The sequence below is a fragment of the Macaca fascicularis genome, chromosome 17 (genome assembly GCF_037993035.2).
Source record: "Macaca fascicularis isolate 582-1 chromosome 17, T2T-MFA8v1.1".
Taxonomy (NCBI): Eukaryota; Metazoa; Chordata; class Mammalia; order Primates; family Cercopithecidae; genus Macaca; species Macaca fascicularis.
Window position 1 is genome coordinate 61,028,530 of NC_088391.1, and position 288,358 is coordinate 61,316,887.

The following is a 288,358-nucleotide window of genomic DNA, read 5'->3' on the forward strand; positions in this document are numbered from 1 at the left end:
AGAAAAAAAAAAGGGTGTTTTTTTTGTTGTTGTTTTTTTTTTTTTTGAGGCGGAGTCTCACTCTGTCGCCCAGGCTGGAGTGCAGTGGCAGGATCTCAGCTCACTGCAAGCTCCGCCTCCCGGGTTCACGCCATTCTCCTGCCTCAGTCTCCCGAGTAGCTGGGATTACAGGCGCCCGCCACCGCGCCCGGCTAATTTTTTTGTATTTTTAGTAGAGACGGGGTTTCCCGGTGTTAGCCAGGACAGTCTCGATCTCCTGACCTCGTGATCCGCCCGCCTCGGTCTCCCGAAGTGTAGGGATTACAGGCGTGAGCCACTGCGCCCGGCCTAAAATGTTAAAGAAAGAGAAATAAGTTTTCCTGTATTAGGCTGACTTGTCTCAAAGGCAGCAATAGGCATAGCCCAGACCCAGGAAAGGTCTTGATAATATTATCCAATGTGCTCTGGAGACTCTCCCAGCACTCCCTCAACATAGAGAAGAAAAACAAATTTGTCTTTATTTTATGAAATGAGTTTATAGATTCCCGTTCTCTGTAACTAGTGACTTCAAGTATTCTGTTTTATTTAAGAAGTACAACGAAGGTCATGAGCCGCCTGAGTAGGCCAGAACTACGCTGTCTGGGCACCATAGTGAAGATTATAGGATGAGCCTGTGCCCAGGCAAACCTAGATAATGGACATCTGGGTTTCTTGGCAATGGACATGTGCAATTCTGTCTTTGTCTTGCCTCTGCATCCCTGCTTTCTTGCCACTGTAAGCTTGCTTCAAGCTAGCCCACCCCCTTTTGTGAAGTGTGTATAAAAGTCAGGTGCTGTCGTTGTTCCCAGCCCAGGCTTTTGGACATAAGTCAGCTGGGCCTGAGTGAACTCAGTAAAGATTCTCCTGTTTCAACCCGAGGTCTCTCTGGTCCTCCTGAATCCCGCAACAGTACCCTACGTGGTAATCGTGCAATTGATGGGTCTTGCTCTCTAATTTCTGATCCAATCACAGTTTCCTTGATACAAACGTATTCCTTGTGGTGGACAGTTTCTGCTATCTTCTCAGTCCTCAAGTTTCCAGAAATCTGCCCCTCTTTAAACCTCTAGGCATTTTTTGAGGCGAGATCTTTTTTAGAATCACCCTAGATAGATTACCCAATTCTTAATTTGGTCCGTAAGAAACATACCCAATATATAGGACATAGAAATACACCATCCTTGTGCTGCCGGTTTACATTCCATTGTCATATTAAGAGTTCTCTGTTCCAGAATCAACTAGTATTCCAGTGTCTCTTGAACTTCAGGGAACACATAAAAGCCTCTTAAGTGGTTATCTTAAAGCTTCTCTATATTTGTTTTAAGAAAAGGGAGAAACACCCTTCTCTATTCCCAAAAAGAAGATCAAAGCCAGAATTCTGAAATTGTCTCTCCTAACAGGATATTTCAATCTTCAATTTTTATGCAAACCAAAGATACAGAACCCATTTCATAGTCATAATATACTTCTCATAGTTGGGTCACTTCTTCAGTTTAGGATCTGAGGATACTTTACAATATTCCAATTTTTCTTTCTTTTTTTTTTTTTTTGGCCAAAACTGAGACAAAAAAAAAAAAAAAAGAAAAAAATGAAAAGAAAAAAAGAATTCCATTTTAACTTTCTCTCATATAGTGTACCACCAGAAAAAAAGTTTTAATTTCTTGCTACTCCTCATTTTTCTGCTTCTTTCTCTTATATAAATGCTTACACATGCTATTTTAAAAATTCTATTTGTGTTTTGCTATATGCGTTTTTGTTTTATGCTTGTTTATCCCTGTCAATGCAATATACAAGTTATCAAATGAGATTGCCATATTTTAACTAACAATAAAAAAAAAGAAGCTGGTTTTCCCAACTTTATGAACAGAAAGAAAATTTTGATATTTATTTGAGTCCAGGCTCATAAATAGCCTGGACTATGCAATAATATGAAAAAAATGATTTTTTTCAGCATCCATAACTGGCAATTTTTTCCTACTCTTTCGATTTTCTTTCAAGAGCAGACTTGAGTGAGCACAGGTGGATATGAGTGTGTGTGTGTGTGTGTGTGTGTGTGTGTTTATATTGGCTAAATTAATTTTCCAAGTAAATTACTCTGTTCTGTGTTTCAAATTCTAGCAGATCTGAGAAGTGATTTGGAAATTAGCTGCATAATTTTATAGAAATCTACCACTAAAATGTTTCATATACTAAAATTATTTTACTTTTATTCCATATTGTTTATGCTTAAAAATTTCTGAAGATTAAAACTATAAAAAATAATATTGTATTTTATGATAATTTCTGCATATAAAGAAAATAAGCTCCTAATGTATTTATGTATTTCCTGAGAAGATAAATTCCTAAGTATATAAAGTAAAATTGAAGTGTATTAATCATTCACAACACGTTACTCTTTTTTAAAAACACTCGAGCCAGTGCAATAAATATTATTAGTATTCTGAAGAAGTGACAAATTCAAGTTTTGTTATAATGTTTTCTATGAGAAGCATGAGTTTTCATAAACTATCCTAATAAGTAAAGCATTATTGAAAAAGAACATACCACACTATCAAATGAGCTTCAAATTTTTATTTCCAAGGTCTTCAACATTTTTTTATTGGATATACCAATAAGCTATCTCCGTTTTCACTTTCAGCTACCTACTTAAGCCCAAAGACATTTCCATCAGTACTCATGGAAGACACGAAATCAGGTGACTAACAGCATGATATTGTGATGCCCTTTGTGTGATACATTTTTCTAGTTACCAGTAAATGAAACAAAGTGTCAAAACACACTTTAAAATTAGGAAATATCATACCATAGATATAAATATAATAATAAATTGGAGACAAAAGAATTGTCACTTTAATAAACCAATGAAAATGCTAATGCAATCCGATGAATTGTTCTACTTTTCTAAGTTTTCATACAGATTTTGTGATTAAAGGCTCATAACAACATTATTTTAAAATTTAGAAATTGGATCAGATATATATTTTACTATATCATAAATGAGGATTAAAAAAACAAAGGAAAGCCTTTACATGAACTATATCTGTTATTAAAATAGAATGTTGTGTCTCAAGAAACAGTTTTGACAAACTGATAGGAGGAGTTCTTTCTGTTTAAAAATAAAGAGCATATTTTTTTTCATATTCATTAAATCATAAAAGGAGAAAATCCTGAAAAAGTAAATACAAATCCAGAATGTGACTCTTTCAGCAAGGATACATTGTTTAAAATAATTAAACCACAAATTGCAACTAGATGATCCTAAGGAAAGAAGGCAGCCAATTAACTGGACTCACGTGACTAAGATATCCAGAGATTCGCTTGTTTCCTGCACTTCTTGTACCAGCGGTTTAAAAAAAAAAAAGAAAAAGAAAAAAGAAAAGAAAAGAAAGAAAGTAAAGAAAGAATGCTCTTAGATCTCTCTCTCTTTTTTTTCTGACTTTCAGCATTTCGGAGTGTGGAGCTCATTCTCTCTTATTGAACGCAGCTTAACACATAGTTGGGGAATACTGGTACACAGAGAACCTTAGATTGTGCTCAGAAGTCAAGATCCTAAACAGACTTAAAAAAGAAAAATTCCACCTGACAACAGACAGTTGACTCCAACTGGCCTAACTTAATTGTTGATCTTCTGCATGGAATAGCGGAAGCATGGATCCCTAAAGAAAGCCTACAGGGAAGACAAAAATATATATATTTGCATTAAATTAATAAAATGGAGTATGGATGCAAACTATCCATGATTTAAAATTTCCAATTAGTACATGCATGAAATAAGCTTGCAAAAAATCATTTGAGCCATGAGAATCCCATTTAGTAAGCAAAATGTGCATTAATCACAGATTCATTCATTCAGTAAGAGAGTTAATCCATATGATACTACCAGATTCTCTAAAGAAGAGATTGTGTGTAAAGTTGCTGTGAAAAGCCTCAAGATAGGCTTATTCCACATTTATTTAAGATAGAAAAGCAGAGGCTGGTGTGGTGGCTCACACCTATAATCCTAGCACTTTGGGAGGCTGAGGGGGGCAGATCATGAGGTCAGGAGTTTAAGACCAGCCAGGCCAATATGGTGAAAGCCCATCTCTACTAAAAATGTAAAAATTAGCCAGACGTGGTGGCGCTTGCCTGTAATCTCAGCTACTCGGGAGGGAGGCTGAGGCAGGAGAATCGCTTGAACCTGGGAGGCGGAGCTTGCAGTGAGCCGAGATTGCTCCACTGCCCTCCAGCCTGGGCAACAGAGTAAAAAACAAATGTATAAATATAATATTAAAATCTTAATATAAAAATATAATATAATATTAAATATTAAATATAATATTAAAATATAATATTAACACATCTTACATTTCAAACAAACAACAAAAATAACAAGAGCAGAAATATGTAATAGGACAGTACAAAATATTAGAATCCTTCAGCTGCCTCCATCAATCTCTTTCAACTATATGCCTGCATGGCAATGTTATCTTCTCTCAGTGCACTATGTGCTAAATCACAGGTCAGAAAACTTTTTCTGTACAGGGTCAGATAGTAAATATTTTGGGTATTGCATTCCGTATATAGTCTCTGTCTCAAACATTCAACACTACAGTTTAGCAGGAAAAAAGCCATAGACAATATATAAACATATGAGCATGGTTGTGTTCCGGTATAACATTATTTATGGGCACTGGATTTTGAATATCATATACTTTTCATATATCATGCATATCTTTTGATTTTTGCACTGACCATTTAAAAACATTAAAACCAGTCTTGACTATGGACTGTAAAATAGGCAGAGGGCCAGATTTAGTTCATGGGCCATAGTTTGTTAACCTCTGTGTTACAGGACAGCTCTTAAGAGCTCAAGCTTTGAATTTATGAAAGGAGGAAATTAGTTCAAATATAAATTCAAATATTTTACTTTGTAATTATTATTATGAATTTCCATATATTTATCATATATATCATATATGTGTGTATACATATATATGTGTATAATTTTTGATTTTTTGAGTCTGAGTCTCGCTCTGTCAGTGAGGCTGGAGTGCAATGGCGCAATCTTGGCTCACTGCAAACTCTGCCTCCCAGGTCAAGTGATTCTCCTGCCTCAGCCTCCCAAGTAGCTGGGACTACAGGCACCTGCCACCACGCCTAGCCAATTTTTTAGTAGAGACAGAGTTTCACCATGTTGGTCAGGCTGGCCTCAAACTCCTGACCTCAAGTGATCCGCCCGCCTCGGCCTCCCAAAGTGCTGAGATTACTCTCATGAACCACTGCGCCCAGGCTTATATTTATATATTTATATCTGGGTAGCATTTTATTGCTAAAAAGCATTTGTTTGTATATTTTCATGTATTTATCTGTATAAGTATTGTTATTAAATGTTGCCAGGCGTATATTAAAGATCAAAAAAATTTTTGACTGAAAGTCAGACTTTTAAATAAGAAAATCAGGAGAAAGCTGATATTTCCTCTTAATACATCATATTTCATAGTGTTGTGATTTTAATGAAAAAAAGATAAAGCATAGAGCTAGATTTACAGAATTTAAAAATTATATTAATACATTCGTCTAAGCTCTGTCAATAATTGCAGTTAAACATACTTATACACATTTATTTACCTTAAATTTTTTTTCTCTTATTTCTAACTTTTTCTCTTCTATGCTTTGAGTTTTAGACAGGATGCTTTTTGTAAATCAGTCTCTGCCTTGAACAACTTTTCAGTTGTGTACTCTAACAGTGATAGCTTTTTTCCATATGTATACATGTGCAAAAAATACAAAAAAAAAAAAAAGAAAAAAGAAAAAAAAGAGTGATAGTTTTGCTCTTAGATCTGGCACTTGGAATTCATTTTATTTCAGTGACTTTTATAAATGACTTTTTTTCTGTAGTTCATTCAAATCTCTGTGCATTTAACATAGGCTTTAGCTTAATGAAATAGAAAGTAAACTATGAATATTATGAACAAAAATGTAATCCTTCATTTGTTGCATTTTCCCTCAATGAGAAAATTTCTATTTCTTCTACCTTTATGCTTTATCCTGGATAATGATTCATTTCTTTTTCTCAAGACTAAAATATCCTCGTTACTAGATAATACTATATTTCAACATATTTTAGATCTCCCTACAAATTACTGATTATTTTATTTTCTCTCCTTCCCTCCACCACTTCCTTCCTCTCCCTCTGTCTTTCTCTCTATCTTATGTTTTATTAAACATATAGAATAATTAAATTATATTCATATATGAGAGGTAATAGTTATTCAGTAGTTATTCTAGATTCTCTATGTACAAAATCATGTCACCAGCAATAATAAAAGTTTTATTTATTTATTTACAATTTTTATACTGATGAGGACTTTTAGTATAATGCTTTACAGAAGTAGTACTACTAGACACTCTTGGCTCATTGGCAGGGGAAGTTTTTGTGAATTGTCTATTGAATATGATATTCTACTTTTTGGTTTTCTTTATCAAATTATTTTTTTATTCCTAGTTTATCATGAACTTTATGATTATTATGGATTCCCGTTTGCATACCATACAATTTACTTTACTGGTGTACAGTTCCAGGGACATTCGCATATGTGTACATTTGTATAACCACCACCACAATCAGAATACAGAGCAATTCTATAATTCCAAGATATTCCATGGAGCTGTCTTTGTTGTAGTCAAAACTTTCCCTGATCCCAATTCCTGGCAACAACCAACCTGTTCTTCTTTCCTACAGTTTTATCTTTTCCAGAATATCACATGGAATCATACAGTATATAACCTAACATTGGCTTCTTTCAGCCAGAATAATGCAATTGAAATTCATTCACAACATTGCATGTATAATCAATTTATTCCTTTTTAGTAGTAATAAATTGAATGTGTATGTACGGTGTGTTTGTTTATCCATTGATCTATTGATGTGTATTTGGGTTGTTTCTAACTTTAGTCAATTATAAATAGACCTGCTATAAACTCACATGTACAGATTATTGCGTGAACATAAGATGTTATTTATCTAAGGTGGATACCTAGCAGTGGGATTGCTGGGTCTTACGGTTAATTGCATATTTAACTTAAAATAGAATATGCCAGAATGGCTGCACCATTTTGCATTTCCACCAGCTATGAATGAAGGTATCATTTTTGTTGACTTTTTATGAGTACTTGGTCTGTTGACTTATTGGATTTTCATATATTTTATTTGTATATTATATATTTTTCTAATTATAATAAGTATGTATTTTTATCTCATTGTAGCTTTACTTTATGTTATTCTCATGTTTCATGATATTGACCATTATTTTATCAATTTTGGTTTATCATTATAACATGTAGAATCTAATATATGAGTAGCTTATATCAACAGAAATATTTTTCTCACAGCTCCGGAAGCTAGGCAGTCCAAGATGAAATTGTCCACAGATGCAGTGTCTGGTGACAACACTTTTCCTGGCTGAAGTTAATTTGGCATCAAGTTAGCATATTTCTTTCTATGGACATTAATTTGGAAAAAGTTTCTTAGTGTTTTAAATACTGTTCCAGCCTTAATAAATAGTCATAATTATATTTTCAATATGAAAATGCAGTTTTACACATAGTTGTGCATGTTTATAGTCTTAATTGGTAAGTATCATAATAAAATCAGAGAAGTTTATAAAAAACAAAATATTCTTGGTAGAGATTATATAAATATATATTTATTTATATTTTATTATACATGTCTTTTTATATAAAATATACCTATTAAGTGAATTCAATATAAAATAATTATAACGCATACAGAAATAATCTTAATTTTCAGGCAGACCGATATAATTTAAAGCAGCTTAGATGTGTTTAGGATGTTATTATGACATATCAAGACAAATCTACAGTTGAGATTTCTATATATAACTGTTACTAGAAAATTTCTGAGCTTACTTGCTATGAACTTCAATTATCTTAAAATTGGATTCTTCTAAAGTAAGCTAGTAAACTAAATATTGCAAGATTTAAATTTTTTTAATGATTGAATTGAAAAAAAAATCTAAGGTTAAACGGAAAAAATACCCACTATCATACAGAGTGTTCCCATATAGCATCATTTAAAGTAGTATAGTTAGAAAACAAATATACTAAATAGTAAAACACCAACTATTCTACTATTTTGCCTCATTTACTGTGTTTCCAGGGAGCATTCTGATTTTTGTAATTCATCAGATTAGCATAAATTTTTTTCACCTTAACTACAAAGGCAGAAAAGGAAGCATCTATTTTTGTTAGTAGATGTCAAGACTTGCTTTTTTGTTTTTCTCTTTGGAATGCCCTTCTCCTAGGCAATCTAGAAGATCCACAGTTCCTCACTTAGCTCTACACCTTCTTTCTGTACTTAAGCATCATTTTTTTCAGAACAACTCTTTCTGACTACTTTCTAAAATAGCCCAACCCACTAATTTGTTCCTTAACCCTGCTTTATTTTCCTCCAAAGTAAATATCATTGCCTAACACACTAAATAATTATTTGATTATTTTCTGTATTCTTGCATAAATTTAAGCTCCATGAAACCAGAGGCGGTCTCTGTTTCATTTTCTGCCTTTTGAATACACAACATCTTGTAGTTATGGTGTAAGTATTTGTTGAATGAAAAAATAAATCACAGGATGTACAATGCAAATAATGAATACTAATGTAGGTTATAGAATGTAGTTAATAATAGTGTTTCAATATTGACATCAATTTTTAAAAATGCACCATGCAAATGAGAGCTTTTAATAATAAGGAGAACTAGGGGGATGGAAGATAAGGAAATACAGAAATTCTGTAAATTCAACTTACTCTTTCTGTAAAACTAAAGTTTCTCTAAAAACATCTATAAATTAAAAGATAGAAGAAGTGGAGTAAGGGAAGGAAAAGAAAAAAGAGGAAAAGAAGAAAGGTAGATGGTGAGAGAATAAAGGAGAGGAAGGAAGAGATGGAGGGTGCACATTGAGTTAAAATTGTGTTTGTTTATGAGTATAACCTCTAATAAGCACATACACTAGCCTGACATTTGAAGACGTTGCATTTCTTAGGGTCTTACAGGAATCAGCTGGCACAATGAGATTGAAACTAAAGACAGTTAAAAATAAACAGACAATGTGTAGGAAACCTAAGAGCAGAGATCAGCACCTCAGGGCCAGTAACAGTAGGGCTCTCTCACTCTCTCATCATTCCTAGGACTGAAGAACCTTTAGAAGCAGCTGAACAAACCCCCTAGAGGGATACAGACAGCCTGAACCAATCCCACAGGGAGAAATCCAAGTGAGTGAATAAGCACACTTGATCTTTTTCTTCAATATTCTTCTGATGCTCTTCTGTTTGTGCAACCCAAGCAGAAGCCAGAGAAGCAGGGAGGTGTTGTGCAGGCTAGTTTCCTGGTGAAAAAATGGAGGAGGAGAGAGATAAGATCTGCTGGGGCAGACAGATTCATTCATACTCACAGAACCGTCTTTGCAAATTCTGTACCCTAAATTCAGTTCGATATAAGAAACTGTGGAAGCCTTAGGCAAAATACTAGACCTCACAATCTCAAGTGAGATTTTCTTTTAGTTTCTTCTGATGTTTTGTCACTATAATTAGGTTTTAGAAAGTCTTTTTCTACCTACCACTTAAGTCTTATTTTGATTAACTGAATTTAAGTTATTATTTCTCTTCCATGAATCTTTGAATCAGTAGCCCGCAAATTACACCAATTTTTTTAGATCTCGCAAACCAATTTTCTTTTCTGTTTAGTTTTCCATGAACTAGAGTGAACTTTACCCAAACCTCTATCTTGTAGGTCTGAGCCCAATATTTTGAATCATAGTAAGTTGAGGTTGGCCACAGGCCTTCAAGACTCAGTGACACTACTGTCTTCACAACTTTCTGCTATTCTCTCCCTATTTTTTTCCCATTTTTAAAATTATTTTTCTTCTTACAACTTTGATTGTAAATTACTAGTGCTATTAATAATTACAATAACAATAATAGTAATTATGACAAACCCTGATAGTAATTACAATGTAAATGTTATGGTTCTAAATAACGTTAAGAGTTAGCTCATTTAATAATCCACCTGGCCCCAAGCAGTAATTACCATTATCATCTATTTGCAGATGAGAAAAATGAGACAGAACATTTATGTACCTTGTTGATCTCACTGCTGGTGTGGGAAAGAAAAGATTCTAATCACACTGGCTGGCATCTAAGTCCAGGATCTTAATTATTACACAAAATCATCTCCCTTGAACAGCATTTTCTTTCACTGCCCATTTGTTCACTCCATGAGACTGTCACCATGTCATGCTTAGTGGGTATTGTAACTTTATTAACATTAAGGTTTCCCTGCTGGTCTTTTCCTTCCTCTACCCTTGATAGACTGACATCACATTCTAACAAATTACAAAATATTAAAATTAATTGATACTAATTTCAAAGAAACTTGAAAAATGAAGATGTAAATTGCTTGCTATTATTCTTGAAAATAAATCAAAGCAAATGGAGTTGCTCCAAAAGTCATTAAAACCTAGAGCTTTCACCCAATTATCTCAATTTGTAGAGATTTGATTGAGACTATTTTTTACAAAATGTATCATTAGGTTAAAATTTATATAAATTTCAAAAATGTTTGACTTTTTAAATGAAATATCTTTGAATAGTTTAACTTTTGGCTTTATGTTTCTTGCAGCAACTACTCTTCTTGTTTGAGCACTTTAACATTCAAGGGAAATCATGGTTCTTTTTTAATGTTTTGCCTGATAGAATAAATATATGACATATTTTTTTCCCCACTTAGTGGTATTTTACACACGTCACTAAGAATGTGCTCAATGTGGATGTGTATGGTGCTTGAATCAGTTTTATTTTTTTTTCTCCTAGAATTTGTAAGCTGGAAGTTTTTATTATTATTATTATATTGTTTCCAAAACCTGGGAACAGGATAATAGTGATAATAATAACCAAAGCACTGTTCTGTCACTTATTTCTTGATTATCATTATCATTTTTTCCCATTCTAACTCTAGTTGGAAATTTAGATTTCCCAAGGTTAACTTTTTTGAAATATATAAAAAATGATATTAAAATATAATTTCAAATAAAGTAATCCTCTCTTTCACTCTTTTTATCCCTCTCCCCTCTTGACATCTTCCTTCTCCTCCTCTTTTGCTTTACAAGGCAGGCAAAGCAAAGAGTTCTACCAAGCAGGTAAGACACCGTGAAGATCAAAATAAAAACATTGTATTTGCAACAAACAAATTTGGATGTGTATTCTCCACGTGAAATTGAACCTGTCTTCTGAAAGTTAAAAAATTAAGATATTTCAACTTTGTACAAAAATATATAAATATAAGGCAGGATAGAAGGAGAATATAAGGGAAAGACACATGCAGCAACCTATCTTTGTCATCTGAGCATAAGTGAAGGATAAAATGTTACAAATACAAATAATTTATCACAAATATGCTTTGGAATTTTTTCAGTGTGTCAGGATTAATATTAACCTGCACAAGAATGCCTAAAAGCAAGATTGGGAATGAAAAATTGGCAAGACATTATAATGAAACACCCGTTTCCTGTGCTCAAGTTGCCTGGAGCCCTTTATCCATCTTCTGGCCTTACCTCCTCACTGTATTTCTAGAAAATGATTGCTCCATGATGAGCTTCCTATATTCAACTATGCACAATAACTGAAAAAAAAGAAACAATTATGAAAAGTACCTAAAAATGTTGCACAGAAAATAGGAAAAAAGGAAGATAATAACAAGAATAAGAAATCATAGAAATATTACCAAATCAGAAAAGTGACATTCTAAAGGACTCTAAAAGACAAATATTCTGATAAAAAATATTTCCCATGAAATCTAAGAATATATTTACAATGTGGCCTCTGAATTTAAAGGCTTCAAGAAAGATCTACAGTGGCTTAAGAAAGAAATTACACAAAACTAGTAAAATCAATTTTGAGCTTTCAAAGCTTAGAAAATCAATTCAAGGAAAAAGAAAAGTTATCCGGAAAATGAAAGCATATTGTTAATTTAAGAGGAAGAGTGGAAATAAGAGCATAGAAGAGTAAAAAAAGAAAAGAAAGAGAACTCCATTAATGAGAACTTAAATGTAGTTACAGATATGTTACACTAGGAGAGCAAATAGTGATGAAAATGAAAGAGACAAGAGCATATAATTCACATTAAAGAGATAAAGGTTATTCCTGCTAAGTTGTATAATCAGTATTTTTGATGCAGAGAAAAGAACAAATAAAAATAAATATAGAAAAATATTTTTAAAAAACATTGAATACTATATTTTCAATAAAACTTGAATGTAAATATTAGAAGCAGGCAACCGGACTTCTGGCAAACATGACTCAAATATATTTATAGCAAGACCAATTTTTAAAATTTGTTAGGATTTATCAGTGAATAATTATCTGAGTATCCAAACCAGAAATCACATATATGAGGAAAAAAACTAAAAATAGAAGTATCAGGCTAGATTAAGCTCTATCCATAGCAGCGATCACTGATAGAACACAGGGAAGCAAATTCTAATAATTTCAGAAAATTTTCATAAATTGTTTTTCTAACCTAAACCTCATTCAACTTGGAAGATAACAGAAGATATGTGGAAATATTTACATACAAATGGATTGTAGTCCTCATGAGTCCTTGAGAAAAATAACAAGGAAAATATTTAAACAACAAAATAATAATACAATGAATGATGGTGTCTGCAGTAACAGCACAGAAAGTAAAATAATAATAGCACATCAATTAGTTTAGAGCACAATGAGAAATGAGAATACTTCCTTAACACCTTTTCCTTTGATTGTTGATATATTTCATTCTCTATTTCATCTTTATGTCTTTACATAAATAGAAAAGAATAAGAGTGAGATAGAGGAAAATCTCTCATCATAATTAATGATGAAGCACATGAATATCTCATTAAGGATCAGGATAAGATGCTGACTATTGTAAACCAATTCCTTTCAACTAAATTTAAAATAATATAAAAATTCAAAAGGAGTAAAAATACTATCACAACATACGTAACTTATTTTTTTTTTTAGATGGAGTCTCGCTCTGTCACCCAGGCTGGAGTTCTGTGGCCCTATCTCGGCTCACCGCAAGCTCCGCCTCCTGGTTTCACGCCATTCTCCCCCTCCTCAGTCTCCCGAGTAGCTGGGACTACAGGCGTCCACCGCCAGGACCGTCTAATTTTTTGTACTTTTAATAGAGATGGGGTTTCACCGTGTTAGCCAGGATGATCTCGATCTCTTGACCTTGTGATCCGCCCTCCTCGGCCTCCCAGAGTGCTGGGATTACAGGCGTGAGCCACTGCACTCGGCCAACATATGTAACTTCTAATATGCCCACTTGGCTTATAAGCATTTGACATTACAGATAATTACGTTCCATATACATTTTTTTTTGTTTTTTGCTGGGAGGCACTTCTTTGCATGATTGAATTGATTTGGATTTCCCAAGGTTTGAGAACAAGAAAAGGAAAGCAGTCAGCAGTTACCTTCTTTAAAAATAAAAGGACACCGGGGCCTATCATGGGGAGAGGGTGGGGGGAGGGATTGCATTGGGAGTTATACCTGATGTAAATGACGAGTTGATGGGTGCAGCACAGCAACATGGCACAAGTATACATATGTAACAAACCTGCACGTTATGCACATGTACCCTACAACTTAAAGTATAATAATAATAAATAAATTAAAAAAAAAATAAAAAAAAAAAAATAAAAGGACACATAATGAAATTGACTCATAATGTTTCTACATTTTTATGGGGTACGTCTTATTTTGTTACATGCACAGAATATGTAATGATCAAATCAGGGGGTTTAGGGTATCTACCACCTGGAGCATTTATCATTTATATAATAAATGTGTTGGGAGCATTTCAAATCATTTCTTCTAGCTATTTTGAAATATACAATACAGTGTTGTTAACTATAGTTATCCTACTCTGCTAGCAAACATTAGAAGTTATTCTTTCTATCTTTCTGTATGTTTGTACCATTAACCAACTTCTCTTTATCCCCTACCACTGCCACCGCCCCCGCCCCACACATATACACCCTTCCCATCCTCTAGTAACTATCATTCTACTCTCTATCTCCATGAGATCAATTTTTTTAGCTCCCAATAGGAGGGAGAACATGTGACATTTGTCTTTCTGTTTCTGACTTATTTCACTTAGCAACCTTTAGTTCTATTCATGTCTCTACAAATGACAAGCTTTTATTCCTTTTCATGTCCCAGTAATATCCCATTGTATATATCGTATTTTCTTTCACCATTCATGCAGGTGAGTTGTTGGCACCATAGTGTTAAGGTCTTCCTTCAGAAGACTCATGTTTTGTGAATGTACAGTAGTCCATGCATCATTTGCTTTGTTAGTATTGATTTATTTTGTCTGCACTGTTCTTTTGTATGTTTTTGCATTATAGTTTCAATTAAATTGACTATCACATTGTTGTTTTGTTTGTTAACTATAGAAGAAATTGTTAACCAACAATGACACTGATGCTTATTGTTCTAATGATGAGAATAGATCTAATTTTGTTTTTCCAGGAATAGATTGCTATTTTAAGTCAGGGATAGACTAGATAATGTAGATGGATTATCATATACATAAGATAATAAAATAGAATTTAAATTCAGTAAATGGCTTTTTACATAATTAATAGACAAAAATCATAAGTTTTCCTACATTAAAAATGTTTTATAAAGTGTAAGGAAATAAATAATTGCATTATTGTAGCAATGAAAGAATAGCATCCTAGAAATAAACCTCACAAGAAATAGAAGAAAACATTTAATCTTTTTGTATGTTTTTTGAGACGGAGTCTTGCCCTGTCACCCAGGCTGGAGTGCAATGGCACGATCTCGGCTCACTACAACCTCCACCTCCTGGGTTCAAACAATTCTCCTTCCTCAACCTCCCGAAGTAGCTGGGATTATGGACACCTGCCTCGATGCCCAGCTAATTTTTGTATTTTTTGTAGAGACGGGGTTTCACCACATTGGCCAGGCTGGTCTCAAACCCCTGACCTTGTGATCCACCCTGGTCAGCCTCCCAAAGTGTTGTGATTACAGGAGTGAGCCACCGCGCCCGGCCAGAAAACGTTTAATCTTTGAAAGAGTATTGTCATAAGTAAACTGGTGATTTGTCTAAAGCTCTCTTTAAGGGGCTACACATCCATCCCTCTCCTAAGAAATATATCATCTGTTGATATATTTGCATACTCCTGTGGCTTTCACTAAAACTTGCCTTCAGTGATAGGACAAAGTCTTCCCAAGTTTACACCACCTTCCAGGGGTCTGCTTATAGTCATCGGCTGGCTGATGTGAGAAGATTAAGTCCTGGTCCTTGCCTCTATTTGGGACAAATATGAAGAACCATCCCAGCTCCACACCAGCTCCTAGAATCAATTCATCCTTACTTGTAAATGCATTGTGAGCCAGCTTCTTCTGCCCAAATTGACTTTCTTTCATGCCTTTACTGCTACTCTCTTAGGTGTACTTGGGATTGGTATTTCCTTGTTCTGTTGGCTAAAACTGTGGTTGTGAATAGCCAGAGAAAGCATCGACTACACTCACAAAGTAATTTTTACAGGTGTCTTGCCTTAGTTCCATTACAGTTTGCTGGAACATTCCTGTATTTAGAGCTATCACATGCTTGTCTAGATTAATAGGTATTTTGTTTTTTCTGTTTGACCATTTATCCTTCAGTAAGAAGACCCAAATTAGAGGGTCTAGGATCTCAGATGCCATTCTGAATTCCTAACATATGAATGAGTTTATATAGAGAAATGTAACCTAAGTGTCTTCAAAACCTTAAAGGTTTAAGGTCTTTCTCCCTTTAATATCCAATAAAATAACTTCAACGTATGTCTGAGAAGATCTGGAAAGTGTTTATATGCAATACATTTTCTAAGGCAGAATTAAGAATTTCGCTGCTGGAGCACAGATGAGTAGTCAATGCAGTCTGCTTTGGGAGCAGGGAATCACAAAAGGAAACACATAAATTAGATCCTGAAGGAATGTCAAAGAATAATCAAAGTTTTACATTGGCTTTTATACTTGGAAACTTTAGACAACCTAACCATCTCAAGGGAAAACAGCAAACTAAGCTTTTGTTTAAAATTTCAGAAAACTGCAGTTTTTTGTGGTATGTGAATAAATAATGTAATTTAAGTGTGAAAACAATTTTTAAAATTCAACGTTTAAATTTATTTACATATAAAATGATTACAGTACAGTCACGCATCATTTAACGACAATGATATGTTCCGAGAAATGCATTATTAGGTGATTATGTCATTGTAGGAACATCATATAATCTACTTACAAGTAACAGCCTACTGCACACCTATGCTTTGTGGTGTAGCCTATCACTTCCAGGCTACAAACACGTATAACGTGTTACTGTGCTTAATACTGCAGGACGTTAACACAATGGTGACTGTATGTGTATCTACACATAGTGAAAGTACAGTAAAAGTATGATACAAAATACAAAAAATGGTACACCTGCATAGGGCACTGTTAAAAGAAGAGCCTTACACAAATTAAATTTAACAGAGTTTAATTGAGCAAAGAACAATTCAGCCTCTGGACCAGAATAGCTTTAGAGAGGCATGGCCTGCCTTATGGTCAATTTATGGACAGAAAAAGGAAAGTGACATGGAGAAAATCAAAGTGAGGTACAGAAGCTGCTGATTAGGTTACAATTTAGCATTTGCCTTTTTTCAACACAGTCTGAAGAGTTGGCTGGCGGAAGCCAGATGGGCACAAGAATAGACTACAGTCTATTTACACATCCAGTTAGGTTACAGTTCACTATGTACTGAGAAACCTTTGGGCATAATTTAGTATATGCAAGGAGGCAACTTTAGGCTAAACTTTAACACTACTTAGCATGAATAGAGCTAGCAGGACTGGAAATTGCTCTGGGTGAGTCACTGAGTGAGTGAGTGGTGAATGGATGTGAAGGCCTAGGATAATTGTGTACATTTTAATATGATTCACGATGCAGTACCTTTGTTTATGTCGGCATCACCACAACACACCACAATGCATTGTGCTACGACATTACCATGACTGTATCACTAATTTTTCAGCTCCGTTATAATCTTAGGGAACTAACCTAGTATATGTAGTTTATAGTTGACTGAAACATTGTCATGTGTAGGATGACTGTATATAAATGATACTATTTACTTTCATTGACTTTATTTTTCTTACTTGTAAAATAGACATAATATGCAAATGTTCTACATCTTAGCAGTGAAGCACAGATGAAAATAAGAAATAGAAAAGTGTATGTAACAGCATTTCAAAAAAATACCATCTTATGGAAATTCAAAGTATTATTATGGTTGTTATTCCTTTAAATATCATCATCATCACTCCCCATCAGAGAAATGCAAATCAAAACCACAATGAGATACTATCTCACACCAGTTAGATTGGTGATCATTAAAAAGTCAGGAAACAAAAGGTGCTGGAGAGGATGTGGAGAAATAGGAACACTTTTACACTGTTGGTGGGACTGTAAACTAGTTCAACCATTGTGGAAGACAGTGTGGCAATTCCTCAAGGATCTAGAACTAGAAATATCATTTGAACCAGCCATCCCATCACTGGGTATATACCCAGAGGATTATAAATCATGCTGCTATAAAGACACATGCACACATATGTTTATTGCGGCACTATTCACAAAAACAAAGACTTGGAACCAACCCAAATGTCCATCAATGACAGACTGGACTAAGAAAATGTGGCACATATACACCATGGAATACTACGCAGCCACAAAAAAGGATGAGTTCATGTCCTTTGTAGGGACATGGATGCAGCCGGCAACCATCATTCTCAGCAAACTATCGCAAGAACAGAAAACCAAACACCACATGTTCTCACTCATAAGTGGGAATTGAACAATGAGAACACTTGGACATAGGAAGGGGAACATCACACACCAGGGCCTGTCGTGGGGTGTGGGGAGGGAGGAGGGATAGCATTAGGAGATATACCTAATATAAATGATAAGTTAATGGGTGCAGCACACCAACATGGCACATGTATACATATGTTACAAACCTACACGTTGTGCACATGTACCCTAGAACTTAAAGTATAATAAACAAATATTGATTACTATTATTAACATTCCACTGTGTAAGAATATATTTGTAACATGCTGTAAAAGACTGAGAGGTCTATGACTTAAAAATAAAAATTAAAAACAGCAAGCTCCTTGAGGATAAATACTGTCTTGTCTTTGTGTTCACCATATATTATACCATGAGTACACTGTAGTTAGCCCTTAGTAAATATTGGTTACAATACAACCAAATCAGATAGATATATATTTATATGAAATATATAAGTGATATAAACAATAAAACATAAATTATAATATATAGAAGATAGCATATCTTACAGTATATTTATTATATAGTTTAAATGTTTATCAATATAAGCAATTACAAAATATTTTATGTAAATAGATTTTCCAAGCTAATATGACTATATGTAATATGTATGTGTATATATATGCATTTACATATATATATGCATTTTATGCATATATGCAAGTATGTACACATATGTTTTTATTTTCCATGCTACATCTCAGGTGGATACTTTTGAAGAGTAGTTTCAACCTTCCACACACTGTGCTCCATTTGACCACAGAGAGGATTGTATTTATAACACATTTTAAGTGTATTTTAAGAGAAACTGAATGATTGAAAGAAACAGATCAGCCCGCAGCTTTTATTCTCCTTAATGAAAATACAGAAACTTAAAAATACCAGGCTTTTTAATCAACATTAAATCACATGTATTGAATTCACATTGTATAATTAGGCATTAAATAAAATGTGCCTGTCTCGTGAAGTCAGAGACTCAGAAGGCGTACGTTTCTGCATGATAGCTAGAAACTTTAGAAATAAGTTTAACACTTTCTAGTCACTGGCATTTTGAAAATTTTTTTCTGATGTTCTAGTCACTGAAATTAGTAAATAAATCTGTCAAGGTGAGATTTTAAAAAATAAATGGCGCCGGGCGCGGTGGCTCACGCCTGTAATCCCAGCACTTTGGGAGGCCGAGACAGGCGGATCACGAGGTCAGGAGATCAAGACCATCCTGGCTAATATGGTGAAACCCCGTCTCTACTAAAAATACAAAAAAATTAGCCGGGCGTGATGGCGGGCGCCTGTAGTCCCAGCTACTTGGGAGGCTGAGGCAGGAGAATCGTTTGAACCCAGGAAGCGGAGGTTACAGTGAGCAGAGATCATACCACTGCACTCCAGCCTGGGCAACAGAGTGAGACTCCATCTCAAAAAAAATAAATGAACAAAAAATAAAAATAAATAAATAAATAAATAAATAAATAAAAATGGCATCTATGTAGTCAACAAAAATATACTGAGGGCCCACTGCATGACTGGCACTGTGTTAGACATTGTGGGCAGGTCAATTGCAGGTAAGTGCAGTTCTAGCACATGTACTCATGCAGCTTTTATCATAGGGCACAAGTGTACTCATCTAAGTCATGAAATTCATCTGGTTAGGTATTTGTCCACATACAGAGGAATGTGGTGATGAATATCAGCATGGGAATAATTTAATTCATAATTGATTTAGTCTGAAGTATTCTGTGAAACATTTAGGCCAGTTTTATCTCTTTGAAAGAGGGAAAACAAAATAGGGAAAATTATTTATTGCTTACCAATGAAAATATTCCAAAGAATTTGCCTTTGCATCTCTGAGTGACAAATAATTGACCAGGAATAAGAATCAGTCATATTTGTTATTAATACCTGTAGATTGACAGCACTGCAGACACTGCTCACATCACAGAATGAAACCTGTGTTAAGGGGACCTAATCATGTTTGAAATTTAAATTTAACTGTCACTTGATATGCTCATCAGGCCATCAAATTAGTGGTAGAGGCCTCTAAAAGTTTTTTGTGTTGGATATTCAGCTTTTGTCTCTCAGCTCCAAACCCCTGCTTTCAGCCTCCACTTTACTGCACTGGGACTGAGATTTTGCAAACCACATTTCTCCTTTGGTAGATCATTCCCTGTGGGATTTTGGCCAAATATATGTCACCAGAGAGAGCCTGGAAGTGAAGAAGAGAGAGAAAGAATTCATTACTTTTGTATTTATTAACTGTTCTGACAGTGTCATTGTAATGAAAATTATTTACCCCACCACAAGCAGCTAGCCTATTCTCTAATGTATTTTCTGCTCTCTTGGAACCAGCTTCATGGGTGTCATCAGAGACAACATCAAGGCACTGTCCCCTTCTCCAATGTTAAAATTCCATATCAGTAGTCCTGCTTTGAATTCCTAACACACATGTCCTACGTAGGTAATGTCTTATTAACAGAAGTCTGAGCCCCCTTCTACAGGCCCTTTTCTAAACTTCTGGGTTCTTACACACACTAACCTCTGCTCTTTCATCACAAAACCCTAGATGCAGTAGCTGCTTCCCATAAATATCATTTCTATTATGCCTCTGTTTTACCCTCTGCCTTTCTGTCCTTTAATTATTGTTTAATTTCTTTATATTAATTTTTCAGTTAAAATATTTGGCATAGTTTCTAATTTCCTGTCTGAATCTCAACTGCTATGAATTATCTGTGTATTACTTAGTAGAATCCAGCAGACTATGTTGAGGCGAGTGTTAGAATACAGTAGGGCACTCTATTGTGTAGCGGAGGGAATGACTGAGGACTTTTTTTCAAAATCGTAGTGGAGGAAATCTATTAAAGACGTTTTCTGCCTAGAAATCACTCATTTCCTATGTTGCTCAACAGTGAAAGCAATTGTACAGGTAATTTTTAAAGCATGTATTGGTTATAAGATGCATACCTAAAATTTTAAATTGCCAATGTATCCGAGCAGTACTGAATTGGAAAACAATAATCGACAGAACTAGAGAAATTTGGCTGATGACATTTCTGCATTTTAATATGTGAACTGTGGATACTGAGAAGTCTCTTAATCCTTAATACAAGAAGACAATATGGGTCAAACCACATGAGAAAAATACTGTCCTCAGAGTTGGACACAAGCCACATGACAAAAGTAGATGCTCTAGAACAGGAGCAAACAAGTTTAGGGTCAGAGATTGTTCAATGATTTTAAAAGAGGCCTTTAAATAGTCGTCTACGTTAGTTTCACTCAGCTATTGCTAGATTTGATTTACAAAGAATTTACTTCTACTTAAATTCTATTGCTAGTGTAAGGCACTAGATTTACAAAAGTAAACAATCCACAATTCTTTACCTCAAAAAACTAGTCTAAAAAAGACAAAGTTGCATTCTAAGAGTATTACTCAGTATAAATGAAGTATTTAAACTATATATATAATGTTCACATATATTGCAGAGAAGTTGGTGATTAATTGTGTCTGCTTGGAGAAAAGGTGTTGGTCTTAGAGAAGGTGAAACTCCCAACAGAGTAAATGGAGTCAGTTTAATTCAGTCCCTTTGTTTTGAGCCTTAGAACTTCAATAAATTGAAAAAAATAAATAAATAAGTTTGTCAGGTAGACACAGGAAAAAAAAGCATACTGGGAAGAGAAAGTTTTAAACATGGCAGGTATAAAAACTGAAAATTATTTTGACATTACTGTTAGATGTGGTGTCCTAGACAGAGATAGGAGAATTGAATCTAGTTTGGAAGTAGGCAACCTAGAAAGTTTAAAATTATCATAAAGATATTGAGAAATCATTGAAGGACGAAAGTACAGAAACGATGAAAGTATAGGAGTATAGGACAAAATAATCACATATAGGTATCACATATATGGATGTACAATAACAATAATAGCTTATGAAAAACAAAGATGGAGACAGAAGAATAAGTTATACAATTAGTTCAAGAGTCCATGTGAAAGATTAAGAAAACTGAAGTTAAGGAGATATTATCATAGATGGTGACATGAGGGCAATTTAGAGAAGTCTTTATGTTCACCCATGGAAATGACTTTGTAAAAATGAAATCAGAGAAAGACAAGTGTCTTGGAGGTGTGGCAGTTCTCTGATTTAGATTAATGAGTGTCATCAACTGAAATAGAAATTTAATAGAAGATTTTATTTTGGAGAAATGGAATGAGAAAGAAAATTTTAGTATTCAATATGCAGGAACACTGTGAGTACTTGTGAACTATAATTTATATAGGGGTATGAAGATTTGCAGCTTGGAAAATAGACTAGGGATATACATTTAATTGGATACTAAACCAGGCAACTAAATGGAGATTACTAGGAACACATATAAAGCTAGGAAAGAAGAGGATTGAGGAGACAACTCTAGGGAATCCCGAAGTTTATTAACTACCCGGAGCACTCATCCAGGCTATGAATCTAGTTGAGCAACTTTTTAAGACATTTATGCAAATCTTAGTTGGAAAAAATACCTTGATTGAGTAAATTTTGATGTACCTCTGTAAAAAATATTTATATAGCATTGAAAAATTTATGTAAAAATAATGCCATAATCTTATGTGTACAGTAAAAGAGTGAAAATATAAGTAAAAACAGGTTCCCAAACTACATAAATAGTAGCCTTTCGATTAAAATACATAAATATCTATAGAAGAAATGACACTAAGATCAAACAATACATTGCGATCTTTACTGGTAGGATTTGTGTTGTTTCTTTCTGGTATATTTAGCAATTTATGAAAGTATCTTTATTCAATGTGTATACATAAAATTTAAAATAGTGTTTAATATCAAAAATGTAAGTGACACGGTTTGGCTGAGTCCTGAATCAAATCTCCTCTTGAATTGTAGCTCACATAACTCCCGCATGTTGTGGGATGGACCTGGTGGCAGATAATTGAATCACAGGGGCAGTTTCCCTCATACTGTTCTCATAGTAGTGAATGAGTCTCATGAGAGCTAATGGTTTTATAAGGGGTTTCCCCTTTCACTTGGCTCTCATTCTCTTTTTACCTGATGCCATATAAGATATACCTTTGCTTCTCCTTTGCCTACCGCCATGATTGTGAGACCTCTCAAGACATGTGGAACTCCAAGTCCAATAAACCTCTTTCCTTTATAAATGACCCAGACTTTGGTATGTCTTCATTGAAGTGTGAAAACAGACTAATGCAGTTAGAATTTTTTAAACTTTATTTCAAACATTGCTGTTTAGATTTCCTAAAAGTGTAACTCAAATAGCACGGACATCCAAGCCTTTAATGTCTGTAGAAGGTACCTAATAAAAGAACATAACAATTTTTATGACCTTTACTTGAATCACTCCAGTCTAAGCCACCAGTATATCTGTCCTGGTCTTTTGCCACCACTGTCTAATTAGTCTCCTTTTTTTTTTTTTTTTCTGTACTGTTAATGTTTAGAGTTTTATTTTCTACACAGCAAAACATTTTAAAATTATAATTCAGGATGTGTTACTCCTTAGTATAAAATCTTAAGTCCTTACCTTGCTTTTAAATATCAAATAGACACAATAAAAAACGATAAAGGGGATATCACCACTGACCCTACAGAAATACAAACTACCATCAGAGAATACTATAAACACCTCTATGCAAATAAACTAGAAAATCTAGAAGAAATGGATAAATTCCTGGACACATACACTCTCCCAAGGCTAAACCAGGAAGAAAATGAATCCCTGAATAGTCCAATAACAGGCTCTGAAATTGAGACAATAATTAATAGCCTACCAACGAAAAAAAGTCCAGGGCCAGATGGATTCACAGCCGAATTCTACCAGAGGTACAAGGAGGAGATGGTACCATTCCTTCTGAAACTATCCCACTCAATAGAAAAAGAGGAAATCCTCCCTTACTCATTTTATGAGGCCAACATCATCCTGATACCAAAGCCTGGCAGAGACACAACAAAAAAAAGAATTTTAGACCAATATCCCTGATGAACATCAATGCAAAAATCCTCAATAAAATACTGGCAAATTGAATCCAGCAGCACATCAAAAAGCTTATCTACCATGATCAAGTGGGCTTCATCCCTGGGATGCAAAGCTGGTTCAACATATGCAAATCAATAAACATAATCCAGCATATAAACAGAACCAAAGACAAGAACCACATGATTATCTCAATAGATGCAGAAAAGGCCTTTGATGAAATTCAACAGCCCTTCATGGTAAAAACTCTCAATAAATTTCAGTATTGATGGAACGTACCTCAAAATAATAAGAGCTATTTATGACAAACCTACAGCCAATATCATACTGAATGGGCAAAAACTGGAAAAATTCCCTTTGAAAACTGGCACAAGACAGGGATGCCCTCTCTCACTACTCCTATTCAACATAGTGTTGGAAGTGCTGGCCAGGGCAATCAGGCAGGAGAAAGAAATAAATGGCATTCAATTAGGAAAAGAGGAAGTCAAATTGTCCCTGTTTGCAGATGGCATGATTGTATATTTAGAAAACCCCATTGTCTCAGCCCCAAATCTCCTTAAGCTGATAAGAAACTTCAGCAAAGTCTCAGGATACAAATCAATGTGCAAAAATCACAAGCATTCTTATACACGAATAAGAGACAAACAGAGAGCCAAATCACGAGTGAACTCCCATTCACAATAGCTTCAAAGAGAATAAAATACCTAGGAATCCAACTTCCAAGGGATGTGAAGGACCTCTTCAAGGAGAACTACAAACCACTGCTCAAAGAAATAAAAGAGGACACAAACAAACGGAAGAACATTCCATGTTCATGGATAGGAAGAATCAATATCGTGAAAATGGCCATACTGCCCAAGGTAATTTATAGATTCAATACCATCCCCGTTAAGCTACCAATGACTTTCTTCACAGAATTGGAAAAAACTACTTTAAAGTTCATATGGAACCAAAAAAGAGACCGCATTGCCCAGACAATCCTAAGCCAAAAGAACAAAGCTGGAAGCATCACGCTACCTGACTTCAAACTATACTACAAGGCTACAGTAACCAAAACAGTATGCTACTGGTACCAAAACAGAGATATAGACCAATGGAACAGAATAGTGCCCTCAGAAATAATACCATACATCTACAACCATCTGATCTTTGACAAACCTGACAAAAACAAGAAATGGGGAAAGGATTCCCTATTTAATAAATGGTGCTGGGAAAACTGGCTGACCATGTGTAGAAAGCTGAAACTGGATCACTTCCTTACACCTTATACGAAAATTAATTCAAGATGGATTAGAGAGTTAAATATTAGACCTAAAACCATAAAAACCCTAGAAGAAAACCTAGGCAATACCCTTCAGTACATAGGCATGGGCAAGGACTTCATATCTAAAATAACAAAAACAATGGCAACAAAAGCCATAATTGACAAATGGGATCTAATTAAACTAAAGAGCTTCTGAACAGCAAAAGAAACTATCATCAGAGCGAACAGCCAACCTACAGAATGGGAGAAAATTTTGCAATCTACTCATCTGACAAAGGGCTAATATCCAGAACCTGCAAAGAACTCAAACAAATTTACAATAATAATAATTAAAAAAAAAAAAAAAAACATCAAAAAGTGGGCAAGGCTATGAACAGACACTTCTCAAAAGAAGACATTTATGTCGTCAACGGAATGCTCATTATCACTTGCCATCAGACAAATGCAAATCAAAACCACAATGAGATACCATCTCACACCAGTTAGAATGGAGATCATTAAAAAGTCAGGAAACAACAGGTGCTGGAGAGGATGTGGAGAAATAGGAACAATTTTACACTGTTGGTGGGACTGTAAACTAGTTCAACCATTGTGGAAGACAATGTGGTGATTCCTCAAGGATCTAGAACTAGAAATACCATTTGACCCAGCCATCCCATCACTGGGTATATACCCAAAGAATTATATATCATGCTGCTATAAAGACACATGCACACGTATGTTTATTGCGGCACTATCCACAATAGCAAAGACTTGGAACCAACCCAAATGTCCAACAATGACAGACTGGATTAAGAAAATGTGGCACATATACACCATGGAATACTATGCAGCCATAAAAAGGTATGAGTCCATGTCCTTTGTAGGGACATGGATGTAGCTGGAAACCATCATTCTCAGCAAACTATCACAAGAACAGAAAACCAAACACTGCATGTTCTCATTCATAGGTGGGGGAATTGAACAATGAGATAGTTGGACACATGAAGGGGAACATCACAAACCGGGGCCTGTTGTGGGCTGGGTGAAAGGGAGAGGGATAGCATTAGGAGATATACCTAATGTAAATGACGAGTTAATGGGTGCAGCACACCAACATGGCACATGTATACATATGTGACAAACCTGTACATTGTGCACATGTACCCTAGAACTTAAAGTATAATAAAAAATTAATTAATTAATAAGACGTTAAAGGTCTTTTACAAAGAAAAAAATAAAAAATAATAATAAATAAATCAATAAAATAATTCTTTTTAGGCCGGGCATGGTGGCTTACGCCAGTAATCCCAGCACTTTGGGAGGCAGAGGTGGGCAGGTCACCTGAGGTCAGTAGTTCGAGACCAGCTAGATTAGTTGGGTGTGGTGGCGCATGCCTGCAATCCCATCTACTCATGGCAGGAGAATTGCTTGATCCTGAGAGGCAGAGTTGTGGTAAGCAGAGATCACGCCATTTCACTCCAGCCTGGGCAACAAGAACGAAATCTTGTCTCAAAATAAATAATTAAATATTAATTGATAATTATTATTTTTATAATTTGGCCCTCAATCTCCTCTCTGAAATTGACCTATACAACCTTCTCCCATGTTGAGTCTCGCACACAGATATTACTTATCTTCCTGGTCTGTGAATATTCTAAGCCCACTTTTATCCAGGTCCTTTGCTCTTAATCCTTTTTTTTTTTTTTTCCTTGAAATGTTCTTCCCCTATATATCTGTTAGTACTTGTAGCAGAACCCTCAATTTATTTAAATTTCAGTATGGTACCACCTCCTCACAGATTACTTCCCTGACAGTCCCATGTTAAATGTTAGTTCCTTCCATTATGTATCTATCATGTTTGCTTTAACTTCATTACCTTTACTAGCTGGAATATTATGTACAAATAAATGTATATGTGTCTGCATTTGTTGTTTCCTTCCCTAACAGAATGTGAACTCTGAGAGATGGACCTTTTCTGTCTGGTTCACTGTTGAATTATCAATCCTAGTAAAACAGGCTCTCTAATAAATATTTGCTGATCAAGTAAACATGTACCTATAGAAATACCTAAAGAAGACATAGTCCTTTTTGTTTATATAAGTACTTGATATTTTAAAAAATGCTAAGAAATTTAAAATAGAAATTGCTATAAATGCCAAAGAAAAAAGGTTACTTACATGCAAGTTATCTGTGAATCTGCAAAAAGTACCCTCATGCAGTTGTTTCCCACATCCCTGAAGACTTATGTTCACAAAGACTGTGTTGGGTAGATTTGTTTTGTTATGCTACTGTTGTTGTTGTGTTTGTGTGTGTTTAATGTTCCACAGGTGAATAGTGGTGGTTCATCTTAGACACTCTTCATGGGATAATACTTTCTGGCATGAAAGAACACTTTATTTATCTATCTATTTATTTATTTATTTATTTATTTATTTATTTATTTTAGTAATTAATTCTAGCATTTTGGGAAGACAATTAATGTGCAAATACATGCAATTAATTTTGAATTATAAGTACCATTATAGATATGAGACTTTACAAAGTATTTATAACTATGAACTCTAGTGTCATATTGGAAAAATGTTTCTGAAGATTTAACATCATGTACATTGATTTTCATTTCATATTCATGGAAATTCATGACACAGCATAATCATAGCATCTAACAATGAATTTTAATGAATAATTAGAAATATGAATTCACAAACATTCATTAAAAATTCACGACTATGTGGAGTGTTATGAAAGGCTGCAACTGTCCAGGATTAACAACACATTTTTTTTTTTTCATATTTTGGTTCTCTGACCACTTCTAAAGTTATCTTATTCACATAACACACAAAAAATTATTAAGATATTAAGATTATGTTCCAATTGCTTAAGATAAATTTCAAAACCACCGCATTAAATCCAAAGTATATTTTATGTGACAAAATATCAACAAAAACAAAATCTATTTCATAAGTAAAGTATTTGAGGAGGATAGGCAAATATAAACACATACTTCTGTTAGTTATTTCATGTGAAAGAAAAATTCATAACACTGGACTATAATCTGTGGAAAACAGGCTTCCATTATGGGACAACTTAACCTCTGAAATGGTTTATGTTGCTTTTAGTTCTCATGAATGGAGACACACTATAGAGTGAGGTGTCCACTTTCTAGGTAATGAGATAATATTGATAAATCCCTACTGAGACACAAAAAGGTGGGATTTCACAATGCAAGAACTGAACTCATGGACAACCAATACCAATTTGTGAATGATTTGACATTAGAGAGCAGGTGGGGTTATTTGGTTTGGGGTTCAGGGCTTGACCTCCATAGCCTTTGATTCATAATAGTCTGAAAAGATAGAAAATCCCATGACCCTTCATGGCTTTATGTCAGTATTCCCATAACTGAAAATCTCAGAAAGAGACTGAAAATCTAACAAAGAATAATTGGTTAGAAAATAGGTGAAAGACTACTTTCTATAGTCTCCTTATGTTTAGTCAGGGTTAAGGAGAGGAAAAAGTCTAATCAGGATATAGGTTTGTTATTGGTTTAAAGAGATATTCTAAATTGCTTTTGTTAAGCAAAGTATTCAAACTTGTGTATAGGGCAAGAGGATGGACTAAATATTTTCCCAATATCATTCTAGAGCATTATGCAGGGAATATTTAATTATCTGAGAAAAGCACTCTTTTTTTTGTACTTGTTATTTACTATTGATAAGAGCCTAGATTCTGTATTGTTATACTTTTACTTGTCTATTTTTTCACAATAAAAATTAAACTAAAATGATTTCTGTTTGGCAGACAATATACCTCCAAAGCTACAGGATATTAAGTGTTGTCTCCAATTTATCAGACTTATTATAGCATGCCTTTTCTGACTGATTATTAATCTCTCTCAAATCTTCTTTCAACCAGATTTACTATCCTGCTGATTTTCTCATTAAATAAATCTTTAACATGTATTCATTATATATTTATAAATCATACTTTGACTCTATCATAGTGGTGAAAGGAAGATCCTATCCAAGTAGGGTGAAGATTCTCTAGGTTTCTGCTATAAATGAGCATGTGAACTAGTTGTTGCATGCTCAACTTTCTCTTTGTTTGAAGATACACTCCTATCTAGATTTTCCTACTGTTATTAACTAAATGTTTGTGTTCACATCCCCAATTCTTTTTTTTTTTTTTTTTTTTTTTTTTTTTTTTTTTTTTTTTTTTTTTGAGACGGAGTCTTACGCTGTTGCCCAGGCTGGAGTGCAGTGGCGCGATCTCGGCTCACTGCAAGCTCCGCCTCCCGGGTTCCCGCCATTCTCCTGCCTCAGCCTCCTGAGTAGCTGGGACTACAGGCGCCCGCCACCGCGCCCGGCTAATTTTTCGTATTTTTAGTAGAGACGGGGTTTCACTGTGGTCTCGATCTCCTGACCTTGTGATCCGCCCGCCTCGGCCTCCCAAAGTGCTGGGATTACAGGCTTGAGCCACCGCGCCCGGCCCCACATCCCCAATTCTTATGTTGAAATCTAATCACCAATGTGATGGTATTTGGGGCCTTTGGGAGGTAATTAGGTCATGAGGGTGTGATAAGGGAGCCCTAGTGAATGAGAATAGCACACTTAGAAAAGAGACCCCAAGGAGTGCCCTAGCTCTCTTTCCACAATGGGAAGACACAAAAGTTGGCAATCTCAAACCTAGGAGAGAGCTCTCACTAAAATTGACCACACTAGCACCCCAATCTCAGACTTCCAATCTATGGAGTGTTGAGAAATAAATGTGTGTTGTTTGTAAGCCACCAAGTCTATGGTACATTTTTTTGCTCTAGTAGTTTTACCTGACTAATCTGCCTGTCTATACAGTTTGGTTTCCAATGCTTTTATCTAAAAACAAAACAAACAAACAAAAAACCTTACAAAGCCCTTCAACTTTCCTGTCTTTCTTCTTTTAGCATTGAAATTAAACTGGAATCCGAGTTGAACCTAACCATCTGACCTTTTCATATCTGTAGATGTAGCTGCATTCTGCCCTATATCATAAGGATAATTGGTAGACTGGCACCAATACACACTGAGGGCTACCTAGACAAGTGGATAGAAATCCTTTTATGCTTCTTCATTCTGCTCCCTATATGCAAATAATCTTGTCTCTTAGTTCTCAGAGAAAGTAGAAGCAAAGGGATAGGAATGTTCACTACTTCTTGATATACAAACTTATAAATGTATAAATCTGCCTGAACTGGCTTGAAATTGCATCCATCCTATTGGTTAATGTTCAGTGACAGGGAAATACTTAAAAATAAGTTTCGATGAAATGTATAGAGTTAAGAATATGTAATGAGAAATATATATGTTTAATAATTAAAGCAGAATATAAAATATATAGTAGTAGTTGATTTTTTAAAAAACAAGTCATGTAGGAATATTAAGTAAGAAATGAGAATGAAGTACAAAAATGAGTTAGAATGGTATTCTATCTGCTGTGGGGGTTTTATTATTTTAATTTTCTTCTTTTTATTTCATGCACTTCAAGTTCTAGTTCTCCGAATTTCTTGAAAGGTAAATGTTAGGGCTTCCCAGTTCAATTCATGATGTGCTTTCTTAAAAGGATGCTATCATCCTTCTGCATACTATTGGTTCTATGTGAAATATTTCATTTCCTCAGGCTAAACCTACTTTTTCTTCAGTTCAATGTATTGTGTGTATATGTGTTGTTTTGTTATTTCATTTCTGTTTTTGTTTTATTTTTACTGAAAGATGAAACATTTTTACTGATCTTTCCACATAGCAGTTTCTAACCTAGTGATGAAATTGATTTCTAATAAGAAACAAGCTTCTTTCCGAGGAATATTAAGCTGAATGCATGTCAAATTTTTTCTTTTGTCAAATATCTTAACTCAATGATCCTATGACACACAAATTTTGTTCAAATTCACATAATAGATAAGTCAGACCGCCAACTGAGAGAAGTTTACCTTTACATTCAAGCTAACTTTCTCCCAAAGAAGCATTCTTACCTGGTTACCTCTGAATTTAACATACAATTTGATATTAGGGGCAAATGTTATATAAATATACTAATTTATGAATACTCCTCTGTATTTTGTATTGGGCATGAGAAAGATTTTTACAAAGCAAAATAAAGTTAGTAGATAGGGTTTTAAATAATTCACATCCTTGAGTTAATAGATTTCATAGCAACTTATCTTTCTACTGTGTCTATTTGAACATTAGTTATACAAAGAGCACATGGCAGGGTTTTTTATTTTAGAGCATGATGTTTAAACACTAGCAATAAATATTTTAGTAGCTGATGAATGCTTCAAAAATCAAAACATTCATTTCAGTCTGAAATATAACTACTCTTTCTAATGCCTTCATTTAAATAATGCCACATAACAAGAAATAAGGCTAAATGGGTTAACAATATTTTAAAACAACCAGAATTAATGGAGTAGAAACAATCTAAGATGAAGAAAATGGTTTGGAGAAGCAGCCAAAGAAAAATCTCCAGGCTTCTAGAGATTATCATGAATTGGGAAGCTATTGAATTTAAATAATATATTCCTTTGCATGTACTGAACTTAAGGATGTGCTACAAAACAGAATTTTAAAATAATAGCAAGTTTTATAAAATACGATTCATGAAATTTTCAGATGCTTGATTTCTGTTTGGAATTTCATATGCTTTGAAATTCTTTTCCTCTTGAGATTAAAGGGGGACAAAAGAATGAACTTTTATTAGTCGATTCAGCCAGCCTATATTAAACACCTTATATGCGTACACTGTTACATATTCCAAAGATTTCCTGTACAGTAATACAGAAAAGGCACAATAATATATTGAAAATGCCAAATATCCTTTTGAAAAAAGAAAAATAATTTCATAATCTATAAATAAGAACTTTTCTAGGACATTTTTTTAAATTATTGGATGAGTCCAGATATAATTGCCTGATTAGGTAAAAAATTATATGATGTTAATCTAGCAAGCTCATAATCATAAATTCAAAGTCATAATTTGCTATATATTATTATGCTACATTCAAAATCAGAGCACTATCCTACAACAGAAAAAAATAAATTTATCCTTTATAGATTTATTATTTCATGTGTAAGCTTTATGCAGTCCATCTTTAATGTATCCAAAAAGTTAGATTTTTAGAATCATCAGTATTTTTAAAAATGTTTTAAGTTTGAAATACATTTAGATTTACAGGAAGCTGCAAAATAGTACAGAGAGCTTCAATATACACTTCAACTAGTTTCTACAAATGTTAAAATAATCAGGGTACATTTATCAAAATCAAGAAGTTTTCAATGGCACATGACTATTAAGTAAAATCAAGATTTTATTTGGATTTTACTAGTTCTTATATTATATTAATGCCCTTTTTATGGTTCAGGATCCCATCCTGGATTCATGTTGTGTCTCGGTTTTATTTATCTCCTTATTCTCCTCTGGTTTTTGACAGTTGCTCAGTATTTGTTTTTCACTGGCTTGACAGTTTTGAAGACTGCTGGTCAGGCATTTTGTAAAATGGCTCCCATTTGAGATTTCATTAGATGTTTTCCTCATGACTGGAAAAGGGTTATTAGTCTGGGGAAAGAACACTACAGAGGGCAAATGCCCTTCTCATCTCATCATGTCAGAGGTATGTGATATCCACATGACATCCTTGGTGATGTTAACTTTGATCACTTGGTTAAGGTTATGTGTTTCAGGCTTCCCTTTTAAAGTTGCCATTTTTCACTTTTCATACTTTATTGTTTGGAAGTGAATTACTGTCCAGTCCACACTTCACAGGAGAGAAAATTAAGCTCTATCTCTTGGAGCTTGGAGTATTTAGAGATATTTAGAAGTTTTCTGACAGTAAGACGCCTAGTTGTCATTATCTAACATTAATTTCTTAACTGTAAACCTTTCTATCTTTGTAAATAGGTATTTTTAGAATTGCTAACCTATATGTCCATAAATTTACCAAGTAGAGTACCATTTTTATGTGCAATGTTCTTTTTGTTGTGAACAACGTTTTCAGTTAAAATAATACTAAAAATATTACTAATAGTAGGCCAGGCGCAGTGCTTCACGCTTGTAATTCCAGTACTTTGGGAGGCCGAGGTGGGCAGATCACGAGGTCAGGAGATCGAGATCATTCTGGCTAACAGGGTGGAATCCCATCTCTACTAAAAATATAAAAAATTAGCCAGGTGTGGTGGCGGGGGCCTGTAGTCCCAGCTACTCGGGAGGCTGAGGCAGGAGAATGGCGTGAACCTGGGTGGCGGAGCTTGCAGTGAGCCGACTTCGCGCCACTGCACTCCAGCTTGGGGGACAGAGCAAGATGCTGCCTCAAAAAACAAAAAAAAAGAATATTGCTAATAGTATTAGGCACCTCCTTATTGTTTATTACATAATAACCACCTTGTTCAATTCTGAGAATACAAGAATGTAAAATATAATTGGACAAATTACATGGATTATGTAATTTGTGTGCAAAACAACATGAATAGTAAATATTTTCTTAATTATGGTTATTAGACAAATTTTGCAGATAAACTATATGGGGCATAGAGAGGTTAAGCAACTTGTCCACCATCACAGAAGTAATACATTGTGGAATCAGAATTTAATTAGATTTTTACAAATAACAAATCATCTTTTATCAGCTTAGCCCAAAGACTATCTTTGAAATGTCTTATTTTATTGTATCTTCACAAATTATTGAATAATTTTTGTGTCCACCAGATTTAGAACAACAGTAGAGGACACAGTAGTTAAGACAGTGGTTAAAGAAAAAATTAATAAAGTAAAATAAAATAATTAAAAACACATCTAGTGTTTTTTTGGCTCTGGACTTACAAAATGTGTAAAGTTGTACATTTTAAGAACTACCTTAATTTTATCATCTGGAAATAGAATTAAATAGAATATTTGTTTTATAAGGCATGTAGAACAATACCAAAATGTGGTAGCACGTAATAAACTTCACCTCTTAACATTAGAATTTGTTAAAAATTGTTTATTTTATATTATAAAGGCGAAGTGTGGGTAATATTTTGATAGTGTATTTTAAAATATTATTACTAAGTGATTATCTGGACATTATCAAAATAAGGCAGAAACCTAGAAACTGTTAAAGTATTTTTCTCTCTTACATTTCATCCTTAAAAGAAAATAATATTTTCCAGTTAAAGCATGAAAGTTGCCCTTTCAAAAATTGTCCCTTTTTGAGACACAATATTCATGAGGTTCACAACTTAATACCTACATTGAAAGATGAAAGGTCAAAAGGTACCTTATTAAAGGTAAGCATATTATTGATTTTTATGAATGTTGTTGCAATTGGTTAATTGTAATTTATGTACTTTCTATAAGTTTCATACAATGTTGGAGAGTAGAGAAGATTGATGCATATGGAACTGTCTTGTTTTGAAATATTAAACTTTCTTTTGAGTTTAATTCACATTCGAATCATTTGTTTAACATGTAGAATCCTTGTTAAATTCATAAACAGCTATAATTTAAATACAAATTACTAACATATACATACAACTAACACATACATACAAGTTCAGGAGTCTATGATATGCAGGCAGGAGAAATTCCATTTAGCATAGTCCTAATGTTATTAAACTTATAAATCATATTTTAAGATAATACTGTGATATATTTGATCTTGTAATAGAGGTTTCAGTGATGTTCATGTACATAACAAAATATTTGTATATAAAATAAATATAAACTTGCAAGTGTTACTATGAAATCCATTACACATATTGAAAAATATGATATCTAAACTGATCTAAAGTATTTTGTAAGTATATCTTAGAAAATAGGTACCTGGAAAAACATATCTTAAAGGTTAACTTAAAATTAAAAAATGATGTCGCACTCCAGATACCTTCATCTTCAGGTCGTCACTCATTTATAGAAGGTGTGATGAATTTTTAGAATCTATAATATAGTCATCCCTAGGCACACTTGAGAATCTGCTCTTTACTTGAGGTTGGATTCTCATACTGTGAATTAGCTAAGCTGCTGAAGATGCAGTTCTTCGTACCTCATTAATTTTAACTAGATTTTGTTCAATTGTGGAAAATAGTCATAGTACAGAGGTTACAAATAACACTGGTGATGAAGTTATACCATAGACAGTCAAGCCTTCCATTCCCGGGATTTTACCAATCATGTTCCCCTTCAGTCAAAGTCAATTACCTGTCAGTTTAAAGAACTATTTGCAAAGACTTCTGTGTTCCAATTGAATATACATTCTTATGATCAATGTAGAAAAAAATTTATTCCTGTGACATACAGGTTTTTTAAAGTCTTCCACTGTATTTTTTTCTCAGACAACTTTCCAAGCGTACCCCTGGAGGTGATGCAAAAAAAAAATGCATGATATTTTTAAGTACTCAATTTTATTTATTTATCTTAAAAGTACAATTCTGGGTATAAAATGAGTTACGAGTTGAACCAGACAGAGGCATTTTATGCCTTTTCCAGTGCTTTAGCCTATGCTATCTTCTAGAAAGGGAGAGTCGATAGGCAATTTAATTCTAATTTATCTCTCTGCCTCTAGCTTCACTCTGATATACTCTCCAATATTTTACATTAATTCAAATGTGTTTCTTCCAAGATAATAAATTTGAAAAAAATATAGGTAGTACCATGGCATGTCACAATTAAAATAATTTCTTGTCAACCATGAATAAGCTTACCATGAAGCCATTACAGAACTTCTGACAGTGTCCATAATTAACTCCATGGGCATATATAAATCTTTTACTCGTATACTCATGCTGAATTTAAGATACTGATTTTAAAAATAAACAACTTCTAAAATTTTTTATTCCTGAATATTTTTCTGTCAATAGCCTAGACCAATGACGACTAACTTTAGGCTTTCTAAATTACAGTATAGGGCTAAGATCTATGCTCTATACATTTTTTCACACTTGTTTGCTTCACAGCAAGTTAAATTACTGCTAAACTTTGAGGTGGTGTTTTATATGTTTTCTCCTGTGTTTTCAGCACAAAGAGTAATGAAGTGAGCATAGAATATATTTTATATTTTATACATTTTTTATGGACAGCATGTAATCAGAAATAAATATCAATAAAGTATAAAACTTAAGTTTCAAATGCAGAAGAGTGTAATCAAAATATGCACAATTCTCAATCTGATACAAATAAATATGGATTTTCCTGATTCAAATCCAGACTTATTCATGGGCCCTCAGCTGACAGACTTATTCCTAAAGATTTCTTTTAAAGTTTATTTTTGCTAAGGGATAAATAGTTTTTAATAGAAATGCAAAAATAATTATGCTGGTTGGTTTCCCATGCTATAGTTTAGGTCAGAAAAGTTTTTTAATAGGCTTTCATCATTTGCTCATAGTGGTTTTTGTGGGTATTCAGATTTTGAAAATATACAGCTCCATTTTTTTCCCTCTCCTCTGCCCCAAATTCTGTGCACCACTGCTTCAATCCCAAAGTAACCCTATGGAATAGCAAGTACACACACACACACACACACACACACACACACATTCTTTCTTAGGATACTGTAGCTAGGATTGGACTTCGGACAATCCTTTACTAAATATATTAAACTGGGTTCTTCAAAGAAACACAACCAACAGTGTGTGTGTGTAGAGAGAAAGAGAGATTGATTATAGGAAACTGACTCAGATAATTATGAAGGCTTAGTGAGTCTAAAATCTTCAGGGTAGGCTGGCAGACTGGAAATATACAGAAAATTTGCTGCTCAGGTCTAAGGGCAATCTGCTGGTTGAATTCTTCTTGCTCAGGAAGGTCAGTATTTTTCTAAGGCCTTCGACTGATTGGATGAGGCTCACATCATGGAGGGTAATCTGCTTTACTCAAAGTCCGCCAATTTAAATCTTAATCTCAACCGAAGAAAACACCCTGATAGAAACAGCCAGAAGAACGTTTGGCCATGGGCACCATGGCCCTGCGAAGTTGATTCATAAAATTAATCATTATACTTACCATTATTTAAAACTGGAATTTGGTAATGCTTATACCTATGATGTGAAGCATACCTACAGACAGCGACCAAGAGATCTACTAGTTGATCTTAATTAACCAAGTTAGAATTAGATAATTTTAAAAATCCGTTTTAATACTAACACTGTGAGAACCCTAATTTCTTCTTTCGAATAAATTTTACCATGAGAGAAATGAGAGCCTGCATAATGAAGTGAGGATTTAAAGAGATGGTCAACAACTTTGCTGTAAAATATTGCTGCAATAATTGTTAGCAAGCCTTACCTTGAAAAGACATAAAAATTGCGTGTGTGTGTGTGTCCACGTAAAGTTAGTTTACAGTAATATGATATTTATGTTATAAATACCTTAACTATTACTATAATAAATTGTTCCCCATTAACTGATAATAATCTTAACAAAGGGTAGAAAGTTCATCAACTGTTCCATTATAGTGATAGCATTATTATTTTGAAAAACAAAATAATGGTACAAACAAAATAAAGAGTATTAAATATAAGGGATTGACACAGGATTCTAAAATTCTGTTTTCTCTGGAGTACTATCCTCCAATTCAAGTTTTGATTTTATTATCTAATGCTATAATCTGACTATACATACACATATAGTTTTCATCTGCAATAGTCACATTCCCAAGATATCATTTGACTTCAAAAATGAGATCTGAACATTAATATATAGATACAGTATCAGTTAAGGCATTGAGTTGTTTGGTTAAATATGAATTAACTGTACTATACAATATTTAAATGTATTTAAGTTGAATATAGATAAGATCAATCTAGGTGAAATTCAGAAGTAATAAAATATTTTATTAGTTATTTTAATCATTCCTTTGTATTTCTTTCCCTTCTTAACTCCTACTTTTTGAGACCTACAAATGTGTTCAGTCTCTCTCTTCTACTAAAAATCATTTTCTAAGTAAAGCTTCTTTGGAGGATAAGATTCCTAAGCAAAATCATGAACTGCGAATTGGAAGTTAGCCAGGTGCAGATGGAGAGAAGGCATTGAAGCCTAAGAGCAGCATGTGCAAAGGCACAGAGGTGTGAGAAAGCATGACCTCACCAGGAAAGTGCCATTAGTCATGCTGTCACTACTTGAAAGTGAAGAAATTGGCAGTATTTTCGTGGGAGAGTTAATGATTATGTAAAATTATCAAAGAAGGCAACCACAGAAGTATGCCCTGAGAGTTGAAATTCTACCAGTACTATTTCTTCTGCTGCAGTTATTGTTATTTTGTTTAGGGATACATAATTTTAAAGCAGTGTATGTGTGTGTATGTGTATGTGTATACATATATAAATAATACATACATATATAAATAATATATATATATATACACACACGCATACACACACACACACACACACACACATATGTATATAGCCACAAGTTTGTGGTGGATGTGTTTCTAAACTCATATTTCAAGCCAGCCATAAAATAATGAATTTCTCTGTTTTCTTTGAAACAAAACAAATATTAGGATATTCATCTGACAGTTCAACAAGTCCTGAACCCTACCTCCAGTCTAGTTGTCAAAAGTTCTGGAAATCTAATCATTTATTCATTTATTGACTAAACATTTATCTAATGTCTACTAGAAGCAATGGTGGAGAGCATTTTGCTATTGTGCATATTAAGTCAAGGCTCTAACCTAGAGGGTGACAAGAGGGATTTGAAGCATTTGGGATTGAGTTTACCAATAGCTTATAGAGAAAATAGTGATGAGCAGGATTTCAATATGATATGAACAAGTCTTTAGGCATTCTAATGTTTACTTGTGAAGAGAAAAATTGATGAAATAATAATAGCTAAGATTTTCACAGCATTACTGTGTACTAATTTGCGTGTACTAATTTGTTTAACCTTCACAGTAATTTTCTGAGAGAGCTATTGTTATTATGTCCAATTTTTAGTTGAAGGAGATAAAGTACAGATTAGCAATATAAGTATTCATTAATAAGGTGACTAAAGGACAAGTTTAGTATTCAAACAAACCCAGCAGTATGATTCAAGAATATGTATACTTTTTACTACTGTCCTATGCTATTGGAAGGAGAGAATGCTTAAGATTCACAGCCTGCTAGTGAAAAGAGAAAAATATTCACTGAAACTAATATCTGGTCTTGTACTCTCAGCTCGACTATGGTGTTCATCTGTTAAACATAGCATTTCACAAAATATTAACATCAGATAATATCACTATGTGACCAGGATGAATTCAAATAAAACAAGGCCACTCCATAATCCTGTCCAAAGAGATAAAACATCAGCAATATCTAAGCAACAAAAATAACCCAACTTCATCAACCATGGCTAATTGGAGTGACTGTTGCATCTTTAATGCCTTTGTCCAACCTCCTCCTAGATAAAGTTGATAAAGAATCAAATACCCTTGCTTCTTGAAAGCATCTAATTACAGAAAAGTGCAACTTCTTTAACTCATTGAAACATGATCTAAGCCCAAGTCCTATAATCCATCTCTTTCAACAATCTCTTTTTGAGGCATCCATTGGATTGTCTTCTCCCTCTTGCCACAAACAATTAACCTAAGTCATTCAACCACACATGTGTTCCTGATGGTCTCTGTCTGGAGTAACTAAATTGTCATTTGAGCATTGGAAATGGAGTTCATTGTGATACTAAGTAGTGAAGTGGAATGAAGTGAGTACACACACCAAAATAAATAAATAAATAAATAAATAAATAAAGAATAAGTAAATAAATAGAGAAGGACAAATGTAAAGATGAGAGAGGGATGGAATGAGAGAGAGAGAGAGAGAGAGAGAGAGACAGAGAGAGACAGAGAGAGAGGGAGAGAAAATAATTCCTCAGGCTACATTTAGTGCTAGGGACTGGAGGGCAATTATGTTGTTAATTATTATACACTTTTTAAACCATTGCTTCTCCAACCTTAGTATCCATAACTACATGTTATATGACCTGACTCTAAGGCAGGTGCTTTTTCAGTGACATACTTTAACATTTCTTCCTCATTGGAGAAACAATGACACTCTACCAGTAGAGAAATATATCATATTTCTGCGTAAGAAGTCTTTTCTGGAACCAACAGATTGTCACACAAACACCATCATCTCCACAAATACATGAAATACATGAAACAAGACTTAATCAGTAAAATTCAGATACTAAATAAAACACATTCCAAAAATATACATCTGTTATATATTGTATGGAAAAAATCAGAATTGGCTTAAATAATACAAAAGTTTAGAACCTCCCTTTCAAGTTGTATATGCCTATTTCTCAGTAAAATTATGTTGAACTATTTCAGTTATAGTTCAAGGTTAAAGCATAAAAAGCTAATCATTATTAAAATATGCATAGAGCATATTTATATTATTATTCACTTTAATAATTATGTCATATTGTGAGGCTGGAAAGGATAGTCCAAAAGTTCACAGTTGCCCATTTTTCTCCTTAAGAAAACACTGTTAATAAATACACAGCTCTTGCTCAAGAGAAAGGACTCTAAGGTCCTTTGTTAACCTAGCTTTCTCCAGTGATGAGCTCACCAGGTCAGTTCATTGTCATCTTAAATAAAAGTCAAACTGAAACATCTGATGTAATTAGATCCACTGTAATTTTCATCAAGAATCTTTAGTAAATCTTTCTTCAACATATTTATTTTAAGAGGTGAAATGTACGGTGTATTTTGCCCTTTGCTCCTCCAGTTCAATACATCAGAGAAAGCAAATTGAACTGATCTGAAAATTTATGAATATCTTACTTGTGTTACCCGACTCAACATAAGACTCAATTATATTTTAGCCTTTGAATGTGCAGTCTACAAGAAACAGCCCACTTGAGTTGATAAACAAAACAAACTTTGGGCAGCAGCTCCTCCTTCCTCCATAATATTTGAGAGAAACAAATTCCACAGAAACCAAATCAGACACTTCCCTACTGATTTCATGTAGAGATTTAACGGCAAAATGAGAAATATATCTTTGTTCTTCTAATACTCAATTCAATGACTCTTCTGCCACGTGTGTGTGTATGTGTATACATGCATGCATATGGGGATACATGCATACATTTTGGCTGGATTTTTAAGCACAGTAATTTAATATGATTGAGTTATATGTAATTATATACTTTCTATGGAATATAATGCATACTATAACATAAATTTGCAAATAAGTCATCAATTACATTCATTTAATAATTAAGAATACTCTCATGTACACCTAGAAACATAGATTCAATTATAATCCCATCTATAATGACAGAAAACATCAAGTATTATCTGGAATTTAGCCTTCGGGCAATGATGTACTCTGGATAAATGAAAAAGTGGGGTTGCACAAATGTGGGCATTTCATTGGGAAAAAGAAAACAATAAGATTTGACATACATTTTTATTTTACCTAATGTACATCTTCTCTGGCTTTATGATCAGTGTGATACCAAAAAGCACATTATCAATGACATTTAAATACAGATTGGGTTTTTTTGCATTTCAGCAAAGATGGTATAAAATTTAAATTTAATGTCAAGCTGGATTTTATAGAAAACTATGGAGAAGTCGGTTGAGAGTCTATTTTATTTCTTTTAAAGGTACATACATTATTTTTCTCTGATATAAGAATTGTTTTTCATATCTGCTTTTTCTCATTATTTTTGATTGCCAAATAATTGTATACATTTATGACATGCAATGTGATATTTTCATATATGTATACCATATGCATGATTAAATCAAGTTAATTATTATATTCATCACTCATTTCCCTTTCATTTTTTATGGAGAGACATTTGAAATGTACTCTCTTGGTTATTTTGTACATTATTATTAACTATAGTCACCCTGCTGTGCCATATATCTCAAAAACCATTCCTCCTGTCTGAAACTGTGTACTCATTGATCAACTCCCCATTCCCTCCCAAATCTAGCTTTAAGTGTTCTTTATGAACTTAATGAATTTGTTGTGTACTTCACAATATTAAAAGATTTTATATGTTCTTTATATATATATTTATCCCACAAAAATTAAACAGAATCCTTTCAATTATGTAGGTTGAAGTCTTTGACCAGTTTGGAAATTATCAGCAAATATCTGCAGATATTTCTTTTGGTCTATTCTTTTTTGTCTCTCACCTGTGACATTATCTGAAATTACAAATTTATATTTTTATTGTTTCTTATGTCGTTTTTGTTCTTGTTTAGTTTCTTCTATTCCTTTCTGTCGACATGCTTAAGTTTTTATATTCTCTGAAAACATGTTCTTCAAAGTCACTAGTCACGTCTCTTACTCTTCTGAATTTATTAAAACAAACTAATGAATTCTTAATTTTTCATATCAAGTTTTATAATATATAATTTCCATTTGAGTTTTAGTAGATTAAGTTATCTCATCATCTCCACATATTGTCATCTATTTTCCCACCTTTTAATTGTTTTCTAATATAAGTTTGTTATGTTATAGTGTCTTTCAGGTAACTCCAATAGCTGAATCAACTGTAGTTTTTCTCTCTATCATTCTCTCTTTGTCTCTTATATTTAGGCCATGTAGATTCATTTCCTTGGTACACCTAATATATATTTCTATTGTTTAATACTGAAAATTGTGTCTTAAAGTCTTGTAGGTTCCCGATACTATCATCTTTCTCCAGTGAGGGTTGATCTATCTCTCTGCTAGGCAGAGATTGTAATGACTGCTCACCTTGATCAGGAACAGAGCTGACTCAAGAGTGAGGTATAGCTCTGGTGAATTTCAGTGTACCTCTGGTGACTGAATGACCATCCATGTCTTTCAAATGAGAATCTCTTGTATACCCCACAGCCTATCCTGCTAACATTTGTCTTAAGAAGTAACTCTGATTTTCAGATAATTTCCATCTTTAAAAAACAAACAAACAAACAAAAAAACTGGAATACAGAGGAACTATGTGTTCTATGACAGAACTGAAGTAAATGTATAACAAAAGTAAACTATTTTTGGTAAAGAAGAAATAAAGGGCTGTGCAGACAAGTATAGATAATTTATTTTCTGAAAATCTGAACTAAAAATAGCTATTTATTATTATTATTATTATTACTACACTGTAAGTTATGGAATACATGTGCAGAATGTGTAGGTTTGTTACATAGATATGCATGTGCCATGGTGGTGGTTTCCTGCACCCATCAACCTGTCATCTACATTAGGTATATCTCCTAAGGCTATCCCTCCCTTTGCCCCCCATACCCCCAACAGGCCCCAGTGTGTGATGTTCCCCTCCCTGTGTCCATATGTTCTCATTGTTCAACTCCAACTTATGAGTGAGAACATGAGGTGTTTGGTTTTCTGTCCCTACGTTAGTTTGCTGAGAATGATGGCTTCCAGCTTCATCCACGTCCCTGCAAAGGACATGAACTCATTCTTTTTATGGCTGCATAGTATTCCATGGTGTATATGGGCCACATTTTCTTTATCCAGTCTATCATTGATGGGCATTTGGGTTGGTTCCAAGTCTTTGCTATTGTGAACAGTGCTGCAATAAACATAACATGTGCATGTGTCTTTATAGTAGAATGATTTATAATCCTTTGGGTAGATACCTAGTAGGGGGGTCACTGGGTCAAATCGTATTTCTGGTTATAGATCCCTGAGGAATTGCCACATTGCCTTCCACAATGGTTGAACTAATTTACACTCCTACCAACAGTGTAAAAGTGTTCCTATTTCTCCACATCCTGTCCAGCGTCTGTTGCTTCCTGACTTTTTAATGATCACCATTCTAACTGGTGTGAGATGGTATCTTATTGTGGTTTTGATTTGCATTTCTCTAATGACCAGTAATGATGAGCTTTTTTTCATATTTTTTGCTGCATAAAGGTCTTTTTTTTTTTTTTTTTTTTTTTTTTTTTTTTTTTTTTTTTTTTTTAGCAGTGTCTGTTTACATCCTTTGCCCACTTTTTGATGGGGTTGTTTTTTTCTTGTAAATTTGTTTACGTTCCCTATAGATTCTGGATATTAGCGCTTTGTCAGATGGATAGATTGCAAAAATTTTCTCCCATTCTGTAGGTTGCCTGTTCATTCTGATGATAGTTTCTTTTGCTGGGCAGAAGTGTTTTAGTTTAATTAGATCCCATTTGTCAATTTTGTCTTTTGTTGCAATTGCTTTTGGTGTTTTACTCATGAAGTCTTTGCCAATGCCTATGTCCTGAATAATATTGCCTAGGTTATCTTCTAGGGTCTGTATGGTTTTAGGTCTTACATTTAAGTCTTCATTCCATCTTGAGTTAATTTTTGTATAAGGTCTAAGGAAGGGGTCCAGATTCAGTTTTCTGCATATGGTTAGCCAGTGTTCCCAACAGCCTTTAATAAATATTGAATCCTTTTTCCATTGCTCGTTTTTGTCAGTTTGGTCAAAGATCAGATGTTTGTAGATGGGTGGTGTTATTTCTGAGATCTCTGCTCTGTTCCATTGGTCTATATGTCTGTTTTGGTACCAGTACCCTGCTGTTTTAGTTACTGTAGCCTTGTAGTATAGTTTGAAGTCAGGTAGTGTGCTGCCTCCAGTTTTGTTCTTTTTGCTTAGGATTGTCTTGGCTATACATGCTATTTTTTGGTTCCATATTAAATTTAAAGTAGGTTTTTTTTTTTTTTTTTTTTTTTTTTTTTTTTTCCCGAATTCTATGAAGAAAGTCAATGGTAGCTTGATGGGAATAGCATTGAATCTATAAATTACTTTGACTAGTATGACTGTTTTCCCAATACAGCTTCACACTATCCATGAACATGGAATGTTTTTCCTTTTGTTTTTTCCTCTTTTATTTCTTTAAGATGTGATTTGTAGTTCTCCTTGAAGAGGTCCTTCACATCGCTTGAAAGTTGTATTCCTAGGTATTTTATTCTCTTGGTAGCAATTCTGAATGAAAGTTCACTCATGATTTGGCTCTCTGTTTGTCTGTAATTGATGTATAGGAATGCTTGTGATTTTTGCACATTGATTTTGTATCCTGAGACTTTGCTGAAGTTGCTTATCAGCTTAAGGAGTTTTTGGGCTGAGATGATGGGGTTGTCTAAATATACCATCATGTCATCTGCCAACAGAGACAATTTGTCTTCCTCTCTCCCTATTTTAATACCCTTTCTTTCTTTCTCTTGCCTGATTGCCCAGAACAGAACTTCCAATATTATGTTGAATAGGGGTGGTGAGAGTGTATTCTTGTTTTGTGCCTGTTTTCAAAGGAATGCTTCCAGTTTTTGCCCTTTCAGTATGATACTGGCTGTGTGTTTGTCATAAATAACTCTCATTATTTTGAGATATGTTGCATCGGTACCTAGTTTATTGAGTGTTTTTAGCATGAAGGGGTGTTGAATTTTATCCAAAGCATTTTCTGCATCTATTGAGATAATCATGTGATTTTTGTCATTGGCTCTGTCTATGTGATGGATTATGTTTATTAATTTGCGTATGTTGAAGCAGCCTTGCATCCTACAGATGAAGCCAACTTGATCATGGTGGATAAGCTTTTTGATGTGCTGCTGGATTCGGCTTGCCAGTATTTTATTGAGGATTGTCTCATCATTGTTCATCAGGGATATTGACCTGAAAGTTTCTTGTTTTCTTCTGTCTCTGCCAGGTTTTGGTATCAGGATGATGCTGGCCTCATAAAATTAGTTAGAAAGGAGTCCCTCTTTCTCTATTGTTTGGAATAGTTTCAGAAGGAATGGTACCTGCTCCTCTTTGTACCTCTGGTAGAATTCAGATGTGAATCCATCTGTTCCTGGGCTTTTTTTGATTGATATGCTATTAATTATTGCCTCAATATCAGAACTTCTTATTTGTCTATTCAGGGATTCAACTTCTTCCTGCTTTAGTCTTGGGAGGGTGTATGTGTCCTGGAATTTATCCATTTCTTCTAGATATTCCAGTTTATTTGCGCAGAGGTGTTCATAATATTCTCTGATATTAGTTTGTATTTCTGTGGGATCAGTGGTGATATCCTGCTTTCTCATGCAGGCATTTAGTGCAATAAATTTCTCTCTAAACACTGCTTTAGCTGTGCCCCAGAGATTCTGGTGCATTATGTCTTTGTTCTCATTGGTTTCAAAGAGCTTATTTATTTCTGCCTTAATTTTGTTATTTACCCAGTAATCATTCAGGAGCAGATTTTTCAGTTTCCATGTAGTTGTATGGTTTTGAGTGAGTTTCTTAATCCTGAGTTCTAATTTGATTGCACTGTGGTCTAAGAGACTGTTATACTTTCCATTCTTTTGCATTTGCTGAGGACTGTTTTACTTCCAATTATGCTGTCAATTTTAAAATAAGTGCTATGTGGTGCTGAGAAGAATGTACATTTTGTTGATTTGGTGTGGAGAGTTCTGTAGATATCTATTAGGTCCGCTTGGTCCAGAGCTGAGTTCAAGTCCTGGATATCCTTGTTAATTTTGTGTCTCATTGATCTGTGTAATATTGACAGTGGGGTTTTAAAGTCTTCCACCATTATTGTGTGGGAGTCTAAGTCTCTTTGTAAGTCTCTAAGAACTTGCTTTATGAATCTGGGTGCTCCTGCATTGGGTGCATATATATTTAGGATAGTTAGCTTTTCTTGTTGCATTGATCCCTTTATCATTATAAAATGCCCTTCTTTGTCTTTTTTGATTTTGTTGGTTTAAAGTCTGTTTTTTCAGAGACTAGAATTGCAACCCCTGCTTTTCTTTTCTTTTTTCTTTTTTTTTTTTTCTTTCCATTTGCTTGGTAAATGTTCCTCCATCCTTTTATTTTGAGCCTATATGTGTCTTAGCATGTGAGATGGGTCTCCTGAATACAGCACACTGATGGGTCTTGACTCTATCCAATTTGCCAGTCTGTGTCTTTTAATTGGGGCATTTAGCCCATTTACATTTAAGGTTAATATTGTTATATGTGAATTCTTGGTCAAGTAAAAATCAATATGTAATGTACCAATGTACTAGTGGATTACAGCTAAATACATTTTTAGAGGGACATTTATAACTTAAAACGTATAGATTAGAAAAGAAGAAATCATGAATAATGCATGTCAGTAATTGAAAACATAGTCATTTATTTGGAATCATCAATAATCAAGCAATTATACACATAAAAATTAAGTGTATAATCAAGAAATTATACAGACAAAAATAAGAGTATGCAGTTGCTAATATTTGGCGCAAAAGAGACATAATTATAGAATGAACATATAATAAATGAGAATATATGATGAATTACTATATGTACATAATTTGGAATATTTTGAGGAAAAACATAAATTCTTTAAAAAACACAACTTACCAAAATTAATACCAGAAAAAGTAGTTCCAAGCCTTCTGTATGTATTTGAGAAAATTAACCTACATGTACATTATTCCCACAAACAAATAAATATTCAGGTTAACTTGCTTCTCTAATAAATTATTTCTAATTGTGAAAGAAAGAACAACAATTTTACATGAACTTTTTCAGAAAAGGAAGGAAGTGTTCTCAAGTCAGAGGCCAGCATAACTGGCAATAATATAACAAGGGAAAAAATACACATAATCCTTCTCATGCAAATAGTTGTAAATTCTTAAAAAAAACCCAAAAAATTGAAAAGTAGGTTCAATAATATATTTAAAAAGATTAAAAATAAATGAATAAATATATTCATTTATTCTATGAATGCAAGTTAAATATAAAGAAAAAATCAGTTTAATCTACCATATAAAGAGAAATAAGTTTAATCTACCATATAAAGAGAAATATTGCATCATCATCACAATATATGAAGAATAAACTTTTTACAGTATTTCAGATCCATTGATAGTTAAAATAAATGTTTGACTTAAAAGGAATAGAAAGAAAATCCCTTACTCTGATATATAGTATCCTCGACAGGACTTAAACTAGTATGATTAACACTCAATTAACACTTTTACTTTAGTTCAGGAAGAATTAATATGCACACAGTCACAAATATAATACATGAAATGGATGGTTCTCATTCACATAAAGTTGAGCAAAAGGACACAAAGGCAAAATTGTGTGTACTGTGTGACTTCATTGATATGACTCTTAAAAACTGACAAAATGAATCTTTGGTAAAGAAGTTATAAAAGTAAGTACATTTGAGTGCTCAGTGACTGAATGGGTCCTGGGAGCTGGGAGTCTTCTGGGATGCTGCAGTGTTCTATATTTTGATCAGCGTGCTGGTTACATGGATGTGTTCCCTGTAAAAATCATGACTTGTATACTTTTCTATATGTATGTTATTATTCAATACAACATAAGCAGTAAAGGAAGAAGTATGTTTACTTCAAAAGAATAATTGTTACAAATGAAATAAAAGTGTTGTTCCCCCTGTGTACACTCTGAATTTTTCAGCAGGTAACAGCTTGCTTACAAAAGAGATGATGAATCTTTTTGAAGAATTAAAGTTGTAGAAGTTTAAGTCTGTGACCTATGTCTTACTATCAGTAGGGAATATAATATTGAGTGCTAATAGAGTACTAATAATATCTATTTCAAGAAAGTAAAAATTATTGCTTATAGAGAATTAAACAGAAAATAATATTGAGATATATGACAATGGTATGCTAATTATTATATTATTTTCCTTTTCTTCTTTGTTGTTATTGATAAATGGCTCAAGATTTTTCTTCAATCTTCAACTTGTTTCCAGTTTTCATAGATATAGCCATATGTCTATCAAAATTCAGTAGGGCTAAGTGCCTTGTTCTTAAAGTTTATTCTGTGGGCTGTTTGAAAAGTAAAATTTACAATACAGTCTTTCACACTTTTCCATTAATGAAACCGCTGGACAATACCTAGGATATACGCAATATGTATTAAATGCTTGTTATCATTAATTATATTTTGGGAAATGTGAAAGTGTGAGTTTGTGTGTATAAGTATGTATGTGTTGGAAAGAGAAGAGAGTTACAATAAGAAAGCAGTGAAGCAAAAGAGTGACAGAATAAGTAACTGAGTAGAATATAGTACTCCATTTAAAAATTTCAGTTCCTTCCATATGGAGGTAATTGATTTCTTCCCTTTAGTTTTACTGTTGGACCACTTAACAGAAATGAAATTCCAACTGTTTTGGATAAAACCTAGCCAACATTTTTTTTTAATGTATGAGAAAGACTTATATTAAGAGTATTATATTAATAATTATTATTCTTTCTTAAACATAAGAAAATGTCATTCATTTGGTATTTTTTTAAATTATACTTTATGTTCTAGGGTACATGTGCACAATGCACAGGTTTGTTACATACATATACATATTCCATGTTGGTATTTTTAAGTTTTTGATCCACTTAGATTTACAGGACTATAATTTATATAATTATTAAATATTTATATAGTTGCATGGTCATTAAAATAAATCCCCTTGGCATACAAGTGTTATGAAATCTCAACCAATGTCCTCTGCCATTAATAATGGATATCAATGGTGGTGCATGCCTGTAGTCCCAACTACTCGGGAGGCTGAGGCAGGAGAATCGCTTGAACTCAGGAGTTGGAAGTTGCAGTGAGCCAAGATCATGCTACTGCACTCCAGTCTGGGGACACAGCAAGACTCCATCTCAAAAAATAAATAAATTAATAATAATAATAATAATAATAGATATCAATAAACTTTTCTGAGTTACAAAAAATAAGTAGATAGACTTCTCTGAATTTTATTTTTCCTAAAATACATTATTTATTAACATTTTATTTCCTAAGGTATGCTAGAATATTTTAGTAGAGACGGTTTTTCACCGTGTTGCCCAGGCTGGTCTCAACCGCCTATGCTCAAGAGATCCACCTGCCTCGGCCTTTCAAAGTGATGGGATTACAGGTATGAGCTACTGCGCGTGGCCAGCATTCATTGTTTCTCGTTTTGCCTCATTTATTTGAACATTTCAGTTTCTGTGTTTAAAATGTTATTATTTTTATGATTTCTCCATATATTATTCTAAATACCTTGACCTTTCCACCGTCAGGTACATTGCAATATGAAATTGAGAAATAAAGCATTTTTAATTCATATAAAAAGTATTCAATATTGATTTCTTAAATTTAATTGAATACAATTTTCATTTTTGAAGTATGATAAAATAATTTTTAAATAAAATTTTAAACAGCATTTCTCAATGTGCACCTTTTAAAACATAGAATGAGTGTTAGTACTGAAATAATAATCATCTTTACTTATGGGAAAGTCAAAGTTTAAAGGTTACCTATATTTTAAAAAGGAGAAGTGAAGAAAAGTAGGCAACTAAAGTGGAGGTTAGAGTTAATTCTCCCTTTTATAGCACAAATTTTCTATACACGATTATTTACTTACTCTTGTATCAGTTTGAATTCTCCAGATATGTTTTCAAAAGTTCGTATTATTTCCCATTAAAATTCAGGCAAAAATGTTGTCATTTTTTGAAGCCCAGATGGTATACTAAATGATCTGTAAAGTATTAACTTTTATTCAGTAGAGTATCATATTGCATAACATAAACATAACAAGGTGCATAATACAGAGAAAGTGGTTTTTTCAATAGTTTTTATGAACACATCAAAGTTTCATAATAATTAAATAGCAAAAACTCTTTCCATAACACAGATATAAAAAACTAATTAATGCATGAAGTATATGGAGGTGAAGCCATATTTGTGAGAGTTTTCTTTCAACAACTTACTGTTAACAATTTTATTTCTCTAATTCCTCTTATACTACAGCAGTTACGTCCCTTGGATTTTTCTTTTCCATGTCCAATATGCTGCTGATGATATGAAAAGAAGTCCTGATTTGATTATTTTAACTCTTAGCCTCTCCTTGTAAGGTCTTCACCTCTAGTAATCAGCCAATACTTGTTAGCAAGTTAAATCAGTTTATCATCATCTACCCCACATGCCTATTATGTTTTCATTTCAGAAGAATTGCATATGAGAGAATCCTGAGTATACTTCTTTATATCTTACTCCTTTGCACACAGTATCACAAGTGAGGGGGAGAATAAGATCTATTTACTTTAGGCTGTTAAAATGCTCTGCATTAAATCACAGGTTTTTTTTTTTTTTCAAATTACAATTATAAAGATAGTTCTTACATTTGGAAAATACATTTCAAGTTTAAATGTTTATTGCTTATATAAGGTTGACTTAGCTCTCATCCATTGAGTTCTTAGCATGGGCCAGACACCGTGCTCTATATTTTGCTATGTAATAAATATAGTGCCTTTGATGAGGCAAGTATGATTATCCTCATTTTACATACAGTATACTAGGCTCCTGAATGCTATTTTAAGTTATCAAAGTAATGAGACTCAGAGTCAGCATTTAAACTCAAGGGCTTTAAAAGATATGCTGTACTGGTATGAGCTTGTGCAGATTTGGGTTAACCTGAATTTTTTCTACACAGTTAAGTTCAAATAATACAGGTATGTGTCATATACCGTGATCTCTCAATTCTCAGAAAAAATGAACAAGATATTTTTACGATGATATTATATTCTGTATAGTTTCTTAAAGAACTACAAATTTCCATTTTCATGCCTACCATACTATCTTTTATGATAATAAAGATAGAAACAATTCAATTAATATATCATGCCACAATTCACACAATTTGTAAAACTATTCTTACACATCTAATATATCACAATAAAATGAAACTTAATGGAGTGTTCTATGATGATGGCAGTGTAACCCACTCAAGGCCTCTGGTTCAAGTCACCAATTCCAGTACATTAATACGATATGGAGAGAGTCACCTAGGTTGTTGTTATTTGTCTAGCTTTACTCTATATAAAACAAGAGCCTTGCACTCAGCCTGGGGCATTTCCAAGACAAGTATAATAACATGACTTAGAGCACACCTGTCTCACACAGATCCCTGGTCTGAAAAAAGAAGATAAGTAGAAAAATGAAGGGTATGGCAAGTCTCCTTAGTCTCAAAAATCAGAATGAATGACCTCAGCCCATCCCAAACCAAGATAAGGAGAAATTCAGGAGACTGGAGAGTAAAGAGACCTTCTCCAGGTACTGTCATAAAAAACTGAAAAACTTCCTGCTGCAATACTTTACAAATACATCTTACACTGTGTCTGGATTTTTTTCTGAGGCCCCCTGGCAGGCAATCCTGAACTCCTGTGAATTTACATTCACAAGAATAGACTCTTGATCTTCAGAGTTCAGAGAATTTAAACATTTAAAAAATTCTTATTAAAAATACATACTATAAAAGATAAAACATGATAAATATTTTAAATAAACAATTGAATTTCGTTTAAAAAATTGTAATTATCAAGAGCTGGAAGGTCTGGTAGCAAAAATGGAAATAAAAGCCACTGTTGTAAAATGAGCAGGATTGGCCATGATTTAATCTAGGGGATCCAAAGTTGTAAGTATGAAGAGTAAAGGAGTAATATAACATTACTCACAGCAATATGTTAAAATATCAATTTTCATAGTGTATAAACATCGTTTATAAGGGGAAGATTCAAAAAAGAAAGTCATGGATTTTAAAAGCATTGAAGAAAACTAAGGCAAAAACTAATAAAAAGCTAATAATATAACAGAGATATATATTCACACACACACAAGACATATATGTGTATGTGTATATATCCATATATATTCATTAGGCGTATATGTATCAATGTATGTGTATATGCATAAATTAGTCTGGAAACAAGGAGAGCTGGCAGTGAAGTGGAACAGTAGGCATTCTCATACATTGCTGGTTGATGTGTAGTTTGATAGCATTACTTTAGAGAGAAATTTGCCTGGCGATATCTAGTAAAGATTTTATGTACGAAATCGGTAATCCAACAACTGCCCTTCTAGATACAACACACTGGAGAAACTCTCATAGATGCACTCAAAGAAACGTATAGAAAATGTTCATTACAAAACTGTATTATCAAAACATTTGAAGCAGTCTACATTTGTTGGATATTGTGGTGAAGACTGGTGAAAGCATTAAAATTGTTGTAAGTAGAATTATATGCATCAATGTGTATACATCTCAACTTCCAAAAATAAAGTTGACAATGATATGTGTACATTATAATACATACACTAATGCAAGAACACATCAACACACATGTATGTGATGAAAAAACAGGCAAAATTAGAACACATACTGTTTGTGGGTAACTATTTAATAAAATGATCTAATGATGCATGCAAATGATAAACAACAAATTTAGGAGTGTTGTTACCTGTGTTTGGGACAAGAGATGACAGGGTTGAGACTAGGAACTGTAGAGAAAATGGCTGTGTTTCAGTCAGGAGTAGGCTGAGTCAGACATCTGGTACACCATGACACAGCGGGTTCGGAGTGCAGGTGCACAACTTGGTGCATTTTGTAGCCATTTAATGTAACCTGTTTGTGAGAGCTCATACCTGGCTTTGAGCCACTATTGTCTGTAATATAACTGCACTGCTGACTCTGTAGAGGGGAGATAGAAGAAAAGAGCCATGTCTCACCTGCCTGCAGTCCCTCAAGTGATCTTTCAGCTACCTGCCACCTGTCCACCAAATCCTTTTGGACCCCAGTTTGGTTTGGAACGTGAAAGGAACAAATATACATGCTACATTAATTTTACCTAATACATTTATTTCTATAAAGAAAAATCAAGATCAGAAACAAACATGACAAAAAAAAGTATGACCAAAAAAATAAGTAAACAACAGAAGAGAATCCTGCAATCAAAGACAAGAATTCAGGATAATTAGCTTCCTCTAAGTGATAACTTGAATAAATAAATTAAAAACATTCATAAGTTTTAAAGTTCATAAAGTTTCACTAGAATTTTTTTTAAAAAGCGTCTCCATCCTAAAAGGAAAATAGTATCTAACAAGACTCAAATTAGCAGACTGAAAAAACAAGTGGTAAAAATATTTAAATTCATAGAAAAAGAGAAAAAATATAAAAATATAAGAACCGTGAGGCTTGAAGAAGTAAGTGATAAACCCAAGGACTTGGCATGAACTTGATAAAAATTATATCAGGAGACAAGAAAACAGATAAAAGGAGAGGGATATGTTAAGGAAATAACAGATGAAATTCCTCAGAGCTCATGAAATACCTAAGTCTGTGTGTTGAAGTGGTCATCTAATTCCAGACAGGACTAATGAGAGAAAATACAAATCTTGGCAGATCCTAGAAAAATTCATGACATAAGAAAATTAAAGTAAAAATTTCCTGTTCCTAATGGCACATCAGATGCAAGTGAACTCTCATACATTGCTAGTGGATAGGTGAACTGCTGTTGCATTTCTGGAAAGCAATCTGTCAATGTCGCTTAAAATAAAATGCACATCCCCGTCCTTCTTCCCTGTAGTCCTATCCCTGGGAATCTATCACAAAGAACTTCAAAAAATACAAATGGCTGAGAATATAATTATGTTTATCACTTTATCACAGCACTGTATCTGTCGTATTCCAGTAAATCCATTGATAAAGAAATGATCAGAGAATAATGGTACATCCACACATTCGGATATTATGAAACTAAAAGAAAAGTAGTATAAAATATACCAGTTGACTTCAAGGGTTATTCATGAGATATTAACTTAGAAAAAAATTATATAAAACAATTTTGTATATTGTATATTTTTAAAAGGCAAATAACAATAAATTAGTATGTGTATATTAACATATTTGTTCCTATATGTTTATAGATATGTCAAAAATATATGCCTACAAAATACTCATATGAGAGCATGAATAACAGTGAAGGAAGGTACACTTAAACTGATAATGTTGTTTGTGAGTTGTAATGGAATTTGAAAAGCATGGAAAACGTTCAATGAATTGTGATTACGGAAGAAAAAAGATGCCCCTTGGAAAGGAAACATGCATAATATAATACCTTTGGTATATACTTTCATACATGTGTATAGATCAAGAAATAGTATATTAATATATAAATAATCGTTAATATTTATAGATATATGTCTAAATAAAATAATCTGATAAAAATAAATTTAGATCTAAATCTATTAATTCTTAAGGGTAACCATGTTAGATGACGTAAGCAGATTGCATATATTATGTTTGTTTTTTTTTAGCAAAACAGAAACAAATAATCTATGAGAGTCAGAGTTTTTTTTTTTTGTTTGTTTGTTTGTTTGTTTTGAGATGGAGTCTCGCTCTGTCGCCCAGGCTGGAGTGCAGTGGCCGGATCTCGGCTCACTGCAAGCTCCGCCTCCCGGGTTTACGCCATTCTCCTGCCTCAGCCTCCGAGTAGCTGGGACTACAGGCGCCCGCCACCTCGCCCCGCTAGTTTTTTGTATTTTTTAGTAGAGACGGGGTTTCACCAGGTTAGCCAGGATGGTCTCAATCTCCTGACCTTGTGATCCACCCGTCTCGGCCTCCCGAAGTGCTGGGATTACAGGCTTCAGCCACCGCGCCCGGCCGAGAGTCAGAGTTGTATTTATTTGCATTGGCAAGGATATGCTCAATGTTATAAATGTGTGTTACTTCCAGACCAACATAAAGTGGGTCAGAAATGATTAGTTAGCTCTGCCAGTATTCATTTTGTTATTTGAGTTTTAGGTACTGAAACGATAATTTATAAACTTTTTAACTTGAAAATCCTTATATTAAAAAAACTAAAATTACCCCAAAATTTTTCAAAATAGTTTAATCTTAAATGTTATCCAATTCCACTTTAAAAAATTTGTTCATACTTAACTTGATAAAAATAAAGCCATTGTATTACAGGTGAAAAATCCTGAGAGGCACTATGGCACAATGATTCTGTGTTCAAGTTGTAGAATCAGAGAGGCTGGGATTAAATCATATTTTTGTCACACACTACCTGTTTCTGGTCCATACTATCTGTGTAATCTTGCAAAACTACCCAATTGCTTTGTGGACCACTTTCCTTCTGTGTAGAATGAAAATAATAATATGAAACATGAGGATAATAACAGATGACTAATGTAAGATACATGAAACTCTCAGACTAACACACATTAAATGCCAAATATAGATTTGTTGTTATAATTAAGAAGAAATCTGCAGTACAAATAAGGAAGAGGGACCACTAACATTGGCTCAGGGCACATCACATGTGTATTAAAAACTTCAGCCGACTCACAAATGCTCTCTATGATGTGTTCATTAGCAAAGGTGTTTTGGCATCTCAACTGTATGTGTCATTAATATCATTTCATAAGAAAAATATTCAGATAGGCTAAGTGACTTACCATTGTCACTCAGATTGTCTACCTCCAAATATGGATTATCCAATTTTTGGTCTAATGATCACATACCTGAGACGTTTTTAAAATCCTTGGTTCAATGATCACACACCTGAGACATTTTTTAAAACTCACATTACAGATGTTTATGAATATACATTACGATGTGTCTTTTGAATGTTTGAATAAGGCAGTTTGAAAATATTTGGCCCTTGATTTCAAACATTTGTAATATTGTTATTTATTGATTACATGTTTATATATAGTTTATCCTTTGCTTACAGTAGGCAGATGTCAATTTCCAATTGTTCAGTTATTACTAATATTTTATTAACTTTTATAGTTATAGTCCTCAAAAATATAAATTATCTTCAAAAATATAAATTATCTTCAAATGTTTGTTGTAATAGTAACCAGGGCTTGTCAATGCAGTTAAGTGTTGGGAAAAGTAACTGTACATCTGGCTGTGCTCATGGTGGCACCTTATCTAGAGAGAGACAAACAGAGCTGATTTAACATTTAATCCTGTGTAAATCTACTTTGGTTATACAGAAGTAGTCAAGGTCATGTCCCTTGCCCTCAGCTAGCATTGACTTCCGAGATTGCTCTCATTCTCTTGCCTCTTATTTCCTATTGCCCTTAAGCCTCTGATATGTCATGTTACAATTTAATTATAAACAGTCTTCTCATTTTTAAAATTATATATAAAGTATTTTACCTTCTCAATTACATAGTAAAATCATTTAAATCAGGAACCATTCCTTTTACTTCCTTTATATCTCCCAAGTTTAGAACTGCTTAGAACTGCATTGATTATAACATAATCAAATAGTTTTTATTATATGACTTAAAGGAAATAAATCATCCTTCAACAGCATATATCATTAAAATCAAAACAAGTATTGCTATTGCTACTACATGTATCAGATGTTCCATCTTTTTTGTATTTAGACAAAAAAACACTAAATATTTAGGAAATGATTCTAAAATGTTTTAATAAAAGTAGGTTAACATAAAGATATTGGAAAAATTTTCAGTTCACCATATGCCCCAGTTTCAAAAATACTAGGCCAAAAATAAGAGTTATTCTTAGACTTATAATTAAATACTTATGTACTTTGGGGATATGTTACAGTTTTCTATTAGGTTCAGTCATTTTTTTTTGAAAAAAAAAAACTGTTTTGTCAAAGAAAGGCTACTGCTCTGCCACCTCTTTCCACTCTTCATTATTCCATTGAGAGGCATAATTAAGTTCAAAGTTGGCAGCTAACAGTTGAAACTGACTTTATCACCGATCTCTGTGCTAGCATTATGATGCCATAGTTTACAAATCTTGTTTAGTTTCTAAATTGACTTTTCAGAAAACTTTTACTATATATGCAAGAATAGAAAACACACAGAATCTGGATTCCCATGTCCAGGTTTGGCACTTCTGCTTTGTCACTTACTAACTGTGCAGACTTGCGTACTCACTCTTTTTGCTGCTGCTTCTTGTCATCTGTAAAATGGGTACAAGAAACAAATAATCCAAAGTTTCTGAAAGCATCGAATAAACTAGTTTATGTTCGAAACATTTTTAAATTTTCAAATGACAAACATATCAGTTATTCTTATTGTTGTTTTCTGTTCCCCCGACTAGGAAAAACCAAAAGTTGGTTGGAAAACTGTTAGTGTTTAATAAATTGTTTATGCCCATGTTGAGGAAAATGTAAATGCATTAATAATATAATATGAAGATTCTGGTATATTAGTTACATGCAGTTTATTTACTAAAACTAGATACAACATATACATATATTTAAAGTTTTCAAATATATAATTTTTTAAATCTTAAAAGCAATAATTTAATTACATTTTATTCTAGAGTTCTCAGTATTTATGTATAAATATCTGAACTCCCTTCAATTAGCATAAAATTTACTTCGAACTTTCATTTTTTCATTAAGAACCTGCAAATGCTCTATTTATTTTTTGACATAGTATTATTTTATAAGAGAAAGGCATCTTAAGATATCAGTTAATCCAACTTTCTGCCACTCTCTCACTGTACTGGGAATCCTACATGTATATCAACAGAGAGTATTTGAGTGGCAAATTTCCTGTTCTTGTTCTAAAGATGCACACGTATTACTTAATTAAACATGAGATTGAAAAGTATCCACCATCAAATTCCTTATTATTTAGGAATCAAATCTACTACTATTGTGGCTGCTGTTATCACTACTTTTGCTACTATTAGACTGAACTTTTCTTGGTTAATTATATTACAATAATGATAATTCAATGAACATTCAATCTTAATCTTGAAAGTGAATATAGTATAGAAATAGTAGCTTACAAAGTTTTTATTTGCCATTTTAAAAATAATTCATATGTATTAAATGATCTCTTCCTATCTTTCTACTGTCTAGAATATCTTTAAGTCATATCATTCTCTTCTGTCTCTATATAAACAGTCTTTCTCTCTCTAATACGTCATCAAAGGAGAATACATGTTACTTCTGTCTTCAAAATTATTGTTCTCTTGAGCGCATCCCCCTATACTTATTGATAAATTCTTCTGCTATCCTTTAAAACACAATGCCTTAACAGAATACACATGGGCACATGTACACTCACACACACACACAAACTGGTCAACAAAAATTGTGAGTAAAAAACACACACATGAATAATTGACTACAATTTTTCCCTTTGTGTTTATGCAAAAATATTTCATCATGATCATAAATGACTTTCATTTTATTTTTTTAAAAGAATAAATGTTTTCTTCTAATTAAACATTCATCACAATTTCACATATTTGATCACATTCTTATTCTTGATGGACATTTTTCAGTTGGCTTCTGGGTCACCATCCTCTGCTGATTTCCCTCATACCTATCTGTTTGCTTCTTCTTGGTATCTTTTGCCAGTTCCTTCTTATCTTCCAGTTCAATAAATTTGACAGACCTAAAGGCTCTTCTCTTTCTACACTCAGTCTTTCATTATTTAGCCCTCTCTCCCAGTCTTGTGGCTTTAAATAACACATATATGCTCCTAATATAGTATTTCTGTATCAGAGGCCTTTCACAAAATCTGGGCTGGCTCTATATGGATTTGGTGACCATCAACATAAAGATAGAATTGAAGGTATGCCAATGCAATAGTGAATAAAATTGTAGCATAAATCCCTGCTAGTCTCTATAATCCCCATCTCGTCATTATTCCCCTTGTCCATCATTTTCCAGATACACTTAAAAAACACAATTTAGGACCTTTACAAAGTCTGTGCTTTCCCATGACATGCTGTCTGTCCTCACCACTATTAACCTATAGCTGGGTCTTTCAAATCTGTTTCATCAGATTTGAAAGAATTGCCTGAAAAATATTGCCCTGACAGTCACAAATATGTTCTCTATTATTATAACAATTCTGTTTCCATCATTGTATCACAATTATATTTATATATTTATTTACTTCCTTATTTGATTTTGTTATTTTCTTCAGTAAAGTGTAAGCTCCATGGGAGCAGAATCCATGACTGCTCTACTCACAAAATGCACCAAGTGCTTCGATATAGTAAATAGTCAGCAAATACGTGTTTAATGTTTGAATGAACATAAACTCAGAAAATAAATAACAGCTTTTTAACAAAAAACCTATATGAAGTTTTATTTAAGTCTTTAGTTTTTAACAGGCTTAAGAAAATACTTTTCAGGAATGTTGGTTATTAATAATATCTAGTTTTAACACTAATCTAGAGAAATTACAGTATAATCTCTGTTTATCTTTGAACAATATCCAATAAGAAATGTCCTAGGATACATGACCTTTTTATTTCATTTCTTATGTAGTCCGGATGTCGTATATTCTTATCTATCTTTTTTATGGTGGTACTGATGAAAAAATAAAAAAAAAAAAAAAAAAACTATTGGTCAATTAAGAGGTGGCCAAAAAATAGTACTCTTTAGCCTTTTCTTGCTGAAGGAACAAAAGAGAACAAAAGGATTTATCAAGAAATAAATTCTATATTTTCCTTAAATACATAAAAACATATGCCTATGATTGTTATATTGCCAGGAACTTCTCAAACAGATATTTTTTGTCTAGAGGGTAGACAGGGTGTTTATCGGTCAGCTCATTAGGAGATATAAGGAAAAATCTGATTTCCGTATGAGTTTTTATTTTGACTTCTTGTGAGGCTTAAAAGAAAAAAAAGCAAAACAAAACAGTATTATCCTAAGATTGACATTCTTTCCCTAGCTGACCAGTACTGGTTTTTGTTTCTCTTTTTTATGTTTTCTTTTTCAAAAGTCAGTTAGAAAATCTCATTCTCTTAATAGTGAAGTAAGAAAAACGCTGAAGTACATCAACTAAAGTAAATTTGCTTAAGAAAAGAAGTAATTTATTAAATAATGACTATTATGATATGCTAATTATATTGTAAACAAATCATGAATATTTCGTTGAGCCATAGCCTCTGTGTTTAATACATTTGTATTTATTTTAATTATCTGTACTCCTTTCATTACCTTTTGCTTTATCTCTGTGGCAAAAATCTTGGAATGACTTCCACACAGTCTCATTCTAGACATCCAGAATAAATAAAATTCTCTTTAATCACAGATATAATAAAATATTTAGGCATTTTAGTTCTTTTATAAGAAGTTTCTGAATTTGAGACAAGAAAACCTTTCAAACTGTATTTATTTAAAGATCTTTGTCCCTTTGAATGTTTTGGTAGAAATGAAACCAAGGATTCTTACAATTAGAATAGATGTGTGAACTGCATTGCTCACAGTAACCTAACAATCTTTTATTTTCATGCACAAGATATCTCAGGGAGATTAAAAATAAAAGTATGTTTTAACTCTCAAAAACTTTAAAAGTAATCATAAAACTCTCAATCTGTGTGTATTTTTATAATAGTTTTTATTGCAACTTTTTTTCTTACTCTTGCATTTTTCCAAATGTCTTGGCCACCTTCTAACAGGTAGTAGATTCTGAACTTCCTTGTCCTAGGGAGACTTTTTTTTGACAGGAAGTATGTCTTACGGTGTTGAAAAGAATATGTGAAAAAAATACAAAAAAGAGTATTTCTAGATTAGGCAGACTGCTTTGAGGGGAGAAAGATTGCCTCTCACAGTTTAAAAGAAATTTTTCCGGGTTAGGGTACTGAGAGGAAAAAACAAACAAGTGAAAAAACAAACAAGCGAAAATGGCGGACCGGAAGGCGGGAGAGGGGAAGGCGGGAGAGGAGAAGCCTGAAAAGCCGCAGCGAGCTGGAGCTGCCGGAGGACCTGAAGAAGAAGCAAAAAAACCTGTGAAAACTAAGACTGTTTCTTCCAGTAATGGAGGGGAAAGTTCCAGTCGCAGCGCTGAGAAGCAATCAGCTGAAGAAGCAGCTGCCAACTTCCCAACAAAGCCTACAAAGATCTCCAAGTTTGGATTTGCCATAGTAGCAGCAGCTTTTAATGAAGATGAAGATAGTGAACCAGAGGAAATCCCTCCAGAAGCAAAGATGAGGATGAAGAATATTGGAAGGGATACACCAACATCAGCTGGACCAAACTCCTTCAATAAAGGAAAACATGGGTTTTCTGATAACCAGAAGCTGTGGGAGCGAAATATAAAATCTCATCTTGGAAATGTCCATGACCGAGACAATTAAATGATGTTTTGAAATTGGGGTGTGGGGTGCATGTAAAGTTAAAAGGAACAGTTTCCTTTTTTAAAGAATGGTATAAGACTATCTTGGAGCCGCTTTTTTTTTTTTCTTTTTCATTTTTTTTAAAGATTGAGTGGTACACTAATAAATGAGAGTTTGAAATTAGAGGTAATTTGTGTTTTATATACAGATTTCAAGACATTTGCTAATTTTGTAGTTTCATGTGATTAGTTTCCAAAGGTTACAGATAATAAAGAAATCAGAAATGGTACCTTTTTAAGAATTGCATATATTTTTAGACACAACTATTAGCACATTAAGAGGGAAGCAAAAAGTTATTGTCTATTTAAAACTTCAAGCGGTTACTCTCTTAACTCACTTATTACCTAAACTTGTCTGGCTCCCAGGAACACCCTTAAAGAGAGAGGGAGTATTGTATTGGGAGGAAGATGTTACTGAACTATTCACTGAAAGTAAATTTAGATAAAATACAGCTTTTTTCCTTGTGGGTATTTGTTTTGTTTCAAGTCATCATAAACTAGGTATTGCATTGCTATCAGTGGATACAGATGCTTAGTACTTAAAAGAATTTTTTTTTAAATGTAAACTGTTGAATATTTGAAATAGCCCACTTCACCTTAATGGGTCTTGTCTATCTTCATTAGTCTTCAAAGAAAAACCATTTGCTACCAAAGTAAATCAGTATTTTGAATGTGCTTCTCTTGTTTTTTGTTTATTAGCTAGTTCCTGTAAGCATTTCCACCAGAACTTGACAAATCATAAGGAAGCTGTTTCTTTTAAAACACAAACCACCACCAAAAATTTAAATGTACATATTGCTTAACTATTTGGCTGTTTTTAGTTTTTAAAAGGTATAAACACCAAAAAAATAATAATAATAACATTGTATGAAGATGGAAAACAAGAAGATGCACTTTCCGTAACCTTGTCTAAGGATTTAAATTACTAACCTGTGAACTCCAATTTGAATTGAACTTAACTATCGGCTTTCTTACTAGTAAAATTGTATAGTTTATTTTAAATGTGTATATATTGACCAATGGCCTCTGAAAAAGCACATTTTAGATACTGAAATTGAAGGAAAGAAAATGCATCTTCAACATTTTTCGGAATCTCACCACATGTACTTTGCTAGATTTCTGTATTGTAGCATGTTTGTTTTGTATTTTTGTGTTGTATATGAACTTTATTTTAAATGTAACAGTTAAACACATCTTTAATAGCATAGTCACAGACAAAAGAAGCATACAGTATAAAAATTTCCTTGAAAACTCCTACAATATTATATTTGGAGGCAGCTTCAGATTGTTTTATTGGTGGTAACTGCTTGCTGAGGTCTTTTAGTTGGTAATAACTCCAGAGAAGCAGCCTGTGTATATTACTAACATTTTGTTCACTAGCATTTAAGATTAGAATAAGCCCAAGTAAAACGATGGAAATGTATATAGAACTCTTTGTTCTTACATGATTTAATTATATCAAGATACATGAATTTCACTTACTTTAATGTAGGCAAACTATCCATTTTTTGTCCATTTTCCTGTTTGTTAAAATAACATACCTCTCCTACATATTATTTTCTTGACCCAAATGAAATATTAACCTAAGGTCAAGCTGGGAGAGAGCAATGACTGAGATGAATGTCTTTACTAAAGTACCAATAAATTTGTCAAACTCAAAAACAAGCAAACAAACAAGCGAAAAACAAGATGTCTCTGGATCAACAAAGGAGAGGGCATCAGTATTCTGATTCCATGTATTACTGCCTGAAAATAACTAGACAAAGTTGCAGCATGATTGACTGCTTAGTGAACTACACAATAAAGAACCACAGAGCTTCCAGGCATGAATGGAGTATGTGGACTTGGGCATTGGTCAATGTTTCACATAAGCTATATGCATGAATGGATAAGCAAGAACTGAATCTAACACCTACCCATCACTCACAACCCATATGGTTTAAAGCCTCATAAAATCCTAAAACTCAAACCCAATTTTAAAGAAGAGGCAATAACACATAACTATTATTACAATGCTCCAATCCATGAATGTGGTATAACCTTTCCTTTACTTAAAGTTTCTAAGTTGTATCTTAATAATTTTCCCTGTGTAACAGAAATAAGCACTTTTTTCAGATTTATTCCAAAGTATTTGATGTTTTATTTATATGTTTTTAAAGTTTTGATTTTTGTATTTTAACTTTGTATCCAGCAACTTTACTGATACGTGAATACGCATTAATTCTTATAGTGAGATTGCAGATCATTTTGGATTTTTATGCACAAACTCATGAACATTGTGAATATTGATGTTTTATTTATTTAGTTTTAATATTTCTAAATAGCTCAGGGACTAATGAAGATACAGAACCTGCACCGCTTATTTGAACAAAGAAAACTTAATACATTTTAAGTACATATAAAGTTGTTACATAAGTAACTGAAAAGAAAACTAAGGTATGATATAGGTAGCCAATGAGAAGCAGCAGCTACCCTCACCCTACTGCACCTACAGCCAGGGGAGTAAAGTGGAATTTATAAAACTTAGAAGACAGGCTGCATGGAACTGTTTCTGCAGAGTGGGCCCAGCTCAGCTGGTTCTAGTATCTCTAAGTTCATAGGAGTGCTCTATTGGGCTGAGATCGATCTAGATATCTGAAAAGCAGAACTTGCTGCATTTGCTGTTTATGTCTCTGATGTGGGGCACAATTAGTCTGGGACTTAAAGTTGTAAATGAGTTGTATACTGGAATCAGTAATAAATGTTGTTCCTGGAATGAAGAATCATTTAAAGTCTGATACTTAGAGTAAGAAAAGCAGTCAAGAAGCTTGTAGAAAGCAACTGAATATAAGTTCCTGTGCATTCCTTCAGTCTTGCATTGTCTTTATAGGTTCTCTTACTGGCACAACCTATAGGAAGCTGACTGGCAAGTTAGAAATGTGGTTTTCCTACTCCCAAACCCAGAATCACAGAATGAAGTATAGATAAAGGGTTACTACTTAAAGAAAAAAAAAAAAGAAGAAGAAGAAGAAGAGCTTAATAACTGGCAGATTTTCATCTTTGTTTTTCTTATCCTGTTGCACCAATTACAAACTCCAGCACAATATTGAATACAAAAGATCATTGCCAATTTGTTCCTGAATTGAGTGGCATATTTTTCACTATTTCACAACTTTTTTGGCAGTTGAAGAACATTTTATTTCATGGTTGTACCTTTATATTCAGAGCTGCTTAATAGATATCAATAGTAAAAAACCCAATTTGTACATTTTTATACTTGAAAAAATTTTTCTTTTTTCTTTTTTTTGAGATAGAGTCTCGCTCTGTCGCCCAGGCTGGAGTGCAGTGGCGTGGCGCGATCTCAGCTCACTGCAAGTTCTGCCTCCTTGATTCACGCCATACTCCTGCCTCAGCCTCCCGAGTAGCTGGGACTATAGGCGCACACCGCTACGCCCGGCTAATTTTTTTGTATTTTTAGTAGAGACGGGGTTTCACTGTGTTAGCCAGGATGGTCTTGATCTTCTGACCTCGTGATCCAACAGCTTCGGCCTCCCAAATTGCTGGGATTACAGGCGTGAGCCACTGGGCCTGGCCGAAAAATTTTTTAAACAGTGCAGTTTTTCCTCCTTTTTTTTTTTTTTTTTTGTCTTGATAGTCTCTTCAGTAGTTTGTCAATTGTGTTTCTTCCTTTCTAAGAACCAACTATGATTTTCTGGATTCTATTTTATGTTTGCAATCTGTTATTTAATTCTTGCCTCTATTATCATCATTTATTTGTTTTTTAGTTTAATTTTTCATTGTTGTGATTTTGAGATGTACACTTAGATTATTGTATTTTTCAACCATTCTGATGTTCTACCATGTGTTGAAAGCTATAGATTGTACTCTAAGCACTTTCTTATTAGCATTCCATGAATTTTGACAGACCATATGTTGACTATCACTTAGTCCCAACTATTTTCCAGTTTCTTTTTTTTTTTTTAATTTATTTATTATTATTATACTTTAAGTTGTAGGGTACATGTGCATAACGTGCAGGTTTGTTACATATGTATACTTGTTTCCAGTTTCTATTGTAATTACTTATTTAAAAAATGTTTAGCGATATTAAATATTTTTTAATGTTTCTAGTAGTTTTTATTATCTATTTTTACCTTAACTCCTCACAGTTAATAGTTTGGAGCTGATTTGATGCTGGTTTTTATTCCATGTGAGAGTCATTCTATCTGAATTTTATTCCAATTGTGTAGTCCTTCAGAGTCTCAGTTGAAAACCTAGGGCCTATTCCTAGTTACCTCTCCTTTTATGAGTCCTGAGCTACAAATTTCTGTGCCTTCAGCCCATGAAACTATAAAATGCTCTGCTCAGCTTCTTCTCGACTTTCAAACTCATGACTGACTCAATGAAACAGAAATGCTAAATATCAAATACTTTTTTACTGTTTTTTTTTTTTTTTTCTCCTGTCTGAGATCTTGGTATTCAAGTCTTCTCTACCATCTAAGGATTTGTTATTGGTGTTGTTGCTTTTTTATTGTTGTTAATCTTTCACAGATTTTTTTAATTGTGCTCATAAATAGGCCTGATTCAAAGCAACCTACTATGCTGTTGTCAAAAATATGGTAATCAATAAATATTAATTTTTAAACACTGTTCTCCATTTTATGTATTTCTTCTCCATTACATTAAAACAAAAAATTGAACTGATTCTGTTCAATAAACATGGGATTTACCTTAAAGTTAGTGCTTTTTTGTTCAAAATTTGCATTAATTGTTATGTATTATCTGCTACATTTCACTCCTTTAGATGAGATTACAAGGGCAACATATGGCGTTACCAAGACAGGAAAATTGTTACTGTATGTGCAGAGATGTTGACATTGCTGGAATGGACCATTATGTAATCATGTGACTCTTATGTCATCGGCTTACATAGGACAAAATTAATTTTCCTAGGGAGAAATCTGTATGATGCTATTAGTAAATAACATAAAATTTTAGTATATGAGGTCAGAGCTTCTTATGTCATTGATTATTTTAACTTTTATTCTATATTGCCATGTACATGCTGTTTAATTCTCTTATCATTTAGTATTAAAGAAACAAAGGAGCCAATATGAGGTCAGAGCTTCTTATGTCATTGATTATTTTAACTTTTATACTATATTTCCATGTGTATGCTATTTAATTCTCTTATCGTTCAGTATTAAAGAAACAAAAGAGTCAACATGATATGTACTGTATAATAGGGAAGAGATTTTTGTTTGTGTGTATATGTTATGCAAAACTTTCTAAATAGTCATCAAAACTATACTAAATCAAATAAATTGTAGCAGGAATATTAATTTGAAAATCTCCAGATAGATTTAATCTTAACCAGAAAAGAATGACATAACTTGATACACAGTCCTACTAAGACATATATTTGAAGTCTTTCAGGCTCATTTATACAAAGGATATTAGAACTTCCATACACAAAATTCAGGGATTATTTTCACATGTCATTTCAAAGGTTAAAATTTAATTAACTATCTCAAAAATAAACTATATTGATTTATAGTATTATCATAATTATCCTTAAAAATGAGAAATACATTATATGTGCATTATAGAGCTAGGTATGCTAACATACTTTAGGAAATAAGTAAATAAATAAATATAATGTATGTTAAGAACCTATTATATGCTGGGCAATGTCGTAAGAACTTTACATTTTAATATGATTAGATTCATGGTACCTTGATTTTGTTCTCCTAGAACTCAGAATAGTTATTGTATACATTGAGTACTTTTTACCCACACCAGGTATGATCCCTGGCTTATTCCTGTAAAGGAAATGTTTAAAATATAAAAGGGAAGGAAAAGGAAGAGATTATCAGCTATTTTTTCTACCAGTGTTTATTGTATCCCTTCTTTAATATTTATGAAAAAAAATTACAAGCCAGCTAATAGCAAGAAAACTTCTGATAATATCCTGTCATCTATTTATAAATCCAAACATGTCCAATGCATACCTGCACTGGAAAAGGAAAATTGTGTACCTGATCTGGAAGAGATTACGATCTGCCAGATAAAAGAGGATTTAAATAAGTGAACATATACACAATATAGATAACGGAAACACTGGAAAAAATGCCTTAGTCTGTATCAGTCTAGTTTAATGTAGCTAACAATGTGGGTAGTTTGGAAATAGGCAAAATTTGTCTTGCTTTAATTCTTACAAAGTGAGACTCAAAATCATGTTGCAAATGCACTATGTCAAATGGAGTATTCTTTAGTCAGTCAGAAATTTATGTTCAATTTCTTTGTAACCTTATTGTAAGTTTTATCTCCGATGACTACCGTACATTTTATGCCTCTCTAAAACTTGAAAGTGTGTGTGTGTGTGTGTGTGTCTACTAATATAAAGAGAGTAGAAGAAACACATTTCTGTTCAATGGCTTAAACAACTTACACTTATGAATGTTTAGAAGACATACCTTTGAAATTATTACAATTAAAATGCTACATTTATTTGTGGCACAAAAACTGAGATATATATTGATGGCTTCACATTTTTATCAGTCAAAACTCCACCAAGAGACAAGGAAACATTTTTTTCTATTAGAAATGGTTGATGCTAATTTCCACATATTGTAATTACCCTGGGCATAACACACCAAAAACAAGTGTGATTTGTTCAGCCAATGAATGTTTATAAGCACTAAGCCTATACTAGTTACTGTTCTTAGTCCCCATAGTACCAACATGGCCTCCTTTTATACAATGCTCTGTTTAGTTGTTAGGCTCTAACTGCATAGGACTATTAAGCACTTGATAAATGGCTTGTATGACCAAGGTGCATATTTTTTGAGACACAAGAAGAGACAAGTGGAGAGTCATAAGAGATGAGGTGGGCCACATCATTCAGGGACTTGAAAGCTCTACTAGAATTATTGACTTTTATAGTAGATAAAATAAAGAGTATTTTAAGCAGAGGGATGGCAGATATTACCTGAATAATATACTGCAAAAACACAAAATTCATAACAGATAATTGCATAAATCATAGAAATGGAAATTTCTATGTTGAGCATGGTGCAAAGTAGCTTCCAGATACAAGAGAACATTTCTTTGTATGATACATAGTAAGTTTCCATTTGTCCTTAATCAGTACAACTAGGTTCTTCCTCTTTTGCTGCACCAATATTGTCCACACATAGCAGCGATACTTTTAACTTATATAACTATTTATTCTTACTTTTTATGGCAGGACACTGGGAAACAAATGCTACAGAAATTTGGAAATTCTAAACTTCTTGAGAAAAGAAGCAATGCTTTTTTATTTTTCTATTTCCCATTAGCAGTCACTGATAAAATGACTCCTCTAAAACTGTTTAATTCCAAGTCACTAATGACTTTCTAGTCAAATCCGAAAGACACATTTGTTTCCTTATTTTACTTGATCTCTTGGCATCATTTGGAACTGTCAGCCCCAGTGTTCCTCTTATAAAGCACTTTTTTGGCTTCTGAGATAAAACCCCATCAGAATTTCCACCAAAAAGCTTTGACTGCTCACTTGCTGTCTCCAATATGGAATGCTCCTCCCCTGCTCATGTCTTCAAAACTAAAATTCCTTGGGGCCTTGCATTACGTTTCTTATTCTCCTCAGTCTACACAGTTTCCCTGGAATGCTGCATTCCATAGCATCAGCTGATACTTCTGTGCCAAACACTTACAAACTGAAATTTCACATACACTCATATGCCTTGGTATTGCCTAAAATACATCCTACCCCCAAAAAGATACACTTTCATTCTCCTCAGTTTTATCTAATAACACCAACATATGTCCAATTGTTTAAGTTAAAACTTAAGTGCAGTTCCTGAGCCCTGAGTACCTTCCTAATTACTAATTAGGTCTGAATTATATGTTCCACACATCATATGTCAGAGTAATTGCTATAATTCTAGAAAATATAAATCACCGACCTCAAAACCAGGTATCCAAGAAACTAAATATTTTACACGGTGGTTTAAATGTTAACTTCAGTTACTTTAGACAGCATGGGGGAGTATTTCACTGAGTCTGCCTTCCTCCTTCCACTGAAGTTTAGACTATTTTGTTGGGAAGGGTTGACTTCTGTACTACCATGAGAATTGCAGGGTACATCAGGCCTTCATGGGAGGAGCTGAGATGGTCAACCACCTGCTGGGTACTGGTCATAGTGTGTGGTAATTCTTTGCTTCTCATTATGCCAGACTTGAGAACAGAAACTCTGTAAAGACAGAATAGACCCATCTCCACATATATATTTATATATTTTATATGTATGCATACAATTATTTACATTTTTATTTTGTCTGTCTGTTTATTTATTTATTTATTTATTTATTTATTTAGAGAAGGAGTCTTGCTCTGTCACCAGGCTGGAGTACAGTGGCTCAATCTCAGCTCACAGGAAATTCCGCCTCCTGGGTTCAAGTGATTCTCCTGCCTCAGCCTCCCAAGTAGCTAGGACTACAGTCGCGAGCCACCATGCCCAGCTAATTTTTGTATTTTTAGTAGAGACAGGGTTTCACCATGTTGGCCAGGATGATCTCGATCTCCTGACCTTATGATGTGCCTGCCTCAGCCTCCCAAAGTGCTGGGATTACAGGTGTGATCCACTGTGCCTGACTTTATTACATATTTATATGTATAATATAAATTTATATTTATATATTTATATACTTATTTTTTTCTCAAGGCTCTTGAACTCTCCTAGAAAATTTTGGTAGTCTAAGAGAACCCCATGTTTTTCACTTTTCTCTTCCTCATTATTCTCCGAGTAGTACCTTCTGATAATAGGGCATGTGGTATCACATTCATAAAATGTTTATGCAAATAACTGTAGTCATGTGACTGGAATCATCTTTCTTAAACCCATGCCACAAAAACACTAAACTTCCCTAAGGGCTTAGACTTTTAAAATGAAAAACCAAAGAGATACTAAGGCTATTTCTGTATTCTTTCTTTTTCACTCTCTTTTCTCAAAGGCAAGGAAATCTGAGGATGATTGAATAGGAAGACAAAAAATTAAGATGTGTGTGTGCGCGTGTATATGTGTGTGTGTACATATATATATATATATATATATATATGCAAACTTAGACAAGCATCTCAAAATAATATCTCATCATGCCATATATTGTAATTTTCCATATATGTTCTGGATTTTCTATTAACTCAAAACTCTATGAATGCAGAAATCACACATCTCCCTTGCCTTTAAATTCCTAATGGTGTTGATGTGAGGGATATTGGAGATAAACATGTATTTGTCTATGATATAAATAGATAACTATTATAGGAAAACCTTCTCTATGTTCCTCATATGTATACACATTTTTCATGAGTTTCTGTTACAAAATTGCTTATTTCTGGGTTCAGATAGAAAGTAGAATTCAGAATAAAGATAAAGAAAGTCATTACTCTAATTCCAAAATCTTCTTAACAATGATTTTAAAAAACTTAGGGTTACATTTCAAAATAAAACCTTATTCAGAGATCACATTTAGAGCCAAATGAGAATTTTTAGGAAACTAACAATCAAAAGCAAAGTAGGCAGCTAGCTTAACATCATTTTGAAGCCTTTGGCTTGTTTTATTGGAGATCTAATCTTTTGGATGTGCTACTGGTCGTAAACCAAAGCCAAACATATTTAACTAGCAAAGCTTTACAGTTATTTCAGAATTGCTCAATGGAATGTGTTATTGCAGTTACGAAGTGATGTTTTAAATCTGCTAAAATGAGTGAATTTTTCTTAGAAACCGTAAATGTATTTAGAATAATAGAGGACGATATTTATTTGAAAAAGAAAACTACGTTGCTAGACCTATTTAATTCGAACATCCGTTCACAGTTCACATGGATCAGATAGTTCACGGTTATAGCACACCTGAAATATAAACTAATGAATTCATATTTTTAGTTGGATGTATTCTGAGTTACTTCAACTGAAGATTTACTGATTTCTCATTTTAAATACCAAGTATATACTTTTAAGACTGATACGATGTTTCCAGTCATGGGTGATGAGCTTTCCCTTCATTTACTTAATAAATAGTTATTGGATACCTAGTGTTTTCTACGAACACTTAGGAATATGGTGTTGAACAAAATTAAAAGCATGACTGTGTTCACTTACAACATCTGTTTTTATTATTTAGCCTATTTCTCACGTGGTTTTTTTTTGTGTGTGTGTTGAAGACTTAAGAAAGCTAATTAAAGTAAGTAAGTTGATACCAGTTGAGATATTTTTTGTCTCTTTTTGGCTTGCTCCTCATTATAGTAAACTTCATGTTTATAATACATGGATTATGATACTGCAACTCAAAGGCAATATAAGCACCTTATTTATTTGTTTTTAAAAAATATGATTGGAACACAGTCACACCTCCTTCTTCATATATTGTCTATGGCAGCTTTTGTGTTACAATTGTAGAGTTGAATAGTTATGACAGAGACGATATGGCCCATGAGCCTAAAATATTCACTAACTGGTTCTTTACAAAGTTTGCCAAACCCTGCTCTACAAAAATAATTTATTTTAAAAAATGCAAATCCATATGTTCCTGTGTAACAATTTTTCTTACTGTAAGAAGACCAAGAAATGTATACTGTCACACATTTTTTAAAACAGGACAGGGAAAGACTGCAGGCTTGAAAGGAAGATGGGGTGGAAAGAGGGATACTGCCAAGAGGCAGTTTCAGAAGGAAGAATCTTCAAGACAAAATAGCGGTACAAATATAGGCAAGGGATGCACACAGGAGAAGCGAGCAGGAGGAGGGCTTTATTCGTAGAGATTGGGAAGGAACAGTTTTATGAAAATACATTGAAACTTAGATCTATGTCTTTTTTGTAGCCATTTTGCAAAGGTGAAATATACTCTTGCACACACCCAAAAGGTGATTGAACGCAGAGACTGATGACACCACACATGAAAATGTTTATTACTCACATAATGAGGATTCAAGGTAAAAGCAGGGCAGTCTCTAAAGTTGGTCCAAAATTGACTTGAGGAGAGAAGGGAAAGGAGACTGGCTTGGGTTTTGTTGTGACTTTGATGTGGGGCTTGGGTAAGGCATAGTTTGAACTTCCCTCCACTAGCGCCCAAGGATAGAGCACTGGGGATTCCAGTTAGCTTGCCTTGGAGCGGGGCAGAAGGGAAGGAGGGATGGTGGGACTTCAAAGCTGTCAGCAAACAGCAAAAGTGGAGTTATTAGATACTTTTGTGTTTTTAGGGAAATCTTACTAGAATATAAATGTGGAAATTTAAGATTCAGTTTTGTTTAAATAATAGATATTTAGTCAAAGCTTTTAGCATCGAGTTCATACATGAGTAAAATGGTCACAATAATACTAGGTTCCCCTACCTCATAAAAGAATTGTGAAGTTCAGAAGAAATATTTGTGAAAGAACACTGATAAGTAAAAAGTACAGAGGAAAAAAGTGTGCTGTTGTATGTTAGTATCTTATATTGTGTAACTGAGAGCTGCTTGTTTTTAATATTCTTGTGTTTGAGCGCAAAAAAACAGATTCTTGTTATTTGTAGTGTTTTTTGTTTTTGTCTTTTTGAAGATGAGGTCTTGCTCTGTCACCCAGGATGGAGCACAGAGGTGCAATCACAGCTCACTGCAGCCTTCACCTCCTGGGCTCAAGTGATCCCCCACCTCAGTCTCTGAGTAGCTGGGACCACAGGCGTGTGCCACCATGCCTGGCTAATTTCTGCATTTTTTTTTGTACAGACAGGGTCTCGCCATGTTTCCCAGGCTGCTCTCAAACTCTTGGGCTCAAGTGATATGCCCACTTCAGCCTTTCAAAGTGCTGGGGTTACAGGCCTGAGCCACCGCACCTGGACGATTCTGGTTATTCGAATGAATTTCTGTAGATGGATCTAAATGTTTTTGAAAGTATTTGCAAGCCGCTTTTTCTTTAATTTCAGTTACATTTTTCTGTCAAAAAATGTTATTTTGAATTTACTTGTGTAGTCACATCACCAGAAAGAAAGGCCAGTGTCATAGCCTTCTGTTTATATTTTGACATTGTTATATCATAAATTACAGGATAAAAATCTTAAACAGCATTAAAGAAGTAAATATGCACTGTATCAGTTACACAACTAAAATAGACACTGAAAAATTTTTCACACAGATGCCTTGTTATTTGCAGGTGGATAGATGATAAATATCTTCTAATTGAAACATTTTATAAGCATTTCTTGAGTTTAATATATGGCTGAAAACATGCTATCTAACAGCAGCCCACTTGACATTTACAAGCTGAGAAAGATCATGCCTTGCTTATTGCTAGTGGTTATAAAAATGATAATAATAAGAGTGACTAGAAACTCTGAAAAACTGTGTTAACCTCCAGGCTTACAAAAATGAAGCTTAAAAGATTCTCAACAGTAAATCACTACAGAGAATTTTCTAGCACATGTTAAAAATAAACAACAGCAGCAACATAAAATTACGTACCTAGATGTAAAAGCAAGATATACTAAATTGGAAACACTTAAAAATTTCTACAGAGGTCTTATAGATAGTCTTTTACTAGATATTTACTCTATTTCCTCTAATTTTAATTTTACATTATCATATAATTGACTAATAGCAATGCTATTTCAAGGGATACGTTTTATATTTAATGTTACTATTTAATTACACCAGTAGAAGCAAAACATGATAATGGTATGAACAGATTAATTATTCATTTTAATTGTCAGTAAAATTAGTACTGCCAGACTATATTATCTCAATAATAAAAATATTTTAAATACTCTGTCCACTAAATTATCTAATTGAGCTCACACGTTATATTCTTTTTTATCAATTAGAAATTATATTTGATTTTATATTCTTGATAATTGTACCTTCATTATAGATAGATAGCTACCTTTTTTGTGAATTAAAGTAATGTCAAAAATTGGAAAATATATAAAATATTTTTTAAAATGTAGTCACTCAAAGAAAACTAAAGATCAGCATTTTTTCAAAATGTATCTGTTTTTTAGCTTTACCATCATTCCTTTTATTCTACATATCCTAATGTAGCATAAGCTGTAAAAGCACTGATAGGAAATATATTCTAATATGCAATCTTCTTTTTCTCAGTATCAATAGTTGTGAATAATTTTATTACTTAGCATTTTATCAGAAAAGTCAAATACATTCATAGCTATTTCTTCTGGTCATATTGCAGACAAAACAAAAGTCATGGATTTGTCTTAAGTCTCTGGAAAAAGAAATAAATTAATCCTAATGTTAAAACTAATACCTTAATGTTGTGGTTAACATACTGAAATAAATAAATGAAATGTCACTGACTGTGGTATTATATATTTATTCCAGATACAGAAATTCGATATTTACTTTTCTCTGTCTCCATTTACTCTGTGATATAGATGTCTGCATTTGTGTGGGATGGAAGTTTTTTCTCTTTTCTCCCATAAAAAGGTAGCATATTCCTAAAACAAGGTAAGATTCTCCGATGATTCTGTCTTAATACTTCACAGACACACATAGTATCTGTTCAGGTTACAGGATTCATCTCCATGCTTTTGTGTAAATTCATGAATCAACCAATAGATGGTTAAAAAAGAAAAAAAAAAAAAAAAAAAAAAACTATCCCAGAGAGAGTACTACATGACTAGAATGTATTAGAAAGGAAGGTGGAGTTCTAGATCATTTCCATTACAATCTGTGCAACATGAATATTCATTACCTCATATACTTTACAAGCCATTGGCTTTATAACTGTTGCAGCAATAATGAGATTATATAGGACTATTGCTACAATGGATGTTAAAAGATTTGGTGTTGGAAACTTTCACTTGCCATTTTACATCCCAATTTAAATTACGGTAAGGATACTAGCAATTCACAGATGACCTTTGAGAACATTGTACTGTCACAATAATTTAAACGTGGCTATGTGTATTGTTCATTAATAAGGTTCTATTTGTTCACAAGTGATTTCAAAGTAAGCTATGCATTTTATTATTTCTTATTTTACAATTTATGTAGTATGGATAAACTGGACACCCTGAGTGCAAAAGTAACTTAGATGGATAGAATTACTTTTTCATAACATTTACAGTTTTGTGGGGAATATAAGTGAAAAAAATTAATTTAGTGCACTAAATTCTAGGTTGTGAGAATTACATGATTGATTGAAAGATATGAATACAGAAAATGGGGTGTTATAGAGTTGCTAAATACAACACACTGCCACTCATCCTTGGTGTCCTTGGCAGGCATTGTTAATTGATCACAGCATTATGCTAAGATCCTAGGCATGACCTTGTGACTTTCAGCACAACAATCCATGTAGTTTCTTCAAGTACAAATGGGGTGAAGAATAGTACCCACACCATAGAGTTTTTGTGAGGAATAAATGAAATAAAATCTGGTTCATATAAGTGCATTCTATCAGAGGCATGTTTAAAAATATACAAATATGTTTAGCTTAAAAAATGAACAGTTGGATAGATACAGAAATAATCATAGGCATATGTATATAAATGTGTTAGTATATACATACAATTTTACCTAGTCCTATTTTCTAGGAGACCAAGAAGCAATGATACTGCAAGACTATTAAGCACACTCAGTGCCTAGACTTGGGTTCTAAAGATAAGTTTCAACTAAAAAGAATAAGGGCAATTAGAGAAATGGTTGATTATAGGCATTGGGAAAACAAATACAAAATAAGAGTGAGATATCTTGTAGTGTCACAAAGTAGACAAGTAATGGCCAATGCTGAAGCAGTCCCAGCAATAAAGACATAGTACTGGATTATAACTCACCATTATGAGTTCAGTGAACATGAATCCATATTGATAAAATAAATAGTGGAAAAAAAGAAATCTTTCTTTCAAATGGATGTCAAATAATTTACATAGATATTCTCCCCCTCCCCATGAAGTGAAACTTAATCTTCTCCATTCCATCTTGAGGGTGAGCTGGATTTAGTGAATCACTCACAAAGAACAGAATATAGGATGTGAAAAATAGTAAATTCACAGTGGAGAAATCGAGCTAAACCTATCTTAACCAAATGATCAAAGTTAACTTCACCATTGTTTTCATGGTGGATATCATATATCCACCCTGCTATAGTTTGGGCATTTGTCTCCCCAAACCTCATGTTGCTATTTGATCCCAAGGTAGGCGGTGGAGGCCTAACGAGGGTGTTCGGGTTATGGGAATGTGTACCTCTTAGATAAATGCCTTGCCTGGTAGGTGTGGGGGTGAGTAACTTATTGCATTACTTCCTGGGATAGTTGGTTGTTAAAAAGAGCCTGGCACCTCCTCACTGTCTCCCTTCCTTCCTTTTTCAACATGTGGTCTCTGCACATGCTGGCTCACCTTATCTTTCCACCATGAGTGGAAGCAGCTTGAGGCCCTCACCAAAAGCAGATTCCTGCATCATGCTTCTTGTAGAGACTGCAGAACTATGATCTTTATAAATCTCTCAGCCTCAAGTATTCCTTTATAGCAGTACAAATGGACTGAGACACATAGTAATCTGATGTGAAGAGAAGAGCACTTAACCACTGTGATATTCAACCCTAAAACTGTAATAACAGCCTACTGGGGGAAAAACTCAACTAAAATGAAATCTAGAGATCTGAAAAATCTGCCCACTATACCCCAAAACTGTAAACTTCACAGGAAAGAAAGAAATGACTGAGTAACTGTCAGATATCATAGGAGGTTTAAAACACAACAGTTCAATGCAACATGATACCCCGAATTGGATAATGAAGCAGAAAAAATATATTAATGAGAAATGAGAAATACAAATAAGAGCAATGTTTCAAAAGTTGGTTTCCTAGTTTTAAAATATATACCATAGTAATATAAGCTGCTAATGGAGAAAACTGGGTGAGTGGTGTATGAAACCTTTGGTACTGTATTTGTAAATTAACTATAATACAAAAATTATTTTAAAATAAAAAGTTTGTTAGAAATAAGACACATAAGCCAGAGAAAAATAAATGCATGTTTTCTAATTCTATTTATATAAAGTTTTAGAAAATGTCAACTACCCTACAGTGATAGAAAGTAGATCGTGGTTAACCGGGGTCAGGGTGGAGGGAGGAATGGATTGTGAAGTGGCACAAGAAATCTTTCCTGAGTTTTGGAGTTACACCTTGATTGTGAAGGTAGTTGATGGTGTCTAAAATTTTCTGGACCCATTGCATCTACACTTTAAGTGAATGGAGAATACTGTATATAAATAATACCTTAGCACATTTTATTTAAAATTTAAACACATAAATGTTTCTATTTTTTCTAATTGTTTCATAGTAGTAAATATTTAATAAGAAATCATTTTAAAGAAAAATCTCTTTTATAGATTATACATGACTTACCCATTATTCAAAAATATATAAAAAATAAAAAATATAAAATAGATAATATAATCATTTTGAAACTGAAGACACAATATCAAAGAATATACAGTGTCAAAGAATAAATTTTGAAAGTTATGACTGAGATTAAACTTGAGCAGTTCAGATGCAAACTGAACTTTTAATTCCTATGTATGTTGTCTTTTAAATCTTAAGTGAAATTGTAGTTCTAAATAAAACCTATGTGTGTTTATATGTGTGTGGATGTGTCCATTGTACTAATTAATGTTTTATATATATAGAAAGCTAATCAGTCATAAATATTATAACCTTATTTATTTTTTGCTAGCCATACAGACTAACACAGTATACAACATATTGAGTAAATATTTTGTTGGACATTTCTTTAGTATATTTATTGGTTATCACAAATTGTACCATTTCTTAGTTCTTACCATTTTTATTGAGTTGTTCATGCTTTTCTATTAGATCTCTTCATATTGAAGGTATAAAATTTTTGTCTCCTGCATCATTGCAAATACTTTTCTACTTTACTATTTAATTTATCTTCCAAGTCTACTTACAGCTTTTGTTTCTGGTAGTAAATAAATACCTTCCTTCTCTCTACTTCTGCTTATCAGATTTCTACCTGATATTTAAGCCTCAGTTCAAAATTTAATTGCCTATGAAGTTTTTTAGTCCCCTTTTCAAAATGTATTCTCATTCTACATTCCAATTCTACAATTTATTACATCTTATGCTATTATATTTTAAGATCCTTTATATGCTTTGGAAAGAATTCAGTTTTCCTCAAATTCCTTCAAAACAGGGACAATCAGTTAACATTTTTCTGTGTAGTCTGTTTTGCTTTCAAGATGCTGTAAAGTAGTTAGTAATCAAACTGTATTATAATATCAACTCAATAACAAAGTAAAAATATTAAGTAACAAGTAAGGTGTAATTTATCAAAAATAATCATTATTATTGCATTATTCAAAATAAATTGAATCAATTAACACTGAGATGAACAAATGAAGAGAATTATTTTTAATGTCAGAAAAAAATAGTAGAAAATTTACAGAGACTGGGACAGTGGAAAAAGAGAATAAACTGTTGAGCCAGGAACATCCCTCAAAAATAAGACTCATCAAGAAAGAGACCTTAAATCTAAATGATATCAACCAGTAGACAATTTTCCCCAACACAGCAAAGGTAATGCAGTTTCTAAAACTAACAAAGTGTTATTAGACACAATATCTTTGTATGTTTTATGGAACTGACATGTTAACTCTTCCCATAAAGTATAAATTTGGGGAATGTCCATTAATGGATAAATACAAATAAATACTTGTTTGCCTACCAGGAAAGACAATCTGGTAAAATCACAAATGTATGGCAAATATAAATTAAACATTGAAAAGAAAAAATACGTATGATGATCATGTGGAAGTTATTTTCTAATAGTATACTTTTCTCAGACTCCTCACTCTGAAAATTATATCAGATGTTGATGATGACAATACTGGTCTTAATGTTTACTTTTTTCTATAGAAGAGATTGTAATCATATAACAAAACATATAAGCAAATAAAATTAAATGTGTAAGTGAATTCTCAATATATGCTAACAGATTATTTATTGTCATATATGTCTTAGCATAATTAGTTCCAGGAGCTCACAGAAGAGATAACTTTACACTTTGGATTCTAGAGGCAGAGGGGCTGAGATGACTACTATGTTGAGGAGAGGGCCAATGGTTAATGATTGAGCAACATCATTTGTGCAAAGTAATGTGAGGGGAAAGTTTCCTGGCCCCCAACGCAGGGTGGGTGTGCTACAGGGGTTTGGCTCTCTGTTCAGCCACTGTGAGCTCAAACTCCTTGCTGGAGGGGGAGCACACAGATGGTCAGGTGCAGGAGTCAACATGAGCACTTTGGGCTCTGGCCCCATGGTAGTGCCTAGGGGCGTATGTCTGAAACTCAGGAAGCCCAAGTGGGTGTGTGTTACAATGCGATCTTTCAGTTTTCCAGTCCACAGAGGGCTCAATTGTTAATCAGCTTAGTGTCCTCTCAGTACCCAGGTCCTTAACCAGCATCCAGGAAGAATCAGGTTACACATGGACTTGAAGTGATAAATGTGAGGGTGTTATCAAGTGGTGGAGGTGGCTCTCAGTGGGATGGATGGGGAGTTAGAAGGGGAATAGAGTGGGGAGATGATCTTCCCCTGGAGTTTGGCCATGGAGCAGCCAATCTCCTCTCCAATCATCACCAGCTGAACTCCTCTTCATGTTCAGACGCTCCTTCTCATATCCTGTCATGCCATTCTGCCATTTATCTGTTCATCTTCCTCTGGAGCCTGGGGTTCAGAGTTTATATGGGTACAGGATAGGGGTATGATGGACCGAAAGGCAACTTTTTGCACACGAAAACAGGAATGTCTGTTCTCATTTAGGGCTGTGGGTTTCCAGACTTAAGGGTGGGGCCTCTGCCGGGATACCACCCTCTTCTACTCAGTATTTTCCGTCTCCCGTCCATACCAGTAACAGAATGTGGAAAGTTAATGGATATAAGAATATATTTCTTTGAATATAGAAAATTATTTAAATAAGGTAACTGTGGAAAAACTACACTGAAAAAAGTTATTCCTCCTTCTCTTCCTATTACCAGTACTACTACATCTGTGTTTTTGCTTTAAAATATATAACATGCTTTTGTGGTTATAAAATTATTTCAAACTTGCAAAAATCTATAAGAATGCTTAATAATATTTATTTTAGGAAAAATTACATGAGCGAAATTAAATAAATTGGGCCAAAGCATATAATTTATAAAATTTTAGATAGTACTCATCCTTAAGTCATCAATCTTACTGTTTCTATCAGCCAGAAAACCAGATGCATGTCAGGTTTGAAAAAGAGTTTAACACTAGATTTAGTCATGTATATTTTACTTCATGGGAAGTTAGAAGCCATTGTTTTAGAGCTATTAGTCTGTGTTGTGTGACAGTATCTGGAGAGACACTGGAAGTATAGAGACACAAAAAGCATTATATCTGTACTCCCATGTTCATTGCCACATTATTAACAACCACCAAGATATGGAAGCGACCTAAATTTCTATCAAAGATGAATGGATAAAAAAGTGTTCAATATATACCATGGAATATTTTTCAGCCTTAAAAAGAAAATTCTGCTCTTTGTCACAATATTAATAAATATGAAGAACATTATGTTAAGTGAAATAAGGCAGATACAGAAAGACAAATATGATATTATCCCACTTATATGTGAAATCTAAAGTAGGCCAACTTGTAGAATCAGGGAGAATATGGTTGCCAAGGTGGGTGAAGGGGGAAATGAGAGATGTTGATTGAGGAGCACAAGAGCTTTAGTTACATACATTCTGGAAATCTAATGTACAGCATGGTAACTACAGTAAAAATATTCTATGAAATTTGCTATGAGGGTAGATATTAAGTGTTCCTTGAAAGATAGAGAAGGAAGGCAGGCAGGCAGGAAGGAATGAGAGAGAGAGAAAGAAAAGAAAAGAAAAAAGAAAAAGAGAGGGAGAGAGAAAGAGAAAGAAAGAAAGAAGGAAAGAGAGAAAGAAAGAAAAGAAAGAAAAGAAAGAAAAGAAAGAAAGAAAGAAAGAAAGAAAGAAAGAAAGAAAGAAAGAAAGAAAGAAAGAAAGAAAGAGAGAAAGAAAGAGAAAGAAAGAAGAGAGAGAGGGAGAGAGGGAGGAGAGATGGAGGGAGGGAGTAAAAAGAGAGGGAGGGATGGAGAAAGGAAGGAAGGAAGGAAAGAAGGGAAAGGAAGGAGGGAGGAAGGAAGGAAAGAAGGAAGGAAAGAAGGAAGGAAAAAATAAATCGTATGTGAGGGGATGGATAAGTTAATTAGTTCCATTATGGTGATCCTTTCACTATGTATACATATATCAAAATATTATATTTTACACCTTAAATATATACAAATCCTGTTTGTCCTTGTAATTTCGTAAAGCAAAATGGGGGATGTTCTAGATAAGAGTAGTTGGGAAGAAATAAAAAGGAAAGTTGTCAGAATGTTGGATGCAAGTAATGACTGGGAAATAATTTTTGATTGAAAGAGAGGATCAAAAGTAATATAACACTTTTGTCATGGATACATGTGTCCATTGTGACATGGAGAATTGCAATTAACAGAAATGGATCTGTCAAGAAAAGAAAAGGATTTAAAAACAGTCAGACATATTTTTAGAGGTTTGAATGAGATCTGCAGATCGTTCCCGGTAAGCACAATTATTTCCTATGGGACATAATAGTGTACTTTGAGAATGAATCCAGACATGGAAGAAAACAGTTAAAAATATCCTAGTAGATCATTATGAACCTAAATTTAGAAACTTACTTATAGTTGACAAAGTAGCAGCAGCTGTATGAAGAGATAAGGTGAAAAAAATTAAAGTAGAGCAGATAGAAAAAAAAAGTGCATTGATAACATACGAAAGCAAGATTTCAAACACAGGGTTTCCTCGTGAGCACCTTGGCACTGGGTCTTAACATAATTAAACTAAAGAGCTTCTGCACAGCAAAAGAAACTGCCATCAGAGTGAACAGGCAACCTACACAATGGGAGAAAATTTTTGCAATCTACTCATCTGACAAAGGGCTAATATCCAGAACCTACAAAGAACTCAAACAAATTTACAAGAAAAAAACAAATCCCATTAAAAATGGACAAAGAATATGAACAGACATTTCTCAAAAGAAGACATTCATACAGCCAACAGACACATGAAAAAATGCTCATCATCACTGGCCATCAGAGAAATGCAAATCGAAACCACAGTGAGATACCATCTCACACCAGTTAGAATGGCAATCATTAAAAAGTCAGGAAACAACAGGTGCTGGAGAGGATGTGGAGAAATAGGAACACTTTTATGCTGTTGGTGGGATTGTAAACTAGTTCAACCATTGTGGAAAACAGTATGGCGATTCCTCAAGGATCTAGAACTAGAAATACCATATGACCCAGCCATTGCATTACTGGGTATATACCCAAAGGATTATAAATCATGCTGCTATAAAGACATATGCACATGTACGTTTATTGCGGCACTATTCACAATAGCAAAGACTTGGAATCAACCCAAATGTCCATCAGTGACAGACTGGATTAAGAAAATGTGGCACATATACACCATGGAATACTATGCAACTATAAAAAAGGATGAGTTCGTGTTCTTTGCAGGGACATGGATGCAGCTAGAAACCATCATTCTCAGCAAACTTTCACAAGAACAGAAAACCAAACACCGCATGTTCTCACTCATAGGTGGGATTGAACAGTGAGATCACTTGGACATGGGAAGGGGAACATCACACACTGTGGCCTAGTATGGGAAGGGGGGAGAGGGGTGGGATTGCATTGGGAGTTATAACTGATGTAAATGACGAGTTGATGGGTGCTGACAAGTTGATGGGTGCAGCACACCAACATGGCACATGTATACATATGTAACAAACCTGCATGTTATGCACATGTACCCTAGAACTTAAAGTATAAAAAAAAAAAAAAAAAAAAAAAGAGATGGACCACATGCTGTGCCCCAAAGGAAACTGTCACTAACTGTGCTGCTTTATTCACTTTTACATATAATATCCTTTAATTTCATCTACCTCTGTGGGATTTGTTTTGTTTTCGCAAAACAAGCCTGAAGTCTCAGGCACACAAATCTAGTTTTTCTAAGCATTTATGTATTATTTTGTATCTTCTGATTAGCCATTATTTGTTGGTCAAGAATATTTAGAATTGAATATACACATGAGCAGATTTTTCAAATATTAAAAATTAACTGAATATACTTTTTCAAGTAGTTTTTTAAAATATCAAATCTATTTAAGAAGGAATCGTTGCCTGTTATCCCAGCACTTTGGAAGACCAAGGCGGGTAGATCACGAGGTCAGGAGTTCGAGACCAGCCTGGTTAAGATGGTGAAACCACGTAAAAATACAAAAATTAGACGGGCACAGTGATGGGCACCTGTAATTCCTGCTACTTGGGAAGCTGAGGCAGGAGAATCATTTGAACCCAGGAGGCAGACGTTGCAGTAAGCCAAGATCACACCACTGCACTCTAGCCTGGGCGACAGAGCAAACACCGTCTCAAAACAAAACAAAACAAAACAAAACAAAAGAAGGAATTGTTTCCATAGCATACGTTAGGTTTTTCTGCTTTCTTCAGCACAAAATAGTAAACACACAAGAAATGTTTATTGGTGACTCAATATTATCAACATGTTATTGTCCTGACAAACATACTAAGCTGTAACTCCTACCTTCTTCATCAGTGTCATCCTGCCAATGACAACCTGTCACTTTCTTGGCTGCCAGTGGCCTTGGCTCTAAATTTCCTACCATATTCTAATTTACTATTTTTTCTTCTCTAAGAAAATAGGCAGGGAATAATGATAAAAATATTCATTAAATTGTTAATAATACTTACCAGAATAAAGGAGTGAAGAGTAAGTTACAGTAGCCAATTATAATATGCTTTTTTTTTATTTTCGAAGGAGAATAAAATTGCTGTACAAAGAAAAGGTTTCTGTCAACAAGAAAGATACAGTTTAAAATTAAAATATTTTAAACATTTGAGCATAAAAATGTTTAGGCTAAAAAGCATTAAATAGTAAAAATGCAGTAATCTATGTTCTATGTTTTTATGTGTTTTATCTTCCTCCTAATGTTCATTACATACATCATAAATATGGAGACAGACAGAGAAATAATTTACTTTAAATTTCACTATGAACCAAATAATTGATCCTTAATATACTTATCCTTAATAAATTTTTGCAGTTTTTAAAAGGGGTGTATTTATTTAAAGTATTATTAATTAGCTCAGAAGACATGTTACCATTTGTTATTAGCTAAGCTATAAAAATCATGATGCCCTTCTTCATCTGGTGGCCTTTTATTAGGGATACAAGCAAGAAAGATAATATCAAATAGCTTCTTGATCCCTAATATTATAAATCCACATCTACTAATAGGCAGTATAACAACCACCACAACAAAAAATATAGTCATCATTAATGAATCTGAATTTATCTTTTTTTTTTTTAAACTATACAAAGTTCTTTTTTTTTTTGGACATAGATATATCTTTTTTTATTATTATTATACTTTAAGTTGTAGGGTACATGTGCATAATGTGCAGGTTTGTTACATATGTATACTTGTGCCATGTTGGTGTGCTGCAGCCATCAACTCTTCAGCACCCATCAACTTGTCATTTACATAAGGTATAACTCCCAATGCAATCCCTCCCCGCTTCCCCTTTCCCATGATAGGCCCCAGTGTGTGATGTTCCCCTTCCCGAGTCCAAGTGATCTCCTTGTTCAGTTCCCACCTATGAGTGAGAACATACGGTGTTTCATTTTCTGTTCTTGCAATAGTTTGCTGAGAATGATGGATTCCAGCTGCATCCATGTCCCTACAAAGGACACAAACTCATCCTTTTTTATGGCTGCATAGTATTCCATGGTGTATATGTGCCATATTTTCTTAATCCAGTCTGTCACTGATGGACATTTGGGTTGATTCCACGTCTTTGTTATTGTGAATAGTGCCACAATAAACGTGTATGTGCATGTGTCTTTATAGCAGCATGATTTATAATCCTTTGGGTATATACCCAGTAATGGGATGGATGGGTCATATGGTACATCTAGTTCTAGATCCTTGAGGAATCGCCATACTGTTTTCCACAATGGTTGAACTAGTTTACAATCCCACCAACAGTGTAAAAGTGTTCCTATTTCTCCGCATCCTCTCCAGCACCTGTTGTTTCCTGACTTTTTAATGATCGCCATTCTAACTGGTGTGAGATGGTATCTCATTGTGGTTTTGATTTGCATTTCTCTGATGGCCAGTGATGATGAGCATTTTTTCACGTGTCTGTTGGCTGTATGAATGTCTTCTTTTGAGAAATGTCTGTTCATATCCTTTGCCCACTTTTTGATGAGGTTGTTTGTTTTTTTTTCTTGTAAATTTGTTTGAGTTCTTTGTAGGTTCTGGATATTAGCCCTTTGTCAGATGAGTAGATTGCAAAAATTTTCTCCCATTCCGTAGGTTGCCTGTTCACTCTGATGGTAGTTTCTTTTGCTGTGCAGAAGCTCTTTAGTTTAATTAGATCCCATTTGTCAATTTTGGCTTTTGTTGCCATTGTTTTTGGTGTTTTAGACATGAAGTCCTTGCCCATGCCTATGTCCTGAATGGTACTACCTAGGTTTTCTTCTAGGGTTTTTATGGTATTAGGTCTAACATTTAAGTCTCTAATCCATCTTGAATTAATTTTCGTATAAGGAGTAAGGAAAGGATCCAGTTTCAGCTTTCTACTTATGGCCAGCCAATTTTCCCAGCACCATTTATTAAATAGGGAATCCTTTCCCCACTTCTTGTTTCTCTCAGGTTTGTCAAAGATCAGATGGCTGTAGATGTGTGGTATTATTTCTGAGGACTCTATTCTGTTCCATTGGTCTAGATCTCTGTTTTGGTACCAGTACCATGCTGTTTTGGTTACTGTAGCCTTGTAGTATAGTTTGAAGTCAGGTAGCGTGATGCCTCCAGCTTTGTTCTTTTGACTTAGGATTGTCTTGGAGATGCGGGCTCTTGTTTGGTTCCATATGAACCTTAAAGCAGTTTTTTTCCAATTTTGTGAAGAAACTCATTGGTAGCTTGATGGGGATGGCATTGAATCTATAAATTACCTTGGGCAGTGTGGCCATTTTCACGAAATTGATTCTTCCTATCCATGAGCATGGTATGTTCTTGCATCAGTTGGTGTCCTCTTTTATTTCACTGAGCAGTGGTTTGTAGTTCTCCTTGAAGAGGTCCTTTACATCCCTTGGAAGTTGGATTCCTAGGTATTTTATTCTCTTTGAAGCATTTGTGAATGGAAGTTCATTCATGACTTGGCTCTCTGTTTCTCTGTTACTGGTGTATACGAATGCTTGTGATTTTTGCACATTAATTTTGTATCCTGAGACTTTACTGAAGTTGCTTATCAGCTTAAGGAGATTTGGGGCTGAGACAATGGGGTTTTCTAAATATAAAATCATGTCATTTGCAAGGAGGGACAATTTGACTTCTTCTTTTCCTAACTGAATACCCTTGATTTCTTTCTCTTGCCTGATTGCCCTAGCCAGAACTTCCAACACTATGTTGAATAGGATTGGTGAGAGAGGGCATCCCTGTCTTGTGCCAGTTTTCAAAGGGAATTTTTCCAGTTTTTGCCCATTCAGTATGATATTGGCTGTGGGTTTGTCATAAATAGCTCTTATTATTTTGAGATACGTTCCATCAATACTGAAATTTATTGAGAGTTTTTAGCATGAAGGGCTGTTGAATTTTGTCAAAGGCCTTTTCTGCATCTATTGAGATACTCATGTGGTTTTCTCTGCTTGCTGCAGAGATGAGTTCAATTCCTGGATATCCTTGTTAACTTTCTGTCTCGTTGATCTGTCTAATGTTGACAGTGGAGTGTTGAAGTCTCCCATTATTATTGTATGGGAGTCTAAGTCTCTTTGTAAGTCTCTAAGGACTTGCTTTGTGAATCTGGGTGCTCCTGTGTTGAGTGCATATATATTTAAGATCGTTAGCTCTTCCTGTTGTAATGATCCCTTTACCATTTTGTAATGGCCCTCTTTGTCTCTTTTGATCTTTGATGGTTTAAAGTCTGTTTTATCAGAGACTAGGATTGCAACCCCTGCTTTTTTTGTTCTCCATTTGCTTCGTAGATCTTCCTCCATCCCTTTATTTTGAGCCTATGTATTTCTCTGCATGTGAGATGGTTCTAATGAATACAGCAAACTGATGAGTCTTGACTCTTTATCCAGTTTGCCAGTCTGTGCCTTTTAATTGTAGTATTTAGTCCATTTACATTTAAGGTTAATACTGTTATGTGTGAACTTGATCCTGCCATTATGATATTAACTGGTTATTTTGCTCATTAGTTGATGCAGTTTCTTCCTAGCCTCAATGGTCTTTACATTTCTTTTTTTTTTTTTTTTTTTTTTTTTTTTTTTTTTTGAGACGGAGTCTTGCTCTGTCGCCCAAGCTGGAGTGCAGTGGCGCAATCTCGGCTCACTGCAAGCTCCGCCTCCCGGGTTCACGCCATTCTCCTGCCTCAGCCTCCCGTGTAGCTGGGACTACAGGCGCCCGCCACTGCGCCCGGCTAATTTTTTCTATTTTTAGTAGAGACGGGGTTTCACCATGGTCTCGATCTCCTGACCTTGTGATCCGCCCGCCTCGGCCTTCCAAAGTGCTGGGATTACAGGCGTGAGCCACCGTGCCCGGCCGATGGTCTTTACATTTTGGCATGTTTTTGCAATGGCTGGTACCAGTTTTTCCTTTCCATGTTTAGTGCTTCCTTCAGGGTCTCTTGTAAGGCAGGCCTGGTGGTGAGAAAATCTCTAAGCATTTGCTTATCTGTAAAGGATCTTATTTCTCCTTCACTTATGAAACTTAGTTTGGCTGGATATGAAATTCTGGTTTTCAAATTCTTTTCTTTCGGAATGTTGAATATCGGCCCCCACTCTCCTCTGGCTTGTAGAGTTTCTACCAAGAGATCTGCTATTAGTCTGATGGGCTTCCCTTTGTGAGTAACCTGATCTTTCTCTCTGTCTGCCTTTAAGATTTTTTCCTTCATTTCAACTTTGGTGATTCTGGAAATTATGTGTCTTGGCGTTGCTCTTCTCGAGGATTGAATGTTGGCCTGCCCTACTAGGTTGGGGAAGTTCTCCTGGATTATATCCTGAAGAGTGTTTTCCAACTTGGTTCCATTTTCCCCCTCACTTTCAGGTACCCCAATCAGACGTAGATTTGGTCTTTTTTACATAATCCCATACTTCTTGCAGGTTTTGTTTATTCCTTTTTCTTCTTTTTTCTTTAGATTTCTTTTCTTGCTTCATTTCATTCATTTGATCCTCAATCGCTGATACTCTTTCTTCCAGTTGATAGAGTTGGGTACTGAATCTTGTGCATTTGTCACATATTTCTCGTGTCATGCTTTTCGTCTCTGTCAGTTCGTTTATGGCCTTCTCTGTATTAATTATTCTAGTTATCAATTCTTCCACTCTTTTTTCAAGATTTTTAGTTTTTTTGCACTGGGTACATAATTTCTCCTTTAGCTCTGAGAATTTTGATGGACTGAAGCCTTCTTCTCTCATCTCGTCAAAGTCATTCTCCGTCCAGCTTTGATCCGTTGCTGGCAATGAGCTGCGTTCCTTTGGAGGGGGAGATGCACTCTTATTTTCTGAATTTCCAGCTTGTCTGCCCTGCTTTTTCCCCATCTTTGTGGTTTTATCTGCCTCTGGTCTTTGATGATGGTGACGTACTGAAGGGGTTTTGGTGTGGGTGTCCTTCCTGTTTGTTAGTTTTCCTTCTAACAGTCAGGACTCTCAGCTGTAGGTCTGTTGGAGATAGCTTGAGGTCCACTCCAGACCCCGTTTGCCTGGGTATCAGGAGCTGAGGCTGCAGAAGATAGAATATTGCTGAACAGCAGTGTACTTGTCTGATTCTTGCTTTGGAAGCTTCCTCTCAGGGCTGTACTCCACCGTGTGAGGTGTGGAGTGTCGGTCTGCCCCTAGTGGGGCATGTCTCCCAGTTAGGCTACTCAGGGGTCAGGGACCCACTTGAGCAGGCAGTCTGTCCATTCTCAGATCTCAACCTCCGTGTTGGGAGATCCACTGCTCTCTTCAAAGCTGTCAGACAGCGTTGTTTCTTTCTGCAGAGGTTTCTGCTGCTGCTGTTGTTGTTGCTGTTGTTGTTGTTGTTGTTGTTGTTGTTGTTGTTGTTTAGCTGTGCCCTGTCCCCAGAGGTGGAGTCTACAGAGACAGACGGGCCTCCTTGAGCTCTGAATTTATCTTTAAACATAGTGAATAAGCATTTGGATTCAATTATACATAATAAAAAATGCACTCACTATTTGAAAAATACTTTTGTACAATACTGTGTATGAAATATGCATTAAACATAGTTCCTCATACAAAATAGGAGAGATGATTGAAGACACAGCTTACTAAAATGTGACATGAATATGATATGTGCTGAAAGAGAGAAGTTCTGTACGAATAAAGTATCATAAGAGTGTGAAGAGTGATTGAGACAGTGCTCTACTAAGACAGTGGTTCTCAACCAGGAGAAATTTTGCAGACAATAGACAAACACCCTCCCCCTTTCTCACACACACACAAACACAAAATGAACATTTGAAAACGTCTGTAGACATTTTAGGTTTTCATAACTAGGGGGGCTGTGGAATACAGCAAGTAGGAGCCAGGGATGCTATTAAACATCTTATAATGCACAAGACAGCCATTACAACAAGAAACTATTTGGGTCAAATACTAAGTAGTTCTAAGCTTGATAACCCCTGTGGGAATTATGAAAATCATCCTGATAGAGGTCACATTTGAGTTTACCATAGAGAAGCACAGTAGTGCTCCCTTAACCAACATTGCACTTTTCACAGTTTCAGTTACCCATGGTCAACCATGGTGGGAAAATATTAACTAAAAGTTTCTAGAAATAAACAATTTATATGTTTTTAATTTTGTGCAGTTCTGAGTAATGTGATGAATTCTTGAACCAAGCTAGCCTGGGCCATTGATTATCTCTTTGTCCAATATATCCACTCATGAGTCACTTAGTAGCCATTTCAGTTATCAGATCTCTGGCTGTGGTATGCAGTGCTTATGTTGAAGTAACCTTTATTTTTACTTACTGATTTATTATTACTTATTGTTTTTGATCTCTTACTCCACCTAATTTATAACTTAAACTTCATCATATGTAGGTATGTGTAGAAAAACTATATAGTATATGTAGGATCTGTCACTATTTATGGGTTCAGGTTGGAAAGTATCAGTCACGGATAAGAGGGGATTATGCTTCCAGGATTTCAAAAGGCAGACTTGGGGTAAAATACGATAAATTTGTTATATTTATTGAACAGATCCCCACCAAAAATGAAAAAAGAAATCCATTATTTTTATAGTAAAAGTCGTACTTAAGGAATGGTTAGTAGCTGTAATGTATAGTACATCCCAGGTATACAGGTAGAAAAGAGAGAGTGTTGAAAATTTAAGTGGAGGGACAGTGGATGACATGCTATGCATATGTATAAGACAGGCAAAATACATTTATGTATAACACAATGTGTTGCATTTTATAAAAATTTGGATTATTCTGTATTCTGTAATTTTATTTTGCAATGAGTTCTTCAGATAGTTATTTTGTTTCACTTTGCTTGGATTTCCATGCTAATTACCAGATTTTTATCTAATGGTTGAAATGTAGCCTATTTCATTAATGTATCAGGATATGCAGAACTGGTCTACCACCAATGGAAAGTTATATTGATTTATCATATTTTTATTACAGAAAATGCTGCAATTAACACATCTGCACTTACTTGCTAACGTTTTCCAACTAAATTTTCTAAGAAATGTTTGAGTAACATGAAGAATTTTATGTAGAATCCTTTAGACACAGACATTTTTGCAAAAGCTGAAACGGTTTGTAGGGACAGTAAACAGAAAAGAGGCAGTGGGGATGCAAATAAGTATACCTAGTCATATAGTATCTAGCTGTAATGATACGGACTGGAGGCAGGGAACTACTGGGTAGAAGAGGGCAGTTCCTTGGCAAAAACCCCACCCTCAAGCCGGAAACTCACAACCCTAAATGGGAACAGGCATTCCCGTGTTTCCACCCAAATGTTGACTTTTGGCACACTACACCCCCCTATCCTGTACCCATATAAACCCCAAACTACAGGCTCCACTAGTGAGAGCAGAAGAGCAGCAGAGCAGCGTGGCATAGAAGAGGAGAAGAAAAGGGGTATCTGAACATTGAGAGGAATTCGGCTAAGGATGGTTGGAGAGGAAGTCAGCCGTTGGATGGCTGAACTCCAGGGGAGGAAGTCTTCCCACTCTATCCTCTTTCCGGCTCCTCATCTATCCCACTGAGAGCCACCTCTACCACACAAGAAAATCCCTGAATTTACCATCTGTCAAGTTCAAGTGACCTGATTCTTCCTGTATGCCAGACAAAGACTCAGGTACCAAGAGGGCAGGGTGTAAAAGGCTGTCACCCTGACTCTCTATTGAGCTGGTTTAACACTTAGCCATCTACTGATGGCAACTGCTAAAAAAGCATTAACTATAACACAACCTTAGATGTTACCATGGGGTCAGAGCCCTGGCTCCTGCACCTGCGTGTCTGCAGGCCCCCCTCCCATAAGGGGTTTGAACCTATGGCAGCTAAACAAACAAGCCACACCCCTGTTGCAAGTCCTATCACGGGATCAGGGAACTCCTTTCTTTCAGTAATATCAGTAATATTTTACCATCATTGTAGCAAATATAGGTAAGAATTTATTTATTTTTGGTTTTAAATAACTCTCTGGGATGATGATAGTTTCCATCTTTTCTCTGTCTTTGAAATGTTTTGACAATTAATGCATTCCTATTTTCTGATAAATTTTCAACTTTCGTTCCCATTATGGGTGAGACCCTCTGCTTTTGCTGTAGAATATACTGAAGTTACAAAGTCATTAGTGCTGTGTGAGTGATCACTGTGCTATTTCTACCAATTTTCTCTGTTTACAAATATTTTTCTGCCTATTTTCATTGAAACTATGTAGAACATGAACTCTCTTTATCTTGGGAGATAAAAATATTTTTTACTTGAATTGAAAATCATTTTATTGATACCCACTTGAAGAAATCTATATTCTCACAAGATAGAAGAAATATCTATTGAAAATAAAAATGTCAATGAGAATACTATTGCTTATTTTGGGCTATTAAAATATTAATATCATATTTTTTAGAAAAAGTAATATGTAGATTTCCAATTTTATCTCTTATAGTTGTAATTGTGATTGGAAATATTATATACTTATTTACATAGCTTGTGGATCTAAGATCATGGTTCTGAAACTCAATATGCAGGAATGACTTGGGAATAGGTGAACATTTTCATTTAATGCAAAAATTATTATTGCATGCCCAGCTTTGCAGTCACTATGGATACCATTATGAGGGCAACAAAGTCTAGCTGTTTTTGACTCAGGTAACAAAGACTCCCAGAGAAGCTTTACTACCTGTTTAGGATGGGCCATTGCTCTTTTTTTTTTTTTGCATGATTTAACTTCACCTCTACACCCACCCCAATGATGAAAGAGGATTTCGGGTATCAGAAAAATCTGAAGTTAAAGTATGTTTACAACTTTCTACCTCTGTTTTTTTGGATGATACTTAAACTTTATAGAATTAAATTTCTCCATCTGTGAAATGCATTTAGTAATAATTACATTGCCAGGCGAGGTGGCTCATGCCTATAATCTCAGCACTTTGGGAGGCCAAGGCGGGTGATCACAAGGTCAGGAGTTCGAGATCAGCCTGGAAAATATGGTGAAACTAAAAATACAAAAATTAGCTGGGTGTGGTGGCGCACCTGTAGTCCCAGCTGCTGGGGAGGCTGAGGCAGGAGAATCGCTTCAACCCAGGAGGCAGAGGTTGCAGTGAGCTGAGATTGTGCCACTTGCACTCCAGCCTGGGTGATGGAGTAAGACTCAAAATAAATAAATTAATTAATTACTTTTAAAAAATAATTATAGGAATTTGATAAAGTTTCAAGAGACAGTGTAAATAAAGTAGTTGGAAAACACTAAATATTAGCTATAATTATAATTGCTGAGGCCTAATGAATGCATACGCTTGAATTATATAAATGATTAAAACATATTTTGTGAGAAACTGGGATCTAGTCTTTAATTATAATTATTTTCTTAGTAGTAAAATGTTTTTCACTCTGATTTATTACTTTAAAAATATATACACATCTTACTACTTGTTTATACATTAGGAATTCCAATTTTCTTTATCCTCTATGGGAGTTCTTGCCTGTATTTTACAAAGTAATAAACAATAATGTTTTAGATCTAGCATATATTCAACCATAAATTGGTTCTGAAGTATGTATAACATCTTGTTATGACCTCTTCATGATAAGAAGAACAGAAGTTTTAAGATAATGGCTAGCATTAAAATATAGTCTAAAATTTCAGAAGAGAGGATTCCCTGAATGCAGACCTCCTTTTCTAACGTGGGATACAAGCTTACACCATAGACATCTTATTATTGTCTTATGTTCAAAGTGCCGAAAACTATGCAGATTAACGTAAGCATTAAGTAAATATATAATGAATTAGAATGGTAGCTACTATGTAATAAAACAATCAAACCCTATTAGTAATGTATATACTTGTCTACATGGATTTCTAAGTTTTTAATTTTTTTTTCAATAAATAACAAATTCATACATTTCTCAAGCAGTGTATTGCCACTTATTACCTTCAAAATACCTAGGAAGTGAATGAAATGATTGTTGTCATTAGGAGGTTGATATTCAAGTAATATTTAAAGTATAAACACAAACAAAAACATCAATATACATGATTCATTTTGGTACACTAACACCTGTAAATGAAACCTAAGTAATAGAACAAATTAAACCATTATTCTTAGAGGGAAAAACTTTTCTCACATTTACAAACTACAGATTTACTGATGTTATTATGTTGTCACTGTAAAGTGAATACACACACACACATATCTATCTATCTTCGGAAATAGAGTGTAATGCAAATTTAGATAACTGGAATAGAGGCAATAGAAACTCACAAGACACATTCTTCAATTAGCTCACACATTTTTAACACAGGCTCGTCTATAACACGTGGTTTGTGAGTCTTGCTTGTTTTTCTCTGCCTTTCTCAGTACCCACTCTCTCATTGACTTAGGTAAAAAAAGATGTCACTGTCTAATTAAGTTACTTTTCTTATGACTTCTTGGTTTCCTCTATCAAGGAAAAAAAACGATAAATCTGCAGGGTGCCTTTGTGAAGCTCTTTAGTGTTTATTATCACATCAATTTCCCCTCCATTCCCAGTGTTTCAGGGATGCATTAATGATTCATTTAGCAGATAAATGCATGCTCTTTGCTAACCTCATAACCACCTGGAGATTCTTCATTGTTAGTCTTACTAACAACTTCTGAGAGCAAATTTTTCAAATCTATTTCTACTAAATATTCCTTGATATAATGAAATGTTTACTGAAAGGCAAATGATCTAGGTTTCTTGAGGGCATATACAGTATGCTATGGGTAATTCTCTCCAGTCTCACCCCATTATCAACTTCATTACATGGGCCACAGAATTCTTGAGAAATTATCTCTATGCTAGACCACTTTCTTCTCTTTGACACATGGACAACAGCAAAAACACTGTTAGTTTTAACCACTTTCTTTGTATATACCATCTGGCATTTACCCTGCACAACACATAGCCAAGTTTAGAGATGTATCTTCTCTGCCCACCTTTGACTCCCACAAGTAAAATGATTTAGCATTTTTGAAGGTGCGTGATGACATGGTCCATAATTATGAAAGATATGCTTGGTAAAGAAGTGTAAAAATTATCTTTTGTGTAATTTTTTCCTCTTTTTATCCAGTCATTTACATTTATTAAAATGGATCTCTGTTGACATTCTTGAAGATTCACATTTCTTCACCTGTCACCAAGGGATTAAAATCGTTAAGAAGAAATTGTAGAAATAGATTACATTAAACTAATCACGATATCTCCCAAAAGGGTACACTCTAATAATATTATGGTATTTTAGCATCTTTTTCAAAGTTAAAGTTACTGATTTTAATTAACAAATATTTCTTGAAAATACATATTTTCTTTTATTTGTTTCTTTTTTTTTTTGGTCTGTCTGTTACTATGACAAATTCCTAAGAATGCTACTACATGAAATTTTACTGAGTAGACTAGAGGGAAAATTTTAGAACAGTAGTGTTAGTAACTAGGATGCACCTTTGGAAGTGAATCAGGATTTTATGAACATAGATAATCTTTCCTAGAGTTTTGAAGCCTACTTTCTTGGATGTTTCATAAAGAGTGACAGATTGTAGTCTTAAGATATTTCTTTTTGTGTGTGTTTTTTTTTTTTTTCTTTTTAAAATTTTCTCACCAGGATAGCCTTTGAAATAAAGTGGAATTAACACTGGTGGGTTCTGCCAAAGCCTTTCACTCAGGGTTGTTGTGGTTCAGAAGCTTTTTCCTTCCTCAAGACATGTACTGTATTCTATTCAAAGATAACAGCTGAAGGTTCACGCAGTGAAATGAACACTTTAAAGACCTCATTCCGGCATGCCAGATGTGAACTTTGGGATTGTTTAAAATAGCAACTTGTAAAACAAGAAACAACAAAAAAATCCAAAATACTACTCCTTTGGCCTACTGAGTTTTACAGATTGGGAGTGAATGCCTGAGTTTCTGAGCTCTTGTTCTAACTACCAACTGAAGCCAATATGTAACATTTTCAGCTTTATTTTTCCCATCTGTCACAATGGGATAATTTTTACTCTCAGCAGTATGATGAAATCTCTAAATAGTGGCAATATGGGAAATATTAGTGAAGGAGAGAAAAGTGCCATTCCTCACATTTAAGTTGCTGTGGCAAGAGCTAATTATGCAGTAGGGAAGTGTTAAAATATTTAGAATTCAGGTCTAGTTGAAGGTAGAAATTAATAGAAATAAGGAGAAAAGAAACTGCCTATATTTACATTACTACAAATAGTGTTGTCTATTGCAGGAGATAGTGACTGCATACTACACTGGTTTTTCACTGTGTTTTCTTTTGGTGACTCTAGCACTGGGCGAGCATTGTGGAATAGACCTTGAAATTTCACTAGCATTAACACAAAGAACAATGTTTCCTGAAGTTAGACACACGTCTTCTTTTGTGTTATTGTCTTCCTCTTCCATTGAATAGTTGCTTACCACATACAGCCAAAATGAATACAAAGAATAGTCAAGGATCCCATTCAAACCATAAAAGCAGCATTTTGATGATAAATAGGGGTCTCTTAGAAATGACCTGCTGTATTGTAAAGTCAAAAGGTGAAGTCTTCACCTTTCAACTTTATAAAGATCTTGCTAGATATAAGCAGTCATTGCAAGAGATAAAGAGCAAAGCAATGTTTGAGATAAAATTAATAAAGCCAACATTTTAAAGTTTGCTTACTGGTAAAAGAGGCAAGTAATATTCCTCAGACACTCAAACAAGTTCTTTTTGTAGCATGCAAGAACGTACAGAGGCACTCTCTCTCTCACACATACACATATATGAGAAAAGATGAAAAAGAAGTGTTGTGAATTATATGTCCTTTCCTGGCATAGTTGTACAGTACACAACACCTTTGTTTATAATTTTACTCAAAATATTAAATCTGTTTACCTACCTATGCAACACACTTTGAAAGCTCAACCTCATCTGTCATAATTATAGAACACTCTTTTCTCAAACACAGAAATGTTAATAAAATATTTTAATTGCAATATCTTATGGAAGGGTTCACTTTGACTTAACTTAATATGTAGCCAATCCCATTCACTTCTGTAGTATTAATGCTGTCACAATACCCATGGTGATTTTTAGTAATGACAATATTTGCATATGTCTTATTTCCATTGTAGTGAATTTCAAGGCTGGTGATATATTTTAATGTACATTACTGTACTATAATTATTTAGACATTAGTTTTATATTCACTTTCATTCAATGTCACATGTAATCCTAAATAAAATATTTACATATATTTTCAATTTCAAGGTATTCCATATTTTTGATTACATATTATCACAGACTGTATCTATATATGTAAAGCCTAGCAGATAGTAAGCTAAGAGGTTCCCAATCAGGAAAGGAACAATGCAAACAGAAAATGAACACATTCTCAAAGGACAAAGATTGATACAAAGACTGTATCTATTAAATCTGAGAAATAACATGCTAATACAATTCCTACATAAAGAATGGTCAACAGTACACAATAATCAAATTTATAAGTGCCTATAGTATTTGCTGAACTAATATCATATATATTAAAAATTAATATTTTAATGTTATTATGATAGAAGATCATACTGAAAAAATAAATGCATGTTTTAAATAAAAATATAAAAGTATTTATTATGCAAGTTATAGGAAAACTTGGCATTTTGGAAATGGTTTTAAAAGGTTGATATTTCCTGAAATAGCAAAGATACGACCACGAAGACTCAAACCCTCAATCTCCTGATCCAGAATCATACACTTTATCCGATAGGCCATGCGACTGCAATGCTACCTGACTTCAAACTATACTACAAGGCTACAGTAACCAAAACAGCATGGTACTGGTACCAAAACAGAGATATAGACCAGTAGAACAGAACAGAGCCCTCAGAAAAAATACTACCCATCTACAACTATCTGATCTTTGACAAAACTGACAAAAACAAGAAATGGGGAAAGGATTCCCTATTTAATAAATGGTGCTGGGAAAACTGGCTAGCCATATGTTGAAAGCTGAAACTGGATCCTTTCCTTACACCTGATACAAAAATTAATTCAAGATTGATTAAAGACTTAAATATTAGACCTAAAACCATAAAAACCCTAGAAGAAAACCTAGGCAATACCATTCAGGACATAGGCATGGGTAAGGACTTCATGTCTAAAACACCAAAAGCAACGGCAACAAAAGCCAAAATTGGCAAATGGTATCTAATTAAACTAAAGAGCTTCTGCACAACAAAAGAAACTACCATCAGGGTGAACAGGCAACCTACAGAATGGATGAAAATTTTTGCAATCTACTCATCTGACAAAGGGCTAATATCCAGAATCTACAAAGAACTCAAACAAATTTACAAGAAAAAAACCAAACAACCCCATCAAAAAGTGGGCAAAGTATATGAACAGACAGTTCTCAAAAGAGGACATTTATGCAGCCAACAGACACATGAAAAAATGCTCATCATCACTGGCCATCAGAGAAATGCAAATCAAAACCACAATGAGATACTGTCTCACACAAGTTAGAAAGGCGATCATTAAAAAGTCAGGAAACAACAGGTGCTGGAGAGGATGTGAGGAAATAGGAACACTTTTACACTGTTGGTGGGACTGTAAACTAGTTCAACCATTGTGGAAGACAGTGTGGTGATTCATCAGGGATGTAGAACTAGAAATACCATTTGACCCAGCCATCCCATTACTGGGTATATATCCAAAGGATTATAAATCATGCTGCTGTAAAGACACATGCTCATGTATGTTTATTGTGGCACTATTCACAACAGCAAAGACTTGGAACCAACCCAAATGTCTAACAATGATAGACTGGATTAAGAAAATGTGGCACATATACACCATGGAATACTATGCAGCCATAAAAATGATGAGTTCATGTCCTTTGTGGGGACATGGATGCAGCTGGAAACCATCATTCTCAGCAAACTATCACAAGAACAGAAAACCAAATACCGCATGTTCTCACTCATAGGTGGGAATTTAACAATGAGAACACTTGAACACAGAAAGGGGAACATCACTCACCAGGTGCCTGTTGCGGGGAGGAGGGAGGGGGGAGGGATAGCATTAGGAGATATACCTGATGTAAATGACGAGTTAATGGGTGCAGCACACCAACATGGCACATGTATACATATGTAACAAACCTGCACGTTGTGCACATGTACCCTAGAACTTAAAGTATAATAAAATAATTAAAAAACAAAAAGAATAAAAAGGTACAAAGTTAAAGAAAGCTTGATATTAATAAATACTTCATATATGATTATTATTTTATTATGTTCTCAAGTGAAAAAAATAAATTCTCAAAGAAAAGTAAGTCTCTAAAGCATCCTGCTGCATATAATTTTAAAAAGTATATGACATTTACAATCACAACTAAGATGCATTATTGCATTTTAACCCTTCGATATATTTCTTATTATCCTTCCACACGCATAATGGATTTTGTATAAAATATTATTTTAAAGTATATATTATACTTAACATTACTAGAATATAATACAAAATGATATGTGTTGTAAAAACTTATTTGTCTATTTTTGTCAAGTTTCTTAAAAGTGGAGTAAGTTGACTCAGTATTAGAAAAAATTTTATAAAAATGAATTTTAGAATCAAATATTTTTGTTTGGTTTGGTTGGTTTTTAGACAGGGTTTCTCTCTGTTGCCCAGGCTAGTTTTTGTATTTTTTTGGAGAGACAAAGATTCACCATTTTTCCCAGGCTGGTCTTAAACTCCTAGACTCAGGCAATCTGCCCAGCTCAGCCTCCCAAAGCGCTGGGATTACAGGCATAAGCCATCCAAATATCACTTTCAAACCAAAACATGGCCATGCCTCCAATTTCTGATGACATTCATGAAGTGAATTATTATGATAATTTATTGTATTGTTGAATTGTTGATTAAGGACTATAGATTAAATACCAAGATTTTTAAAGAGTTATAGAATAAGATGCCCTAATTCTCTCTCATGATTTTTGAGAATTCTTAGCGGTAAGTTGTAATTTCTTCCCCTAATGTACATATACTGTATAGTTCTTGAGCATAGATAGTTACCTTACTTTTCTTTGCATTCTGTTGTCATGCACATAGGACTTAGAATATAATAGTGTGTGTGTGCGTGTGTGTGTGTGTGTGTGTGTATATATACACACACAGATGAGCACCACCACGCCTGGCTACTTTTGAAATTTTTTTAGTGGAGATGGAATCTCATTATGTTGTTCAGGCTGCTCTCAAACACTTGGGCTCAAGTGACCCTCCCCCGCTCAGTCTCCCGAAGTGCTAGGATTACAGGCATTAGCCACAGTGCCTGGCCTAATAAATAGGATTTTAAATAAACTAATGAATAACTCAAGTTGGAGGTGAGCATCACCTTTGGAGAAAATTAGGCCATTGCAGTAAAATATGTGTACAAATAACCCCTTTACTCTCCACTCATCTGTCTTTGTTTGCCATTAATTAAAAAAAAAAAAAAAGGTGATTAAAAATCTAAAATATAACCTCAGGAGAAATAATGTGATGTGTCCTCATACATCAACGAGATATATGTGAAGCTTTCACAACAGTTAAGAAAATTAGGAGATGAGATAAATAAAAGGGTATATGGCATAAGGAAAACAATAAATCACAGTTTATTCTCAATATTAGAAGCTGTATCTATCAAGGGGATACATCTTAGAAAGATAATCAAAAGCACCTTTAGAATATAACAAGAGGGAAATATACCATCCTTTAAGAGCAGCCTTTTGGCATGTTTATAGTGCTTAAGAAAAACACACAGTGAGACGGCACTATGCCTATAGGCCTCCAGTCCATAACACAGTGTGATTTTGTTCAAAGAACTCATCACAATCCTTTGCTTTGCAGTCCATTTATTTGAATAGATTTCAACTGAAATTAGTTTGGAAAATTTCCATGATCTCAGGATTTGTGGTTTGCCATACACTAAGTCTGTGGTACTCTATTTATATATATCTTAAGTATATATATCTTAAGTATATATAGTTAAATATAGTCATATATAATTATTTATATATAGTAATATATATTTATATAAAAGTATTATAAAGAATTATATATAAAAATTTCCAAATATCATACACACACACACACACACACACACACAGTCTCACTCTGTTGCCCAAGCAGGAATGCAGTGATATAATCACAGCTTACTACAGGCTTGGCCTCCCAGGCTCAAACAATTCTCCCATCTCAGCCTTCAGATTAGCTGGGATCATAGGCAAGCATCACCACCCTCAGCTAATATATATTTTTTTTATTTTTTTCAAGAGACAGGGTCTCCCTATGTTGCTCAGGCTTATTTCTATATATTTTAGAGATGCAGTCTTGCTATGATGCGCAGGCTAAAGTGCAGTGGCTATTCACAAGCACCACGACAGCCTCAGTCCCCTGAGTAGCTGGGACTACAGGCACACACCACTGTGCCTGGCTCAGAAAGCTTATATTTTTAACAATTTCCCAAGTTTCCAATAATCTTACAAGTACAAAAATCACTGATTTTGGAGAACTTTTTATTACCATTGTTTTACTATAAAAACCCACACTATAGGAGACAAGTATTAGACTACCTCTTATGTATAAGACAGAAAATGAATTTTATATGGAAAATGCTGTAATGTGTAGACACGAGTTCCATCATTTTATTCAGTAATAGATTGTTTCGACAAAGGTTTTCATCAACGTGTTTCATTTTCCTTATCTCCACGAAGAGTCATCCCCCTTTCATTCATAAGCAAATTCTTCTACCCAGGTATGGCCTAATCTTGCTTTTGCTTCAATAATCATTTTGGATTCATCATTCCTTTTCTAGTGTTTATTACATTAAAATCCCAGCTTTTTTCTCATAGCATATTAAACTCTTTTAAAATCGGTCTGACCATTTGTCTCACTATAGTTTCCCTTCTTTTATTATTCAAGCCTTTAGAATAAATGATCCACTTTCTCTTCACTCTACTATTATCTGGTTAATTTTTAAAACATTGGATTATTCCACATGGATTATTCTCCAGAACTGCTCTGGAAAAAGGCATCAAGCCCATCTTAGTTGTAAAACTCAACCCGATCAGACATAATGAGTTGTTGTGTGTGTGTGTGTGTGTGTGTGTGTGCATGCGTGTGTGTGTGTGTGTGTGTGTGTCTGGAGACAGAGTCTCACTCAGTCGCCCAGGCTGGAGTGCAGTGGTGAGGTCTTGGCTCACTGCAACATACGCCTCCTGGGTTCAAGCAATTCTCCTGCCTTAGCCTCTTGAGTAGCTGGGATTACAGGCACATGTCACCACGCCCAGCTAATTTTTGTATTTTTAGTAGAGAAGGGATTTCATTATGTTAGTCAGGCTCGTCTTGAACTCCTGACCTTACTATCTGCCTGCTTTGGCCTCCCAAAATGCTGGCATGATGAGTTTTTATCATTTACTCAAAATTGCCACATTTTCCCCACTATCAGGACTTAAATGGATTCTTGTACCCGAAATCTATGTGAAATCTTACCACTGCTTCCTCTCCTTAAACCCCCCTTCCCTTTTTTGGCTTTGCACTTAACAGAAAAAAAAGAAAAGAAAAGAAAAGAAAATTTTAATTGATCTGCTAAAATTATTTCCTCCAAAAAGTTTCCCCTTCCCCTTACAGACTTGGTACTACAGCACAATATAATTCTCTTGGCAAAGACTTTCCATGGTGGCAATTATTTGCTTAGATGTTAATCTTTCCCATCATTGCCAGCTACTGTAGTGTAGGGTCCAGGTATTTCTTGCTAGGAAGCATTCAATAAATATTGCTTGAAAGAATTAACTGCTTCCCCTAATGTTTTACTTTGATAGCAAGCTCCTTTGTATTGCAATTTTAAAACTTGTTTCCACTCTCCTCATTTTTCCTCTAGGGGTTCTCAAACACTATTCAAATACTCTTCCCAATTGTGCTAATAGTTCAGTTTATAAAGCCTGCCATTCCAGTGTAGAAATCAGAGATTTCACTTTCCCTGCCTGCGGTACATACAGATGTTATCTTGCTACTTGGGCTCCACTAATTAGATACACTTAAGTGAAATTTAGATGTAACAATCAACAATGTGAAGAAATGGGCACCACATGGAATCCATTCTTCATATAAGACTTAGGGCAGCAATGCCAAGGATCTATTATACAATTCCCATTGTAAGCAGTGTCTTCTGGACTGTTTGTGCCCAGTTGTGGAATTTCCACTGGAGAACCACCACAGTGTGTGGTGAGTACTATGCAGTTTCTAATTCTGAGACTAAAAATCTGGTCTTCTGGGAGATCCTTTGAGTTACCAGATGTCCTTAAATAAATTACTTTCTGTTTAAACAAGTTAAAGTGGGTGTTCATTTGTGCAGCTATGAGCTCCGATAGATTTATCTCCTTATCTTGAGTTGTACCTTTCCAGCTGCTTTTGCAGAATCTTCTCCCTATGCTTGGAACTTAATTATATTTGTTCATTTAGTCACTCAAGAAATATCAATTTAGTACCTATAAATGTCAGATACCAGGAACTCTTCAAAGGACTAAACAGAAACACTGCCTTCATGTGTTGATCATATTGTGGGCTGAGAGAGAAAATAATATTTCCTGCGTGATCATTGTACAGAGGAAAATATAAGTAGAGCACATGAGTACTCAGGAACTGGTGGCATAAGGATGCTATTTAAGGTATGATATGCATGGAAGACTTCTCTTATTTGGGACATTTGATGAGAAACCTAAGGCTCCAAAATATTCTGTGACCTTCTGGAGGAGGCACACTGTAGACAGTGTAAACAGTAAGTAAAAAGGCTCTGACGTGTCAGTGTGAGTCATGTGCTTAGAAAACACAACAGCGTGAGATAGGGAGGAACTGCCTGAAACAGCCCAAGCTTTGTTCCTGTCCATGTTAAGGAATGTACCATTTTGAGTCAGGAAGGAACTGCCCAGATCAGTTAAGGTTTTGTTTCTCTCTCCCCTGGAAGCAGGATGTACTTGAAAGTCTTGCACAGCAAGTCATATGGCCCATAAGGCATATAACCAAGATTGGGTAGGCTGCCTTTCAGAGTCCTTCAGCTGTAGTGTAAGTGGAGGCACATGCACTGTCTGTGCTAGTCAGCTTTCTTGAGCCTTGGGGGAATGGCTCACCAACAAATCATCTTACCTTTTCCCTTGCAGCCACGTGCACACAGTAAACTTGCCTCATACAACCTATGGCATGTAAGTGTGTTCTGTCTCACCAGACTCAGGTATTAGCAACGTTGCAGAGGAGGATGGTGTAGGTGGAAGCGCTCGACTCCTATTCCTGGTAGTTCGCCTAGTGATGATCTCTGTGCTTTATGCAGTGAGAGTATTTTCTTGTGACTGGTTATTAGTGAACCTGTTTTGGGAGGGCAGATAACACAGAGCCTCATAGGGCAATGTAAGTACTTACATTGCCCTATGAATGTGTTTGAAAGCCACTGGAGATTTTAAGCAGAGGAATAATATCTGGATTATATTTAAAACTATCACCGACTACTCTATGATAAATAGATTGAGAGGGCATGTGTCGGGTAAAGACATTGTTTAGTAAATAGCTTTAGAAGAAAAGAGATCAGAACACTGAGCGTTAGGCTCTTTCAGTCACAGAGAAAGAGAATGTAGAAAAGGAGACTGTACACGAGATAGGAGAAAACAAGAAAAAAAGGTATCACAGAGGCGAAGGCATATGAAGATAAAATTTCAAGGAAGGAGAAGTCAACTATAGCAACTGACATGTCGAGAAGATGGGACAGAGAGGTGGGAATCTGGAAGTTATTGATAGCATAAACTTTAAATTCTCTTATTTTACTAACTTGAATCTATTATTTTCTACTACTTGATAATGTCTACTTTACATGTCTTTTTCTGCTACCCATATTTGATAATTAGATGCTTCCAATTCAGATTGCTTTAGTGAAATGCAGACTCTTTCCCCAAATCGTACTGGATATTTCCACTTGAAGTTCAACATATTCCTCTCAAAAAATCATATCATGTAATCTCACCTAGATTCTATTACCTTAAGTGTTCTTTTCAGTTTGGAAGACAATTTAGAGTCAATGAAGCTGTTACAGGTAGTTAGGCATAAGCAGAGCAGGAGAGGGCTATCCCCCACCCGCTAGAAATGTCGGTTGGTGGTTCAGCAATTATCGCATTGTTTCTCTAAAAATGATAAATCGGCCACCAGGGAGAGACAATCTATTTTTTTTTTTTTTTGAGACGGAGTCTCACTCTTGTCACCTAGACTGGAGTGCAATGGTGCAATCTCAGCTCACCGGCAACCTCCGCCGCCTGGATTCAAGTGATACTCTTGTCTCAGCCTCCTGAGTAGCTGGAATTACAGGCATGCACCACCTTGCCCCACTAATTTTGTATTTTGAGTAGAGATGGGGTTTCTCCATGTTGGTCAGGCTGGTCTTGAACTCCCAACCTTAGGTGATCCGCCCACCTCGGCCTCCCAGAGTGCTGGGGTTACAGGCATGAGACACTGTGCCCGGCCGAGATACCATCTCCTGATGGCCCACACCTGTTAGTATTAAAAGGGTTCATTGAATGCAAGCCCCAGGCAGCAGCAGCTTCTTGGGCATGAGTGTTAAGAGCCAAATAGTGAAGTATGACGTTCTGGGGCACATGGCACTGGAAAATGGAAAAAGGCCTCAGATGGGCATGCGTATAACTTTCTTAGGACACTGCGCCTGCTCAATCTGAAGGGTAAGGAAAGCACTGCTCCTGAGGAAAGCCAACGCTAGGGGAAGAATCATGGGAAAGAGAGGAGCGTTTCCCATGATTCCAGAATCAGATTACAGGGGCTCCTTTTTCTCTCTTTGACCTTCAGGTGCCCACTTAGATCTCTTCCAAGGGTTCTTTCCTTTCTTTCCTATTCTAAAGTGTTTTTAATAAACTTCCACTCCTGCTCTGAAACTTGCCTTGGTCTCTTTTTCCACTTGATGACCCTCAGTCGAATTCTTTCTTCTGAGGAGGCAAGGACTGAAGTTGCTACGGACCCATACAGATGGGCAGACAGTAACAGGGTAACTCAGATCTCTGCCACAAGTAACAAAACTACCATGATATCTAAGTCATATTAACTTTAGATCTTAAAAATCTGTCAACTTTTTTTAACACTCCATAATTCATGACCTTGCCATCTCTTGCTTGGGTTATTAATATATCCATATTTTCCATATCCATATTTCAGTCTTAAGCTTCATTTCTTTTTTCATATTTTCAAATCTCTTGTCATAGTAATTATTCTAAATAGAAAATTTGTAATATGATATCCCTGTTCACAATAATTTATTGGCTTCCCATTATATCAGGATGAAAATTAACATGACAGGGCCTGGTATTCTTAATCTGCTCTTGCCCATTGCTTAAGTTTAATCTTCTGTCTGTGTATCCCTGAAACTTTGTTTCTTGAATTCTCATCTACTTCCATTTCCCTGAAAAGAAGCATGCCTTCTCTCATTTTCATTGCTTTTCCTCATTCAGCTTTCTCTAACTGGACTATTTTTATGTATTTGCCCAAATGGCACAGGGGCAATATACTGCTTCTCTTAATATGTTTGGAAGTATAACAAATTGAGACAAATCTTAACTAATTTCTAAAACATCAGACTAAATTTTGGCTAACATATTGGGCTATAACAGTGGTTCCAACATGCAGGCCCTTAAATGTGCATTTCTCTGCATGATTGAATGTTGAACAAAAGGTGTTTATGTTGCCTTTATTCATTTCACAGAAAGGATTTAATTGATTTTAATTCTCTGTGGGAATCACAATTAAGCTTACTAAATTCTTAGTTCTGAAAACAACAAAGACATTGGGAAATGGATTTGTATATGCAGAACATAAAAATTTTCGTCTTTCAATCATGTGGTAGCACATAAATATATGTGCCTTTATATGAAAATTATTGTAGCACAACTCTCAGAATCTTAGCGGTTTATTTTATAGAAAACACATACTAGTAAATTCCTCTTGAATATCACAAAGAAAGTATTGTTTAACAGTCTTTGTGGCAAGTCAACATTTAGAAATACAATTGAGCAGAAAAGTATTACATAGATTTTTTTCAGAGTGCCCTTTAATCCTGAGAATATGAACACTGAGTAACAAATTATTTTACATAATTGAGATATGAAAATGTTCAAAAATTGTATGAACTCTTGACAGGTTACCTAATTTAGGAATCAAAGTATATTATTATACGTAATTATCTCAAATAGTTATGATTCCAAAAATATGCATCAGGTAAATTTTACACATTCGATAAGCAAACTTTTTCATAGAATTTCTATGCTCTAGCATAAGAGTAAACATTAACATTTAGAAAAACATAGCATATAGGAAAATCCCAGTTTGTCTTTTTTAGCTAAGTACACCAAGTATTAAAAGCAAAGTGGCAGTTGCTTTTTCAGGAAAGGAAGCTTGCAAAATTATTTTTCTTAATAAGATAATGAAATTGCTTTAGAAAGGTTTTCTCCGTATGTCTCTAAAAATTAGCTTTGATAGATATCAATGTACTGATTTCATATGACACCTGTGATCTATGAACGTTATCTTTTTGTAAAATTTTGATAGGTTTTATAAAAATTGCCAAATGAAAATATCAAATTGCTTAAAAATGACATACATATTAACTAATTTGATAAATTTTATGTAGGAGAGATATGTCTTCTTCAGAACTGTGGATTGACTGTCTTCATATATCCCTTGATATATGAAGGATATAAATTTAACTTTAGATCCGGCGCATGTCAGAAATTTAATTTTAGGCCCGCCGTGGTGGCTCACGCCTGTAATCCCAGCACTTTGGGAGGCCGAGGTGGGCGGATCACAAGGTCAGAAGATCAAGACCATTCTGGCTAACATGATGAAACCCCATCTCTACTAAAAATACAAAAAAAGATTAGCAGGGCACGGTGGTGGGCGCCTGTGGTCCCAGCTACTCGGGACGCGGAGGCAGGAGAATGGTGTGAACCCGGAAGGCGGAACAGGAGGCAGAGCTTGCAGTGAGCCGCGATCCCACCACTGCACTCCAACCTGGGTGACAGAGACAGACTCTGTCTCAAAAAAAAACAAAAAGAATCGGGCGGAGCAAGATGGCCGAATAGGAACAGCTCCAGTCTCCAACTCCCAGCGTGAGCGACACAGAAGACCGGTGATTTCTGCATTTTCAACTGAGGTACTGGGGTCATCTCGCTAGGGAGTGCTGGACAATCAGTGCTGGTCAGCTGCTGCAGCCCGACCAGCAAGAGCTAAAGCAGGGCGAGGCATTGCCTCACCTGGGAAGCGCAAGGGGGAAGGGAATCCCTTTTCCTAGCCAGAGGAACTGAGACACACAACACCTGGAAAATCGGGTAACCCCCACACCAATACTGCGCTTTAAGCTAACGGGCACACCAGGAGATTATATCCCACACCTGGCCGGGAGGGTCCCACACCCACGGAGCCTCCCTCATTGCTAGCACAGCAGTCTGCGATCTAACCTCAAGGCAGCAGGGAGGCTGGGGGAGGGGTGCCCATCATTGCTGAGGCTTAAGTAGGTAAACAAAGCCACTGGGAAGATTGAACTGGGTGGAGCTCATAGCAGCTCAAGGGAAGCTGCCTGTCTCTGTAGACTCCACCTCTGGGGACAGGGCACAGCTAAACAACAACAAAAGCAGCAGAAACCTTTGCAGACGCAAACGACTCTGTCTGACAGCTTTGAAGAGAGCAGTGGATCTCCCAACACGGAGGTTGAGATCTGAGAAGGGACAGACTGCCTGCTCAAGTGGGTCCCTGACCCCTGAGTAGCCTAACTGGGAGACATTCCCCACTAGGGGCAGTATGACACCCCACACCTCACAGGGTGGAGTACACCCCTGAGAGGAAGCTTCCAAAGCAAGAATCAGACAGCTACACTCGCTGTTCAGCAGTATTCTATCTTCTGCAGCCTCTGCTGCTGATACCCAGGCAAAAAGGGACTGGAGTGGACATCAAGCAATCTCCAACAGACCTACAGCTGAGGGTCCTGACTGTTAAAAGGAAAACTATCAAACAGGAAGGACACCTACACCAAAACTGCATCAGTACAGTCACCATCATCAAAGACCAGAGGCAGATAAAACCACAAAGATGGGGAAAAAGCAGGGCAGAAAAGCTGGAAATTCAAAAAGTAAGAGCACAACTCCCCCGGCAAAGGAGCGCAGCTCATCGCCAACAACGGATCAAAGCTGAACGGAGAATGAATTTGACAAGATGAGAGAAGAAGGCTTCAGTCCATCAAACTTCTCAGAGCTAAAGGAGGAATTACGTACCCAGCGTAAAGTAACTAAAAATCTTGAAAAAAAAAGTGGAAGAATTGATGGCTAGAGTAATTAATGCAGAGAAGGTCATAAACGAAATGAAAGTGATGAAAACCATGACACGAGAAACACGTGACAAATGCACAAGCTTCAGTAACCGATTCGATCAACTGGAAGAAAGAGTATCAGCGATTGAGGATCAAATAAACGAAATGAAGCGAGAAGAGAAACCAAAAGAAAAAAGAAGAAAAAGAAATGAACAAAGCCTGCAAGAAGTATGGGATTATGTAAAAAGACCAAATCTACGTCTGATTGGGGTGCCTGAAAGTGAGGGGGAAAATGGAACCAAGTTGGAAAACACTCTTCAGGATATCATCCAGGAGAACTTCCCCAACCTAGTAGGGCAGGCCAACATTCAAATCCAGGAAATACAGAGAACGCCACAAAGATACTCCTCGAGAAGAGCAACTCCAAGACACATAATTGCCAGATTCCCCAAAGTTGAAATGAAGGAAAAAATTTTAAGGGCAGCCACAGAGAAAGGTCGGGTTACCCACAAAAGGAAGCCCATCAGACTAACAGCAGATCTCTCGGCAGAAACTCTACAAGCCAGAAGAGAGTGGGGGCCAATATTCAACATTCTTAAAGAAAAGAATTTTCAACCCAGAATTTCATATCCAGCCAAACTAAGTTTCATAAGTGAAAGAGAAATAAAATCCTTTACAGATAAGCAAATGCTTAGAGATTTTGTCACCACCAGGCCTGCCTTACAAGACACCCTGAAGGAAGCACTAAACATGGAAAGGAACAACCGGTACCAGCCATTGCAAAAACATGCCAAAATGTAAATACCATCGAGGATAGGAAGAAACTGCATCAACTAACGAGCAAAATAAGCAGTTAATATCATAATGGCAGGATCAAGTTCACACATAACAATATTAACATTAAATGTACATGGATTAAATGCTCCAATTAAAAGACACAGACTGGCAAACTGGATGAAGGGTCAAGACCCATCAGTCTGCTGTATTCAGGAGACCCATCTCACATGCAGAGACATACATAGGCTCAAAATAAAGGGATGGAGGAAGATCTACCAAGCAAATGGAGAACAAAAAAAAGCAGGGGTTGCAATCCTAGTCTCTGATAAAACAGACTTTAAACCATCAAAGATCAAAAGAGACAAAGAAGGCCATTACATAATGGTAAAGGGATGAATTCAACAAGAAGAGATAACTATCCTAAATATATATGCACTCAATACAGGAGCACCCACATTCATAAAGCAAGTCCTTAGAGACTTACAAAGACACTTAGACTCCCATACAATAATAATGGGAGACTTCAACACTCCACTGTCAACATTAGACAGATCAACGAGACAGAAAGTTAACAAGGATATCCAGGAATTGAACTCATCTCTGCAGCAAGCAGGCCTAATAGACATCCACAGAACTCTCCACCCCAAATCAACAGAATATACATTCTTCTCAGCACCACATCACACTTATTCCAAAATTGACCACACAATTGGAAGTAAAGCACTCCTCAGCAAATGTACAAGAACAGAAATTATAACAAACTGTCTCTCAGACCACAGTGCAATCAAACTAGAACTCAGGACTAAGACATTCAATCAAAACCACTCAACTATGGAAACTGAACAACCTGCTCCTGAATGACTACTGGGTACATAAAAAAATGAAGGCAGAAATAGGGATGTTCTTTGAAACCAATGAGAACAAAGATACAACATACCACAATCTCTGGAACACATTTAAAGCAGTGTGTAGAGGGAAATTTAGAGCATTAAATGCCCACAAGAGAAAGTGGGAAAGATCTAAAATTGACACTTTACCATCACAATTAAAAGAACTAGAGAAGCAAGAGCAAAGACATTCGAAAGCTAGCAGAAGGCAAGAAATAACTAAGATCAGAGCAGAACTGAAGGAGATAGAGACACAAAAAACCCTCCAAAAAATCAATGAATCCAGGAGTTGCTTTTTGAAAAGATCAACAAAATTGACAGACCGCTAGCAAGACTAATAAAGAAGAAAAGAGAGAAGAATCAAATAGACGCAATAAAAAATGATAAAGGGGATATCGCCACCCACCCCACAGAAATACAAACTACCATCAGAGAATACTATAAACACCTCTACCCAAAAAAACTACAAAATCTAGAAGAAATGGATAATTTCCTGGACACTTACACTCTTCCAAGACTAAGCCCGGAAGAAGTTGAATCCCTGAATAGACCAATAGCAGGCTCTGAAATTGAGGCAATAATTAATAGCCTACCAACCAAAAAAAGTCCAGGACCAGATGGATTCACAGCTGAATTCTACCAGAGGTACAAGGAGGAGCTGGTACCATTCCTTCTGAAACTATTCCAATCAATAGAAAAAGAGGGAATCCTCCCTAACTCATTTTATGAGGCCAACATCATCCTGATACCAAAGCCTGGCAGAGACACAACAAAAAAAGAGAATTTTAGACCAATATCCCTGATGAACATCGATGCAAAAATCCTCAATAAAATACTGGCAAACCGGATTCAGCAACACATCAAAAAGCTTATTCACCATGATCAAGTGGGCTTCATCCCTGGGATGCAAGGCTGGTTCAACATTCGCAAATCAATAAACATAATCCAGCATATAAACAGAACCAAAGACAAGAACCACATGATTATCTCAATAGATGCATAAAAGGCTTTTGAGAAAATTCAACAGCCCTTCATGCTAAAAACTCTCAATAAATTCGGTATTGATGAAACATACCTCAAAATAATAAGAGCTATTTATGACAAACCCACAGCCAATATCATACTGAATGGGCAAAAACTGGAAAAATTCCCTTTGAAAACTGGCACAAGACAGGGATGCCCTCTCTCACCACTCCTAGTCAACATAGTGTTGGAAGTTCTGGCTAGGGCAATCAGGCAAGAGAAAGAAATCAAGGGTATTCAGTTAGGACAAGAAGAAGTCAAATTGCCCCTGTTTGCAGACGACATGATTGTATATTTAGAAAACCCCATTGTCTCAGCCCAAAATCTCCTTAAGCTGATAAGCAACTTCAGCAAAGTCTCAGGATACAAAATTAATGTGGAAAAATCACAAGCATTCTTATACACCAGTAACAGACAAACAGAGAGCCAAGTCATGAATGAACTTCCATTCACAAATGCTTCAAAGAGAATAAAATACCTAGGAATCCAACTTACAAGGGATGTAAAGGACCTCTTCAAGGAGAACTACAAACCACTGCTCAGTGAAATAAAAGAGCACACAAACAAATGCAAGAACATACCAGGCTCATGGATAGGAAGAATCAATATCGTGAAAATGGCCATACTGCCCAAGGTTATTTATAGATTCAATGCCATCCCCATCAAGCTACCAATGAGTTTCTTCACAGAATTGGAAAAAACTGCTTTAAAGTTCATATGGAACCAAACAAGAGCCTGCATCTCCAAGACAATCCTAAGTCAAAAGAACAAAGCTGGAGGCATCACGCTACCTGACTTCAAACTATACTACAAGGCTACAGTAACCAAAACAGCATGGTACTGGTACCAAAACAGAGATATAGACCAATGGAACAGAATAGAGTCCTCAGAAATAATACCACACATCTACAGCCATCTGATCTTTGACAAACCTGAGAGAAACAAGAAATGGGGAAATGATTCACTATTTAATAAATGGTGCTGGGAAAACTGACTAGCCATAAGTAGAAAGCCGAAACTGGATCCTTTCCTTACTCCTTATACGAAAATTAATTCAAGATGGATTAGGGACTTAAATGTTAGACCTAATACCATAAAAACCCTAGAAGAAAACCTAGGTAGTACCATTCAGGACATAGGCACGGGCAAAGACTTCATGTCTAAAACACCAAAAGCAATGGCAACAAAAGCCAAAATTGACAAATGGGATCTCATTAAACTAAAGAGCTTCTGCACAGCAAAAGAAACTACCATCAGAGTGAACAGGCAACCTACGGAATGGGAGAAAATTTTTGCAATCTACTCATCTGACAAAGGGCTAATATCCAGAATCTACAAAGAACTCAAACAAATTTACATGAAAAAACAAACAACCCCATCAAAAAGTGGGCAAAGGATATGATCAGACATTTCTCAAAAGAAGACATTCATACAGCCAACAGACACATGAAAAAATACTCATCATCACTGGCCATCAGAGAAATGCAAATCAAAACCACAATGAGATACCATCTCACACCAGTTAGAATGGCGATCATTAAAAAGTCAGGAAACAACAGGTGCTGGAGAGGATGTGGAGAAATGGGAACACTTTTACACTGTTGGTGGGATTGTAAAGTAGTTCAACCATTATGGAAAACAGTATGGCGATTCCTCAAGGATCTAGAACTAGATGTGCCATATGACCCAGCCATCCCATTACTGGGTATATACCCAAAGGATTATAAATCATGCTGCTATAAAGACACATGCACACATATGTTTATTGTGGCACTGTTCACAATAGCAAAGACTTGGAATCAACCCAAATGTCCATCAGTGACAGACTGGATTAAGAAAATGTGGCACATATACCCCATGGAATAATATGCAGCCATAAAAAAGGATGAGTTTGTGTCCTTTGTAGGGACATGGATGCAGCTGGAAACCATCATTCTTAGCAAACTATCAAAAGAACAGAAAACCAAACACCGCATATTCTCACTCATAGGTGGGAACTGAACAATGAGATCACTTGGACTTGGGAAGGGGAACATCACACACCGGGGCCTATCATGGGGAGGGGGGAAGGGGGAGGGGGGAGGGATTGCATTGGGAGTTATACCTTATGTAAATGACGAGTTGATGGGTGCTGACGAGTTGATGGGTGCAGCACACCAACATGGCACAAATATACATATGTAACAAACCTGCATGTTATGCACTTGTACCCTAGAACTTAAAGTATAATAATAAATAAATAAATAAATAAATAAGTAAAAAAAAAAAAGAAATTTAATTTTAGTGTTTTGAAAAATTTAGCATATTTGTAAGCATGATAAAGGAGTGATAAATAGAACTTCAGAAATGGCTTATTTTCAACTTTAATGGGTTTATTGAGATGTGATTCATATAGCCTAGAATTCATCTATTAAAGTGTACAATGTCTTACCTATAGTCACAAGGTTGTGCAATCATCATCACAGTCTCATTTTAGAACACTGTCATATCTCCAAAAGGAAATCTTATAAACATTAGTAAGTAGTCACTCTCTATCCTGCTTCCACTTCCCAGCAGCTACTAATTTACATCCTGACTTTATGTATTTGCCTATTTGATGTTTCAAATAAATGGAATTATGCCATATGTTTCCTTTTGTATCTGACTTCTTTCATTTAGCTTAAGGCTTTTGTTAATCCATGTTTTTGCAAATATTGGTAGGATACTCCTTTTTTATATTTAAATGATATTTCATTGTATGGACATACAACATTTGTTTACTTATTGATTAATGAACATTTGAGTTATGACAGTTTTGGCCATTATAATTTATGCTGCCATAAACATTTATGTACAGGTTTTGTGTGGACATGTGCAAATGTCTCTTGATTATATAGTTAGAAGTGAAATTGCTGGGTAATATGATACCTCTGTGTTTAATCATTTGGGGACCTGTCAGACTGTTTTCCAAAGTTACTGTACCACTTCACATTCCCACCAGAAAAGGGTGAGGATTGCCCATACTTGTTATAAATTGTCTTTTTGCTTATAGCAATTCTAGTGTTTGGGAAGTGGTATGTCATTTTAGTTTTGATTTGAATTTACCTGATGAGCAATGCAGTTGAGCAACTTAATTTCTACAAATGCACGAATTCATCAAATCTCTTTCTGGTATTGATTTATTTGGCTTTCACTGTTGACTATGATGTGTCTGGGTGTGAATGTCCTTGAGTTTATTCTACCTGGAGATTCTATTACCTGTTTTTTTGGTTGTTGTTTGCTTGTTTTTTCTGTGCGTGGGTTACACTTTGTTTCTTTACATGTCCTCAGTTTTTCTTGCTGCTAAAAATTGGATATATTAGATAAAATATTGCAATAATACTCGATAACGCTGTCTTCCTATAAGTTGCTGTTTATGTTCTTTGTTTGGTTTTCTATTTGTCTGGAGGCTTGGCTATACAAATTCTGTAGTGTACATCCCCTGCAGTGTTCCGCCTCTCATATACCTGCTCTGTTTCCTTTTCTCTCCCTCTGTCATTTATTCCAGCTACCTAGAAATTGCCCCTGGGTTGACATAAGCATTTACTGGTCAAAAGTTGTTGTTAAGCTACTTTACCTCATTAGATTTTTACTCTTCACTAGTGGATGTTTGTGTGGCTTGAGGGCCACACAAACAGCTCTGGTAGTTGATTTTTGCCCCACATTTCCCTATAAATAGAGGTTTGGATGTTTGCTCTATGATCACTTCTAAACTTGCAAAGTCTTGGGCATGCACACAGTCTTCCAGACTGTAGGGGATAGGTGTAATTTAATTTTTATTCTCACTTAATAGAATTCCTCCTGCTGATAGCAGCAGAAGGAAGACAAATCGCCAGGCAGAAAGAGGCAGGTGCCCAGTGAAACCCGACTTTCAAGCCAAAGACAGTCTGAAATCTGAAAACTGGGCTGCTAGTTCTGGTTGCAGTCTGTGACCCAGAGTGAGAACTTCCCTGATGCCTTTTAGCCAACTGAATGGTGCTTTTTCCAGGCCTGCCCATGGACCAGTCAGCGTGCACACCCCCATTCTGAACCCATAGAAACCCCAGACTCAGTCACACTTAGGGACTTTCTGGCTTCACCCTGGGGTAGGGGCAACCCATCTTGGGTCCCCTCTCCTGTAGAGAGCTGTTCTGTGGCTCAGTAAGACTCTTTTCTACTTTGCTCACTCTCCAGTTGTCATGTAACACCATTCTTCTTGGATGCAGGACAAGAACCCGGAACCATAGGTGCGAACACAGCTGTAACACTGTAGCCCTTCCACATGACAGGAAGCAGCGGTAAGGCCGGTAAAGCACAGAAGCCATGAGCCTGAGTGGGGCAGTGGGACCAAATGAGCTGTGACGCAAACCAGCTAAAACACATTCCTGGCCTGCCTGCCTGGCTGCTGGCCGTGACACGCTCCTATTTGCCAGACTTGGAGAGAAGAGCTGTGACCCTTCTGGGCGCCCAGATCTTGGGACTCCCCGAGCCAGAGATATGAAACGGTGTAACGCCTCTTGGGTCTCCACCATTGCTGGTCTCTCTGAATCTTCGGACACCACTGCATTCCCCTAGTCCAGACAGCGGCACCCAAGGCAGAAGACACTGGAGGCACAGTTGGTCCAGCTACAGTCTCGCTTGGAGCTTATGCCTGTGCCAGTGCCTGGAGCTGCCCGTCCCACTGCAGAAGACAGTGCGTCTGGCTTCGCGTAGTGGCCGGACCCTGTGCTCCCTCGCTTACACATCCCTCATGGCTACATGCCGGGCTCACCCGCGGGGAAGTGTGGGATCTGGGCTGGTAGCACGAACCAAGCACAGCCTGCCAGGCTGAGTGAGTGGAGCCAGCCCAGCTGTCGTGAGCAAAACTCAAACAGAGGAGCCAGTGGCCAAAGAGGCTTCCAGCTGGTGAAGCGGCACTGAAACAGTCCTATGTAGCTAGGTTAGTGCAGCTTATTTTTCACTCAGTGTTTTGTCAAAGGTTGCATTTAAGTGCCTTGTATTACTAGATTTCCACCTTATGTTGATGGGTCTGTGTATAGCTTCGTGAATGCTTTCAACACTGTCCCATGTCTTTTTCTACTTACTCCTGAGTGGGTGCAACCTAGAGCATGTCAATGGTCTTTCTGAAACACAGAGTCAATCTGGTTCTCAGGAAGCCTCTTTTAGGCTGTCTTTTTTTCCTGGTTCCATTAAATATCTGACTGTTTTGCCATTTTGCATGTATGTTGGAGCTACTAGCCTCCTCTTAAACACTCTCCACCAAGATCTTAATCATTTTTGACATTTCTTTTGGCATGTGGTTCCATACTCTGTTCCAAATAAAATCAGTCTCCATGGGCAAAACTACTAACTTTTCCATTGTTCATTTCGTTTGATTTGTAAATTGAGACTTGGGAACATTGAAATTAAAGACAATAATGATTTCTAAGTAGAGATTAATCCCTTTACTACCAGAAACCTTTCCCCAAATACATGTCCTGGAGCACATGTAAGGAAAGTTCCCTAGTACAGACTAACCAGTAAGGATTGTCTTATATTAATAATTAAAGATAATTATTTAATATTATAGATTCAAATTTATTTAATTGTGGTTCACTTACACAAGTGTTGCTTCAGAAACATTGGACTTTAATTATCAGTTTTCTGATGTTTCTCGTTTGAATTTGAAACTGACCCAATAGTACCATAGATTGGTCTTTTGGATAAACATAGAAAGTGACCTTTCTGTTCTTAAAGCTTGAAATTTATATTTGTTTTATCTGAGTTCCTTCCTCAAGAAAGAACCTTCAGGCCTCTTAAAAAAAAAAAAATGTATCAAAGAATTGAAACTCACCAGATCACCACATCCAGATAATGAGACTTCAGACCCCTCATTCATCATGATTGCTTCTTTGTCCCTTCCTAATTCCCGTTTTCTTATAGTGTTGCATTTCTCCCCTGATATATAAACTCCTGGTTTTAGTGGTTCAGGGAGATGGATTTGAGATTGCGCTCCCATCTCTACAGCTGTAGCACCCGATTAAGGCCTTCTTACTTAGCAATACTTGATTGAATTCCTGTGTGGTGAGTAGCAGGGCCTAGACTAAACCCCTAGTGTTTTGATAACAAATTGTTATATAGTAAATTATCTATTAGAAATTAATATTCTTAACACACATTTCTCTGGGATGAAGTTTTATCAGAATGCATTTCTTTAATTCAAACTTTATAAATATTTTTTCAGCTAAAAAATCCACAAATTACAAAGTGGTCAAATAGGTGACAATCTTCAGAAGAGATAAACATGCTCATTGGTACATATCTTAATAAATAATTAGAGATTGATCCTTGGAATATTATACTTACATGTATCTCTCCCATTTAATCTATTAGCAAATTCTGTCCATGCCAAATATGGCTCAAATAAATCTACTTTCCTTCATCCCAATTGCCACCACCTAATTCTAAGCCAATGTCAGTTCTATCCTTGAAACGAGTCTCCTTCCACCCTTATTTAGCACCAATAAAACCTTCACTCAGTAGTCAGAGGGAACTTTTAAAAATAAAAATATAATGCAAAGAAATTGAAATCAATATAATCACAGTGATACCTGCATGTCCATGGTCACTGCAGCATTATTTACAATAGTCAAAATATGAAATCAAAATGCATGCTCTACAACAGACAAATGGATAAAGAAAATGTGTTTTATAAACCTGATGGAATGTTATTCAGCCTTTAAAAATAAAGGAATTATGTTATTTTTGACAACGTGGATGAATCTGGAGAACATCAAGTGAAATAAGTCAGACATAGAAAGACAAATACCACATGATCTTACTTACATACGGAGCCTTAAACAATCAAACTCATAGAAGTAGAGTAAAATGTTGGTTATGAGAGGGTGGAGGCAGGAGAAGAAATGGGAAAATGTTTGTCAAAGGGTACAAAGTTTCAGTTAGTCAGGAAGAATATGTTTTTAAGATCTATTGCACAACATGGTTGACTATATTAATGATGCATTGTATATTCAAAATTGCTAAGAGATTAAATGTCAAATATCTCACCACAAAAAAATAAGTGAAGTGATGTATATGCTAATTAGATTTAATCATTCCAGGTTGTATCACATTGTATCCCATAAATACATGCAATTATTCTGTGTCAATTAAATGTAATAAAACAAAATAAAAATGTTTTGTTATTTTTTCTATTGAGTGTTTTGTATTGTTTTCCTTTATTTTACTAATGTGTTCAATAGTCATATGATAAAAATAAAGTCAGGTCTCATCAGATAAAGAAACATTTTCAGGTGGATTAGTTATCTAAATTTATACATGAAAACCTGTATTTAAAAGTATAAAATATAGAAACATACACAAATATAGATATACAAATGTATTACATGTATTTAGGTATACACACACACACATATACACATTCAATTCTGTATTTTGTTACATCGCATGTTTAGGAAGTAACACCTTTCTAGTACTAAAACATTTTTGTCATAAGCAACTAGAACTTCATATTATCAAAACATGTAATGTTTCCCCTTGGTCCACCGCCACTCCCAATTTTATTACCTTACCTACAGATAATTATATTATGTGTACATATTTATATAAATTTTTTTGTGCATTGAATATATTGTTTTACAATTTACTGTTTAGCCCTCAATGATTTGATTTTCTTTATTTTTTATAAAAGTTTACACAACTACCTTATCTCTTATAATTGATAATTTAATCCCCATATTAATGGCTACTTTATCATTATATTTTCTATTTCATGCAATAATAAAATGACGTATGTCAGATAGATTGCAAATTGCTTAATGCATTGTCTGATCTTCTTAATCTTTAGTAAGAGAACTTCATTTTTTCGGGGTAGCAATTGACCCAAGTAAAAGACAAAATTTTATACTTTGCTGCTAGTTTGGACCATTTATTTAACTGGTAAATAAATATGCCAATTTTATAGTACTTTCAGGAATCATTCTTAAGGAAATAGTGTTTCATCTTCCTTCTTTCCTTCTATTACCTGCTGGCTGTAATACATATGCAATCACATACAAAAGCAGTAATATGAAGGAACTTGGACCCTCGTTAATTGTGGAAATGCAATGCAAGCAAAGACCCAGATGCTGAGTAATAGCTTTAAAAGCTACCTGCCTAGACCTTTGTTTTGCATTGGCCAACAATTTTGGCAAACTGTTGTATTTTATGCTTTGGAAGGCAAACTGCAGGCTGGCTAAGGTGGTGTTATTACATGGAATTGTAAAGGGAGTCACAGGATCACTTCATGATTGCTGCTTGTTGCTTTTGGTAAAATACTGCAAAATGGTTATGGACTCAACGTAAGAGAAGCCTATCTTTAAGCAGAAATAAGACTCCCTTAGACTGCAGATTTCTAGGTTAAAAAGTCAACAGCTTCTGTCCTAGATGTGATGTGTATTTATGCATGGTAGAAAGATAGATGGGTGTATAGATAGATGATAGATAGATAGATAGACAAATTTTCTAGGGCTGATATAATAAATTACGACAAACTTGGTGGCTTGAAACAAAAAGTAATAATTATCTCATAGTTATGGAAGCTAGCAGTTTAAAATAAAAGTGTTAGGGTGAGTACTTGATGGAGACATTGAGGGAGTATCTGTTCCATGTTTCTCTTCTGATTTCTGGTAGCTACTGGCAATCCATGGCATTTATTGGCTTGTAGCTGAAATCATACCACTCTACTTCCATTATCACATAAACTTTTTTTCCTTGTGTTTCTCTCTGTCTTCATACGGGCTTCTTAAAAAGATGCCATCATTAGATTTAAGACTCACCCTAATCCAGTATGACCACATCTTAACAAATAATATCTGCTAGATATCCTCTATTTCCAAATAAGAGTATTTTCTGAGATTTCCTATGATCATGAATTTTGGAAGGATGCTGCTAAGCACAGTAAAGATAGATGATAGATAGCAGGGCCACAGATTTAATAGTAATAGTTTACTGAAATACTATTACTCTGCTACAAAGAGGCAATTTAGGGTGTTTTTCTATCCAAGCTCATTATTTCAGATGGCCTCAATTTTCAGAGAGGTGCAGATGGGAAATGCACAGATACAGGAAACATAAAATACTTTAATCTTAAATAATCTGTTTACATAAGCTCTTTGCCTATGGTTGCTTGCATTTGGGACTGGAAGCAAATAAATCAGAAGTCTACTATATGCACATACCTGTCTTGAAAAAATAGCCAGTGGCAGTTATATCCCTAAAGAAAGTCTAGGTCCTTAAAACTACACCACCAGAAAGCAGTGGTGCTTTCATAATTGAGCAATCACCAAGAAGGAGAAAGTCTTCATTACTCATCTCACTAATGCCAATGGAGGACAGGGGAAACAAATTTAGAGAAGACACAGATACAGAACATGGAGGTCTATGAAGAAAGCTGGGTTTATCCTGGCATACAAACTTCCCAAGGAGCAGAGCTGTAGATATTTATTCCATTTGTTATTTCCAGATCATGGCATTTTGGAATAGAGGTGCATACCTGCAGGGGACAGTCAGGCTCCAATTCCAAAGATAACTTCTGTTTGTCTACTACTTGAGCAGACTTATTCAAAATATAAAACAAGGCAACAAGTAATGTCATGCATGGTTGATGGATGCATTTTAGTAGATTTCTTGTATCAGATTAAGGAGGGAAGATATTCAGTGTTACACAAGTTCCCTCATAAGCATAAAACACCTCTAGCTTCCAAAATAGCTAATAATCACAAGCATGGTTATTTTCTATGTTAATGATGATGTCCTTAGTATTATCTGTTTACTCAATAAACACACACATTAAACAACCCTGTCAAAGTAGCTGTTAAAAATAAAGATTGCCATTTTCCATGTGAATAATCACGACCTTAGTTTTATATATACCCCATTATTTCTGATAATTTTACATCCTAATGTTTAGAGTTATTAAACTACGACAGATTATTTGGGGCTAGAATACTACATGCTATAAACTACATAACAGGTGAGTCCTGCCAGGGCTAATTACAGGAAGTCCTGGTGTCATCGGCTAATGTTTCTCTTGGAAAAAAAAAAAAAAAAAAGAAAAAACTGATTTTTATATTGTCCATCAATGTTCACTGTTTTATCTTATACTTATTATAAGCAAGTATTAAATATAATATTCTGAATCACATTTATTTCATTCTCAATAGGCTTTTTAAATTAAAACTATATAAGGGATTATGGGAAGAAAAACCTAGAAATAACTTAAAAAACTAATTATGTGACAAATATATAACACTTTGCACACTTAAGAGTGTACAACTTACAGTGTATAACTGCATTATAACACTTAGAGTGTATAACTGTATTAAACTGATGATATGTATGATTTTTCTCAAAATGTAACTTTGAAGCAGAATGTACTACATTTTAGTAAAACACCGAGAAAAAAAAGCTAGAATATATAATTTTGATAAATTCTAAAAAATTAATTTCTTAAATAATGGATCTGTTATTGTTATAAAATATATAAAATAACTAGTTTGTTAAGATTTTATATTACTTGTGCAGAATGCAAGGTTAGATACAGTTGCTTTATAGAGGTCACCACAACCACCACAATGGAAATAGAAACTTACTCACAAATAAGTACTGAAGAGGTCAGGACGGCAGGATGTATCATAGAAGAAAGATATAAATATATTAAGTTTCATATAAAGAAAAAGGAAAATAAGGAATGTATTGATCAAAGAGGTTATAAAAAGCTTTATTTTAAGAGTTGTCCATGGTCACCTTTCAGTCCCATCTTGTGGAACCGGTTACCTATAATCCACCAAGGACAGCTTCAATTACATTAAAATAAATGTATAAAAAATTAACGACAATTTTCATTAAACTTAAGTAGATTATAGAAAAATATTTTCTCACTTTATCTCCTACATTATTAAAGGAAACCTATATTAATAAGTTAATATAAGCCTATATTGATAAATTTGAAATCGTCAGAAAACTTTAAGGAATACAAACATAATTTATGAACATTAAAGATCAAAGTACATTTACATGTTGATTTAGAAATGAGCCTCCTGGCTGGGCATGGTGGCTCACGCCTGTAACCTCAACACTTTGGAAGGCCAAGTCAAGTAGATTGCTTGAGGACAGGAGTTCAAGACTAGCCTGGGAAAAATGGTGAAACCCTTTGTCTACAAAAAATGCAAAAATTAGCCAGGTATGGTTGTGTGTGCCTATAGCTACTCGGGAGGCTAAGGTGGGAGGATGGCTTGAGCCTGCGAGACAGAGGTTGCAATGAGTGGAGATGGTGCCACTGCACTGCAACCTGGGTGACAGAGTGAGACTTTGTCTCAAAAAAGAAAAGAAACATGAGCCTCCTCCAAATGCGCCAAGTTCATTCACCTGAAGTTCCCTTAGAATTGTAAAAGAATTACTATAACATTGAGAGGCGACAATCTGCTAGCAACCCTCACTCTCAGTGCCTCCTCGGCCTCCGCTACACTCTGGCGGCGCTTGAGGAGCCCTTCAGCTCGCCATGGCACCGTGGGAGCCCCTCTATGGGCTGGCAGAGGCCGGAGTCGCCTACCTCTGCTTGCGGAGAGATGTGGAGGGAGAGGCGCGGGCGGGAACCAGGGCTGCCAGCGGTGCTGGCTGGCCAGTGCAAGTTCCGGCGGGAGCGGGCTCGGGCTCAGCGGCCCCGCACATGGAGCGGGCGGCCGGGGCTGCCAGCTGAGGGCAGTGAGGGGTTTAGCACCAGGGCCAGCTGCGGAGGTTGCGCTGGGTCCCCCTGCAGTGCCCACCCGCTGGCACTACACTCAAATTCTTAGCTGCCTCCCCACTGGGCAGGGCTTGGGACCTGCAGCCCACCATATGTGAGCTCCCCGCCTGCGGTGGGCTCCGGCGCTGCCCCAACCTCCCCAACAGGCGCTCCCCCCTGCTCCGTGTTGCCTGGTCCCATGGACAGCCCTAGGGCTGATGAGTGCGGGCGCGGCTAAGGACTGGCGGGCAGCTGGGCCTGCAGCCCCTGTGCAGAATCCACTACGTGAAGCCAGCTGGGCTCCTGAGCCAGGTGGGGACTTGGAGGACTTTTATATCTAGCCAGAGGATTGTATGTGCACCAATCAGCACTCTGTGTCTAGCTCAAGGTTTGTAAACACACCAATCAGTACTCTGTGTCTAGCTCAAGCTTTGTAAATACACCAATCAGTACTCTATCTAGCTAACTCTGTGTCTACCTAACCTAGTGGCGACTTGGAGAACTTTTCTGTCTAGCACTGTGTCTAGCAAAAGGGTTGTAAACGCACCAATCAGCACTCTGTCGAAATGGACCAATCAGCTCTCTGTAAAATAGAGCAATCAGCTCTCTGTAAAATGAACCAATCAGCAGGATGTGGGTGGGGTCCGATGAGGGAATAAAAGCAGGCTGCCAGAGCCAACAGTGGCAACGTGTTCCGGTCCCCTTTGGCGGGGTTTGTTCTTTTGCTCTTTGCAATAAATTTTGCTGCTGCTGAGTGTTGGGGTGGAGGCTGCCTCTGTGAGCTGTAACACTCACCAGGAAGGTCTGTAACTTCACTCCCGAAGTTAAGGAGACCACAAACCCACCGGGAAAAATGAATAACTCCAGACACGCTGTCTCTTAAGAGTTGAAACACCCACCATGAAGGTCTGCAGCTTCACTTCTGACAGGGAGACCATGAACCTACTGGAAGGAAGAAGCTCCAGACACATCTGAATGTGTAAGGGAACAGACTTCTGACATACCATCTTTAAGAACTGTAACACTGGGAGGGTCCGCGGCTTCATTCTTGAAATCTGTGAGGTCAAGCACCTATCAATTCTGGACACAACATCACTCAATAAATTTCCCCAGATTTTATATCCTGGTATTATTTCTGTTGACACTAATATAAATAAGTTATTCTTAGAGTGAGAGTTCACTTCTTGTTTCCAGATTCTGAAATAGAACAAAACTAAATCTTGAATGTGATAGGGAGTGCAAAATGAAGTACCTGACTTTGAATAACAAAGTTCTGAAAGTATAGGAAACAAGTTTTTATTGCTGTTGTTCTGTTTTGTTTTGTTTTGTTTTGCGACAGAGTCTTGTTCTGTTTATCAGGCAGGAGTGCAAGGGTGCCAGGTCTCACTGCAATCTCCGCCTCCCGGGTTCAAGCGAATCTTCACCCCTCAGCCTCCCGAGTAGCTGGGATTAGAGGCATGCACCACCAAGCTTGGTTAATTTTTGTATTTTTAGTACTGACAGGTTTTTGCCATGTTGGCCAGGCTGGTCTGCAATTGCTGACTCCAGGTGATCCGCCCACATCCGCCTCCCAAAGTGCTGGGATTATAGACTTGAGCCACGGTGCCTGGCCTAATTTTTTTTTTCTTAAATTGAAAACAAACCTGAATTATCATGGTTTTATGAATTAAGTTGGTACTCATATTTCTCAATTGTATTTTCAGTTTTTGAATACCATCCATAAATATAAATTAGGTAATACTATTCTATTATAGTAAGTTATAGTGCATCTATATGAGACCTACAGTGTTTAGGATCATAAACTCTAAGCAAATTTTTAAAATCTTTTATTGTATCACTAATTTTATAATTACAAAAGCAGTAATTATAGAGTATACAAATAGAGTATATACCACTATATACTGTAGTTAATTTAATATTATTTAACTAATAGTTAACTTACATATTAATATGTATCATTAAAAGTTATCTGAAAATAATTTGCATCTTAAAATAATTCAGTAGATCTTGATCTTACAGTAACTTGAAAGAATTTGTATCAAACAATACACTTCAGTAAATGTTTCAAAAGTCGTGCGATCTCGTAGTGAAAAATTATTCAAGGTAATGCATATATATCTTTTTCACCCAAATGTGCAAAGTTATTCAATATAAATACGTGAATTACAGCATTTGAAAAATATAAGGATATGCGAAGCTATTACATATGTAGATGATACTTCGTAGTCTCGTGTGGAGTATTTCAGAGAGTTGCTAATATATTTAAAACTTTAATTTTACGATTCTGAAAAGAAAAATGAAATCTATTTTTGAAGCCAATTAAGTTCATTCAGTTTTATTTTGTCGAAAACTATAGTTTCTAATGATTTTGAATTGTTCTGAGTAACTTTTAAAAAAAATTTATTAACACAGGCATGTCCATATATGATGTAAGTAATATGGACGTGTGTATTTTCACAGATATATTATCTCATTGAAAATTTATATATAGGCATAACACTGACTTATTGTGTACCCCTTAAAATTTAAAAATTCTCTTTGCTTTTTTCTTATAATTTTTAAATATATTGTGCCTACAAAATGTCTTATTTATAAACTAATGGCATAATTATAAAATAAACTCTTGACCCATTATCCAACTTAAGTGCTAGAAAACCAAGAATACTTTTCATCTACCCCTATGCTCCTACTTTATGTTAAAGTAAGTATGTTATGTTAAAGTAGGAGCATACTTCCTCTCGCCTCCCCTGACAGGTAAGCTTTATTTTAAAATTCATTGTATCAGTCAGCTTTCCTTGAGCAAGAAATCAGCACAACATTTAAATGGCAAATATTAAGCATTTATTTCTTACTCATAATTCCGTGGAGGGGATGGTATGGCTCTGATTTAATCTAAAATCTAGGTCTCTCCCATACTTGTCATTTCTAGGGCTTTTGGAAAATGTCAGAAGGAAAAAATGCAAAATAGCACACTGGCATTCCTGCCCACAATCCCATTGGCCAAAAAAGTTTTGTGGCCAAAGCCAATGTCACAGGCATATGCCATGGAGATAGTGTTTGAGGGGAGGTGAATATTTGTTGAACAATAATCTAATCTATTACAACTGTGCTTATCGTTTATTTTGATTTTCTTTTTCCAAATTGTGAGCATTTACTTATGGCCTTAAATTTCAAAAGGAGAGAAGAGAAAACCTCACAGTTTTTTTGGTATGTGAAGCCAGAGGAGTCAGTTGTACCTTTCTAATTATTAATTTATTTAATATTTATTAAGTAGCACATATGTTCCAGGTATACGTCCATTTTTCTCCTCCCAAGAAGTTTCATAATTTAAGATTTCATTTTATTGCTTTCAGACTTCCATTCTGAATATAAAATACTTAAAGGAAATTACTATTTCTATGTGCCATAGCTGGTTGAAATTTGTATGTTTACTTGATAACAACAGTCATGAACATGTTAAAATATACAGTCAGTAAAGATGATGTTCTGTGAATTGTAACACATTTAAAATATTTCAATGAAATTTAGGTTGCAATAATTTGCAAAGAAAAACTCCATTAAACTGACTGAACTAATTTGTCAGAAGGTTTATTTCCCCAAGAGAGCTTTCAAACATCAGCAATATAATTTTTTTACCACTTTATTTTGTAAAATGAAGTTTCAAGATTGTAGACTTTTTCTTACTTTGTGCTATTTAAAATGGAATATATTTTGTTTTGCTTTGTTTTGAGAAAAGCATGAGAGTAAGCAGGGCTCCTCTTTTTGTACAGAACTTTTAAGTTTTCTAGAGATAAATTTCTCATGGTATCAGATATCTTAACAATGTGTCCAAATTTAGACATTTTTACTAATTACACAATAAAATCTGAGAAATCTAATTCTAACTGCTCTTTTTGTCTAACAAAGAATACTCAACAAGATTTATAAAGAATCACCTATGTGTTATTGTGTATCAGTTCCATATCTAATAGAAAAGGATTTTTAAATTTCACATTGAAATGCCATGAAACAATTTTAAGCATGTTTCTTTTATCAGCCTAGATCTCAGAATAATCTATGTAACTTATTTGAAAAACATAGACCAGTTAGTCTCCCTGACATCATCATTATAAACATCTAAAATAGAAAATGAAGTGAGAAACTTGAGTTTTTGCAAAGCAGTAAAGCATATCATTAAACATATACCTTTAATTTATGACTGTCTAAGAAAGGACAATGATAGGACCAGAGGCATAATGGCATAATGCACACATCTTTTTTATCCATGTAACTTTCAAAGCTTCTTTTGGGATGCTACTGTCACAAAATCTTTGACATAAAGACAGGGAAAACAAAACTGGCTTAATAACTTCTATAATATTTAGGTTGTATCACTATTCCTTGTTGGCAATATTTGGTATTGGGCAACACTTTTAGTTAAGCATTTAGTTAGGAGTCTTTTAAATCTCTCTCCACTCTATTCCCTGACCATTGGGCCAGAGAAGCAAACTTTAACACTCTAATAAAAGAAAGAGGACAGATGAGACAGAAAGAAGACAGAAAGTATTCCCAAAGCCTAGCTAACAAAAATGTGCTATAGCACTTATGATATTATTAATGAAAGAGATTTTTTTAAATCAACAATGGTGAGAAAATAAACATATGAAGTTGGAATCATCTTTGCAATTCTTATAAAACACTTTTTCATTGTTTAGGTTGTGGATGATAGATCCAGAGCAAATAAACTGCATTGTTACATATTGCCATTGGAATATTCAATGTTTTTCTAAGATGAAATTAAAACTTCCAATTATAAAAGGACCTTCAGAGACTCTGCATAATTACATGTTCTTTAAAGCCAGACACAGGAGGATCAGCTAGAGAAAAACCTATGCAGTCTTTAAAACATACTTATTTCCAACAAAAGGTAAAATTTGAAGAATGTGTAGAGGAAAGAACAGATATAATTTCCATGTATTTCTGAATCCCCGGTTTTAAAAAAATATTTTAATAATCAAATTCACTCCTGTGGAAAAATTAAACAAATATCAATATAAGTCATTTGAATTCTTTGCTATATTAGATTGATACACTTCCTATTGAGATAATCAATGACTTGTCATGGAATTAATTATATCAAGTTAATTAGAAAAATGCAAGTGAGCTGAATCAAAAATTAATTACTACTTATTGAATTTGTAAAACCAGTATGATGTGGTGCAGTCACATGCTCATAGCCTAAAGCCAGATATGCTCAATTATATTGTCATTAACAAGTCAAAGTCACTTAACTTCATATTCTGTTAATTTTTTGTATGTTGATAACATATGATCATATGATTTAAATCAAACAACAAATAATAATGCAATTAACATTGTAAAATTAGTACACAATTACCATTATTAGCATACTTAAATGAATTATGGTTAAAAAATAATTGGAGTTGTAGTCAATTTTAGATTGTATATTATGCCTGAAAATTTTGTTTGTATCATGGCAGGCTTTAAAAAAAAAAAGGTGTATAGAAATATCCAGACAGGTTATATCTTTAATGCATTGCCTCTGAAAAATTTCCACAGAAAAACCTACTCCTAGAGGTGGAAGATTCTCTATTTTTAGAACTTCGGAGGACAAAAAATGGTTCCTCTATTTTAGTGCTGTTTCTGTTGTCAGAAATGTCTTCTCAGAACTCTGCTCAATTCAACTGCAGAAGAAAAGGTCAGAAAGGAATTCCCCAGTAACTCACTTCCACTGCTGCCTTTCCAATAACAATGAAACATAAATAGCAACAGGTAGAAGGGGTTTAACATGGAGACTGATAGAGGCAACATTTAATAAGTAAATTATGCTGAAACAAAATTCAGAAGAACTCTACAATTATGTTCAATCTGGTGCCCATATATTTCACTGTTCAGATAGCAGATTGTCGTTTTGAAAAACGGAATGGGAGGAATCTAAGCTTCTAGGCATTTTGCCTAATTTTTCTTCGGCTCTCCCTCATTTCCTTTAAGCCTTAGACACATGACCACAGAGTCCAGACATGGGGTATATTGAGCTGTAATTTACAATATTTGGAATGTGAGGAGCTGGAGATAACTTGAAAAATCTTAATACTAAGCAGCTGCTAGAGGCTATTAGAAGCATATTGGTAATGATCCAGCTATAAATGAGTTTAATAAAAAAGATCGTGGAGTACAAAATGCCAACCAGTTTCCCAGAGCACCGCACTGAAAAATGATGGACATAGAGAAACATTTGGTTAAGTCCCCAGTAGCAAAAAAAGGCTTCTGAAAAAACTGGACGTTTTAAAAGACCATAGATGATGAATCCATCACATAAAAGTCAAAGACTCTAAGAGTACTTAGGAAATAGTGAATGTGCTATCTCTGATGGATTATGTAATGATTTTAAAAAATATACAAAGGTAAAGTAGGCATGCTGAAATAATGACCAGAATGCATATCGAAGATAAAAGAAAGGTTGGGGCTAGCTGTGGAAAAGTGGAACCCTTCTCAAAGAAAAGTGAGATTTCTTTTTTAATTTGGGTGGCTACAATATAAGAATAACTTAGCTTAAGAAATGATAATGTCTTAATGATAAGCTTAGCTTTTTAATGAAAAAAGTTAATGTGCTGCTATTATTTTAATAATATATTAAATTATATCATATAATCATAATACAATAATGTAATTATGTTAATATTTTAAAATATATTTATACATATAAAATATAATTTCATCATATCTATTTATAAATATATTTTATTAAATATTAATCAACTATATTTATATATTTATATATTGATGATATATATTCATTTTATTAAATGTTAATCAACAATCATATTGATAATTATTATACTCAGTTATTTTAAAGCCTCAATTACAAATGAGATTATTATATTGGACTCCAGAAAATATATTTATTTCTAAACACAGTAGGATCTATATGTTATTTCTAAACAGACTAGTGTATATGTATACGTGTATATGTATATATATATATATACACCTAATAAATGCTGCTTGATTTTTGTTTCAATTTTTTTGAAAATAATATTTCACATTGCTATTTTAAATATTTAAATAAATAAATATATGCTGAATTATTTTAAAGAATACCTCAAATAACTTTTTAAAGCTATAACATTGTATACACAACTTAAATTTGACTAAAATTCAGTGAGATAAATGGGTTGATCCAATAAATCAGACTTTGAGTTTGAATTACTACTTTCCCACCCCTTACCTCCATCTAACCTTGAGCATCTTATTTAATCTGTCATATCTCCTGAATACATGTGGATAATCATAGTACTTACATGATAGATTGGCGAGCATTTTTAGCACAATACCTGGCACTGGGTAGGGTTTCAATATTTTATAATAATTTCCATACAGGAACTGTAGCTATAGTACTAAATTATGAAGAAAATGTATAGAAAACCATTAAGTAGTAAATAGTTCTTCAGACCACATGTAAAACCAGACGATTCACTGTGATAATTCATTGCAAAGGCAACTTGTCATTTCAGACAAAGTGATTGGTATGAAACTGAATTAAAAATTCTAAAATTTGAGATAGTCACACTGTAAAAGTGAACTCTGCACAGTATGGTTACCTTTCAGGACAATCAGATTATTTTCCCACAACCTTTTTTTAAAACTATTTATTTATTTTACCAGCTTTATAAGATGTAATAAACAAAAAGTGTATATATTTAAGGTATGCAATGTAATGTTTAGAAATGTACACATTATAGAATGAGTGTCACTCAAATTTATTCTAAATTGTACTCTTCATTAATTTAAAATTTTTAATGTTACAAATAATTTCATGATGTTTCTCCTGGATAAATTGATGTTTCTCATTGTAAAAGCAGAAATATCTGTCTTTAAATGTTAAACAATAAATACAAATTAAGTATTAATTTACTTTTTCTCAAAAAGGAACTTAATGAACTTGTTGATGAGAGAAATTATCTATTTGGTTAAAATCATTGTAAAATAGGGGAGGTTTTTGATACCAAAGTATTCATTTCTTATGTATACTCTAAATATAAAACTGGTACCAGCAGTAATTATGAAAAGAGAATTAAATTGCAGGGTGCCATATGTAGTGACTTTTATAGTTGCATTCATATTGATTACATGTAATTTTTATAGCAGACCTCTTTTAACTTTACAAAAGAATATGGCAATTAGATGCTTTTACTTTACTACATGATATATGATCCAATAGAATTGCTATAGAAAAGCTGTCTGAATTTAAATGTGTATTTTCACTACATTTAAAAATATCATTCTTGGTATTTTAAGTATTGTAGATACTTAAATCTACAGAAAGTGTAACATTGCTATTAGTTTTCATAATCACATCTTATTTTGTAGAAAAAAACCAATGATTTACAAACTTAAAGTTATGTTATTAAGGAATGCTTTCCATAGAACATCTGATATACTTATTATTAATATTGAATTTTAAAAATGACATCTGTATTGATGAAGATTGGCATTAGAAGTTTTGTAATAAAAGATCTTTGTACCTGTATAAATCACATGTATTTCTTTCTCTTTACTGCTTACTCTCTTGACATTTTATTATGTGAAAGTCATAGATACATACAATATCCTAGTTGAGAGAGTCCATTTTTAACTAAAAAATGTATATGTAAAAGATGCTTTTAAATAACAAATTTAAAGTTTTCGTTCTAATTTCTATGAAATTTTCAAGTTACTTTATATGTAAAATCATATCATAGATGATGATTTTATTTTATTCTGCATAAAAATCACATATGTCAATCATGAAGAATAAAATAAACATTCCCACTCTGATGTTCACATTTGAAAATGAAGATTTTAGTTTTTTCATTCATGTTCCATTGGCTAACATGCATTCCAGAAATTTGATGGTACAAACTTAAAAGATGGCAGAAATACCTCTTAAATCTGCACGACTAACTTCACAAATTATAATGGTTCAACATTTAAAATACTTCAATTCTCCTTCAGTCACTGCATAATACATCTCCATGGTATTTCTTTAATATAAAAACAATTTATTCTAAACATAATTTCTTTTTGGAGCCTGAAACTTGCTATAAGAGAGATTTTGAAAATCAAGTGTCTCTATAAAGGTATCATCCTAAAAAAAATTAAATGAACTGCACCACTGGCAACTATGGAACAACACACAGCTAATTGGGTTACATAAGAATCAAACCTCTGATGCTGGCCACAGCAACACATAGACAAAGAACAAAGATTCCCTCAGATGCTTGAACTCAGGGCATGCTGATGGTGAGCTATACTTACTGCCTTCCCCTGTTAAGGCAACACTAGTCTGTGTCTTTCACAGATTTAATAGAAAATGTTGGCATGTGATACAGAATTGGACAGAGTACTTTTAATTCTTATCCCACTAAAAATAGGAAGTGGCATCATAGTGCTGCCAAAGATGAACACAGGAACTTGCAAAAAGATGCCATAGGAGGCAAGATTATGTTTGTAGAATACTGGAAAGAATAAATTGAGTATCTGTGTCTTATTCCCACTTTGCTACCATCTAACTATATAATTCATGGACCATGATTATTCCCTAAAATTATATTGTTTACACAATCATTAATATTTCTCCAAAATTTTCCATTCTCTAACCTTTATCCAAATCATGTATTAATATATTATCAACTACATGCATGTAAAAACCTCATTTCTTAAGTACAAGCAATCATTAAATATGGGTACAACTGACAATTGTGGAGAATTATTCCAAATATAGAATATTTGTATCGACAAAACATATAAATACCTGAACATATTCATAGGTTGGTAATCAAAACTAAATATTCACAGATTTAAATATTGTTTAGTAAGTTAAAGGGGATAATGATATCTATACTATAAGATTTATTGTGAGATTAAAATGAGCTAAGGTAAAAACTGTTGCACAAACTTAAACCACAATTTAATAATATCATAAGGATGATCATTTCTTATTGAAGTAGCCTTTAAACTCTCTGCATTTATGTTTTTCCAAAAATATTGCTTCTACTCTAGTTTCAGTTTATGATGTCAGTAACGAAGAACACAGTAACAGCAGCAGCAAGAACAACAATAAACGTTTACTTTGCGTGTGAATAACCCAAGGAATAAGTAGAACACATCTAAGGGGCAGACTGTTATTAGAACTTCTTCTTCCAGGTTGATTTATCCATTTAACAAATGCTTGTATATCACCTGCACCATAATAGCTTCAAAGGAAAAAGTATGAATAAGACGGAGAACCTACTTCATTCTTGAAATTTAAGGCCAATTAAGAAGACAGACATTGAATAAGTAATTTTAAGCATGAAGATGCACAGCCTCCACTGATAGCTAATTGTAGGATCACAGGAAACTGTTGTACAATCAGAAATTGGTGTAAATATGTTTTAGTACTGACAGACATCATTGGCTAGCTAAGGACAAGAATATTAGTTGACAATAAAGGTTAATTGTAAATAGAGAAGACACAGATTAGGATAGGTTGCTGCTTCACAAATAATAGAAGTCAGAATTACTAAAGAAGTAATAAAGAAGTAATTGCAGGAAATATTTATGAGAATTTGTTCCACATATTCAGAGGAGCCCCTGAAAATATTCTGGAAGAACCCCAGAAGATCAGTTGTTCTAAAGTATCCTAGGCATATAACCTTGGTGGGATGCAAAGTTGTTAAGTACTACAACATATGTATTCCCTAGAGTGTTGGTTTGTGCTGCTATAACATAATAGCACAGACTGGGTCATTCAAAAAGAAAAGACATTTATTTCTCCCAGTTCTGGAGGTTGGGAAGTCCAAGATGAGGTGCTGGCTGGCAAGTTGATTGGTGAAGACGAGGTCTCTGCTTCTAAGATGACACTTTGAAGACTGCATTCTCAAGAAGGAAGGAATGCTATGGCCTCATGGAACAGAAGGTGGAAGAACAAAACAGTGTGAACTCCCCTCATCAAGTCTTTTTATAAGGGTATCTAATCCCACCAATTACCTTGAGTCCACTCCTCCCAATACCATTGCATTGGGAATTAAATTTTAAAACGGATTTTGGAGGGGACAAAAACATTCAAACCTTTTCACCTGGGAATGAAGGGATCACATTTATAATTAGGGTAAGGCCTAAAAGGCTTCAATCAGGTGAAAAAAATAATGTCTGGTTTCTAATGGAGCTCCACTTGTGATTTTTCTATTCTCAAAAAACAGAAAAGATTGTCTGCAGGAGAGGCGGGTGGAATCATTATTTTTCTTATTGACTACACTACTTTTCTATAACACAAATATATGTTAGGCCAGGATAGGGAATGGAACCATTACTGAAATCCTGATTTCAGTTATAACTCAAGTTTAAATATTCCTGACTTAAACTATAACTCTAAAGAGGTTGTTAAGCATTTGACGCTCATTTATGACTCATAACTTAAAAGGATAAAAGTTTCAATATATGATGGTACATTCCCTCATGTTGAAAGTGACAAAAGTTAGAAAAAATATCATTCATATTTTGCCCAAGGTCATGCAGCTACCTCATCAGTCTAGTATAGGCATCTGAACTCAGTACAGGACTAATATTTCATAACATTAAATTTTACTAATAGCTTCCATTGAACCTATTTCTCAGTAATAATTTCAGAAAATTCGTTTATCAGACATCTATGGAAAATTACCTGCAAATAAGCAAAACTTAGCACAGATTATGAAATTATTAAAACATTTTAATTTGTCTAAGGACATAAATCATAACATTAAAACAATGAAAAGAAAATTTCCTGTAATTCTAAATTTAATAGTAAAATTACATTTACCATAATAATAGTATCTAACTCCATTTTATCTAGCTAAAAGTACCTCAAATCAAACATCTAAGGATACTTAGAATGATACTTTTTCTCTCACTATTGTAATATCTACTTGTTTTACAATGGCAAAACCCACATTCTTTACATAATTTTATCTGTACCCTACATATGAAAGTCCAGTAGATTATTAATTCCTTTTTATTCTAATGTACCACTTAATGCCAGAGTCATATTAGCAAAACCCAACGTTCACTCTAGGCCTGATTGGATATATTTTAAGATACGATTGACGTTAGATAACATTTTAATATCAGCATTATGCTATTTATTAAAATGCATGTTTCAAACCAAGTAAAAATAAAATCTGATGCTTGAATACCATCATACCTATTGTCATTATAATATAAACTGGCAAAATATCTTAACACTTTGTAAAGGTCTGTAATAAAAGCCTTTCCATCTCTGAATACTGTGAATTATTTTCATGCCCATTCATTTTCATATTTAAATTGAAACTACTTACAATTATACTTGTTGGTATTTTACTCTAAATGTCTTTTTCATCATGCAGATATTACAGCAGTATGAAAACTGTGATTAGAATGCCTCCAATAGCTCTCTTTTGCTGTAAGTTCTCACACACAAACATGCATATACACACATACTATTTTTAGTAATATGCAGAAGAAAGCAAGAGTAAGAGACAGAATAAAATGTATGTAAAGGAGACATGTTCTGGTCATATTAGAGCATTATCAAAAATTAAAATATCACCTGAGATGTGATATTTCTGTGTCACCAAGCTTTTAAATTTCAGTGATATCAAGTACATTATCCCAGTGATATTTTGCCATGAATATTTGTGGGATGAATTTTCCTCTTGTTGACTTCTAAGATTCATTGGAAGCAAATCAACACTCCAAATTACTAAAAAACTTTGTCTACATAAATATTTTTCTGTCCATACTTGATTCATATAAGCCAGTACTCTCCAGTAGAGCTACAGTTTTTCATTTATGTTCATTCTGATTGGTCTGTGTCCATTATTAAGGTTCTCTGCTTTGTAGTCCTAGTTGAAAAATATTTTCAATATAATCCTGAACATACAATAAAAATGGTTAAATTTAAGAGTTAAATATTTATACTGTTAACCACTGAAATATTGTGAGACAAGTACACAATGGTCACTATTTTAAATATCTATTTGAAGCTAATTTCTAGCCAACTCTCTTTTATATGACATAGTATACAGTTTCAAAGGAAATATTTTACTCAATTATTTCTCCTCTGCAAAGAGAATCTACATCTAATTTGTCAAAACATAACTTTTGTTCTTTCTAGTTATATCATCAGTATATGGAAACACTAAGGTAAAATTTGGATTAATTTTAAAATAGCTCATCTCATGAAGCAATAGTTTAAGAAAAATAATACATTTGGACATATTATTCATAGATCAGAATTGTTCTTTCAGTTCAATCTGCTGAATCTTGTCGTATCATTTTGACCCTTGAATATAATTTTACGCTATGTTTTAAGTTTTCCTGATTATTTTCAATATGATAATGAAGTGCCTTTAATTATAACAGTCACTCAAAAATGGGCTGATAGTCAAAGTATTTGACTAAGTATTCACACTCTCTAGGCACACTCCATAGGCATCTATGTTGTTGAAATACCTTCTCAAAAGTAGACTGAAAACCATGTCAACTCTATCTCCATCTCCCCCTCTTGATCTAAGTATTTGGAAAGGTAGGTTGGTAATCAAATGACTGTCCCAAGAAGATATTTTCTCCTCTGGATTGCTTCCTGGTTAATTATGAAGAAAAAAGGGGTGAAGGATTACATGAGTATTTAGAAAATTCAAGATTCTCTCCCGGCTATTTTGGGGCAAGTTAATCCTTCTTTCCCTTTATAGCAACCTCATACCAACCTGGTTTGACACAGCTATAGGTTTAAGCATGACCCAATAGGGACTTACAGGATTCAAACTTAATTCTTGATCTGTAATCTCGATTATCTTGTTGGGCTGACATAGTCCTGATAAAAAGATGTCAATGACTAAATTGAGTTAATCACAAATCCTGCTACTCTACTGTGTGCAACATGGGTTAAATTGAATTACTTCCTTTAAGTTTGGTACAATATGCTTTTAACCCTCCTGCACCTGACCCTTACCAAATTAAAGTTCTGGGTCCAAGTGAGAGTGATTAAAAAAATAATAATACAGAATGTTGTTTCCTGTAATGGGACCTTGACACCTGGAAATGCAATACCAAAAAACTAAAAGAAGTATGAAGGTTGATATTTGTCTCTTTAAAAGAGTTCTGAAGTCTTTTTAAAGAAAAAAAAATGTAGTAGCTCTCCCCAAATGTTGCAAAAACGCAAAAACCTTGAGTTTAATAAACTGCTTTTTTGTTCCTGGCCAGCTTTAACCATGATTGACTGCCACTCCCCTCATCTCTAACTAAAGTTGATCAGAAATAGTTGGTGAGAGCCCCAGATCCTGTTTTTCCAGCAAAATTACTTCTAACTACCTTTGAATATTTTCAAGGTTTCATTCCAGAAGACATCACTTAGACATTCTGTGAGGCAGAAGAATGCCATCAAGTTGGCAGCATGCACTAACAGCACAGATTGTACTGTCTGCCTTTATGCAGCTCCTTCAAAACAAGACTAGAATCATTTATTCAGACTGAACTTTAATCCCTGAAATCTACCAACTACCAATCCGAACTGCTGGGAATTTAAGTTGCAGGTAATGTCAACCTAGGCACCTCAATTAATGTAGTTCAATACTTGGGGATCCCCAGTGATTTTAACTTTATTTTCTGGGCTACCATGTGTACCTTTAACAATGTACTTCTCTTATGGAAGGAAGACATTAACTACCTCCTAAAAATACAATGACTTGTACAGTAAAGGAGTCCAAGAGATATTTTTCAAATGTTTAAGTAAACATTACCAGTAAATCATGTAAACCTTAGATGACTACAGCGATTTCTCCAACATGAAGCTACCCTTGGTTATCCATGGGAATTTACTGGAAGAATAACTGACTCATTATTTACATGTATACCTTTGGCAACTTTTCCTATAATTGGGTTCATGGAAATAAAAGAGATGTTTTAAAATTTGTCCCTGACCTACTTGAGGTAAGCGTTAATACTACTTCAGTCATGGAGGTCATTTTTGTCATCTTTAACTCACTGGCCAGGATTGTTATGGATTATGGAATTATCCTAGTTTTTAATCCTTGTGAGTCAAGTTGTAGTCTTTAAAGTTGCTAATAATTCCTACTCTAAGGAGACTAGTGTCTTGGGACAAGTGGAAAGGTCAATACAGAAACTGAGGGAGAGAGCTACCTGGATATCTAAGGTAGATTCTAGCAGCGCATTGATTTTCATCTAAGACCTGGTGAAGCATGGTTAAGGTCAATGCTGCAGGATGGCTTCATCCTGCTGTTTGGTGTCATGTTGATAGTCGTTTCAAACTCTGCATGAGACAAATTTAATGGTTTTGTCCCAGGCTTTGTAAGTCAATCAGAGTGGCTAACACACTGACATACTTGTGTGAATATTCACTGGAAGCCAAGATGCTCTAGAAATATTGTTGGGAGATAATTCTGTCTAATTTCTTTCTTGTGAATAAGAAATATACTGTCCTTTTTTCAGGACTGCCTTCCACGATGGCTTTACACCAACAGTCTTGGGAAATAGAGACATTTTATTGTAACAGAGTTAATAGTCTGCTTAGTTACAGCCTTAGAAGTTAGATATTGGAGCAAAGGGCAGATGTACTTATTGTTCATTGTAAGTTATTTAAGTTTTCTAGGTCCATGTTTTCTTTACTTTAGCACTATTTAGTATGTGTGCAAGTGTCATCTAGCCCCTTCTGCATCCTCCAGTGAGGATCGAAGTTCAGAGAATGAGCACAGAAATATTGATTAGCTGCTACTAATATGTCTCTCATGTTTGAACCATGGGTCTCATGTTTTCAACCAATATTCATGAAGCTGTGTTAGATTAACTTGTCTGTCTCTAAGTCAGTTTAAACTTCAGAACTTTCAGTTTTTAATAGTATACAAATATCATATAAAATTTCTATTATTAATCAGAATGTTTTGTTCTTTTTGCAATAAACACTGGATTTGAATTTGCTTCTGTGTCTACTATGTTTTGACAAAATCTGCTGTTAGATTCAGTAACTGTCTTATTTGCCATCTTGCTCTTCTGGAATTACTTCCCTAGCTTCTCATATAATTATGTGAATCCAAATTACATAATTTTTTTTTATCTCATAGTACACATGTGAATTTGCTTTCTATCTGATATACTAGTTGTATATTACCCAACATCTTCCTACTTGCTGAGTTTCCTCAGATATCAAGCTGCAGTATATTCGGAATAAAGGGTTTCCTTATCCTAGGCTTGTGAAACAGCCATAACAGTACATTAACCAATGATGAGAAAATCACTCCCCTTGACTATAATTGGTGTAGGTGTAGATATAAGGCTAAATTATTTTTGATCATGTATAAGGTTTTGATATTATTAGGAAATATAATCTTCCATAATAAAAAAGGAAGATGGAACAGGAAAAAGCACTATCTTTCTTCATGTTTTCAATAAAGTTCTGAGAACATATAATGCATCAATCTTCTGTAGCCTTCTTGTGAAGATAAGCATATGAGATTGACAACAAAAACAAATATAATAGAGATGTCTAAGAAAAAGAATCAAAAATCCTAAGTCTTCATGATATTTTTGTGCTGCCATATCAATTCCAGACTATTATCCTTCTGGAAATCTGGTTACGTACATATACATATAAATATATATATATTTATATTTAATATAAATTGTTTGGGTCTCATTTAGTTGGTGTATTAGTTCATCCTCACACTGTTATAAAGATATACCTGAAACTGGGTAATTTATGAATCAAAGAGGTTTAATTGACTCACAACTCAACAGACTGTGGAAGTATGGCTCAGGAGACCTCCGGATACTTAGAATCATGGCAGAAGACAAAGGGGAAGACAGCACATTCTACATGGCCTGAGCAGGAAGAAGAGATGTGGGAGGTGTTAAACAATTTAAAACAACCATATTTCACTTTTTGATGGGGTTGTTTGTTTTTTTCTTGTAAATTTGTTTGAGTTCTTTGTAGGTTCTGGATATTAGCCCTTTGTCAGATGAGTAGATTGCAAAAATTTTCTCCCATTCTGTAGGTTGCCTGTTCACTCTGATGGTAGTTTCTTTTGCTGTGCAGAAGCTCTTTAGTTTAATGAGATCCCATTTGTCAATTTTGGCTTTTGCTGCTGTTGCTTTTGGTGTTTTAGACATGAAGTCTTTGCCCATGCCTATGTCCTGAATGGTACTACCTAGGTTTTCCTCTAGGATTTTTATGGTATTAGGTCTAACATTTAAGTCTCTAATCCATCTTAAATTAATTTTCGTATAAGGAGTAAGGAAAGGATCCAGTTTCAGCTTTCTACTTATGGCTAGCCAATTTTCCCAGCACCATTTATTAAACAGGGAATCCTTTCCCCATTTCTTGTTTCTCTCAGGTTTGTCAAAGATCAGATGGCTGTAGATGTGTGGTATTATTCCTGAGGACTCTGTTCTGTTCCATTGGTCTATATCTCTGTTTTGGTACCAGTACCATGCTGTTTTGGTTACTGTAGCCTTGTAGTATAGTTTGAAGTCAGGTAGCGTGATGCCTCCAGCTTTGTTCTTTTGACTTAGGATTGTCTTGGAGATGAACAGACATTTCTCAAAAGAAGACATTCATACAGCCAACAGACACATGAAAAAATGCTCATCATCACTGGCCATCAGAGAAATGCAAATCAAAACCACAATGAGCTACCATCTCACACCAGTTAGAATGGCGATCATTAAAAAGTCAGGAAACAACGGGTGCTGGAGAGGATGTGGAGGAATGGGAACACTTTTACACTGTTGGTGGGATTGTAAACTAGTTCAACCATTATGGAAAACAGTATGGCGATTCCTCAAGGATCTAGAACTAGATGTACCATATGACCCAGCCATCCCATTACTGGGTATATACCCAAAGGATTATAAATTATGCTGCTATAAAGACACATGCACTCGTATGTTTATTGCAGCACTATTCACAATAGCAAAGACTTGGAATCAACCCAAATGTCCATCAGTGACAGATTGGATTAAGAAAATGTGGCACATATACACCATGGAATACTATGCAGCCATCAAAAAGGATGAATTTGTGTCCTTTGTAGGGACATGGATGCAGCTGGAAACCATCATTCTTAGCAATCTATCACAAGAACAGAAAACCAAACACCGCATGTTCTCACTCATAGGTGGGAACTGAACAATGAGATCACTTGGACTCAGGAAGGGGAACATCACACACAGGGGCCTGTCATGGGGAGGGGGGAGGGAGGAGGGATTGTATTGGGAGTTATACCTTATGTAAATGACAGGTTGATGGGTGCAGCACACCAACATGGCACAAGTATACTTATGTAACAAACCTGCACATTATGCACATGTACCCTACAACTTAAAGTATAATAATAATAAATAAATTAAAAAAAAAAAAAAAAACATATCTCATGAGAACTCTATTATGGGAAGAGCAAGGGTGAAGTCCACCCCCACGATTCAATCCTCTCCCGCCAGACTTTCCTTCAACACTGGGAATTAAAATTCAACATGAGAATTGGGTGGGTACACAGAGCCAAACCATATCAGTTGGTTAGTTTGTTAGAGATTAAAATGCCCTGATACAAATAGAAAGAAATATTATATCATTATTAATTGTGGCAATTTGCTCAACTCACATTATTTTTACTTCTGTTCCTGCAAATCAATGGTGTGTGTGTGTGCGTTTGTGTGTGTGTGTGTGTACATATACATATCATAATGAATTGTGGTGTTATGTCAGCCTACCTGTTCATGTATCTCTCTATCTTCTTTGGTATAAAGCTTTATATAACTCCTGTGATACTTAAAACCTAAGAACTTTAGTTACAATTAAATCTTGTTACAAATGTGTACCACTATTAGCAGTTTTTGAAGTAATATATAATTCAATGTCAGTATGAATTCTATTACAATGGAGGTTTGTATTTATGTTGGGTGTCACCTAATTTTATACTGTAAATTAAATTTTAAACAGTGTGTGCAACAATCACATACATTACTATGTAACTAAAAATAGCTTGTGAAATATGCTGTCATGGTATAGAATACATGATCATAATTAGTCACTATAATACAAGAGTCGTAAGGTACAAATAAGTCTTAAAAGTATTCTTTTTATATGCTGGATTATGTTTATTGATTTGCGAATGTTGAACCAGCCTTGCATCCCGGGGATGAAGCCCACTTAATCATGGTGGATAAGCTTTTTGATGTGCTGCTGAATTCGATTTGCCAGTATTTTATTGAGGATTTTTGCATCAATGTTCATCAGGGATATTGGTCTAAAATTCTCTTTTTTTGCTGTGTCTCTGCCAGGCTTTGGTATCAGGATGATGTTGGCCTCATAAAATGAGTTAGGGAGGAATCCCTCTTTTTCTATTGATTAGAATAGTTTCAGAAGGAATGGTACCAGCTCCTCCTTGTACCTCTGGTAGAATTCAGCTGTGAATCCATCTGGTCCTGGACTTTTTTTGGTTGGTAGGCTATTAATTATTGCCTCAATTTCAGAGCCTGCTATTGGTCTATTCAGGGATTCAACTTCTTCCTGGTTTAGTCTTGGAAGAGTGTAAGTGTCCAGGAAATGATCCATTTCTTCTAGATTTTCTAGTTTATTTGCATAGAGGTGTTTATAGTATTCTCTGATGGTAGTTTGTATTTCTGTGGGGTCGGTGGTGATATCCCCTTTATCATTTTTTATTGCGTCTATTTGATTCTTCTCTTTTCTTCTTTATTAGTCTTGCTAGCGGTCTGTCAATTTTGTTGATCTTTTCAAAAAACCAACTCCTGGATTCATTGATTTTTTGGAGGGTTTTTTGTGTCTCTATCTCCTTCAGTTCTGCTCTGATCTTAGTTATTTCTTGCCTTCTGCTAGCTTTTGAATGTGTTTGCTCTTGCTTCTCTAGTTCTTTTAATTGTGATGTTAGAGTGTCAATTTTAGATCTTTCCCACTTTCTCTTGTGGGCATTTAGGGCTATAAATTTCCCTCTACACACTGCTTTAAATGTGTCCCAGAGATTCTGGTATGTTGTATCTTTGTTCTCATCGGTTTCAAAGAACATCTTTATTTCTGCCTTCATTTCGTTATGTACCCAGTAGTCATTCAGGAGCAGGTTGTTCAGTTTCCATGTAGTTGAGCGGTTTTGATTGAATTTCTTAGTCCTGAGTTCTAGTTTGATTGCACTGTGGTCTGAGAGACAGTTTGTTATAATTTCTATTCTTGTACATTTGCTGAGGAGTGCTTTACTTCCAATTATGTGGTCAATTTTGGAATAAGTGTGACGTGGTTCTGAGAAGAATGTATATTCTGTTGATTTGGGGTGGAGAGTTCTATAGATGTCTATTAGGTCTGCTTGCTGCAAAGATGAGTTCATGGAAAACAGTATGGCGATTCCTCAAGGATCTAGAACTAGATGTATCATATGACCCAGCCATCCCATTACTGGGGATATACCCAAAGGATTATAAATTATGCTGCTATAAAGACTAATGCACACTTATGTTTATTGCAGCACTATTCACAATAGCAAAGACTTGGAATCAACCCAAATGTCCATCAGTGACAGACTGGATTAAGAAAATGTGGCACATATACACCATGGAATACTATGCAGCCATCAAAAAGGATGAATTTGTGTCCTTTGTAGGGACATGGATGCAGCTGGAAACCATCATTCTTAGCAAACTATCACAAGAACAGAAAACCAAACACCGCATATTCTCACTCATAGGTGGGAACTGAACAGTGAGATCACTTGGACTCGGGAAGGGGAACATCACACACCGGGGCCTATCATGGGGAGGGGGGAGGGGGGAGGGATTGCATTGGGAGTTATACCTGATGTAAATGACGAGTTGATGGGTGCTGATGAGTTGATGGGTGCAGCACAGCAACATGATACAAGTATACATATGTAACAAACCTGCACATTATGCACATGTACCCTAGAACTTAAAGTATAATAATAATAATAAATAAATAAATAAAATAATAATAATGCTCACCATTATTGATCCCCATAAAAATATTCATTAAAACCTCATTAATTTACTTTACATACTTATTAGAGTCATTACATTAAACAAGTATCAAAAAAAAAAAAAAAAAAACCCTAAAAATATCAAGTGCTATTTCGAATGAGAAACAATCAGAACTCTTATAGTTACTGGTAAAAAACTGACATGGTATAACCACTTTGGAAAGTAGTTTGTCAATTTATTACACAGTTAAATATCATATTTGTAATTCCATTATTTGTGGTTTCTCCAGTGACAGTTATACATGGGAAGTCTTCCAATTCAAAGATCGTAAAATATTTTTGTATATTTTCTTTCACTTATTTATGTTCTATTTGTCTTTTATCTCATGTTTAAAGTATGAAGATTGGGCTTTGTTTTGAATAAAAAATTAAATATGACTTTACAATAAAAAAAAGTATTCTTAAAGTTGATTGATGTACTAATTACCATACATAAATTTAATGTCGTCAATTAAAACACATACATTTTTATTTCTAAATTCTTTATTTTCAGTTTCTGGTTCATTGCATGACATCGTAATTTTAGCCAATGATAAACCATTCATCCCTTATAGTAAATAAATTTTTGTTTACATTGTGTTTACTATTGCAGAATGCAAACTGCAAACTCTGTTTTGAATTCATGGCTTATTTAGTAATGTCCTTTACAAGTTTCAGTGTTACTTCATTTTTTAGATTGCACACACAAATGTTTATTAATAATTTTATTGGTGTAAATCTAAATGTAATTCTCTGCTGCTTCACTGTGATGATTCTTGGTTATTTTACTGAGACATATTAGTTAATTGATTAAATATAGAAAAGTCATTTCAGTAAAGAGCAAGCATTGCAAATATTGTATTATTCTATTTTTTATATACTGTCTAAGAAAGATGAAGGTGCTGCCAAAGTGGTGGCAATTATGCAACTGAATCTGTTAGATTTTGCTTAGCAATAAACATTACTCTTCACAAATTTACCTAACAATAGACCAAATGGTTTTCTCTGCCATTTACATACAAACTGCTTATTTACAAATCCTTGGGAATGCTCTTTTTAATTATTAAACTATTTTTGACAGCTACATGTTTACAGAAAAATTGAGTAGAAAATACGTAGCTCCCATATACCCTCTCAAATTATTCTCTCCCTGTATCCTGTTAACATCTTGCATTAATGTGGCACATTTGTTGATATAATATTGATACAAAACTATTAACTAAATTCAATAGCTGAGTTTCTTCTTTGTAGCATGATGTACAAGAAGGCACCAGCTTTAGGAGAACAGACTTTTAGGGGTTTAAAATAATCCATTACATTCCACATTAAAATCTTGTATGAAGGACCTTATATGGTTTCTCTTAGCTATTTTATTTTTTCTCAGTGCAGCTGAATAGTCACTATAACTGAGAGAAGTAAAGCTTACAGTATCAATATAGAGCATCACTTGTGGTACTTGTAAAGTATGATTTCAGAAACAAACACCCAAGAACATCTTGGAAATATATTTCACATGTGTTGTGATTACGCCATATTAAGTAATCCAGCTCCTTAGCCAGTAAAGACTCAGGTTTCAGATTCTCAGCAGGGCTCCTACTGGTTGGCTCCTGCTTTCAAACCAGCCTTATAATCATGAGAAACCTGCCCAGTGCCATTTCTGTCTTCCAAGTGTTGATCCCCTCTTGATTTTATCTGCTTTTCCTCACTGCTCAGTGTCTTCAGGTTTTTGTTGTTTTTTAAAATAGTTGTCAGGTTTTTTTTTTTTTTTCCAGGAAGAAAAAGAAAAAAGGAAGAAATACAATTTACCCCTCCTTACTTGAAGTGAAACCCCATCTTGATAATTCTAATAGATATTTCTATTATGACTAGTGGGTAATGTCATCTCAACCCATGATGTGACGGTGGGGTTGGTGTTTACTGTGGAATACATTGCTGCTTCTGCTTTACACCATATCACCCATTGGAAACTCCTATCACCCTTGCTGATATGTTTAAATCATTAAAATGATACAGTTTTGCTGTGCTGAATGCTGTAATTGATGATAATCTTTCTGTCTTCACTTGTATTAAAATCAATTAAGAGAGAATCCCAAGAAATTTATTTTCCTCTCCAAGTCTGACCATCTTTAAATAAACAATGACCATGTTTGCGTGGATTTACCCAGGGGGATAAACTCATGAAAGATGAGATTCGTAAAAACTCTGAATTACAGAAACCATGCTAAATTTAATATCATCATTTCCTCCAAAAACATGGGTCTTTATTATTCAGCCAAGCTTTTGTATCAGCCCTGTTTCCTCAGAACACAATTTCTCCCAGGTATTCATTCTACAAAGGGATTCCAAGAGGACCTGGATATTTCTGAATCTCAACTGCAGACAAAGGTACTGCTGAAGCCAAGGCTGTAAAAATGCAGAATTGTATTTGAGTAATGATCTCAATAACAAAATAGAAATAAAATGTGTTAAAAACACTAGGAGTAAATACACAAATAAATTAACAGGCATTCTTCTGAATACTAATAGCAAAAAGATTATATTATTCTTGAAATTTTTATAACTCAAATTTTTCTATAATGGTTACTAATTTTATAATCATGAAATGTTGAAAAAGAGATTTAATAATATACAGAAGAGAGTGAATAAGACATAGATATCATTTAAAATTTATTGGAGATCACAGTATGAGTTAGAGCCAATTTAAATGATTAAAATAGAAAAACACTTTACTAGCCCCATATCAACACCAAAGGACATGCAGAGGACATAAAAAATCTTAGTTTTTAGTGAGGTATTTTTAAATTATTTCCTTATGATGTTAGTATCTATGTACATATATTTATATGTGTATGTGCATATGTGTGTATATGTATACGTAAACTACCACTGTTTATTTTTCTTATGTGTATTAAATCTGAGCCTGTCTTCCTCATCCACTTTCTACCTTATATGAAGAATGGAAGTTCTGTAAGTTTTTTCCCTAGTACCAAGCTAAAAACGTAGTCTACCACATTTTAAATGGGACAATCTTTGCTCATAGCACAGCAGGCAGCATGAGCTTCATCGTCATACTGGTTTTCCCATCCCTCATGCCCCATGGGAACAATCAAAATAGTCTGGGTATGTTCTGTGCGCACAGTGGGTTTGTCACAGCTGAGGTAACCCCAAATTTAGGAAAGATCAACTTTTTATAATGTGGTGTGCATAAGCCTACCCAATCTTTCTCCTAGACAAAGAGATTCTTTGTTAAACTGGTGAGCAAACAAACCTGCCTTTTGTCCAGAGGGAGGCCCTGTCTCTATCTTTCAAGGCTGTTTGCTACCTAAACATCCTCAAAAGACAGCCCGGTATCAAAACCCACCATGATCTCTGTTCCCAATACATGTAGAACTATGAAAGACCCATGGACAAGTATTTCCTGATACTCTTTTGAGAATCAGGGAAGTAAATCGAGAAATCATATTTTAGAATTTACCAGTACAAATTCTATCATTCTGTGGATGATTTGCTCTTAGTTGGGTAAATGTTCAGTATTTTAGATTTTCTGCATGTCAAGCTACTTATCTGTGCATTGGATTCTCTTTACATAGGGGTTGTGAGGGGCTTAAATAATGTCAATGGGTTAGGGTTCTTCTGATTTCCTTTGCAATATCACTTTGACGTTTAATCACCAGTGCCTTGCTATCATTTGGTACAGAAATCTGTGACCAGTACATTTTTGTCTTATTCTCTTACCTTGAAAAAGGCTCCTACTGGATTGCTTGGACTTTTGCCCCCTCCAATACTGGGGATAATCCTAGATGTCAAGTTGTTTTCCAAGTTCACCCATGACTCATGCAATCGTCCAGCAACTCCATATGCAACATTATTTTGTTCCTGCTTTGAAAGTCCCTTTAGCCACCTTACCAGCCTAAATATTTGATTACCTCCTGAATTCTCACAAAGGCTTCTGAGTCTGTTTTATGAAACTGAAGAATCTGGGAAAGGGTTAAGAGTGCTAACTGGGCCTCTTTTACTGCAACACTGAGATACCAGTTTTATTCTGTTGAATGTGCTAATTGTAGCACTGAATCTATGTTGCCCAGTTGTTTTACTGTTGCTCTTCAAATCCACTAAAATTCCTGATGGTAACCATAAACTTTTCCTTTCATCCTGTTCCTTTCTCATATTCTTCCCAGGTGAGAAGAGGTAGATTTTTCCATTTCTCCATTTCTGTATCTAAACATTTTTTACTTTCTATTTTCATCATTTCTAGAAAATGTAACCTGACTGCCTCTTATTACAGTTGAGACATCTACCATATTCAGGGTTAGAGGGGAAGTTGCTTTTAATCATTGAGACTTGGCTCTTAAATGGAAATTACAGGAAAGGTAAAAAAATAGTCAAGAATATGTAATATTAATATTCTTAAACTATTATCTCTACTACCCAGTATTTAGTATTATGATCAAAACTATGCCCCAGATGGCTAAGATTTGAAAGGTAATAATGAATATGTAAATTGGAACAAAAAGACTATTGAGTCTTACATAAAGAGGATTGCAAGAGATAAAAAACAAAACAAAACAAAACAAAACAAAACACCAAAAAGCTACTTTTATGGACAATGCATGTTTTATTAACTCCAAGATCTATAAAATCAGGATAAGAAGTTACCTGAAGGTTAAAATATGTAAGATAAAGAAAGCGGGAAAGTAACTATTCGGTTGATCATATGAATATTGAGATGATAAGAAATTTATATTCAAATTGGCATAATTTTATTTGTTTATAAGGCAGAAAAAAGGTATAATTAAATGTATGTCCTTTATAAGTATTTATTACAATGTGCAATACGCAGATGATATATATGAAATAATGTTAATCAAAATACTTTTAGTATTTTTCTTAAATAACGTTCATTCAGAAGTGATTTATTGAATACTATATGAAATTTAAAGATCCAAAAATAGTAGAAATGTAGTTACATCAATAAGGAAAGAAAAATTTGGTTAAACTGGAAAGCGATATTAGACTGGCTTCAAATTTCAGGCAAATTCCATGACACCTGGCTCTACACAAACCTACTCCCGCGTTTCATCTTTGATCACAGGCTAACAGCACAGACTTCCCACTGATTATAAGGCTCATTACCCATTGTCAGTGGAGTAATACCACTCTGAGGATAATGCACCTTTGAATAATAGTACAGTTTCTTGTGAATAGTTAGTAAACTAACTTTAGTGGATTTTTTCTCTTAAAAATCTGTTGACACAAAGAAAAGTAATCCTATGCTTGTATTTCAGCTGGTTCTGTGAAGAGAAAAATGATCTTCATGAAACATTTATTTTCAATTGGAAGTCATAAAGTATCCATTTGTTTTATTGTGCTGTAGGACTAATACAACATGAAGTTTCATAGCAGATAAAGATAGATGAGTGAAGTTACAAGTCCACTAAAAAAGTTATGCTGACAGATTGATACAAAAGCATCATATATTCTGGTTGACAAATGGGTCCTGTAACAGTATTTTTTATAAAGTAGGTTTGATTTCTCATCTACCCATTTTCCAAATGAGATTGTAAAAGGTCATACTCAATCTTCATGAATAAGTGGCATGTATAAAGAATGCACTAGCAGTAAAATTATATGGGAAGTGCTATGTTTATTCTACATATAGTTTTATGTATATGACATTGATTGTTAGGTAAATGCAAGTTACTCTACAATCTCCCCATCCATCTGTTCCCTTAGAGGAAATAAGGACATATGCAAATGTATTTATATTTACATTTTCTTCAAGAGTGAGAAATTTAGTTTCAGTAAATATGAACTGTCAGTCAACTTTTGGAACAGAAACTGGGTTATGAATAGAAATAGAAGATAAGGCAGAAGGCTAAGCAAAAGAAAAAAATATTTTTCTACTTGAGTTTAGGAAAACACAGCAAAGAATAAGAATTAAGAAATGTAGAAAATATATTACTACTACTATTATTATTAAAATATATTAATACTATTTCTACTATTCAGTAGAAAAATATATAAAACATTCAGGCCTATTGAATAAATAGGAGGGTTAGAAAATAAGCAATTAGTTTACAATGTATAATGATAGATGTAGTAATAGAACACACTAACTTGAGACTATATGGCAGGTATTTAATACTATCTGAGAAATCAAGCAAACCTTCTCAGAGTTGGAGATAAAAGTTAGGTCCTGGAATAGTAATAAATATATACCAAAGCAACAGTTGCAGGAAAGTGTGAAACATTCTCTATTGTAGCAACATTCTCAAGGATCTAGGTGCGTGTCACTATGACACCATAGTGAAATTTCAAATACTTACATAGGTTGTAGGTTACAATGCAATAGGAAGAAAAATATTAACAGGAAATATGAGAATAAAAATAGGAGGAAACTTGGGAAATTTCTCTTTTGTAGGTGTAAAAATGGTTGAATTTGGTACTTTTATATATTTCAACTTAGTAACTATTAAGACGCAAAGCCTGAATGCAGATCATACAGAAAACTATCTACCAAGTTGAGAAATTTGAACTTTATCCAGGCTCTACCGTTCAAAAACTAAGCAATCTTTGAAATCTACCTCATTTCCATGTGACTCTGTTTTCTTTTTTCAACATGGTGTTGTCAATAAGGTCCCATAGGGTGATGTCAGTAAGGCCTTGTGTGAGTCTAATAAGCACAATCACAGTGAAGGATAATGTCTAGTATACAGTAAATGTTTACAAAAATCTCAGTAAGGAAACCTCATGTGTTTTCATTATAATTACCTAATTTATTTAGAACGATGTTTGGGGTGATAAGGATGCTCGTGGAGTGGGCACTGAGGGTATCAGAGCAAGATAAAATTAGATGGACTTTCACACTACAGGATGTTTCTCATTGGGATGTGAAAAAAATGGGAAAGTAAACAGAGAATCAGCAGAGTTTTGGGGATTGAATGACCCAATTAGGGGTATCACAGTTGGAATATGATGAAGATGACATCTTCACAAAGGAAGAGTAATTGGCAGCAGCAATGAGAGATTAGATGCATGCATGGTGAATGATCAAATAAGAAAATATAATAAGGATATTAGGCACCAAGTTTCTCACTATTTGAGAAACATGGGTTATAAAGATGAAAAGAGAAAGCTGGCATGAATCCTGTAATTTGTATTAGGTTGTAGTTATCACTGTGACTTCATGATCTTCAATAGTTAGATATATACAGGTAAATACAAATGTAAATGACTATGCATGTGTGTGTGCATTCTCATGTTCTTTCCACGTAGAGTCCGGGAGCAGCAACAACCCAACAACAATGAGCACGCAGAGCGACCAAATAATGGTTTTTAGGTCCTACCACTAACTAGCAAAATTACGGTTCCCTCAAGAAATTGCTGATTCCAGGACTGGGACAGGAAAGTATCATATGAGCCTGGAACATATTCTTGAGGAGAATTTAATGAAGTGCTCCAAGAATGATAAACCATAGATGCATGAATTTAAAAAATGTGATACACACACACAGACAATGGAATACTAATCAGTCATTAAAAAAGGATGAAATTGTGTCATTTGCGACAATGTGGATGGACTTAGGAGACATTGTGTTAATTGAAATAAACCAAACAAAGAAGGACAAGTACTGCATGATCTCACTCATATGTGGAATCTAAAATAGTTTTTCTCAAAGAAGTAGAGAGTAGAATAGTGGTTACTAGAGTCTCAGGAGAGTAGGCAAAAGGGGACGAGAAGAGGTTGATCAACGGATACAAAGTTAGAGTTAGATCTGAAGAATAGGTACTGGTGTTCTATTGCACACTAGGGCAAATATAGTTAACAATAATGTAATGTATGTATCAAAATAGCTAGAAGAGAGGGTTCTGGATGTTTTTACCACAGAGTGTTATAAATAAGTGTTTGAGCAGATGAATATGCCAATTATACTGATTTATTACACAATATATACATTTATTGATACATCACATGATACCCCACAAACATGTCAAAGTTGTCATAGAAGGCAGCATAAAGGGGATCTTATTGGCAAAATGTGAGCAATATTATATACATGGAAATAATTATTGTGATGATTTATACCCCATGGAATAAAATACCAAAATATAAATACAAAATAATCAAATAAATAAACACGTTGAAATTTTAACCAGAAAAAGATATTATCATCAAAATTTCTCCCACAAGCTGTTGGCAATATGCCTGACAATTACAAAAGGCAAAAGGTATTCACTCATAGAGGTAAAGCCTGGAAGATACCAGCTAATCAAATGATCAAAGTAAGCATCATTATTTATAGGGTGAATTTATATCATGTGTCACTCAATGAGAACATGGCGTTAGTTTGGTGACATTCTGCCCAATGATACAACACATAAATCTACACATAAGGAAACATCAGACAAATACAAACTGAGGGACCTTCTACAAAATAAACTGGTCTGCATTCCTTAAAAAATGTCAACGTTACAGAAGCCAGAGGAAGACCGAGGAACCCTTTGCATATCAAGAGAAACTAAAGAAATATGACAATGAAATACTACACATAATTGCGAACTGAATATTTCTACAGAGGTTATGTAGAAAAACATGCTTGTTTGTAGAAAACACCTGTTAATGTACCTTGGGGTGATGGTGATGGGTCAACAGGTATGAATATCATTTATGTGGCTCAAGAAGAGAACAATATTTTTGTACCACACCTGCAACTTTCAATAAGCATGGAATTGGTTCTAAGTTTTAAAAACATACATTAAAATTTAGTTAGAATGAGGGATACGAGGAGTCAATAAGGGTTGTAAGCAAGGCCATGGCATGATCAGTTTTGTTATTTAAAGCAAAAAATGCTCTTGCTACACTGTGATTCATGGAATAAAGGCGATATGAGTCAAGGCAGAGAGATATGGCAGGACTTTGTTCTTCAACCTATCTTTGAGATGAAGGCCATCAAATAAAAACAAAGAACACAAAAACATATACTTAGTATTTTATTCAAAAATACATAAGGCATAATAAAGAAAACTTGGTGAGGGGTATCAGGAAGAAAAATCAATCAAGAATTATCTCTGAAATCCTTCCTGGGAAATTGCCTTAAAGGAAGTGTCATTTGTTGATATAAATAACACTGGAGAATATGCAATTAAGTGGATTTGAAATACGAGATAAAACTTCAAATGCAACGTAAGTACATGGTTTGCATTTCACATCTACAATTTCTCTATCATAGCAGTAGATCTCCTACTAAAGTAGATTTACATTTTGCATACGAAAATGTCAAAATTCATACCTTGCCATAGATTTCTAGGTCAGGAACACTTTGGAATCTACTTTGGGCATGACATCTTAATGTGTGGAACCAATGAAGATTCCACAGTCATTAAAAGAGAGAAAACTGGTTGGAGAATTAAGGCATCAAGGAACATAATAGTTTTAACTACATCAAATTCAAACAAATATTGGTTAAGTAAACAGCATATTGCAAATGCTGATTTATTCAGCAAAACAAAAGTATCCACTACAATTAGTTGGCATTGTAAATATAAATGCTATATCCTGGCCTACAAAGGACAGAAAGAAAAATGTTATAAATTTAAATTGGTTATATTCAAGTTATAAATTTATTGGTAAATTTAAATGACACTGAGGTAAAAGTAATATTAGAAATAACTGGCAATCTATTAATTGGTCTACCAAATTTTGTCTACCAAAACACTCACTTGATCACAGTGACTAGAACACAAGATCAAGGTCATGTTTCAGGAACAAAATCTTGCCTTAAGAAATTCACATTAAATAAAATACTATTTTTAAAAAATTTAAACATTAACATTTGACTCTCTGTTTGTCTATTATTGGTGTATAGGAATGCTTGTGATTTTTGCACATTGATTTGTATCCTGAGACTTTGCTGAAGTTGTTTATCAGTTTAAAGAGATTTGGGGCTGAGACGATGGGGTTTTCTAAATTTACAATCATGTCATCTACAAACAGAGACAATTTGATTTCCTCTCTTCCTATTTGAATACCCTTTCCTTCTTTCTCCTGCCTGATTGCCCTGGCCAGAACTTCCAATACTCTGTTGAATAGGAGTGGTGAGAGAGGGCATCCTTGTCTTGTGCTGATTTTCAAAGGCAATGCTTCCAGCTTTTGCCCATTTAGTATGACATTGGCGGTGGATTTGTCATAAATAGCTCTTATTATTTTGAAATATGTTCCATCAGTACCTAGTTTATTTAGAGTTTTTAGCATGAAGGGGTGTTGAATTTTATTGAAAGGCTTTTCTGCATCAATTGAGATAATCATGTGGTTTTTGTCATTGGTTCTGTTTATGTGATGGATTATGTTTATTGATTTGTGTATTTTGAATCATCCCAGGGATGAAGCCAACTTGATCGTGTTGCATAAGCTTTTTGATGTGCTGCTGGATGTAGTTTGCCAGTATTTTATTGAGGATTTTCAGATCAATGTTCATTAGGGATATTGGCCTGAGATTTTCTTTTTTTCTTGTGTCTCTGCCAGGTTTTGGTATCAGGATGATGCTGGCCTCATAAAATGAGTGAGAGAGGAGTCCCTCTTTTTCTATTGTTTGGAATAGTTTCAGAAGGAATGGTACCAGATCCTCTTTGTACCTCTGGTAGAATTTGGTAATCACTGGTCATTGGAGAAATGCAAATCAAAACCACAATGAGATACCATCTCACATCAATTAGAATGGCGATAATTAAAATGTTAGGAAACAACAGATGCTGGAGAGGATGTGGAGAAACAGGAATGCTTTTACACTGTTGGTGGGAGGGTAAATTAGTTCAACCATTCTGGAAGACAAGGTGGTGATTCCTCAAAGATCTAGAACCAGAAATACCCTTTGATTCAGCAATCCTATTACTGGGTGTATACCCAAAGTATTGTAAATAATTCTACTATAGAGACACATGCACACATAGATTTATTGCAGCACTATTCACAATAGTAGACTTGGAACCAACCCAAATGTCCATTAATAGTAGACTGAATAAAGAAAATGTGGTACATAAACATCATGGAATACTATGAAGCCATAAAAAAAGGATGAATTCAAGTCCTTTGCAGGGACATGGATGAAGCTAGAAACCATCATTCTTAGCAAACTAACACAAAGGAACAGAAAACCAAACAATGCATGTTTCCACTCATAAGTGGGAGCTGAACAATGAGAACACATGGACACAGGGAGGGGAACATCACACACTGGAGCCTGTCGCTGGGTTGGGGGGTAAGGGAGGGAAAGAATTAGGAGAAATACCTAATGTAGTTGTCGGGTTGATGGATGCAGCAAACCACCATTGCATGTGTATACCTATGTAACAAACCTGCACGTTCTGCACATGTATCTCAGAATTTAAAGTATAATAATAAGAAGAAGAAAAGAAAGTTAAAGTTTATTTCCATCACCAGGTAATAGTACTATACATCATAAATATACACTAACCTATATAACCTTAAATTATAATATAATTCATTCTAAAATTTAAAAATAAGATAAAAAGACCTTTATTGGGTTATTTTTACAACCAAATTTTGACTTAGGGATGACAATTCAAAACATAAAAATCATTGCTAATTGTTATCAGTCATACTATTCAAGCTGAAGAACGTGATTATATTCCATGCTAGACAAACTTCATTGGAAGGAAGATGTGCAGAAAGACGAAAGTTTGGAAACCACATAATAGAGAAACCTGACACATTTCAAAATGAAAAGGTGATTTTGCTTTTTCCAAATATTGTGTGGGCTACTGCACCTTAAAAACAGGTTAATTATGAAACTGAGAAGGATAATTAGGGGTTATTAGGAGAAAAAGGTAAAGAACTTTTTAAGAAACTAAATTTTTAGTGAAATTGTGTATATCCCAGCGACTAGTTCATATACAACTTTGAAGCCTCCATTCAGTCTTCACTGGAGAAGTTTCTATACAAAGGACTAGCTTGAACTAAAAGTTCTTAAGGACATCAATAGTTGTACACATTAAATTTCTCTATGGGGAAGTATGGCTGTAGTTCCAATAAGGAGAGAAATTGAAGTATAGAACAGTTAAATGATTGGCGAAGTATCATAATGCTGATGAGTGAATTGAAACTTGAGACCTTGTCTTCCTGAAGGTTGGTTCAATATTTTAACTCTGCAAATATTCCTAATTATTAATATTAAACATTAACTGCTGAATATTATTGGCATCTAAACCTTAGGAAAATCTTAATTCTATTGCTTCTTTGAATTAATATTTTTAAAGAGTGTTTGTTAAGGCATGTCACTGCTTGCCATGAAAACAACTCTTTCCCAACTCAATGGCTTCATGTATCTTTTATTCATTTGATCATTATTTTGTAATTCTTAACTCTGATTTTTTATGTCTCTGCCCTGCCTTTGTTTTTGTACTATGTTCTTCCATTTGCTATGACCGTCTCACATTTTATTTCATTTGGAAAACTATCTCTAATAGTACTTGTGTACTTTGTCTATTCATTAATGTGTAATTACATTCATCTTACTTTAAATACTTTTTAAAAGCAACCTAAATATCCAATAATGTAGGAAGAGTTATTTCAAGCTAAAGGAATGATATGCATTTACCAAAACAATAATACTTAAGTAGTAAAGTAATGAATATTGGAAGTAAAATATATTAATAAATATTTGTGTTTGAGCTATGACTATACCACATAAATTAAAATAGTAGATGGATTTTTGTCAACTCCTCACCATCCCCATATCTATTTCCTCCTGAAAAGCCTAAACTCGGGCCAGGCATGGTGGTTCATGCCTGTAATCCCAGCACTTTGGGAGGCCAAGGTGGGCAAATCACGAGGTCAGGAGTTCAAGACCAGCCTGACCAACGTGGTGAAACCCCGTCTCTACTAAAAATACAAAAATTAGCTTGGCATGGTGGCATGTGCCTATAATCCCAGCTACTTAGGAGGCTGAGGCAGGAGAATCACTTGAACCCAGGAGGTGGAGTTTGCGGTGAGCTGAGATTGTACCACTGCGCTCCAGCCTGGGCAACAGAGCGAGACTCCTTCTCAAAAAAAAAAAAAAAAAAAAAAAAAAAAAAAAAAAAAGAAGAAGAAGAAGGAAAAAAGAAAAAAGAAAAGAAAAGCCTAAACTCCTTTCCCAGTAGAGTAGAAGAAGCCATTGTGCTCTTGGCAGTTATAAACAGTCAACTGAGATCACTGGCAGTTGTTTCTTCCGGCTCCCCAAATCCTTTGGTGTATAATATGCTGCATAGATGGGAGTAGCTGGGATTACCTGTGGTAGCTTCCAAGTTGAGTTGCTAGATTTCACGAATAAAAATACAAGATGTCCTGTAACAATTAGTAAGCCTTCCAATCTGGGCAAGTGAAATGTCTTTTCATTTGTTTGAATATTATTGAATTTCTTTAATTTATGTATGTTTCTGTGTATGTCTATTGCATCTTAGTTAAATTTATACCTAAATCATTGTGTTATTTTTCATGTCATTGTAAATGGGCTTACTTTCCTAATTTCCTTAGCAATCTACATATTTAATATAATCTCTATCAAAATTTCAATAACTTTTTCTACACAAATAGAAAAAAATTATTAAATTCATGCAGAATCACAAAAGATGCTGAATGGTTTGGCTGTGCCCCCATCCAAATCTCAAAATGAAGCCTTCATAATTCCCACATGTTGTGGGAAGGCCCTGGTGGGAGATAATTGAATCATGAGAGCACGTCTTTCCCATGCTGTTCTCATGATAGTGAAAAAGTCTCATGAGATGCAATGGTTTTACAAAGGAGAGTTCCCCTGAACATGCTCTCTCTCTTGCCTGCCACCATGTAAGACATAACTTTGCTCCTCCTTTGCCTTCTGCCATAATTGTGAGGCCTCTACAGCCACATGGAATAGCAAATCCATTTAACCTCTTTTTCTTTATAAATTACCCAGTCTTGGGTATATCTTCATTAACAGCACGAGAACAGACTAATACAGTAAATTGTTACTGGTAGAGTAGGGTGCTGCTGTCAAGATAACCGACACTATTGAAGTGACTTTAGAACTGGGTAACAGGCAGAGGCTGAAACCATTTGGAGGGCTCAGAAGAAGACAAGAAAACATGGGAAAGTTTGGAGCTTCCTAGAGACTTGTTGAATAGCTTTGACCAAAATGTTGATGGTTATATGGACAGCAACGTCCAGGCTGAGATGGTCTCAGAGATGAGGAACATGTTGGGAACTGGAGTAAGCATCACTCTTGCTATACAGAGAGACTGGTGGCATTTCATCCCTGCCCTAAAGATCCATGAAACATTGAGCTTGAAAGAGATGAATTAGTGTATCTGGTAGAAGAAATTTCTAAGTGGCAAAATGTTCAAGAGGGAGCAGAGCATAGAAGTTTGGAAAATTCACAGTCTGATGATGCAATAGAAAAAAAATCATTTTCTGGGGAGAATTTCAAGCCTGCTGCAGATATATGCATAAGTAAGGAGGGGCCCAATGGTAATCACCAAGACAATAGGGAAAATATCTCCAGGGCTTGTCAGAGGCCTTTGCACCAGCCCCTCTCATCTCAGGCCCAGGGGACAAGGAGTAAGAAATGATTTCATGGACCCGGCCCTGGGTCCTCCTGATGTGTGCAGCCTGGGGACTTTGTGCCCTGCATCCCAGCTTATCCAGCTGTTACTAAAAGGGGCCAAGGTAAAGATCAGGTCATGGCTCCAGAGGGTGCAAGCCCCAAGCCTTGGCTGTTTATCTGTGGTGTTAAGCCTGCAGGTGCACAGAAGTCAAAACTTGAGGTTTGGGAACCTCCACCTAGATTTCAGAGGATGTATAGAAATACCTGGATGTCAAAGCAGAAGTTTATTGCAGGGGCAGAGCTTTGATGGAGGACCTTTACTGGGGTAGTGCAGAAGGAAAATGTGGGGCTGGAGCCCCGGCAGGGAGTCCCCACTGGGGCACTGCCTAGTGGTGCTGTGAGAAGGGGACCACCATCCTCCAAATCCCAGAATTGTAGGTCCGACAGCTTACACTGTACACCTAGAAAAGCTGCAGACACTCGTTGCCAGCCCATGAAAACAGCAGGGAAAAGGGCTATACCCTGCAAGGCCACAGGAGTGGAGCTGCCCACGGCCGTGGGAGCCCTCCTTTTGCATTGGCATGACCTAGATGTGAGACATGGAGTCAGAAAAGATCATTTTGGAACTTTAAGGTTTAATGACGGCCCTATTGGATTTTATACCTCCCTGGGGCCTGTAGCCCTCTTGTTTTGGACAATTATTCCATTTGTAATGGGTGTATTTACTCAATCCTTGTACCCCATTGTATCTAGGAAGTAACTAACTTGCTTTTGACTTTACAGACTCATAGGCAGAAGGGATTTGCCTTGTCTCAGATAAGACTTTGGACTGTGGACTTTTGAGTTAATGCTGAAATGACTTAAGACTTTAGGGGACTGTTGGGAAGACATGATTGGTTTTGAAATGTGAGGACATGAAATTTGGCAGGGGCCAGGGGTGGAATGATATGTTTTGTCTCCGTCCCTGCCAAAGTCTCAAATTGGAGTTCCCATAATTCTCACCATGGGCAGGACCCAGTGGGGAGCAACTGAATCATGAGAGTGGGTCCTTCCTGTGCTATTCTCATGATAGTAAATAAGTCTCATGAGATCTGATGGTTTTATAATGAGGAGTTCCCCTGAGCATGCAGTCTCTCTTGCCTGCCACCATGTGAGACATGACTTTGCTCCTCCTTTGTCTTCCACCATGATTGTAAGGCCCCCTCAGCCATGTGGAACTGTGAGTCCATTTAACTTCTTTTTATTTCTAAATCACCCAATCTCAGGTATGTCTTTATTAGCACACAAGAGTAGACTAATATAGATGTTGAATATGCAAAGTAACTCTGAGAGGGAAGAACAAATCACACTTTGTAATTTCAAAATATATTACAAAGCTACAGTAATTAAAACAGTATGATACTGAACTAAAAGCAGACATATAGACCACTGAAAGGGAATAGAATCCAGAAATAAATCCATGCATATAGTTCATCTGATCTTCAACATGTTTGCCAAGAATACACAATAGCTCCTTTTCCCAGCAAATTGTGGAGAAATTGGATATTTATGCAAAAGCATGAAACTGGACCCTTATTTTACACCATAGCAAAAATTCAAACAAAATGTATTCAAGACTTGAACATAAGACCCAAAACTGTAAAACTACTAGAACACATAGGAAAAAAGTTTCATCGCATTGGTCTATGCAGTGAATTCACTTGATACAACACCAAAAGCACAGCCAAGAAAGCAAAAATAGATAAATCAGATTACGTCAAAGTAAAACACTTCTACAGCAAAGGAAGCAATCAACGGAGTGAAAAAATCATCTATGAAAATCTATTAAATGTGAAAACATATTTGCAAATTATATATCAAACTGGGGTTAATTTCCAAATGTATAAGAAACTTCTGCAACTCAATAGCAAAAAACCTAACAATCCAATTGAAAAATGTGCAAAGGGATTAAAGAGACATTTCTCCAAAGACTTACATATGACCAACAGTTATATGAAAAGACATCCAACAAGTCACAAATCATCAAGGAAATGAAAATTAAAACTACTGTTAAATATCACTCCACAGCTATTGGAATGGCTGTGATGAAAAAGACAAAAACAAGTGTTGGTGAAGATTTGGAGAAATCGAATCCCTTGTAAACTGTTAGTAGGAGTGCAACGTGGCACAGTTAATGTGGATAATAGTATGGAGGTTTCTCAAAAAGTTAAAAATAGAACAACCATATGATTCAGCAATTCTACTTCAGAATGCGTATCCAAAGGAATCGAAATCTGTATCTCAAAGAGGTATTAGCACTCCCTTGTTCACGGCAGTTCTATTCACAATAGTCAGGATAAGGAAACAACCTAAATGTTCACTGATGAATGAACAGATTAAGAAAATGTGGTTTGTACATACCATAAAATATTATTCAGGTTTTCAAAAAAAGGAAAGAAGTCCTGCAATATGTGACAGCATGGATGAAACATGAGGATATTATGATAAGTAAAATAAGTCAATCACAAAAAGACACTGTTTGATACCACTTATATTAATTATCTAAATTGTCAAATTCACAGAAGCAGAAAGTAGAATGGTTGTTGCCATGGGCAATGGGCACTGGGAAATAGTGAGTTGCTAATCAATTAGTATAAAGAATGAGTAATGCAAGATGAATACCTTCTAGAGATGTGCTGTACAACATTGTGCCTCTGGTTAATCATATTGTATTATACATTTAAAAATCTTTTTATGGGGTACATTTCATGTCTTCTTACCAGAATTAAAAAAAAAAAAAAACTGATGTTCAGTTAAATCGGAATTTCAAATAAACAATGAGCGTTTTTAGCATGGGTATATTTCATGCAATAAATGGGACATACTTAATCTAAGAAACAGTGTTGTTTATTTGAAATTCACATTAAATTGAGCATCTTGTGCTTTCTCTTGCAACCCTACATCCACGGACTGTGGTTGTTCTGAAAATGATCAATTTTTGCTCTAAGAAGCAGCTAAGATGGTTGTCAGCAGCTTCCCTGAATCCCTGGGTCTCTGCATCCACATTTCGGGACAGCAATCTTTCTGACCTTCTTCGGCTTTTTTAACTGTCCTGTAGCTCTATAACTATCTGTAATATACTGATAGGCTTATTTATTTTCCAAAAATTTCAATACTTTCTGCTTCTAAACAAAACCCAGATACTAATATTCCTCTGAAATTATAACTATATTCACTATAAATACACACATGCATATACATATATATGACATAAATTGTTAAACTTAGGTGCTGCTTAGGGTCATTTATTTTTCAAAGTTGACTTTATGTTTATGTTGTCTGTTGCTAAAATACACCAAAATATCCTTAAATGTGGGGTTTGGGGGTGATGGCAGTGGCTGCTGCAGCATGATGGCTGCAGCAGGGAAGCAAGGCTAGGGCTGCACACTTCATACAGCCAGTGGGAGCAGTACCCTTTCTGAGCTGGACAGGAGCTCCCCGTGCTGCTGCAGTCACCCAGACAGCAGCTGTAGACCCAGGCCTTCTGCTCTAGGGAGCAAACAGAAGCCCGGCCTCCTGGGTGGGACTACAGCAGCCCAAACTGCAGCTGTGGAGGACTTACAGCTGCAGACCTAGGCCTCCCGCCCCCAAATCTGGCAGAAACCAGGGACAAGCAGGAGACCTGCCTCTTCGCAGTTGGCAGGGCCAGAGCTCCCAGGTGCAGCTTCAGCTGCCCTCCCAGGTGCCAGATCCAGGCGTCTCTGAAGCCTGCACCATTGTGGGCCTCAGGAAGGACCCCCAATCCCTGCAGGTTCGGTGGTGTCTGCCTGAACTCTCTCCACTCCCAGCACCTGCTCTGATCTCAGAGTGGGAGTTGACGCCATGAATGGCAGCGGGAGGCAGATTGATTCCTGGGCAGAACGGGGTGGGTCCCCAGTAAGGCCCCACCTTCAGGCCAGGGAGGGTCTGAAGACTGGGTCCGGACTGCCAATCCCCCAGACTGGAATGGGGATTCAAGGTGCCTCTTCCGGGCACCCATGGCCATCCATGGGCCAATCAGCACACACTTCCTCCCCTCTGAGGTCAACAAAATCCCTGGGCTCAGCCAGAGCAGGACAGAGGACTGCCAGAGGACAAGGAGGGCAGAGAGTACCCTCTCTGCTGATAGCTGGAGACAGTGGGACGACCAGATGCAGAGAGGAGTACCCTCTTGGCTGAGAGCTGAAGAGATCACCTGATGGCAGAGGAACTACCCACTCCTCTGAGCAGTTCTAACACTATATAAAACTCTTCTTCACCCTTCGTTTGTCTGCGTACCTCATTCTTCTTGGATGCAGGACAGGAACTCAGGCAAAGGCGCCATGGCCGCAGAGGTTTCTGGCCGGAAATCGGCCAGAAAAATCGATATACCCCAGAGATCCCGTAACAGATGGTACGTTAAAATCTTATGTTCTTTATTGATTTTACTCTCCGTAGAACAAAATTTTATTTGTTGATTTAGATAGCTTGCAAGGTCTCATCTTTCATTTGTTTCTCTGCTTCAGTTCTCTCATTATATTGTGAGTACTAGATATGAAAGAATTGTATATAAACAAACAATAATAGGACAAAAGGTCTCCACAGCACATAGTTTTATGGTGTTATAGGTCTCCTACTAAGAGTTAAACTCCATTATAGAAGAATTCCCAGGAAATACATAAGCTTGTTAGTTTGATTAAAATGAATAGGTCCCAATATCAAATGTAATTATTGGTTGAAGTATAAAAAAGGAGATGATCTCTACAAAGCTAATGCCTAGTGGAATTACTTTCTTCCTCCAAATGTGACAAGGCTTTTCTTTTTAAAAAAAATTAAAATAAAACACAATATATGGCTTGTACATTGCTCTTAAATCTATATAGGCACAATAATCCAAATACTTGGAAGAAACACTTTGTCCAAGCAATTGACAGCTCTGGATATATTTTAAGGTAGTATGTGAGTTATAATACACATTGTGTAATGCATAGATTTTTTAATCTAACATTGTCAGATGCCATTCTGTAATTTCTTGGTTCTATCATTTGTAGCAAAGTGACCTTGAGCATTTCTGAGCCTCATTTTTTTGTATCTGATCTTTCTCTATAAGGTATAAAATACTTCCCATTACTTTTAATGGCAAAAAAGCAATTACTTTTGCACCAACCTAATATTATGATAGTACCCACATCTCAATGTTGTCATGAGTTTCAAATAAAATTGTAAATATATATATGCATAAACATATATGGATATATTTAGTTTCTAAAGCATAGGGTTGTTTTACTTTTTTTATATAACTGATATTTACACTAGCAGTTTGACTTATATATCATTATCATTGTCAGTTACAGGTGAGAAAACCTATTACTCAAGCTACAATTTGTACCATAAATGATAACTGATTGATGAAACCTGGCAGTCACACTCAGCATTCATATTTCTTCAGAAAAGAATGCTTTCTCTTTGAATGATCTGTTCACTTCACTGGCATCCCACATTAATCTACACTCAAAAGTTATTCAAAGTGGTTAAAAATAAACCAGATACCTCCATTGTTATCTTGAAATAAGATAATATTACTAGGAATTACAAAGAAATTTTCTCTTAATCAGGCTAATCACAATGAAATCAATATGCTTTCATTTTCTATATTTATCCTTCTTTATAATCATGTAACATTTTATTAGAAATGTTTCTGTTACATAGTCTGCTCTCATTATCTAACATCCTCTTCATATTTTTCTATGTCTTCCAGGAAGTCAGCGATGGAGAAAGAGCACAGGCATGTAAATGAACATAAGTTCATACCCCAGCTGTAATAATGATGTGTGATTTCAGGTAAACCACTTGACCTCCCATAAGTTCAGTTTTCTCCTTTATAGAATATGGATTCCAACAATAAGTACCTTGAAGGAGTGCATTGGAAGTGAGATGCCAATGCCTTCACATGCCTTATCAAATTGAGTCCTCCCACAACTCAGGCTTGTCTGCATTTAGATGGTTTCTAATTTTAAAAATTAAATTATATTTTATATACAATAATCATAAAGGACTGCTAAGTTCATAAAAATATACATTTCCCCCAGACATTGTGTGAATCCTCATGAAAATATATAACATGGCTTGTGAAGTAATATTGAAAAAAATGCTCATAAAGCTTCCTGTAAAAGTAACCACAAATTTCCTTCAATACCTAAGGCAAAGGAAGAAGTTAAATAGTATCTCAGGTGTGTATTTATCACAATCCACAAGGTAAGAAATTCTATAGTATGAATAACCACATTTCTTTAGCAAACATGACAAGAAACAAAAGAACAAGAGAAAAAAAAAAAAGATGGAAAGTATATTACTGTGCTAGGGCTGCCATGACAAGGTACTGTGAACTGGATAGCTTAAACAACAGAAATTTATTTCCTCATAGGTCCGAAAGCTGGAAGTCCAAGATCAAGGTGCTGACAGGTTTGGTTTCATTCTGAGGCTTCTCTCCTTTGTAGATGGCTGTCTTCTCCCTTTGTCTTCACACAGTCTTCCTCTATCTTCTCTACTCCTAATTTCTTCTCCTTTTAGGACACCAGTTAGATTAGATTAGACCTCACCCATTATGACCTCATTTTACATTAACTACTTTTTTAAAGTTCTGTCTCCAAATAGAGTTACATTCTGAGGTACTGTGGATTAGAACTTCAACATACAAATTTTGGTAGAAAATAATTCAGCTCATAACAGGCAGAAACTTATGAATAAAAAGAGACCTCAGCTACATATTATCCAACGATAATGCATCGACCTAAAATTAATCAACACAAACAAATGCAATAAAGCAAAAAACAACAAACAAACAAAAAACACAAAAGGTCAGTAGTTCTCAAATCATGGCCCATAGACCTTGGGATTCAACCAGGTTGTTTCAGAATATTCATAAGGTGAAAACTACTTGTGCAGTAATACAATGATATTTTCCTTTTCTCGCTGTTCAATATTGCACTGTTACAATAGCAAAGCTGGTTAAAATACTGACACCTGAGTATGAATCACAAACGAAGCCAATTTTATAAATAAATTATTGTAAACCAAATGAATAAAGGCTAATAAACATATACCCCATACAGAAGAATGTCAAATAATTAGTTACTTTACTTTCTTTTTTTTTAAGATTTTTTTTAAATTATACTTTAAGTTCTAGGGTACATGTGCACAACGTGCAGTTACTTTACTTTCAAAGAGGTAAAGCATAACTCCCCAGTCTGTAAGTGTGGACTGAGCAACTGTCTTCTTTCTGTATGGAAATGCTTTCAGTATGGAAAGCATTTTAAAAAGGTAAATTTGCAGTGGAGAAACCTGACATATACTACCTCAGCCAGGTAATCAAGGTCAGTATCAACAGTGATAAATCATGTTGATAGTATGTACCCTTCATATGATGCAATGAAAATGTGACTTTATTGCCCCAAGACCATAGCGCCACTCTAATCATGAGAAAAACACCAGACAAATCCCAAATGACAGACATTCTTCAAAATATCTAACCAGAACTCTTCAAAAGTATCAAGGTCATCAAAAAAAAAAAAAAAAAAAAAAAAAAATGCCAACCCAGAGATGCTGCCACAGTCAAAAGGAACCCAAGGAGTCATGACTACTCAGATGTATAAGTCAGGCAAAGAATAATAAATAATAAATAATAAAGATAAATGTAACATGTAACATGGTATCCTGGAACAGAAAAGGGGGATTAGGTAAGAACTAAGGAAATATGAATAAATTATGGATCTTAGGTAATGTTAATTTGTCAATATTGACTCATTAATTGGGTTAACTATACCATACTTATGTAGGATATAAATAGTAGGGGAACTAGGTGTGAGGTAAAAAGGAATTATTTGTATTAACTTCACAACTTTTCTGAAAACCTAAAACTACTTTCAAATAGTTTATTTAAAAAATAATTATGCCTAATAAATATTAAACTGATCTGGAAAATAGTTTCACTTAAGAATATTCTTGATAAGGCAATAAAAAAAATTAACTCTATTCAGTCTTGACCCTTGCGTGTTTTCAATATAATGTGTGACTAAATGGAAAGGAAGAATAAAACACATATGCCCTCTGAAGTAAATCTCAAAAAAAAAAAAAGTTACTTATTATTTGACCTGAAGAAAATACTGTCACTCTATAGTTATTTATAATTGGCCATTTTTATTGAAAAATTAACAGAGTGAGCTTTTCACATTAAAGCAAACAACTGGATAGAATTTGTTACCAATGAAAACAATTGCACTTTTGAGAAAAAATTCAAGATATAAAATATTGCATCACCATTATTAGCATGACTTTAGCTCAATACTTAAAGACATGCATTAGGAGATCATTGATTAATCCTAAAAATGCGGCTTTTAAATACTATATACTAAAATGTGTTAATATTTGGATGACCTGTATAATGCAGAAATCAAATCTTTCAAAATGATCATTACTTGATGACACAAAATCATGAAACAGCAAAAAATCTATTCTGTATACAAAATATTGTATTAGTCCTTTTCACACTGCTATAAAGATACTACACATGGCTGGGTAATTTATAAAGGAAAGAGGTTTAATTCATGCATAGTTCGCATGGCTGGGGAGGCCTCAAGAAATTTAGAATCATGACAGAAAGGGAAGCAGGCACCTGCTTCACAAGGCGGCAGGAGAAAGAGAGAGCAGGGGAATCTGCCACTTATAAAACCACCAGATCTCCTGAGAGCTCACTCACTATCACAAGAACAGCATGGGGAAACCATCCCCATGATCCAATGACCTCCCACCGGGTCCCTCCGTGGTCACTTGGGGATTACAATTCGAGATGAAATTTGTGTGGGGACACAGAGCCAAACCATGTTAGATAGTATAATGGATTTTAACATAAAGTAATTTTTAAAAAGCTCATTGATATAGTTCAGATTTCACAATTCAAATAATCTTTAAGAAATTCTCACTAGTCTCACTTTGGTGTCGTGGCAAAGAATAATATCCACAATAATTGAAAAATACTATTCAAAATACTTTTTTCTTTTCTAACTACCTATGTGTGGGAGGCCAAAATGTCTTTACACACCTAGCAAAACAATATATAGCAACATATTGAATACAAAATTAGATATGAGAATGTAACAATCTTTTGTTAAGCAATGTATTGAAGGCATGTTCAAAAATGTAATGTCGCTGTTTACACATTTAAGAAATAAATAGTTTTTTTTTTCATAAAAGGTGGTATTTGTGTTAAAATTGATTTATTTCATTGATATTTTGAATGAATAACAGTGCTCTTTTCATTTCTGATAAAATAAATATTAACAGGTATAACTCACATAAGGCAAAAGATATTGTTTAGGAATTTCAATATTCTTTAAGAGTGTAAAGGTTTCTTGAAGTCAAATAGTTTAGGAGCTGCTGTATTAGGCAATCACAGATATGTGAAAACTGACTGGAACTTTAATATTATTCAGAAATTATTGTTAAATATTTTAGGTGAAATAATTCTATAATGGATTTCAGTTTTTGAGTCCCAATCATTTAGGGAGAGACACTTAAATATTCGTGTAAAATGATTTGTTATCTGAGACAAAATAATCTGAAAGAGGGGGCTGAGTTATGCCATGGATAGCACACAGATGAAATAAGACTGTTGATAGGTTTCTAAATATTTGGTGATGTATATTTGGGATTTTAATATAATACCTTTTCTACTCTTGCATGATAAAATATTAAATCTTTATTTTAATATCTAAGCAAAATATACCTCTTAGATACTGATTACTTCTGCTTTTTATTGACTCATGGCTCCTACTTAGGGCATGTGTTAACTTACTTTTTTTCTTCTTGATGTCTAATATCTAGCACAGTTCCCCACATTTACTCAAGAAGTGCCTGTTGAATGTGAAATAAATTAATGTCTCTTCTCACCTGCATTGCAGTATGTGTCTCCCTCATTGTCTGTTCAGGCATTTCTCATTGATGTCTTATATTCAAAATCTCAGAGAGAAAATTCTTGGTTTGCTAATTGAAACAAGTTAACAGTTTACCTATTGTGAAGAATTTTCGTTTACAAAAATATTAGGCAAAGCAAATTGTCTTCCTGTAAGTTGTCCATGCCTAGCCTAATTAGCTATGGTCCATAATAGTGTTGTAACCCATATACAAAAATTGTCGCAAACATAGACTGTCAGATGACAAAGATACGAGACTTTTAAAAAGATAATCTGTGAAACCTGACTGAACCTTTGCTTTTCATTACAATATACTGGATTTAAGCCTGGTATTTAGAGAAGCAAAGGTGGATGTAAATATCTTCAGGAATCCCAAGGAAAACTTTCCAACTCCCAAATCTGCTCATTGAGTTTATTTTCATAAGGCTTTTCCATTCAGTAATTAAAGATATGACGTGGGGGCAGAGCAAGATGGCCGAATAGGAACAGCTCCAGTCTCCAACTCCCAGAGCGAGCGACACAGAAGACCGGTGATTTCTGCATTTTCAACTGAGGTACTGGGGTCATCTCAGTGGGGAGTGCCAGAAAATCGGTGCTGCTGCGGCCCGACCAGTGAGAGCTGAAGCAGGGCCAGGCATCGCCTCACCTGGGAAGCGCAAGGGGAAGGGAATCCCTTTTCCTAGCAAGGGGAACTCAGACACACAACACCTGGAAAATCGGGTAACTCTCACCCCAATACTGCGCTTTAAGCAAACAGGCACACCAGGAGATTATATCCCACACCTGGCCGGGAGGGTCCCATGCCCACTGAGCCTCCCTCATTGCTAGCACAGCAGTCTGCGATCTAACTGCAAGGCAGCAGCGAGGCTGGGGGAGGGGCGCCCGCCATTGCTGAGGCTTAAGTAGGTAAACAAAGCCTCTGAGAAGCTCGAACTGGGTGGAGCTCACAGCAGCTCAAGGAAACCTGCCTGTCTCTGTAGACTCCACCTCTGGGGACAGGGCACAGCTAAACAACAACAACAAAAAGCAGCAGAAACCTCTGCAGAAGCAAACGACTCTGTCTGACAGCTTTGAAGAGAGCAGTGGATCTCCCAACATGGAGGTTGAGATCTGAGAAGGGACAGACTGCCTGCTCAAGTGGGTCACTGACCCCTGGGTAGCCTAACTGGGAGACATCCCCCACTAGGGGCAGTCTGACACCCCACACCTCACAGGGTGGAGTACACCCCTGAGAGGAGGCCTCCAAAGCAAGAATCAGACAGGTACACTCGCTGTTCAGCAACATTCTATCTTCTGCAGCCTCTGCTGATGACACCCAGACAAACAGGATCTGGAGTGGACCTCAAGCAATCTCCAACAGACCTACAGCTGAGGGTCCTGACTGTTAGAAGGAAAACTATCAAACAGGAAGGCCACCTACACCAAAACCCCATCAGTATGTCACCATCATCATCAAAGACCAGAGGCAGATAAAACCACAAAGATGGGGAAAAAGCAGGGCAGAAAAGCTGGAAATTCAAAAAATAAGAGCGCATCTCTGCCAGCAAAGGAGCAGAGCTCATCGCCAGCAATGGATCAAAGCTTGACAGAGAACGACTTTGATGAGATGAGAGAAGAAGGCTTCAGTCCATCAAACTTCTCAGAGCTAAAGGAGGAATTACGTACCCAGCACAAAGAAACTAAAAATCTTGAAAAAAAAAGTGGAAGAATTGATGGCTAGGGTAATTAATGCAGAGAAGGTCAGAAACGAAATGAAAGAGATGAAAACCATGACACGAGAAATAAGTGACAAATGCACAAGCTTCAGTAACCGACTCGATCAACTGGAAGAAAGAGCATCAGTGATTGAGGATCAAATGAATGAAATGAAGCGAGAAGAGAAACCAAAAGAAAAAAGAAGAAAAAGAAATGAACAAAGCCTGCAAGAAGTATGGGATTATGTAAAAATACCAAATCTATGTCTGAGTGGGGTGCCTAAAAGTGAGGGGGAAAATGGAACCAAGTTGGAAAACACTCCTCAGGATATCATCCAGGAGAACTTCCCCAACCTAGTAGGGCAGGCCAACATTCAAATCCAGGAAATACAGAGAATGCCACAAAGATACTCCTCGAGAAGAGCAACTCCAAGACACATAATTGCCAGATTCACCAAAGTTGAAATGAAGGAAAAAATCTTAAGGGCAGCCAGAGAGAAAGGTCGGGTTACCCACAAAAGGAAGCCCATCAGACTAACAGCAGATCTCTCGGCAGAAACTCTCCAAGCCAGAAGAGAGTGGGGGCCAATATTCAACATTCTTAAAGAAAAGAATTTTAAACCCAGAATTTCATATCCAGCCAAACTAAGTTTCATCAGTGAAGGAGAAATAAAATCCTTTACAGATAAGCAAATGCTTAGAGATTTTGTCACCACCAGACCTGCCTAACAAGAGACCCTGAAGGAAGCACTAAACATGGAAAGGAACAACCGGTACCAGCCATTGCAAAAACATGCCAAAATGTAAAGACCATCGAGGCTAGGAAGAAACTGCATCAACTAACGAGCAAAATAACCAGTTAATATCATAATGGCAGGATCAAGTTCACACATAACAATATTAACCTTAAATGTAAATGGACTAAATGCTCCAATTAAAAGATACAGACTGGCAAACTGGATAAAGCGTCAAGACCCATCAGTCTGCTGTATTCAGGAGACCCATCTCACATGCAGAGACATACATAGGCTCAAAATAAAGGGATGGAGGAAGATCTACCAAGCAAATGGAGAACAAAAAAAAGCAGGGGTTGCAATACTAGTCTCTGATAAAACAGACTTTAAACCATCAAAGCTCAAAAGAGACAAAGAAGGCCATTACATAATGGTAAAGGGATCAATTCAACAGGAAGCGCTAACTATCCTAAATATATATGCACCCAATACAGGAGCATCCAGATTCATAAAGCAAGTCCTTAGAGACTTACAAAGAGACTTAGACTCCCATACAATAATAATGGGAGACTTCAACACTCCACTGTCAACATTAGACAGATCAACGAGACAGAAAGTTAACAAGGATATCCAGGAATTGAACTCATCTCTGCAGCAAGCAGACCTAATAGACATCTATAGAACTCTCCACCCCAAATCAACAGAATATACATTCTTCTCAGCACCACATCACACTTATTCCAAAATTGACCACATAATTGGAAGTAAAGCACTCCTCAGCAAATGTACAAGAACAGAAATTATAACAAACTGTCTCTCAGACCACAGTGCAATCAAACTAGAACTCAGGACTAAGAAACTCAATCAAAACCGCTCAACTACATAGAAACTGAACAACCTGCTCCTGAATGACTACTGGGTACATAACGAAATGAAGGCAAAAATAAAGATGTTCTTTGAAACCAATGAGAACAAAGATACACCATACCAGAATCTCTGGGACACATTTAAAGCAGTGTGTAGAGGGAAATTTAAAGCACTAAATGCCCACAAGAGAAAGGAGGAAAGATCTAAAATTGACACTCTGACATCACAATTAAAGGAACTAGAGAAGCAAGAGCAAACACATTCAAAAGCTAGCAGAAGGCAAGAAATAACTAAGATCAGAGCAGAACTGAAGGAGATAGAGACACAAAAAACTCTCCAAAAAAATCAATGAATCTAAGAGTTGGTTTTTTGAAAAGATCAACAAAATTGACAGACCACTAGCAAGAGTAATAAAGAGGAAAAGAGAGAAGAATCAAATAGACACAATAAAAAATGATAAAGGGGATATCACCACTGACCCCACAGAAATACAAACTACCATCAGAGAATTCTATAAAAACCTCTATGCAAATAAACTGGAAAATCTAGAAGAAATGGATAATTTCCTGGACACTTACACTCTTCCAAGACTAAACCAGGAAGAAGTTGAATCCCTGAATAGACCAATAGCAGGCTCTGAAATTGAGGCAATAATTAATAGCCTACCAACCAAAAAAAGTCCAGGACCAGATGGATTCACAGCTGAATTCTACCAGAGGTACAAGGAGAGCTGGTACCATTCCTTCTGAAACTATTCCAATCAATAGAAAAAGAGGGAATCCTCCCTAACTCATTTTATGAGGCCAACATCATCCTGATACCAAAGCCTGGCAGAGACACAACAAAAAAAGAGAATTTTAGACCAATATGCCTGATGAACATCGATGCAAAAATCCTCAATAAAATACTGGCAAACCAGATTCAGCAGCATATCAAAAAGCTTATCCACCATGATCAAGTGGGCTTCTTCCCTGGGATGCAAGGCTGGTTCAACATACGCAAATCAATAAACATAATCCAGCATATAAACAGAACCAAAGACAAGAACCACATGATTATCTCAATAGATGCAGAAAAGGCCTTTGATGAAATTCAACAGCCCTTCATGCTAAAAACTCTCAATAAATTCGGTATTGATGGAACGTATCTCAAAATCATAAGAGCTATTTATGACAAACCCACAGGCAATATCATACTGAATGGGCAAAAACTGGAAAAATTCCCTTTGAAAACTGGCACAAGACAGGGATGCCCTCTCTCACCACTCCTATTCAACATAGTGTTGTAAGTTCTGGCTAGGGCAATCAGGCAAGAGAAAGAAATCAAGGGCATTCAGTTAGGAAAAGAAGAAGTCAAATTGTCCCTGTTTGCAGATGACATGATTGTATATTTAGAAAACCCCATTGTCTCAGCCCAAAATCTCCTTAAGCTGATAAGCAACTTCAGTAAAGTCTCAGGATACAAAATTAATGTGCAAAAATCACAAGCATTCTTATACACCAGTAACAGACAAACACAGAGCCAAATCATGAATGAACTGCCATTCACAGTTGCTTCAAAGAGATTAAAATACCTAGGAATCCAACTTCCAAGGGATGTAAAGGACCTCTTCAAGGAGAACTACAAACCACTGCTCAGTGAAATAAAAGAGGACACAAAGAAATGGAAGAACATACCATGCTCATGGATAGGAAGAATCAATATCATGAAAATGGCCATACTGCCCAAGGTTATTTATAGATTCAATGCCATCCCCATCAAGCTACCAATGAGTTTCTTCACAGAATTGGAAAGAACTGCTTTAAAGTTCATATGGAACCAAACAAGAGCCCGCATCTCCAAGACAATCCTAAGTCAAAAGAATAAAGCTGGAGGCATCACACTACCTGACTTCAAACTATACTACAAGGCTACAGTAACCAAAACAGCATGGTACTGGTACCAAAATAGAGATATAGACCAATGGAACAGAACCGAGTCGTCAGAAATAATACCACACATCTACAGCCATCTGATCTTTGCAAACCTGAGAGAAACAAGAAATGGGGAAAGGATTCCCTATTTAATAAATGGTGCTTGGAAAATTGGCTAGCCATAAGTAGAAAGCTGAAACTGGATCCTTTCCTTACTCTTTATATGAAAATTAATTCAAGATGGATTAGAGACTTAAATGTTAGACCTAATACCATAAAAACCCTAGAGGAAAACCTAGGTAGTACCATTCAGGACATAGGCATGGGCAAAGACTTCATATCTAAAACACCAAAAGCAACGGCAACAAAAGCCAAAATTGACAAATGGGATCTAATTAAACTAAAGAGCTTCTGCACAGCAAAAGAAACTACCATCAGAGTGAACAGGCAACCTACAGAATGGGAGAAAATTTTTGCAATCTACTCATCTGACAAAGGGCTAATATCCAGAACCTACAAAGAACTCAAACAAATTTACAAGACAAAAACAAACAACCCCATCAAAAAGTGGGCAAAGGATATGAACAGACATTTCTCAAAAGAAGACATTCATGCAGCCAACAGACACATGAAAAAATGCTCATCATCACTGGCCATCAGAGAAATGCAAACCAAAACCACAATGAGATACCATCTCACACCAGTTAGAATGGCAATCATTAAAAAGTCAGGAAACAACAGGTGCTGGTGAGGATGTGGAGAAATAGGAACACTTTTACACTGTTGGTGGGATTGTAAACTAGTTCAACCATTATGGAAAACAGTATGGCGATTCCTCAAGGATCTAGAACTAGATGTACCATATGACCCAGCCATCCCGTTACTGGGTATATACCCAAAGGATTATAAATCATGCTGCTATAAAGACACATGCACACGTATGTTTATTGCGGCACTATTCACAATAGCAAAGACTTGGAATCAACCCAAATGTCCATCAGTGACAGACTGGATTAAGAAAATGTGGCACATATACGCCATGGAATACTATGCAGCCATCAAAAAGGATGAGTTTGTGTCCTTTGTAGGGACATGGATGCAGCTGGAAACCATCATTCTTAGCAAACTATCACAAGAACAGAAAACCAAACACTGCATATTCTCACTCATAGGTGGGAACTGAACAATGAGATCACTTGAACTGGGGAAGGGGAACATCACACACTGGGGCCTATCATGGGGAGGGGGGAGGGGGGAGGGATTGCATTGGGAGTTATACCTGATGTAAATGACGAGTTGATGGGTGCTGACGAGTTGATGGGTGCAGCACAGCAACATGCACAAGTATACATATGTAACAAACCTGCACGTTATGCACATGTACCCTAGAACTTAAAGTATAATAATAATTAAAAAAAAAAAAAAAAAGAAAAAGAAAATGTGGCACATATACACCATGGAATATTATGCAGCCATAAAAAAGGATGAGTTTGTATCCTTTGTAGGGACATGGATGCAGCAGGAAACCATCATTCTCAGCAAACTTTCACAAGAACAGAAAAGCAAACACCACATGTTCTCAGTCTTAGGTGGGAACTGAACAGTGAGATCACTTGGACTTGGGAAGGGGAACATCACACACAGGGGCCTATCATGGGGAGTGGGGAGGGAGGAGGGATTGCACTGGGAGTTATACCTGATGTAAATGACGAATTGATGGGTGCTGACGAGTTGATGGGTGCAGCACACCAACATGGCACAAGTATACATATGTAACAAACCTGCATGTTATGCACACGTACCCTAGAACTTATAATAATAATAAAAAAAGATATGACTTAATATATAAATATCCCCAGGATCAGTTAAATAGTTACTCATATTAAATAATAAATTATTCTTTCCTGAAAGCAGTTTTGACCAAGGAAAGGATAAAAAAGGTGATTAGAAAATTATAAATATGAGAAAAGGAAAAGAGCTTTAAAAGACAAGAGGTACAGGAACAAATGTACACTCTGATCCAGAACAAATTTTGCTCTTAAAAATAAAGATGATGGAAGTCTGTAAATATTGTATTCAATGCAATATCTCAGGGAAAGGTTTTCTCTTTGACATTCTGCTCCCTTATCCAGATGTAGTTTACTCTGATAACATTTAGATTTAGTTCTATAAAACACCTTAAGCAAAAAGAAATATTCTGATATCACTGACTATAGGCCCCATCATTCAAAAATCCTATGGACAAAACTGTATCATCATTTATCAAGAACTGTGCTATCTATCTCGTAGACTCCATCTTTAGCATTGTCAGCAGCAAAGAGAACATCATCCATCTTCCTTCTTTTTTCCTTGTTTTGTAAAGTTGCCTGTAACATTTTAGAACGAAAAGAGTTATTTTCTTATTCCACTATGATGAACACTAAAATAACATTTCTTGGTAGCTCAGACATGAGCATTGGGGAATAGATATTTTATGAGTTTCTGCTTATGGTTTTTAGTGCCTTGGTTTAATAAATATAAATTTAGTATGCATCATGTTGTAACACAATGGTTATGCTCATTTGCTAGGGCTGTTGTAACAAAATACCACAGACTAGGTGACTTCAACACTGGAAATTTATTTTCCCACAGTTCTGGAAGGTAGAAGTCAGATCAAGATTTGGTTTGTGGCACGGTTTGGCTCTCACCTTGAATTGCAATATTTCCTTATCTGTGTCATGGCACAGTCCTGGCGGGAGGTAATTGAATCATGGGGGTGAGTTTTTCCTATGCTGTTCTCATGTTAGTGAATAAGTCTCTTGAGATCTGATAGTTTCATAAAAGGGAGATCCCTTGCACATGCTGTCTTGCCTGCCACCATGTAAGACGTGACTTGCTCCTCATTTGCCTCCCGCCATGATTGTGAGGCCTCCCTAGCCATGTGAAACTGTGAGTCAATTAAACCTCTTTTCTTTCTAAGTTATCCAGTCTTGGGTATGTCTTTGTTAGCGGCATAAGAACAGACTAATATAATAAATTGGTACCAGTAGAGTAGGGTGCTGCTATAAAGATACCCAAAATGTGGAAGTAACTTTGGAACTGGGTAACAGGCAGAGGTTGGAACAGGGCTCAGAAAACAGGAAGATGTGGAAAAGTTTGGAAATTCCTAAAGACTTGTCGAATGGTTTTGACCAATATGCTGATAGTGATATGGACCATAAAGTCTAGGCTGAGGTGGTCTCAGACGAAGATGAGGGACTTGTTGGAACTGGAGTAGAGGTCACTTGCTGTACAGAGACTGGTGGCATCTTGCCCCAGCCTTAGAGAGCTGTGGAACTTTGAACTTGAGAGATGTGATTTAATGTTTCTGTTTGAAGAAATTATTAAGCAGCAATGTGTTGAAGAGGAAGCAGAGCATAAAAGTTTGGAAAATTTGCAGCCAGATGATGCACTAGAAAAAGAAACTGCATTTTCTGGGGAGAAATTCAAGCCTGATGCAGAAATTTGCATAAATAACAAGGATACCAATATGTATCACCAAGACAATGGAGAAAATGTCTCCAGGGCATGTCAGAGACCTTTGTGGCAGCCCCTCCCATCACAGGCATGAAGCCTGGGAGGAAAACATAGTTTCATTGCCTGGGGCCAGAGCCTCCCTACCATGTGCAGCCTAGCAACTTGGTGCCCTGCTTCCCAGCTGCTCCAGTCATGGCTAAAAGGGGCCAAAGTACAGCTCAGGCGGTGGCTCTAGAGGGTGCAAGCCCCAAGCCTTGGCAATTTCCATGTGGTATTGAGCCTGTGGGTACACAAAAGTCAAGAACTGAGGTTTGGGAACCTCTGCCTACATATCAGAGGATGTATGAAAATGCCTAATGTCTAGGCAGAAGTTTACTTCAAGGGCAGATCCCTTATGGAGAACCTCTGCTAGGGCAATGCAGAAGAGAAATATGGAGTCAGAGCCTGCACATAGAATACCCACTGGGGCACTGCCTACTGGAGTTGTAAGAAGAGGGTCACTTTCCTTCATACCCTAGAATGGTAGATCCATTGACAGCTTGAACCATGTGCTTGGAAAAGCCACAGACACAAGGCCAGTCCATGAAATCAGTCATGCGGGTAGCTGTACCCTGTAAAGCCACAAGGGCAGAGCTGCCGAAGGCAGTAGGAGCCCAAATCTTACATCAGTGTGCCCTGGATGTAAGGCATAGAATCAAAGGAGATCATTTTGGAGGTTATCATTTGCCTGCCTTGCTGGATTTTGGACTTGCATGGGACCTGTAGTGCCTTCATTTTGGCCAATTTCTCCCTGTATTTACCCAATGCCTGTACCCCCACTGTATCTAGGAAGTAACTAACTTGCTTTTGATTTTACTGGCTCATAAGTAAAAGGAATTTGCCCTCTCTCAGATGAGACTTTGGACTGTGGACTTTTGAGTTAAAGCTGAAATAAGTTAAGGCTTCTAGGGACTGTTGGGAAGGCATGCTTGGTTTTGAAATGTGAAGAGGTTTTTTCCCATGTTGTTCTCATAAGAGTGAATAAGTCTCATGAGATCTGATGGTTTTATAAAGGGGAGTTCTCCTGCATATGCTCTTTTTCCTGCCACCACATAAGACATGACTTTGTTCCTCATCCGCTATTACCATGATTGTGAGGCCTCTCCAACCATGTGGAACTGTGAGTCCATTTAACCTCTTTCCTTTATACATTACTCAGTTTTAGGCATGTCTTTATTAGCAGCATGAGTGCAGACTAATACAGTTTGCTTTCTCCAGAGGCCTCTCTCCTTCGCTTGCAGATGGCTGCCTTCTCACACTGTCCTTAGTGGTCTTTCCTCCCTGCCTGCATCTTTGGGGTGTCTCTGGGTACCCAAATTTTCTATAAGGACACCAGTAAGGTTGGATTTGAACCAAACATAACTACTTCATTTTAAGTCAATGACCTTTTAATGGCCTTGTCTTCAAATATAGCCACATTCTTAGGTACTTAGGTTAGGTCTTCATATGAATCTTTTGTGGTAACAGAATTCTCCCCATAAAAGTGCTAATCTCTGGATACAACTAGGAGTAAAACAAATAGAATCCCAGTTATCATGATGCTTATATTTTAATAAAAACAGGGTTTTAATATGCAGGTAAATATATAAAATGTATTAAAAATCACTGTGCTGCAAATTATTAAAAAAACAAATAAGACAGAATGTAATATGCTTCAGTAGGATGCTTAGTTGATGCCTCTCCAAGGATGTGATATCCCATCTGGGTGATGAGATAATATGCACCTTTTAGTAAACTTGAAAATCTTTGCTGTCAGATATAATAGCATCATGTGATAAGACCTGGTGAAAAAGAAAACCTGTATGTATTCAAGGACGTTATCATCGGCTTGTATTGCTGTAAAATACTGAGCAAGGAGAATAGAGCTAGGCTGTAAGTTTGTAAAGACTGTCAAAAGCCAAATGACACAGAACTTTGTAGGTCATAGCAAAGCATGAGGGTTATGATTTAGGTTTGAGAAAAAATCATTAAGGGGTTACAACAACTGGAATAGCATAATTAATTTATGTTTTAAAAATTTTATTTTGCTTTCTTGAATATAAATGGGGTGGGGCATAAAAGATTTTACAGCAATTTAAAGACGAAATGAAGGTTGGAATAGGAAGTCGTAGAAGACAGGAAAACAGTGAATAGAATTAAAACATATTTTGGAGGCAGATAAGTTCTTTTGCAGTTTGAAATTGCTCTATGTCAAAACCTGTGAAGGATGTAAGATTTTTTTTTTTTCTACTTGTAAACCAAATAGCTAATCTGTCACAGTATCATTGATGCTGAAAGATGAAACAAACATCCTAGGTAACACACACAGACCAACATCACAAGTTTTCACTTACTTGTAGGATTTAAAATAAAAATAATTGAACTCATGGACACTGAGAGTGGAAGAATGATTACCAGAGGCTATGACGGTTAATGGGGGTTTTGGAGGGTGTGTATGGACGGTTAGCAGGTACAAAAATAGTAAAAATACCTTTTTGTATAAGGTGAGAGATGAGGATCCAGTTTCAAGGGTGTTTTAAAGACAAAAATAATTAATGTCTCTTCATCCTCAGCACTTCCTAGTACCTAAAATATTCCTTCCACAGGATCAGGGTTTTTTGTTCACACATTGTTACTGCAAAATCAGTGCATTCTATTCCAATAGGTATAACTTCACCTATTTTTTAGTCATCTCTTATTCATACCCAAACTTTCAGTTCGAAATTGCCAGGTGCTAGATTGCCAAAACCGTTTTTATAAATTTACATATAACTATTGTACCCTCACTTTGGCTGGTGTTGGGTACTTTAGGGAGAATGAGAGAGCAGTTTACTAAAGCAAGTGGTCATTATACTTAAGATCTAGGACCATATCAATCCAACAAGAGGAACCAGGTTGCTAAAACTGATTTCTGTGTGTCTGCTGTAGCTCTTTGGGAAAACTAGCACCTTGATGTACACTAAGAAGGGAGCATGATGTCCAGTAATGATCAGAGTAGAATCCCCAATTTTTAAAATAGGTTTATACAGCCTTCTATCAGTTTCATCCTGAGTGTGACCCAGTACAAGACAGTGATAGAGAATTCCTTACTGTGAACATGCATTCAGTATGTTTATTTCCTTGGTGGCTTCCATTGCGATGGCAGATGTATTCTGCAAACATCATTTTACAACACAGGAATAAAGTGAGTATAATGGTCATTTGTAAGTCAGGGGCTAATTCTGTTTCAAAACACTGCACAGAATTTCACCCATTCAGGTGAAGGGTCAGGTCGTCTCAGAAGTGGGTGTTGGAAGATCATAACATTTTCAGATCCTAAAGTAATAGGTTATGGACAGAGAGGTTCATTGAGAAATGGGTCGTGGAGATAATCTGTGCTGGACTATAAAACATACATCCACTTTTACTAGTATTTTCTAGGTGGATGACTTAATGTTCCATCTGATTATAAATAAGATAGTAAGATGGTTAACTCTGTATTTCAAACCAAATATGCTTCATGTACAGTTTAAAAATATTAATTTTAATAAGACATTAACATGCACATGGAGATTCAAGGACATACACTGTCAAACCTCTGATAATCTATGGATGAAATTCTGACTTCCAAGTAGAATAATTGACTATTGAATACTCTATGTACTGTTAGGTCAGGTAAATTCTAATATTAAAAACAGTGGCATGTTTAACAGGGAAAACCATTACTATTTCATTAATACAATTTTAGGATGAAGTAATCAATCACACAACTGTTTACTGAGCATGGTGTTAGTTATATATAAAAATTAAACCATCCATTCCTTTAGAAAATATGACATGCTCTATATTAAATGACAAGATTCTCTGATAGTTGTTTGGTCACATTTTATGACTTGCTTCCTGATATATTTTCAATATAAAAGTCCTATTTGATACTCAATGGAAATGGAATAGATGGGTAAGGAAAATATACTTTTACCCTTTTTGTTTTTCCCTAAGCAAAATTGGTAAACAGTTCATTGAGACAGCCCACCAAATGAGGTTTTCAAAATGCAGAAATAATATTATTTGCCTTATTTACAACATATTGTCAAGATTAAAACCTGGATAAAATAATCCACAAGGGATCTATAATTAAGGAAAAGTCACACACATATAGTCCCCAAACTGCTAGTTAAATAAAAGGAAGGAAAGGGAAAGGAACTTAAACGAAGAATGAAATATTGAAACAAAAGACAGTCCATGTGGGTCTAAGGAAAAGAGAAATATTGCCTGAAAACATGTTAGATATGGTGATCAAGAAATAAAGTACCTATAGACAGGGCAATACCCTGAGTGGTTAGGACCATGAAGGGGAACTACTATAGGAGTCTGTGAGGGAACTGGCAAGAAGTAGCACTGAGTGGCTAGTATAATTAAATACAAAGTAAAGATAAAAATGCTAAAGTAATTGTTTAGCTAGGGAATAATTTTTTAAACAAATCTGATCATCTGTATCCTTTAATTAAAACAACTACAATACTAAAACTACAATCCTAACAACCACAACAATAAAAACCTCTGTGAATTCCTCATTGCAAACCACTCATTACTCTCTGGTCTGTAATACCAGTGCTATGTTACAATACTTACAAATATCCTTTGTGCATACTGGTTTCCTTCTGTTAAAGACCTCCACCTTTTGCACTTGGAAAACTTCTAATTTCATTCTGTAATCGCTTTCACAGAAAGCTCCTCAAATTCCTTCAAGCAAAGTTAAGTGTTTTTGTCCCTTTGATAAAGGTTTGAGCTATTTTAGCACTAACCATATGGTACGGTAATTTGTTTTGCATTTCTCCGTCACCCCTCACCGCACGCTCCTCTAGGCCAGAGATCATGAACACTTCATGTTTCATTCTTTTATTTTGTAACTCAGTGCTTAGTGTATCACATGTAATAGTTAAATGAAAATTATCAAATGAAGTTTTTCTTCATGACTGATTGGGTGTCAGGAAAAATAAAAGGGTTTGTTGCAAAGCAGAGAAGCAAGCATTACTCTTGAGAGCCAAGCATATTTGGAAAAGTAGAATGTATCAGTATGGTGTTCTCTGGTATTTTACTGTGATGTATGTACTAAGAGGTGGAGGAAGAAACACCTCTTTCTTTTAGCCCAGTCTAGTTACTAGTTGTATTAAGGCACCAGTAGGATCTTTGGTTTATACACAAACATAATTGCCTATCAGAGCCAGACACTGAGTTTGTGCTTCCCCCTGGTGGGCTTTTTCTTATGTTCTCATGACTGCCTTCCTATATATCCAGTAACCCTGGCCATTTGATTGATTGCTGCAGGTATTTAATGTTCTGTAATTGATGACTATCCAAAAAATATTTCTAGTGTATTGATTTTTAATTATCATTCAGTCTATTACTATTGATTATGTCACATGCTTAGCGATTTAGAAATTCTATTGTTGGAGATTCACTAGGAATATAAAATCTTTAGGTATACAACTTCAAGTGAAAGTGCCTTCAGTATTTTTTAAACTGTTTTCTGCTTTTATATAAAAATATGCACAGTACCTGTAGACCTCACTAAATCTATTAACATATATTTATTTTAAATTGTATCTTTTTTGGCATGTGGATGGTAGAGTTGCACTTTCTTGTTTCTATGAAGTTGAAGATGGCTATTTGACTTGTTCCGCAAATAGGAGGCTGCTGATCACTGCATGGGCAAGATTTTAAACCCCAGCCATCTTCTCTCCATTGACACTCTCTGATGCTAAGTAGTGTTTCTTAAGGATGCCAGATCAGTCTGAGTCCCTGAATGAGAATGAAATAAATGAATGTCCTGTAATCAACAAACCACTCCCATCCCTGGCCATACACATTGAACTGAAATGGATACAAATTGTGAGGAAAAATTAAACCTGTGTAGTATGAAGTAATTGATTTTGTTGGAATGTTATCCTTGTAATTTAATCTGAGTTATCTCAATCTATACTGTGCCGAATATTAAAGTGGAAATAGTCACTTTTTCTTTGTAACACTGTTTCTTTATCATAACCAAATATTATCTTGAGGAGTAAATGAGGTTAATAGTCCCCAGGAATTTCGAGCGACTGTTAGTTTTCACTCATTCTGCTTCCATCTAATCACGAGTAAACATTATTTTTACCAAGGGAAAAATAATTGGATCTGCCCAGAATCAAGAATATTAGTTTAAAACACCTTTAGGAATGAATTAAGTAAGTTTATGGGTATATTTTGCTTATATGTGTTATTGAAATTATCCTTAAGCTTCCCCATGAATCTAGGTAGCAACTGTGCATATACAAAATGAAATGGTTTACAATGTCACTGTGTTCTATTCATTGTTCCCTAAACCTGCTTCCAGGAATTAATGTTCTGATTGTTCAAAATATTTGCTTTCTTTGATTATACTGTTGACGTTAGTGGGAAAATAAACAACAGAAATGTTAATTAAAATTTTAAAAAATGGGAAAGCCTGAATGTGACACAATTTGAAAAACTAAATATTACTTAGAAAAACTGTCTCTTATTTTATAAAATCTTTTTTTTTAATTTTTAGATTCCACATGTGAGTACAACCATTCAGTGCTTGTCCTTCTGTTCCTGGCTTATTTAACTCAACATAATGCCCTCCTAGTTCATCCATGTCCATGTAAATGGCAGAAGTAAAGAGTGGAATGGTGTTTATCAGAGTCTGGGGAGGGATGGGGAAAAGTAAGACTGAGAGAGGATGAGCAATGGATGCAAAGTTATGATTAAACAGGAAGAATAATCTTTGATGTTCTATTACTCAGTAGGATAAGTATAGCAAATAACAATGCAGCATATATTCCTAGTTAGATAGTTAGAAATAAATACTTTGGATGCTGGCATCACAAAGAAGTGTTTAAAGTGATGGATATCATAATTACCCTGATTTGATTATTACCCTATGGATACATGTATCGAAACATCATATTTTATTTTAGAAATAAGTACAACTATTATCTGCCAATTACAAATTAAATAACTTAAAAATTGAGAAACTTTCAAACTAAAAAGAGGTGTAAGAATAATGGGATGAAAATACATTGCAAATAAGAAATAATCAACTACTGATGAATGGAAACAAAAGAATGATGTAGTAATCAATAGCTTTTCTGATTATACATAATATGGAAGGTTACAATAGATGGTTGTGCTCCTCCTCCAAAAAGCATCACCACCATTTTGAGCTGGCAAACCAAATGGCATCATGTGTTCCCTAAAGTCCCAACAAAGAAGGCCATGTCTAGCCAACATTTCTTGAATGAAAAAAAGTCATGTTCCCCTGGTGTACATCTATTTCTAAAACAAACTTAAATTTATGTGATGGTTATTTAAAAGATTCACACCTTTCAAAGTTCAATTTTAAGAGTTTCACAGGAAAGTGATACACCATCTGAGAGAAAAGAAATGTTTTCCTTTTTCATCTTTCTTTGTGTTCCCTTTAGCATTAACCACAGTTTGATGGTTAATGGTCATTTTGTCAAAATGCATTCATTCAATTCAATCAAAGGAAGACTAATTATCTTGTTTTCTGATTCATCAATCTAACACACATACACACACACACACACACACAGAAGTGTATTTGGAAGAATATATAGATATATAGCATTCCCAAGTTACCCTCATTCTGACATAGTCATATATACATATATATATGCATATATACATATATTGATAAACGAAGAGTTAACTGTAACCCTTTTAATTATGCATTTATTTTCACCCACACATTTACGTAGAAGCAGAGGGGTCTTATGAGAGCAATATTCGTATGACCCCTTCCTTTCAGAACCACCCAAGGATAGATTACCAAATTTGAGGACAAATATATACAGATCTTAAAATGAGCACTGGAGGATAGGGAATCCCTTTTCTCTGCCCTGTGGTCAACAACATATGAACTCATTGGTTCTAGCTCTGGAAAGTAGTTGGGGATCAAATGTGTTTTACATCTGGCATTCTGAAGGAAGATTGTTTTTCCTTTAAAAGTTTGGCTATAGGAGGTATATCTGAACTGCAATGCTTGGAGTACACGTTAATATAATGCAATGTATCCTTAGTCCTGTCTAATTATAGTGAAAGCATAGCCTTTAAGGAGTTATTGTGATCAAATGGATTAGGACAGCTGTAATCTAGAAGCCCTGGGGCAGTAAGTAAAGGTTAGAAGTAAGGGTAGATAAATAAGGTATGCCTCTATGGTTTCCCCGAGCTTTAGCAAGTAGCAGTGCTCAGTTTCCCCATCAATGACAGCAAAGAGAGAGCAATTAAAACAGCAAAGAACAATTCTGCAGTCAGGCTCATTTTTCATAGGGCATCCAAGGCTCTCACTTTTGTTGAACACAAAAGCTGTATCACTATAAGTTTACAATGCTTCAGTACTTGAGCAAACTGAATTATGAACAGTTGAATCCAAAAATGTCCAAGAGAAAAAAATTTTTACCAAAAGAAGTTAATTAGACCAACTTCTTACTTTAAGGGTACACACCGTTGTAACAAAGTCTGAGTAGTATTGCAGAAGGTGTTGAGTAACCTTGTTTGTGAGGTTTTGGTCTCTGGACTGAAGTGATTTAATGCAGGTTTTTAAGGTGGACGAATGCTTAGGTTTGAAAAAAGGTTGTGATATAATAGTTCAAGATAATGGAACATTGTGAGGCTGAGGCAAGAGTCTTGAAATGAGTCTTAATACATAAACTGTTGTCTAATAAGCAAGCTCTATACCACTATGAACAATATGTTGTCCACATTGGAGGTATGTTTGCCAATCTCTTTCAATTTCACAGTGTACTTCAATCTTTGACTGATTTATTTTGTTATTTTGTCAGTGTCCCTATCATGAAGAAATACACACCACCCTACACTTCCTAATGAACTTCTACATTTGTGTTATTGATTCATTTAATAACCAATTCATATATTTGGGTATTAGAATGATTAATTATCTAAATATTAAAGTTGCTGATAATAGGCTGGGAGTGGTGGCTCACGCCTGTAATCCCACCACTATGGGAGGCCGAGGCAGGCGGATCACGAGGTCAGATTGAGACCATCCTGGCTAACACGGTGAAACCCCATCTCTACTAAAAATACTAAAAATACAAAAAATTAGCCGGGCATGGTGGCAGGCACCTGTAGTCCCAGCTACTCCAGACACTGAGGCAGGAGAATGGCATGAACCTGGGAGGAGGAGCTTGTGGTGAGCTGAGATGGTGCCACTGCACTCCAGCCTGGGCGACAGAGTGAGACTCTGTCTCAAAAAAAAAAAAGAAAAAAAAAATTGCGGACAATAAGCTGTTTGGATATTTAAAGGTCATGATGATAATAAAGTGTGTCTACTGTTGAAACCTTTTGCATTTGGTTTGAGTAACAGGTAATAATTTGTTCATGTCATTTTTATATTAAATATAAGCATGAAACTCCTGAGCGTTATATAAATATAAAAGAGCATTATTAATGCACACAAACTCCTTGTACAAAAATGGAGAGGTAACCTTCACATTATATTCTAAGTTAATGATGTGTTTTTCATGTGCATGTCAGTCTCACTAATATCCAATTAAATATATTTCTCATACACCTGATCTCTAATGTATGCTGTGCTTTGTGCAAACACAGCATGAAGGGATATTTACTATCAAGTTAATAGAGATCATTTAGCTGGCCATGATACAGAGGTGCTTTCCATTTGTTATTGACACACACTGGAACACATCAGCTGTGAAATCCATAATTCAAAGCTCAAGAGTAATTTCAGATAGACATCCATCAAAACATTTAATTGTCAGTTAAATATTACATTTCCATAAAGATGAATTATTAATATGAAGTAAAAAAGCAAATTGTAGTCACCAGAAAAAGTCACCTCATGTCAGTCAAAAACATTACTGTTGAGTTCTCAATTTCTCAATCATTAACAATAAATTTTGTTAAATAAAATAATCAGTAACAAAATTAAATATATGCAATTGTATTTTAATCAGTAACAAAATTAAATATATGCAATTGTATTTTTGCATCTCATATATGAAAAATACATTTATGTTTGGGGTAGTGATTTAGGTTTTCTTTTAAATAAACATTTTTGTTTTTAAAGTTTTTGATTACAAAGCAATTGTGAAGATAAGGAATTCCCATATGTCTCAAATCTAGCTTCCGTATTATTTTCATTTTATATTAGTATGGTCACTTGTCACCATACTAATGAACAAACCAATATTGATATATTTTTTATAGTATTGATACATTATTGACACATGATTATTATCAGCTAAAGTCCACAATGTATTCAGAACTCCTTAGTTTTCTACCTATCGTCTCTATTCTGTTCCAAGATCCTATCCAGGGTACCACAATATATTTATTTGTAACGTTTCCATGGGTTCCTCTAGGCGGTGACATTTTCAGACTTTTCTTGTTTTTGATGACCTTGGTAATTTTGAGAAGTACTGGTCAGATATTTTGTAAAATAACTCTCAAATTGAATTCATCTGATGTTTTTCTTGTGATTAGACTATGGCGGTGGGTTTTAGCAGGGAAGATCATCATAGAGGCAAAATGACATTTTTATCACACCATCAACATGACTATTGATGTTAACCTTGATCACTTGACTGGGGAAATGTTTGTCAGATTTCTCTACTGTAAAGTTACTTATCTCCCCCTCCCCTTCCCATAACATACTCTTTGAATAATTAGTCACAGGGCATAACCCACACTTAAGGAATAAGAGTTATGCCCTATCCCCTAGAGGGCAGAGTATCAAAATAAATTATTTTGAATTATTCTGCACAAGAGTTGTCTATTCTCCCCTACTTATTTCTTTAATCATTTGTTTATATGAGTATTGACTCATGGATATTTATTTAAAACTTAGGATTAAAATCCAACATTAATTTGTTGCTTGAAATGTTCTGGCTCGGACATTGGAAGCTTGTTCAGTTTGCTCTTGTAGCTCTTCAACACACCTCGAACATTGTGAGGTTTTGGGTTTTGTTAGGACTTCCTTACTCTCTGATACAAAGAGGCTCATCATAAACATATCTTGCCCCAGCCCAGAATCAGAAACTTTTACAAGAAACCCTATTCTATGTAATGAAGCATGGTATTAGAAACCAAGATCTGTGCTGGGGTGCTTGTTACTATTGGGGTGTTACTGATTTTAGCCTTTCCCACCTGACCGAACAAGGAAATATATGTGTTATACTAACATAATCTATACACATATCTACATATGTATATATGTATAACATATTTATATACAGTTCTATAAATGTTTCTATTTGTAGTCACCTGTTATCTATATTAACTAAACATGAGTTTTTCCTATCCACATCTGATCTATTGATATGTGCAATTCCAGCCTCCTTTCCTCACTTTTCTATGTATTCCCATAACAGCAGTGTCATATGTGGGAACAAGAGTGACCTTTTTTTCTATGCTAATCTGCCATCCAACTTTTGACTAACTGTAAGTTCAGGAATGCCTCCAAAATATCTAGTTGGTGAATTACTCTTTAGTAGGAACATCTATTCATTGTAAGTTTCCTCTAAAACAACTCTCATCGTTGCAGAAATCATAGGGTGTGACATCTGTAGCCCCCTATACATTCTGTCCAAACCACATATGCTTTATCCCCAACATATAAGCCCTGGGTCTGTGGTACAGAGATCCACCTGTTTTGCCCCTGCAAACATACTTCTGTCTGTAGTCCCCCTACCAAATCAACCAAAACTGACACACTAGACTTATCTTCCCCCTTCATTAATTACTTGGCTCCCTGCGCATTTTGGGGTCACTTTGCATATACAGCCCTTTCACGGATCACATAATTGGCACCTATCATTCATCATCCATTTCTTTCATTGCTCATTCCAGTATACATGTATAGTGGTATCAGAATCATTAACTCATACCCCATTGTGGAACAACTTTACTACCTAGAGTATGGTGCTTATATGCAAATAAGTTGCCTTTAATATAACAGACTCCACTCATTTTCCAGGATACATAGGCCATCAACTTTTCCCCTGACTGCTTCAATGTTGTTGTCGCACACATTTGTCATTCTACTTTTTTTTAATGGAATAATGTCTCCAGCATTACAATATCATACAAAATAATTGGAGTGCCCTAAATAATCTCCTACATTTGACTTATATAACTCTCTTCCCTCACGGAAAACCATAGAAATGGCTGCGTTTACTATCTATATATTTTACATTTTACAAAACCTATTACTATTAAATTCTTGTAGTATGTAGTCCTTCAGACTGGTTTCTTTCACATGCCAATATACATATAAGCTCCCTCAGGGTCATTTTGTGGCTTAACATCTCATTCTTTTATATTGTTGTACAATAAATTACTGTATGAATGTACCAAAATTTGTTTATCCTTTTCACCTACCAAAGTACACCTTGAACACTTCCAGGATGTACTAGCTGAATAAAGTGGCTAAAAATATTGATGTGGAGGTTTTTTTAATACAAATATACATTTTCAAATCAGTTGGAAACACCTAGGAGTATAATTGCTGGATTATATAATAAGACTATATTTAGCTTTGTCAGAACCACTCAGCTGTCTTAAAAAGAGGCTGTAATATTGCATTCCTACCTGCAGTGAATGTCAATTTCTGTTGTTCCACATCCTCTTTGGTAATTGGTATTGTTAGTTTTGAGAATTTTGGTTATTCTAATGGGTATGTAGTGGTATCCCATTTTTATTTTAATTTGCAATTCTCTAACGACAAAATTATGTTGACATATTTTATGTGCTTATTTGCTGTATATCTAATATACATATATGCATATTATATGTATGTATGTTACATACATACATATATATTATATGCTATAATATATAATATACATATATGTATATGATGGGTATATGATATATAAAATATATATATATTTAGTGTGGTGTCTATGTAGAACATTATCCCTTTTTTTTATTATTATTATACTTTAAATTCTAGGATACATGTGCATAATGTGCAGGTTTGTTACATATGTATACTTGTGCCATGTTGGTGTGCTGCACCCATTAACGTCCTTTACATCAGGTATAACTCCCAATGCAATCCCTCCCCTCTCCCCACTCCCCATAATAGGCCCCAGTATGTGATGTTCCCCTTCCCGAGTCCAAGTGATCTCATTGTTCAATTCCCACCTACGAGTGAGAACATGTGGTGTTTGGTTTTCTGTTCTTGTGATACTTTGCTGAGAATGATGGTTTCCAGCTACATCCATGTCCCTAACAAAGGACAAAAACTCATCCTTTTTTATGGCTGCATAGTATTCCATGGGGTATATGTGCCACATTTTCTTAATCCAGTCTGTCACTGATGGACATTTGGGTTGATTCCAAGTCTTTGCTATTGTGAATAGTGCCACAATAAACATACGTGTGCATGTGTCTTTATAGCAGCATGATTTAGAATCCTTTGGGTATATACCCAGTAATGGGATGGCTGGGTCCTATGGTACTTCTAGTTCTAGATCCTTGAGGAATCGCCATACTGTTTTCCATAATGGTTGAACTAGTTTACAATCCCACCAACAGTGTAAAAGTGTTCCTATTTCTCCACATCCTCACCAGCACCTGTTGTTTCCTGACTTTTTAATGATTGCCATTCTAACTGGTGTGAGATGGTATCTCATTGTGGTTTTAATTTGCATTTCTCTGATGGCCAGTGATGATGAGCATTTTCTCATGTGTCTGTTGGCTGTATGAATGTCTTCTTTTGAGAAATGTCTGTTCATATCCCTTGCCTACTTTTTGATGGGGTTGTTTTTGTCTTGTAAATTTGTTTGAGTTCTTTGTAGGTTCTGGATATTAGCCCTTTGTCAGATGAGTAGATTGCAAAAATTTTCTCCCATTCTGTAGGTTGCCTGTTCACTCTGATGGTAGTTTCTTTTGCGGTGCAGAAGCTCTTTAGTTTAATTAGATCCCATTTGTCAATTTTGGCTTTTGTTACTGTTGCTTTTGGTGTTTTAGACATGAAGTCCTTGCCCATGCCTATGTCCTGAATGGTATTACCTACGTTTTCTTCTAGGGTTTTTATGGTTTTAGATCTAACATTTAAGTCTCTAATCCATCTTGAATTAATTTTTGTATAAGGAGTAAGGAAAGGATCCAGTTTCAGCTTTCTACTTATGGCTAGCCAATTTTCCCAGCACCATTTATTAAGTAGGGAATCCTTTCCCCATTTCTTGTTTTTGTCAGGTTTATCAAAGATCAGATGGCTGTAGATGTGTGGTATTATTTCTGAGGACTCTGTTCTGTTCCATTGGTTTATATCTCTGTTTTGGTACCAGTACCATGCTGTTTTGGTTACTGTAGCCTTGTAGTATAGTTTGAAGTCAGGTAGCGTGATGACTCCAGCTTTGTTCTTCTGACTTAGGATTTTCTTGGTAATGCAGGCTCTTTTTTGGTTCCATATGAACTTTAAAGCAGTTCTTTCCAATTCTGTGAAGAAACTCATTGGTAGCTTGATGGGGATGGCATTGAATCTATAAATTACCTTGGGCAGTATGGCCATTTTCACGAAATTGATTCTTCCTATCCATGAGCATGGTATGTTCTTCCATTTGTTTCTGTCCTCTTTTATTTCACTGAGCAGTGGTTTGTAGTTCTCCTTGAAGAGGTCCTTTACATCCCTTGGAAGTTGGATTCCTAGGTATTTTATTCTCTTTGAAGCAATTGTGAATGGAAGTTCATTCATGATTTGGCTGTTTGTCTATTACTGGTGTATACGAATGCTTGTGATTTTTGCACATCAATTTTGTATCCTGAGACTTTGCTGAAGTTGCTTATCAGCTTAAGGAGATTTTGGGCTGAGACAATGGGGTTTTCTAAATATACAATCATATTATCTGCAAAGAGGGACAATTTGACTTCTTCTTTTCCTAACTGAATACCCTTGATTTCTTTCTCTTGCCTGATTGCCCTAGCCAGAACTTCCAACACTATGTTGAATAGGAGTGGTGAGAGAGGGCATCCGTATCTTGTGCCAGTTTTCAAAGGGAATGCTTCCAGTTTTTGCCCATTCAGTATGATATTGGCTGTGGGTTTGTCATAAATAGCTCTTATGATTTTGAGATACGTTCCATGAATACCGAATTTATTGAGAGTTTTTAGCATGAAGGGCTGTTGAATTTTGTCAAAGGCCTTTTCTGCATCTATTGAGATAATCATGTGGTTTTTGTCTTTGGTGCTGTTTATATGCTGGATTACGTTTATTGATTTGCATATTTTGAACCAGCCTTGCATCCCAGGCATTATCCCATTTTTTAATCTAGGTATTTATCTTATTGTTGAGTTTATATGTATACATATACATATGTATATTATATATATATATAGTGTGGTGTCTGTGTAGAACATTATCCCATTGTTTTAAACTAAGTATTTACCTTACTGTTGAGTTTATATGTATACATATACATATGTATATTATATATTATATGCATATTATATATATATTTATTGTGGTGTCTGTGTAGAACATTATCCCTTTTTTTTTAAATGTAGGTGTTTACCTTATTGTTGAGTTTTAAGGGTTATTTTCATATTCTAAATACAAGTCCTTCATCAGATGTGTGTTTTGTAAATATTTTACCCAATTTGTTCACTTTATTTTTATTTCCTTAATGGTATATTTTATAGGGCAGAGGTATTTAATTTTAATAAGATGCAACTTTTATCAATTTTTTCTTTTCCCCTTTGTGAATTACAATTTTAGTGTTATATCTAATATTCATTATAAGATCTAAGATGAAAAATTTTCTTCTAGAACTTTCACAGTTTTTTATTTTCATTTAGGTCTGACCATTTTAAGTATTCTTTTGTGAAATGGATAAGATCTGTGTGTTAAGTCATTTTACATATGAACATCCGATTGTTACAGTACCATTTCTTGAAAAGACTCTCTTTACTTTTGTCAAAACTAGTTTATTTCACATGCCAATATGCACATAAGCTCCCAAAGGAATTGCTTTTACTCCTTTGTCAATGATCACTGCACTGTATTTCTGAATTTTTTTACCCTGGTCTGTTAATCTATGTGTCTATTCATTCACCAACACCACACTGTCTTGAGTACTGTAGTACTGAAATTGGAATGTGTGAATCTTCCAGATTGATTATTCTTCTTTAATATTGTGTTGAGTATGCTACGTCTTTCGCCATTTCATTTAAATGTTCGGATCATGTTGCTCTCCACAAGACAGCTTCCTGTTATTTTGATTGGATTGTGTTGAATCTACAGAAAGTTGAGAAGAACTGGACTTTTAACAATATTGTGTATTGCTATCTATGGATATACCTCCATTTATACAGAACTTTGATTTCTTTCATCAGCATTTAGTAGGCTTCCTCATACAGATCCTTGATATATATTACTAAACTTGTACTTAACTAGTTCATTTTTTGGTGACATGCTAAATAATTTTTTAAATTTAACATTTCTGTTTTTATTACTGGTCTTACCAGAAAGGGATCCCAATCCAGACACCAAGAGAGCGTCCTTGGATCTGGTGCAAGAAAGAATTAGAGGCAAGTCCATAGAGTAAAATGAAAGCAAGTTTATTAAGAAAATAAAAGAATAAAGAATGGCTATTCCACAGGCAGAGAAGTGACTTGGGCTGCTCAGCGGCTTGTACTTATTGTTACTCCTTGATGGTGTGCTAAACAAGGGATGGATTATTCATGAGTTTTCTGGGAAAGGGCTGGGCAACTCCTGGAACTGAAGGTTTCTCTCCCTTTCAGACCACTTAGAAAAACTTCCTGATGTTGCCATGGCATTTATAAATTGTCATGGCACTGATAATAGTGTCTTTTACCATGCCAATGCATTATAATTAGTATATAATGAGCACTAAGGACAACCACAGATCACTCTTGCTGCCATCTTGGTCTTGCTGGGTTTCAGCCGGCCTCTTTACTGCAAGCTGTTTTATCAGCATGGTCTTTATGACCTATATCTTGTGCTGAGCTCTTATCTCATCCTGTGACTTAGAATACCTAACCTCCTGGTAATGCAACCCAGTAGGTCTCAGTCTTATTTTACCCAGACCTTGTTCAAGATGGAGTTGCTCTGGATTAAAGGCCCCTGAGACTGGCATACAGGAAAACAATTAACATTCTTTTATTAACCTTGTATCCTTCCACCTTGCTATACTACCTTACTTGTTTCAGAATGTTGTATTGATTCTTTGAAATTGTCTACATAGACAAACAGTTAACTGCAAGTAATGGCAATTTTGTTTCTTCCCTTTCGATCAGTACAAATTTATATTTGTTTACTGTCTTATGTAGTAAACATAACTTCCAGCATTATGCTGAATAGGAGTTATTAGTGAAAACACCCTTACCTTTTCCTGACCTTAAAAAAGTACATCCAGTTTGTCAACATTTAGTATATTAGCCATAGGTTTTTGTAGAGTGTCTGTATCATGTTTCAAGTTGAGGATAGCTTCTATTCCTAGTTTGCTAGTAGCTAGAAAATTTCTGCTCTGTGAAAGACACTGTTACATGAAAGAAAAGACAAACAAAAGGCTGAGAGAAATGTTTGCAAAACATATAGTTGGTAAAGGATTGGAATTCAAGATATACAAAGAACTCTAAATTCTGATTCAGTCTCCCGTTTTATGGGTTATTAGTTCCAATTACTATATTTAGATTTTCAAATAATAAGCTGTTAGTTTTCTATAATCTTTTAAAAATGATTTTTCTGTACGTTCATTTTTTTTTTTTAGCTTGTTTGAGATAGTAGTTGATACTTCCTTTTCTTCTGGCATTATTTTTCTTTTGAAAGTTTCTTTAGACAGAGTCTGGTGCTAGGAAACCTATTAGGTTTCATTCAACCAAAATTTTCTGCCTTCTTTCTTAAATGGCATATATATTTTCTGGTACAGGAAAAGGTTGACAGTTATTTTCCCTCAGGACTTTGAAGATGCTCTTGTACTCTTTTTGGTTAAAGTAAGCTTTGACCTTTGCACAGAAGATATAATAACCAATATTTCCTTTCTTTTTGGAATCATATACCATGGTAATCCCAAAACCAAAGTCATATGAGAGAATAAAGCAGTCTTGTGAGTAGCTACACATGTGCAAAGGGTTTCACTCGCTCTGGTCAAATGGTGTAGGTCATAAGATCTTAAAAGATAAATAAAAAGTTTTAGAAATTCCTGAGCTAAAGGGAGTTTAGTGCCAATTATTAACAAGAATAGTTCTCCAAAGGGCTTTGTGGAGACTTCTTAAAGGTGCAGACTTAAATTAAATAGGACAGTAACAGAGGGTTCATTTGGCAATACTGTGAGAGGACTATTTTTCCTGTAGCAAATGGTAACAAGAAAGAATGTTTGATTCTCAGAACCAGAAAGAAAGCCTCTAGAAATCGAAACCTAAATCATAGAAGCCTAAATCTCATTATTTCTTGACTTAACCTGTGGCATGGTTTTGAAATAAAGATAGCATATTTTGCTAAGAAGTAAAAGTAGCAATAGTGTTTTATAGTCTCATAATCCTGTCTGCTTGCAGTAAGGATTTATATATGAGATCCACTTATGAAAATGTTAGACAAATTGGAGAACAAAAGATCATCAAATACAAGCACTCAAGAGGGCAAGTACATTTGTGTTTATCATTAAAAGGGCAGATCACTAAAGTATCTATGACATACTCAACATATTCTAATGCCACTCAAGGGATAGAGTAAATAAAAAATCAGCTTAACATGTCATTTTTAAAATGTGAAAGATGCATATTATATGGAATCTGTGCACTAATTATTAATATGTTCTTGTGAAATGGATGTCATTACAAAAAACACTACTTTATGTTACTTAATAAAAGTTATCATCTTCTGAGACAACAAGTTAATTCTTCATTGCTTCCATACCATCTGTGCTCATTTCACTTACTTCTCCAAGTACATATGCATTCTCATTTACTGGCAAGAATTTCCTATTTTAAAGGATATTTTAATCTACTACTTCCACCTGGAAATTATACTTCTAATGAGATTTGGCAAGGAGAATATGACAACATATTAAACAATTTGCGAACATACTACTGAGATTTCTAAGTGGTAACATTAGCTAGAGAGATTTGTCGTATCTTCTCACTCCCACTTCCCGATGGAATACCTTTGAAAGCCTATCAAACCAGCCTAGTTGACAACAATACAGGAAATTAAGATTTTGTCACATGTGACAAATACTGGGAGAAAATAGCCTTATGGAGTAGATAAGCCAACACAAAATATAATAAACACCCAATTTATGTCTATGAAAGAGATAAATGACCAAAATAAAAGAGACAAAAAATGTCATCTAAACCATTCCCCTTCTCCCTTACGGCCTTTGCCACTGAATACCCTTTTATCATAAATTTTGGACTTTGTCACTGTCAAAAACATGTGGAAATCCTAAACTGGAACACCAGTTTCTCATAGTCTCAGAGTAATAATTGCAACCTGAAACCTCATCTTTTTTTTTTTAAACTACTTCCACTCAGAATACTTAAACTTCTACATGGTGAAAGGTAAAAGGCAGTGGCTTGCTTCTTGTTCATTGAAGTCAGCATATTGACAGGAAAATTAAGACAAAAATATGCACTGGATGTTTGGAATTTGCCATAAACCATGTTTTGCCAAAGAAAGACTATAAGTTATTTCAAACCGCTGGTGGATACCTCCCTATATGTAGAAAAGTTAGAATTGGAGAAAAAAAAAATCTCTCTCTTTGGTTTAGCAGAGCAATAATAGAAGAATATCTCTTAGAGTTTGTGAAGGAGCAAAAGGAACTGATTTTGACCGTGAGACCTGGGAGGCTAAGTTTAGTAAAACAATTCACATAAAAAAATTGATTACTGTAAACAAACTGCATCTTAAATGTTCATTTTCCATGTATTTCTTAGTAAAATCACTCGGCCAAATAGACTTGATGAGAAACAGATGAAATGTGTCATTTAAAATAATGGTGACTGGAAATAATATTATCTGGAAAAAAAAAATTCTGCGCCTTAGAAAATAATCTTCTTGCACAAGGTCTCCACAGCTGCCACTCCAGGACAGGGTCACCCCTTTTGTAAAATTCTGCCTCAAGTTCTGCATAGTGGAGCTGATACAGCCTCTTTCGTTTTGTCTGCCCTGGATGTTTCACCTAGAATATATTTTGTGCCTGCTTACTTGGATTTGAAAACTTAGAACTTTCCATTATTTTCTACCACATCAAAGATTTTATTAGCATTTATTTTTCATTTGCAGCAGACAAGGACAAGCCCAATTCACTCTACATGATCTTGGATATGAAACAGAGGCCTAATGTTGTTAATAAAATTATTTTAGAATTGATTGAATCATGAATGTAATGCTAAAATTATATAATAATCTAAATTCACAACAATAAGATGATTTCATAAAATCTGAGGTTACATCAAAATAAAACAAATACATCTAAAATAATATTTTAAAGAATCATTAAAGTGTGGAAAAATGTTAATAGTGGATACTGTTATATTCTACCATATGATCAAGGCTCTCATCCTGTACTTGCTGGAGATAGTACCTGTTGACTCTCAGCTATGTTCCTCACTGAAAATTGCTCTTGCACACAGGAAACTATCTTTCCAAAGAAAAGGTGTCCTTTATGAGTGTGGCATGTGGTTATCAAATGGATGATGCAGAAGGAACCCTGGTCTCAGTTTGAAAGAATTCTGCAAGTCAGTTCAGCCCTAGAGTTCCCCATAAATCAGCAGAAGTCCTCAGTTAAAATCACATTGCAAGTCAGATTCCCCCTCTGCCCAATCCTGCTTTCTTCATTGTTTTGTGTGATAAAATGCACAATAAACTTTGGCAAACAAATCTCAGCTTCACAATCTATTACCGGGAAACAAAATCTACAACAGCATTCAAGGCAGAATGAAGTGAGAGACGTAATGCATGAGGTTAAGAATAAAGAGAGTTATTAGAAGAGAGAGTTAGGTGAATGATTAATTAGAAGAGACAAAAAGGAAGGTAAAATAATTAAAATTAATATTATCAAACTTCCTCTATATGCCAAGCTATATTATAAGGTACAGGCTTTTAAAAATATAACCAAATAATTTTGTTAGCTTTAATGGAGCCTAAGATCAAATAAGAAATATAGAATGTACGTTGAGGACATTTCTCTAAAAATTTTAATTTTGGATTAATGTGTATTTAGAGTCTGGTAGGAAGTAGATGAAACACACAAAGGGTCTCATTAATGAAAACTTAAATAAAGTGAGTATTTAAAAAGAAATGATGAGGGTTAAGGGAAACTAACAAAGGTAGTGAGATACCCAGCAGCCAGCAAGAGACAAGGAATTGTTACCAGAGGACTGAGGACGAAAGGAAAGGGAAGTCTGTTTGAAGCAGTGTGGGGGAGACATAGATTGAGAATCCCTGCCAAAATGATAACAAGGTAGCCAAGGAGAGTGGAAATAATATTCCGCTTCTCTGCCTACCCTCTAATCTCTGTTCCTAACTGAGTAACTGAATCGAACCACCAGATAAGTGAGCCTGGTTCATGTGTCCGTGAAAATCCAACTCCCAAGAAGACAGAGAAACGCAAAGAGAGGTAGACAATAGATCTACAGCAGTGGTCCCCAACTTTTTTGGCACCAGTAACAGTTTTCCTGGAAGACAGTTTTTCCATGAGATGGGAGGGATGAAACTGTTTCACCTCAGATCAGCAAGCATTGGTTAGATTCTCATAAGAAGCATGCAGCCTAGATCCCTTGGATTTGCAGTTCACAATAGGGTTTGTGCTCCTATGAGAATCTAATGCCACTGTTCACAGGACAGGAGGCAGAGCTCAGGTGGTAATGCTTGCTCGCTTGCTGCTGCTTACCTCTTGCTGTGCTGCTCGGTTTAGGGTCTGGCAGGAAGTGGACCGGTACCAGTCTATTTCCTTGGAGTTGGGGAATCCTGATCTAGAGTGCATGTAGAGTCAAAAGAAAAAGATTACATCTTAAGTTGGTAATGAAAAATGAAAAAATAAGAATTAGCCTGTCATACCTTTATATTTACAGAAAGTTCTGAGTTGAAAACATACACTTGTGGTTTATTTTATTTTGTAAGTTCCGGGGTACTTGTGCAGGATATGCAGGTTTGTTACATAGGTAAACATGTGCTATTGTGTTTTGCTGCACCTATCAGCCCATCACCTAGGTATTAAGGCCAGCATGCTTTGGCTCTTTTTCCTAATGTTCTCCCCTCCCCAACAGGTCCCAGTGTGTGATGCTTCCCTCCCTGTGTCCATGTGTTCTCATTGTTCAGCTCCCACTTATAAGTGAGAACATGTAGTGTTTGGTTTTCTTTTCCTGCATTAGTTTGCCAAGGATAATGGTTTCCAGCTTCATCCATGTCTCTGCAAAAAAGGACATGATCTTGTTCCTTTTATGGCTGCATAGTATTCCATGGTGTGTATGTACCAAATTTCCTTTATCCAGTCTATCATTGATGGGCATTTGGGTTGATTTCACGTCTTTGCTATTGTGAATAGTGCTGCAGTGAACATACACCTGTGTGTATCTTTATAATAGAATGATTTATATTCCTTTGGGTATATACCCACTGATGGTTTGGCTGGGTCAAATGGTATTTCTGGTTCTAGATCCTTGAGGAATCACCATACTGTCTCTTCCACAATGGTTAAAATAATTTACATTCCACCAACAGTGTAAAAGCATTCCTATTCCTCCACTACCTTGCCAGCATTTGTTGTTTCTTAACTTCTTAATAATCACCATTCTGACTGGCATGAGATGGTATCTCATTGTGGTTTTGATTTGCATTTCTCTAATGATCAATGATGCTGAGCTTTTCTCCATGTTTGGTGTCTTCATGTGTGTCTTTTTTTTTTTTTTTGAAAATTATCTGTTCATATCCTCTGCCCACTTTTTAATGGGGTTGTTTCTTTCTTGTAAATGTGCTTAAGTTCCTTGAAGATTCTGAATATTAGACCTCTTTCAGATGGATAGACTGCAAAATTTTTCTCCCATTCTATAGGTTATCTTTTTGCTCTGACAATTGTTTCCTTTGCTGTGAAGAAGTTCTTTAGCTTAATTAGATCCCATTTGTCAATTTTTGCTTTTCTTGCAATTGCTTTGGCGATTTCGTCATAAAATCTTTGCCCATGTCTGTCCTGAATGGTATTGTTTAGATTTTCTTGTAGAGTTTTTATAGTTTCAGGTTTTACATTTAAGTCTTTAATCCACCTTGAGTTAATTTTTGTATATGGTATAATGAAGGGGTTCAGTTTCAATTTCCTGCATATTGCTAGACAGTTCTCCCAGCACCATTTATTAGAAAGGGAAATCTTTCCCCATTGCTTGTTTCTGTCAGGTTTTTCGAAGATGAGATGATTGTAGATGTGTGGCGTTATTTCTGAGATTTCTATTCTGTTCTTTGGTCTATGGGCCTGTTTTTGTACCAGTACCATGTTGTGTTGCTTACTGCAGCCTTAGAGTATAGTTTGAAGTCTGGTAGCTTGATGCCTCCAGCTTTGTTCCCTTTTGCTTAGGATTGTACTAAGCATTTTTAGGGTTCCATAAGAATTTTAAAACAGTTTTTCTAATTCTGTGAAGAATGTGAATGGTAGTTTAGTGGAAATAGCATTGAATCTATAAATTTATCTAGGCAGTATGGTCATTTTCACGATATTGATTCTTCCTATCCATGAGCATGGAATGTTTTTCCACCTATCTGTATCCTCTCTGATATCCTTGAGCAGTGGTTTGTAGTTTTCCTTGAAGAGAGCCTTCACCTCCCTTGTTAGTTGTTTCCCTAGGTATTTTATTATCTTTTTGGCAATTGTGAATGGGAGTTCAATCATAATTTGGCTCTCTGCTTGTCTCTTGTTGGCGTATAGGAAAGTTTGTCATTTCTGCACATTGATTTTATATCCTGAGACTTTGCTGAAGTTGCTTATCAGCTTAAGAAACTTTTGGGCTAAGTCAATGGGGTTTTCTAGATACAGGATCATGACATCTGCAAACAAACACAATTTGATTTCCTCTCTTCCTATTTGAATACACTTATTTTCTTTATCTTGCCTGATTGACCTGGACAGAACTTCTTCTACTATGCTGAATAAGAGTGGTGAGAGAGGGCATCCTTGTTTTGTGCCAGTTTTCAACGGGAATGCTTCCAGCTTTTGCCCATTCTCTATGATATCGGCTGTGAGTTTGCCATAGACAGCTCTTATTTTGAGGTATGTTCCTTCAATACCTAGTTTATTGAATGTTTTTAGCATGAAACCATGTTGAATTTTATTGAAGGTCTTTTCTGCATCTATTGAGATAGTAACATGGTTTTTGTCTTTAGTTCTGTTTATGTGATGAATTCATTTATTGATTTGCATATGTTGAACCAGGCTTGCATCCCAGGGATGAATTCGACTTGATCTTGGTGGATAAGCTTTTTGATGTGCTGCTGGATTTTGTTTGCTAGCATTATCTTGAGGATTTTTGCAGTGATATTCATCAGGGATATTGGCCTGAAGTTTTCTTTTTTTGTCGTATTCCTGCTAGGTTTTGGTATTAGGATGCTGGATTCGGAAAATGAGTTAGGGAGGAGTTTCTCCTTTTCAATTATTTTGAATAGTTTTAAAAGAAATGGTGCCAGCTCCTCTATGTACCTCTGGCAGAATTCAGCTGTAAATCCATCTGGTTCTGGGTTTCTTTGGCTGGTAGGCTATTTACTACTGTCTCAATTTCAGAACTTGTTATTGGTCTATTCAGGGATTCAACTTCTTCCTGGTTCAGTCTTGGGAGGGTGTGTGTCGAGGAATTTATCCATGGCTTCTGAATTTTCTAGTTTATTTGCATAGAGGTGTTTATAATATTCTCTAATGGTTGTTTGAATTTCTGTGGGCTCAGTGGTGGTATCCCCCTTATCATTTCTGATTGTGCTTATTTGCGTCTTCTTTCTTTTCTTCTTTATTAGTCTAGCTAGCAATCTATTTCATTTAAAAGGAAAAAAAAACAGTTCCTGGATTTTTTTGATTTTTTGAAGGGTTTTTTGTGTCTCTCCTTCAATTCCACTCTGAGATTAGTTATTTCCTGTCTTCTGCTAGCTCTGGGGTTTGTTCTTGGTTATCTAATTCTTTAGTTGTGATGTTAGGGTGTCAATTTGAGATCATTTTAGCTTTTTGATGAGGGCATTTAGTGCTATACATTTCCCTCTCAACCCCGCTTTAGCTTTGTCCTAGAGATTCTGGTATGTTGTCTCTTTGTTCCCATTATTTTCAAAGAACTTCTTTATTTCTGCCTTAATTTCATTATTTACCCAGGAGTCATTCAGGAACAGGTTGTTCAATTTCCATGTAGTTGTGTAGTTTTGAGTGGGTTTCTTAATCTTGAGTTCAAATTGATTGTGCTGTGGTCTAAGAGGCTGTTTGTTATGATTTCAGTTATTTTTCATTTGCTGAGGAGTGTTTTATTTCCAATTATATGATAAACTTTAAAGTAAGTGCCATGTGTCACAGAGAAAAATGTATATTCACTTGTTTGGGTGTGGAGAGTCCTGTAGATATCTATCAGGTCCACATGGTCCAGAGCTGACTTTAAGTCCTAAATATCTTTGACAATTTTCTGTCTTGATGATATGTCTAATACAGAGAGCAGGGTATTAAAGACTTCCACTATTATTGTATGAAGGCCTAAGTATTTTTGTAGGTGTTTGATAATTTGTTTTATGAATCTGAGTGCTCCTGTATTGAGTGCATATATATTTAGGATAGTTAGCTCGTCTTACTGAATTGAACCCTTAACCGTTATACAATACCCTTCTTTGTACTTTTTATCTTTATTGTTTAAAGGTCTATTCTGTCAGAAACTAGGATTGCAAACCCTGCTTTTTTCTGCTTTCCGTTTCTATTTGAAATTAGAGTAATCTGAATTATTAACCGACTGTGGCACTAAATGATTCTGTGATCCTAGGCAAGTCATTGAATATCTTCTATACTCAGACCATTTATAAACAATACAAAGATGATGGTTAGGTACATGGCTCCTACCCACTATGGATTAAAAATCTTAATTGTAAAATGGTCCATTATTTAATAAGAAATAAGAATAAATGTTATGTACTTGTACCAAATGTACCAAACAGTAAAAAGAATATAAAGTTTGTTTTCAAAGTCTGTGCCATATCCACTAGACCTAAATTCTAACAAAGATAATACAAATGTTAGAGTGATGGTTATAGAGTTAAGCTGCTTGGTTGTGAATGCTTGCTTTACAACTTACTTTCTAGATTAATTGGGCATGTTACATAATGTCTCTGTTCTTTGACTCTAAATTATGTACAATGAAGATAATTTTTCTCTTAGAGCTATGAGGATTAAGTGGTCAAAAGAGCACATGACTTACAGTGAATTTTCAATATATATTATCACTTATTATTGATTTTTTCTATGCAGATATGAATGAGTTTGTCATTTAAAATTTTCCTCATATTTCTTCCTATAAACCAAAACAGGTTTCTTTTCCTGAATAATTTTGGCATGTTTCCCTCATCAAAATATGTATTTTATTAATCATAATAATGAATATAATATATATCCAGAAAAATTGATTTGTTTAGATTTCCTTTGTAGTCAAAATAATAGTTTCAGTGATAAATCAGACTTCTTGATATTGACATGTAAATGAATTCACAGGCACCTTAAATTAACTAAAAAACAACTCCATAATTTTAGTCATCTTTTAAATGTTTTTTTCCTTTATTTGTATGAAATTATGGAAAGAGAATATGTTCACTGAAGCACTTTCTCTCAAATTATATAATATTCAAAGTCTTAAAGTTTAACCATTCATTCTTCAATATGCAATACTGAATGAAACAAGTATATCCAAACTCTAGTATATTATTTAACTTGAAATATATATTATTTTTTCTGCCTGCTCCTCAGAGTTGAAAACGTCCCAGATTTTTGCCAAGTTAACTTGTCATAGGGAATTGAATAAGTGGTGATTCATTGTCAGCCAATAATGATTTCCTTAAACCAATAATCTTATCACATGTGAACACTCAAATAGTATGAAATAATAATAAAAGAAGAAGAAACAGCTTATGGAAATTATTAGATAGAAATGTGTATTTTAGTGAAAAAATAATATTAGTATGAATAACGATATACAAATTATAAGTCAGATTCTATAACTCTTTTAGTAACACATGCAAAGTAGGTTCACTGTGCACAGGTATCAGTTCCAGGGGAGAACTGTAAACATTTTACCAACACCGTACACCAGTGTCAAACAACTCGTAGGAATCCAGTCAGGAAAAATACTAATAAAACCACTTAAGCAATGTTATTACTAACAGACAGGCAGAAAAGGAAAATAGAAGCCTAGGATTCATGGTGGGCTAGTACCCCAAGGCTCAGAAAAGCTGCACAGTGTGGATGGAGTCTGAACTGTGCATGCCCCATGTCAAACGCTGAGGAACCCTGAAAGGCACTCCACTCTGGATTTTAAACCCCACGGGCAATGTTAATTGTGGGGCTAAAATGTTGTAGGACCCCCTATTCTAGAAGGGACAAGAATAGAGTCTGGATGTTCTAGACAGTTCCTCCTTATCTCACGATATTACATTCTCATATGTTCAACACATTCTACGTTAATACTTAAGAACTACAAGCATGGCCGGGCGCGGTGGCTCACGCCTGTAATCCCAGCACTTTGGAAGGCCGAGGCGGGCGGATCACAAGGTCAGGAGATCAAGACCATGGTGAAACCCCGTCTCTACTAAAAATAGAAAAAATTAGCCGGGTGCAGTGGCGGGCGCCTGTAGTCCCAGCTACTCGGGAGGCTGAGGCCAGAGAATGGCGTGAACCCGGGAGGCGGAGCTTGCAGTGAGCCGAGATTGCGCCACTGCACTCCAGCCTGGGCGACAGAGCGAGACTCCGTCTCAAAAAAAAAAAAAAAAAAAAAAAAGAACTACAAGCATGAGGCAGGGGAAAGTTGGGGAGTGCTGAAGCTGGGTCAGCCAAGGCCACATGCAGCCTGTCCTGCAACATAGACCATTTCTGCAGCAGGGGTTGGGGAATGGGTGGAGGTGGTGCTGGGGGGTGGTAGTGATGATTTCTACATTATCACCAAGAACCAGTATAGAACCAGTATAGAACCAGTATAGACGAAACCAGTCTGTTCCTATCCTCCCAAAGTCAACTGTATGGAGGGTTTGTAATGGTTAATATTAGGTGTTAACTTGATTGAATTGAAGGATGCCTAAATAGCTGAAAGTATTGTTTCTGGGTTTGTCTGTGAGGGTGATGCCATAGGAGACTGACGATTTGGATCAGTGGACTGGGAGAGAAAGATACTCACCCACGATGTGGGTGGGCACCATCCAGTCCACTGCCAGCACAGCTAGAATAAAGCAGGGAAGAAGGTGGGATAAGCTGGCTAGCTGAGCCTTCTGGCTTCCATCTTTCTCCCATGATGGATGTTTTACTGCTCTCTTACTACCCTTAGACATCAGACTCCTGGTTCTTTGGCCTTTGGACACTTGGACTTACACCAGTTGTTTGCTGGCGTCTCTCTGGCCTTTGGCCACAGACTGAAGGCTGCACTGTTGGTTTCCCTGCTTTTGAGGCTTTTGACTTAGACTGAGTCACTACTGGCTTCTTTCTTTCCCAGCTTGCAGATGGCGTATTGTAGCACTTCTCCTTGTGATTGTGTGAGCCACACAATCACAAGTTAGGGAGTTTATTTTCCCTAATAAATTCTCTTTTATATGTACACAAATTCTAATAGTTCTGTTCCTCTGGAGAACCCTGACTAATACAAGGTTCAAAGTTAACATCCATAATAGCCTGACACCTAAACAGTTACCTAATGAACAGGATGTGAGGAGAAACCAACTGGTAGTAAAAACAAATATTGTTCTGCCACTCTTGCACCATAATCTGAAACACGATAATTCTATGTTGTAGATGTCTTCCTATGGAACAAATATAGCAGGTGATTAAATTAACAAAGGGATTAATTGCATAAGGTACCTAAATTTTGCCAGTATCACAACTCTGTTATATTTTACAGGCATAAGACTAATAGTTGGAATATTTTAAGTTCATGATTAGAGTTTAAATCATTTATAAGAGTTTCATTATTTTCCATACTTTTCTGTCAGAGGCGGGAGTTTGATTTGCAAAGGTCTATATTACTCAGTAGTCTTACTCTTTGGTTTGGACTTTTAAAATCCTAAAACATTATTAACTGAGATCTATTTTCCTGGATTTGTCTGTCTGTGAGTTCATATTTAATTTTAGTTCATTTTTAGATAAAGCTTAGTACCACTAAAGAGAAAAGGTAGCATCTCAAAATAAGTATAAAGTTGTATTTATTTTCTTCAAATAAATAATTTCCAAACAGAATCATTCTCAACCCTCATGATACCTGTAGCTGAACTGTGAGGTTGATTGCTTGCTGTAATAAAAAAGAACACAGTAATAGAGAATTGTGGGACATCTAAGTAAGATGATGTTAGAAAAAAAATGTATTATAGGATTTGTGAGTTTGTTATGTGACTTGGGTAAAGCTCAAGTATGTGTAATTTTGCATAATTCTATGACAGTATCTTAAATCTAGCTATAAGGAGTGAAGAATAGATGGAAGTTAAAATGTAACTAAGAAAGAGGCAGCAATCACTCATATTAACTGAGTTTCGGGATATTAATATTTTCTGTGACTTGCACAGTGACCTTGTTTTTGTTTTGGCTGTAATCAGACAAGAATATGAAGTGTTCTGCTATTTTTTGTCTAGCTTTATCTCAGTCATGTCATCACTTCATCTGATCAACAAAACAGCACAGCCTAGCTATGAATGCCAGCTCCTTAAAAACCAAAGCCGAATTGTGTCATGTCAGTTCCTGGATGTCAGGTACTCTTTATATCTTTCTCAATTCTTCCCGCTCTCCTTCTCCCTTCCTTTGCCCCTTGCCCCTCCTTTCGTGTAGGTCACTGGCAGAGGAAGTGAGGCAATATGACATTTACCAGGGATATCCAGATTTTCACCATTGTCAAAATTTTCCTGATCAGGAGGTTGTTCAGAGTACGCTTTCTGTAGTGGAACCAGAATTGATCTTCCCTGCTCCTTGTGTTCTCAGGCGAGCTGTTGAATTATCTGATGTTATGATGGCTGCATAGTAGCATTTAAGATTCTGGACATAACACACTGGCCAACTGTAACATGCACTTTCCAGAAGCAAAGAAAAGATTACTAGTTTTTGTAACAAGCACTGAAGCCAGAAAACTAGATAATAAAACCCAGACAATTAACATATGACCTATAATTAAACCAAATCTGTTTTAGAAAGTAAAGTTTGATTTTTTGTATGTTTCATTTTATTTTTTAACCAAGTCATGGATTGTTCTACTTACTCTGTAGTATGTGTGCATACTAGAACTATTTGCTATGCCAGAAACCAGACCTTGGGCAAAAATTGTTATTTTTGCTTCACAAATTTTTAATAATGAAATAAGTGTGGAGAAAAGCAGCTAGCTTTAATTTTTTTATCTAGTTATCATTTGTATTATTATTATAATCATATAATATATAATTATATAATTATATAACTATATTATTTACTTTAGTTAAGCCTGATAATTAACATAGTTAGTCATAGTTACACAATTTCATTAAAATTCATATAAATATAAGAGAACGAATGAGTTTACTATCTGTTTATTAACACTGTCATAATTTATTCAGATGGAAATTTTAATAAGATGGAAATTTTAATATGAATTATGTCATGGTTTTATTTTTTGTACTGATGAGTTAATATTCAAAAACTATATTTAAAAGCTTGAAATTATTACAAATTATATATTTATGTATCCGATACTGCCTAAACATACATGTAAAGTTATAATCATAAATCCTTAAGGGCAAACTTTTATGTGAGTAATGACTAAAGAATAATGTTCTCATTGAGACCTTCTCTCTGTAAAATTACCAAGTACCAAGTTGTGTAATGATCAGGTTAGTAGAGCTTCCGTTTGTCACCCAATTATTCTGTTATCTCTCATTGCTTTTTAGTATACTTCAACACAATTTTTAAAAAATATCTTGCATTAAAATGTTAGGTTCCTCATAACAATTTTTTTATTGCTACTTATTTTCATTATGTTACCAATAATTATTTCTTTTTAGATAGTTATGAGATAAATGTTGATTTCATCTTTCCCAAATTCTTAACAATGAACTCTGTTAAGATCCTTCATGCTTAAACTATCTTTGAGTTTCATAAAATGGCATGAGATAAGACAGAGATTTACTTCACTGCCATAATAAAAAGAACAGAAATAATTATGTTTATCTAAAAATTATCCAAATTGTAATAAAATGAAAAACTGTTATGTAAATGTTTGCCTAGCAAAGATGAAGAATGCCTGAAAAATCAAAAGAAGAGTTTATCTTTCCAGATTAGTGATTAACATAGTGAAAAATACACGGTTCAATGATTTGCATAGTTTTCATGCATACTCAAAATTATGTCTAAGTACAAAGACTTTACCTGCCAACTTAAAGATTATTTTTCCAGCAATCTCAGGATGAAACATAAGAGTTGTATTCGTCTGTTCTTACATGCTATAAAGAAATATCTGAGACTGGGTAAGTTATAAAGAAAAGAGGTGTAATTGGCTCATAGTTCTGCAGGCTTTACAGGAGGATGACCTCCTCATTAAGGGGCTGGTCCAAGCCCCTTAATGATTTGGGTGAAGACAAATATCCAAACTATATCAGGAGCAATGGCAAAATCAAGAACAAAACTCCTATGTCTTTAATAAAAACATTTGAAATGAATAAAGTGACTCTAGCAATCTTTTCAGTTAAATAAATGGTCTAGGTAGAAGAATCACAATGTGTCATCCCATGAAAACCTGACAACCTCAAAGTACTTCTAATTAAGTTGAGAGAGGAAAAAAAGAGACAGATCCTCAAATGAATTATGGGTGTGACTCTTTGCAGATGATGCCGAGTGGACTAAAATAGCCACCAATATGTTTTAAAGAATTCTATTATTAATGCCTTTCATTCGAGTTAAAAGAGATGCTGATTCTGAGATGTAAAGTAACCCCAGAGACCTCAAACTTCTTTGGCAGGGAACAAGCAGAAGCAGCAGCTCAGCTACCAAACAAGGTGTATTCCCCAATTCCCTTTTAAATCTAGTACAGAAGGATAATGGAAAATAAAGGACTTAATGTGTGGAGTCAAAAATTATGAAGATTAAAGTACTGACTACATAAACTCAGGAGACAGGAGGAAGAAGCTTCAGTCAAAAATTAAATTCTAACTGAATAGAGTGACATCGCAACATTTGTCCTGCTACCTGGATTTCAAAATTTCCATGAACCAGGGGTTGTCTATGTGCACCCTGTTACTCATCTTTCTTAATATGAAAATGCATTATAGTCATATTGTGTCTCTCTTCCACTATGGGGGGTTTTGTGTATTTGAGAGATTGTGATGCAATTCATTTGTTTTTTTTTTATTTAGTTTTTAGATTTCTGGATCAAGAGATACCAGATCCAGAAATGAATTAGATCTTAACTTAAGCCACAACTTTTGTTTTAAACTTGGTGATTGAATAAGATCATTTGGAGATGTATTTTTAAAAAGATAAGCATATTTTATGTACAAGAAAGAGGAAATTATTTGAGACCAATAGACTATAGTAGATGGTAATATTTGCTCATAATTTTCATTTCTTCCCTATCCTTGCCATGCTACATTGACTCCATTGACTTTGTGCTGGGACGTGTGATCTGCTTAGGCTAATAGAGTAAGCATAAGTCATAATGTGAGAGTTGCAAGCATAAGCTTTAAGACACACTGCATATTTGTGCTACTCTATTTGCTCCTTTGCTGTGGCTACAAATAAGTTTTTAGTGTATATATTGGCTCTTGTCATCCTGAATGTAAAAATAATATTTCTGGAGCAATGACATATTATTATAATTTACTGCAATAACTAAAGCAGTTCACTACACCCCATTTTTTCTCCCTTCTGGGGTGATATATGAATGCCAGATGGTTAAACCAGCATGTATCATGTGGGTTTCTTGCACCACAGAGGTGAAACTGTGCAATAATGAATCTGGCAGTTTATATAGTAATGGAACAGCAGTCCCCTCTCCCCTTCTGACAGAAGGAGAGAAATCTTTGCTCCATAGTCATTTACTATCTTTTGGGATATAAACCACTGACCTCATGGCTTTGAGTTTCACACCCCCTCCATTGAAATGTAAACTTACACATCAAGGGAAAAAACTTTCTCACTACCTATTCAATCATTTTTCAAATGTCAAGGCTTGTCTTTTAATCCAGATCCCATTCTTTTGCTCTGAAAAACTAAGCAGAATTATCTTTTTTTTTTTTCTTCATTTCTAGACTTCTTCTTGCAGCCTGGGTTTGTGAAAAGAGTACACATGTAAAGCCAAAACAAAACCCAATGGAGCTCATTGAATCCAGTGGATGTGAAGTTGTCCACAAACTTCATGTTACAGAAATAATGATTTGTTGTTTTAAAGTCATGAGCTATTAGGCTGCTTTATCTGCACCATAAAACAATTGAAGCTGAAAGTTTACATTGTCAAACTCTTTCCTTACTCTAAAAAGCAAAACTGTGGTTGAGTTCTGTCAAAGGAAACCAAAGCTAGACAGTGGTAGAAACTGTCTACAGACAGAGCTAGAAAGTGTGAAGAATAGATTGTATTTGGTACCTTGTAGTAGGGGGAAAGAGACCTCAGGATAGAACTAGGCTCAATTCTGAATACAACAAAGAAAAGTGGGGCTGCATGTGGTGATTCATGCCTGTAATTCCAGCGCTGGGTGGGCTGGTATATACCTGTAGTCCCAGCTACTCAGGAGACTAGCTGGAACTGGCAGGAGGATAGCTTGAACCCAGGAGGTCAAGGCTGCAGTGAACCATAATTATTCTACTTCATTCCAGCTTGGGTGACAGAGGAAGATTCTGTCTCAAAAAAAAAAAAAAAAAAAAAAAAAAAAAAAAGAAAAGTGAAACTCTATAGCCAAGAAGAAAGATCTGGAGATCAGGGCACAGAAAAATTTATTAAGAGAGTAGGTAAGTCACCTAACAGGATTCTCACGAAAGGCAGTCCAGTATGATCAGATATCAATCGGAGGATGGTGGATCATTAGTAGGGAAGCTGGCCAAATATTGAGGCTAATCAGATATCAAGGGTGGGGAATTGTGGCTAAACCAACTTAACAGGATTCTTGCTAAAGTTGTGCTAATATTCTATAATTGTATGATGTCTTTTGAACATGGAAGTACAAAAGTCAAACCTTAGTTGAGAAGAGGATTCACAGAAGCCTGACTAAAGTTTGATCAAGGAGAGTCTCTGTCAGTTATGAGATACTTTTGTAAGTAGAGAATAGTCTTCGTGCCCTAGAACTGCTGTAGAATAGTCTATTGCCTGGAGCAGAATGCATCAAAAGTTATGTCAGAATATTTAATTGGACTGAGTAAACATTTGACTATGAATCCAAAATTATACTGTAATAACACCTTAGATAAAATGGACATAAAATACAAACATTTTTCTTAATTACTCCTAATTTTAAAAATAAATTATTAATTTCTTAATATTCTAATATACTTGCCTAAGACCTTAAAACACAGCCTGCTTTATAGGAAGTAAAAAATAACTGACATGAAACTGAGAGAAGGGACTTCTTTGTATGTTTCATGCTTGACAGTCCCCTTCCATGTGACACATCCGTTTCATTTTTCATACAGAAATGATCTGTTGTCCCTTGAGAGAATATTTCCTGTGAATGATCAGTCAGGAAGAAGACAGCTTGAAGTCTGCTGCTGGTCTTTGAGTATAAGTGGGTGGATGACGGAAATTCTTAATTAAAGCAAAAGAAAAAAAAAACATGATTTAGAAAATATTGTTCTGAGGAAATTAAAAAAACAGGAGAGGAAATTTCAATTATCCCCCACCCAACTATAACAAGAAGTGCTATAATGTTCAAAAGGAAAGAAAAAAAAAAAAAAAAAAACACAAAAACTTTAAAAATAACCCTTATGCTTTCACAATCTTAAATTATGAGTTCAGGTTATAATTTATTAACATTGTGATGAGAATAATTTATGTATCTTTTCTAAACTTTAATTCTATATGTATGAAAATAGAGATAATTACTATTTTAAGTTTTTTTCTTGGAATTATATGAGAACATCCATCTGAAAATATCTTGTAAAATGTACCCAATCAATATTAATTTACTTAAATTTTTTCTCCACTTATCATATGCTTTAATATTTTCTAACATGTTACCATAAATTGTGCCATATTACCAATAGTTTCATGCTTTTATATAAGCTAAACAATTTGTAATATAGACCACATACAACGAAGATATTTTTAGGCCAAATTTTTAGCCTTCTTGTATATTTTTTTGAGCAATTTACTCAGATTCCCAAGCTTTAGTTTCCTAAACAATTTAAGCTATTAAATAGTTGATTTAGGAGTTAAAAAATTAATTAGGCAGATAGTGAGGGTATGGGAGTCCTCAGTAAGGTTTTCCTTTTTAATGAAAAGCAGCCTCAAAATCATTTTCTAACAAAGAGCAGCCTGTAAAATCGAGCTGCAGCAATAGATAAGCAAGCTGGAAACTTACAGGGGTGAATACGAGCAGGAAAAAGCTACTTAGGACTAGAGAAGCTCAAAATGACAGCTCCATCTTCCCTTCCCTTTGCCAGCCACGTATATAGTAAGGAGCAGACAAGATGGCGCCTGTCAAGTGGAAAACCTGTTTTCATGATAAGATTAGGGAGGGATGGCCAGGCTTCCCCATCCTATGGAAATGTCACACCTGATAGAACCAATCTGTGGGCCCTACATAAATCAGACACCGCCTCCTCAAGCCTGCCTATAAAATCCTGTGAACTCTGCCACTGGACGGTCGTTCCTTTCAGAAACCACTAGAGAGCGAGCTGTTCTCTTTCTTTCGCCTATTAAACCTCTGCTCCTAAACTCCTCCCACGTGTGGGTGTCCTAAATCTTCCTGGCACCAGACAACAAACCCTGGGTATTTACCCCAGAACATGAAGCTGCTTCACAATGACAAAATAATAAACTCGAATATGGCTATAAAGTAGAAAACAATCAGCTGAATAACTAAAAATTACAAAATATTTAGTTTTGCAAATAAAATATTTTCACAAAGATGGAAATTAAATCTAACACAAGTTAGTGAAGGTAAGGAGAAAAAATGCAAAGAACACTATTATAATAAATAATGCAAATTAGTCTGCTAATTCTTAAAAATGTTAAAAACTCAAAGTCTCAGTAATATTTTAAGTTATAAGAAGCAAATTAAAAGCTATATGTGTGTATGTATGTATGTATATTTGACAAAAATACAGTAAAAGGTATACTCCCAATATTAATCAATAATAATGTGAATCAGCAATTTTAATATCAGTGAAAATGTAATTTGAAGAATAATCACCATGGACATTATAAGGTAAATTTTCTTTCCAGGAGAATAACTTGTTGACTTAAAAAAATACTAATCTTGGAACACATTTGCACTAAATATGATACATATGTTACATAATAGAAAGTTCACCTGTTTAAAGTATAGAGTTCAACCAAATCCAATATAATATAGCAAAAGCTATTTTAAAATTTAAAAAGGAAGTTTATAGCAATAAATGCTTATATCAAGAAAAAAGAAAGACCTCAAATAAACAACCTAACATTGCATCTCAAGTAAGTGGAAAAACAAGAACAAGCTAAGCCCAAAGTTAGTAAAATGAAGGAAATAATTTAGATTACAGAAGAAATAAGTGAAATGGACAATACAAAAAATACAAAAGATCAATGAAACAAGGAAATTCAATGAAATCCAAAATAAAGTTAAGATCTAATACCAATAAACCAAACAAATTTTTTATGATTTTTAAAGCCAATACAGCTGTATTAAGAAAGAACTAGACAGAATTTATGGAATTGAAAAACTCACAACAGAAATTTCAAAATACAACTGGAAGCCTTAACAATAACTAGGCCAAGCAGAAGAAAGAATTTCAGAGCTCAAACACTTATCCTTCAAATTAACTCAATCAGACAAAAATAAAGAAAAAATTACAAAAAATAATGAACAAATCCTTCAAGGTATGGCATTACATAAAGCAACCAAATCTATGGCTTACTGACATTTCTGAGAAAAAAAGAGAGTAAGTAAGCAACTTGGAAAACATAGTTAAGGATATAATTTAGCAAAAATTTTCCAATCTTGCTAGAGAGGTTAACATACAGATGCAAGAAATCCATATAACTTCTGTGAAATACTATACAAGATGACCATCCCCAAGGCCCATGGTAATCAATCCAAGGTCAGCACAAAAGAGTAAGTCTTAACGGTAGCTAGAGAAAAGGGTTTTATTACTTGTAAAGGAAACTTAGCAGACTAACAGCAGACTTCTCAGCAGAAATCTTACAAGCCAGAAGAGATGGGGGGCGGGGGGGGGGGGGGCATTTTTAAACAAAAGAACTACCATGCAAAGATTTCATGTCTCACCAAACTAAGTTGCATAAAAAAAGAAGTAAAATCTTTAGCAAATAAGCAATCACTAACGGAATTCATCACCAGATGACTGACCCTAGGAGAGATGGTTAAAAGAGTTTTAAACATGGAAAGAAAAGAATGATACTTGCTACTACAAAAGAACACACAAATGCAGAACCAGTTGATCCCGTAAGGCAACTACACAAATGAAACAACAAAGCAACTAGGTAAACACACAACAGGAACAAAACTTCAGATATCAATATTAATATTGAATATAAATGGCCTAAATTCTCAATTTAAAAGACATGGAGTGGCATAGTAGATTTTTAAAAAAATACACATTCTTCTGCTATCTTCAAGAAACCCACTTCACGTGTAACAACACCCATATGCTCAAAGTAAAGCAAAAGAGAAAGATTTATCACAAAAATGGGAAACAAGAAAGAGCAGGATCACTGTTCTTGTATCAAATAAAATAGACATTAAACCAAGAACAGTAAAGAAGGACAAAAAAAGGCATTACATAATAGTAAACATTTGACAAGGAGACTTAACTATCCAAAATATATACACATCAAACATTGGAACACCTGGATTTATAAAACAATTGCTTCTAGAACTAAGGAAATAATTTGACAGCCACACAATAACAGCAGAGACTTCAAGACTTAATGACAACATTTGACAGATCATAGAGGCAGAAACAAAGAAATTCTGGCCTTAATTTCAACATTGGACAAACTGGGTCCAATAGACATCTGAAGAATACTCTACCCAACCACAGAATGTATGTTCTCATTTGCACTTGAAACATACTCTAAGATATATGCTCAGTCATAAAGCAAGTCTCTATAAATTAAAAAAAAAAAGTATACCAATCATCTCTCAGACCACAGTGAAACAGAAATTCATACCAGAAGGAAATCTTAAACCACACAAATACACAAAAACTCACAATTTGCTTCTGCCTAGGTCAGTGCCTAGCAGAATATTTCCTAAATTTTCTTCTATGATTTTTATAGTTTGAGGTCTTACATTACATCATTAATTCATCTTGAGTCAATTTTTGTATATGGTGAGAGGTAGGAGTCTGGCTTTACTCTTCTGCGTATGGCTAGCCAGTTTTCCCTGAACCACTTATTGAATAGGGTATCCTTTTCTCATTGTTTATTGTTGTTGACTTTGTCAAAGATCAGCTGGAAGATATGGGGGAAAAGCTCTATGACATTAATTTGGGCAATAATTTTTGGGATATAAATCCCAAAGCACAGGCAACAAAAGCGAAAATAAAGTGGATTACATAAAACTAGCAAGCTTTTGGACAGCAAAGGAAACAATAAGCAGAGTGAAGAGACAATATACAGAATAAGTTGTAACAATATTTGCAAACCATGTATCTGATAAGAGGCTAACATCCAGCTTATATAAAGAACTTAATAGCAAGAAAACAATGTTAGTTGAAATAACAAGGCACAGAAATATATAAAGTAAAAACTGTCAGAACTAATATTTATTCATAGAAAATATGATATTTCTCTAGAACAAACATAACAATGATGTAGAACATAATAAAACTTGACTCATAAGATAAAGGTAAAATAATTTAATTATAAAAATTAATAATTACATTAAAATAATTGTGCAATCTCAATTACAACTCCAGATGATAAACTCAAAACATATGAAGTAGGATACTGTGAAGAAATCCTTTATTTTAAAAGTAATGAGGTGATAGTAATTATCTAACTACCTTATAGTTGACTATATTATAATTTTAAGTATATTTGTTAAAAAGTAAAAGTTAACCACTAAAAAATAGAAATAGAATACATTACATTCAAAATACTACATAAAAATTATAAATCCAACTAAAGAAAAACAATAGTAAAGCAACAATATTCAATATTTATTTATTTTTAATAAAAAGATAAATTATAAATTAAGAAGGATTAAAAAGGCCAAATTATATCATTATAAAAATAATATAAATTAAGAGCATTGTGTGTAATACTCTCTTTAACTTATTTGTATTATATAACAATGGTTAAGGTGGTAATTAGATTTTTAAACATCTGTTTTGAAGTATTTTTACATTCAATATTTAATTTGTCTCTAAATAGTTTCTTTTTAAAGCTATATAAGAAAATTATAAAGATGGTATAATGGGTGCTCATAAACAAGTCCCATACATTCAGAAAATGCTATTTGGACCATTCATTTGGATTACATGACACATTTTAAAAGCTTGAATAAATGAACTTTTATGTATTAATTAGTTGTTAGTATTCTCAAAATATAGACATGTACACAAGAAATATACTAATGTCATATAGTATTACACTGAAAATTAAGGGGATTAAAATAAATATATAACATATTTAGTTATTTAATATAATTATATTTAACATAATATCATATTACATATATTGAAAGTATTAGCACTTCACTGGAAACTATAGCAGAACAGATAACATTGTCATTTCTGAAAAGTTTGTGAATCCCCTGCTGTGCCAAGTCAGCAAAGTCACTTGCTCAGTGGCTAAATTTTGGCAAGACATCTCCACATGGAGATTTCCAATTATAGAAATGGTGGACCGACTGACTTAAATTCACAGCAGAGAGTAAAGAAAAGAACTGTACAAAGTTTTTCAAAAATGAATAAAGCATTTGAGAGCTATCAAGGGAGGCAAAACTCTCAATGACTAAGAATCAGGGCAAAGGAGAATCTGGGAAGGTAAGACCAACAAGTGGCACCACTTCTTCTTTTGAGGAACTTGCCAACTATGAAACCAAAAGTGAGGCTGAGAAGCTGAGCGCAGTTGCCAATACTTGCATGGGACCTTTACCTTTTCTTTAGTCCATGAAAAAATTTTAATGTCAAAAATAACATTCACTCAGTATGCTTTTTTTTTTTTTTTTTTAAGGGAAGTTCTCTTTGTCAGCCATATCATTAGCTATATCCTAGGTAGATGATTTAATATTGGGTATATTATTTAATGCCACACCTTTATTAGTTCTATTTTTCTCAGTTTCTGGATTTTTCAGGATCATCTTGATAGAAGAAAAGGCTAAAAATGATATTCCAATTTATTACTGCATTTGTCTTGGGGCACTTTTTTATTGAAATGACACTAAATCCACTGGGAAGTAGAAACTATGGGTTTGACGAAGATGCAGCCCACACATCTCTGATCAAACCTTTGACTCTTACTATAGCTGTCAAAATAAACTGATGTGAATTATGATAAAAGAGAGTTACCATTTTTAACTGCTAAGAGTCCAAGAAGAGACCTAACACACAACCAGGTATTCAGTTGGTAATTTTGAAGGGCTACACACAGGATATGAGGATGAACTTCTAAGGGATCAGCCCTCATGATGAGTGAAACCAAGATTTGAATCCATTCACTACCGGATTGGATTAGTTCTACCTCCAACAAAGTTACTTTTTATAAGAAAAAGTACATTATCTCTGAAGAAAGATAGCAGCAACCATGACCTTAAATTATGCTTAAATTCTTAAATTTATTTATATGCAATGCCCAGCACTGAATCAAAAGTAACAAAGCATATGAAAAGATAGTCATTTAACAAAAATGAAGAGGAATAAAAGTTTATGTCACTCCCACCACCCCCACCCCCAAAACCAGGGTTCATTCACTTGACAAGCATTCATGAGAATGCAGGTTTTGATCAATAGGAGTTTTATTACTTGTTAAAAGTAAGAAGAACACCAGGAATAGTCTCCAAAGCAGTGTCTCCTCAAGGGAAAGTGACAAGAGGGCTTTATGGGGCAATGGAGAGGGTACATTATCTCATGTAAAGGAGGGGTCCCTGTAGCACAAACTCAGTGAGTCACCCTGCCACCATGTGGGTTGCATGTCATGGAAATGAAGCTACAGATCCTTCCAGGGTGGAGATGTTAGCATGGTAATGAGGAAAGTTCACTGGCCTTCACTTGTAAGTTACTGAGGTCTGTCGGGAACTGGTTTCAACCCAGTACGTGACTGCACACCACACAGGTATTGCAAAAAGCAGGCTGTAAGATAGAAAACTATAAATCAGGCTGATTGCTCAAGCCAGCTGAATTCCTATAGTCCCTGGAAACCCTCTCTATCTATTTACTATGGTAGACAGACACTAAAGGAGATTCAGATTTAGATTAATTAGCCATAAATTTTAACAGAACTATGATGAATATGTATTCAAAATGTGACAATATTATATGAATAATGTGAAGAAATAGCTAGACAGAATTACAAAAGGAAAGTAGTATTTCTACAACTGAAAAATACAAAAACTAAAATTAAGAATGTAACAGAAGCAAATGAGTCTTATTTGAGAGAAACAGTGAACTGGAAGATGAGTCAGAAAATCATATAGATATACAGCATGAAGAAAACAAAGAAAAGGAAGATGAGGAAAAATTTTTGTGTGATACAAGAACTCAGTGAGCTGGCCAAATTGATGAATATTTTGAGAACCAGAAGGAGAAAATAGGTTGGTAGAAACAATATTTGAAGACGTAAAGTTTGAAAATTTTTCAAAGATGACAAAAATGTATCAGAGAATCATTATGAATTTCAAGTAGGTTAAATAAAAAGAAAACTCTACCAAGCCACCTCCAACACCACTCTCCACCAACTAAAACACACACATACACAAAAAACTGTTACAAACCAAATACAAAAAAAAATCTTAAAATTAACTAGTGAAGGTAAGTCATGTTACCTTCAATGAGGCAGTGAAAGCATGTAATAAAACTCAACCTCCATTCACAATTTAAAACATTATTAAATCTGGGATAGAAAAACAAAAAACAAAAAACAACAAAAAAAACAAAACATTTCTAACCCGAATAAAAGCTGTATACCAAAACACTGTGCAAAACATAAGCACATAATTAGATATACGGTAAAATTTTGCAAAACTCTCTAATTCTATGATTTAGATAATATGGTAGTTATAATAAATGAAAGTAAACAAGTTGGTTAAATATTTGGGAAAAATAGAATTCCCATCATAACAAAAAATCAGTTCCAGATACATTGGATACACAAAAATTACAGGCAAAATCGGAAAGACTACAATATAATGTAGTTGTGTACCTTTATTATTTATAGTTGTTAAATATTTCTTTAAAAGTTTACAATAATCACTAACTTTAACAGAAATAATTGTTTATTAGATCCACTAAACTGAGAATTTCTGTTTACCAAAAGCAATTCGTGAGAGAGTAAAAAATAAGCCATAGAATATTCTTTATCTCTTTAGGATCAACATTTGCAGCAATATGGATGGAACTGAAGGTCACTATGTGAAGTTAAATAAGCCAGGCACAGAAAGACAGGTATCACATGTACTCACTCATATGTGGGAAGGTAAAAAAGTTGACCTCAAGGAAGTAGAGAGTAGTATGGTGGTCGCCAGAGGCTGGTAAGGATAGTGAGGAGAGAGGGATGAAGAGAGATAGATTAACGGGTACAGACATGCAGTTAGATAGATGGCAGAAGTTTTAGCATTTGATAGCACAGTGAGATGACTATAGTTAACAATAATTTCTTGTATGTTTCAAAAAACAGCTAGAAAAGAAAAAATTAGGATGCTCCCAACACAAAGAAATTATAAATATTTGAGGTGATGAGTATTTCAATTACCCTGATTTGTTCATTCAATATTGTATGCATGTATCAAAATGTCACATTTACCTCATAAATATATATAATTATGTACCAATAAAAAAGCAAGACACAGAGTAGCAGAAGATATGTTTAACAAATTGACAAATAATTTGAATTTGTAAGATATATAAAAGAAAAAATTAACAGATTAATAAAAGAACAAGCAACCTAAACAGAATTTCACAAAGGAAGCTATCCAAATGGCCAATAAATACATTAAAATGTATTTAATCATACTAGCCTTCAAAAAAATTATAAAATACCACTATACTCCTGAGAAACAATGACTGAAGTGTAAAAGGCCAACAGTACTAAATATTGTCAAAAGATTTGGATTAAGTGAAACACTGGTACAATACTTGTGAGATATTAACAGAAAAATACCTTTTTAAAATTATCTGTCGCTATCTAATAAAGCTAAATACACACAATCTTTGATCCTTAATTTTCACTCTAAGAAATTTAGCAAATATAAGCACCAAGAAACATGACAGGAATATTTGTAACAGTAGTAAAGTTAAAGACCTTAAAATGGAAGTAACACAAATATTCATCAATAGTGGAATGAATAATTTGAGCACCATTCTTATTATAGAAAACATAATGACAGTGAAATGATGATAAACTTCAAAACTAAAAATGGTGACTGCAAGAGACCAGATACACACAAAGACAAATGTTACAATTCCATTTACATAAAGTCTACAAATAAGGAAAACTAATCTGGCACTAGAAGTCAAGATGATAGTTACTCCTCAGGAAAAGCATGGGAATATTTCATGGGGTTGCACAAGGAAGCATCTGGAATGCCCTACTATGTGCCTGGATCTTGGTGAAGTTGCACGGGTGTGTTTACTTTAAGACCTTTTGTGCATTTGTGTATTCATGATTTGTTCTACTTTCTTATTGCTTTTTATACTTCATTAAGTTTATTTTAAAAATAAAACCCAAGAACATTCCCAGAGGGTGGTTTACCATGGTCAAAGCAGCATGTGGTTCACAGGAAATAGATTCCTACCAGGAGTTTTTGAAGCATTTCAAGATTTTAATATCCAGTACCCTCATACTGTTGTATACGGCTTGAATATTAGTTCTGGCTGTGCATGAGGAAACCTGTTCAGAAATGCCAAATAAAGCTCTGGGCTGGAATTTAGTGCTACTTCAAGTAGGAATTATCAACAAATGAGAAGTCTTTAGCCAGTTCACAATCTAAAGAGCTATGTCTAAACTCCTAGGATCTTAATGTTGATTCATATTTTGTGGTGTGTCAGATATGCTTCGTGAGATTTTTTTTTCTGTCCTTAATAATAGGAGTATTATTTTGCAGTAGTAGGTTGTTTTACTGTTACATAAATTTCTGGAGGGCAGTGAGTAAAAAAATTTCTCATCATCTGAGTTTCACAGTCGATGCTTTGTTGAGGAAAAAATAATCCTTTTGGTAACGGAAAAATAGTCATTTTATTTTTTCAGAATAGCATTGCAGACTTTATCTTTTCTGGAAAGAAAAAGTAATATTTATAATTTCAGAATGAAGGAATTTCAAACTTTCATTTTGTCTAATAGGGTATTATTAGCCAAACCATCCCATAGACAACAAAGATAACAACTATAAGCTATTAACAAAATGAGAAGAAAAGAAAACGACAACAGCAAATATCTGACCTCGCGGGAAAGCAACCAAATACAGGCAGATTCTAGAGGGAGGTTAAGTTTTGAATAAGATAATGGTATTGAGGGTTCCACTATTCATGGCTTCTAGCCTGAGGTCTGCCAGTCTTCACCATGCCACATGGTTAAAATGGCAATTTTAAAAGTTCATAGTATTTTTGCCCTGAAAAACCATTGGAAGGAGTTGAAGCCAACCACATCCATTGAAAATTGAATGTGTAAGGAGTTCTGGAAAGGAGAGAAAAAAGGACAAGTGTTCTGAAGTTTGTGAATACAGTCTGTCAAAATCCAAAAAGTTTGACTAACTCCTGAGCCACAAATGTTTGGCTTCAAGCTGCCCATCTGTAAACAAACTGAACTGAGATTTGAGCCACTTCTCACAAGGCTGCTAACAGTTTCATTCCTACCCATCTGATTGCCTGTGAAGGAAGGGAGGAAGGGAGGAAGGGAGGAAGGGAGGAAAAGAGGGATGGAGGGAGGGAGGGAAAAAAGCAGGATCTTTGAAGGAATGTTAACAGAATTCAGAGACTCCAAACATAACCTCACAGTATCTAGGATATAATACAAAATTTCTCAACATTCAAATAAAGAGGAAAGTGTGACGTCCTCAAGTTAAATGACAACCAATGGAGGCTAAACTTATGATATCTCAGATGTTGGAATTGGTAGATTAGTGGTATTATCACTATACTCAAGGAAAAAATATTAATTGCAAATGAGAAGTTAAAAAATACTTATAGAAAAATAGAAACTCTAAAATAGTTGAAATGTTACAACTGAAAACTCCAATTTCTGATATAAAAACATTTGCTACATAGGCTAAAAGCAGAATGGAGATGACACTGAAGAAAATAACCAGCAAATATGTAGATTTGTTAATAAAAATGTGGAAAATTCAAACAGAACCTCAGTAATTTATGGAAACACACACACACACACGGAAAGCTACATAGAACCTACATGGAGCAATTGCTGAGTGAAACATTGGGGCAATTTTCTTTTAATATGGTTGAGATATTTGGAATATGTTGAAGACATAAACTTACAGATATTTCAAGGGAAGTGAACTCTTTATTAAAAAATTTATCGTAAGTTCAATGATACATGTGCAGGTTTGTTATATAAGTAAACTTGTATCTCAGGAGTTTGTTATACAGATTATTTTGTCACTTAGATATTAAGCCTAGTACCCATTAGTTATGTTTCTTGATTCTCTCCCTCCTCCCACCCTCCACCCTCCAATAGGCCCCAGTGTGTATTGTTCCTCTCTATGTGTCCATGTGTTCTCATCGTTTAGCTTCCATATGCAAATGAGAACATGCGGTAGTTGGTTTTCTGTTCCTGTGTTGGTTTGCTAAGTATAACGGCCTCCAGCTTCATCCATGTTTCTACAAAGCACATAATCTCACTTTTTTATGGCTGCATAGTATTCTATAATGTATGTGCACCACATTTTCTTTATTCAGTCTACCACTGATGAGCATTTAGGTTGATTGCATGTTTTGCTATTGTGAATAGTGCTACAATGAACATACACATGCATGTGTCTTTATACTAGGACAATTTATATTCCTTTGGGTATATAACCAGTAACAGGATTGCTGGGTTGAATGTTATTACTGTTTTTAGGTCTTTGAGGAATCACACTGTCTTCCACAATGAATGAACTAATTTACGCTCCCACCAACAGAGTATGAGCATTTTTTTCCCACAACCTCGCCAACATCTGTTATTTTTTGACATTATTAGGATAGATAATAGGTATCTCATTGTTGTTTCAATTTGCATTTCTCTAACGATCAATGATGTTGAGCTTTTTTTCATGTAATTGTTGGCTGCATGTATGCTTTCTTTTGAAAAATGTCTGTTCATGTCCTTTGCCCACTTTTTTTAATGGATTTGTTTTTTCTTGTAATTTTTTTTAAGTTTCTTATAAATACTGGATATTAGACCCTTGTCAGATACATAGGTTGCAAAAATTTTCTCCCATTCTGTAGGTTGTTTATTCACTCTGTTGATAGTTTCCCTTGCTGTACAGAAACAGTTTAATTAGATCCCATTTGTCAATTTTTGCTTTTGTTACAATTGCTTTTGGTGTCTTCTTGATGAAATCTTTGCCTGTTCCTATGTCCAGAATGGTATTGCCTAGATTGTCTTTCAGGGTTTTAGAGTTATGGGTTTTATATTTAAGTCTTTAATCCATCTTGAGTTGATTTTTGTATACGGTGTAAGGAAAGGGTTCAGTTTTAATCTACATATGGCTAGCCGTTTATCGCATCAACATTTGTTGAATAGGTGATCCTTTCCATATTGCTTGGTTTTGTCAAGTTTGTCAAATATTAGGTGGTTGTAGATGTGTGGCCTTATTTCTCAGTTCTCTATTCTGTTCCACAGGGCTGTGTGTCTCTTTTTATACCAGTAACCTGCTGTTTTGATTAATATGCCCTGTAGAATAGTTTGAAGTTGGGTAGCATGATGTCTCCAGCTTTGTTCTTTCTGCTTAGGATTGTCTTTGCTGTTTGGGCTTTTTGAAATACAAAGAAAACCACACTTAAGCACACTATAGTCAATCTACTGTAAACAAAGATTAAGAGAATATATAGAAACTAGCCAAAGAAAGGCTAATGGCATGCAAAAGAACAATGCTATAAATACTCAAACTGCTCACTTCTATTAAGAAAAGTGGAGACATAAGGAAGTGGAACAAGTTTTAAATGCTGAAAATGGGAGGGACAGTGGGGACAAGGTCAGTCTAGACCAGCAAAAGCATTCTTTAAGAATGAATATGAAATTTTTAAAATTTTCAAAAAATAGAAAGCATAAAGAATTTACTGATATAAGACCTTCACTGGAAAAATACTGGAAAATACTCTGCTTTGAAGGAATAAAATGAACAGAAAATGATAAATATTTTAAGGTAATAATCATACTTTAAAGCATTTTTAAACTCAGTTGGATCTTAATGGCTGATACTTCACTCAATTGCTATTTGTTTAGTTCTTAACATTGAACTTATGACTATGTGTCTATGAATCTATCTGAAATGTAAGCTTATGTAAAATAAGGAACTACTTTTAATTTGCCTGTATGTCTCTCAGTATATTGCATACTTCTGCTCTACGGCATATAATAAATACCTGTTCGAATTTTGACATATTTCAGTATTTATGAAAGGTTTAACACAAATTGTGTTGCCATCAAAATAATCATGTGAAGTTCACATATTTTCTTGTAAAAATGAAAACTTAGACAAAGTGACAAGCCCAAGGTTACTCCATATAAAGTGCACAAATGTTTGAATCTGAGTTTCCACTCTATCTCTGATATACATCCTGATGGCATTTCTATATTTAAAACAAATGAACAGTAAAACATTATTATTATTTACACCAACAAATTTAGGTATTTAAGCAATTATTTTGTGCGCAGTAGCTCACACCTGTAATCCCAGAACTTTGGGAGACTGTGGCAGGCAGATTACCTGAGGTCCAGAGTTCAAGACCAGCCTGGCCAACATGGTGAAACCCCATCTCTACTAAAAATACAAAAATTAGCGTGGCATGGTGGCAGGTGCCTATAATCCCAGCTACTCAGGAGGTTGAGGCAGGAGAATCACTTGAACTTGGGATGTTGAGGCTGCAATGAGTCGAGACTGCACCTTTGCACTCTAGCTTGGGCGACAAGAGCAGGTCCATGTCAAAATAATAATAATACATAAATAAATAAACATTATTTTAATAATTAATGACTTTATATAATATGTAATATTTTCACTGAAGTAACTACCAATATTAGTGATTGTGCATCATAGTTAAGAAATTTTGACTACTTCATATGTATTTTGCTTCCAAAAATTATATGAAAATGGCCCTCATCATTTTGTACCCTCATGCTTCTCTATGTGGTTCTCATTAAATATTTAACACATCCTAAATTAATTTAGATACATTATTAATAGGAAAGGAAATATTTGCTTTTTATTTTATAATCTCATTTTAATATTAAATCTCTTAAAGAGTTTCTTGGTAACATGTATAGATCTCTATATAACTAGTACAGTATGACTTTATATTTGGCCTATTTGAGAACACTGGAGTAATATTTATCCTTTCACAGCAAAATCTTGTTCATGGACCTGGGAAATATGAAAGAAATGGGAAAACCTAAAGAACATGTCAGCCAGACGCAGTGGGTGGCACACACCTGTAGTCCCAGCTGCTAAGGAGGCTGATGGGGGGAGGATCACTTGAGCCCAAGAGGATGTGGTTGCAGTGAGCCGAGATTGTGGCACTGCATTCCAGCCTGAACAACAGAGGGAGACAATGTTGGGGGAGAAAAAAGAAAAAAAAGAATAAAGAATAAAATAACACGTCAGCTAAATGTTTTCATGTAGATCATGGACTACAGACTTCTTTATCATCCATTAACAGTCTGTTGCACTAATTAAAAAGCATTTGTTAATAAGATAGGAAGCCCCTAATTCTCTAATTCTATGTTTAGTCTGCTAATTGCTACCTGAAAGCCAGTTTTCTCATGTCTCTTTAAATTCTTCAACATATATTTTCATGACCCAGAATAATTTCATGAACATGTAAGAAGCTTAAATTCAGACATTTTTGTAGAAGAAACCAGAATAGCTTTATTTTCAGTGATATGTGACTGACAGTTGATAACCATTTTGTCTAATCTTATTTAACCTGAATTAAGATGCCAATTTGTCTTTCCTTCCAGTGAATATATTCACTCATCAAGGAAGCAGCAATGCACTGATTGTAGCCTCAAGAAATAAATGACTTTGGTCATGATTGGGTTTCCTTGCTTGGCAAAATGAAAAAAAATAGACAGATAATAATGTATTAAAGATAAACCCACAGGCCAAAGATTAGTCTGATTTGTATGTCCCTTCTCTCTGATTTCTTTATAAGGCATTTGTAAAATGCTTTAAAGAGGACAAGAAAATGGAAGCATTTTTGACAGACCAAAAGACAACCACACAAACTGAATACATCAACTTATTTATATCAGTTGGCTTATTTTAAACAACAGTAACTCTCTTAGAACATGGATGGACTACCCTAATGGTTATATTTCCACTTGGATGCCATTACAGATGGAAGAGAAAGTGCAAATTAAATAAAATGGTGCCTCTTTCCTCTGGACTTCCAAAAGGTGTATAGTTAGCATTCTGCCAAAACCAAGGGAAAAAAGAACATTACATTTATACAGGATAACAATAGTTAAATATCATCTGTGACATTGTGCATTACTATTTCAGGAAGAAATTGACAGCATGTAGCTATTATAAATATATGCTTTCAACGTAAACTGTATAAGGGCTGCCCCATATAACCCTATATTTGAGATTGTAGCATGCATGTCCTTGTGCAAATAAACAAACTTGCCTTCAACAGGTACACAATCTCTATATAGTAGGAATTTTACAAATTCATGCCAGAGAAAGTATATTTGTTAAATATGATGAGCAAAAAAATATGTTCTAGGAGGACATCTAGCAGTTAAAAATGGTAACTCTCTTTTTTCATAATTCATATCAGTTTATTTTGACAGCTATAGTAACAGTCAAAGGTTTGCTCAGAGATGTGTGGGCTCCATCTTCATCAAACCCATAGTTTCTACTTCCCAGTGGATTTAGTGTCATTTCAATAAAAAAAGTGCCCCAAGCAAATGTAGTAATAAATTAGAATATCATTTTCAGCCTTTTCTCCTATCAAGAGGATCCTGAAAACTCCAGAAACTGAGAAAAACAGAAATAATAATAAAGGTATGGCATTAAATAATCTACCCAATATCAAATCAAACCTAGGATATAGCTTATGATATGGCTGACAAAGAGAACTTTCCTAGAAAAAAAAAAAACATAACGAGTGAATGTTATTTTTAATACTAAAATTTCTTCATGGACTATTGACAAGAAAATGTAAATGTAAAGATAATTTTACATTCCAATATATTTAATATTTTACATCCAACATTATACACAGACTCCAACTTAATAAAGTTATCTTTTTGATAATAAAACCAGTAATAATGAGTCAACTATTTCCAGAGAAACTCAATCTTAGACATGCCAGAATTCTTATTTAATCAGGCATGACTTAATGTCTTGGAAATTCAATGAGTATCTCTCAGTAGCTTTTAAAAAAAGGTTTTTTGTTTTTGTTTTTGTTTTTTTTTGTTTTTTTGTTTTTTTTCTGAGGGTCTCTGAAAAGAATATTTGTGAGAATAGTTTCTTTTATGGTTTTGGAAAAAATTTATAAGTCTCCTACTCACATTAAAGAGGTGTTAAATGTTTCTTCATAGATGGCTTGTCAGGCAAGAATAGCAAAAATCTTCCCAGGTGTGTTGGATAACAATGATGCAAAGCAACATGATAAGATAGCCTCAGATTTTGTTTATGACACGAAGCATAAAATTACAGAAAACATTATTGATTGCTTACACTGTGCAAGTTTTACAACATTCTCATAACTCCCCCACCACACCACCCACCCACCCTCCCCAGTGTTTCTCAAGTCCAGCACCGTTGGTATTCTGCTGTCCGTGGGAAAATTTTTGTGTGGGGTTGCAGACAGTGTGCATTGCAAGAGTTTAAGCAGTATCTAGTGATTAACTCCTTAGTCGCTACCCACTAGAATTGAGTAGTACATCTCCCTTCCTATTGTGACAACCAAAAATGAATGGGGATGTTGCCAAACATTGCCTGGGAGGCAAAATTTCTTCTGGTTGAGAACCAACAACACAAATGAACTCCACACATACACATGCACACACATTTATGTATACAAGTGCACACATACATGCACATGTGCACACTGTTACTTATTTCCACAACCCCTAAACACCCACATACACACATGTCCACATCTTGACATCCAAACAGCCACACACACACACACACACACACGTGCGCGCATATACTGACACACCCTGCACCCCACCCCCACATATACCCACACCAATTCACATACATACAGCCCCATATATAAACACTCACCTATAGATCCATAATATACATTAAGTGGTTAGGTATTATTATATAAATCATTAAGAAATACTATCCCTTACCTTTAATAATTTGTTGCCGCAAAGGTAGATTTTATCTTTATTTTCTCTTGTGATTTAGGGACACAGTTCCTTAAACTGTAAGTGCAGATCTGAATAAATATTTGTTGAATATATTAACAACTGTTTTGTTTTATATTGATATAACGTAGAGCTTATTTTTATCTTTCCCAGTCTTTGATTCCTGAAGGCCCAGAGGGACAATTTAGAGTTTATTTCCTCAGTGTTATAGAATATATATATTTTTTAATAAGTACTGCACTGGGATGTTGATTGAACCAACAAATATGAGGTTGACATATCAGAAAACATTAGTATCAATTTAAATTTCAACAGGGATGAATGATACATTATGTTCTTGTTGAAATAAATTGCATATATAGTTCAGCATTTATGTTATTGTGATTAGAAAAATTGTGAAACCTTCTGTTAAGAAAATAAAATTGAAATTGAATTGCTAGTATGATAGACCTTTAAAGTAGGTTATATTTGCTTTAAGTAGTAAAAATTATTGAACAACTTTTTTACTCTAAAGAAACATACATTTTTATAATGTCCCATGGAGATCTGTCCACTTGGTGATCTGGGAAATAAAATCAGACAGAAATTATGTCCTGATTTTTTTTTTTTTTTGAGACAGGGTGTTGCTCTGTCACCCAGGCTGGAGTGTAGAGGTAAGATCACAACTCACTGTAGCCTCTACCACCCAGACTCAAATGGTTCTCCTATATCAGCATCCCAAGTAGCTGGAGACTACAGGTATGTACCACCACACTCAGCTAATTTAATTAATTAATTAATTAATTAAATTTTTTATTTTATTTTTATTTTATTTAGAGATGGGCTCTTGCTATGTCAGCCAGGCTTATCTGAAAACCTGGCCTCAGGCAATCCTTTCACGTTGGCCTCCCAAAGTGATCCCAAAATATACCGTATTTTTCTTACTCGTTCATTTATTGATGAACACTTATGTTTGTTCCATATCTTGGCTACTGTGAATAGATCTACAATATACAGATCTATTATAAGCATGACCCACCACGTCTGGCCTCTGACATTTTTTAAAAGTTAATTTTTATGTTGAAATTTGAATTTGATCAGGTAAAATCACATTAGTGTAATTCTCCAAGCATTGACTCATTATTTCCTTGTTCAACACATTATGCAAGTATAGGTTTATGTCCTCGGAGAGCATGCAATTGATTACTATATCAAGGCAGTAGGTGAGCTGGGTATGGTGGTTCATGCCTGTAATCCCAACACTTTGAGAGGGCTGAGGCAGGGGGATCACTTGAGGCCAAGAGTTTGAGACCAGTCTGGCCAACACTGTGAGACTCCTTTTCTACCAAAAATTTTTAAAGTAGCTTGCTGTGGTGGCGTGTACCTGTGGTCCCTGCTGCTTAGGAGGCTGAGGCAGGAAGATCACGTGAGCCCAGGAAGTGAACTGTGATCTTCCCATTGTACTCCAGCCTGGGCAATAGAACAAGATTCTGTCTCAGAAAGAAAGAAAGAAAGAAAAAAAAAAAAGATGGTATGGTTTCCTAAGACATATAAATGTATTCCTCTTATCTAATTATACTTAAGCATCCTTTGACCAAAATATTCCATGTCCTCTTCCTTGCAAAACACTCCAGCTTCAGATAACCACCATTATTATACTCTCTACTTCCATTACATGAAATTCTTTTAGATTACACATATGAGTGTGATTATGCAGTATTTGTCTTTTTGTGTGTGGATTATTTCACCTAACATAATGTCCTCTAGATTCATTCATGTTGTAGTCAATGACAGGATTTCCTTCTTTGTTGTGAGTTAATTGTATTCCATTGTGTATATATACCACAGTTCCTTATTAATTCATTTACTGATGAACACTGAGGTTGGTTCTATATTTGGACTACTGTGAATAGACCTACAATATACAAGAAAGTGAAGCTATCTCTTTGGATATATATGAGACATAAAACTATGCTAAGTATAAATAATATTATCATAAAAATAACAATTTTTACGTTCCTAAACTGTGTAATTAAATTGTGTTTTGGCATATTGCCATACGCCAATATGACATATATTAATGAAGTGAATATAAGCTTAACTATTAGAAATGTATGAAAAGAATAAACACAACAAAATAAAAGCTTCAGAAGTAACAGAAACATATACCCTCCAGAATGAAGTACATACTTATTTAATCATTTAATGTTTAAAAGTAGCTAATGTTTATATATAAACAAAGTTTAATTGATTTGTCTAACAGTTTCATCAAAGTCACCATATATAATAGAACTACCATATGATCTTGTGGGATTACAGGATCATATGGTAGTTCTACTTTGCATTTATTGAGGTATCTGTCATAATGTTTTTCATAACGTATGTGCAAATTTATATTCCCACCAACAGTATGAAACGGTTTCCTTTTCTCCACATTCTCACCAACACGTTATTTTTATTTTATATATATTTTTTGATGATACCCACTCTGATTGGGGTAAGATGATACCTCATTGTGGTCTTGATTTTCATTTCCCAGAGGATTAATGAGTTGAACATTTTTTCATATACCTGGCCATTTACACATCTTCTGAGAAATGTCTGTCCATATTATACAAAGTGATCAGATTCAATGCAATCCCTATTACAATACCAACAATGTTCTTCATATAAATAGAAAAAAAGAGTTCTAAAATCCATATGTAATGAAAAAAGACCCCAGCTGGGCGCGGTGGCTCACGCCTGTAATCCCAGCACTTTGGGAGGCCGAGGCGGGCGGATCACAAGGTCAGGAGATCGAGACCACGGTGAAACCCCGTCTCTACTAAAAATACAAAAAATTAGCCGGGCGCGGTTGTGGGCGCCTGTAGTCCCAGCTACTCGGGAGGCTGAGGCAGGAGAATGGCGTGAACCCGGGAGGCAGAGCTTGCAGTGAGCCGAGATTGCGCCACTGCACTCCAGCCTGGGCGACAGAGCGAGACTCCGTCCCCCCCCCCCAAAAAAAAAGAAAAAGAAAAAAGACCCCAAATAGCCAATTCAATCTTGAACAAAAAGAACGCAGTTGAAAGAATCTCACTAACTGATTTCAAAATATACTACAAAGACACTGTAACCAGGCGGTATGGCAATAGAATAAAAACTGACACAAACAATGGAATAGAATAGAGATCCTGGCTATAAATCCATGCATTTATAGCTAACTAATTTTCAACAAAGGTACCAAGAACATACATTGAGAAAAGGACAATCTTTTCAATAAATGGTGTTGACGAAACTGCATATTCACATGCAGAAGAGGGAAATTAGGCCCTTATCTCTCATGAAATACAAAAATCAACTCAAAACTGATCAAAGACTTAAATGTAAGACCTGAAACTGTGAAACTACTAAAGAAAACAGGAAAAACACTTCATGACATTGGTCTAGGTAGGATTATTTGGATAAGATCACTGAAGTACCCACCAGTAATAAAGGCAAAAGTAAACAAATGAGATTATATCAAACTGAAAATCTTCTGCATAGCAAAAGAAACAATCAACAGGATGAGAAGATAATTTACAGATGAGAGGAAATATTTGCAAACCATACATCTGACAAAGAGTTAATGTACAACATACATAGAAATCCCCAAAAAACTAAATAGCAAAATAACAAGTGACTATATAAAAATGGGAAAACATTTTATTTTTTTCTGTATGTTTACTGTTGGCTATAGAGACATAAAAGAGAATTTTTCAAAAATCTGTATTCACACTTATTTTTTAAATAAATATGTTTTCACTTCAGAAAATATATATATTGATAATCTCTCTACCTGAAACACACATAACAAAATTCACTTACACTTCAGATAATGGGCATCAAATAAATAATAGTATAAGGAAGTTAATTAAGCCATTGAAGTATTTATTAAACCATCACATAATTGCCTTTCATTTAAACATTTAATGGCAAAAGTAGGCATCCCTCACTTTAATTGAACAGGAATTCCTTTCCACACCACACAATATTTTTTTAAGACTACTGCTAGGTACTCTCTCCAGTCCACAGTTTTATCTGTGACAGGTCTATATCCAGAACTATTAGCACAGATTGACACTACCTGTCAGTTTGAAAGACTGCACTTCTACTTCCATGGTCATCACCTTTTAAAACATAAAGAGTTTCCAGTTTTATTAGCCTCACCTCTTTCTGGGGTCATACGAACCTATTGAACACTGGACAGTTGTTGAATATATATAAGGAAAGTACTACAATTTTCAGTTTGTGAGAAATTTGGGGTTGTCATAAATGCTGAATTCTTCTTGGAGAAAAAAATATTCTAGTACATAGAGCATATGGAAATTTTGTTTTAGAATGTATATGTCTGCATATATTTTATTTACTATTCACAAATATTCATATGCACACACATACTTTTTTATTCATTCCTTTAACTTCTTCTGTGTACAATTGCGTTCAACTGTTTTTCATTTTTAAAAATAAAGCAATATCATTTTAGCTATATAGATTCTCCAAATATCCTATAGTTTTTTATAGATGCATTTCTCAGCAAGTTTCCAGATGAATTCTTATTAATAACTACTTAACTTTAAGGTAATATATTTTAATAATTTTGAAAGCTAAATAATAATTTATCAAAATTTTTACACATCATATGACCTTTTGTAAATATTTTATTATGCTTATGTGATTAATTTTAGACAAGAATCTTAGTGCATAATGAGATCATCTTCTTCTTCCTCAAAACAAACAAACAAACAAAGAGCTTTCACAATTAAGATTAGAGTTATTCAGGCCTTGAATGTTGTGAGGGATTTTGGTATCTCATTTTTTTTTTCATGCAAAATAATAAATTATGTGTAAAAACACTTAATAAAAGACAATTTTAAATCTTGTCTTTCTTGATTTTGAATACATTGTATCAACAAGATAAAATGGTGTATGTGTGTGTGTGCATGTATGTATAGTGGAATAATATAGTTACATTAAGTAAAAATTTGGCCACTAATTGATGGTCTAATACAAGCTTTTGGCAACATTCAATACTAACTCATGATGGTAAATGACACTAACTAGTAGTTGTTGAAAATATCTGGTGTTGGTGTGTTGCATATTGTTAAGAATGCAGCTCTTACAGTCAGACTACCTATATTCAAATTTTGACTGTGCCAGTTATTTGAGTGTATGAGTTTTTGCATACTTCTTAACTTTCCAGAATCTCAGTTTCTGTATGTATAAAATGGGCATAACAGACCTTAACTCAAAACGTTGTTGTAAATATTAATTGAATTATTATATGTAATACATGTAATATGTGTGGAATAATGACTGGTAGTTGGTAAGGGAAATCAATCTTTATTAAAGTTATTATAATGAAAAAATACTGTTAGTCATTATGATACAGCAGTCATCAGTGTAGCTTGAATGATGTTAGTTTCTTTCCTATATCATTTAAATATACAGCCTAAAGGCTAAATGTTTAATTCAATATGTGCTTGAGATAGATTTCAGAAATTTTAATTCTCCTGCAAAACATCAATTTAATTATATGAAAATATTTAAAAGTCTCTCCCATGAGAATGATCTTTCTAAAGAGGAAACTAAAAGGAAACTTCTAGTAACATGATCTGAAAACTTAGAAATATTCCAACTTTAATGACATTTGAGATTTTCAAGTATTTTTAAAGTATGTTATTGATAAGCAACTCAATATAACAGAAATTAATTTTAAATATATTTTCATTGTATATAGGGCAGGTTACTGAAATTTTTTGGAAAACTAGAAAGAACATCTATGATAAATCAAATTAAGTAGAAATGTCTTTATAGATTGTTTCCATAAATAGAATGACTAATAAAAGTTTAGGTCATGGCCATTTTTCACTCTTACATTTTTTTGCATTCACATTGCTTATCTACTGGAAATTTCTTGGATAAAAATTTCAAATTGGTTTATAGCTATTGCATCAAAAATTCTCAATAAAAGAATAACAGGTAATTGTAGATTTATCATATTCAATTAGTAGATTGAGAATCTCATGTGTAGCTATTAGTTGAAAGTTACAAAACAGTGTTAGTGAAAGTAGAGTACAAAATTTCAATAACAACAAAAAGAAAATATACTATTCTTTGAATCCAAAGCAAACATTATAGACTTACATGTCTGAAGATATATTCTCATCATTTATCTATTATTAATTAATAAAAATTAAATCTCAAACACATTTTGTATTAAATAATCCATAAAAAGATCCACAATGCATCATCTTCCTCCTTGAGGGTGTATGGAACTTTGCTTCTAAGGGATTGAATATGGCTAAGGTGTTGGTATGTTACTTGCATGAATATATAGAACTCCATTTTAGCAGATTACTATAAAATATCATCTTGCTGGCTTTAAAGAAGCCAACAGCAATGTCGTGAGCTGCCTAAAGAGTGGGCCATGTGACAGAAAACTGTAGGTTCAGCCATAAGAAGCCAGGACTCTTACTCATAAAACCACAAGGAGTTGAATTTTGCCAATAACCTGAATAAACTTGGAATTGGAATATTCCTGTGTTGAAAAGTCCAGGTGAGATCAATGCCCTGCCTGCATCTAGTGCAGCCTGTGATATTCTGATGAGCGGACTCAGGCAGACCATGCCTGGACTCCTGACCTATAACAACACAGTTAATACATGTGGTTTAAGCTATTAATTATGTATAATGTGTTGTACAGCAATAAAAAATGAATACACTTGGATAAAAATAACTTAGTCATTTTCATAAGAGAAACAACTCTGAAGTCACATTTTTAATCATTCCACCCTAATAACACCTCTTGTATTCTGTTCTTGAATTCTAGATAATTCCTTCTGGCATGTCATGACCTATAGTTCTTCAATTCCATCACAACTACAAACCATTGTTTCTATTTCATCATCATTCCTCAACATTTTTGGATTCTCCCTTCTTTGCTCCTTGGGTTCCATGGCTAATCTTTAAAATCACACTTCTTTCTCAATGTTTTGAAGCCTGTCTCAGTTTATCAAACTGACATTAAAACCTCAATTCTGGCATATATTAAAATATTATATTATATACCATTAATATGTACAATTTTTATTTGTTGATTATACCTTAAGAAAGCTGGTGGGAAATTTTAAAACAAAGTGAAGACTATGGGAGAAAAAAAGTAAGTCCAATCCTAAGTCAATTTACTGTAAATAGAATCATCTTATAATATTTTTCAACTTTTAAAAATCAACTCCATCTATACGGTAGGGCAGATTAAACATTTTTGGAGTCATTTTTCACTCTGCACTTATTCTTACACTTCACCTCCAATCCATCAGCAAAATCTGTCAGTTTTGAAATAAATCCAGAGGCAGTAAAAATTGCTGTAGATATCTGCAGCTCTATGCCTCAAATCTGAGTAAATGTCTGCTACAATATGTCTTTCCTCATGACGTTTACCTGGAGACTGGACACCAAGCCAGCTCTTTTCTCATCCCTCAGAACTCAACTGAAGTCAGAGCTCTCTGCTGTCCTGCCTGTGAGGGGAAGTTTAGAGGTTAAGCAATATGAGTTAGGATAAAGATAAGCCACCAGGACAGTACCTTGATATTGCTCACTCTTCTTAGGATAAGACTATAAAGAGAGGTCATCTTGACAAAGGGACAGCCATTCCCCCACTCCCCCTCTGAGAGGCAACAGAACTGTGACTAATGAGGAGCTATGTGCAGAAGTGGTTAAAAGCAGGAATCAACAGAGCCGAGGGCAAAATGAGCCCCTTAGGCCTGAACACTGACAGAAACCATCAGATACACAGCACAGAAGGAAGTGCTGTTTTGAAAGCAAAAAGCCAAGAGATACAAAGCCTTCCAGATCATTCCCCACAGGTAAGGCTCCCCTGCCTTCCTGCTTGCCCCACACTCACACCTGCTAAGAAGGGATATACTTTATATTCCTGCAGGGGACAAACACATACACACACACACACACTCTCTCTCTCTCTCTCTCTCTCTCCCCACTCATATGGTTTAAGAAGCTAATATGCCAAATCAGAAATTGAGGTTTTCAGTTGTGAAATTTCCATTCTTTTTGAGTTTTTATTTTCAGTTGGTATTTCTTGTCTTTCTGTAGACTATTAGTATTTTTTTCCTTGAGTATAGTGATAATAGTTACTAATCTGTTAATTCCATCATCTGGGTTATCACAAATTCAGTCTCCATTGGTTGTCTTTTCTCTTGAGAATATTCTCCTCTTTTTGTGGATGTTGAGTAATTATGCAAAAAACAGTGAAGTGTTTACTGTCCTCTCCCATGTGCTCCAACAGAAACAATATAGAATCTAAGAAGGTTAAAGGTAAATCAAAATCCCGATTAAGAAATGAAAGACAGCAGTAGTAATAAGAGATACATTACTGCATGCAACAATCCCCATATGGCCAGTGAAAAAGCTGACAAGAGCCAGAGACTTATACTCAAATATCATCAACTAAATTCAGTTTTGGCTCATGTAGTCGCAGCTGTTCGAATCTGACAACTTTATCCGGTGCAGAGATCCATGGCATATAACATGCTGTCCTGGACATTTCCAGCACTTTTTAAAAATTTTCACTGGCACTTGAGAACCAAGACTAATTCACATTCATTTTACAAAGCCTTTGATATATATCTGCAGGGCACCCCTAAGGATACTTAAACTTCTCTCCCTTTGCTACTATTGGAGGTTCAAGACATGGCACAAAAATCTGTACTCTCGAGCTCCAAAGCTTTTACTATATAGGGGAGGTCCAGTTGGTTGACAAGTCAGAAGCCTCACTCTCAGCTCTTACTGCAATATAATCACATTTCCACCAAAAGGAGTGCTTGATAAACTCTGACAAAATTCAGGGTCCTGTTCACCAAATTTATGTTTTTTGGGGAAATATGTCATAATTCTTCTGTTGTCACATTGACCTTCCACTGCTAAAAACAAAAGGTTTAGCATCATATAAAATTGTGCATTAGAAATGGTATACGCTTAGTTTGGGCGTTTTAATTGGTCCTTTATATTGGCTACCTGGAAATCAGCCTTTTTCTGGAATGTTTAAACACTGTTGATGGGAATGTAAATTAGTTCAAACACTGTGGAAAGCAGTTTGAAGATTTATCAAAGAAGTTAAAAGATAATTACCATTAGGCCCAGCAATCCCATTGCGGGGCTTATATCCAAAAGAATATAAATCATTCTACCAAAAACACACATACGCTTGTATGTTCATCGCAGCACTACTTACAATAGCAAAGAAATGTAATCAACCTAGATACTCATCAATGGCGGATTGGATCAAGAAAATGTGGTACATATCCACCATGGAATACTACGCAGCCATATGAAAGAACAAAATCTTGTCCTTTGCAGCAACAAGGTTGCAGCTGCAGGCCACTATCTTAAGTGGAACAGAATACCAAACACCACGTATTCTCACTTGTAAGTGGGAGCTAAACTTTTGATATACACGAGCATAAAGAGGACAACAGTAGACACTGGACGCTACTAGAGGGTGGTTGGGTGTACAAGGGTTAAAAAACTATTGGGTATTGTGCTCATTACCAGCATGATAGGATCAGTCATACCCCAAAGCTCAGCATCATGCTATATACTCATGTAATAAGCTGGCATATATACCCCCTGAATCTAAAATAAAAGTTGAAATTACAAAATATAAAATACATAAAGCAATTTTTTAAAAAGTATAAAAATAAGGTTTCTGTGACATTTGAAATAGTGGCAAATAAATACATTTAGAATTATGTTTTTTGAAAAAGAAATCAGCCTTTTCCTTTTGTGCCTGGGCTGTGTTGGAAGCTTACCTGCAGATTATGGCTCACTATAACTTTGGAGCTCCACGGTCTGGGGGGTTGAGCCCCTATTTATCTACACTGATTGCTTCTTGGAGCCTCCAGAAAAAGTGAGCAAACTTCTCCACAGGTATCCTTTGGGGTTTTGGACACATTGCTTTCCTGACACAGCTACCAGACAAACCCCTGTGTAAAGGAGCTATTGACCTGCTACTGTTCTCTCATTAAAACTGAACGTTTGACTGATAAAGAGCTTGTGACTTTCTGGCTGATATTCCTATTTCAAGATGGGTCAACTCTGACTAAAGGCTAACACAGTGGAAAAGCCCAACAAATTTCCCTTGTCATCCAGCAACCCCATGTTGGGTATATATCCAAAAGGAAAAATAAATTAGTATATTGATGAGACATCTCCTCGTTTATGTTTATCACAGTACTATTTACAATAGCTAAGGTATAACATCAACCAAAGTATCCATCAATGGATGAATGGATAAAAAAATGTGAGATATATATATATATATACACACACACACACAGATATATGTACTATTGTAAATAGTACTGTGATAAACATAAACGATGAGATGTCTCATCAATATACTAATTTATTTTTTAATAAGTGTGTATATATACATATATACACACACGTACATATATCTGCATATATACATATACACATACATGTATGTATATATAGTGTGTATATACATATATACACACGCACAATGGAATATTATTCAGCCATAAAAATGGATGAAATCTCGTCATTTGCAGCAACATGAATAAAAGTGGAAGACATCACGTTAAGTGAAATAAGCCAGGCACAGAAGGATGAAGATCACTTGCTCTCATTCATACATAGGAGCTAAAAAGTATGATCTCATGGAGGTTGATAGAAGAATGACAATTACCAGAGGCTGGGAAAGTTGGGAATAGGAAGATGAAGAGAGATTGGTTAATGGGTATACACATACAGCTATCTAGAAGAAAGAAGTTATAAGTTCTAGTGTTTGATAGCACAGTAGAATAAATATCATTAATAATAATTCATTGTGATTTCAACATAGCAAGAAGGGAAAGATTTGAAACGTTCACAACACAAAGAAATGATAAATGTTTTAGGTGATGAATATACTAAATATCCTCATTTAATCCTTACACATTGTATGCATTTATCAAAAAATCACATATACCCCATTAATATGTACAACTATTATGTATCAATAAAATAAAGTTTAAAACTTTTAAACTTCACTTGTCAAAAAATTAAAATTGCATGTGGCCTGGCCCTAATACTATCTCAATTTTGCATGATGGAGTACAGCTATCCCTTCAGAAAAAACTTTATATCCCTTCCATTCCACTGCCTGAAGCAAAGCCACTGGTTCTAGGTCGACCCTGACTGACACAACTTACCCTAAAAATCTGGCCATGTTTCACTGCTGGTATGGCTACATTAAAACCTGATGATGGCTGTTGTGATTCAACTATTGTTCAACCTTAGTGCCAGTTATGTAAAAATAAAACTGGATATGGTTATTCTGGTCACTAGTTAGAACCAAAGGTCATTTTCATATCTCTGGCCAATATTGCCCTAGATAAACTGTGTTATATTTTTACTCATTCTTGGACTATTGCCAATGGCCTAGCCAACTTGTTTGCCACTGGAAAGACTACAGACTGCCTCATTAAATATATCCTGTTTGGGACCACAAACTGTTCAGAAATGTGAGGTTACTGAATGGTCAGTCTGCATCACTCACATAGATGCCCACAGTAAAGGCCCATCCTCTGAAGGCACTCACTAGAATAAAGCTGCCTATCATCATCTGCACTGCCAAGCTCAAGACTGTTGACATCTGGAGCCATAATTGCACTGTCTAATCACTTTTGACACTTTTATCAGTCTATGCTCTTATATTTGTTTCCTGTTGCTGTGTAATACATTACCACAAAACAACAACAACAACAACAACAACAACAACAACAAAAACTATACTTATTGCTCATTTATTGGCTCAAAGTTCTATAGGTTATATGTCTGGCTTGACATGGCTGGGTTCTCTCTCAGGGCATTCCAAGGTCAAAATCAAGGTATTTAACAGTGTGGGGTTTTGTACAGACAGTATGGGAGAAAATCTACTTCTAGTAATATTATTCTTGATACAAGCCTTACTTGTGGTTGTAGAATTGAATTTTCTGTTTCCTTGTTTTCTGTCAAATTGAGGCTGTTTTCAGTTACTGGCAGCCATTAACATTCCTTGACTCATGGATCTCTCCTCTCTTCAAGCCAGCAACAGTAGATAGAATTCTCAAGCTGTAAAGCTCTAATTCCCCTTTCTGTCACCAGCTAGAGAAAACTGCTTTAAAAGGGATCAGGTGGCTACGTGAGGCTCACCTGGATAATCTCTCTATTTTAAGTTAACTGTGCCACATAAGATAATGATAAGAGGAATTCTACATAAGGGAAACAGTGTGGAAAATCTTGAGAGTTATCTTAGAAATCTGGCTACTATAGCTGTTATTAGTCCAGTCCAATCGGCCTACTCTTGCCAAATCATTATGACTCCCTAATGTAATCTATGTAATGTATTCATCTTTCCAGAACATCTGCACCCTGACAATAGGGCATTTTTGTCGAAAACGTTAAGAAGCAGTGAACCTTATTCAAAGAGGTTGATGTATATTCCATGCTTCCTTCCATACTCAAGCTTCAGGCGACTTTGCCTATTAAAATGACCTCTTCAAAAATCAACCAAATTAATAGAAACAGAAAGTAGAATAATGATGGTCAGGTGCTGAGGGGGGCGGGGGCAAGGGAATTATGGAGAGTTATTGTTTAGTGGGTACAGAGTTTCATTCTGAGATAATAAAAAGGTTCTAAATATGTTTAGTTCCCATAACCACACAACAATGTGAACATATACAATGTCAATGAATTTTACACACAAAACGGTGAAAATGGTAATTTGTATGTATATTTTACTACAGTAAAAGAAAAATCAACTGAAAAACATTTCTGATTCTGTTTTTTCCACCTCATCTTGGACTATACACATACCTAAGTCAATTTGGTTAATAAATTTGGCCCTCCTCACAAAGAGATTATCCCCTCTTGGTCACCCCTTGGGTAATAATTAGTATGGAAAGGATGGTAGCTTATATGGGATAGATAACAATCTTTTGGTTGAGTACTGAAATTGAAATTAATGTATTTTAAAATTTTATGATTAAATATAGGAAAGTATGTATAAGCTTATGTGACTACGCCCTGTTACATTCTGCAAACTAAAAGTTGATTAGCTTTCTTATGATCCCCAAAGTAAACATAAAATTGTATAAACCTGAAATAATATCAATTAGAAAATATTTGGAGATATTGCTTCTTAAAATATGGTAGAAAATATTCTGACTAATCTCATACTCTATCTAGTATATCTTTCAAAGAGGTCTCCTCCAATACATAACTTGTGCTATTACTTCTATCTTTGTATCTGCTGCTTTTCTAGTACACTGTTCAAATGCACCGCTAGTTACAACTAAATGTGCATGGAGGGTGAATTTTCTTCATGTATGCCAACCAAAACTATATATCACAATAGAAAATATTCTACCATATTTTAAGAAGCATGGTTTACTCACAAGCAAACCATGAGCCTTGTATGAAAGTATGAAGGCATCAGAGCTGGTGATAATCATGAGTAAAATTATAAATGTTTTCTCTCTAAATATACATTCGGAGAGAACATGTAAGACTTGATAAAGCTCAAATGCAAGAAATCTAATAACTGAAACTCTTAGCAATTGTATTTCCAATGAGTTATATAGGAGAGGTGACTGTGTATTCTTAAGAAGCTTAGCTTTATGTATAACTTTATTTTCACTAAGACTCTTTTTCTAAAATAATCTATTGTTGGGGTGATTTATGTAATATATGTTTAATGCATATTTAAAATACTTAATAAAGTTAGTTTATCACTATTAAAAAAGAATTTACATCCTGATAACCTAAACATTTATAATTCTATAACTATAAACTGAAGTTACTTTCATAATTAAAATATTTAGCAAAAATCTCTTCATGAATTGCATTTAAATTGAATTTATTACAAAATGTGCTATGTAAAATAACATGTAGCATCTTCTTAACATAGTTGACTATAAAATTTTGATTTAGCCTTGGGAAAAACACCTGAATATAATCATATAAAGAGAAATTTAAAAAACTTATCATATATTTTCAAGTAATTGAGAGCCTCTGAAATATTACTCAAATCTGATTTACAGAAATGATTCACTTATGATTCTGAATCAGTCCCTAATGAAGTAATATCGGCCATTGCCTTGGGTAGTAAATAATGTAAATCTTTTAGCTATTAGTGCAATAATATTCACAGAGAGGATAGAAAAAATGAATACATAGAAACTTCCTGACAAATTGCAATATTTTAATGGTAAAATTAAATGTTAAAAAATGACTTCCACAGAAATGATGACATCCTTTATTCAAATAATCCTGAAGGAACAGAGGGAAGCAATTGTCATCTGCCATGGGGAAGCTGAGACTTAAAAAATTTGACAAACTCAACAAAGGCAACAGAGGTATACAGTTTTCTAACCTAAAGTAAAACTCCTTCATGTTACAGTGCTATTTCCAACATATCATGTGGGCATATACCATAATATTTTTAGTGGACTTTCAGGTCAAACTGAAAATGATTCATGGTTAGAAGCATACTTGTAGAAATAAAGTTAAGCAACAGCCTAACCTCAGTTCAAGATATTTTGGAGACTGATAACTAGCCATTAGCAAATGATGATGCTTTTCTCATCATCACTCTTATCTCTTTATGTCATTCCTGTCTCACACAATCCTCAGGGCAACATTTTCCCCAGATAAATCAAAAATGAGAAAAAATCTATTTAAACATTATTACAGGAAAGATATTGTCTAATCTAGAGAAACAGATTGTTCAATCTCCTTGGCATTTGAAATTAAAGGATAATTTTTTATTTAATTCTAAAGGAGAAAATAAGACTATTCAAGTAACGCAGTACATTAGCATGGCATGATTTTTCAGAAGATAAATGATTGATACGGCAATTAATTAAAAACAATATAATGGACAGATTTAAAAGCTTGTCTCCCAGTTCCAAAATGATGATAATAAAATGTTATTACTTTGCTCAACTGTCCACACAAAAAGTGATTAACTCGAAAAACAAATTGTAACATCCTGTACTCTTCCCCATTCTTAGGAAGACTAAGTTAGATCCCAACCTCCTTAAATCTCTTTATCCTTACACTGTATGCTATGCAGAATAATGTTCCTTTCCTAAAAATGTCTACACCATAATTCTTGGAATCTAAGAATATGTTTTCTTTCATGGCAAATGGAACACTAATACATAATATATTTAAACATTTAAAAATATGTAATAGTTTAAAACAGCAATATAAATACCTATTATATTAGCATGATTATAAAATTATATTTCCAAAAGAGTAGTAAAAAAGAGTGGTGTTAGCTTATGTTTTTGTGAATCATTTAATATCTAGCTTAATAAAAGACAGCTGAATTTTCTTATCCACTTACATTCATCCGATTGTGATATATAGTTTTGGTTGGCATACATGAAGAAAATTCACCTTCCATGCACATTTAATTGGAACTAGCAGCGCATTTGAACAGTGTACTAGATAAGCAGCAGATACAGATAGAATAGCACAAGTTATGTATTGGAGGAGACCTCTTTGAAAGATGTACCAGATAGAGTATGAGATTAGTCAGAGAGAGGTTTCAGATTGTTCCTGCTATGACACCGAATAAGGGAGAAGAAAGGACGAAATATCTGGAAGGAAAAGCCTGAGACATCAGTGTAACTTTTAGAAAATTTTGGTGAAACTGATGAGGGGCAACAGAAAGCTGAGACCATTTGAAAAGTCCCAACTTAAAGAGAAGTGGCCCAGTTCTAGTGCCCACACTTGATGCAGCTGGGAGCATCTGACAGCGAGTGTAGCCTAAGCCTGATTGCTGCAGGGGTCTCAGTGGAACTGCATCTGAATGCTCCTTAACTAAGTATATTCTTCACTGCAGGATTTATGTTTTGCTTTGTTTTTGTTTCCCTGAAGATGGATTGGAGTGTTGCACCTCTGTGGCTATCCCACTATCCTTTTTGGATGATTGTGGATATTTATCTTTGATACTATGCCAAAACTCAACATGTGGTCATTTTTTTTAAGTTTGGTTATGATTTGGTATCTGAAACTCTATTAAAATTCTTTACTCTGCTATATTAAGATCCATGGGTCTATCTTGCATTTTGAATGGAACTTTTCCTTACCCATCATTTTTGGGGTAAAAAAAGATTAGTTTTAGGGAAAACATTAGTTCACTGAATTATACATATTATACAAGAGCTTGACATATTTTATTATAAAATGTGTATATTTTAAGTATCACAACTGTTTATATCACCATCAATCTCATCGGGGAAGTTTTTATGTGTTGATAAATCGCAATGGTGGGTATAAATAAGCTTTCCAAAGTTCTACTAATGGAAAAAGACAGGAAAGTAATACCTTCCGAACATACAGATTAACTATGAAGATTTTGAAAGAAAATGCTCATCACTGACAACAAATGCTGTCATTTATTTTCTCTCTTGAAGGGTTCACTTCATTCCTTTTTGAAAATCTGTGTAAATTCCCACGTCCAAATAATCATAGAGGTCAAATGCTTTTTCAAGTAAAAATAGTGTTTCATGGGAAAAAAAAAGTTGGTTCAGATTGCAACTCAAATAATTGCACACATATTTTCCTTGAGAAAACGATGGCACTGGCATGTATGTTTTAGAACTGCATTATACATACTTATAATTGTGGCATATGGAATATTAAAATGATAATAGTTTAATAAAGTTAATGATTTTTACTCCACTTTATCAAGAACAGTGTTATGTGAGAGGTTTTTTTGTTTTGTTTTGTTTTACCTTAGACATACAGAGGGTAACATAATAATTATGAATATGATTTGGTGCCACATTTTTGATTCATGCTAAGGTAACAATTTTTGCCCATTGTTTTTGTACTGTGAATAAAAATGCTAATACAATGAAACAAGGAAATAACTTTTTGGTACTTTTCTTTTTTTCCAGTAAGAGTTGCATAAACCTGAAAAATTTCAGTGATCTCTAGAGGTTGGTGGACCGTACTTTGAAAACTGATGGGTGAAAATGTATGTTTATCAAACCCAAGACGAAAACTCATAGTTTCTAATACATAGCCTAGAGCTTGCTTCTACCCTGTAAACCTCCTCATATACTTTGATTTCTATTACCACTTAACCTTTTTCAGACACCCTTCTTCCTTGTCTACCCGTTTACTCATCACTTCTGCCATGCTCTGTGGAATTTTTCTATGGTATTTTTTCTGTGGATGTTTTCTATGGTACTTTTGTGAACACAGTTCATTGGATTTCACATATTTTCTATTAATCCTCACCTTCATCTGCCTTTACCTTTTGCAGTAGATTCAATACCTCTTATCACTCTCAACTATTCTCAAGCTAAGGATCATGAAACTGTTACTATCCCCATCTCTGGTCATTTCTCGGTATTCAAATTTTGACAGAATGTATCTATGTGATATATATTACCACATTTAGCTTGGTAGATAGAAAAATAAGTAGCAAATCAATTAAAAGTTTTATGACAGCAAAATATAAACTACTATGGAAGTACACATGAGCAGCCTTTCACTCAGAACAATAATAGAGGTCATGAGTGACACATAAGGGTGGAGAAAATGCATCATTATGTAGAGGTTTCTTCTCTGCTAGAAGGGATTACAGTATTAACAGTGTGCAAGAATCTGCTTATATTGCAAGCACAACACTATTTTTTTTTTATCACCAGTGTCTGTGTTGAGAGATTGTTTATTGTGTCTGATATGTTAGCAAGCCACCCAAGAGCCAATAGTTCTGTCTTCAAGGCTGATAAAATTTCCACTTTTTCTTTTGAGATGGAGTCACGCTCTGTTTCCCAGGCTGGAGTGCAGTAGCACAATCTCGTCTCACTGCAACCTCTGCCTCCCAGGCTCAAGCGATTCTCCTGTCTCAGCCTCCTGAGTAGCTGGGACTATGGGTGCATGCCACCACACCTGGCTAATTTTTTGTATTTTTAGTGGAAATGGGATTTCACCGTGTTAGCCAGGATGGTCTTGATCTCCTGACCTCGTGATCCACCTGCCTTGGCATCCCAAAGTACTGAGATTACAGGCATGAGCTGCTGTGCCCAGAAAAAATTTCCAGTTTTTAAGAGACAACAATGTTTATCTGCAGGGAATAAATTATGGTGAATTAAAGCCAATTATGCTCATCCCATTCTCCATATCTAGATATTTATTTTAACAGACTTTCTTACTCTTAACCAATGAGACAAAAGGATGTTTTCTCATGTGGTGGAGATTTTGGGATAAATAAATAAATAAATAAATAAATAAATAAATAAATAAAATAAGCTTGAACAAAGACACAGTGGCCCAATAAGTACTTGCTTGAATTGTTCATCACTTTCCTTTTAGCCTTGAATGAAAACACAGAGGCTGTTGATTCAATCGTCATCCTGCTCTCATTAGATGGCATGGCAACTCTTTCAGAATAGCCAAACAGGAGGAAAAAATGCTTTTGGACCTTGCTAGATCCTTAATGATGTTACTGAGTTATTTCACCACTGGTATTAATTTCATTTCTTAAATTAAGCTACATAAAAGGAATATTGTTTAAATCTCTCGTTTTAATTTCATTATTGTCAGGTGATGAATAGTCAGAGCCAAAAGCATTTATAATATTTTGATACAGTTCTCTAGAATTGAAATCTTCCTAAATTTTACTGCTTACATAGCTTCCAGTTGACGGATATGTGGCTTGGTTTTACATGACAGTTTCTTGCATTGGCCTTTTGATACTCACTGCTCTTTTATTTTAAATATTTAATCTCATTTTTCCCCTGTAATTGGTCTCTGACCACACTGAATCTCTTGGTGATATGGTTGTTTTTACAAGTCTTTTATGTATTTTCTTACCTCCCTCCTATTGAATATGTAACCTAAACGTTTTAAAGTTTCCCACTTTCAGGAACTTCATATTAAAAATTCTTGATCTCTGGTTTTGCACCTGTCCTCTCAGAAATCTGTCTATTCCTAGGGTAAGGGAAAAGTAAGAATTCCCACATCACATGAAAACCATAGGCAACCACTGGGCTATCTTAGGCTCAGCGGAAAATCCTTCATGATGTGGTTTTGCTCTCGTATTCTCAACAGAAACTAAGTGAAATGTTGAGCTTTTACTAAAAGCTTGAAGATTTATGTAGACTAGGCTTGCAGCCCGCTGGCCTAAGTATTTTCTCATTCACTAGTTAGGTACATAGTTCTAACATATTATCTATTCCTCCAAATGTATCAATCAATTATTAGACATACACAGAACATAGATCAGAGAAGCATGATACTGTCTCATCTGATCTCCATAATGTTACATTTTCCCTCAGAATCAGAAAGGAAAGACTTTGACAATTTTTCCTCCTGTACTTTAGAGCTCCCTTAATGCCAGACCCAATTTTACTTCTATTTTGTAAGTTATATTAAATTCTATAATTCCTAGGTTGGCCAATTTTCTCTCGATAGTAAAGTATTTGCAGTTGTAAACTTTTTTTTTTCCTCTAGATAAAGCCTGACTTTAGTAATCATTGTATTCTGTAGGCTCAGAAATGTTATTTTTCATCTATAAAATTTAAAATTCTTCTCTCTTCCTTTTAATTCATTTAAGATACAGACCTCCCTATGACAAATAATTGTCTCTTTATATAACAAACAGGTTATATAGAAGTAAACCAAAATAGATAAGCACAATTGCATATTTACAAATAATAGAATCCCTGGGTTCTATTCTTTGAACTACAGATATCAATTTCATGCCACAGCACAGCAGAAGACTGGGAACTCTTGCCTTGTTCTTTAGCTGTTTATTCTTACTAAATGAATAGAGGCTTTCATTTTTACTTTCAGATAATACTTTCCACATTATCCCTTAATGTATCCTGATCATTTCTGGCTCAAAGTTTTCAAAAGTACACAATTTCTGATTTCTTATTATTACTTATGTTCTTCCTCTATGTTAACTTACCTTTCCCAGCTCAAATTGTAATATAGGTTTCTTTATAGTTTACCCATTTAATGAGTTAGGGGCATGGAGCGATTTTTTCAGAATATTCTGTTGATAATTATTTAAAATATATGTATTTCAAGTTCTCTTCTGTATCATTAGGCTCCTTTTACTTTTAGGAATGAATACCAAGGCTCTTAAGTTTAGATATCAAAATAGTGGTAAAAGGTTAAAAAACAGCTAATTCAAATTTATTCTATGTTTATATTCTCAGAAAGGTAAACTTAAAGTGTAGTTCATGTCTATTTTTGATTCAAAAGGAAAATAGTTCAATCCCTCAAAAATTGTTTACATATACTTTGAAGGAAAGTCTACTACGTGTGGTACCAATTTTCTTTTTAAAACACCGATATTTTTATGCCATCATTTTATAGTAAAATCTAGTGGGCTTTAGAACTACAACTCAACTATTTATCTATGCTGCACACTCCATTTCTAGAATTTCATCAAAAATAAGAGTGGTTGAAACTATTGATTTTTTCATTGGCTTTTGACTCTGTGGGCAGAAGGTAGTTACTACCTAATCTATACTAATTTTACAAAAAAATGCTAGCTAATAATGCAAGTCTCAGCCTGAATTTTAACACTACTTAGAGTTTAGAGGATGGTAAAACCATTAGTCTTCAGCTCTGATCCTGAAAAAACACATAGGAATCTTCGTAGGGAAAGAAAGACATGCCAGCCTCCCTCCAATTTATTTCACTTCTGTCCCTATTATTTGAAATTTTTTTAATTTCACAGGTAAGTAAATTCTCCCAGTAATGAATTTTTAAGTTATTGCAAATAAAGTGAATAGCTAACTGCAGTACTGAAGAAGGGATTATAGCGCTGTATTCTACAATAATATAAAACAAAATTTTCCTTAAAAATACACTCCAATATGTGATTCAAATATAATCACCTGAAATAGTAAGATGTTTTGGTGTGTGCTTTAATCACTGATGTTCATTTGCAACAAGAACACCTTAGAATCAGTAGAATTAATGATAAATTCTTCTTTTGAACTTCACGTTGAAAGATTACACTATTGAGAGTCTTCTCTAGTAAAGGTATTATAGAACACTAATAATAAATACAATGAAAAAGTCCAAACTAAAATTTTCTTGGCTCTAGGATATCAGGCAGTTTTAGGTAAATATAATTTATGTTTTGATTTTTGTTGTTGCAAACCAATGACATTTTCCTGGAAAAAACTGGCTTTATTCACATTTATGTAGAGATAAGGTTTTACTTCTAGAGTTCATATATATGGAGATAATGAGTTTCATGACATCAACAGGATTCCTTGTTAGATGACTTAAACATAAGGAACAACATTCATATGCATTCACATACATCCAACTTTGCATTATAATTTTTCTAAAGTACACGTATCTAGAATTACTGAATAACAAAGAATTTCAGGACTGTAAACTCTTATAAGTGATTCAGTTTTAAACTGTCTGCTAACCAATTGTTGTCTAAAACCTCCTGAGAGAAATTGTATGTAACATGGTTTAGATATATAACCTATCCAGAAGTATATGTACATGTATACACATATATATATGTATACATATAGTTCAAGAACATAGCTCTTACTTTTCTGTTTCTATGTATATATGTATATATGCATACAAATGTATATATCTGCATATATTAACTGAAATTATCTCAGAAATTATATGTATTAAGTTGTATTTAAACATTGTTAGTTCAACATTTATCAAAAGATACTTAGGAAATTCCATGTAATACCAGTTAAGTTGGTATTTATTTATTTATTTATTTATTTATTTATTTTTGAGATGGAGTTTTGCTCTTGTTGTCCAGACTGGAGTGCAGTGGTGCAATTTCAGCTCACCACAAACTCCGCCTCCCAGGTCCAAGAGATTCACCTGTCTCCGCCTCCTGAGTAGCTAGGATTACAGGCATGGGGCACCACTCCTGGCTAATTTTGTATTTTTAGTAGAGATGAGGTTTCTCCATACTGGTCAGGCTGGTCTGAAACTCCCGACCTCAGGTGATCTGCCTACCTCAGCCTCCCAAAGTGCTGGGATTACAGACATGAGCCACCACACTTGGACAGTTATGTGTTTTCAGAAGAACTGTTCTTGGCATTTTTTAATACTATTTTCCTAATTGCAACATCAAAAATTAATTCTATAAATTAGCAAAAAAACCAAAAATGCCAACAAGTAAAAACAAAAACATAAAACAATCTTTGCTCATTTCAAATTGATAAGTGTTCTGAGAATTATATGATAACAACAATGCCAAACAGTTAATGGATAGCAAATGTATGCAATGTATGTAAGACCATACATTTATATGCTTTAAAATTCTTACAAAAAATCTTACATAAGAAAACTAAATTTTTATACAGGAAAAATGTAAAAAAAAAAAAAAACTGTACTATTTGTACTTTTATTGCTAGAAAGACCTGAGTTATATTTAAGCTGAATGGTGGCAATCATTGACACTTCATTTGCATATTGAGTAACAAACACATTGCTTTCATTTTGTGGTGTGCGTTGTTCTGAAGTCTTCATACATATTAACTCTTCAACCTCACCACGAAATATGGGGCTATAGAAATAGGGAAATAGCTGTCTAATTTGCTCAAAGTCATATATCTATCCAGTTTTAGAGGTGAGCTTCGAACCCAAAGTCATTGGTTGAGTCCTTACTCTTAAATCATTAGCTATAGTGCCTTTGTTATTTGTGGGTTTTTATTTTTACCTTTTCTTCATATTGTATTTTATTTGTTTTCCCATGTCAAATTCTTCATTTGTTTATTATTTACATTGACATATATATTTTGTATTTGCAGTCTACTTTGCACCTGCACTGAATTGTAAATATGTTAAATGTAATGGGCAATCAATGAAAACAGAAAAATATATAGATGGATAAAGTTAAATCTGTAAATATTAATCATACAATACTTTGTTTTTAAACCCAGTCTATACTCTAAATATTTCTAGTTCATATATATGTTTTATATCTACTTAAAAAATATAAACTTTTCATTGTTTGTATTAGTCAGGGCTCTTTATAGGGACAGGACTAATATGATAGATGTATATGTGAAAGGGAGTGTATTAAGGAGAATTGACTCATACCATCACAATACGAAGTCTCACAATAGACCATCTGCAAGCCAGCCAGTGGTAGATGAGTCCAAGTCCAAAACTTCAAAAGTAGGGAAGCCGACAGTGCAGCCTTCAGTCAGTGGCCAAAAGCCCAATAGCCCCTGACAAATGACTGTTCTAAGTCCAAGAGTCCAAAAGCTGAAGAACTTGGAGTCTGATATTCAAGGGCAGAATGCATCCAGCACGAGAGAAAGTTGAAGACTGGGAAACCCAGCCAGTCTAGTCTTCCCATGTCCTTCTACCTGCTTTATCCTAGCCATGCTGGGAGCTGATTAGATGGTTCCCACCCAAATTGAGGGTATATCTGCCTCTCCCAGTCCACTGATTCAAATGTTAATCTTCTTTGGTACCACCCTCATAGACACACTCAGAAACAGTACTTTGCATCCTTTAATCCAATCAAGGTGACACTCAGTATTAACCATCACATGATTAGAGGGCAAATGTTTTTGTAATTGTGCTTTTTGTAGTACAGAGATGGCTGAGCATGTCCATCTAATAACTGGCAAATCGACAAATTTGGCCATATGTATTTAATGCTAGTCTGTTAACAATCATTTAATTGAGGACATTAAAGATTATAATTCTTTATTTATTTATTTTTAAAATTTATTTATTATTATTATACTTTAAGTTCTAGGGTAAATGTGCATAACGTACAGGTTTGTTACATATGTATACTTGTGCCATGTTGCTGTGCTGCACCCATCCACTAGTCAGCACCCATCAACTCGTCATTTACATCAGGTATAACTCCCCTCCCCCCTCCACATGATAAACCCCGGTGTGTGATATTCCCCTTCCCGAGTCCAAGTAATCTCATTGTTCAGTTCCCACCTATGAGTGAGAACATGTGGTGTTTGGTTTTCTGTTCTTGTGATAGTTTGCTGAGAATGATGGTTTCCAGCTGCATCCATGTCCCTACAAAGGACACAAACTCATCCTTTTTGATGGCTGCATAGTATTCAATGGTGTATATGTGCCACATTTTCTTAATCCATTCTGTCACTGATGGACATTTGGGTTGATTCCAAGTCTTTGCTATTGTGAATAGTGCTGCAATAAACATACGTGTGCATGTGTCTTTATAGCAGCATGATTTATAATCCTTTGGGTATATACCCAGTAATGGGATGGCTGGGTCATATGGTACATCTAGTTCTAGATCCTTGAGGAATCGCCACACTGTTTTCCATAATGGTTGAACTAGTTTACAATCCCACCAACAGTGTAAAAGTGTTCCTATTTCTCCACATCCTCTCCAGCACCTGTTGTTTCCTGACTTTTTAATGATCGCGATTCTAACTGGTGTGAGATGGTATCTCATTGTGCTTTTGATTTGCATTTCTCTGATGGCCAGTGATGATGAGCATTTTTTCATGTATCTGTTGGCTGTATGAATGTCTTCTTTTGAGAAATGTCTGTTCATATCCTTTGCCCACTTTTTGATGGGGTTGTTCGTTTTTTTTCTTGTAAATTTGTTTGAGTTCTTTGTAGGTTCTGGATATTAGCCCTTTGTCAAATGAGTAGATTGCAAAAATTTTCTCCCATTCCGTAGGTTGCCTGTTCACTCTGATGGTAGTTTCTTTTGCTGTGCAGAAGCTCTTTAGTTTAATGAGATCCCATTTGTCAATTTTGGCTTTTGCTGCTGTTGCTTTTGGTGTTTTAGACATGAAGTCTTTGCCCATGCCTATGTCCTGAATGGTACTACCTAGGTTTTCCTCTAGGATTTTTATGGTATTAGGTCTAACATTTAAGTCTCTAATCCATCTGGAATTAATTTTCATATAAGGAGTAAGGAAAGGATCCAGTTTCAGCTTTCTACTTATGGCTAGCCAATTTTCCCAGCACCATTTATTAAATAGGGAATCCTTTCCCCATTTCTTGTTTCTCTCAGGTTTGTCAAAGATCAGATGGCTGTAGATGTGTGGTATTATTTCTGAGGACTCTGTTCTGTTCCATTGGTCTAGATCTCGGTTTTGGTACCAGTACCATGCTGTTTTGGTTACTGTAGCCTTGTAGTATAGTTTGAAGTCAGGTAGCGTGATGCCTCCAGCTTTGTTCTTTTGACTTAGGGTTGTCTTGGAGATGCGGGCTCTTTTTTGGTTCCATATGAACTTTAAAGCAGTTCTTTCCAATTCTGTGAAGAAACTCATTGGTAGCTTGATGAGGATGGCATTGAATCTATAAATTACCTTGGGCAGTATGGCCATTTTCACGATATTGATTCTTCCTATCCATGAGCATGGTATGTTTTTCCATTTGTTTGTGTCCTCTTTTATTTCACTGAGCAGTGGTTTGTAGTTCTCCTTGAAGAGGTCCTTTACATCCCTTGGAAGTTGGATTCCTAGGTATTTTATTCTCTTGTAAGCAATTGTGAATGGAAGTTCATTCATGATTTGGCTCTCTGTTTGTCTGTTACTGGTATATAAGAATGCTTGTGGGCCGGGCGCGGTGGCTCAAGCCTGTAATCCCAGTACTTTGGGAGGCCGAGGCGGGTGGATCACGAAAGTCAGGAGATCGAGACAGGAGTGAAACCCCGTCTCTACTAAAAATACAAAAAACTAGCCGGGCGTGGTGGCGGGCGCCTGTAGTCCCAGCTACTCGGAGGCTGAGGCAGGAGAATGGCGTAAACCCAGGAGGCGGAGCTTGCAGTGAGCTGAGATCGCGCCACTGCACTCCAGGCTGGGTGACACAGCGAGACTCCGTCACAAAAAAAAAAAAAAAAAAAAAAAAAGAATGCTTGTGATTTTTGCACATTAATTTTGTATGCTGAGACTTTGCTGAAGTTGCTTATCAGCTTAAGGAGATTTTGGGCTGAGACAATGGGGTTTTCTAAATATACAATCATGTCATCTGCAAACAGGGACAATTTGACTTCTTCTTTTCCTAACTGAATGCCCTTGATTTCTTTCTCTTACCTGATTGCCCTAGCCAGAACTTCCAACACTATGTTGAATAGGAGTGGTGAGAGAAGGCATCCCTGTCTTGTGCCAGTTTTCAAAGGGAATTTTTCCAGTTTTTGCCCATTCAGTATGATATTGGCTGTGGGTTTGTCATAAATAGCTCTTATGATTTTGAGGTACGTTCCATCAATACCGAATTTATTGAGCGTTTTTAGCATGAAGGGCTGTTGAATTTTGTCAAAAGCCTTTTCTGCATCTATTGAGATAATCGTGTGGTTCCTGTCTTTGATTCTGTTTATATGCTGGATTATGTTTATTGATTTGCGAATGTTGAACCAGCCTTGCATCCCAGGGATGAAGCCCACTTGATCATGGTGGATAAGCTTTTTGATGTGTTGCTGAATCCGGTTTGCCAGTATTTTATTGAGGATTTTTGCGTCGATGTTCATCAGGCATATTGGTCTAAAATTCTCTTTTTTTGTTGTGTCTCTGCCAGGCTTTGGTATCAGGATGATGTTGGCCTCATAAAATGAGTTAGGGAGGATTCTATCTTTTTCTATAGATTGGAATAGTTTCAAAAGGAATGGTACCAGCTCCTCCTTGTACCTCTGGTAGAATTCAGCTGTGAATCCATCTGGTCCTGGACTTTTTTTCGTTGGTAGGCTATTAATTATTGCCTCAATTTCAGAGCCTGCTATTGGTCTATTCAGGGATTCAACTTCTTCCTGGTTTAGTCTTGGAAGAGTGTGAGTGTCCAGGAAATTATCCATTTCTTCTAGATTTTCTAGTGTATTTGCGTAGAGGTTTTTATAGAATTCTCTGATGGTAGTTTGTATTTTTGTGGGGTCGGTGGTGATATCCCCTTTATCATTTTTAATTGCGTCGATTTGATTCTTCTCTCTTTTCTTCTTTATTAGTCTTGCTAGCGGTCTGTCAATTTTGTTGATCTTTTCAAAAAACCAACTCCTGGATTCATTGATTTTTTGGAGGGATTTTGTGTCTCTATCTCCTTCAGTTCTGCTCTGATCTTAGTGATTTCTTGCCTTCTGCTAGCTTTTAGAATGTGTTTGCTCTTGCTTCTCTAGTTCTTTTAATTGTGATGTTAGAGTGTCAATTTTAGATCTTTCCTGCTTTCTCTTGTGGGCATTTAGTGCTATAAATTTCCCTCTACACACTGCTTTAAATGTGTCCCAGAGATTCTGGTATGTTGTGTCTTTGTTCTCATTGGTTTCAAAGAACATCTTTATTTCTGCCTTCATTTCGTTATGTACCCAGTAGTCATTCAGGAGCAGGTTGTTCAGTTTCCATGTAGTTGAGCGGTTTTGATTGAGTTTCTTAGACCTGAGTTCTAGTTTGATTGCACTGTGGTCTGAGAGACAGTTTGTTATAATTTCTGTTCTTGTACATTTGCTGAGGAGTGCTTTACTTCCAATTACGTGGTCAATTTTGGAATAAGTACGATGTGGTGCTGAGAAGAATGTATATTCTGTTGATCTGGGGTGGAGAGTTCTATAGATGTTTATTAGGTCTGCTTGCTGCAGAGATGAGTTCAATTCCTGGATATCCTTGTTGACTTTCTGTCTCGTTGATCTGTCTAATGTTGACAGTGGAGTGTTGAAGTCTCCCATTATTATTGTATGGGAGTCTAAGTCTCTTTGTAAGTCTCTAAGGACTTGCTTTATGAATCTGGGTGCTCCTGTATTGGGTGCATATGTATTTAGGATAGTTAGCTCTTCCTGTTGAATTGATCCCTTTACCATTATGTAATGGCCTTCTTTGTCTCTTTTGATCTTTGATGGTTTAAAGTCTGATTTATCAGAGACTAGTATTGCAACCCCCGCTTTTTTTTTGTTCTCCATTTGCTTGGTAAATCTCCCTCCATCCCTTTATCTTGAGCCTATGTATGTCTCTGCATGTGAGGTGGGTCTCCTGAATACAGCAGACTGATGGGTCTTGACTCGTTATCCAGTTTGCCTGTGTCTTTTAAATGGAGCATTTAGTCCATTTACATATAAGGTTAATATTGTTATGTGTGAACTTGATCCTGCCATTATGATATTAACTGGTTATTTTGCTCGTTAGTTGATGCAGTTTCTTCCTAGCCTAAATGGTCTTTACATTTTGGCATGTTTTTGCAATGGCTGGTACCGGTTGTTCCTTTCCATGTTTAATGCTTCCTTCAGGGTGTCTTGTAAGGCAGGCCTAGTGGTGACAAAATCTCTAAGCATTTGCTTATCTGTAAAGGATTTTATTTCTCCTTCACTTATGAAACTTAGTTTGGCTGGATATGAAATTCTGGGTTTAAAATTCTTTAAGAATGTTGAATATTGGCCCCCACTCTCTTCTGGCTTGTAGAGTTTCTGCCAAGAGATCTGCTGTTAGTCTGATGGGCTTCCCTTTGTGGGTAACCCGACCTTTCTCCCTGGCTGCCCTTAAGATTTTTTCCTTCATATCAACTTTGGTGAATCTGGCAATTATGTGTCTTGGAGTTGCTCTTCTCGAGGAGTATCTTTGTGGCGTTCTCTGTATCTCCTGGATTTGAATGTTGGCCTGCCCTACTAGGTTGGGGAAGTTTTCCTGGATGATATCCTGAAGAGTGTTTTCTAACTTGGTTCCATTTTCCCCCTCACTTTCAGGCACCCCAATCAGATGTAGATTTGGTCTTTTTACATAATCCCATACTTCTTGCAGGCTTTGTTCATTTTTTCTTTTTTTCTGTTGGTTTCTCTTCTTGCTTCATTTCATTCATTTGATCCTCAATCGCAGATACTTTCTTCCAGTTGATCGAGTCCGTTACTGAAGCTTGTGCATTTGTCACGTATTTCTCGTGTCATGGTTTTCATCTCTTTCATTTCGTTTGTGACCTTCTCTGCATTAAGTACTCTAGCCATCAATTCTTCCACTTTTTTTTTTTTAAAGATTTTTAGTTTCTTTGCGCTGGGTATGTAATTCCTCCTTTAGCTCTGAGAAATTTGATGGACTGAAGCCTTCTTCTCTCATCTCGTCAAAGTCATTCTCCGTCCAGCTTTCATCCGTTGCTGTCGATGAGCTGCGCTCCTTTGCCGGGGGAGATGCGCTCATATTTTTTGAATTTCCAGCTTTTCTGCCCTGCTTTTTCCCCATCTTTGTGGTTTTATCTGCCTCTGGTCTTTGATGATGATGGTGACCTACTGATGGGGTTTTGGTGTAGGTGTCCTTCCTGTTTAATAATTTTCCTTCTAACAGTCAGGACTCTCAGCTGTAGGTCTGTTGGAGATTGTTTGAGGTCCACTCCATACCCTGTTTGCCTTGGTATCAGCAGCAGAGGCTGCAGAAGATAGAATATTTCTGAACAGCGAGTGTACCTGTCTGATTCTTGCTTTGGATGCTTCCTCTCAGGGGTGTACTCCACCCTGTGAGGTGTGGGGTGTCAGACTGCCCCTAGTGGGGAATGTCTCCCAGTTAGACTACTCAGGGGTCAGGGACCCACTTGAGCAGGCAGTCTGTCCCTTCTCAGATCTCAACCTCTGTGTTGGGAGATCCATTGCTCTCTTCAAAGCTGTCAGACAGAGTCGTTTGCGTCAGCAGCTTTGTTTATCTACTTAAGCCTCAGCAATGGTGGGCGCCCCTCCCCCAGCCTCGCTGCTGCCTTGCCAGTAGATCACAGGCTGCTGTGCTAGCAATGAGGGAGGCTCCGTGGGCTTGGGACCCTCCCGGCCAGGTGTGGGATATAATCTCCTCGTGTGCCTGTTTGCTTAAAGCACAGTATTGGGGTGGGAGTTACCCGATTTTCCAGGTGTTTTGTGTCTCAGTTCCCCTGGCTAGGAAAAGGGATTCCCTTCCCCCTTGCGCTTCCCAGGTGAGGTGATGCCTCGCCCTGCTTCAGTTCTCGCTGGTCGGGCTGCAGCAGCTGACCAGCACCAATCGTCCGGCACTCCCCAGTGAGATGAACCCAGTACCTCAGTTGAAAATGCAGAAATCACTGGTCTTCTGTGTCGCTTGCTCTGGGAGTTGGAGACTGGAGCTGTTCCTATTCGGCCATCTTGCTCTGCCCCCGAGATTATAATTCTTAAGTAAACCATTCCGCCCACTGGCATAGCTTTTTCCACAATATTAATAAGGTATTAGATGTTTGATGTGAAATTTGGTAATGCATAGATGATATCCAAATTCATCGTTTTTTCATATTACTGCATTGATTACAGATGTGAAACATTGGGAGTTTGGAGAGGACAAAGGAAGGACTTTTCACTTCCAAAGGACTTTAAAAAAACTGAAAAAAAAAACAGCACTGAAATCTGTCTAAAATGCAGTCAGTTATAAAATTTGAAGACTTATGCTGGCAGATGTTAGGAGAGTTGAAAGTAGTAGATAATTATAGATGGAGTAATTTTCTCTTCTAAAGTTAGCCATCCCTTTGCCTGGGTAGTAATTGAGATTGCAGACCCTGGGATAGGTTTAATTCTCCACTGAACCCTAGATAATTTGGATAAAGACAGCTCACTAACCATTATTCATCTACATCCACACAACCCAAATTTCTTAAGTATAAAATCTATCTACCTTCAAACAATATTGACCACCCTGAGAAAATGCCTTTGACAATTAATGGTTGAGATCATAGAAACACAAGAACTTGGACCTTTAAAAGTACTCTATTGTTAATATGTAATTGATGCTGTTAAAACTAACATGTCCACCTTTAATTCTTATACTGTAAAGTTAGAAAATACAGTCCAGGTTATACCACTATAAAGAAATGGAGGATGACTGATTGTTCTCTGAATTCAATTCTTCATAACCTTGTTGTTCCACCACGAAATGTTCCTTTTAAGTCTCTCAAATTCGATATTTACAGAGGTTACTTTCAAAGATCACATCAAAATTGCTAACGTCCCCACTTAAAACATCATCCTTCTAACTCAAAATGCCCAGGACGTCCAAAATAACATGATCCTAAGAGAAGGAAACTAAAAATATACATATCTTGCACAGAATTTGATTAATTGCTAAACAGTTCCCTTCATTTAAAAATTCATTATTGGTAGGCCATGTACAAATCTGTTTGAGTCCCATATCTGTATATGAAAATGTCTGAATGATTACAATTATTTGAGTAATATTTTAATTATTTTAAAATTTTTCTGTGCTATAGTCTGAATGTTTGTGTCTTGCCAAAATTCATATGTTGATATCCCAGTCCTCAACATTGGTATTAGGAGATGGGGCTTTTGGAAGGTGGTTAGATAGATCATGAAGATGAAGCCTTCGTGAAAGGGATTAGTTCTATTATCAAAAGGGCTGAATTAGACTTGTGCATTCCTGTGGACCTTGTACTGATATTTTATTTACATTATGACAGCTACAATGCCACATGAGAAATGTGGTCAATCATACTCTACTACGTTAAGATGAAAAATTCATAGGAATAAAAACTGTAGTGCTAAAATTATTTTTGTATTATTAACCATTGGCCATGATTTGAGTTGACTCTAACAGCTGTTTATGTGGATATATGGCTACTAGTCCTGATTTTCATTCCCCTAGAATGGACTACTCCCTTATCAGTGCTTGTATAATGTCCTTTACATATTTTAGAGGATTTTTGCATTTTATTTATCTTCTACATGTTATATCTTCCCAATGTAGGCAATAAAATCTCTTAGAGACCATGAATAAATAATCCCACAAATGGTCTGCTATATGGTAGTTAAAAAGAGTTATCTACTAATTGAATAATTATGCAGATACACAAATGTATTATTATATTTTTGTAGTACATTGACACAAAGCCGTTATGAGAAATACATGCAAAGTTAAAAGTAGATTGTTGAGCATATGAAAATATTTTTTTTCAAAAAGCAGTTGTTACACTCAAAATAATCATTATTGTCATTCCATCTTTAATGAAAGGATGAAATAGCTTCACTTTGGGACTACGCAAAAGGAAGGTGAGTCTTTTGAGGACATACTACAAGGCAGGTATTATTCCAGACATTTCCACATACTAACCTTACTTGCATGAGTTAAATGAAATGAAATAAATGGTGATTAGAAAATATAGCAGCATAGGGGTGGGTGTGTGTGTGTGTGTGTGTGTGTGTGTGTGTATACGTTATCGATGAGAATAGACATTACAAAGTAAAATGGCTTGTTGGTAGTTTATACCGACTGATAATGGTTTTAGAATATAAATTGAGTATATAAAATATTGTTTTACCTTTTCCTTATTTTTCCATTATGTTATAAAGTATCCCCATGTAATGTATTTTGAAGCTCTAATTTCATATACATAGATTTTAGAAAGATGCTATTTTTCACATTTTCCAATTTTCAATGAAATCAGCTATAAAATGAGTGAACGGGCAGATAAATGTGAACTACAATTATTCAAATAAGAGAAAATTGGTGTACACTAACTAGGAAAATTTGTGTTACTGATTACTAAAAATGTATGTTTTATGGGGGAGGTTTTCTGTATATTTTGCCTTCATTTAGGGTGGACGATGTCTTAAGATTCTAAAAAGATAAAAAGTATCTGTGCATTTTTGTTATTGTTTGCAAAACTTTTGAAATCTAACAATAGATTATGAAACACTCTCCCTGTCTGCTCATCGAGCCATAAAGTGCTGGCGTGCCAGTCAAAACTGGGCTTTGCAGAATCAACAGGATGGACAGCCTTGCATTAAAATGCCCATCACCCAACAAGTTAGAAAACACAAAATGGGTTCAGTTAGAGATGAACTAAGAGGACTAAAGGAGAGTTGATATTATATTCTCTTGGATCCTTCCTTTGTGTTAGGGTTTAAACTACTACTACTGTTGAATTACAGTTCTATTCTTATTAAAAGCTATATAGACATTAAAGTAATTGCTGAATACCTGGGATTCTAAACCTCTAAAAGAAAACTAAGTCTAACATATTATCCAAATTTTCTACATCTGAAAGATATATTTTCTTTAAAAACGACCTATTAATTTCACACATTTTTTTTTAAATTTATTATTATACTTTAAGTTGTAGGGTACATGTGCATAACGTGCAGGTTTGTTACATATGTATACTTGTGCCATGTTGTTGTGCTGCACCCATCAACTCGTCATTTACATCAGGTATAACTCCCAATGCAATCCCTCCCCCCTCCCACCTCCCCATGATAGGCCCTGGTGTGTGATGTTACCCTTCCTGAGTCCAAGTGATCTCATTGTTCAGTTCCCACCTATGAGTGAGAACATGCGGTGTTTGGTTTTCTGTTCTTGTGATAGTTTGCTAAGAATGATGGTTTCCAGCTGCATCCATGTCCCTACAAAGGACACAAACTCATCCTTTTTGATGGCTGCATAGTATTCCATGGTGTATATGTGCCACATTTTCTTAATCCAGTCTGTCACTGATGGACTTTTGGGTTGATTCCAAGTCTTTGCTATTGTGAATAGTGCCGCAATAAACATACATGTGCATGTGTCTTTATAGCAGCATAATTTATAATCCTTTGGGTAAATACCCAGTAATGGGATGGCTGGGTTATATGGTACATCTAGTTCTAGATCCTTGAGGAATCGCCATACTGTTTTCCATAATGGTTGAACTAGATTACAATCCCACCAACAGTGTAAAAGTGTTCCTATTTCTCCACATCCTCACCAGCACCTGTTGTTTCCTGACTTTTTAATGATCACCATTCTAACTGGTGTGAGATGGTATCTCATTGTGGTTTTGATTTGCATTTCTCTGATGGCCCGTGATGATGAGCATTTTTTCATGTGTCTATTGGCTGTATGAAAGTCTTCTTTTGAGAAATGTCTGTTCATATCCTTTGCCCACTTTTTGATGGGGTTGTTCGTTTTTTTCTTGTAAATTTGTTTGAGTTCTTTGTAGGTTCTGGATATTAGCCCTTTGTCAGACGAGTAGATTGCAAAAATTTTCTCCCATTCTGTAGGTTGCCTGTTCACTCTGATGGTAGTTTCTTTTGCTGTGCAGAAGCTCTTTAGTTTAATGAGATCCCATTTGTCAATTTTGGCTTTTGCTGCCGTAGCTTTTGGTGTTTTAGACATGAAGTCTTTGCCCATGCCTATGTCCTGAATGGTACTACCTAGGTTTTCCTCTAGGGTTTTTATGGTATTAGGTCTAACATTTAAGTCTCTAATCCATCTTGAATTAATTTTCATATAAGGAGTAAGGAAAGGATCCAGTTTCAGCTTTCTACTTATGGCTAGCCAATTTTCCCAGCACCATTTATTAAATAGGGAATCCTTTCCCCATTTCTTGTTTCTCTCAGGTTTGTCAAAGATCAGATGGCTGTAGATGTGTGGTATTATTTCTGAGGACTCTGTTCTGTTCCATTGGTCTAGATCTCGGTTTTGGTACCAGTACCATGCTGTTTTGGTTACTGTAGCCTTACAGTATAGTTTGAAGTCAGGTAGCGTGATGCCTCCAGCTTTGTTCTTTTGACTTAGGATTGTCTTGGAGATGCGGGCTCTTTTTTGGTTCCATATGAACTTTAAAGCAGTTCTTTCCAATTCTGTGAAGAAACTCATTGGTAGCTTGATGGGGATGGCATTGAATCTATAAATTACCTTGGGCAGTATGGCCATTTTCACGATATTGATTCTTCCTATCCATGAGCATGGTATGTTTTTCCATTTGTTTGTGTCCTCTTTTATTTCACTGAGCAGTGGTTTGTAGTTCTCCTTGAAGAGGTCCTTTACATCCCTTGGAAGTTGGATTCCTAGGTATTTGATTCTCTTTGAAGCAATTGTGAATGGAAGTTCATTCCTGATTGGCTCTCTGTTTGTCTGTTACTGGTGTATAAGAATGCTTGTGATTTTTGCACATTAATTTTGTATCCTGAGACTTTGATGAAGTTGCTTATCAGCTTAAGGAGATTTTGGGCTGAGACAATAGGGTTTTCTAAATATACAATCATGTCATCTGCAAACAGGGACAATTTGACTTCTTCTTTTCCTAACTGAATACCCTTGATTTCTTTCTCTTGCCTAATTGCCCTAGCCAGAACTTCCAACAGTATGTTGAATAGGAGTGGTGAGAGAGGGCATCCCTGTCTTGTGCCAGTTTTCAAAGGGAATTTTTCCAGTTTTGGCCATTCAGTATGATATTGGCTCAGGGTTTGTCATAAATAGCTCTTATTATTTTGAGGTACGTTCCATCAATACTGAATTTATTGAGCATTTTTAGCATGAAGGGCTGTTGAATTTTGTGAAAAGCCTTTTCTGCATCTATTGAGATAATCATGTGGTTCTTGTCTTTGGTTCTGTTTATATGCTGGATTATGTTTATTGATTTGCGAATGTTGAACCAGCCTTGCATCCCAGGGATGAAGCCCACTTGATCATGGTGGATAAACTTTTTAATGTGTTGCTGAATCCGGTTTGCCAGTATTTTATTGAGGATTTTTGCATCGATGTTCATCAGGGATATTGGTCTAAAATTCTCTTTTTTTGTTGTGTCTCTGCCAGGCTTTGGTATCAGGATGATGTTGGCCTCATAAAATGAGTTAGGGAGGATTCCCTCTTTTTCTATTGATTGGAATAGTTTCAGAAGGAATGGTACCACCTCCTCCTTGTACCTCTGGTAGAATTCAGCTGTGAATCCATCTGGTCCTGGACTTTTTTTCGTTGGTAGGCTATTAATTATTGCCTCAATTTCAGAGCCTGCTATTGGTCTATTCAGGGATTCAACTTCTTCCTGGTTTAGTTTTGGAAGAGTGTAAGTGTCCAGGAAATTATCCATTTCTTCTAGATTTTCCAGTTTATTTGCATAGAGGTGTTTATAGTATTCTCTGATGGTAGTTTGTATTTCTGTGGGGTCGGTGGTGATATCCCCTTTATCATTTTTAATTGCGTCGATTTGATTCTTCTCTCTTTTCTTCTTTATTAGTCTTGCTAGCGGTCTGTCAATTTTGTTGATCTTTTCAAAAAACCAACTCCTGGATTCATTGATTTTTTGGAGGGTTTTTTGTGTCTCTATCTCCTTCAGTTCTGCTCTGATCTTAGTGATTTCTTGCCTTCTGCTAGCTTTCGAATGTGTTTGCTGTTGCTTCTCTAGTTCTTTTAATTGTGATGTTAGAGTGTCAATTTTAGATCTTTCCTGCTTTCTCTTGTGGGCATTTAGTGCTATAAATTTCCCTCTACACACTGCTTTAAATGTGTCCCAGAGATTCTGGTATGTTGTATCTTTGTTCTCATCGGTTTCAAAGAACATCTTTATTTCTGCCTTCATTTCGTTATGTACCCAGTAGTCATTCAGGAGCAGGTTGTTCAGTTTCCATGTAGTTGAGCGGTTTTGATTGAGTTTCTTAGTCCTGAGTTCTAGTTTGATTGCACTGTGGTCTGAGAGACAGTTTGTTATAATTTCTGTTCTTGTACATTTGCTGAGGAGTGCTTTACTTCCAATTACGTGGTCGATTTTGGAGTAAGTATGATGTGGTGCTGAGAAGAATGTATATTCTGTTGATTTGGGGAGGAGATTTCTATAGATGTCTATTAGGTCTGCTTGCTGCAGAGATGAGTTCAATTCCTGGATATCCTTGTTGACTTTCTGTCACGTTGATCTGTCTAATGTTGACAGTGGGGTGTTGAAGTCTCCCATTATTATTGTATGGGAGTCTAAGTCTCTTTGTAAGTCTCTAAGGACTTGCTTTATGAATCTGGGTGCTCCTGTATTGGGCGCATATATATTTAGGATAGTTAGCTCTTCCTGTTGAATTGATCCCTTTACCATTATGTAATGGCCTTCTTTGTCTCTTTTGATCTTTGATGGTTTAAAGTCTGATTTATCAGAGACTAGTATTGCAACCCCCGCTTTTTTTTTGTTCTCCATTTGCTTGGTAAATCTTCCTCCATCCCTTTATTTTGAGCCTATGTATGTCTCTGCGTGTGAGATGGGTCTCCTGCATACAGCAGACTGATGGGTCTTGACTCGTTATCCAGTTTGCCAGTCTGTGTCTTTTAATTGGACCATTTAGTCCATTTATATTTAACGTTAAGATTGTTATGTGTGAACTTGATCCTGCCATTATGATATTAACTGGTTATTTTGCTCGTTAGTTGATGCAGTTTCTTCCTAGCCTCGATGGTATTTACATTTTGGCATGTTTTTGCAATGGCTGGTACCAGTTGTTCCTTTCGATGTTTAGTGCTTCCTTCAGGGTCTCTTGTAAGGCAGGCCTAGTGGTGACAAAATCTCTAAGCATTTGCTTATCTGTAAAGGATTTTATTTCTCCTTCACTTATGAAACTTAGTTTGGCCGGATATGAAATTCTGGGTTTAAAATTCTTTTCTTTAAGAATGTTGAATATTGGCCCCCACTCTCTTCTGGCTTGTAGAGTTTCTACTGAGAGATCTGCTGTTAGTCTGATGGGCTTCCCTTTGTGGGTAACCCGACCTTTCTCTCTGGCTGCCCTTAAGATTTTTTCCTTCATTTCAACTTTGGTGAATCTGGCAATTATGTGTCTTGGAGTTGCTCTTCTCGAGGAGTATCTTTGTGGCGTTCTCTGTATTTCCTGGATTTGAATGTTCGCCTGCCCTACTAGGTTGGGGAAGTTCTCCTGGATGATATCCTGAAGAGTGTTTTCCAACTTGGTTCCATTTTCCCCCTCACTTTCAGGCACCCCAATCAGATGTAGATTTGGTCTTTTTACATAATCCCATACTTCTTGCAGGCTTTGTTCATTTTTTCTTTCTTTCTGTTGGTTTCTCTTCTTGCTTCATTTCATTCATTTGATCCTCAATCGCTGATACTCTTTCTTCCAGTTGATCGAGTCGGTTACTGAAGCTTGTGCATTTGTCACGTATTTCTCGTGTCATGGTTTTCATCTCTTTCATTTCGTTTAGGACCTTCTCTGCATTAATTACTCTAGCCATCCATTCTTGCACTTTTTTTTCAAGATTTTTAGTTTCTTTGCGCTGAGTACGTAATTCCTCCTTCAGCTCTGAGAAATTTGATGGACTGAAGCCTTCTTCTCTCATCTCGTCAAAGTCATTCTCTGTCCAGTTTTGATCCGTTGCTGGCGATGAGCTGCGCTCCTTTGCCTGGCGAGATGCGCTCTTATTTTTTGAATTTCCAGCTTTTCTGCCCTGCTTTTTCCCCATCTTTGTGGTTTTATCTGCCTCTGGTCTTTGATGATGGTGATGTACTGATGGGGTTTTGGTGTAGGTGTCCTTCCTGTTTGATAGTTTTCCTTCTAACAGTCAGGACCCTCAGCTGTAGGTCTGTTTTAGATTGCTTGAGGTCCACTCCAGACACTGTTTGCCTGGGTATCAGCAGCAGAGGCTGCAGAAGATAGAATATTGCTGAACAGCCAGTGTACCTGTCTGATTCTTGCTTTGGAAGCTTCCTCTCAGGGGTGTACTCCACCCTGTGAGGTGTGGGGTGTCAGACTGCCCCTAGTGGGGGATGTCTCCCAGTTAGGCTACTCAGGGGTCAGGGACCCACTTGAGCAGGGTGTCTGTCCCTTCTCAGATCTCAACCTCCATGTTGGGAGATCCACTGCTCTCTTCAAAGCTGTCAGACAGAGTTGTTTGCGTCTGCAGAGGTTTCGGCTGAGTTTGTTATTGTTTACTGTGCCCTGTCCCCAGAGGTGGAGTCTACAGAGACAGGCAGGTTTCCTTGAGCTGCTGTGAGCTCCACCCAGTTCGAGCTTCCCAGCAGCTTTGTTTACCTACTTAAGCCTCAGCAATGGTGGGCGCCCCTCCCCCAGCCTCGCTGCTGCCTTGCCACGAGATCGCAGACTGCTGTGCTAGCAATGAGGGAGGCTCCCTGGGTGTGGGACCCTCCCGGCCAGGTGTGGGATATGATCTCCTGGTGTGCCTGTTTGCTTAAAGCGCAGTATTGGGGTGGGAGTTACCCGATTTTCCAGGTGTTGTGTGTCTCAGTTCCCCTGGCTAGGAAAAGGGATTCCCTTCCCCCTTGTGCTTCCCAGGTGAGGCAATGCCTCGCCCTGCTTCAGCTCTCACTGGTCAGGCTGCAGCAGCTGACCAGCACCGATCCTCCGGCACTCCCCAGTGAGATGAACCCAGTACCTCAGTTGAAAATGCAGAAATCACCGGTCTTCTGTGTCGCTCACGCTGGGAGTTGGAGACTGGAGCTGTTCCTATTCGGCCATCTTGCTCTGCCCCAATTTCACACATTTTAACTCATTTTAGGATTATAATAATCCTAAATATCTAGTGACATTTTGAGGAGCAGGAGTAAAATGATTTTTGTATACTAAATGTCCATAGCATTTCATTTGCTTGTTTAAAAATTTTAATCCTTCTTGCTAATTAGAGAGCAAAGTCAAAATTGTACCACAGTGTGCAAGACTGTACTCTTTCCACGCATTGGTGGTGTCCTTTTTAGACCATAGCATCTTACACATATTTTAATTGCAGTATTTACCAGATGCAAGAAATTATTTTTTAGTATCGGTCTTTACGCTAATCTGCAATATAGTCAGGGGCCGACAATGTCATCTATTTCAGTTATGAACTTGGCACCATTCCGGATACATTTTTGACATGCAAATATTTTAGTAAAAATTAAAAATTTATAAATATAGTTTATGTAATATAGGTGTATGTTTGACAAAATGTAATTTTAAATTTAATTGTACTGGTCCTTTAAACAATCCTATAAATTTTTATTTTATAGTTTCAAAAAGTAAACTGTAGAAAGATTAAGATAAAATTACTGAACATTCTCAAACACTCGGAATAATTCTAGGTAAATGAGTCAAAATTATTTTATATGCATTCTTAGTTACAACTGATGCTATTTTTGTTTTCCAAGAAACCTCAAATTAAAAAAAAAAATAATCAAAAGTGTTGGTCAGAGAAAACAAAGAAAATGATTTTGGTCACCTAATCCAGCTTCAATCAAAAAACTAATAAATGGTTTATTAAATTAGTTCAGCATCACTTAATGAGAAAAAGTCATGTTTTCTAATAAATCCAGTGACCTGCAAAAGGCAACCAAGGATCAGTGTCTAGAAAGAGAAGCAATCTCTAATGTCAACATATTTGGAAGGGCAGAGCAAATAGGGATATTCTGCAAATGTATGTAATACAGCAATTGGAATCTGAGAAGCAGGCAATATGCTGCAATTCTGATAAAAGAGGGAACATTAGGAAAGTCTGCCAGCTGGGAATGAAGGTTGAGGCTTGAGAGTGAAATTCCATTCCAGAATTCTAAGCCTAGTTAACATGGGTGTATTAGGGTTTACTGGAGGGACAGAACTAATAGGATAGATATACATAGGGAGTTTATTAAATAATAACTTACTCAATTACAAGGTCCCACAATAGGCTGTCTGCAAGCTTCAGGAGCAAGGAGAGCCAGTCCAAGTCTCAAAACTGAAGAACTTGGAATCCGATGTTTGAGAGCAGGATGAATCCAGCACAGGAGAAAGATGTAGGCTGGGAGGCTAGGCCAGTCTCGTCTCTTCACTTTTTTCTGTCTGCTTTATTATTTTATTGTATTTTATGTTTTTGAAACAGAGTTTCACTCGGTGCCCAGGCTAGAGTGCAATGGTGTGATCCTGGCTCACTGCAACCTCTGCCTCCCAGGTTCAAATGATTCTCCTGCCTCAACCTCCCAAGTAGCTGGGATTACAGGCATGTGCCAACACATCTCTCTCTAATTTTGTATTTTTAGTAGAGACGGGGTTTCACCATTTTGGCCAGGCTGGTCTTGAACTCCTGACCTTAGGTGATCCAACCACCGTGGCCTCCCAAAATGCCGGGATTGAGCATGAGCCACCATGCCCGGCCTCTGCCTGCTTTATATTCTCTGGAAGCTCATTAGATTGTGCTCACCCATTTAGGGGTAGGTCTGCCTTACACAGTCCACTGACTCAAATGTTAATCTCCTTTGGCAACACCCTCACAGACACACCCAGGATCAATACTTTGCATCCTCCAATCCAATCAAGTTGACACAGTATTAACCATCAGAACAGGAAACGGATCCCTCTCTAGAAGAACCTGGTTAACTGTCTGAGCTGATAAAGCAGATAAACAAGCCTGGCAAATAGAGCAAACTGATTTGCATTAATGGAACTTTACAACTATAATCTGGTTCCAGATTCTCTGATAATGTTTAGCCTGTGAGATTTTATGGATTCCAGTTCTGGCAACTAGAGTGCAGAGCATGGGGGAGATGGGAGCGGGAAAGACAGTTGGTGATAATCAAACTTTATTTCCCAATATATTTATAATCTTTTTCACTTTTCTCTGAGTCTCTGCCAAGCCCTTAATTTGTGTTAATTTTTAGGATTAAATGATATAATATACTTAAAATCATGTTGCTTCTCTAGAACTTATGCCCCTATTGCCCCAGCTCAAGAAATGTTTGTTTCTGAACTGCCACGTTAGTTACTGAAGAATATGTTGAATTCATTGTGTTACTTCTTTCATATGAGAAGTCACTCTCAAGCTTTAAAAGTGCTTTACAAAGTTTTATCAAAAAGCAATCATTTTTCTTGAAATACAGACCATAATGCTTATATCAATATCTCCTTGAAAAGGTAAAATTAAACTCAGTTTCTATCTACATAATCACAGATTTCAGAATAGAATAATTTGCATGAAGCTTATTATACTGTTTTGAATTTACATAAAGGAGTACACAAAGTCATGAGCTCAAGGTTAGAATAACTAATTTGACAATATTCATGTTTACTTCCCATTTTGTGACACAACTGATTCAAGAACTCATATACCTTAAAATTTATTCGTGCATATTTTCAACTACACAGTTTATTGAAGCGGGTATGATAAATTATGTTGTTTCCATTTTAAGTGTTGCTCTGTGAAATGAATATGGTACATAATTATGGAGATGACACTGGTAATTAGTTCAGAGAAGTAGCAGAACCTACATAATTTTTAATACATGGTTGAATTAAGAGTGTTTTCAATAACACTTCAACATTTATTTCCTTATTTATTATATAAGTGGACAAAATGTACTTTATAATCATTAAATTATCATTATGACTAATTTACTGGTCCTGAAAACAGGTAAGCAGAGTCAAGAAATCTACCTTAACTACCTGTATAGTCAACACTTTCTAAAATGTTGCACTTTTCAATTATTCAAAGCCTACTTGTATATAGTTGGCTTTATTTTAGTATATTTTTGTTTGATTATTAACTCAACACCAATCAGACAAAATTGAATGTAAATAATGTCAAAATATCATAATAATTTATTGCTTTACTCTGGTGACAAATATCTTCTTTTTAACAAGGCTTAAATGTTTTTGTTCTTTCTTATTTTGTTTTTAAATTGTCATAAAATTTATTTGCTAATTAGAGCACAGCTTAATTAGTTTTATCTAATATTTCTTTGTGAAGGACACTATTTTGTATTGAGATAATCATTATTCTAGGATTAATGGATATTATGGTAATAAAAGGTTATTCACTTTGTATTTAAAATTTTCAGTTTTGCTTATACTACATGACATATATAATCCATGAAGTAAATAACAGTGTTCAAGTATAGTTCTCACAACTTGTAAGCAGATGGTTCATCAAAAAAATTATTTTAAAACAAAAACTTAATATTACTTTTCATACTCAATTCAACACAATGGTTTTTGCAAATTATCTTTTTAAATGTTACTGTATCCCCTATAAAACCTTATTAAAGTTCTTGAATTTCATCTTTCTCAAAAATCTTAAAGGATTTGATTGGCTCAGAGTGCTTTATTTTATGGGTACATATATACATACAATATACAAAATTAGCAGAGGTCTGCAGAGAGGCCTGAAATCAGGTATCTACAGATAGCACATTTGCAGAGTCTACAGTCTATAGTCCGTGAAATCCATTACATTTTTTTTTGGTAAAACTTTGTTATAAAGTGTATGTGTTGATTTTTCTAGAACAAAGTTTCATTATTTTGTTTAGAAGTTTTTTGACTTATTAAAGGTTATATAAATGAAACCTATAGAGCTTCTAAGTCTAAATATCTACATCTATCTAAGGATTTTTGTTTTAGGTCCGTAACATGTTTTACTCTTATAACTATTTTAACACTAGAGCAGCAATGCACTAAATAAATTAATACATTCTTCATTTGAAACAGCCCAAGAGAACTTCTTCACAAAATTAATTTTATCTCTTTTATAGGATGAAGAATAGATGCTAATTTTTCCATGTTGTGAGTTTCACAGAAGATATGAGCAGTAGCAGCAAATATCTCTCACAAAACTATTCACTAAAATTGTGACATTTTAATAATATTGTAGTCAATACTAACAGCAGAAGAGGTGCTCAGTAGAGAGTAGAAAGCATTTTAGGCCCAATCCAACTTTTTTGCGTTAACCCTCAAATTTGTCTTTGCTTCATCATTAAGAGAGTTATACCATACAGAGTAGTCATATTCACATCAATGTCAAGTCTCCTACTATTGACAACGAAGACAAATTGATATCATATTTGTCCATCAGTAAAACTTCAAAAATTATTCATAATATTCAACCAGTATGCTTTAGTAGTCTTAAAGCCATAGGGGCCTTAATTGTAGTTATTGTAAATCCTAGATTTTCACCACTATTAGATTTTAGGTAATTTTATTTTTTAACAAAGGTATAATTATATCTTTTAATAGTTGTATTTATATTTGTATACCTTTCCACAAAGATGCATTTACAAATAAAATTATTTAACAATGAGCACCCCAAAAGTAGCACATGTGGTGTCTATGCTTTGCCACACACAAACCAAAATGCCTTTTTGGTTGATTATAAACACTGGTAACAATTTTTTTTAAGAAATCAACTTTAATACATACTATTGCAAATCCTAATATAACGTTTTAAGGGAATAAAATAAGATTACTTAACCTTGGAAAGTCAATAGACACGTACACAGGGAGAATGCCATGTGAAGATTAGAGCTATACTTCCACAAGTCAAAGAACTACCTGATGCTACAAGAGAAGTCTGGAGTGGATTCTTCCCTAGCGCCTTCTGAGGGAGCATTGACCTACCAACATCTTGATTTTGAACTTCGCTTCCAGGAGTATGAAACAATACATTTCTGTTGTTCTAAGCCACCCAGTTAGTGGTACTTTATCAAAACAGCCCTTGCAAACTAGTATATTGGTCTAGTTACTGAACTTTACTATTTTAACTCTAAATAGGAAGATATTTCTCCTGTGAATTAAAGTACATAACATACAGCAATATACAAATGAAAAATATTATTATGCTGATAATTTAAAAGTGTTACATTCTAATTATGACTAGGGTAGTTTTGATACTTCTCATAAACCTGAAAAAGACAATATTCTAAACACATTTATCTACATGGTTCTCAAATTCACAATTAAAAGCAGTTTTGTGGAAACCATATAAAAGTCCACAAGGTAACATATTCAGAAGCGAGGTTTATGTAAACAGAGTAAAAACGAGAAGAAAAAATATGTTATTCAGATTTTCAATAGTACCATGAAGATGTACTTGTGTATCTTCAGTGTTTTATTTCCTGAACAGTGAGTATTTTAAAGTTATTAAAATGAATTTATATCATTCATCCTATCTTTGGCTTCTAACTATTGAACTGTCCACAGGTCGTCATCCATTACATTATCTCGATGTCATCATTCTGGGAAACTACTAGTTAAATTTGAACTGTCATATTTTTCACCTCAAAGATTTTAGAAAGCACAAATCATACAGGATAAATTATAAAAGAATGACAATCCAGCACACACGTTCATATTCATTCATTAATCAAATGTTACTTACAGCAGAGTTTTTTGTTATAGAGTTACTTAACATATAATTACTCTTAGCACACTGAAAAAAAATGTGTAGCATATAAGTTAAAACATTAATAAGCACATTAATAAGCAATAAATTATGTATTTTATTTTCAGTCACCCTGAAAACTTTGTTTATAATGTGGTTCTATATGTTTTTCTTTTGGCATGTGAGAATGAAAATTACACTTTTTAACACAAGCTTTGTGATTTTACTGATCAAGGAAAAGGCTCGTATCAATAGAAAAATAGGCAAGTTCTAGTTTCCAAGATCATTTTAGAAATACCAAGTTAGGATAAAGAGTAGAGCTCCTGTAGTTTCCTCTGATCAGTGATGTAATCAAAAACTGCCCAGAGGATGTTTTAGAAACCCAAAACGGGTAGCTCCTTTCCAAAAAGACAAAGATGTTAAGTCCAAGTCCTCACTCTTGGCTGGCCATGTGACTTACTTTGACCATTAGAATGTGGTGGATGTAACTTTAAGTTCCTAATATAAGCCCCCAAAAGCTTGTGTATTAGTCCATTTTCATGCTGCTGATAAAGACATATCTGAGACTGGGACATTTTCAAAACAAAGAGGCTTAATGGACTTATGGTTCCACATGGCTGTGGAGGCCTCACAATCACGGTGAAGGCAAGGTGGAGCAAGTCATGTATGTCTTACATGCACAGCACCAGGTAAAGAGTTTGTGCAGAGGAATGCCACTTTTTAAAACCATCAGCTCTCATGAGACTCATCCACTGTCATGACAACATCACGAGAAAGACCTGCCTCCATGATTCAATCACCTCCCACAGAGTCCATCCTACAACATGGGAATTCAGGAGGGAGATTTTGGCGTGGACACAGCCAAACTGTATCAGCCTGCGAATTTTTCTTGACAGTTTTGGGATCAATTTACCATGGTAGAGTCACAGGATCCTTAGGGTGTTGTTTTTCCAGCCAACCTCTGTGGCCGGTGGTGCCTTTACCCATTTTGCTTGGGCCTGCTGGACTCATTCTACCCACTTGGTCTGGTAGGTTGAGCTCAGCTCATGCTACTGGTCTGGATCCCATGGCTGCCAAGGGTGAGCCAGGTGTGGAGAGGTGAGGGGTGTGTCAGTGAGCAGGCATGGGGTCTGGCCACTGGGCACAGGCAGTCACACCAGCTGCTGTGGTGGGGTATTCAGCTCTAGGCCTTGGCACAGGTGCCAGCTCCATGCAAGGCTGTGGCTGGATCAGATGTACCACAAGTGGTTTCTGCAGCAGGCACCTGTGTCTGGATGAGAACACAGTGGTACCCAGAAGCTTGGAGATGCCAGGAACTGCAGCATCCCAAAGAAGGTGTCATAGCCCTGGCTTGTGGAGTCCCTAGGCCTGGGATCCCTGAAGGGCTGCAGCTTTTCTCTCTTTCTCGTCACTTACAACATGGTGAGCAAGCGGTTGTGTTTCAAGCATTATTTGTGTTACGGCTGTTTCAGTCCTGCTATTTGGTGGGCCCGAGTTCTTGTCCTGTGTCCAGGAAAAATGAAGTATGTGGACAACTAGAGGGTGAGCAAAGTGGAGAGGAGCTTTACTGAGCCACAGAACAGCTCTCAGGAGACCAGAAGTGGGTCATTCCTTTCTGCAGGCAGGTCATCCTATTGAGTGTCCAGCTCTCAGCAGAGAGGAAACCCATAGTGGCTAGCTCCTTTCTGCAGGCACGTTGTCCCAAAGAATGTCTGAGCCTGACTGATTCTGGGGTTTTTATGTGCTCGGAAGGGAGGAAGTGTATGCTGATTGGTCCACGGGCAGTCACAAGCAGGCCTGGAAAAAGCATCATTCGATTGGCCAAATGGTCCTCAATGAAGTTCTCACCAAGAACTGGCAGCCTGGTCTCCAGGTTTCAGGCTGTCCCTGGCCTGAAGGTGGAGTTTCACTGGGAATCAACCTCTTCCTGCCCAGGAACCTGTCTGCTATTAACATGCCATCCATGGCACCCAGGCTGTCTATACTGAGAGGCACCCACAGGCCTGTGCTGAGATGCACTTACCCTCCACCCAGATCCCCCTACCACGCTTGTTAGTACCCAAAGTCTGGAGGGGAGCGAGGTGGCAGGGGGCTGATGTGTGTTTCCTGAGCATGTACACTTGTACCGGTTGGGACACTGTCCAGGCTCAGCCACAACTTTGTTCCACTCTGGCGTGGGTGCTGGGAGTAGGGAGAGGCCAATGAGTGGGAGCAGGCACCTTCAAGCCTGTGAGGGCAGAAGGTGTTCTGGGCCCCTGAGAGCACAGGGATGCCCGTGTCTGAAGCAGAGGTTGAGTGGCTGCAGCTATGCCTGGAAGCACGGGGCTCTGGCCTGCCAATTTGGTAGGGGGTGTGGTTCTCACCTGTCCCTGACTCCCTCCAGCTTTATGAAGCACACAGCCCCAGCCATGTCTCCCTCATTGCAGCTGCTGTCCTTACATTAGCCGCTGCTGATGGGACATCACCGCCATCAGTAGGAGCTTGAATTGATCTGCTGGGTAATGGACAGCACAAGTGTAACTGCTATTGTCTCCCAGTCAGCTTCCAGATTTGGGAGTGGGGCCATCTGAAATAATTCACTTGTAGCCAATCTGTCAATTATCTGCAGACACACGAGCAAGCCAGGTCAGATCAGCTGAACTTAGTCTAGACTAGAGTAACACAGTAACAGCAGAATTATGATCTAAATAAATGGCCATGTTTTAAAGCTACTAAGATTTGGGATGGTTAATGTCTCAACAATAGCTAACTCGTAAAAAAATTGTTACCTGGAAGAATAATGCTGCTGCACACATACACACACACCCCCTTAAACATGTGGCATTTTTGGGAGAAGACGACAGGCATCCCATTTTCCAGACTGCTATCACAATTACCTACCTCACTGCTTTTTCAGCCCTGAAAACCATTGGCTTGCTATTGTCTCCACCTTTGCTGGTAGTTCCTTCTATGCTTTTCCCATCTGTGCCTGTCCATGTTACACAGTTACAATAGAAATGACCAAACTGTCATGTGTGGTATCTTGGAAAAAACTAAATGTGTTCAATTATGTTTAGATCTGACTAAGGAGATCACAGGACCAAATACTGCAAGTGGCAGTTTGGCTTTATTAGCTGTGAATGATAAATAGGCGAGAGCAAGAGCATAAAGAAGCAATCCTCCATTTGCAAGCCAAATTTAGAGACAACATAGAAGAGATGGGACTTGCCAGTTTGGTAAAATAAAACTGTCTATCATCAATACTCTTCCCAGCTAATAATATATTCTTAAAGTAATATGAGACCTGGAGCCCAAGCTCAAATTAAGAATGTGGCTGCCAGATCCTCAAGAACACTGAAAGATTAAAGCCAGTGCCTAGTAGATGATGCATTAGATCTATAACCACCGCCACAAACACTAGATAAGGGAACTCAAATAATCTTATGGGAATTGTGCTTCAACTGTTTGAAAAGCCACTCTGAAGTGAAATCAGTCTGTCTAGGAAACAGTTATGGATGTGGCTTTTGTCACATGAGGTGATAAAATTTCTGATACATAGAAATCCCACAAAGATTGTATGAAAGCTATATCAGCCAAAAGCCATCAGCCTCAGGCTAAATGGAATTGTGATTATTCACATTGCCAAAAGGTTTCTGAGCTTCTAATTTTATGCAGACTAAGAAAAAAACTGCTGCAAATATGCACCATTTCTTATGGAAAATAAAATATGTTTTCAAGGGCAGAAACAAGAGCCGAGAGAATGCAGGCTCTATTAAGAGAGGATAATGTAATAGAAATGAACTCTCAGGAAGAAGAACCAGACCCTAATGAAAACACATTTCCTTTTTCAGAGAACTGAAAATAGTTGTACTGCAGCAGGATCAGGGACTGCCATGCTTACTGTTATTTTTGAAGTGGGTAGGATTAATATGCATCTGGTCTATGGTAGCTCTATAGTGATAGCTAGAAATGCCTGGAACTCAAGTACTTGCCTTTGGCCGAAGTAGTGATGAAACATACTAGACAATGACTTATATTTGTTTAAAGTCTGAAATTCCCTATTGGAATGCATAAGTTGTCAAGTTTATTACTGTAAATGTATATACCAATCATTAAAACATACTTTGGTTATAGAGCAGCATATTGGTTATTCTACTAATGGGATATAAAAGATTCCTCAGTAAACTTGAGCCTTGGCTTTTGGGACTAATATATCTTAGATATATCCTGGGAATTCACTGTCCAAACACAAAACGTATTTTCTATCTCCTAGAAAGGTCTCTAGGAGCTGCACCTGGGGCACTGGGACCTCTCTGTATTTGCTTAAGCTTTTTCTGTGGCTGAACCATATTCTTTACATTTATTAGAACCTTATGTGAGTATACACTGTAAAATTTCATGGCATTGCAATTGTGCCCAGTGTAATTACTTGCAAATATGTACAGATAAGTTTTGCAATTCTTGTCTCATCATTATATTTGGGTGTATTGGGACACATAACTTGTCTTTCTTCATTTATAGGTTTCTGGATGGAAAGAAGTCACATTCAAAAAGCTTCAGCCACACAGACTCTTCATTCAAATGTAAGGCATTAATAAACATCAATAGTGTCTTTTTATTAGGATAGCACCTGAATTTTTCCTGCTTTATGTATGCACAGGATGGAATAACTCAGGATTTAAATATTCCTAGGAGATAACTTCATCAGATAAAGGGAACTGTATCCTAAATAACATCTATAGTCAGGATTTTAATTACTTTGAATTGTGCTTTTGTTGCTATCTAAAGGCCATATGTTATTTCTAATTTTTCTTAAAATTTCAATGCATTTTGATCTGTATCATAAGTATACTCTCTAAATACCAGGACTAAGTCATCTTTTTAATACAGCTTTTTAAATATATTAAAAGTTTTTCTTTTTTTTTTTTTTGAGATGGAGTCTCGCTCTGTCGCCCAGGCTGGAGTGCAGTGGCCGGATCTCAGCTCACTGCAAGCTCCGCCTCCCGGGTTTACGCCATTCTCCTGCCTCAGCCTCCCGAGTAGCTGGGACTACAGGCGCCTGCCACCTCGCCCGGCTAAGTTTTTGTATTTTTAGTAGAGACGGGGTTTCACTGTGTTAGCCAGGATGGTCTCGATCTCCTGACCTCGTGATCCGCCTGTCTCGGCCTCCCAAAGTGCTGGGATTACAGGCTTGAGCCACCGCGCCCGGCCTAAAAGTTTTTCAAATGATTTTTTTGTTAATCAATTTGTACCTTTTGGTTGTATTGGACAGTACTATTTGGAAACACTGCTATGATTTGAATGTGTTCCTTGTAAAATGCAGGTGTTAAAACTTAATGGCAGTGTGATGGTATTAAGAGGTGAGGGCCTTGGTGCACCCATCAACCCATCATCTACATTAGGTATTTCTCCTAATGCAATCCCACCATGGCACATGTATACCTATGTAACAAACCTGCATGTTCTGCACATGTATCCCAGAACTTAAGTTATAATTAAAGAAAAAAAAATCACCCAACATTTTTCAAGATTTAGATCACATTCTATCTCCTACAGTGAAAAACACACACACAAAACTCCTCAAAACAATATAGTACTATAATTAGCCATAGTTTTTATACTCATTAAACCCTTCATTTTTATTAAGTTCAGTCTATATCCAAAGCAAATGTACACTGTAGATCATTGTTCTGTGTAGTTTTTGGATATTTTCAGTCTTTCTATCTAGGTTGTGCAGTTGTAGATAGAATACAGACATCTAAAAGGCAGTGTAATTGCAGAGCGAAGAGGTATTTGTTTATTTCCTTTCTCCGTCTCTCTCTCTTTCCCCCACCCCATGCCCCACTTTCACAGACAGGGTCTCGTTCTGTTGCCCAGGTGGAATGCATGATCATAGCTCACTATAACCTCAAACTCCTGGTCTCAAGCATGAGTCACCATGCCTGACCCCATATAATTTCAATACAAAATTAGGGTTTCATTTTTTGCTGCTGGTGTTGAATAGATTCACGCCACAGATAACACCCAAGCTGCGATAACAGACAACATTGTGAAAGGCTGTTACATTTCTCTTGGTTGAAACCATTTAAAATTAGTAAGTCAGAAGTGGACAGGATTATTAGTCCTACTCTCAACTAGCAATGACAAATACCACTTCCTATATACCTACATGTGAAGGGTACAAGGTGTTTTTTGTTTTAACAGTCAGCAATCTTACTCATTCTCATATCAGGGTCTCCATACAGAAACATACAGAAACATGTTCACAGTATACTTCTTGCTTTATCTACAAATACTTTTATGGCAAATTGATTACACCAACATATTTTTCTTCCCAATTCATTTGGCAAAAGTATTTACAGTGGTTTAGAAAGACTGTAGAATTACAAGTGCAGGAAAGGCAGCAAAGTTTCCAGCTCAGATTTTGATACAACATGTGTTGTATTGCAAACTAATTATAACTTTCTTCTTTCTAGGGTTCATGAGGGATTTTCTTGATTGTTTCCACCTCCAGTGCTGCAAGCCTGCCCCTTTGCTCCTCTCCTACTACCTACTTCCTTCTCATTATAATCTGATTTTATCTCTGCCTACTGTCAATTAACCTATTCACTACATTCTAACCACAATAGATGTTCCCATCTGTTGACTCTGGGCTGAGTGTGTCCTGGAATTGATTTCATTTTTTTCCGCAAGTATTTATTGAACATCTCCTGCAGGTCAGCCAATGGGCTTTCTCTTCCCTTTGACTTCTAGTATTCAGGTGTCCTTCAACTCTTCATGGGTCTTCACAAGACATCTCACCTCCTAGCTTCACACTAATTTTATGTACAGGTATTCTTAACTTTAACGATTCTCAATAAGGTAATTTTTTGTCCTCTGTAAATGTCTCTAGTTCCGATTATGTTCCCATTCAAATCGTTTTGTTTAGCTTTACTTTCTCTACCATCTTGTGACATTTACTTTCATAATTTTGATGGACTTCAACCATCTTCTTAATCTGCTTTCTTTTAAATGCATGCCTAGCTTTTGTACCAGCTAATTTATGTCTATAAGATTTTATCTTGATAAGCATCATTCATAGCTTTTCCAGTTCATAATGTCTTTTCAGATATCATGTTTGTAGGGGATCAGTCGGTGTGGTTAGAAACATTGTAAGATGAAATTATAGGATATAGACACAAACCTTACTGGAAGGCTGGAAGGTTTGCATAGCTTCAGTAATAGATCTGGCTGAAGGCAGCCTAATCTTTACCTTGAGTAGACAGCTTAAAGTAGGTACAAAGGAATGCAAGGGAGTTTATCTAAATAAGTTGTTTACTTATGTGGTGCTAAGACTAACCTTTGATGGCTCTCTTTGGGGGAGGGCAACCAGGTTAATTACCCACAGGTGTGTTGACTCAAAGCCTTTGCCATTTAATCTAACTAACTAAATACGAACTTGGCTGGCTTATCTGAGCAATGCTCCAGACTCAGAGCAGAGCCTCTTAGCAGGACTGTCGGGCAAAATATTTGAGTCAGTGTACGTCTCTCATGTGTCACCAGGTGAGCGTCTGAGGGTTGGACCCTCCTTTTGAGAAAAGGAAAAAACAATACATTACAGTGAATATTCACTGTATCTCCCCAGATAAATCATCAGATTAACATAATGGACATAATATTTTAGATTTTATTTAGGCAAATCAAATAAGGGCAGACTGATACAACACTCATCTCTTCTTTCTTTCATCCTGTTTTTAAGAATATAATTGTTTAAAGAACATAAAACACTTAAATTCATTTTTTGCTATGAACTTTCTAATGGTTTAATAATCATAAGTTCAATTCTAAGCATTTGCATTGTTTATATACTCTTTCCTATGAGTCATTTTACCAGTTTCTCCGCAGTTGTAGAACTAGATTTAAGGTTAAGTATCATAATAAGGCTTCATTTGTAGTACCTGTTGAACATCCTCCTTTCAATTTTCCTGGCCTAATTCTCTGCTCCACCTTGTATCCCACCACCCTGCCTTTTTTTTCTTCAGAGAATTCAAACTCTATATTATCCATTCCCCTGGAATAGTATAATCCCTTCATTCATTTCACTTGAATTTCTATACTGTGGCCTATTAATAGCCATGCTCTTAGTTCTTCCTTTTTCCTAGGTTCTCTGTCTTAATAAGTGCGTTAACATGCTATCCTTTTAAACTAACATGAAACATATTTTATACCAGAATTTTTTAACTTGTGCTGAATATTATATCAGTATTGTGTTTCCTTATCATACATTTTAAAAGCTGTTCTAATATATTCCCATATTTCTTACTTTTAGAGTTCACCTTTAGAATAAACTTTATCTTTCTTAATTTTAAACTAAAGGGGAAAAAAAAAAAAAGGTGAGGGCCTTTAAGTGGTGACTAAGCCCTGAGGGCTTCTTCTTCATGAATGGAGTCTCTGTTAAAGCTCCTATAACAGAGACTTCAGGTAGCTTTTGGCTCTCTTGCTCTTTTGCCTAGTGCTATATAAGGATAGACCTTTTCTCTCCTTCAGAGGACATAGCAAAATGCAATCTTGGAAACAGAAAATGCCCCTCACCACATCACTGAACCTACCAGCACCTTGATCTTGGATCTCCCAGCCTCCAAAATGGTGAGAAAATAAATTTCTCTTCTTTACATATTAGCCAGTCTCTGATATTTTGTTATAGTAGTACAAATGGATTAAGACACACTGGCATTTATTAGAGTTTTGTTGTTTTATGTCAACTTCTGACTTATATTCCTGGGTAGTAAACCCAATGTAAAGATTATTTCTTTCAGAGGAAATAGAAGTACAGGGAGATTTATCCAGATGCTATTTTAGAATGAGTGTTAAGCAAATCCATCTCAGTTGAACTATAGATTTGACATTAAGAGGAAGTTAACACAAGAACATAAGGCTTAAGAAGTATACATCCGCATAAAACTTTAATCCAATACACTTTTCCTGTTATTAAGAAAAAAGATGAAATACCTGTACCAGTGGGCATCTAGAGGTTGTGTCCCAGAGGATAGCAACATTTAACAAGACAAAAATCTCAATAATCAAATGCGGGGTCTGGATTAAAGGAAGAAACACACGATGAAGACAAATTTGAAACCAAGAAGTCAGGGAAGGTGAGAATCCAAAGACAGCTCTGAGCCGAAAGGCAAATAAGATTATGCCAGCATCAAGCATATATTCACATTGGTATTAACAGCCAGAAACATGAATTTATCTTTTATCTTTTGACACCGCCTCACTTAGCTTTATGATGGCATTAATCTCGATACTCTTATGATTTTGACTTGAAACAAATGTAAAAATATAAATGAATAATAGAAGACATATTGCCAATATGACTAGTAATAAATATTTAGTAATGCATTATAATGTTATCTAAAACTCAGTGTAGAAATCTGAGGTCCAGATCTAAAAATGTCTCTGTAATGTTAGGTCAGAAAGATACATTTGCACTTCCAGAGGATCAGGACACTGTGTTCTTGCATAAATGGCTGTGAGAGCTACTCACCACATGCTTGATTGGTTTATGGGAAATTGTAATAAACTTGTGACCTATATCTAAACAGGTTAAGATGCCAGGATTTTCTTTTCCTAATGCGGAGATGTGAATCCAAAGTCTTTGGACATTAGAAATGCTAAAGTAAATTTGTTATGTTTGACTCACTTACTCATCCCTTTAATACTGAGAGGTCATGGAGATAACTCTCTTTACAAAGGCATGAAAAAATTCATTGGTGAAGGAGTTCACAAATCCTCAAAAATATTTATAATAGCTGACAATAGAAGAATACCTGACATTACCATTAAAAAGGGCAACCTGGTGTAAATGTAAGTAGGAGCTCCCAGAAGAGTTCTGGTAGCAGCTCTTAACTGCCACAAACAAGGTAGTTATCGTAAAGAGCAGCATGGATCAAGCAGGAACCAGACTGGAGTTCAGGGATATTTGGCAGTAATGAATTTATTATGGTGTTCCTAGAACTGAAATAGAAGGACAGCTTATTATAAGTCCTACTTTGACCTGCACAACTGGAGAGAAACAATGCCCAAAACTGTAAATGTAAAAGAGCAACAGCAATGTATATGTATTTTGCTGTCTACACACACACACACACACACAAACATGCACAGATTTACAAGAAAAAAATGTATCAAATATTCAGTGTAAAGTGAGGGAATTTTTAAATACAAAATTTTAGCATTAAAGCCTTCATCTCTAATCAGCATAAAACTGATTAACAAAATTATGAACTAGAAAATGGTGTCTATATCTTGAATCATGGGCTCTACTCTTTTTGAAAAAAGAATAGCCACACATTTAGCTGTCATATATTTACATAATTGCTTACTTTGAAAATTTAAAATTAAGCTATTCAGATATTAACAGGTTCGTTTTTATTTCAAAATGCTGATTTTATTTGAGATTCAATTAAGACTCAAAGGAGAGAATATGGTATGTATATCTAAATATAGTTGGAGATATATTTCCTTTTTTTATTACTTCTTTTAAGTTGAAAATTTTGTGCAATTGACTTCCCTTATAAAGAATAACCATGTATGGCCTATAGAATTATATGACTCACAAACGTGACTTCAATGCACATGGCTAGGCTTTTCACTATATGCTTAAATATGATTAATTAGGAATGCAAATTATGATTGAACAACCATGGTAGAACTGAATGGCTGCACATGAGTTTTATTAATTCATAAGCAAACATGTATCATCCATGAACAAAATTTGAGCTAAAATTCAAAACATAAAATATGTTACAAATGTTCTGTAAGTTTGAACTGTCGTTAGGCATATATAATGCATAAAGTCCCAAAACTGATGAATCATACATCTTCTAAGGCAATATTTTAGAGTTCAGTAAAAGATATACAACATGAGTATAAGCTGAAATGCAAGTCATATCAGGATTATGGTATTGTTTACATATACAAATGTATATATTCTTATTTAGATATCTTTTATATCTAGATATGCATGTTCAAATTAAGTCCAAGCAAAATGTATCTACCTTTAAAAATCTTTTCATAATGTATAAAACAGATAAGTAGACTTAAAAATTCTGTACCACTTTTCCAGGGAGCTAAGTAGAATATTTATTCAATGTAATTTAATGACATTGTCTGAAAAACATAAGGAACACCATTTGAAGTTTGCCACTGTAATTTATAACATGATGGGTCGATGATTGACAATATTTATCTTATTATGGAAGTTATATTAGCTGCATACACTTGGAAAAACATAAATTTTAGTAAGTTTTATAGATAAGAATAAGGTAACAATGGAATTATTGGTAGAGGATAACTCCACATTTACACTCTGATGTAGTGAATGCAAGGATCAAAGATATACTATGAATATATTTTAGAAAATTACATATTTATACATAAAATTTATAGAATGAGCTTATACATATCTAGTACAAAGTGGCATACGAACTTGGAAATATTTCTAAAAAGAAAAAATATAAACATATTTGTATAAAATTTTAACTATTTTGATTTCAGAAAGGTGGCATTTGAGAGAGAAATCATGTGATTTTTCTGTGTGTTATTTAAAAACATTGAAATGTGTTTGCTTCAGAACATAAATAATCATTCTGCTAAGTGCATTAATTACTCACCAGGTTTCATTTATAATAGTAGATACAGCGGTAGAATAAACAGACCTGTCTTTGTTAACTTATTTTTGACTTAGTGCACATTTTTCTACTTTCAGAATTTGTACAAAAATAGAAAAAAAAATACTCGGTATGATGGGTCTTTTCTCATTTTTTAAAAATGTGACAGCTTCTTTAGGGAGGGCCTACTTCTATGTGTCTGTCACACTGAGGGACTAATTGGGTTCCTATTTCATTCACTTGGCATTTGCAAAGAACTCTCAGGATGTCTTGATATGCAAAATAATTTTATATCCAAAATTCAGGACTCCTAAGCCCTAAAAATAAATATTCTAAATTGGTAACCCATTTAAATTATGGAGGTCTAATAATTGTGTTTAAAATAACTATCATACAGCCTAAGAATCAGCTTTTACTTCACAAGTCCACACTAACATAGCTACTTGAAAACTATACATCTTTATTTATAATATATGTAAAATAGGCATCTTATCAGAATATATAAAAAACTTGAACATTTACCACCTGCCCAACCCCCCACATCTTGATCAACAACTTCCCTTTCCTGGATTATTCTCTGTGAATAAGTCTATATTTTTCTTGAGCCAAACACTTATAGTCATATTTGAGTCTCCTCATTTTGCATCCATTCCACAAAATAATCCTGTTGATGTTTCCTTGAAACTTATTCAAAAACTAGTCACTACTTAGAGTTTACATCACTAACACCAGGTTCTTCCACGATCATCTTCTCTTTACTTTTGAATCAGTTTCCATAACTGGTCCATTTGCCTCCAGTTTGCCCTTAAACCTATTCTCTCTTAATATATTCTTACTAAGATATATGTATCATCATG

The 288,358-nt window shown here is 35.3% G+C and overlaps 1 pseudogene; it reads left to right on the forward strand.

Moving 5' to 3' along the window:
* The first annotated feature begins 61,558 nt into the window (after positions 1-61,558).
* LOC102142299 (PEST proteolytic signal-containing nuclear protein pseudogene) lies at positions 61,559-62,342 on the forward strand (annotated as a pseudogene).
* The last annotated feature ends 226,016 nt before the right edge of the window (positions 62,343-288,358 follow it).